Source organism: Sphaerodactylus townsendi, linkage group LG02, assembly GCF_021028975.2.
Source record: "Sphaerodactylus townsendi isolate TG3544 linkage group LG02, MPM_Stown_v2.3, whole genome shotgun sequence".
In the NCBI taxonomy this organism is placed as follows: Eukaryota; Metazoa; Chordata; class Lepidosauria; order Squamata; family Sphaerodactylidae; genus Sphaerodactylus; species Sphaerodactylus townsendi.
This window is the reverse complement of record NC_059426.1, coordinates 146,552,949-146,793,672: the sequence shown is the minus strand read 5'-3', so window position 1 is coordinate 146,793,672 and position 240,724 is coordinate 146,552,949. Positions and strand designations below refer to the sequence as shown.

General features: G+C 41.3%; 1 protein-coding gene across 6 annotated transcripts; it reads left to right on the top strand.

The window, feature by feature from the left end:
- Nucleotides 1-2,061: 2,061 nt before the first annotated feature.
- On the top strand, nt 2,062-235,845 carry CEP128 (centrosomal protein 128). Of its 6 annotated transcripts, XM_048486528.1 has the most exons (25): nt 5,837-5,967; nt 11,715-11,867; nt 13,587-13,643; nt 14,421-14,450; nt 15,323-15,446; nt 16,619-16,725; nt 18,619-18,710; nt 19,884-19,956; nt 37,740-37,856; nt 47,712-47,798; nt 49,702-49,776; nt 53,539-53,671; nt 54,634-54,785; nt 73,454-73,804; nt 79,028-79,678; nt 89,111-89,275; nt 95,354-95,530; nt 96,781-96,840; nt 103,218-103,410; nt 163,152-163,201; nt 186,589-186,612; nt 218,634-218,711; nt 219,971-220,078; nt 222,942-223,044; nt 234,596-235,845. In XM_048486528.1, the coding sequence occupies exons 2-25, from the start codon at nt 11,721-11,723 to the stop codon at nt 234,694-234,696; spliced, it is 3,255 nt and encodes a 1,084-aa protein (XP_048342485.1). In that variant the 5' UTR covers nt 5,837-5,967; nt 11,715-11,720; the 3' UTR covers nt 234,697-235,845. The 6 variants fall into 6 exon arrangements, 5 of the variants coding, with proteins under 5 accessions (XP_048342484.1, XP_048342480.1, XP_048342482.1 ...); XM_048486523.1 differs by lacking the exons at nt 5,837-5,967; nt 14,421-14,450 and adding an exon at nt 2,065-2,153 and having other exon boundaries at nt 13,587-13,684; XM_048486524.1 differs by lacking the exon at nt 14,421-14,450 and having other exon boundaries at nt 13,587-13,684.
- The last annotated feature ends 4,879 nt before the right edge of the window (nt 235,846-240,724 follow it).

Genomic DNA, 240,724 nt, shown 5'->3' with positions numbered 1-240,724 from the left:
TTTACCATTTTGGTGGTCAATATCCTTCTTGAACTGAGGTGCCCAGAACAGGACACAGTAGTCCTGATGAGGTCTGACCAATGCAGAATAGAGTGGTACTATTCCCTTGGTCTAGTTACTATACTCCTGTTCATGCAGCCCAGAATTGCATTTGCATTCTTAGCTGTCACATCACACTGTTGACTCATGCTCAGCTTGTGGTCTACTAAGACTCACAATAAAAAGAATAATCTATCTGATCAACATCTGCATAACTGGCACAAAAAAGAAGGGAAACGCTTGGGATGATACTAAAGATGCCAGCCTCTGAAGATGTCAGCTGCAGATGCAGGCGAAATGTCAGGAGAAAATGCTACTAGAACACAGCCATACAGCCCAGAAACCACACAACACCCCAGTGATTCCGGCCGTAAAAGCCTTCGACAATACAAAAAATGCAAAAGTGTTATGCATTTTTCCTTTCTTTTTCTTGTGAGTTTGCTGTTCTGATCTTCTTTTTGGATTTGGTCTACTAAGACTCCCAGATCCCTTTCACATGTATTATTGTCAAGCCAGGTGTCACCCATCTTCTTCTGCCTAAGTGTAGTACCTTACATTTCTAGTGTAGTACCTATTGAAATTAATTCTGTTAGTTTTGGCCCAGCTCTGTAATCTGTGAAAGTCATTTTGAATTCTGACTCAAATACTATGGAACTTTAAAGCTGGCAATCCAAAGCACACTTTTGGGATAAAATCTGTTAATGGAAAATCATTCATGGTCCAAATTGCATTCTCAACACTCTTTTGGAAACAGGGGAACATTTCTGGTGAAGTTTCTCAGAAGCATTAAGAAGCACGCATTTCTACTTGCATGACATCAACTGCAGCTGTGTGATACAAACCATGTAGACATGCCTCTCAACCCCTTCAGTAGATGCAGATTTTCATCAGCATTAGTTTATGTAGCTGTTATTACTGTCCTTTGGGTGCTGTTTTGGGTCTATTAGAAACTTTACTTATGGCAGGGGGCTGGATAATATAACACTTGCGGCCACATAGCAGAATGTAGAGAGCCAGCACAGTATAGTGGTTGGAATCTTGGACGAAGATCTGTGAGACCCAGGTTCAAATCCCCACTTTGCCATAGAAGTTTGCTGGGTGACCTTCAGCCAGTGTGGGGTAGTGGTTAAGAGCAGGTGGATTCTAATCTGGAGAACAGGGTTTGATTCCCCACTCATCCACCTGAGTGACAGAGGCTTATCTGGTGATCCAGATGTGTTTCTGCACTCCTACATTCCTGCTGGCTGACCTTCAGCTAGTCGCAGTTCTTCAGAACTCTCTCAGCCCCACCTGCCTCACAAGGTGTCTGTTGTGGGGAGAGGAACAGAAAGGAGCTTATAAACCACCTCGAGTCTCCTTACAGGAGAGAAAGGTGGGGTATAAATCCAAACTCTTCTTCTTCTCTCTCCCTCTTCCTAAACTACCTCACAAGATTGCTATTATGAGCACAAATTGCAGGATGGGAGATTGATACTATAATCTGTGTTAGGCCTTCACTAAATGTAAAAGTAGGGTATAATTATTTAATGAAATAAATATAAATAATTCTAAAAACCATGAGGCATCCAGAAGCCGTTTCACCCTCCTTGATTGTGAATTGGGCCATAAGCAGTTTTCGGAAGCCTAAAACAAAATGCATCCAAATTCATTTCCTCCTGCCACTTCTATTTCATTTTCTTAATAAAGGAAAACTACAGAAATATGTCTGTAACAAGCCTATTTGATCTTTTGAGAAGTTCCTTCTCCATAGCAATGTATACTGTTTTGTAAAAGTTGTTGCATTACAATGTTTAGAATCGAGATTAGATCACTGAGGTATGCTGTACATGGGGCTACTCTTGAGAAGTGTTCAGAAACTGACTTCAATTAATACCTAACACTGCAGCCAGGATGGATGTTGACTGGAGTGAGTCCATATCACTCCAGTCTTGACCCACCTATACTAGCTTCCCTCTGTTTCAGGGTGAAATTCAAGGCATTGGTGCTGATCTTAAAAGCCTGACATGGTTTGGAACTGGTGTAGCTGAAGGACCACCTATTCCTGTATGAATCTGACTGACCACTACAGATGTTTCCAGGCCCCTACTTCAAGCGCCTTTGCCTTCTGAGCACAGGTGGGTGGCAACCTGGGAGAGGGCCTTCTTGGTAGCAGCACCAATGCTCTGGAACTCTCTCCCCAGGGAGATTCATCTGATCTCTTCTGTTGCTGTCTTCTGTCAGCAGGTGACACTTGTTTCTTTGTCTGACATTTTCTTGGTGATTGGTCCTTTCTGACCACCATTTTAATTACTGTTTTTTTGTCTTTGTATGTATTTTAGTTTTGATTATAATGATTATAATGATATGGGGGGGGGGTTGGAGTGCAGTTGATGTTAATGATTTCAAAATGTGATTTTATTGTGTATGTTTTAATTTGTCAGTGGCCTTGATCGCCCTTGGGAGGGCAGAAAGGTGGGGTGTAAATGTTGCAAAATAAAAAAAATGTATAAAATAGAATAATTAGAGGAAATGATTTATGATTATTACCTCTAATAATAGCTCAGTAGACCAGCGTGTCTTTCAGCGCCATAGCATAAAGTTCAGTTCCTTGGACCTCCAATACAAGCGAAGGCAGAGAGAAAACATCCACAGAGATCCATAGAGGTTGCTATTTCTGGGCTAGATTTCATGAGCCTTAAAATAAATAAATATAACAAATAATCATATCCACATTGCAGGTTGGTGTGTGTCAGAGAGAGGGGCTTGCCTAACATTACCTTGAGAGTCTAAGGAACTGACCGAAACACACTCCAACACATTCAAGCAAGGGCTTGCATGTCTGGTGATACCACAGGCTCATTGCTGTGTTCAGGAATGTATGCCAAGTGGCACAACCTAAATGTGAGTGCTGGAGCTCAGCTTTATTACGAAGTCATTTTTAAGATCTGTCACATGGAAGCCTTTCCTATTACTCAAGCTGTGTGTGTAATTTCATTGTGTACGTGTAATGTGTAATTTCATTATTTAGGTGCTGCCCAAATCCAGGTGTGGGGAATTTTTTAAAAATTGTATTGCCACCTGGTCAGAAAGTCACAAATTGTCACTGTGCGCAGCAATTTGTGTGCACTATACAGAGAGTCTTACAAAAACCATTGTCAAGCACAGTGAGATTTACTTCTGAGTTCCAAAGGGTTGCCAACTGCTATTTGGGAAATGCCAGGAGATTTGGAGATGAATCCTGTGGAGGGTGAGATCTGGTAAGGGGAGGGCACTTGCTGTCTTATAATATCATAAAGTCCACCCTCCACAGCAGCCATTTTCTCAAGAGAACAAATCTAAGGTTGCCAGCTCCAGATTTGGAAATTCCCAGAGATTTTGGGGGTGGAGCCTGGGAAGGGTGGTTTGTGGGAGAAGGACCTCAAAACACTACAGTGACATAGACGCCAACCTCCTCAGTGACCATTTTCTCCAGGGGAACTGATCTCTATAGTCTGGAGATCAGTTTTTATTCCAGGAAATCTTCAGGCCCAACCTGGAGGTTGGTTGACTCTGTCTCTGTCATCTGGAGTCCAGAGCATAGCCATATTTGTCTGCAGTAGAACAGTTAGACTTGAGTCCAGTAATACTTTAGAGACCAACAAGATTTTTCAGGGTATAAGCTTTGGACAGTCAAAATTCCCTTCATCAGGTCTCAAACCTTGAAGCAACAAATGGACCAGCAGTGTTTATTGGTCAGAATTGAAAACACCCAGCTTGGCAAAAACAGTTCTGGAAAACCTGACTTTTGCTACCCTCTTTATTACATTGTTGTTCCCTCCTCCCTTTTTCACAAGAAATGTGAGAAATAGATAGTTTGGAGCAGAGGCACCCCAAGGTTGGCAATAGAGATAGGGCCACCTGGCACCCTACCCGCACAGGACAACGGAAACAATCCCGTTTCCCATGAGGCTAAAGTGTCAGGGGAAAGCCTAGTTATCTACGAAGCATGAGAAGCCATAAAGCAAAGATCAAGGAAAGAATGTCCCAAAATAGCAGGGATAACATATAGCAGGCTGGTTACATATATCTTGTAGTGAGGTAGTTACATATATTTTTGTAGCAGTTACTTTGGGTTAGGAATGCATCTCAATCACTAGAATAGATACAATCCTCCTGACAATCCCCCCCATAGGAATACACTCTTCCCACTTTCTGACTGGGATGAAAAGACTTGGATCCCTATTCCTCTCAATAGCTTATACCCTGAAAAACGTTTTGGTCTCTAAGGTGCTTCTGAACTCAAATCTAATTGGAGATCAGTTGTAATTCTGAGAGTTCTCCAGCCCCCACATGGAGATTTTGCAATCATAGAGTAGTCTTAGTCAAAGAACAGTTTAATTCAGGGGTGTCAAATTCAATTGCACAGGGGGCCAAAACTCAAAGCACACTTTAGGTTGGGGGCCGAACAGGATAACCATTTATTGCCAGGTATTCAAACCCCCTCTGCCCATGGAGAAGGCAGCTGCCTGCTCTGTTGGGCAGAGGGGACAGCAGTGGTGGCCTACCTGGTGCTGCCGGCAGCACCAGGCATGCAAACCCCCTCTGCCCCATGGAGAAGGCAGCCGCCTGCTCTGTTGGGCAGAGGGGATGGCGGCGGCGGCCTGCCTGGTGCTGCCACTCTCGCGTCGCACAAGCTGGCAACACCAGGCTTGCAAACTCTCTCTGCCCCACAGAGAAGGCAGCTGCCTGCTCCATTGGACAGAGAGGGGACTTGCCTGCCTGGTGCTGCTGCTGCCTGCTCCATTGGGCAGAGGGGGCGGCGGTGCCAGGCATGCAAACCCTCTGCCCCACAGAGAGGGCAGCTGTTCCACCTGCTCCGTTGGGCATCGGGGACGGCAGCACCAGGTATGCAAACCCCCTCTGCCACATGGGGAAGGCAGCCGGCTGTTCTGTTGAGCAGAGGGGACGGCGGTGGCAGCCTGCATGGTGCTGCTGCTGTCGCGCCGCGCAAGCTGGCGACACCATGCTTGCAAACCCTCTCTGCCCCACGGAGAAGGCAGCTTCCTGCTCCATTGGGCAGAGAGGGGTCTTGCTTGCCTGCTGCTGCTATTGCACCGCGCGAGCCAGGAACACCGGGCATGCAAACCCTCTCTGCCCCATGGAGAAGGCAGCTGAGCCACCTGCTCCATTGGGCAGAGAGGGGACAGCAGCAGTGGTGTGCCTGCTGCTGCTGCTCTTGCGCCTCATGAGCCGGCAATACCGGGCTTGCAAACCCTCTCTTCCCCATGGAGAAGGCAGCTGCTTGCTTCATTGGGCAGAGAGGGGGCGTCGGCGGCAACCTTCCCAGTGCTGCCGGCTCACAAGAGCCGGTTGCACCTGGCATTCAAACCCAGGCAGAGGGGGTTTGCATACCTGGCAATAAATGGTTATCCTGTTCGGCCCCCAACCTAAAGTGTGCTTTGAGTTTTGGCCCCCTGTGCAATTGAATTTGATACCTCTGATGTAGCATATCGTTAGTAAATATTGATTCATCGGATTCTTAGCTAAAGAATCACTATAGCTTTTCACAGATGAGATATTGGACATTTTCTTCCCGCAAGGTGGCGCTATTGCAAGGACGCGCCTTTTAAAAGTGGGCGCGGCCTAGCTTCCAGGACTACCGTATTGCTTTAATACTGTTCCTTAGGGCGCGGGCGTGCGGCGCTTCGGGCAGTTCGCGGAGCTGTTGTCGCGATACATCCTGGAAGTTGTAGTCTCAGCTCCCTTTGGAGGAAAAGTGGCTTTGGGCATTGCGAACTACGACTCCCATGATGCTGTGCGTCAGGAGCTCCTGGCGCCGGTGAGGCCGCTCTGTCTCAGAGGCAGGGCGGCTAGTTCAAGTTGCCATAGCGGCGGGGTGACTAGGGAGCTGGCTCGGTGCCGGACAGTTGGTGCTGGAGGCGTTGGTGGAGCATGATTTGGGTGTAAGAGGTGAGAAGGGATAGTGGTTGCCACGGTAGAATTGCTGGGCCTGCATGGGGAGAATGTGATCGTGTGAATTGCGAGTGCCCTTTGTGGTTTGAGGGCACGGGGTTGGGGATGGTTGCATTAAGGACTAGTGTGTTCAATTAAGTTGGTGATAAAGTTAGATTCGAATCTAGATGCAACCAGTTGGTGTTGCAGGCGGTTGTTGGATACTTTTAAAAAGGAGAATCTTATTGTTAGTACTACTGATGTTGCATACTTTTCTCCACCACTCCTGGTATTGCAAATATCACCTTTGCCTATAGAGTATGTATGGCTCTTTCTCTATAACCCTAAAAACGCTGTCCAGCGACCAAGCCCCACTGAACAGACCCGAGGAGGATTCTGCATACACTTTGTTTAGAATTGCTTTCCCGTCTCCTATAACGAGCAGTAACTTACTGTTAATGTTAATAGGACTTCTGTCTGGGGAAGGCTGCAATCCTGTGTGTACTTGCTGGGGAGTAAGGTCCGTTGACAGCAGCGCAAGTAAAATAAGTTTAGTCGGAAATGAGTTTCTTTAGGATTGTAACTTTACTGTTCCTTAGTTTTCGGGAACAAGATTCAACCACTTGAGATGACGTTTTCTTTGATCTGGCTTTCCAGGAGACTGCTGAAGCAACGGGGCTTAGATGAAAATACTTATTTCCTACCCAGAAGTGTTTGGCAGTATAGTGGTTGAGCAGCATATGCGTAAAAATCTAAATGAGATGGCAGGTTTATAATGTCATGTGAAGGTGGCTTTTTAAAGTAAAGTTGAAACCATAACTGCATGAAAATGCCTGATAGTTTGGAGGACTAAATGCAACCTCCAAACCCAGAAGCAGTAAACGTCTAGGTGGCAGTGCCAGGGGAGGTGTTGGCTCTCCAGGTGTGAAGCAGGCAGCTGTTGGCCTCTATGTGAAATAGGGTACTGGACCAGGTAGACCGCTAGTCTGATTTAGCAGGGCCCCTATTATGATAATACTGAGTTGTGATTACAGAGTAATGATTGCCAGTGAAATAGTATTGCCTCAGCAGTGTTACTGATGGAAGTGGGCTCCAGCTTTGATAAGTTTGTGCGGATCTGAATTGTTGCAAGACTCTTTTTTTAATGCTAGCCATCTGTCTGATTGGTTCTGGTGAGTTTTCCGGGCTGTGTGGCCCAGAAAACCCACCAGAGCCAGTTGAATCCGGCCGTGAAAGCCTTTGACAATACATCTGTCTGATTGTTCAGATGCCCCCTTCCACTTATCAACTGTGTAACCTCTTCAAATGGAGATTTATATGCCATTCTGCGCTACCACCAATTCTTTGGGGCTAGCCATGACATTTCATGTGCCAGGCTATATAAGCTTGCAGTGCAAATACGTCTAGAGTGTTAGGGTTTGAAACAGTGCTGTTCTATTTTGAGAGGAAAGCCCCCCTCCCCCCCCAAAAAAAAAATTAAGGAAGAAAGATGAAGTAATGTTGCCTGTTTTGGAACCAGACCCTGCTGGTTACCTACATGTAAAAAGAAGTACCATATTTTAACATTTAGTGAAGCATGGTGATCAGAAAAGAATTAATAAGCTAGACCAGTGCAGTGGTGTAGCAGAGGTCTAGTGTTAGACATTTCTGGTTGTGAGAAAGGCTATTTATGGTTTCCAGATTGTTTCACCATGCCTTTTTCCTTCTCCTTCTGTGGCTGTATAGATACTTCTTGGTAGCCTTACTTGAGAAATGCTGCTTTACATTCTGAGGCAGTTGATAAGATTTAATTGCAACCAGTTTAACAACTAAGCCACAATTTTTTCAGCCTCCAGGTGGTTAGCAAGGGATATTGTGCTTTCTTCAGCACTCCAAAATCTTTTACTGCTCCAGAGGTCACAGTGGAGGCCTGATTTGAATACAACTTAGGCAAGGCAAAACAGCTATTTCATGGGACTGTGTTACTTGCACAGGGCCTTCTTTGGGTTGCTACCTGTGCCATGTGGCAGCACATGCTTAACTCACCTGTCGGTATGCCTGGTCTATGGACCTGTGGCATGCTAATTAAGTGTGTGCACACAACAGTGAAAATAAGACATTATGTGAGTTTCAAAGTATGTAGTTCTTTTGCGTTGCCAATGCTGTATTTAAATCAGGCCTTTGTTGTGTAGCCAAGTGAGGCGATGGAGAGGCTCAACTGACCATTCCAATCAGGTAGCCTTTGAATAGCTGTTGCTCCTGTGACATGATGCAAGTTGTTACAGTATGCCCTGGTGTGGCTGAAATGGAGTGCTATTGAGCAAGTGACTGGGTGTAGTATTCCTGATTTATTTGTCCTTGTTTTATTTGTCACTGCATCAAATCATAGGGCTGCCATGTTTTGAGACTCTCTCTTTCCCCTGCCCCTTAATTTCCTAATAGCTACATTCTGTTGCATTTCTTAGGATTGATGCAGTGCAGTTAAAAATGCCTGACCGAGATGTCTGTTTGACTCAGCTTCCTTTTCCTGTCCCTTGCAGGCTCAAATTGTGGCTTCCCACATCCCCTTTCACTGTTGCAAAACCGTTCTTCCTATGTTTATTTAGAGCAGTGTTTTTCCAAACTGTACCCTTGAAGAAGCTTACTGGAGGTAATGACAGAAAAGTTTCCTTGCAAGTTAGTGCTCACCTGATTTTCCCCCTGCAATATACAAGTGCATGGATGTGTTCCAGATTTTTGGCATGCCTGGATTGATAAAGAGGCAGAACAGATGGGGCCACATGTTAACTGAGTGAATGCCTTAAAGCATGTCCCAGAGTCCTTTTGTAATGTTTAGAGATTCCATGCTAGATGTACAGGAGTTCCTCTGCTGGGAAGGTGGTGTGGAAGGTATCCCTTAAAAATCGAAAGTTCAAATGATGATCCTTTTGTCTTGAATCTAGTTGGGGCATGAACAGGTAAAGGGGTGGGGGGCGGGAAATGTCAGTTTTTGACAAAAGGCTTTTCTCTATAGGGGAGAAAAGAATTGATTCAACATACTTAGAGGCATATAAAATGATAAAATGTTGCACACACCTCTCCCCCCGCCCCCCCACTCCGGAATAAGCTTTTAGGTCTTATGCTTTGGAATGTATTTTGCATTATGAACAATTTCTCTTGTTATATTTAAGATTCTGCTTGCATCAGATATTTACTATTTGAGTAATGACTTTTTTGGAAGAGCAGTGTTGGTTATTAGCTTTCTGAGGAGTCATCGAATAGACTTGATTAATGTACTCTGACCTAGATGGTGAAGGGAAAATGTCTAACCTTCTTAAGATGCCTCTCTAGTTTCTGCAAAAATGTGGCTGTAACTGTGTTTGCAACTTGTTTAGGTAAATGAAAGAGAAACTCTGTTGCTTCAGGATTGTATAACTAGAAAACTCTTATTTTGGAATGAATTAGTCTATTCAGCCAGCTACATCCTCCCCCTTTTATTTCATTTTTCTTGGTAACACTCAGGCCTTCTCTTATTTTCAGAGATGCTCCTAAAAATAGTTGTTTTTAGAAGCTTGAAGATATGGCCCAGTTCCAAGGTTTGCTGTTCCAGCAAAGAAGTATACTTTGGGTGTGTGTGTGTTTCTTAATATTCTTACACTATGAGGTGTTTTATGTGTCATGTAGACTAGTACGGCAAATCAGTTGGTTAAGTTTAGAATTAAGCAAAAAAAATCAAATTGAACCTGTAACACTCCAATATATTTATTGCCTGGTTCTCATTATAATTGCTTCACAGCCACCTCTGCCACATGGTATCAAGCAGTGGATCAGTGGCTTCCACTGTTGTGTTAATGAAAACACCCCAACCAAATGCTATTAGGCTTAACTAGGAGCTATCTGCAAAATCTAGAGCAGCATTTGGAATGTACAAAGACATAACAAAACACTTATTTCTAGCTTTGTTAGGGGTCATGTCCAGATGCCAGACCCCTTCTCCTCCCTCCCCTCCCTTGCATGCCACCCCGCCCTCCCTCCCCTTCCCCTGCATGTAGAACAGCCTGGAGGTGATGATTGTATGTATACAGATGATGAATGCAAAATGCATCTGGTGAAGAGATAGAACTGCTTGTGCTGTAGTATGTCTGGGAGAAATATTACTTGTGGCTTACAAACGTATCAAGTATATTTCGGGGCCAGGCTAACTCCAGAGTACTTGAGATGAAACAGCAGTTGTCCACTGTCTGAAAAACAGTTCAGTGGCTTTCTGAATCAATACTGCAAAAAGACAAGCTGGCGGAAAATGTAACACCTGTGTTGGTGCTTAAAGGTGTGAATGGAGTTCATAGTGCAATCCTAAACTGGGTTTTGTATGTATGTGTTTGCCATCAAGTCACAGCTAATTTATGGTGACCCTACAGGCTTTTCAGGGCAAGAGAGGTTCAGAGAGGGTCTGCCATTGCTTGCTTCTGTGTTGGCTGAGAGTTCTGAGAGAACTGACCGGCCCAAGATCACCTAGCAGGTGGAGGAGTAGGGAATTGAACCTAGTTCTCCAGGTTAGAGTCTGCCACTCTTAGCCATGCTGTGTTGTACCCTTCTAAATCTACTGAAGTCAAAGGGCTTAAAAAGTGGGCGTAACTCTTTTTAGGATTACGGTATTAGGGGCACAGCTAGGAATGGGTTTGCCCCTGTCCTTGAATGTGAGCAGCAGTTGATGCAGCATGGGAGCAAACACCCCTCTGTAGTTCTGTTCCACTTGTCTCTCATAGGGTGTTGTTAGTAGCCGAAGCATCTGCGTGCCCTGAGAAGTAAGAATGGGATGTTGACTCAATAGCAGGAGAAACAAGTACTATGTGAACTGTAGTCAGCTGTCTCAGTCGAGTCGTACCATTTTGATTTGATGTTATTGGCTCTGTTAAGAATTTTGGAAGGCTAAGAGATAACTCTCAAAAGTAGAGTTAGATTAACCTTGTCTCCATAAGGCAACTGACCTGAAAACACACCCACTTAGATGTTAAGGAAATGACATGAAAATAACGCGTTTTGAAGAAATAATGCCCTAGGATTGTGGTGCTCTTTAAAAGCAAACACCGTTTTATATTTGAATAATTTCCAAAGTAGTTGAGGAGTAATAGCGGAATAGTGGAGCAGGATTTTTTAAAGTCTAATTTTTGCAGCAGCAGAACATCAAAGGAGGCGAGGAGGTAAGTAATCTTGCAGTTGCTGTGAGGATAGAGTTTTTTGGCCGCTCATTCAAACATTTCTGTGTAAATATTCCTTCTGGCAATGGATTGTATAGGATCAGAGAACATTTGTTCCTTCGTTTACAGTTTTCAGTCTACTATAACTTGTTTGATCATAACACCACCTCTGTGATTTGGTGTATTCATCTTGATCCTTCATGTTCTTGTCTTTTTCAAGCCTTGTTCAGTTATGTGTGTGGGAAGTATTTTGTAGTTATTGTTCATTTACTACTGCATGTAATGTGTGTATGACTGGGTATTCTGAGGTTCGAAGAAAATGTCTGTTGTCTTAGTGTTGGGCGTTTTTGTGTGCATGAAGACAGACAACCTGTGTTGTATATTTGTTGAACATTAGATTTTGTTCCTTCTCATCAGTGACTTGAGCTATTCCTGGTTTACTTGGCTTCATAGAACTCAGGAATTGGCTTGATAATCAGAGGCTACCTATCAGCATATCCCTGTCCCAGGTTTTGTTTCTTAGTGTGATGCTACAGTGTGGTGATACTCTAGAATTTGATAAAGTGTAACATTTCATGCTTCAAGGATTATTAATTTTTACCTCTTCAGATCCCAATGGCAGATTCGTCCAGTGAATCAGACACCTTCCATCGTAGAGTTGGGAGGCGCTGTCCTGTAAGAGCACAGTGCAGCAGTAGAATCCGAATTCGTGGCACTGAAGATGTAACCGAGAAAATCCATACACTAGCAAGCACTTTACAGGTTATTACATGCGACACGTTTCATGCATCGTGCACAAGTCAAAGCAGGGGCTACTGTTCAATCTGGTGAAGAAGTAGAATTGCTTGTGCTGTTGTATGTCCAGGAGAAAAATTGCTTGTGGCTTACAAAGGTATCAAGTATATTTCAGGGCAAAACAGTGCAAGTACTGTGCCTGTTGCTGACAGTTTGAATGCAAAGTGCATCTGATATAAAATAATCCATTTGGGCTGCAATCTGAAGGCAGCTTATATGAATACAAGTCCTATTAAGGACAGCAGCAAATCTATGTAAAAAAGAGGACATAAGATTTGGGTTATGGTTAGTGCAATCTTGGTCACAAGCAAGCATTTCTCTCTATTTTTACATGCAAAAATTGTAGAACAAATTGCTGTACTCAAAAGCAGGGTAAATGTGCCAGATAAAGGCAGGATAGGTAAGGCAATGACAGATGTCATAAACATACCATATCCTGGGTGAATTTTATTTATTTCAGCTGCAGTCCTGCCTTTCTTTCAACACAGTGCTTTTGCCATGCATTTGAAATGAAATCACAATCAAGAAAGAATTTCGTTGTTGGAAAGTGGAATGTCTGTAGATAGTTGATCATAGTACTATTTGGACTTTTTCAAAAAGCAAGAGTATCACATTGTGACCCTGTAACTAATAAAAAACAGAGCAAGCACAAATTATGGATAACATGAACAATTTTTATCAATGTCAGAACATAAGAACAGGTTTCTGTTTGGGACTAGTATTTTAATATTCCTAAATAATTTGCAATCAAGGCAAATGGTGACTTTTATAAAGTTTGTGGATGATAACATACGATTCAGATGATAACATATGATTCATGCTCAGGACCCTCCAAATTGAGCAACTGAGCAAAAAGAAAAGACTGATCCTGTTTGGAGCCAAATCCCTAATTCTGTATCTGCACTAATGTATTCGAAATTGGCTGTGAGACTTAGGAAAGATTTTGGGCTTGGAGTCAAGATATTATTGTGATGATTAGGTGTTATTACCAAAAAGGTAAATTATTATTATGAAAGCAATTGAAGATAATAGCACATATAATAATGCCATTCTTTAAAGCTATTATACAAATCTTTAAAAGTATCTCTAGTTCTAGAGATTGGTGGGCATTCAAAAACTGAATGCTACCGTGTTTCCCCGAAAATAAGACAGTGTCTTATACTAATTTTTGCTCCCAAAGATGCGCTATGTCTTATTTCCAGGGGATGCCTTATTTTTCCGCTCCACAGCTGCATCCTCTGGTGTTCTGTTCAAAGGGTATACTTCCAAACAAAAACATTGCTACGTCTTACTTTCAGGGAATGCTTTATATTTAGCACTTCAGCAAAACCTCTACTACGTCTTATTTTCAGGGGATGTCTTATTTTAGGAGAAACAGGGTAAGTTGTTTTATTTTGCATTGAGCAAAGTCCTAGGAGTGGCAGAACTTCTAAGAATTCTAAGAGCTTCTAAAAATGACTTAGCAGACCAGGTGCTCAGGAGCAGCAGCAGCAGAAGGCCATTGCTTTCGCATCCTGCATGTGAGCTCCCAAAGGTACCTGGGGGCCACTGTGAGTAGCAGAGTGCTGGACTAGATGGACTCTGGTCTGATCCAGCAGGCTTGTTCTTATGTTCTTAAGAAGCTAGGTGGTATTTGGTGCTTGGTTTTCAATCTTAATGATGTTTACTCTCAATATCTACCTAAAGGATACCAACCGGAACCTAAGGCAGGTGGACCAGATGCTGGGCCAGTACCATGAAAGGGCGCAAATAAAGTGAAATTGCGGGCAGAAGCAATTACAAATGTGAGCAAATTCTGTGGTTTCACAATGGGCAGCTGCAGAAAGTTGTGTGTGTTTCCTGCCCACTTCCACGTTTTTTTTCAGAAGAGGGTTGGCATTTTAGTCAGCTTTTCTCCATTGGGTGCTCAAACACGGGGGGAAGCTGTAGACTGCATGGGCTGGATTGCATCCTTACTTCCTCTTGCTAACATCTGTTCTGAGCAAAGTGTGCTATGTATGCTTTGTCAGGCTTCTGTTTTAATGTCCTGTTTTATACCAAGATTGGAATGGTGTCTTAGGTTAAAGCTGGGTGGGGAAAAGTGATGTTTGACTGGCCTTCACAGTAATTGCCTGTTCTGCTCTGACAAGATTCCCTTATTTGTCTTTTTATGTTGAGAGACCAACAAACACAGACTTTGGAATACTACTCGTTTCTTTCTTTTTATGTATTGAAGTGTATTCTCTTAAACTTTTTTCTTATGGAAGATACACCTTTCAGTGTATTTTTTGTAGGAAAAAAAATCACAGGAGTTGCTAATGTGGAAATAATTAAGGAGAGGGGCTTCAGCATACAGCAGTACCATGGCTGGTTGGTAAGACACAAGTATTCTGTACTCATGTGGCATATAAATAGGACCCTCTTCCTATGTTGGTGCCAACTTCATCATAGTCTGAGAATAAGGAAGAAAACGGTTCTTTTGTGTCTCCTCTCACTCCTGTGCCAAAAGCTCCTGGGTTAGGTTCTGCTATAAGCCTAAAGGAACATTCTCAGTCTAAGGCAATCACATGTGCATACACATTACTATAAATAAGTTTTTTGACAAATCACCCAGTTGGCCATTGTGTGAATAGACTACTAGACTTCTTGGGCTGTGGTCTGATTCAGGTTGGCTGTTCTTATGTCCTAAAGACATGCATTTCTGAGATTTTTTTAAAAAAATGTAGGTCCAACACTTAAAAGAAAATCCTGGTTGTTCTGGACAAGTGTCCTTTAAGTGGTTCAATGTCTACATCTTGCTTCATTCTGTCACTTAGAGGAGGGCAGGGAGCTGTTCTTCTTGGCAGTAGAGGATAGGACACACAATAATGGGTTTAAATCATGGGCAGAAAAACACCAGCAGGATATTAGGAAAATATTTTTTACATTCAGAGTTGTTCAACAGTAGAATCGGCTACCTAGAGAGATGGTGAACTCCCCCTCTCTGGCAGTCTTTAAGCAGCAACTCTAGACCAGGGGTCTGCAACCTGCGGCTTTCCAGGTGTTCATGGACTACAGTTCCCATCAGCCCTGCCACTTGGCCATTCTGGCAGGGGCTGGTGGGAATTGTAGTCCATGAACATCTGGAGAGCCGCAGGTTGCAGACTCCTGCTCTAGGCTGATCCTGCATTGAGCAGGGGGTTGGACTAAATGGCCTGATTCTATGCGGTACAAGGAAGAGAAGATGAAGAAATTACGATGCTAAGGTTTTTAATCAATAAATCATACCATCTAGACAACTGCATGGAGTTTTGAAAGTCAGATATGAGTGTTCCCCATGCTATTCAAAAGGTGTCACATGGCTGTTAAATGGCACATATATATATGGAACTATATAATAGTTCTTTGAATACATCACTTTGTTCTAGCCTCCGAATAATGCATTTTGTTGCATTTTAATGTAGCTTAAAGAAACTCTGGAACAGTCTATAGGCCAACTGAGGAATCAACGATTATTGAGAAACTCTGGAGCAAGAAGTGCATCTGTTTCCAGCTTGTATCCAAGTGATTTGGATGGTGGAGCTCCAGGTACGTTTCAGCGAACCGTTCTCGGTCTTCTCTCCTGCTCTTTCTTCAAGGAGCTTGGGGAAGTGTACATGGATTTTTTCCCATTTTAACCTTGCAGCAGCCTCGTGGTTAAATTGGAGTGGCTGTACTGTCTTCAGCAGATATGCCGTTTTAAATTCATTGAAGTAATTTTCCTGCGTGAAATTTTTATTGTATTTTATTTCATTTTACGGTCTCTAAGCCTCTTTTAGTATTGGAATGTAAATGGATTTGTTGTTGGTTGTAGTTAGCATGCATTGGTTTTTAAAGATAATTTTATTGTAATCTGCCCTGGATACGTCTTAGATAGAAGGATGGATAAAAAACGAACTGGACAGTAGTAACACTACCACAGTTGGTATGTCAGCTGGCAACGGTAGAAGCAAAAGGAACTATTTGTGACATTATTTGTTAGTTTATTGTATGTTGTCATTATATACTTTGGTCTCCTGTTGTGCTAAATCATCGTTGTTGTAATTACTTTCCTTGTGTTTCTTTGTTTTGGTACTTGCCTGAAGTATGTTTGTAGGAATCAAATCACTATCTACCTAAGTATATTTCTCCATAATACTTAAAACAGCCTTGTGGTATTACTGGTGGGAGGCAGAAGCTGAAGCAAGCTTTAATTCGTGCTCAGACACTTAGCCAATACAAAGGAAGTAGGCAGATGTAAAATGTCTAGAAATTTTGAAGCCATTGGAAAAAATGCCAACATTTACATATTATATACTGAACAGTTTTCTGATTTGTAGTGTTGGAATAGAGGGCATATGTTAGGTAACATGACCAAAGGTGCCAAATGAGATATCTGGTGTGTTTGTTTCATTTGTTAACTATTTGTACGCTTTTGTTTGTGTGTGCATGTCTTTAGCTCAACTTGAAGCAGACATTTGGAGAATATTTTCCTATTTTTTTTCTCCCAGTTCCCAGCTCTGAACTCATTGTTTCCCCATCTTTTGATTAAAGTTATTGTTTAAGTGCTATTTAGGTTTTGTTTGGGGCATCCATACTTCTGTGGCAACTAACCCAGCCCTTTTAAGGTTAAGAGATTTATATTGGTATTCATGCTGATATGTATCACTTTAAAATGTTCATAAACAAATTGCTCAAGGAAAAGTCATGCTGATTTACCTTTTTGTGTTTATTTTGTGAAGAAACTCGTCAATTCCAGCCTACCTCTCCTCTCAGGGATTACTGCATGCCACGTCAGAGGTCAAGGTCTGCAGTCCGGTTTGTTGACCAAGCCGCACATGTAGACCAGGTAATAATTCTCTACGGTGATACATTCGTATGTCTTCTCTTCCACCCTGTCTCCCTGTTGGGGGGATATTTCCATGTGAAGTCTGGGTGCCTTTTGGAGATGTGCATCTCTTCAAGAGGACTTCTTCATATAGACTGTTAGGTGGAAGAAAATATAGCTAGGCGAATTTGTGTCAAGACACTGTATGTTTGGCTTGAGTATGAATTGTCAAGAACAATTAATTTAGTTTTAAAAGTATAATCTTCTAGTACATATGCTCAAGGTAAACAAAAGAAAACACCAATAGCGTTTAAAATCCTGCTTGCAATTTTCCACTAGTTTACCATGAGATTCTATTTTTATCTTGATCTTGAAGAATTAGACTGATATCTTTTAGTGAGAGTACATGCACTCCGTTGGCCCTCTAAGAGGCCTTCATTCCTTTGTGTATTTTGTATAATGCTGTAAATAGTCAACGGACTGTTCCAGGATTCTTTAATTTTAGTCCCAACTAAGGTTTACCTAAAACCACTGTTTAAAACCACTTGTTTAAAACCACTGTTTAAAATCATTGTTTAAACTTTGGTGGCAATGTTGACTACTGTAGAGCAAATTCCAGAGGTGAGAAATTTTCTTGAAGCTTTTAGTTGAATTCTTTTGCATTAAATCAAAAGAACTTTAATAGGGGATAAAAATTTATGCCTGCAGTAAGCAGCAAGTCTTGCCTGACTCAGAAAAAACCTCTTGAATGGTAAATGGTGGGTTGGAAAATACTCCCTCTCTTTCTTCAGATCTTTTTCCTCTCTGCCCCCTACCCAGCTTATCCTAAAAGGGCCATGACTCAGTGGTAGAGTGTCTGTTTTGCATGCAGAAGGTCTTAGGTTCTATCCCCAGTATCTCTTCTTAGATGGACCAGGTGATGTGAAAGAACTGTCTCTGAGACCCTGGAGAGCCACTGTCAATCTGAGTGGACGATGCTGTCTTTGACAGTCCAGTGATCTGCCTTAGTGTAAGGCAGCTTCATGTGGGGTTAGTGAGAGAGCTCATATGTGTTGGGGGAACTTCAGTAGAACTGGAAATTCCTCTAGGTGTTTTGCTTACCTGTTGAGCACATTCCCAGCTATTCTTGTTGGGGGTAGCTTTTTGAAAGGCACAGAAGAGTGATGAAAAGGGTAGATGGCACTAAAGATCCATGTGCTCTGCTGGTGGTAGTTTAAAATCCTGCCATTTTTAAAAAATCATCTGAAAAGCCTAAAATACCTCAGCATTGTACAAAAATAAATTTGACACTGTTCTGCCTTGAGTGTAAGTCTACAATCTAATAAAATATTTACCCAAATGCAAGACTAGTTCTCCCACCCACCCCCAGGTATGTCATAAATTAAAAAGGAGTAAACACAGTAATAATATTTACAAGGCCAAAGGTTAAAAAGAAAGTGTACAGACTTAGCTTATCTTTTATTATTTTGTTAATGGAAATAAGTGGAAGTAGCTTAAGATGCTTATGGGGCGCAAGAAGACATTCTCAAGATAAGGTAGAGTAGTAGAAAAACAGGTGGAGTTGCAAAAGTTATATGATAGTTTAGAGTTTAGAAATAAGAAAAGCAGGCAAGTATTTCAGAACAGGTGCTGAAATGCATCCATTTAGGATTGGCCTGGGAGGGTCCAGTTATAAATGAAATTAGGTGGTGGGTGGGGAGAGAAACCAGGTTTCATGTTTTCCATTATTTCTGAAATCTAATTAAGGAGTCTGGAGCTGAAGACCTGGTGCACACTGTCTTGCTATTCTTGTCTACATAGCTTTGCAACATTGTACAGTCGTGTAGCGTGTAACAATTTGCATGTGAGCTGTTGCTGAAGAAAATGGCCATGCTTAAAACACCAATTTTTAACCTATATATGTTCACATTACAGTTACACTCTCTGCACCAGTCACTCAGAGATCTTAGCAGTGGTCAGATTCGCTTGGAGGAAGACCTCAGCAGAGAGCTTTCACGAAGAAATCGGTATGAACAGAGAACATTTTCTCATGAGGGGTTGTGGTAGATAGGATTGCTTGATAGTCCTCTCATGGTTCCATGGACACTGAGGTAGACCAGAGACCGTCTCTTCCAGTGTTAAACTGGGAAATTCCAGTAACTGGTGGTGGCCCTGGTTCTGATCCAGATGGGTGAGGGAGGAGCCCAAACTGGATAAAATTTTCCCCATGAATCCTGTCTCCTCAGTTAGTTTAAGTGCTGAGTTAATGACAGCAGGTGGGAAGCAGATTGTCAGTAACCAGGGGAGATGACATAGCGAAAGGGATGATCTCAGGAAAAAACTGTGCTTGCTGTCACATTTGAAATGCAGTGCAGGATTTCATTTTGATATTAGAACATAGGTTCAGCAGGACTGTATGGAAAGAATGTCCTATATATACCCTATGCAGACGGTCCCCCTTCTGTGAGAAATACCCATAAGCGATGGCCGTATGGGACCATTCTCATCTTGTCCTTTCCTGGTGTTTTTGTGTTGGACAAGTTCAAATAGGGGCCTGCCAGGAAAAACCAAAGAAAGGGAGCTATTACAGTCAGTATTGGCATGAGATCTTTACCTTTGCACAGCAAGGTGCGCAAAGCTCAGTTTAAAGACTGGTTCATAATCTTCTGCAGACATTACCCATTATGGGGAGAGCCTATGAGTGCTCAGTGAGGGGGATCATCCAGCATGCCTTCCATGCCCATTGGACATGGTGTTCGAATGATTGCCAATGCATGTATATGTTAGAATGTGTAGTCCAATTCATGCTATTCGTAAATCACATCTCAATGTGGGCCTATGCACATGCAATACCGCCATATGTAGTCATGATCTGGTTTTGTGATATCCAGCATACAAACGGATCCCATCCTTCTACCATGCATGTTCTTTCCCCATAAAAGCGCCATCTTCATAGGGCTCTGGAGTGCCTCATAAGGGAGCTATATATATACAGCCATATTTCTTGGTTTTTAATTACTGTTTGTTCTGCAGATGAAAACCAGGAGCTAGCAATGTTGACCAAACCAGTGCTTGTTTATTTTTTTAATCTGATATGATGCTGTAATGTGAATGTCTTCTGTCAGAAAAAACTGTGTTCTGAAATAATATTATAGTGAATATTTGGTATGATTTCATAATAAAGCTGTTCTTGCTCCAAGAACTGAAACAGAGACAAAAAGGGTGTTGGAGGAGCTGACTGGGAGACTTGGTGATCCCCAAAGACAAGAATCGGTGAGTGCATTAACAAAAACTAGTATTTCTTAATTCATTGGGTGGGGTGAGCTGTCCTTTTGCTTGGCAGTTTAACATACTTTTTGCAAGCTATGTCACTAATTGTAGTGTGTGAAAGGACCCTTAGACTTGCCATGAAGTCTTGAGTTATTTGACTGTTGTCAATGTTTATGTGAAAATATTGTTGTTCTGATTATTCAGTTTCTGTCTGTGTTCTTCATGAGCCAATATAGACAACTCTCAGAAAACTTTGTAGAAAGTTACAATCAAACTATATTTTTTTTAAAAGAGAGTCTTTGAAAGCTATTATATTATACTGTGAACTCCACCAGGTGCACAAGATAGAGGCTCGGTGCTCCATCTTGGTTTCTAGCAGCACCATCAGCAGGTGGCTCAAGTCTTGCATGAAGATGCAACCTCCTGTGTGGATTACTGCTCACTCGGTGTGAGGAGCAGCAGCCAATGCAGTTCTATCCAAACATGCTTCGAGATAAGAAATTTGCAGGGCCCCAATCCAGTCATCCATTTTGACTTTCATCAGACATTGGTCTACAGTTTGGCTGTCACAGCCTTTGGACAAAAGTTTTTACAGCATGCCGTTTTAGACAATGACCCACCCAGATAAGAGACACTGCTCTTGGAAGTATCACAAGATGACTATTGGTACTTACTTGTGATAGGGTCCTTCTCCTCTGAGTGGAAGGAAGACATATTGCCCTCCCAAGATGTTCCATCATAATTTCTATCCCTCTGCCTATTTTCTTCCTTCACCTTTACTCACATTAATCAATCTCTGCCAGGTAACCCATATATTAGTAACTCTATTGACATATATTCCTATTTTGCCTCCTTTGGCTCCCTTAATTATAGTTGATGATTGTTAGTATGGTTATGGTTTTTGTTAATTTTACTTAGACAAGTTATTACTTTCGGAGGTGCCTAACTGAGGAGAAGTGGGCAATTCCACATCAACAGGAAGAGGAAAAATGCTCCCAGCACTCTCACTGCTGGTGGGTCGTTGCCGTCACCACTCCCATTTCCAGTTGGATGATGGGAATCACCCACAAGATGTCCTCCTTCTGCTCAGAGGAGAAGGACCCCAAGTATCAATGGTTGTTGTTCCTGATGTTTAGGTGGAAACTCTTTTCCTGCACTTTGAACACATTACTCCTTGTCCCAGTCTCTGGAACAGCAGAAAACACGCTTCCTCCATCTTCAACATAACATTCCTTCACATATTTAAACATGGGGATCATGTCACCCCTTAACCTTCTCTTCTTCAGACTAAACATACCTGGCTCCCTAAACCACTCCTCATAGAGCATGGAATCTAGACCTTTTACCATTTTGGTATCCCTCCTTTTTGTGAGGAACATATAATTTCTATTGGTGATATGTTTCAGTAACAGATTTTATTGGTTCCTCAGCCTTTTCTGGTTTACTGTCATGTTCTTTCTCCTCATGCCTTGTCTGAATGAAGACCTGGACATGGAGAAGCTCTAGTTAGATAAAATGAGGGGTCTGATGTGTTGAGCCATTAGCGTGGCTAGGAGAGGGGAGTCCTGCTTTTGATTTTGCTGTGAATGGAATAGAAGTGCCCAGTCTCGTAAGGATCTAGCCAAAAGCACTGTTGCTTCCTCTTTAATCTTTTTACAAACTTGCACATCTCCTTTTGACTTGTGGAACATGAACTTTCTATTATTTCCCAAGCTAACAGGGAACAAAGGCATTGCTGAGACCTTAATGTCAAAGTCTTGCTTTACACACAGTGATTTCCTCATTCTTTTTAATATCCAAAGACATCACAATAGTGTCAAGTGTTCTGTGATCTGTTCACATCTGCTGAGGGCCTTAGAATTCTTTTGTTGTGTTGTTCAGTGTAGCCCTGAGGCTTCCATGGGTTGCTTTTCAAATAAAACTCAGCAAAGCTGCTTTTTTTTGCGGGGGGTGGGTGGGTGGGGCTGAGAAGACTTTTTGTTTTGTTTTTGCTGAAGCTCACTTGGAAAAATGAAATTGAGAAGAGTACTTATTTGTTGAACTATTTGAACTATTGAATTATTCTTATACCACAGACCCCTGTAATTAAATATATAGTCATTTCTTACTACACCAACCATGTTTATTTTATCTATCTAGCTAAAACATTTGTTAGCTCCCTGTCTCCTTTGTGATCCTCAAAGCAACTTACAATAAAAATAAAACATCATACAAACACAATAAGAACAATTACGAAAGCCGTTAAAAGTTGCCGTAATGCAACAAATTGGTGATTTTTGAAAATCATAAACATTTTTATTTGCCAGATTTCCCTACGTACACCTGGCCAAATAATACTTAACATTTGTGCAGTGCTCTTAGCATTCAAAGCAATTTTTCACACATTATTTTACAATCTTATTTCATCACTGCAAAACATACTATTAATGTTATCCCCTTTAAAAAAAACTTTTTTGAGAACTTTCTGTTATTTTTGAGCCTGTTGGGATGACAAAACTCTGCTGCATCAGTTGCTTTAAAACACAAAAGATTTCCACTTCTCTTATACTGCAGTTTGATCAACGGAATACTTTAGTGAATGCAGTATTGTTCCCTGTGTTTCTCACCACTTCTAATTTCTTGTTCCTACATGTTACCTCTCCGTCCTCTGTTAATGTGCCCCGTCTCTTTTTCATGCATAACTAACCCTCCCCAGATCCCAGTTTAGCCATATTGGTTTTTTTTTTTAAGTAGGGCAATGATTTCAATGTAATGGAAACATAGGAACTTGTTTTATAGTATAGGGTACAAACATCATTCTAGTAAGTATATAGGAAGTGTGTCTGGGATCCATTGTTGCTCGTTGTATGAATTTTTATTGCAGTGATGTTGCATACGTAAACCTCCTTGGGTCTGAGAAGAAAGTTGAGGTCCTAGTATTTTACATAAATCAATTTCCATGAAACACAGTAGATCCGCTGAAATTTCATTAATGTATCCTTTCTTCAAATAATTAGTACCACTTCCCTTCCATCAATGTGGAAAATAAGAACATAAGAAAAAGTCTGCTGGATCAAACCAGAGTCCATCTAGCCCAGCACTCTGCTACTTGCAGTGGCCCACCAGATGCCTTTGGGAGCTCACATGCAGGATGTGAAAGCAATGGCCTGCTGCTGCTGCTCCCGAGCATCTGGACTACTAAGGCATTTGCAATCTCAGCTCAAGGAGGATCAAGATTGGTAGCCATAGATTGACTTCTCCTCCATAAATCTGTCCATTCCCTTTTTAAAGCTATCCAGGTTAGTGGCCATCACCACCTCCTGAGGCAGCATATTCCAAACACCAATCATGGCTTGCGTAAGGAAATGTTTCCTTTTATTAGTCCTAATTCTTCCCCCTCAGCATTTTCAATGTATGTCCCCTGGTTTTAGTATTGTGAGAAAGAAAGAAAAAATTCTCTGTTGACATTTTCTACCCCATGCATAATTTTATAGACTTCAATCATATCCCCCCTCAGACGTCTCCTCTCCAAACTAAAGAGTCCCAAACGCTGCAGCCTCTCCTCATAGGCAAGGTGCTTCAGTCCCTCAATCATCTTTGTTGCCCTTCTCTGCACTTTTTCTATCTCTTCGATATCCTTTTTGAGATGTGGCGACCAGAACTGAACAAAGTACTCCAAGTGCGGTTGCACCAAGTGCGGTTGCGCCACCTTGTATAAGGGCACGACAATCTTTGCAGTTTTATTATCAATTCCTTTCCTAATTATCCCCAGGATAGAGTTTGCCTTTTTCACAGCTGCCATGCATTGAGTTGACATTCCCATGGAACTATAAACTAAGACGCCCAAATCCCTTTCCTGGTCTGTGACTGATAGCACTGACCCCTATAGCATGTATGTGAAGTTTGGATTTTTTGCCCCTATGTGCATCACTTTACATTTTGCTGCATTGAATTGCATTTACCATTTCTTAGCCAACTCACCTAATTTATAAAGATCCCCTTGGAGCTCTTCGCAGTCCTTTGTGGTTCTCACCACCCTACATAATTTGGTATCATCCGCAAACTTGGCCACCACGCTAGCCCCCCAACTTCCAGGTCATTTATGAATAGGTTAAAGAGCACTGGTCCCAAAACGGATCCTTGGGGGACACCACTCCCTACATCGCTCTCTAGTAAGTTTGTAAGGCAGGACTTGCCTCTGCAAAGGCCAAGCTGACTCTTCCTCAGCAGGTCTTGCTTTTCTACATGTTTTGTAATTTTATATTTAATGATAGATTCTACTAATTTACCAAGAACAGATGTCAAACTGACTGACCTGTAATTTCCTGCCCCGCCCCCAGATCCTTTCTTAAAGATTGGGGTGACATTGGCCATCTTCAGGGATGGTTATTGAGGTTATTGAACATTTCCAATAGAGTTGATTTGTAATATTTCCTTTTCCTCCCTTTGATTTTAATTTGAGTCAAATGAATCCCAGTATCTTTAATGGAAGTCTTAAAAACAAACAAACCTGGGAGCGTGATTTGAAGCACAGAACAATTTTAGAGGAAAACATGGGAGTAAGGAATGTTACAGTTAAGATGGGGAAGTTATACTGTAAAACTCTTTTGTGAGTCAGCTCCATGCAACAGTCTTAAAGCTTGACTGAGAGGTTGCTTAAGAAGAAGTTGTCTAGTCATATAATGTTGCAGATGAGTAGGTAGGAGAGGCAAGAATGAGACTGCAAAGGATGAGTTAGTACTGATTTGGGAGAATTCTTTTTCTGTGTTCTGTGTGGTCCCAAGACAGTTGGAGAAGTGATCTTGGAACAACACCTTAATGGTAGCTGTATCTCTAGAATGTAAAACTTCAAAATTCAGCATGTTGCCTACTTCCAGGTTTACACAATAGCTTGTGCTAGAGGTTAGAAGATTGTTTCATTTCCAACCGTGCTTAGAAAGCTAGGAACATGCAGAGATAAAACATACTTGTTCCAACTCAAAGTCTCCATTATTTCTACCAATTATAACGCAGTGCCATATAATGTTAGCATGCTAGTGGGTACTTTCAGTGTAGTAATTAAATCTAATCTGTAGTTGCCATAAAAGAACAAAGATATTTTGTGGCATACAGTTTGTTTGTTTGTACTTGCTGATTTGCAACGATCAATTATCCTTAATTAAGTTTGTGGAGGTCCTATGTACGTGTGCCAGAAGAGCAATTTGTATTTAGTGTGCTGGGCTTTCAGGATTTAAAATTAATATTAATGATGAATATATACAGTTTATTACCACTGTTTGTCTTCAGAAATTGCAATGGCATTCCTTTTTTTACAATTTTATATTTTTTAGAAGAAATTACAAAAGCAAAAGAAATATTTCAGAGAAAAGGAAGAAATAGATAAAGGAAAGAAAGTGGCAGGGAAAGTGAAACTGAGAAAAAAAAGGGGGGTGAAGAAGTGGGGGCAGCAGGGGGCAGTTTCTGAAAGCTGAGAGGTTAGCATACATACCTGCATATCCGAGGTATGTTCGGAATTGGTGGGTGATTAATCCACATCTAATTCACCTGTGAAATTGAAGGTCCCCAGAAGTCCTAGGGAGTCTGAAGTCAGACCCTGTCTGTCCATATACTGGCAAATTGCCCCTTTCTGTAGAGTGTGGCAGGGCGCTCATAAGAGCTCAAACCAGCCAAACCAGCAGCATTCCTAACCACTTCATGCCATCTATTACAGGCAGCCAAATCCCAAGGGATGGTGGTGGCAGAGTAACAGGTAGGTGGAGCCATGGCACCACCTCCAAAGAGACAATCAGCACCCCGGGCACCCTCAGAGAAGGAGAAAATCCTTTTCTATCCCGGGGAAGCCCATTTTTGAGATTGGCTTTTGCCACCCTTTTTGGTGGCATAAGTTTGCACTGCAAAAACAGGGACATTCCATGACTGAAACTACACTGGGAGCTCTGCCTCTGGCAATGCCCCCATCCAAGCCAGCCCAGGCCCCAGTAGTGCAGATGTGGTGGCATGGGACAAACTTCTGGATTTGGGTGTGGTGGAGCCTTGGGCACCCCACTGCTGAGGTAAGGGCCTCTGCTCCTGCTTCTGTGCCACTTTGCATGGTGCTGATGGCAATGATGCTGGTGTAGGAGTCATTCCACTTCCAATGCGGCTCTCCTCCACCCACCCACCCCCCTTTTGGATTGAACATTCAGTCTCTTCTACTGGAGTTTACATGTTAATCTGTTGTAACAAAAACCAAATCCTGGCAGTTTCAATGGAAGTTTCAATGCCTTTATTGAGGGATCTTTGGAGCACTGGTGAGAGAAAAAAGAAATAAATGAAACTGATTCCTTTAATAGGCCTGCTGAAAGAAGACTGGATACAGGGCCTTAAATAAAAGAGGGGTTGGGCATGACACAAACAGCTTTGTACCATGCTTCAGTTTCTCCATTACCCCTGGAGGCTGCCCACCCCACAAAACCTAGTAGATATTATGGGTGAGGCTTGCCCAGCTCCGGGCAGCATGCAAGTAGAACAGAAGCAGCTGGGAGAATACTGACCCGGCTGCTCTAACTTTATTTCCTGGTCGGTGCTGTGCCCTGCAGCTGCAAAGACAGCCTGTGGTAAATCTGCAATCGTGATTTCCTATCAATACAGTCTTGGAAATATTAAATAAATACAAGATAAAATGAACTGAGTTTCCAAAGGTGATGGCTGTTAGAGGCTATTAGATAAACATCTGGATATTTTTGATTAGTATGTGAAATATGGGATAGCTAGTAGGCTGAATAGCCCAGAGTAGCCTGAGTTTGAAAGCTAAGCAGGGTTTACTGTGGTTGTTACTTGGATGACACACCACCAAGGATGACCAAGGTTGCAGAGATGACAGTGGTAAACTACCTCTATTCATCTCTTGCATTGAAAATCACAAGAGGGGTTGACATATGGGTTGCAACTTGATGGCACACAGTAATGCTTGTAATAATAGAAGCAATGTGATAGGTAGGCTTATATGTTCATAATGTTAAAAAAATTCTTATACTGGATTAACAAAAAAGTCTCTTTTTGCCAGTATCTTCGAATACTAAATTTCTTGAATGTACAACAGAGTAGATAAAATATTTATCAGAACTTGACAACTTTGAATAAGAGGCTGTCATTTCCTATAAGAAAAGGAATGCTTATTTGATGAATTAGGATGAAAATATTGAGTGTGAAATCTTTCATGAGATTTGGAAATATCTGTTTATTTTAGAGATCCTGATTTTCAGTCTGAACGTGAGGGAAAGTTAAAAGATGGCAAATCAGTGTCATAGAATATTATGGAATAGTTATAAAGCTAGCTTGGGGGAAAGGTTGGTTATGTGTGATACCCCTATGGTGATTTCTTCCATCTGTATCTGATTCTGGAAAATGACGATTAGAACAGTGAATGGGACAATGAATATGACTATGCCTTGATCTGTGAATATGCACATTAAATGTCTTTTAAATTTTAAAACAAATCTGATTGCAAGAAATTGTTCTTAACAGTACAGTTGTGGTGCCCATAAGCAAGGTGCTGGAAGAGGGAAAATGAACTAAATAAGAAACATGGCCTGTTCAGAGGTCCAAGAAATTATGTTCAATTGCTTAGTATGTATCTTAGAAGGATATGTATTTATAAGAGGAAACTGAGTTCATATACAGCTGCTGACTCAATCAATAGATGATTGAGAAATAATACTGAATAGCCACACAATAGTATGTTTATATCATTATTTAAGGATCTGTTTTCCTTTCCATGTGTCTGAATTCACTCCTCTCTGCTTAAGGAGAGATGAATTCACATTCTAGTTATATCTGAAGAAATGAGCTATGACTCACGAAAGCTCATATCTTGACAGAAATTTTGTTAGTCTTTAAGGTGCCACTGGAATCTTGCTCTTTTCTTCTACTTTTCTATATGGACACCTATTTGTCTTTTTTGTGTATGTAAAATGTAGATTTATACCAATTTTGTTTTTAAAAAGTAGCAACTGTGTTTCAGTATTAATTTCAGTGGATTCTTGACTTTTAATATTTGTAAGCTATACTAGAACTTTCATACTGCATAAGTGTAATGATAAACCCGTGTTGGAATGAATCTTTACCAACAATAGTCCCTCTAACTGAGGTAGGGAACTGTGCAGAAGTTCCCTACCACTGAGCAGCACAGGGCCACCTGAGAGAGCTCTGCCAGAGCTCCCCTGCCTGCTGCCGCCATAATCTGTATGGCACCAATAACGTGTCTGCACAGCTACACAGCATACAGAGAACATAGTTTACTAAGTATATTTGAAATCTTAGTTCTTTAATTAACCTTTTAGTTCTCCTGACTGAGGTGATTTCAAATATTAATTCTTCAAGCTAAGAGGCAACCAATAATTGCTTGTGATCCTGATGAGGCTGCAATGAATAGCTCCCACATTTGCCATTTTCGGACTTTGCAGTTCATGTGTACCAGGAGGCCAGCAACTTCCAGTCCACAGGGTGATCGTGTTGTCTGAAAGGGGCAACTTATGACTTTTCATCTTCAGTACACAGACCAACAAGTGCTGAAAATCAATGTTTTGTATAGTATTTACAGATGCATGTGTGTGAATGCCAAATCTCTGTATAGCTACTTTCAGGCAGCATGGTAGCCACAGAGATGAAAGATCAGGGTAGTATGTACTAGTACGTGTCAGGAAAGGGCTAATATAGTCTACACATGGGAGTGCTGTCTCTAAGTAAACAACATAGGCCTTTCATGATTGCTTCTGTCAAAGCAGAGATTGGCTGCAAATATTGATGACTTTAAAAAAGGGTTAGGCACAGATTAATGGAGGAGAGTTTCATCAATCGCTACTAGCTATAGATAGTGACTGAGGATTCCTCCATATATAGTGGGAGTAAACCTCTGAATACCAGTGCTGGGAGGTAACAACAGGGCCCTTGGCCTTGGTTGGCTACTGTGTGAAACAGTGTGCTAGACTAAATGGAATGCTGGTCCAATTTAGCAGACTCTTCTTATGTACTTAGGGCAATCCAATTTTGTCACATACTCATTGGTTGTTCTGTGTGAGAGACTAGACTTTTCCCGTGTCCAGGGAACTTTTTTCTTTCATTTTCTTAGTGTTCTGTGAAGTGACTCTTCCCATATGAGCATATTCATGTCTTCAATCAGTTTAATTAATTACAACTTCTGCAACAAGAGTACAACCAACGTGTCTGCTTACCCTGATATACTATGTGATGAAATGCATGCATGTTGCTCCTTTTTGAAATGTGGTGCATGCGAGTTCCACATATCTGTGGAACAGTTTGATTAGTTTGTTGAAGTATTGTGGAGGTCTGGCTGTTATGTTGCCATTTGGTACCTTGTTCTAATGTTTTTCCTTTCCCCCCAGCATCCATTAAGCTTTCTGTCATGGCACTCAGAAGTTTGGGAACCAATTTGCACACCTTTCAGGGAGCTATTATATTTGAGTCCAGTTGCACCTTAGAGACCAACAAGGTTTTTGGAGTATGAGCTTTTGGGAGTCAAAGCTCCCTTTGCTGGATACCAAGAACTTCAAATTGCTGAAGCTCTTATACCTCAAAAATCTTGTTGGTCTCTATGATGGGCTGCAAGAAAAAATGTAATTTAAAGTACAGTTCTAAGCAAAGGTTTTGTTTGCCTTTTGAGTGTGGCATGGAAAGCCTAGGATCAGGGGAGCCACCTGATTGGCTGTGGCCTTCTGCATTCTGATTGGTCAAGTAACTGAATGATGCGGGCGGGGGGGGGATGTTAACTCTCTCTCAGTACAATCTGAGAGGCCTTGGGTTTTTAACGTTCCTGCTGTTAAGAACTGTCTGTCTTGACTGAGTAGAAACTAAACATCTCTGAGGGAATAGTTTTGTCAAATTGTGTCACAGGAACTGTTATTTTTTCTTTTTTTTAATTTCAGTTGTATTTATACCCCGCCCTATCCCCGAAGGGCTCAGAGCAGCTAAGAGTTATCAGCCTGAGTGTTGGTAGACAGCAATTATACACAGCCCAAGTATACTGGGGGAAAAGTTTACTGGAGGGTCAAGTGGAATGGTCATATAAACCAGGACAGGAATATCTTCCAGATAGAAAAGAATTCCAGTGTACCAGTGGGTCAGGGATATAGGGATTTACTTTAAGTTTACCTCAGTGGAGAGTTTGTTTTAATTTTGAGGGTTTTTCTAATGGGAGGACTGAGTGAGAGTACTGTGTATAAGTACTGAGCCTACATTAGGACCCTGTGTGTAGAAACCATAAGCCAGTACCATCTAAGAGAAAGGAACTGTACAAATTTCATAACAACTATGAAACCAACATCTAAGCTGAACTATAGATCTGAGGCTTCGCTTTTCTTGCCACGGGCCACCTCGCGCCTCAATCGCCGGGCGTAGAGTTTCTGGCCGGCGTGGATTCGGGAACGCGCTCGGCACGGAAGCGTGCGAGCAGGCAACAGGGAGGCCGGCAGAAGGCAGGGCGGCTCTGCATCGGGAGCCGCTTTCACTTCATTTTCAGGTTGCAGCCGCCAGGAGTGCCGAAGAGTTCGGGGCGTCGCAGGCCCACGCTTCGCCTCCACCCCCTGGAGGTCGGAGGACAGTGTGGGCGGGCTGGCGACGCCTCTACAGGCTTAATTTAGGGAGACACAGTAAAGCATGGGGCAGGAAGCGCCCCGCGGCGCTGAAGTTCGCATCAGCCCGCCCAAGGGGAAGATTAATCCTCCCCAACAACAACCGCTTTAAAGGGTTGTTGTTTAGGCGGCTTGACGCCGCCCTGGGAGGGAAGGAGCCTCAAGGTCGCCCAGCTTGCTGCGCGTTGCAGCTTAGCGGCGCTTCGTCAGCTAACGGTAGCGGCCTGGGGGCACCTTTTTTGGCGCTCTAGGTCCGTCAGTGAAGTAAGCGGCCACGTTGCAGATACGGCCCGAATAATTTTAAAACTGTGCTGAAGAAATCAAAAACGCTAAACCTCTGTGCCAAGCTCTTGTGTAATTAATGTATATATTTCTCTTTCCTCCTGCCTTATTTGCCTCATCCATCCATCTCCAAGTTATTATTTTTCTCTTTTCCATCTTCTTTGTTAAATAAATCTGTGTTCTTGTTTAAGTTTACTTCTGCATCAGTATACTTATTTTAGTGTGCCTTAGTGAAGGGAGTGCCTGGAAATGAAAATAAAGGTCAATGGGTATTCTTTGCCTACAGGGCTGAGGGAAAGTGCTTTCTACCTTATGCTACCATCATTCTGAAGCTCCTCAGTCCCTGAAGGGAAAAATGCGGGAAAAAACTGATTAAGTGGTTTTCCTGCCTGAAGAAATATAGGAGGCGTGGGTGGTCCAGTACAGTCTCTAAAGTGCTATTTGGCTCAAATCTAACATTCTCCAGACCAACGCTGCTACCCTCTGAAACTGTCTTGTTGGGAGCTATGATTTGAATGAAATAAAAAATTTCTGGTGATCTTAAAAACATTTGTATATTCCTTAAGAAGTTTTCAGAATCCTCTCCGTGTGTGGTGGCAAATATCATTAAAAAGTACAGCTTTTGCCACATTGCTTTGTCCAAGCAGAATAACCCAGAAATCTGTATCCAAGAGTTGAGCACATGCACATGTGAGAAGTACAACATTGTTCTTATGTATAGACCATGGCTATATGTAAATGTGTTTAAAATATAATCTTTCCTCCCAATTCTTATGTTCGCATTTGGGGGCATTTGGGGATTTTCCTGTTTTTAATTCTCTGAATGAAATCCCCATTGATTGCACACTATGGATCGTGTTTTCAGTTTACACAAGCACTGTTGCTTTGTTACAGCTGCTTAGGCTTTTAACTGCCCTTGACTCTAGCATACAGGCCTTTAAGTACTTGTAATAATTTGTTTTTTGCGAGAATATTGCTTGCAAGCCTTTCATCTAATGTTATTTGAGAAGTAATTTGATTCCCATAAATCGGAAATTAACCTTCAGTAATCATAGATTACAGAGAGAAACACATCTCGCCATGACATACCTCTAAAGATGCCAGCCATAGATGTGGGCGAAACATTAGGAGCGAAAAACCACCAGACCACGACCACACAGCCTGGAAACCCCACAACAACCAATCATAAATTAATCATCTGTTCCCTGACCTTTAACTCTCTTTTCCAAAAAAGAAAAAGTAGGGACTTCCTCAACAATACAATTTGCGTCATTCTTGCAGAGAACATTCCACTTGAAGTAAATAAGTGGTACTTACAGAGTAACACCAGTTGTTTCAAGGTTTATATTATCACATACACCTCTTTTATTGAGTGTTTTATTTGGTTCTGATTTTTTTTAAAAAAAATCACCACTAAGCATCTTGGTAAGGAGAAAGTTTTTGGGCGGTAGCATTATAGTTTTGAATTAGTGGGTTGGTTCAGTTGTAGCATAAAGCCATTCCTGCAGTTTGTTTGTGAAATCAGAATTCAGTTTGCAGGCAGTCATTGAATCATGGTTTGCTTAGGCATTTGCCAGTTCTAGTGCATTTTCTGTTTCTCCCACCTTGCAGTTTGCTCTCGCTCTCTCTCCATCCTGCCTCACCAGCTCAGATTCCATCCCTCCTATTCCCCCATCACCCTAAGTTTGTCTTCTCCATGGAATAGGATGTTAATAGGATGCTTGTATAAGCCATTTATTTGCTGTCATGCAGGCTACTAAGAAAGCCCAGGTTCCACTGGTGTTGCTTCCCCCTACCCCCGGTTAAACTTGGAAAGATCATGAATGGGATGGAAAGTGGGTTAGAAAGATGAATCTGTTGCAAGGTAGATTTGGACCTGAGGGTGGCAAGAAGCAGCCTGCAAAAGTCAAGGGCAGGTATATAACTGAAATATGCATCTTTGTCCCTGAATAATGTGAATTCAACTTCTAAAACAAAATAAGAAATTTTAATCAGAATTCTTAATCACATGGGAGATGAAGTCCCCCTTTAGATTGCTCCTACCACCAACTGAATAGCATGCTGAACTAACACTATTGTTTTATAGGGGCTCTGTCCCTGCACACTGTGTGGGCTTTTTCCAATATTTGTGTTGGCCATATTCTTCTCCTGTGCTTCTATTTCAAAACCGTGGTTTCCTCTAGATCAGGGGTGTCAAGCACATTTGTTACGAGGGCCAGATGTGACATAAAAGTAACTTGGTCGGGCTGGGCCCGGTGGCTGCCTTGGCTGTCAAGCCCATACCAGGGTTGGAGGGGATGACTGCCTTAGCTGGCAAACCTGCAGCAGACTTGCCAGCCCAAATTGGCTGTGGAGGAAGTAGTTGGCACTGGTAGGGAGCTGGTAGCTACCTGGACTGGTGAGCCCACCACAGGCTTGCTATCCCAGATCACCACTAGGTGTGTGGCTGCCTCAACTGGTGAGCCTGCAGCAGGACTGCCAGCCTAGATTGGCATGGGGGTGGTGGCAGTGGTGTAGTGTCAAGGGGAAAGGGGGGGTGCGCAATGCACCAGGCGTGCGCAGGAGCGGGGGCGTTCTGGGGCATGACAAGGGCATGGTGTGGCATTCTGGGGTGGGGGGCGTGGCAGGGGCGTAGGGTGTAGTTCCCCCTCGCTCCGACCCTGGGTGGTGGGTCACTAGGACAGATTGCGAGTAGAGAGGGGTGGGTGCTTGGACTGGTCAGCCCACAGCAAGCTCATCAGGCCAGATTGGCAACAGGGCGGGGTGGCTGCCTGGACTGGTGAGCCTGCAGCAGGTTGGGGTAGCTGCCTGGAGTTGCGAGCCCATGGTGGGTTGGGGTGGCTGCCTGGACTGGGCTCGCCAGGGCAGATCAGGATCAAAGAGTGGGTTCGCCTCAGCTGGCTTGTGGGCCCGATAACCCCCTCATGGGGCCAGATCTGGCTTCCGGGCTGCATGTTTGATACACCTGCTCTTGATCTTTCTTCTGCTTCCTCTAAAGGAGGATTTCAGGGTGTATCATGCTTAGGAAGGCCTATTACTTTACACATTGTCTGATAGTCCAATCAAATAATGATTGTGAAGAACTTTTACTCTGGAATTAAAACCAGAGGAATGGAAGTTGGCTTTCCAGACACTGGATTAATTTTCTTTGTGTGGAAGGAGGTTCAATGGAAGAATGATTTGTTAATGGTATCTTACATTTCCAAGGCTGAATAGAATAGATAAAACTATAGATAATAGTGTATTTCCCATGGATGCTTTGTGCTTGCTCCAGCTACTTAGATAATGATAACTTGCTCTTCAGTGGTTGACTAGAACAGATAAATTAGTGCAATTGTAAGCATAATTGCACCCTTCTACATCCACTGAAGTCAGTGATTTCAAAGTTTGTAACTCTGCCTAGGATTGTACTGATAGTTGCAGAAAATATAGGTGCAGATTATGAGCACATGCAGTTGGGATGCCCACAATGATAACTTTGGGGAATACGGTTATTGAGTATATTTGTGAAGTTGTTGCATTTGGGACTTGGAAAAATCTGAAATCTATTTTGTTGGGTTCATTACTTGGACCAAAGGCAAAAGATATGTCGCTGTGCTGTGAACTTTTGAGTAATTGTGTGCATTTTATATCCAAGACTGAATGAATTTTTAGACAGAATATATTTATTACAAAGTATTTATGTCTGAAATGTAGAAGAAAATGAAGAGTTGACATTTATAACCCCCCCCCCCCTCTCCTGTAAGGAGACTCAAAGGGGCTTACAAACTCCTTTCCCTTCTTCTCCCCACAACAGACACCTGGTGAGGTAGGAGGGGTTATGAGATTTCTGAAGAACTGTGACTTGCCCAAGGTCACCCAGCGGGAATGTAGGGGTGCGGGAACAAATCGGGTTCACCAGATAAAGCTCTACCACTCATGTGGAGGAGTGGGGAATCAAACCTGGTTCTCCAGATTAGAAGATGGCATTTATCTGGTGTCCTGCTATTAACCAAAATGGGAACAACTTATCATTTTTTTACCAGACCTTAGATGAAGGTGATAAAATCGTAGAACACAGTGTGTGAACATATTCTGGATCCAATTTTAGCATTCTGTGATTAGTATTGCCTTGTCAAAAATGTACTATTGTAAAGAGAAAGAAAAAATAGCTGCATATATATGTGTGTGTTTGTGTGAGTATACCCTTACATGCACAATTAAAAAAATACTTTTTAGAATATTTGCATAACATGTTTAAATTATGCTGACCACTAGAGGGTAGTGTCTGCAAGTTCTTAAAGTGAGAGTGAGGCATTTTTTGCCTTTATAAAGCAAAGGAAAAATACAGCAAATAATTCTTCTGATCATATTAGAGCATTCCCTGATTAATTCTAATTTTGCTGTTTGAAACAAGAAACTATAACAACCCGAATCTCTTGTGTAAGTGTGAATGATGGTAAAGAGTCCTGGCAATTGTGTGTGAGAATATAAGTAGTTTCACAAAAAATGATTTTTTTTTACAATTATATGGCCCCAGTTCAGTCAGACTTGTGGGTGGCTGGTGGCCTGTCGTATTCTTATAAAAAAGAGGCATTGCATCATTCTGGTGAAGTTTTGATGAACTTTTGCAAGGTGGAGGGAGATGCCCAGGTGAACCTGCCAACAACTGTATGTGCAAAAATTTCTACGTGTAGATCTCCTTAGATGACTTCGGCCAATAGTGTGATGACCAGAGCTTTTGATATTCTGTGCCAAAAGAAACCTGGTTTCTGTGTCACCGAATATTGAGAATGGGTTTATTTTATCCATCTGTTAGTTTCTTTTCAGTTAAAAAGACCCTCAAATCAATTTACCAAAAGGAAGAAAGACCATATTCACATAAGCTAATACTTAAAGGTCTTGAACAATTTTGGGTGGAGCATTTGGTCTTAAACAGTAGAGCTTAAATGTATTGTAGAAGGCTTTCACGGCCGGAATCACTGGGGTGCTGTGTGGTTTCCGGGCTGTATGGCTGTGTTCTAGCAGCATTCTCTCCTGACGTTTCGCCTGCATCTGTGGCTGGCATCTTCAGAGGATCTGAATTCCTCTGAAGATGCCAGCCACAGATGCAGGCGAAACGTCAGGAGAGAATGCTGCTAGAACACAGCCATACAGCCCGGAAACCACACAGCACCCCAGTAGAGCTTAAATGTTGGGTGGAGCATTTGGGCTTAAACATGGCCTCCTTGTTCTTCTGAAGAAGGTAGAAGAGGGATCTACCACTCCATTAGCACCAGCAGAAGGGTACTTCCATTCACACGAGATGACTCTTGCCAGTTCCCTCTTCTCACTAAATCTCTTGCCCTGCATCCCACACTGACCTAATGGGTACTTTCTGACTCTAGGAACAGATTTGCCTGCATGTGCTAGCATGTGCTTGTACAAACTGGGGCTTCAGGAAGAAGTAGTAGTGGTAAGATCTGTTTTGTGAAAAGGTGTGTTTGTGACACTCTGAGTTTAAGCTGTCTGTATCTGCCTAGCTTCTGTTTCTTCTGCTGAATAGCGAAGGCATGTGTGTGTGCTGAAAAGGTAGGAAGCTCCATTTCATGCTAGAATGCATGCTTCACTTTAGCCTACATATGTTCAAGTCTACTTATTGTTAGGAAGTTAACCTCTTTCTTAAAAAGAAAGTTGAGATTTTTGTGTCAGTTACCAGTTTGTGCATTTGGATGGTGCAGCAACAAAATCATATCATCGCACACTGTCTTGCTAGTGGCTGACTTCACTAGCGGCTGTTCATTCTTTCTAGAACCTTATTTGTTTTAAACGGTTATACTCTGTCTCTCCAGGAAATACTCTTGAAGTGGCTTGCAAATTTTCTATAAAACCATGAGGCAATAAAATGTCCCCAGATAAAAATTATCAGTTTTTTTTTAATTAAAAGGCATACAGTGAAGTTCCTTAGCAGGTAAAACTTGAAAAGGTGAAACCTTCAAATGTGGCATTTAATTATCGATATAAAATATTTTGTGCCCAGAACTAATTCTGCCATAGGAAATAAAACAACAAAAAGGGAAGCTCTTCTTCTAGAAAGCCTAGGAAAATAACAAAAACAAATCTTCTCTCAGTACACCAAATGTACCGAAAGAGTTTTAGATACGATAGAAAGGGCCTTGTCCCTAAAGCTTCCTTATAGAGCAGGGCCTCTAAAAATTAGGGGAAGGTTGGTAAGTGTGAGGGCATAATCCTGTCAAATATCCCGGTCCCTGTCCATGAAATTTCAGGGAATTGCCAGTGCTTTCAATTAGCCTTAGAAATCATTGCAGATTTTTAAACGATACATGATTCTTGTAACTTTTACTTGCTGGCAGTTTTGCTGCTGGATTTCGAACCAACAGAATCTTCTCAACAGTCTTCAAAAACAGACCTGCCAAGCATGGTGTACAGTTCAAATGTCGTCAGAGCACAAGTATCTGTTTTTAGCTTTCATTTCCTCAAGTGAAATCCATTCTGTCACTGAATAGGCATAAATACTTGACAGTGTAATAACTTGAGACCCAGTGGTCAGAGAGGTGGACTCTAAACTGGAGAACTGGGTTTGATTCCCCACTCCTCCAAATGAACAGAGGACTCCAATCTGGTGAACTGGATTTGTTTCCCCGCTCCTACACTTAAAGCCTGCTGAGTCACCTTGGGCCTGTCACAATTCTCTCAGAACTCTCTCAGCCCCACCAACCTCACAACTATCTGTCCCATTTTGTGAGACTTCTGTTGGAATCTTTGCAAACAGAAAATTCTGTGCCAGATTTTATTTTTACGTAATATATCTTTTTTTTGTAAGAAACTGATCTCCCCCACCCATCAACTCTGATCCTTTCATGACATTTAATCAAATTTCAGTTCTCTGGAGTTTCCTTTTTCTTCTTGTTTTGGAAGGTGTCTGACCGCGTAGAGAGGAGGCTCCAGGCAATGGAACGAGAAATCCATGCAGAAAGGCAGATGGTAGAAAGACGCCAGGATCAGCTGGGACACATGTCGGTGCATCTGCAGGAGGTATGGCAAAAAAAGAGCCTTTCTTATGCTCCTGAAAGTGAAGACTGGAACTGAAGGCCAGGCCCTCTTTAGCTGTCCTACATGAGCTTATGGTCAGGGACTGCCTTTCTTGCAAATGCAATTTTCTCAGGCTATCAAGTAAAGTGTCAGCCAGTTATACGTAAAAGAGGATCTCATCCCTGAGGTGGGAAATTTTAAGGGGCATCTTGAAATATCTTTTTTTTAAAAAAAATAATGTTTTTGCTTTTTTGGAAGACAGCTGCCTTTTAAAACCATTTCTGTTACATGAAAGCCTTAAACTATTAAAGGAGGAGTTAACTACCACTTTGTGAATACTGGTGTCTGAAAGCCTAAATATGATGAAATGAGTAGCCAGTTTCTTACTGCTGCATAATCAACTGTGCTTGAAGCCAAAGGCATCTGGCAGTGTACAAGAGTTATGCTGCAGAGGCAAACTGTGCTATTGTTCACTTTAGAAAAGAAAATTAAGGCCCTTTTCACCCTTTCTTTAAAGAGTGCATGAAATGCATAAAAGACAGGCAGCAAATTTGCTCCACCCTAATACTTGGGAAACCAGGGAGACTAAATACTTGCCTCGTCATTTGAGATTTTACTTAAATGCTAGATCTATTATTTGGATTGCCATCTCTGACTTCACTGTGGTCCCTCACTGAGCACATGAAAAGTTTAATTTCATATTTTGTTGCTTTTAAGACATGTGATTGAAAAAAAGCAGTCACAGATTAGACAGATTATATGGTGTGGCATAAACTGATAAGGATTAATTTAGATTGACACTGTTTGAAAGAATGGGTCTCTTTTAGAGGTCAGTTTTTTTTAAAGGAAGATAACACGCTTGAGCATATGTGAAAGTAGTCTTCAGCTCTTTAAATTAACATACTATTGGGTTAAAAATTTGTCTTCTACTGTAAATTATTGCGGAATTTATGTGGTAAAAGCATACAATCACTCAGAGTTTAGAGGAGACAAGTGCATTTAAAATCTACTTAAATTCTCAAATTGTTGGAAATTGTGTGAGAATGTTTTCCGTTTGCTGGATTCAAGAACTTAATGCACACTTTGGTATTACGTACGACCTGCATATGAACATGCATCTTTAAGGACTAATAGTTTATTATTGACTAAATCTCAGAGTCAGTGATTTTTAAGTTGACTCAGAGCTAACTGCAAATGTTTCATGATCATACTTGCTTACTTGGATCTGCCTTTCATATTGCCTGCATTAGTTCAATTCAAAAAAATGAGTTTACTGGAGTTCATAGTCAGGCTAAAGATAAAAACAGTGCTTTTTGTTGTTTTAAAGACTTTTGCATATGGGTTTGGATATGGGGTTGCATACAGGGTTGAATCAGTGCTTTTTTGAGCATCGAAAAAGCTGTTCCAGGGACTGTGAGACCCATGTGGACAAAGCTTACATGGGATGATGTCTGTCATGGAGAGGGGAATCTTGCAAAGTCAGGTGGGGAATCTGGTATGATCCATTCTATAATCTTACGCTAACTTCTGAGTGTTCATGCTGGTGATATGGGACCTGCTGCAGCACCACACTTTCCTGTGCCACTGAGATAACCAGTGCTACAGATGGTTGTACTTAAAACCAGCATTGCAAGGAAAGCCTGTATTATGCTATAAATAGCAGACAAGTGAACAGTTGACACTTACCTGGTATCATTAGTGAATCCATAATTGAGGTGAGATTTGAAATGGGGCTTTCTCAACTCTATGTTTAAGGATAATTGGACTGATTTAGTGTTCCTAATGTCATTATTGGGAGGTCTGTGGGTTTTCTTGAGTCAAACCACTTGTCAGTAAAGAAGGGGGAAGAGACTCCCTGCTTCGATCCCTCCCTCCCTTCCTCCAACTCTTTGGTCCCTTCCTCACATGCTGAATAATGCACTTTTAATCCACTTTCACAATTGTTTGCAAGTAGATTTTGCTATTCTGCACAGTAAAATCCAGCTGCAAAATGCATTGAAAGTGGATTGAAAGTGCATTATTCTGCATGTGTGGAAGGAGCCCTTGTGGAATGCTTGATGCACACTATATTTCTAAGGGCACAAAATCCTTTGGTGAACTATTTTCCCACTGAAGCATCTCGGAAAAGCTGGCTGTAGGTTACCTCTGCTGCCATTTCTGCAAGTCTTATTTATGCTCATTTGAAGGGAGAAATTTTAACCTCCTGAGATTTGTCTCATCACCTTCCAGGGTCTCTTTTAGCACCCTATGTTGTCCCAGAGGGTCCACGGGCCTTCCAGGTCCACATTTTGGGTTTCACTGCAAGCTGCAGTGGCAGAGGGGAGGAGCACTGTAGTCTGAGTACTGTTGTGCATGTGGTGCCTGAGATCCAATCCTTCATCCTGAAGCAATATCTGGAAGCAGTGTTCAGGTGGATGTGGGTGAATGAGCTACAATAGGGAAGCCTCTTTTCCTTCTTTAAAGAGGACATCAGAGGCCAAGTTCTCATGATCGGGTCAGTCAGTCCCAGGAGTAGGATGCTGGGAAATTTGAAGTTGACCTTGCTTCTCCCATCCACTGCTACAGGTCCAGAAGCAACAAGATAACTATGGTGGAATGAAATATCAGTTGGTGGTGGGGGTTTTTTAGGGTGGGGGGAGCAGAATTTTCCTGAATTGGGAAAATATTTTTGCAGGGGTTTGGCAGAATAAAAAAAACATTTGACAGGTAACCTTTGAAATGAAGTGATGCCACTCTGTAATATTGTGAGGGCCTTGGTTCATTGAACATTTGAGTCAAGTGTTCATTTATTTCTGCATGAATTAAGTTACACCAGATGAAGTTTTTTTTCCCAGTTCACCTTAAATATTTGACACCAGTATATTTTGAGAGGTGGGAAATAATGCCTTTATATGGCCACTGGGCGTCAGTGTTTTCCCATTCTTGGACTCCAGCAAGACTGAATACATTCCGGCACACACATTTCCAAGCCTTGAGGAAACATTCTGTTTTTTCCCCTCTCCTATTTAGTGGCAATAGTTAAGGACGTATATATTTTTATTTATGCCATCGTGGCAATGCCTGCAATTAAGATTGTGTATCTGTTTAACATGTGTTGTATTTTGGGATATTGGACAACTATTGTTTGAGCGCCTACCATATTTTCTGGATGTGTGAAGTAGTGGTTTGTTCTGGTGCAAGTTTTGTGAACCTTGTCAAAGTAGAGAAATACAGACCACATGGAGTATTGCTTACTTTTCCATCTAACTCTTAGAGAATGGGAATGTCACTTGAGGATCCGAACTGTTAGTACTGGTTCTGGCCAAGGATTCATTTAGCCAAGCTTTGAGTCCGTGTTAGAGCATTTGTTTGGCAGAGTGAAGGTGCCACGTTCAGTCCCTGGCATGTCTAGCTTAAAGAGTCAGGTGATGTTAAAAGGGTGATGAGGGAGGGCGATACCAGACAGAGATGTTGGAGAGCTGCTGCTGGTCTGAATAGACAACACACTAAGAGTCTGACTCATTATAAGACATCTTCATGTATACACGTTCAAAGTGGCTTGCATCCTGCTGTAGCCTCAGGGCAACAATGGCATTTTTCTCTGATGATTATTGGCCTCCAGTGGTGCTAGAAAACAATAGACTTTCTCAATTTCCAGTTGACTCTGAAGCTCAATATGGCACAGGGTCGTTTGCCCTAAGTTCAATGTTCCTGGGAGGCAAACCCCCGCCCGCCCCGCCCTCTAATCGTAGTATCTTTGTGTGTCTCCTGATATTACCTTAGCATTTCTCCATTTTTTCCCTCACTGAACAGAACTGCATCCCACTCTCTGCTGCGATCCACTGATCTCCCTGAAATGCTGCTGCTGGGGAGCAGGGGCCTTCAGAATTGGCCTGAGGGTCAAATCAGGGGTCTGCAGCAGGAAGAGAGAACTGGGGGAAATTCCACCTTCCCTTCTGTTAGCGGAGAATTTGGTTTGGATCCAGCCCTGTATTCTCTTCTGTTTAAAGTGACATTTTCGGCAAGTTATCTATGACAGCCTGAAGGCCTATACCTAGGATATTTGTCCAGCTGAGACCATATTTACACCTGAATGATTGGGATTTTTTGTCCCACTATGTTCCACTTTGCACTTAAAAATCTCACCTTACATTTTTGGCCTTTTTATATAGTTGGGAGAGTTCCTTTTGAAGCTCTTCACAGTATGTCGGGGATTGCATTGGTCTGAGTGGCTTTGGAGCCTTCATTATTCACTCAAGTTCTAGTAGTTCCAGTGTAAATTCCATGGAGTGTCTGGTGTTTACTTTCTTCCATTTCTCCCTTTGTTTTTCTGTTTTTAACCAGTTGCTAATTCATAAAATAATCTGCTATCTTTATTAAAAATCTGGAAAAAGTCAAGGGCTTTTGGGAAGTTTAAAAAAATATGACGTCAGTTGAATCATCCCTTCCCACATGTTCTCTCAAAGAATTCAGGAAGGCTGGTGAATTGAGATTTTCTTGTGAAGAAACTATGATGCTGCTTCCTAAAAAAGGCTTGTGCTTCTATATCTGTAACAGCCTTTCATCAATTTGCCTGGGATAAAATGGGTCTTTGATTTTCAAGATTTGTTGATGGGATTGACACTTAAAAATCTTTAATCTGCGAATTTACCAAGAACAACCTTTTTCAGAATTACCATAGATCTGCCATGCACCTTTGTATTTATTCTTCCGTGTTCCTGTTGTTTTAATTAGAGAACTATACCAGTGAATACAGTTGTTCTTGATGCTCTACGACAATGACATTGTAATTACTGTGACTCTTATCTGAACTTGATTCAACACTCCACATCATTATCACTTTCTCTTATAATAGAAGAGTGTATTTAGATAACAGAGCAGACTCTTTGGGGAGAAAGCATCTGTCATTAACATTTGATTAAAAAGCCTTGAAATATGACACCTTAATGATAAAGGACTGCTTTCCTTTTTCTATCCAAACAATTATGTACAACAAACTAATTCAAATCCTGAACCACAAATTGGATGGATCCTGCTTTCCTTGTAAACATGGGCTAGGATCCAAAAAAGCTACTTTCTGTATGCCTCAGGGTTTGGATACGTCCAGTGCAGGGACGTAGGTATAGAATTTTAATGGAGTGGGTTCAGGGAGGGGGATTAGGGGGCAGACCCCCGCCCCCACCCATTCACCCCTGGGGGTGTGGCCCCGCCTCCTCAAGCCCTGCCTCCAGCCTGCAAGCCAGCCGGAGCCTGGGAAAGAAAGTCTTGCCTCTCGCAAAGCAGGTCTCGTGAGAGGCGAGACTTTCTTTCCTGGGCTCCAGCTGGCTTGCAGCTTGCAAGCATGTGATGCGGGCTGTGCCTGTGTGGGTGCACAGGAGCGCCCACCCCTGCCAGACATGCAATGGGGTGGGGTTTAAACTCGACAACCCCCCCTTACCTACGTCCCTGGTCAGTGGGATTCTTTTCTGCTTTAAAGTGTAGACCTCCAGGCTCAGATGGCAAGCTGCTTTTGAAAGTCCCTTTGGTTTGTAGAGCAGCATGATCCCTAATATTTGAGAAGCAAGAGTTGGGGTCTTTTGCATCGTAGCCGTTATTCATTAGGAGACTGCCAGCATGGTTCCTAAATTATTCGACACTGGTTGAATGGAGAGGGCTGAGTAGTGTTTTTTTTTTTAGTATTTTTTCAGTTTTCCTAGTATTGTTGAGCCGACCAGCAGTCCAAGCGGGAGATGGTAGAGAGCAAGACGCACTTTGTTCGGCTGCTTTTGTACAGCGGCCAGTTTTTCATTATTTTACTTTTCATCATAAAAACGTGATATGAAACATACACCTTGTTTTCCTTTCCCAAAGCGTCCTCTGAAAGTGGAAACTGTATTCTGGGTGGAAATGAACAACAGCTTTCTGTGCGGTTGGCAAAACTTCCTCCATGGTGGTGGCGACCGCATGGAGGAATCAGTACTTTGGAGTCTGTTGCATCCTATGTTTGGCCAAATTGCTTTCCCAGCTAACTGGGCAACTTTGAGGTTGAAGGAGATCTGCCCGCTCACGGCTTACCAGGCTGTCCTGCTTAGCCCATGAAGTTTTCCAGTACTGACACTTCACCACTAAGCACAGTGACTGCGAGTCGTTTCAAAATAAACATTTGTCTGGTTGTCTTTGCTGATTAAAGCAAAGTTTCTCCTGGGGTCAGACCAGGAAACTTGACAAGTTTTTTTTCTCTCACGGTCATAGAGATCTGATATAGGTATATGGACATATCAGGCTGTCTTTTAGAGGAGAGCAGAGAGCAGTTCCTGTGGGCAGCAGAAGACAGGACTTGCAATAATGGATGTAAGTTACAGGTGAGCGTTAGGAAAAACACATTTTTACAGTAAGGGTAGTTTATCAGTGGTATTGTCTGCCCAGGGAGGTAGCAAGCTTCCCTCTCTGGCAGTTTTCAAACAGCAGCTGGACAAACTCTTGAAGGGATGCTCTAGGCCATCAAACTGGGGTTCTCCAGACCTCCATGGACTCCAATTCCCATCAACCCCCAGGGGATGATGGGAATTGTAGTCCACGAACATCTGGAGAACCCCAGTTTGACACCCCTGCTCTAGGCTGATCCTGCATTGAGCAGGGGGTTGGGCTAGATGGCCTGTATGTCCCCTTTCAACTCTGATTCTGTGATTCACATCCTTAGTATTTTAAGCTTATTTGTAAGACTGATATATGGGAGAGGCAGACTTGATCCTGAATTTTTCATTCTTTATTCTGTCATATACCAGCTTCTATTAAAACCAATACAGTTATGGACTATTTCTTTTTACTGTACCTGAAAAATAAAATGGAATGGCATATTTGAAATACCAGTGAGGTGAGAGATTGCTTTTTTTATTTCATGTTATTGCTGCTTAATGGCCTAAATATCCTTAGTGCTTCTTTGGTAAGGTGAGGTGAGGTGGCATATTGATTCCAAACCTGTAGGTTAAGATGTCTTATTGACAAGATACCCAGTTCTTCTGTAGTTTTGGGTTTAGTTTTTTCCCCCTTTCCCTCTCCCTGTTCCTAACCATCCCCCCTAGCTAATTCTCTCCTTCCGCCCCCAAGTGAATGAGCCACAACTAGATTATGGGCCCCTCCCCCTCTGTACACTTTCCCCCAGGATGGGTGGGCCATGACCAGATGATGGGCCCTTTTTTCTTCCCCTCCCTCCCTCCCTCCCTCCTTTTCTCACTAATTGAGAAAATGGTGCAGAAAAAGGATGTACAGCCAGCATGTAAGCAGCTCACAAAGATGATGCTGACATGTCACTGTGAGGCTAATAACAGATAGATCTGCTCATTTTCACAATATACATAACACTCTGGACCAATCTCTCTCCAAAAAGCTCAAGAGTCCAGTACATGGTTTCTTCTGCAGCCCAGGAATCTTGTGAGGTAGGTTAAGTTGAGCCATAGTGGGTGACTTCACAGCTGTGGGGTGCTCCTGGTCCTATCCTATCCACTGCACCATACTGGTAACTGCAAGATCTGGCTGGATATACCAAAGGTGGTTGTCAGGTTGTAGTTTAAGCCATTCTGAACTTGTGTTGACGTGTTTAAACGCCTTGTGCTACATATATTGCTGTAACTTCTTTTAGGTTTAAAAGATGCCATTTCCCCTGTTACACTAGCTTAACAGTATGATAACTTTTTAACATTTAGCACTGGGGGAAATAACTCGGCTTGGCAGCGAGAAGTAGTCTAGCGGTGGGATCTTTGTAACAGCTATACCAGAAATGGCTTATGAAATGTTCTACAGAGACTACAAAGGAGACCAAATTGTAGTTTAAATATATTTATAAGTTTTGGTTGTAAACAACCATACAGTGAGGCATAAAGAAGCATACACACAGTTTCTAAGAGATATACAAAGGGTGGAAAGTAGGTTTGATGATAGATTGGGAAGGGAAGCATGGGACTTATATGTTACCTAAGTTCTGCAGAGAAGTTCTTGGAGAAGGCAAGGATTCAAATGACCAGCATGTGAATCCAAGCGAAGGACGATATCATGTCTCAAACCAACTTGGCCAAGAGAGGTTAAAGCTAGTAAAGAGCGCTGAGTCTGGGGTGAACGGTACTTTTATACCCCTTTGCGGGAGAAAGTAAGTTTCATTTCCTGGATCTTTTGGGTTTTCCATGCTAGGATCGCTGGGCTGAGCTAATTAGTAGCTCATCTATTGTCTTCTAAATGTCGGGACAGTAGAGCCAATTGTCTTGTGATTGGATCAGTGTTAGTCTTGAATGACTTATACAAAGTTACTTCTTGGAGTCTCTGCCCATGTATTCAAATTTGGCTGAGGCTTTGAGTGGATCAGGGAGGGAAAGATTGTAAATGTTGATGGTTGCAGGAGGCAAAGAGATACCACAATCTCAGGGCAGGATGTTCCTGTATTATTTGCATAGCTGCAGCCATGGCCATGTGTGGTATTCAAGATACAGTCCATGAGGCCTTTAGAGGTGCTGAGTGCATTAACCCTTTCATTGGTGTGCTGGCAGATCTCCTTTTGCAGAGTTGGCCTGTTTTTAAGTTGGACTTCTGCTCCACACATATATGGCTGTTAGCATTTATCAAATATATATTTTGTCTGAAAAATCATATAAAATCTGTGTTTCCGTAAGGTAAGGTATGAAGCGTAGGGCAACACCCCATTTCCCATAATCAGGACTGATCAACCTGTTTCACATTCCTGAGGGCCACCATCACATCAGCAAGTACTTGTGCACTGAGAGATTACTTGGCATGTTTTGCATCAGTTCACATTGTAATCTGAGATCTGGTTATCAGGCTGTCGTATTTACTCATGTGTCCAATGAGTGTGTTGATGTCTCAGGTGGATTAGGAGCAGGCAGGTGTAGCAGCAGATCATTTAAGAAATTGTGATGCTCGTAGCCTGCTTAAAATGCCGTCATAGTTCTATTCACAATTGCTTCTCCCACCTGGCTGGTCCCTCAGTTTTGACCAAACTACACCCTTGAATTCCTAAGACTTTGTCCAAAGAAGAAAGACTTCCTTGGTCGGAGGAAGTCTGCAAGAGGCAGTTAATTGGATCCAACCCACAGCCACTGTGAGAGTGCTTTGGAGATGAAAGAAAAAATGTTTGTTGTGTGCATATTTTTTTGTTCAAGCTGTTGCTAGAAAATGCTACCAAGAAAACATATCTAATTATACTTTAATGAATCCATAGAGAAGTGCAATCATTGCAGTCCCTTAACTGTGTGCAGTTTGAGTCACAGATTAGACTTTCTGATCTGTAATAAAATCAAACAGTTTACGTTCATGTTCTGTAGTAAAAGCCCTCTCTGACTAAAAATTTGCAAGTAGTATGGGGATTGGTTCAAGCAACGCGTACATAATTGGCAGGAGAAATTCTTTATCTCTGGATTCATACTAAGTGCAATTCTTCCTCCACTTTTCTCCCAAACATGAAGTGAATGGAACGCTACATATAGTGGTGGCTTGCGTCTGAGGCCCCGTCCGCTGGCTCCTCCCATGGGCCACCCCCACTATGCCGGCAGGAGTGGCAGGTGCACTGAGATACATTTGCCCCCAGAAGGGCAAATCTGCTGTCAGGGCTGCACACTGCTGCCACAGGCAGATCCCCCCCCTTTTTGGATGGGCCAGGAGTCAGCCCTGGTTAGTTCTTAAATGGGAGATCACCAAGGAATATCAGGGTCACTGTGCAGAGGCAGGCAATTACAAAACACCTCTGTTAGTGTCTTGCCTTGAAAGTCATGCTAGGTTGCTGTAACTCAGCTGCGACTTGCCAGCATTTTACACACACATACTCTTAGTAAAAATGGTTAGATTTCATCAAAGGCTTTAAATAATCTTCTAAAAAAATCTGATCTATCCTTCCAGGCTTTGAAACAGCAAGATGCTAAAGCTAATGAAGTGGAAATCATCTTGAAAAATAAACTGCTCAGAACGGAAGATGAAAAAAGTAAAGTAAGAAAACACATTGTTAATATGTCTATGTTATAGCGGGATATCTTTCTGTTGGGACTGATATCTCAGAATGCAGCTTTACAGGATGGAGTATTCCTTTTATTTCAAATTTCCCTGCATTTTGAAAGTTAAGTATCAAGGAGAAGATTGGGATTGAACCCTTCTCTTTACACGTTGGGCTCCTGTATAAAGGGTTTTTAAAAAATAATCTCTCTTCATGATTCTCTGATAGCAACCTGAAGTGGAATAACCCAGACATTGGGGTACCTCTTCTGTGAGAACTAGGCTGTAGTTGACTTCCCGTAGCAAGAAAAAATAAGAACATAAGAACATAAGAACAAGCCAGCTGGATCAGACCAAAGTCCATCTAGTCCAGCTCTCTGCTACTCGCAGTGGCCCACCAGGTGCCTTTGGGAGCTCACATGTAGGATGTGAACGCAATGGCCTTCTGCGGCTGTTGCTCCCGATCACCTGGTCTGTTAAGGCATTTGCAATCTCAGATCAAAGAGGATCAAGATTGGTAGCCATCAATCAACTTCTCCTCCATAAATCTGTCCAAGCCCCTTTTAAAGCTATCCAGGTTAGTGGCCATCACCACCTCCTGTGGCAGCATATTCCAAACACCAATCACACGTTGCGTGAAGAAGTGTTTCCTTTTATTAGTCCTAATTCTTCCCCCCAGCATTTTCAATGAATGTCCCCTGGTATACTTTTAGCTGAGACACTATACTTTTAGCTGAGACACTATCCAATCTCACTTGGGACTGGCTGCTTTTCTCTGGTTCCGGATCCTAAGAGCCAGTATGGTACAATATCCAAGAGTGTTTAGATGGGTTAAAATGAAATCCAAGTTCAAACCATCTCTCCATTGTGAAAGTTATTGTTCGATTCTGGCCAAATTGTGTGAGAAGCTTAACCTGCTTCACAAGATTGCTCTGAGCAAAGGGAAAAAAGTGGATTCAGAGAGGAATGAGATAAAATATTAGCATGTGACATCCTTTAAAAACCCTTTGGGAGGTCTCATAAGGCACGAAAAAGTAGATTATATTTCCAAATGCCTACTTCAACCCTAAAAGCAAAAGAAGGGAGGGAACAAAAACTTGCAGTTTTGTACTGATGACAGTGGGTTTAGGCTGGCTGAATTGACACTGGATTCTCATTTCTCCCTCTGGCAACTGTCCACGCCAACAAAGGAATTCAGTTCCATTGTTGCAGATCATGTATCAAGGAAGACTCCTTGGGTGTCCTTATCTTCAAAGCATGGTCCGCAACCATCATTCAAAGGGTTTGCTGTCCTTTATGACTGCACACAGCTCAAGACATTTAGCTTTGTAGGACAAAATCACCTTGTTGAACTCACAAGTATCAGAGCATACCCAATAGATGCATTGTGTATTGTATCTCTCACACTTTTCTAAGAGCTACAGACTTTAGAAAAATACATATTCTCGTTCTAGCCTTTCCTTCACTAATCTGTACAGTGCTGTCTTTCATTTTGGCTAGTAATCTTGGTGATTAAAAAAAAATTGCCTGGCAATATCATTTTGCTTTTTACATGCTTTTCCCAATTTTTACATACTTTCCCCAATTTCCATATTTTAGGCTTTGAGGAGAGAAACAATACACAACTGAATACCATCCAAAACGGAGAAATATACAAAGAACAAGATATGCTTGAAAGTCCATTGTGTAACACCTTTCTTGGAAGGGGGAGAATCTGTAACTGGACCATTTGATCGAAGTTACCGCTGGGATAATAGACATTTGGTTAGCTTAGCATAGCAGTGAATAAGAAATGAGCTTTCAGAATACTTCTGGGGTGTATTAAGTATTGGTATCTAAATAATTCATAAAATTACTAGCAATGGAATGAATTTTTATCTCTGTTTCTAATCCAAATAAGCTTGAGCAGGAATTGGAGCACTCCCGGAGGAAACTGGATCAGTCGGAATACAGCCGAGAAGCTCTTCTCCACCAGGTAACTGCTTTCCTGAGTGGAAAAATCTATCTCCTTTCACAGTAGGGCCTCTTAAAGCTTGCTATCAAATATACTTCAGTGATGTTAGGAAGAAAATGGAGGTGTGATAAGGGAAGCATACAGAATCACGCATGCCGGGTTTGATTACGGGATGACATTTGATACGGTGTTGTCCTAAGGCAGAGCTGCGAAATGTAACAAATGCTGGTTGTCTTAATGAGTTTAGTACAGCAGCCATCTATCAAAGATTTAGCCAGTGACTTTTTTTGGTTTTATCGTTTTACGATTTGTATCCTAGCGTAAGGAAGATTGTGAGCAGAAGTTGTGACTAGCTTGGAGGCAGGGACGGAAGGAGAATAAACTGCCCCCGGGGCGTGAACACATGCACCCCACACACCCCACCTGCCCTCGCCCCACTCTGTCCACACCCTGCCAACACTCCTGGGAGGGGAGTCTGGGGGGTGATTTTCCGCCCCCACGTGATGCCAATGGCGCATGCCCGGGGCGCAGTGCCCCCCTGCCCTGCCCTATTGCAGCTTCGCCACTGCTTGGAGGGTCTCCCTTCAAAGTTGAGGTGAAGCAGGTATTTGCCAACAAATAGCTGGATGGGTGGTTGTGTGTCCAGAAGACTATGATCTCGCAAATGCGAGGATCAGGAGACACTGCAGGTTTAAACAGCTGCAGAGTTTAATGGTGATGTTCCTTTTCCGCGTAGAGTTACCACAACAAATAATTAACCTGCTTCTAGAAAAAAAATTTTGGCCTCCATGGATTGTTGAAAATCCTGGAGTGGCCTGGCAGGAAGTTAACGCAGGGCAGGCAGAAATTCTGAGCTGGATCAAGGAATGTAGTTGTCACTAACACCTCTAAAGGCCATGGTTTTTCATAGCTCAAGCTGTTCTTATTTCTATTGATTTGTGTCTCACTCTGCTTCAATTGGCACTCCTGGAACAAGTTATGTTTATATAGCAGTGGGCTGTGCCATGCCAAATAAGGCAATCCGGACCTTTTTACCAGTAAGGGTTTCTCCCTCCCTCTTCATTGCCACTTCCACTGATTGCCTGTTTCCAGTTAATTTTTAAAAAATTGAGTTAAAGCCACATATCTTGCAGATATATATATTCCATATAGAATAAGGCAATTTAAATTTATATTTATAGTTTAAATCTTTTTGCTGCACTTGTCGGTGTTTGAAAATACAATTTTACGTTATGATAGCCCAAATATTTTGGCTTTTTAGTTTGCATTTGATATATTTAGAAAGAGTAGAGGAGGACAAAATGTCCCCTCCTTGGGAAGAACTAAATTGAATGATTGGAGTTTTTCTTTTTCCTCTCCTGGAGCTGCTTTCGCGGCTTTTGCTTTGCACAAGCAAATTATAACTTGTGCAAATGAGCTGCTTTTATATTGCTAATCTCCTTGCTGGCATCTTGCAATGTAATTTATTTAGCAGCAAAGCCAGCCAGCCAGACCACACCTCGCTGTGTTTCATCGCAAACTGGCTGGTCTTAATTTTGCCGAGTCTTCTTTTCTTCTCGCTTCATGTTGCAGCGCAGATTTGAGATATTTATTTATTTGAAATATTTATTGAGCTACAATGCTGAATGCTGATAGGGGGAGGGAAAAGGGAATTGTGCAGTTTTACATATGCCTTGGTGGTTAGGCTCTAATTTTATGCTGTGTACACATAATAGCTGTGATTTGCCTTTACGTTTTGCTGTATTTTAGGAATATCATGTACTAATGATACCAATTCAAACAGTATTGTTTTCAGATACTGTATACAACTGCATTCCAAATGCTTGTTCTTACACTCTGTCCAACTGTACAGTGTCCCAGGTGGTTTTATACATGCAAGAGAATGAGGTCAGTAAAATGGAATGAACCCCAACAGACTATGCTACAGGTCTCTTACCCAAGTACTAATCATATCCAACCCTGCTCAGCTTACGAGATCAGATGAGGTAGGGCATATTCAGTGTAGTATCTATTGAAATCTGGCTGAGGAAATCTTGGTGAAGCATGGCAGTGGAGAAGATCGTAGTGTGTAGGCACTTAAGGGAAGGAAATATAAGAGCAACCTTTTTTGTACAAAGATGGTCTCTGTTCATGTGTGTGTAATATGCCATCAAATCACAGTTGACTTATGGCAACTTCTTATTGGGTTTTCAAGGCAAGAGACTAACAAAGGTGGTTTGCCATTGTCTTTCTCTGCATTACGATGCTGGTATTCCTTGACATTTTCCCATTCAAATGAGTTCTGACCCTTCTTAGCTTCCGAGACGTGACAAGACTGGGCTATCCTGGGCCATCCATATCATAGCAGTCTGTTCATCGAGCACAGGAATAAAATTAAATATGAAGAGCAGACCAATCTTTTCAGAAGTATATGAAGTAATGGTTCAGTAAGGTACTTAGAAAGTTAGAAATGGATATATATATATATTGTATGAATAAAGTGATATATTCTATTAATTATATAAATTTATATTGTTTCAACATTATCTGGGGGTTATTTGGAAATGTTAAAGTTTTGCCTGTCTTGTCTCTTGTAAATTATTCTTATTCAGTACAATGTTAAAAATACAATGCTACAGGCAGGTGAAGAATCAGGTCTCAGAATATTCCCCAAGTTGAAAACTCCCTGTAAATAGAAAACTGGCATGGTAAGCAAAGAGAGGTGGTAGAAGCTCTTGTTGTGCCGTGTCCAACCACCTCATTCCCTTGCATGTGTAAACCGGTCCAATTGGTGGAGGCCAACGAGTGATTCAGAGTTGAGAGCAGGCAGCTCAGCCCTCAATTCCCTAATGTTCTTGGCTTTCTTGAAAACAAAAGGTGGGGCCTTGAGTGAGTTGAGAAGACAGTGAATGGTGGATTGCCCTCCTTTTTAAATTTCTTTCCAAGTAGATGATACTGTTCACCATGTCATGCCATCTGCAATGCATCCTTTGCAGAGTTTCTCTGGTCTAAGTTCACTGAAATCAATGATGTATAACCTACCAGTCCGTGCAGAGAATTTCTGCCTCCTCCTCTGTTTCTGCAGCTCTTTCTGACCCCAAGGATTGCAGGATCCATATGGTCAATTTCACTCCCTCATCTCAGGCTACTAACCCATGAGGCTCTTTTGCTGCATGGATCCTGCAGCTTCAGGCCCAGGCCCTAGGGATCTGAAGGAGTTGTAGGAATGGAGAGACACTACAGGAAAAACCATGTTGTGTCTTCTGCGCGCTGGTGGTTGAACGTTTGCCAGTGATGGTAGACTGGAGTAACTCTGCAGGATTGCAATGGGGAGCTCCTGATGGGCTTTTGTTTTTAATTGATGATGTTAGTGGGAACTGTCAAGTTGTATTGGGGTTGGAGGGTTAATCTCTTTCCTCTTTGCAGTTTTCCTGATCAAAATCTGCTGTCCAGCTGTTGATTGCTTCTTGGGGGGACACTGGTACCTGCAAACAGCACCTGTTATAGTAGTATTTATATCACATAAACTGTAGGAGATGAATTAATTTGGCCCTGCGCACAGGCAACAACCCAAAAACATCATTCAGTGTGCGAAGGATCCAGTTGCACAGCAACAACAAAAGCATACGATTGCATAAATCACTTCATGTTCTTTTTCTCTTTTTGGTCATGTTTTGTTTTTGCTTTGGATCTTTCAGAGAATTGGTAATTTAACTGAAGATACCTCCACGCTTTTGAAATCATTTTCTCCTTGGTTTAAAAAGCTGGCATTTGTCCGTGTGTGTGTGTCTGTGTGTATGCTAGATTGAGGATCTCCGTTCCCAACTCCTTAGAGCAGAAGAAGAGCGTCAGAGTTTGCAGCACCAAATCTCTCAGGTCGCCTTTCATCACCAGAGGCGCTCTGATGAGCAGGAGGATGGCAGGAGGAAGCACAGAGGTAGGACTCTCCCCAGTCTCTACTTGCCACCTATTGTTATAGGAAAGGGATGGCCAACCAATTGGCCCTGCTGGCAGGGGCTGATGGGAATTGTAGTCCATGAACATCTGGAGTGCCATAGGTTGGCCACCCCTGTTATAGGACCTCTCCCCGCTTCTGCGTAACGGATCATGGGCAAATCTCTGTGCTTGGAATGGAAAGGCAGAGAAAATGGTTGACCAATGTATCAGATTTCAAAATTGCGTCAGCTTAATTCATGGATAATAATGATACTTCAAACCAAAAAAGATGCCAGATGCCCCTATGCATTTCACTGAACAAGCTTCATCGGGGGGATCAGGGATCAGAGTTTGTGCTGACTCTCTCCACAGCAGTTGCTGTGACTATTGCTTGATGGGTGTGTATGTGCCATGCATGGTCCAGACATGTCCAGTCTCACCAGATCTTGGAATCTAAGCGGGACTGGCCCTGATTAGTGCTTTTCTTTTTATTAGATTTATATCCTACCCTTTCCTGGTAGACTACACCTGATAGACTATACCTGTTCATTTTATTGGCCCATTTACCACATGCAACCTCTCATACAATACAGAGCAGTGTTATTTGCTCTCCCTTCTACCACTCTGTCCTAGTTGTCGGGTTGCTGGCCCACTGTAGCTGCTTCCTTTTGCCATTATTTTTTCAGTCCCTTTAGTCTCTGCCCTGCACTCTCCAGAGCTGGTTCGTGGATTGAGCAGTGGAGAGTCCAATTCATTCCCTTCTTCCCCCTGATATGAATTTACCAAAAATAATTCATCTTTGCTGCCCCAAACCAGTAAAAAGTCTTGTTTCTTGATAGTCCTCAAATTCATCAACACTTCAGCATTCCAAAGTGCAGAACAGATTGTGTAACACACCTTTTGTTTCTGTTTTTCAAGTTGGTACGTTGTTTCTGATTCCACATTTTGTCTTCTGTGTTTCAGTCGCTGATCAGAATAAAGAAGATCTGGAGAAACAGATCTGGGAACTGAGAGCAAAGCTCAGTCATAGTGCTGTCATGTCAGAGATAGAGGAGTTAAAGCGATGCATTGAGCGCAAGGACAAAGAGAAGGCACAGCTTGGATTGAAAATAGAGGTAACGCTTTAACATTACGACATTATATTTGAGTGAGCTTGCTTCATAAAGGCTTACTTGTCACAGTCAGTGGATAAGATGTTAAGAGTGGACCACTTCACGACGTTGCTGAGGACATGCATGATAGAATACTCCCCTGAGGGGGAACAGAGATTCTTCCACCTAGAATGCCAGTGTAACAGGGAGAATGCTAGGCCAGAATCCTCCTCCTGGTCTTCTGGTTTCCAGTGTGCAGAAAATTTTAAAAATTATATTGATGAGTGTTCAATCTTTCATCTCCCACCTATGATCTGAAGTGGGACAGCCTAGACAAGAGTCTATCTTTTAACTTGCTGCTGGTGAACTAGGCCAGGGAATGTTCATTTTGCTAACATTTCGGTTTGTCACATCCTCTCTTACTGTTTCCTCTGGCACATCTGTTTGTTGAGAAAACTGAAGTTAAGATACATCAATTCGACAAGGCCAAACAACTTATACTGTAATTTCCAGCTCTGTGGTCCAACTGGTGATTCCTTTCCTGTATAATGCCAAATAACATGATTCTGTGTGGAAAATTAGTAGCCAGCTGATTTAGCTCATGAGTGGCTGTAGGCAGATGCATGATACTGTGGACATCATTCCTTCAGTTATGATCTAGACATCATTCCACAGTAGTGTAAGTTTTGCAGAATAGTTAATGCTAAATTGTATTTAGGTATGCCGTTGCTGAAACAATTTGGGTGTGCTCTGCCCCAAACATCCATATATTGGCTGAACTGAATCAGAATTAAATTATATATTTTTTCTTTGGCATTAAACTTCAGTGGTGTATTTAGGGAGGGGGAACAGGGAGGGCAGATGCCCCAAGTGCCACTTTGAAGTGTCACGTGGGAGCACATTGGGCTAGTCCCCCATCCTACCCTTCAGAAGCAAGCATGGCCTGATGGGGCAGTGGCGGCAGCAAGGTGCCCTCCCGCTTGGCCCAGCAGCCCAGCCCAGCCCTGGCCAGGATTTGGCTGGTCTCCCCACCCTCAGGAGCAAGCAGGGCCTGGGCAGCAGTGGCAGCAAGATGCTCTCCTGCTCAGACTGGAAGAAGAAGAATTTATATCCCCCCTTTCTCTCCTGAACGAGACTCAAAGGGGCTTACAATGTCCTCTCCCCACCCCCCTCACAACAAACACCCTGTAAGATAGGTGGGGCTGAGAGAGCTCCAGAGAACTGTGTCTAGCCCAAGGTCACCCAGCTGGCATGTGTTGGAGTGTACAGGCTAATCTGAATTCCCCAGATAAGCCTCCACAGCTCAGGCAGCAGAGCGGGGAATCAAACCTGATCCCTCCAGATTAGAGTATACCTGCTGTTAACCACTACGCCACTGCTGCAGTCCAGACTCAGCCAGAATTCACCGTTGCTCACTGAGAGGGCAGGGCTGGCTGGAGAGAGAAGGCGGGAAAAAGCAGGAGGAAAATGCGGGCTGCCTTGGGTCTGGTGTCCTCTTTCTGCCACAGCTGCTGTGGGCACCCCATCTCACTCTTGAAGAGCAGCCCCAGCAGCCAAGGAAAACAGCATGTGGCAGGAAGGCAGGAAAGGAGTGAAGGAGGCAGTGCCTGACCCTCAGCAGAGGTGGGACACAACTTGAGTACCGGGTGCACTCTGGCCAGCAGCAGGATGCTCTGCTTCAAAGCCTGCTCTCATTGCCGAAGCCGGTGTAACTATGCGTGGCAGCAGGGAGGGACGCAATGCAGTTTAGAGAGGTAGATGAGAACATAAGAAAGAGCCTGCTGGATCAAAACAGAGTCCAACTAGTCCAGCACTCTGCTACTTGCAGTGACCCACCAGGTGCCTTTGGGAGCTCACATGCAGGATGTGAAAGCAATGGCCTGCTGCTGCTGCTGCTCCCGAGCACCTGGTTGAGGGCACCCTTTGCCCCTCCCTGGGGGCATAATTTTTTTTGGGGGGGACACAATTTCAGTACTTGCCCCAGGCGCCATTTCCTATGGGTACACTACTGTTAAGCTTACATTCAACAAAGTTGCAAACTGGGGAAGAAAAAAATGCCACTAGGGGAGATCTGACATCACTGTAAGTCGTCCCCCCCTTTTGCAGTTTTATATTAAATTGATATTGTTGTTGCTCTTTATCAATTCTGTTACCTTATTTTGTACGAGAGGTCAGAAATATGCATAGTAATCAAGGTGAATCCTTTGGATTCATTTTGGTTTTCATGCAATGTATAAAAATTATGAACTTAGTAGGGTTTATTCACTTGACATGAGCTTCTGTTGGCTTAAATGCTTAAAACCAGATTTGCACGGCAAATAATTCCATTTTTAAAAATCTACCCCAAAGAAGAAATAAAAGACAGAACTGACTAACTGCAAATATTATCAAAGGACAACATCAGAATAAAACTAGGGCTAAGGAGAATGAGGCCTTCCTTGGCCTCTCAGGACGACCATTCAAAGGGGTGTGAACAACGTTAGAGGAAGCCATTGAGCAAGTTGTTACCAAATGAACTTGCCATAGTGAAGTCACTGACTAAAGGAACTGGCAGGCTGACCAAAGCTGACATGGAGCCAGGATTGCTGAAGCATGAACCTTGAATAAACTTGGTTAAGGATTTTTTTTTATGTGATTTAAAAAAATATTATTTGAATGCAGCTGTTGTTCTTTGAAGCTCAGGATTTCAGTGACTCAAATTTAGATAGTATAAATGGACCATCATTAAAATAAGTGCTGTTTAATTTGGCATAATAGTGCATCTAGAGTTCATGTTTAATTTGCTTTATAATTACGTGTTTAGATTTATATTGAGGTCTGCCGACTGGCTCAAAAGGGTGTTCAGAATTTGTCACAACTTAGCAATGAGGCTGTTGACTCTAATTCCAATAAGGACATGTATGTAGTAGCATAACCCAGAATCTTTCTGGGGTACAAAATGCTCATTGCTTGTCAAAATAGTTTGAAAAAGCTTTAATTTGCTTTTTAGTGACAGTCAACATTCATAGCTTTTTTTACTTCTCATTAAAGGAATAAAACTGAATATGATGAAAAATTAATATGCTTCCTAAACATTTCAAGAATGAACAATGCACAAGACAGATTACCTGCTGAAGCATTCAAATGACTGATTACATTTTGTTTATTTTACTTCTGTTGCCTCTGAATATAGCAAGAATGGCAAAGGAAATAATATATGCAGTGTTGTGTTTTAAGAGCTTATTTTTTTGTGGCAGATCACTGTCTAGATGCTACTTAGTTGCTGGACACTTTGCAGTAATATAACGGTTCTCTTTCATTTTTAAAAAACTGATAGAAGATGGCTGAGAGATGTTCTGCTTTCTGTATGTTTTTAAATCCACAGGTTTAGAGGTCTGTGTCACTGGCATGAATCTTTTAATACACATTTTGCTTCCTGCTGCTACCCTCCAAGGGAGGCAGTAGCGGCGGCAGGAGGCAAAAAGGAATGGATAATTTCCTTTTTGAAGCAACATTAAGCTGCAAATGCCGTGAAGTCAAAAACTGCAGGACTAATACAGTAATCACTCAGATGGTCTGTGTAATACCATTGTCAGTTGAAAATCTGTGTGTGGGTAGTGAGTGTGTTTTCTGCCTAATCAAGCTAGTTTCGGAAGAGCAAAGGTGCGTGATGACGGTAATGGAAGGAATTGGACTTACCTTCTGAAATGTGTGTGAGAGATGTTCCTTTAGCTGCCTCTCTTACATATTCTTGAACAAACCTAGCTGATTTCAGGACAGTCGAGGACAGGTCTGCCAAGTGGTGTTCTGTGAACAAAGTTACCTGGTGAATAGAAACCTGGAGGATTCATAATATAAACCATAGATATCTTTGGGTACACCATTTGCTATTTTGTCTCCCTAGTGCCTGTAGATTGAAACCTGTAAGATTCACAATATGTATCATAGATACCTGTGGGAACACCATTTAATGTTTGTTTGATTTACCGTATATACTTGTGTATAAGTCGATTTTTCAGCACATTTTTGTGCAGAAAAAAACCCCCTCGACTTACACACGAGTCAGCTGTATTTTAAAAAATATTTTGTGGTTTTTACTTTGTCGGCCGCCAGTGGGCGCAGTTTTTAGGCTAGCGGCCCCAAAATTTCAGGATGTCATCAGGTGACACTCCTAATGATACCAGCCAAGGTTAGGGGGTTCAAAGTTATGGACCCTCAAAGGGGGTGCCCCCATCCCCCATTGTTTCCAATGGGAGCTAATAGTAAAAGGGGCTACATTTTGAGGGTCCATAACTTTGGACTCCTTGAACCAAACTTCACTAAACCTTGGTGGTATCATCAGGATAATCTCTTGCTGATACCATCCAGGTTTGGTGATGTTTGGTTCAGGGGATCCAAAGTTATGGATCCCCAAAGTGTGTGCTCCCATCCCCCATTGTTTCCAATGGAAGCGAATAGTAGATGGGGCTACCCTTTTGAGGGTCCATAAGTTTGGACCCCCTGAACCAAACTTCACCAAACCTAGGTGGTATCATCAGGAGGGTCTCCTAAAGATACTCTGAAATGTTGGTACTGCTAACATAAACATTCCTCCCCTGACAGGTTGTGCGAATGTCCCTTCTAAAATGACACCTGCCATGTGCAATTTTAAAAATATGTATACTAAAAATAATGAACTATTCTTTTAAAAAGCAGGGTAGTTTTGAGTCACAGTGAACAGGCATGTTCATTCCAGTTTTTATTGTAAGATCCATTGTTTAATACCCTTCTTTACAAAAAAGCTCAGGTTTTTGCACTTTTAAAGTGATTGTTGATACCATATTGTTCTTGTTGACCCTCTTTTCCACTTATAGAGCTAGTTTACTGTTTTTCTTTGAAATAAATATTCCAAAACATTTAACCTACTGATGCCTCAATTAATGTAATTTTATTGGTATCTCTTTTTTATTTTTGAAATGTATCAGTAGCTGCTGCATTTCCCACCCTCGACTTATACGCGAGTCAATAAATTTTCCCAGTTTTTTGTGGTAAAATTAGGTACCTCGACTTATATGCAGGTCGACTTATACACGAGTATATACGGTATTCAAAACATACTGGACTGTCAATAAGACTGTATGGATTGTGAATAGTTCTGTGTATGCGTGTGCTGTTTTAATGACCTCTGAAGAAGATCCAATTGGATCAAAACGCATCTGGATTTTTTAGGTCTTTTATCTGTTACATCCGGAAATATTGTGAATTTGATTATTAAAATTGAGGCTATGTGGTTGTTTGTAATATATTTTATGATATTGTGGTATTGTATGTGTTCTCAGATATGAATGTATATTTTCTATTGATATTTTTATGTATTGTGTTTTATTGTTAGAACATAACACAGTGTAGTAAAACACACACACTCTCTCTCTCTCTCTCTCTCTAAGGGATAGTTTTTAGCCTCACCAACCATTTTGGTTTTAAACAAATCTGGTTCACCAGGTAAGATAAGCCCTTCTCTTTGTATCCCTGTTTTCATAGATGAGTTGGGTGGCAGCTAGAGGCAGGGCATTTTCTGTGATGGCACCTGTCTTCTTGAATTCCCTTGGGGCCCACCTGGTGCCTGCTTTACTTTCTTTTTAGGTATCAGAACAAAACACATATTTTTACCCAGGATTAGGATTTTTATTTTATCAGCTTTTTAAATGGTCTGCTTCTTAATGATGGATGGCTCTTATGCTGTATATGTCCAATGGTTTGTCTTTAATTGCTTGTTTTTATATTGTATGTTGTTTAATTGTAAGCTGTCTGGAACAGCACTCTGAAGACGTGGCATAGAAATAGACTAAATAAGTGCGAAAGTGATAGTTCTATAAAGTACTTGGGGGAGGGCAGCCAGCTGCTAAATGGGTAGTGATAAACTATCTCAGGCTGAGCATCGTCAGTTCCTACTTTCAACTCTGTCTCAATGTTTTGTCTTGTATAATCAACAGGATAAAAATAGATAAGTATTTGAAATTACTTTAAAACAACAACAAATACAAATACAAAACCTTTAATGGCATATAAAGAGTGGTAAAATACAGATTATGTTAAAACCAATTGACTAAAATTTACACAAAGGTTTCACTCTTGATCCAAGTGCCTTTGTTAAAAACCTGGCAACTGATTCAGTAGTGTGGGGATGATGGTCACTAAGCAGGTATGAAACTATTTCCTTGTCTGATCTCACTGAAAATTTCTTCAAGATGGCCTCGAGAAAAAGCAACCGATAGACTGCCAAATCTTTGCAATGAAGGAGCACGTGTTCAGTTGTTTCGGGTAGGCCCGCTGCACAGGAACAAGTCCTGTTCTCCTGTGGGATGCCATGATATCTGCCTCTTGTTTGGGCAGTCGGTAACACATTTAGCCGAGCAAGCATAAAATATCTGCGGAGATGTGGATTGATTAAATTACTCATATATTTAGCCATAAAACCCGGCAATGGTGGTGAAATGCCATAAAATGTGGGAGAACAAGTTCTGCAGGCTCCAGCTGTGAGAAGCTGCCCTTCAATGTCAAGAGTACGTTGTTTCAAAACTCCGAAAGCCTGTCTTTCGGCCATCAGTAGGAGTTGGTCAAAAGATACACCTATGTTGTTTATTTGCTTGATAATTTTGGTGTGCCAGGTGGAGTGGAAGTGGTCGCTTAACAGAAAATATGTGAGACTGCCCGGGCGGGCTCTATAATGAAGGCGAAGCCAGTATTTAAACAAAGAGAGCCAAACCCGGGAAAAAATTGTCTTGGCTCCGGTTTCTAAACAAAGAACTTGATACGTGACTGAGTTTGGAAGACCCAATAAACGACGAAGAAACAAAGATTGAACACTCTCTAATTTCTCAGCGGGTTTTGCTCCCCAGATTGGAGCTCCGTAAAGTAATTGTGGCAGTAGTTTTAACTGAAAAACTTCCATTGCGGCAGGAAAAAATTGACCGCCTCTGGTGTGAAAAAATCTGGATATTGCCAACACTTTGATTTTACTTGTATTGAGAGTCTGGTGGATATGAGAGGTCCAGGTTAAGGAATGATGGAAGGTGATTCCTAAATATCTGTATGAATGGACCTGTTCAATCAATGTACCGTTTATTTTCCACGTGCTGAGTTTTTTTGAATTCGAAAAGATCAGCACTTTGGATTTGTTATAATTAATCGACAGGGCACTGTTTGTGCAGTACGTCGCAAAGGCTTGAAGTAGTCTTTGCAGGCCCACCTTGGACCGAGACAGTAACACAGTGTCGTCTGCATAGAGAAGTGCACATGTGGGTCTTTGTCCCAAAATGGGTGCGTGACTTTCAGTCTGAGATAAATGAGGAGCAAGGTCGTTTAAATAAAGATTGAACAGGAGAGGAGCAAGAATATTACTTTAAAACACGGAGACCAATATTTCTTTAATTCAGGCTTCCTATGTTTAATATCTTTTCCATTAGAAATAACAGTATATTTGAATTTCCCAATATTCTTGTTACATTTAGATTTGAAGCTCTGCAACATATATATTTTTTTAAAAATATGGTAACCAGAACATTGAACAGATATTGCAGAGCTGGAAAAAGTACAGAGGGGAAAAGTACAGAGCCGCATTGATTAAATGATTGAAGCACCTTGAAGAAAGGATAAAGAGTGTGGACCCTTCCAGTTTAGCAAAAAGACATCTGAAAGGTGACTTGATAGAGGTGTGTAAAATTATGCGTGGAGTGAAGAAAATGGACAGAGAACGTTTTTCTCTCTCTCTCATGATACTAAAGTTTGGATGCACCCATTGGAGATAGGCAGTAAATTCAGGACAGATGACTTTATTACAATAAATACACCGTAAAATACAGGAATGGATCTTTTCAGCAGTGGTTCCCAGACTCTGGAATTCCCTCTTGTAGGATCTTTATCATCATTCTGTCTTCCAACACCAACACATTATGAAAGCTTTCCTCTTTAGGAAGGGATTTGGAAATCTGAAACATTGACTTGCCAGTCACTACTATGGCAAAAGTTTTATTATCTGACAATTGATTATCCAGAACATTCAGCTATCCAGTATTACCCTGAGGCCAAGCCCCTGCCCCCAGCCACCATAGCTTTTGGGGGCTCAGGTGCCCCACTCTGCCTTGCCAGCCAGCTAGTTTCCAACCATTGCTAGGCTTCTGAAAATATACGCTGCTAGCTGACATCATTCTTGGGTCCCCCTCAGCTTGTTTATTTATTACATTTTATCCCTCTCTTTTCTCTGAGGAACACAGTGGTGTCCATACTTTACTCACCTTATGCTTCATCCTCGCAGCAGCTCTGTGATGGAGGATGGGCTGGCAGAATGACATGTCCAAGGTCACCCATGACTGTGTGGATTTTTGGACCCAGATCTTCTCATGTCTACTCACACTATTTATCTGCCTTTTCCTTTCTTACAAAACCAAACATTGATACTTTTGAGGACATAACCAACTTTGTCTCACCTAATGCATTAACTTTTTTTGAACTATCCTAAGGACTCTTGATGGGGGGTGGGGAAACTGATATTTTACAGTTGACAATAAAAAAGCTAATTTAGCTTGCTCTAATGTACCTTTCCAAAGTTACATAAACCTGAAATTGGAAGATGTACTGTACATACAAAGTACATCCATTCTGTTCTTTTTAACTCCTGTTGAACCTCATTAACCTTCATAGGTTATTTGTATTCATAAGAATTCCAAGTATCCCCTCATCAATGACTGTTGCTGATTTAATTTGTTTTTTTCCTCCCATCTTATCAGAGTCAGCTGAACTGAAAATAAGCTCATAGTTGAATTTTTACATAATGTGAAAAGTTTTAAAAGTAGGATAAAGTATCAGTTTCAAATTGAATGGAGGTGGTAATTGCATGACAGATTGCATGACTGTGCATGACTGCAAAGTGGTTATCTGTGTAATTTTGCCTGATTTACATCGTGGTGCAGTGGTTAGAGTGTCTGGCAATCTACCATAATGACTGACAGATCCCACTATACCTATTCATCCATCAAGCCAAAGACATAATCTGCCTCCTTGTTGTAAATAATATTTTAATCTACACATGGATTTTTATATTCTCCTTATATTATTTGTAAAATGCCATTAAAGGTCTTTGACTGGATTGGATTGGATTTGAGTGTCTGTCTAGCACAGTGGTTCCCAAACTTATTTGGCCTACCGCCCCCTTTCCAGAAAAATATTACTTAGCGCCCCCTGGAAATTAATTTTTTTAAATTTTGATAGCAATTAAACAGAAAGATATATGTATTAATGTTTCTACCTGTGGCCATCACCGCCCCCCTGGATTGCTGCAGGACCCACCAGGGGGCGGTGGCGCCCACTTTGAGAATCACTGGTCTAGCATCTTTGGAGGCATGAATTTGAACCCCCATTCTGCCATGGAAGTTTGCAGGATGGGTCACTCAGTCTTTTTCAGTCTAAACTACCTCTCTTGCCCATTTCCCCAATGAGGATTGGAAATTTTATTCAGAACAGTTTCTCCATATGGTAAGGTCTCGGGTGTGCTTTATGACCAGCCCAGCCCTATTATGGATGCTTTGTATGGTCCAGATACAGACCCCATGGCTTTGCCTTTGGTTACGGGATCAGATATGTTACTGACAACGTGTGGGAAAGGCCATCTCTAGCCAGACCACCATCAAGAGGATCGAGAACCTCTATAAAATCAAGGAACAAGCTTCTGAATTTCTCTTTCATCATCCTATTGCCAATTTAGTTGTAATAGAAGTACTGTCTTCAAGATATAAAGGATATAAAGGCTGCTCCAAACAACAAAGAAGGGGGAAAACTGAATGCTCTGGGGAGAAAAATTTACTAATGCGCAGCCTTTGGTCTGAGAGTCTCCAACTTCACACCTGTAAAGTTACCAAATGTTCTTGTGAGATCACTTGCCTCAATGCATTAATGATTTTTCGAAAGACTAAAAGATTTAAGTCTTTTTTTTTGCAGAGGGTTTCATACTTGGAAAGCAGCAACTTGGTGCTCCCTGATATGGTGGATGCTGACACAGAGGCCATGACCTCAGCTGCGATCCTGTTCTGTTTCTTGCTGTGCGGGTGGGGGGGGAGGGGGGGAGGTAAGTTAACTGGTTGGTTGCTCCCCTCTATTCCCCGGGCTTGCAAATGTTTACAGTACAGTCTCCATGTTCCTACTGCAGCTTCCTTGTACCATATCCCACACGGTTTCTGCAGGGTTTCCCTATCCAGGAGAGGCTGTCAGGATGCAGAAGAAAAAGAGAAAGATTTATTCTGTAAATGTTCTGTTCTTATTGTATAGGATTCAATTTAGTAATGCATAGCGATAGTTACAATAGAATATTGTGGTGTTGGTTATACTTTCAAAACATAAATGTCCTTGTTTCATTCAAACTACAACAGTACCTAATCCTGGAGATGGAAAGCAAAGTGTTACATGTCGGTTTTAGAAATGGTCTCTTGTGCACACTTATTGTTAAACAGAAACAATTTAAATACCTTCAACACCTATTCTTTCACAGGGCAGCACATTTGTTGATTTTGGAATGCATGTTTCCAAACAGACTCTTTCTTTTATGTGCTGCAGAAGATGGAGGAAATCTGAAGCCAGTGAATTCTTTCTCAAGCAGCTTCATTCTTTCTTGTGGAAGCTGGATTATTTTAATGTTTTTGTAGCATTACATTTTACTGTTGGAACACAGAAACTACAATATAAGGGGATTTTAAGTTTCTGTAAAGTACAGTTTGCATCAGTTACCTTAAGCACATTTATGTGAGTTGAACATTGACCTCAAAGCCTAGTCCTGTCTCAGCACTGGTATGTAATGCTGACTATCTTAAAGAATTAAATTGGAAACAGTTGTACTGTTATTGGAAACAGTTGTATTGTGAGCCGCCTCGAGCCCTTTGGGGGGTGAGGCGGTAAATCAATCAATCAATCAATCAATCAATCAATCAATCAATCAATCAATCTTTATTGTAGACAGTTGACATACATGATATTTTGGTGTTATCAGCCAACTTCACAATGAATGGATAGTCAACTATCTGTCCGATCACTTGAAATCTTCATCAAATTATCACTGATTTTATACTTCTGGCATAGAAAATGCTACTAGCCAGTCATGTTGAATTCAAACTCATTCATAGATCATTGTGTTCTAAGATTCTGGACATGTCCCTAACAAAATATCTGTCTGAAGAAACTGATAGGAGATGGAGCACCATGTCTCAATGTAATGAAGAGTTTGGATTTATATCCTGCTTTTCTCAGCCATAAGGAGTCTCAAAGCAGCTTACAAACTCCTAATACAAACTGCCATTTTGTGACTAGTAGTTCCCAAGGCTCTTGGAAAAAGAATTGGCTGATTTCGGACCAGCTGTCTGCTGTGTATCGATGCTCCTATCGATGTATTGATATTATAATAAAAGAGAATTGGCATCCAGTGGACACTTCCCCCCACCCATGCTCCATCAGAGGCACACACCTACTCTCGCTGGTAGCTGCTTCCCTCCCTTCTTTCCCCTCCTCTCCCCTCCTGCAGCAGGGCAAGGTCCTCAGCTCGGGAACCTGGGCTGCAGTTGCCAGCACATGGGATGCTGGGACCCCGTGCTCCATGGCAGCCCTCTCTACTCTGCGGCACCAGCTGTCAGCCAGATTGGGGCAAGTTGACTTCTTTCTCCCCAGCAGAATAAGCAGCACACTCCAGAATGGCAAAGACACCCGTGGAAAAGGCACGCCAGCCGGAGCACCTCCCCCTCCCCATCAGGGCTTCTGCAAACTGTATTAATAAAACGAGGAGGGCAAAATCCAACTCCATGTGGAAGCGGACAAGCTTTTATTTTGAAGCAAACCTGTTAGGGGGAGGGGAAGGGAGGGGAAAAGAATGTTAGCTCTACTATTAGGACTTTCCAGTGTGATTAGCTTTGTGCCTTTAAGACTGTTAATGGGTTGAGTTAAGAGAACCAGTAGAAGGAAAGGCCAACAGACAAACTGTGATGCAGGCTGTGGGCTACCTCCTCATGTGTAAACAGAAAAATGCAACGAGAGCCCACTGTAAGCCCAATGCACAGAGAACAGTCCTGAGGTAAGTGTCCTGTGCATAATCATCCATTAAGTAGCTTCCAGAAATATATGGCCTGCCTTCCCCTGATCTGATGCGAGTCAGTGTTTGGTGTTTTAAACTGATGTCTGCCGTTCTTCTAACCCTGGACAATCTCAAAGAACTAATGCAGAAATCAACATTTGACAGAAAGGCTGATACTCAGGAAACATTCCATACTATTGATTCAAGGACGCCAACAATTACTATCTGGGTGCTGTGTGGTTTCCGGGCTGTATGGCCGTGTTCTAGCAGCATTCTAGAACACGTGCTAGAACACGGCCATACAGCCCGGAAACCACACAGCACCCAAGTGATTCCGGCCGTGAAAGCCTTCGACAATACAATTACTATCTGGCTTCAGACAGACAAAAAGATTGAAACCTAATGCCGATTAATGCATTTCATCAAAATAAAGTGATCCACAGCAAGGCCACAGCAAGATTAGCTAAAATCAACAAGCATGTTTCTTTTTCCATCTACAAATTTAGCTGATGTGATCTCCCACAGCAACAATGCCGTCTCCCTGTCAAAACCAGGCCTGAAAGCACATTGAAAATGATCTAAGACAGTTGAATTACTTATGTATTCTAGATAGCCTCTGTGTGGATAATCAAGCTGGTGGTTTGCACTTAAGGAGTCATGAGTTTTTAAACAGCTTCCGAATACCTGATAATTAATCTACTAGTGGAAAATACACCTTGACAATGATCCTGGGTTCATTGTATTAGGTTCAGGCTTGTATTAAGTGCTGTCCAGTTGATTTCGACTTATGGTGACCCTATGAATGAATAATTTCCAGAATGCCCTATTGTTAACAACCTTTCTCATGTTTTGCAAACTGAGGGTCATAGCTTCCTTTATTGAGTCAATCTATCTCATGTTGGGTCTTCCTCTTTTCCTGCTGCCTTCAACTTTTCCTAGCTTTATTGTCTTTTCTAGTGACTGTCTTCTCACAATGTGACCACAGTGTGATAGCCTCAGTTTGGTCACTTTGGCTTCTAGGGACAGTTCAACTTGTTTTGCAATAGAGCCCACTTGTTTGTCTTTCTGGTAGTCCATGGTATCTGTGAAATTCTGCTGTTGTCTGTGGAAGATCCTCTGCCAGTGTCACCTTCCACTCTTGCTGTGGCCCAGTAGTTATCCTTCAAGATTCCTGCCCCCATCACCATTGGAATTGTCTGTTCTCTTCTCCAGATGTGGCTATTGATTCCTGAAGGGGGGGAATGCATCTTGGTTTAGTGTCTGAGCTGTGATCGTTCTGCCTGGAGTGACTCTGCTAGGAGTTTAGTTTCTTGACAGGGTCTAGCTTCTTTGCTTTCGACTTTGCTGACACATACAAACCCCCTCACACACATTAAGGGGATATCGGGTATGGCACAACAATAATACTAGTAAAATCATTATGTCTGTTTTACTTTTTAATACCCATAAATACATACAATACGCACACAATACCTTTAACACTGATTAAACTAAAAGAAGATATAAAAGTTTCAGCATCTTTTAAAAACATACACAATACAAGGAGCTTTGCTATTGAGAAATCTAATTACAATTGTGAGAGTTCTATTGGACCCAAACCATTACTAATACTTGATCAGTGATTGTTCATAGTATGCATTAAATAACAAAGTATTAGCAAATTCTGCTATAAACAGAAAAGTTGATTTAACATCTTGTTCAGCTTCTTTCTAATGTTTTAAATGTGTTTCCGATGCTTTAAACTGTTTGACAAACTAAGATATAACATGAAAAGAAATATTTACATTTCTGTTCATGGAATAGACTTTTTTAAAAAAACTGCAATAGCTTTCTGGGCATTCTTGTTATGTGAGACTAAGGTTATTTTGACAAATTGGCCAATGGTCAATTGGACTAGCAGAGCCCAATTTCATTTAATGCAGTCTTATGATTTAACCTGTCAGTCTTTCTATTTATAAGATTCATTATTTAAAATTGTAACAACCAATAGGTTAGACACACAGTATTTTATTTTTCATCCTTAAAACATTTTGGGTTTGGAATGGAATATGAATTTTCTTGACCTTAAAATACTTTTTTTTTTAACTTTTAGCCTTGGAATACAAAAAAACAGTAATTAGTGGACAGTATTATTTTTGGGGTAACAGCAGGCACCAGATATATTCCCAGCAATGCTGCAGAATATTCCAGCTGTGTGGTTTGTATATTGTAGGATAAGAGCCGCCAGAAACACAACCTGAATGAATTAATCTAAAAAACATCCCAGAGAAGAAAAACAAATTATTTTAAAATTTACAACTGAAGTTTAGATTCTAAATATGAATCCAGTATTTTTCCAGCTTTTAGAATTTGTAGGCAATTTGAGCACCACTGAGCCCTCAAAATAATACTCAGATAAATCCAAGGACAACAATGTTAGCAGCAAACACGACTAGGCTAACTATATCTGTGGCAGTTTTAGTTATATGACCCAAAATGCTCCTGGTCGCAGAAATTGCCAGTAGCTGTGCTGGTTCATTCAAAAAAATTGAAAAACATTGCTGGTGCCACCTGGCAAAGATGCGTTACTTTAAAAGATGTCTGAAGTCCCTAGCAGTACTTGCCAGCTAAGTGCTCTGCGGGCTTTGCAGGGAAAGGACATTTGAAGTGCTTGTCTTTACTCTGCAGAGCCTGCTTGCTTGGCTCTGGCCAGCAGCTGTTGGAGCCTCCTTTGCCTCCTTCTGTGTAGAGATCAAGAAGACTGAGGTGGAAGTTAAGGGTGATCATCCTTCCCACTGTAGGAGCCTGTTCAGGTTGAGAGCTGAGTATTCTGCAGGAAGAATCTGTCAGTGCTGCTGTCTGACTTAGAGTTGGCTCTCACAGCAGGAAATGGATGTGCCTTTTTGCTATCCTCACTGGTAGCATTTTGCGTTCTCCTTCACATGAGACTTAACGGCTCACTTGAGAGTGAGATGCTCAAGTCTACCTAGGCTTGTGTTGGGGGCAGGGAGAGGTGAGTGAGCGAGAAGGCATTGAGGATAGTAAAGAATGTTCATCAAAGGTGGTAAAGAGTCCAGAAGCCTGCTGTGAGCCAGCTGTCTTCACAAGTGGAGCAGGCTTCTTCAAAGTGCCCTCCTTCCCCCTCTGTCTTCTTGCACTCCTCAGTATGAGGCATGGCAGCACAATGGCATATTGTATCATATGTTTGAATACTTCGGCGAATACTTGTTTAGGATTCTCACAGTTCTTCGTCTGAGACCTCTAGTACCTCTAGTGATTTTTGTGGCTATAGAGGTAGGTCATCCTCTTTTTTCCCCTTACAAAAAGAAGAGAGTGCCATGAGCACATTTCTTATTTAGTATGATTATCTTGATGTATTGTCAGTACTGTGATATCTTGTCCTTGAATTCATAGCGGAGGTGAATTATAGAATCATAGAGTTGGAAGAGACCACAAGGGCCATCAAGTCCAACCCCCTGCCATGCAGAAACAGACAATCAAAGCACCCCTGGCAGATGGCCATCCACCCTCTGCTTAAAAAACTCCCAAGAAGGAGACTCCACTACCCTCCGAGGAAGTGTATCGCACTGTCGAATAGCCCTTACTGTCAGGAAGTTTTCCTGATGTTTAGGTGGAATGTCTTTTTCTTCACCTTGAACCCATTACTTCTGGTCCTAGTCTCTGGAGCAGCAGAAAACAAGGTTGAAAGCTCCCTTCAAATATCTAAACATATCTATCATGTCATCTCTTAACTTCTCTTCATCAAATTGAACATATCCAGCTCCCTAAGTCTCTCCTGGCTTTCTTGACTGTTGCGTCGCACTGCTGACTCATGTTCAGTTTGTGGTCTACTAAGACTGCCAGACCCCTTTTGCATGTAGTGTTGTCAATCCCGGTGTCACCCAGCCTATATCTGTGCTTTTCATTTTTTCTGCCTAAGTGTAGTATCTTACATTTATCTCTGTTGAAATTCATTTTGTTTGTTTTGGCCCAACTCTCTAATATGTCCAGGTCATTTTGAATTCTGACTCTGTCCACTGGGGTATTAGCAACCCTTCCTAATTCAGTGTCATCTGCAAATTTGATTAGCATGCCCTCTATCCCATCATCCAAGTTGTTAATAAAAATATAGAATAGCACTGGGCCCAGGACAGAACCCTGTGGTAACCCACTAGTCACTTCTCTCCAGGATGAAGATGAGCCATTTGAGTTTGATCAATCAACCAATTACAAATCCGTCTAATAGTAGCATTTTCTAGTCCACATGTCACAAGCTTACTTGCAAGAATATTATGGGGCACCTTGTCAAAAGCTTTACTAAAATCAAAGTATGCTACGTTCACAGGTAAAATCAAGGTATGCTATGTCCCTTCATCTACCAATCTGTTTATTTTGCAGAAAGTTAAAATATGCTAATATAAATTTATAAATAGTTTTTTCATGTTATCCTTATAGGTTAGGGTTTATGTGATACTCAGCAGACAGAGAGTTGATGCCTAGGAATTAATTACATACTGTTGTGTTTTAATGTAAATACCTCAAATAGAAAGGTTTTTTTGTGGAGGGGGGCGGGGTGGTGGAAAAAATTAAGTTCTAGTAAAATTGAGTATGAGGTTTCTACATGATAAGATGGATGTCTTCAATTAATTGAACAAAACCTTATCTACTTTGCTTAAGTCTTGAATCTTGTTTCATTAACCACTACATGGAAGTCACAGTTATATGTACACGATATTTCCTCATACAGTTTGTAGAGAAATAATTATTTTTAATGACCCAGAAAGGCTGAAGATGCCATTATATGGGGCTGGCATCTTTTAATGTTATCACCATATGGAAAGCAATTATAGCTGTTCTAATGAAAATAATCTAGCAAAAGCGTTGTAAGATGACTTCTCAAAATTTGTGGAAGTTTAACTTTAATAAGTTCTGATAATTTTTGCCAATGTATCCTTGCATTGCATAGGCTCAGAATTTGAATCTACAACGCTTGCGAACTATGTTTAATTAACACAAATCCTTTTTTGGAATTGAACTCAACTGGACACTCTAAAACTCACATTGAATCAAGAAAACATTTTAGTGCACTTGGTGACCTTAAAAAAAAGACAAGTGTGTCAGAGCAGCAAAGCATTGCTGCTAGAAGTTAGAAAATATCCCAAGATAAAAAATGTCTAATTTTGGCTTCAGTTATAGTGAGCGATAACACCCATGACATGCTTATACTGGGAGGTATGTCAAACTTGTTAAAAAGCCTTGTTTTCATCTATGTAGAACATCTTCAATGACTTATTCTGAGTTTTTTTAACTTCCACCTCCTGAAAAGCTTGATAAAGGGTAATACATAAGTGAAGCCAATGTTATCGATCAATAACTTACCAGGAATATGTGATTTTTGTCGCATGGCAGTCATTTTCAAATTGTGTTCTTGAGAAGCTGTGTAGGAATTTTTCATTTGTGGTGGTCACAATTTCTCAATAGAATTAGTCCATCCCTACTGTCTCTTGCAGTACGTAGCCTAGGAGTCTTGACTGTGTGTCTAGGAACACTCTTGAGGCCAAAGTAACTTGGCCTTCCACTGTGTTCCCTATAGGAACCGAGGGCCAAATTATAGGTATGAAATCTGTAATTAGGATCTCTCATACTTTTTCATTAAACTCAAAGCCATGGGGCAAATGACAAATTGGGGGTAGAGGAACTGAGATCAGGAAAACAATGTGTGAGGAAGGATTAAACCTTTTTTTTTCTGTGCTCAGTACAAATCAACCTTCCATAGGCTGTTTCCAGTTGTATTTTTTTTTTTAAAGAAAAGAATATTCTAATCATGAATTTCTCGGTTCTCAGTACTGACTACCGAGAGACCCAAAAGGCCTAGGATACTACATGGCCTGCATGTATATCTTAATATCCCTCTTTGACACATAGCAGATACTATTAACTTTGTAGTGCCCTGTGATTAGGATTGCCAGGTTGCCCTGGCCACTGGCAGGCAATGATGGGTAGGGTTGCCTGATCCAGTTTGGGAAACTTCTAGAGTTTTGGGGATTGAACTTGAGGGTGGAGGAGGGACAGGGACCTCAGTGGGCTACAGAGCCATTGAATCCATCATCCAAAACTTTATCCAGGGGAGTTGATCTCTGTAGTCTGGAGATAAGCTGTAATTCCAGGGGATCTCCTGGTCCCACCTGGAGGTTGACAGAAAGTCAGAAAAGGATAGTGGCTATTGTGGGTTTTCCAGATTGTGTGGCCATGGTCTATTAATTTTTGCTCATAACATTTTGCCCATGCCTATGGCTGGCATCTTCAGCGGCATGTCACAGTGAGAAAAGGAGAAGTTAAATGTCAGGTTAAGCCATCCCATCTGCTGTTTTTTCTTTTGTGCGTAGGGAATAATGAAGATACCCTTTTTTGCAGTTAGTACTAAAGCTTGATGACATAACTTAAGGGATGTGTTTGTCTTTTGTAGCCACTCAAGGCCCTCTTATCAGTTGTTCTCTGAGAGGACCAAGGAATTGTATCTTGATTGAACTGTGAGCAACTGGGAAGTCATTGCTTGGAGTACTTGGAGATTTTGGGTTCCTACACATGTTTAAATGTTTATGTATTAGTTTATTTCTACAGTCTCTTAATACATTGTGATGGTTTCCAGGTTCTCACATCTGACTTGGAAAAGAGGGAGAACCAGCAGCAGCAGATGTTGAGCCAGCTGAAGGAGATACAGAGCAACTACCAGGCCTGCGAAAATGATTGCAGAGCAGCTGAGCACCAGGTTGCTGAGCTGTCTCAGCAACTGGAAGAGTCTGTGAAGGAAGCAGAGAGGTGTCTTGCTGAATTAAGACAATCAGAAGCCCTCAGGCAAGATGGTGAGAAAAAGAAGGAGGAGTTCAAACTGAAAGCGCAGGAAACCATTAAACATTGGAAGCTGAAATGTAGAAAACTGGAACAGGAAACAGAAAAACAGTCCGAGGTTCACGCCCATTTGACGGAGAAGAACAATCTGGTATGGGATTTCTTTATTCCCCTTCCCTTTTCCTCCCAGGGATTTTGATCCTTCTTCCATTCAGTTTCAAGATACTTAAACTTATATCTTTATAAAACTTGTCAACTTAAAAAAAACTTGTTGGTGGGAGTGTTTGTGGAGGAGGACAAAGTAGAAGAGGTGACTTTCAACATGCTGATCTGTAGAGTTTTGTATGTCAGTGATTTGCTTTGAACAAAAGGTTCAGTGAATTTCAGACATTTTGGAACAGAGTTAGGATGGAAATAGCAGCGGTGATGACCAGGAGCTCATTTTTCCAGTTGAGGCTAGTTCACCAGTTTCATCCTTTCCTGGAGAAAAGTTGACCAACCACAGTAATTGATGCCATTAGGCTATACACTCTACATTGGGCTGCCTTAGAAGTTTGTCTGGAAACTGTGACTGCATGGTCCATGTTTGCCAGTTTATTTCTGGACCCATTTTGATGCTGGTTTTAATCTTTAAAGCCATAAACAGTATTTGGTACTGGGCAAAAGAAATCATTTGGTACATCACTGTATGCAATAAGGCCATTTTATTAATGCAGCAGAGATTACAGTGATCCTTCTCCAAGAAAACCTGATGGGATTTTGGAATCATGGTATTTGCTTTTTGACTGATTTCTCCCTAACTTGGCTGGTTATTTTGCTGGTTTGACTTGATGTGGCTTCTTTTGGATGATTTTGTTTTTTGTCCTTTGTAGGGTTTTTTCCACCATATATCACTTGTTTTAACTTTGCCTTTGTTAATTGCCTTACAGACTAGGACAAGTCTAAAAATGGGACATATAAAATATGTTGTACGATATCCTCAAAGTGGAATTTTACTAGTTGGTGGGTGGTAAATGATGTAGAAAACTCTTTGCCTTCATGGCTTCCCTATTGTGGACTTCCTGGAAGCATCTTGTGTGACTGTTGTTGGAAACAGGAAGCTAGATTAGATAAGTCCTTGGCCGTTTCCGCACGGGCAGAAAATGACGGCCTGGAGACGGTAAAAACGCCGTCTCCAGGCCGCCATTTGCACAGGGGGCGCAGCTGCAGCGCAACCGCGCTGCCCTCGCGCCGCCCGCCCGGCCTGAAGCCGTATCTTTTTGGGGATACGCCGCCGTGAAGCCGCTGCCGAGCGAACGGCAGCGGCTTCACACCGCCTCCCCCACCCGGCACTTACCTTGTCCCTGGGCCTCCGGCGCGTCGCCGAGGCCTGGGGACACGCCCCCCTGCCCTGCGCCGCTGGAGCAGGCGCGCAGGGCCAGGGGGCGTGTCCCCAGGCCTCGGCGTCGTGCCGGAGGCCCAGGGACACGCCGGGGTGGCGGGACGCCGGCGCTCCACGACACCGGCGTCCCGCCTCTTCCCAGGACTGTCCGTGCTGACGGTCCCAGCGTCTTCGGGTCGGCGCGCAATGCGCCGACCTCACCGTTTCCGCCACCGTGCGGAAACGGCCCTTGATTTGATCCTGTTGTATGGCTTTTAATATCTTGCAGGAAAGCCTCCAATGCTTTTTTTTACAATGGGTGAACAAATTTGTGACCTGCATAAGCTCTAGAATGTTCAGCTTTGATGTGAACATTTTGGGTTGTTCCTGCACCTTGATGACACAGATCATTTGACTTCTCTCATCTCACTTTTATGAAATGCATAAAATGTGCCAAATGCATAAAAGTGTTGCTGGTGAGCATGCATTTTCATGAACCTATTTGAACTGCTCTGTGCATTCATCTCATTGAACCAAGGTAGCCAGATGCAAGCCTGTGGTTGTGATCTCTGCACTTTAAGACCGTATGGAGAACTCTTTTGGATCAATCTAAAGGATTCATATAGTGCAGCATCCTATTTCAAACAGTGGTCAGCCAGATGCTTTTGAAAAGCCAACAAACCCCACTGTGTATTTGTTGAAGTACATTTCAGTCAGTAGATTTGCTGGATGGAATATGGCATTTCCTTTAATAGCAGGTAGCTGAGTTAAACATGATAAAATACCTTGAATCTAGAAAGAGAAGATGGTATATAAATATTTTAAACAAATAAATGGGGCTTTGAATTGTATCTTTTCTAAATGCTGGGCTAGGTTTTTAATACTGGATTTTGGTTACTATATTTTACGATTACTTTTTTTATTATTTTTATTCTGTAAACCTGGAGAAGCAGCGTACAAATTTTCTGAATAAATGTGGCACTTTCTGAATACCAAGATAGCAGTTATTGGAACATTTATTTCTAATGGGATGGACGTTCAACTTTTTGTATCCTTTTAACTTTTTTAAGGGTTTTTTTTGTTTCATTTCTGCATTTTGTCTAAAGTGTAATATTGTAGCCCAAGGTGATAATGCTTGTAGGATTAGAGCTCTACGATACAGTGGAATATTTCATTTGTAGTAATCATCTGAAAAAATGAGCCTTGAAATAGCAATTAGCATTTCAGTTAAATGGTCCAAAATACTGTCCAGAGGTAGAGGGAACCTCTGAAGACTTTACTGTGAAAACACATTTTTTTTTGATGTGATAATAAATAAGGGAGCAAAAATGAACAGCATGAAATAAGCAGATGAGTGCTTTTACCCTAGAGGTAAAATCTGATGAGGAAGAGAGTTATGGCAGATAGCCATCAAAAGATTGAAGGATTTAAAGCAATAATTAAGTGTTGCACAGCAATTTAAAAATGATCAAACATAGAAAACACAGTTTTGACAGTGAAAGCTTGTTTGGTTCCCTGAAAAACTGAAGTGTGATGTATTCCATGTCTGACAACTAGGGAGACTAATTATAACTTTGAGGTGATTAATCATGCCGTTATTTTACTTTCTCAGCAACATATCCCATTTAGTAGGGGTTTCAAAGCTTATTGTACAAATAATGTGCAGAAGAAACATATAGTCTGAAACAAAAATATTTTCAAGCCTCTGAGTGGGAAGGGTCCATCTAGAGTACTGACGGTGAGTGTAGGTCCTCTGGGTGGGAAGGTCAGTCAAACTGCAGAAATATTGGTTATTAACAGAAGCTTTGGGATTGGGAGGGGTTTGAAATTAAGTAGTGGAGTTTAAAGAAGGTCTCCGGTTCCTTCACTGGCTTGTTCAGTTAAAAGGAACAAGTAAGAAGAGTTGAAGAAGACTTTCCACAACCATGAAGAACTGCAGTAACACTGTTTTGGGTTTTTTCAGTGTTTTTCAGAAGAAAAAAAAAGGTATCATTTTAATGAAACTGAAAGGGCAAAGTACCCCCCACCCAAGCTGATTTTGGGGGGCTTTTTCAGGTTCATTTTCCTCCCTTTATTTCAGTGGAGAATGGATAGGGACAACCTCTTTGGGGTCTATAAAACTGGATCCCCTGACCCAATCTTCACCAAACTTGGAGGTTCTGCTAAGGAAAGTCACCTGCAGTTATGCCTCAAACTCCCGCCCCTCCCCCAAACTGTTCAAACTTTTTCCATTGACCAACGTAGGAGCCATTCCCTTTTAAAAGGGAATGCCTCCATGTTACCATATGGTGAGTCTTTCTGGGGTTTGGGGGAGGGTGTTTTTCAAGGTAGAGGCACCAAATTTTAAGTGGAGTTGCAGGCCGCCTCTCCTTATGAGAATCCCCACATTTGGTGAAGATTGGGTTGGAGGAAAACTGGATGCCTATAAAATTGGACCCCCTGACCCAAACGTAATTAAACTTGGGGGCTCTCATAAGGAGAGGCAGCTGCAGCCACATAGAAAATTTGATGCTTCTTCTTCAAAAACAAAACAAAAAAATCACAGTTCCCCAGAGCCTTCAATTACTCCCCAAGAGTGTAGCATTGCAAGAATGGTGGGAACATTTGTCTTAGCTTGATTATCTGGTCTAAAATTTCTTCATTGGAGTCACCTGCAGCTTTGCTGAAAATGTGGTGCCTCTATCTGAAAAAACACCCCTCTCAAGTTCTAACATGGAGCTGTTCACTTTAAAAGTGAAAGGGAATGGCTACTATGTTAGTTAATGGGGAAACTTTGAGGGGTTCTGGGGAACTATTTTTTAAGATACAGGCAACTACCCATTGGTGCCTCTCCTTAAAAGCCTCCCCCCCCCCCCCGGTTTGGTGAAGATTGGGTCCAGGGGCCCAATTTTATGGGTCCTCAAATTTTCCTACATTGTTTCCAGTAGAGAATCAATAGGGACACCTTTTTGAGGGCCTATAAAATTGGACCCACTGTCCCAATTTTCACCACATTTGGAGGTTCTTATAAGGAGAGTAACCAGCAGCTACTGCCCTCCCAGCACTCCCAGATAATTTTCAGATATTCGAAAAAGATGAAAAAACCATATTGATATGGGGATTTGTCTTTTTCATATTTTCTGAACATTTTCAAGTCTATTAAACCCAAATCAAAAAATGCAGAAAGAATAGCTGGCAATGTTGACTAGTTAGATGGGCCAGTTGGTGATCTGATGTAAGAGAACCTCATATATGAAGTTTGCACATGTGGAACTGTGTTGCTTCTGCTGGCACAAAGGAATGTTGAAGAAAGCAACCCAGAGGAGTTTAAATAGCAGCTAGTAATGCCAGGTGATGAGATCAGGACAGGGAATCTACAGAGAAAAAAAAAGCTGAGCTATGTGGATGAAAAGCTTTTATTTTATTTAAATGTATAAGTATCTGTTTCTGTTTGTTGCAGTGTTCAAAAGGATTTATATAAACCATGTTTCAAAAATAAAAGGCATGCTTTTGTTCTCTTATTTTTCCCCCCTGCAAAAACCCTCAAAACAAAATTCTTTTGTTGTACATTGCCTCGAGTGTCTTCTGACAGAAAAATGACACATAGCATCTGGAAAATAAATGAATAAGTATAAGATGCTGTTCTCCCCCATAGCAGACATAATCAGTTGTGTGATGTGTACTGTATCTTGAGCCTCTTTATGAACAAAGAGAGGACTGATTGCCGTTCAGTTAATAATGTCCTATAAAACAGAGTATGTGTGTTTATTGCCAGCACTTATCTTTAGTTCCTCTGTGTGGTGGTGGTCCTCCTTTCTGGCCATTAGATTGGGTGATAATGATATGTCACAATCAGTGAAGAATTTGTATGAGGCCGTTTCAAAATTGCTTAACTTCACCATGAAGCCTGTTAGATGATAAACTTACATAGCTGTTTTTTTGGTTCTCCTTTCTTAAGTGCTAGACCATTTTCCCCCTATGCTAGGATTTCAGATGACTTCCTGATTCTTTCTTCAACTCCCTTTTGAACTGTAGATCCTTAAAGAAAAGGATGACTTGAAGGGCCAGCTTCTTTCAGCTATGCACCAAATGGAAAATCTTCAAAAGGAGCTGAGTGATGCACTTGAAAAGCGGGCCAAGCAAGAAGAGGAGCTGCATTGTAAAGACAGAAAACTAAGTGAAGCCAGATCTCTGCAGTTGGCTCTGGATCAGGAGATCAGGGATGTCCGAGAAACTGCAGATAAGCTGGACAGTGAACTGCAAAGGCAGGGCCTAGTACACAACCAGATGAGCAGTGATAAACAACGTTTAGAAGAAGAGCTTGCAACTATCAACACGATCCATGAAAAAGACCAAGGAAGACTCTTGGAGATGCAGGCTGTTATAAAAAATCTTAGTGCCATTCGGGCCGAGCTGACCCACCAAATAGCAGAAGAGGAAAAAGTCAAGAAGGAAATACGCAAGAACCTAATGGAGCTCCAGAAGCAGCAGGAGTCTAAACAGGAGGAGATGGCTGTGGTCAGCAAGCAGCTGAAGTTGGAGAGAGATGTCCACCAGAAAGAGTTGGCAGAACTGCAGTCGGAGTTGCAGTGGGCCAAAACCAAACATGACCAACAGGTCCAAGAGATGATGAAGCGTTTCGGTCAAGAAAAAGAAGAAGCAGCTGATCACATTGGAAAACTGAAGGTATCTGTGTTGGTTGGTCAATTAAGTTTTTGTTTTCCCATTGGATAACATACCTTTTTACTGCAGTGTTCCAACTGTCATTCATGCCTTAATTATGTCCTTTTATTTGCTTTTTATGATAAAACGTACTGTTGTGCACAACTTTACTGGCTTTGATTTTGCTATACATTTGAACTTGTTTCTTTCATGCAAGCTGCCCCAAGCTTACATTTTAGTTGAGGAGATGGAATATCAGTCTGCTATATGCAAAAACCCTAATCTTGACCTCTGGAAATCTTATTTAGCCATCTCTCTGACTTTTGAATCACTACTCATCTCTGCCCATATTATTTCAAGTAATCTTTATAGAAACAAGGGCTGGAAGCTGAGTTTTTTTGGGAGGGGCCGGGGTGGGGCAGGACGGGACAGGACTGGACGGGGAGGAAGCCGAGATTTCCAGGAAGCAGCCTGCTGTGTGCCTTAGTACCACATTGTTTTCTCCTACAGAATCATGGCATACACAACCCTGCTCATGGCATAGCTAAAAAGATACTAGTAGTATACAACTTTTCCAGGAAGCATTCTGGTCATTTGGCATAAGTGAGGTTCCTTCCTTGCTTCCTTCCACCTGAATATTATCATTCTTATATTCTTCCTATACCTTCTTTTTAGTCTAAATTTACCGGAACTCTTATCTCCAGAGCTTGAATCTCCTCATCGTCTGATTCATGCTTGGGTGTATTAGCAGAACACAGAAAATGGACTTTGACTAGGAAACAGAATGGCTCTTTGGCTTCTTATATCTATGGAAGTATCTATAGTGCAATTAAGACCCATGTTACACCTGCATGTAAAATGTAATTAGAAGCCTGCTTTTATTAAGGGGAATTTAGTTTGAGTTCTGTAGAACACTTTGGGTTTTTTTTTAAGGAACCATGGACTTTACATGTAAATATGCCAGCCCTGAAAGCTGAGAACTAGCAGGTACATATTGTTGCTTTTGTGTAGACGTTGTGCAGTGAACATTTCCTCAAGCTCTTGGTGCTAGGTCAGTTCCACTGTTTTTTGAATGTTTATTTCCTATTGCTGTCAGTTTTGTTTCTTGGCAGAAGAATAAGGGCCCTTTTGGGAGGCAACAACAAGTCTGCAAGATGGGAGCTGGAACTATAACTGCACTTGCTACTATCATGTAGTAATATTGCAATATCCCTTTTATACCAAATACACTACAGGGAAATGTAATGGTGTATCGTGCCCCTCACCCCCCAAAAGCATTATTTTAAAACATACACAAGGAAATGGTCTCTTTGCTTGTTCCAAAGGAACATATTAATCACTAAACCGAAGGGCTATATTGAGAATGCTATTCTTTTCAATAACCACTCCCTCTAGGTTGTCAGTCCTTTGAAGAGAAGTCAGAGATTTATTTATACCAGGTGTCAAGTGAAAACTTTGTGTCCCAACTTGTGTTTATCTTTTAAAATTTTGCTTAAAATTAATCACTCTTGAAATGAGTAAATATGAAAGAGTCAAAATGACAAGAAAATTCTTGCATATGCAAAAGAAATCAGAAGCAGAAAGACATGCATATCATCCTTTATCCTACCCATTTTAAGATTAAAAGATAAAATACAGTTTCTGAGATTCTTCTGAGATTCAGAAAGATTAGGTAGTCTTATACAACCCACATCTGAGAAAGTCAGGTGAGTTTTGAATGTGGCTATTTTATACAGGCTCAATTACACGAAGCATACGTTACATTTTCAAAACCAATCAATTCAACTCCTTTGCCTCTGTGATGGAAGCATTTCTAAGTTTAGAATTAACTTTCCCATAGCAATGTTGTGACCCAGTGATCTGTTTATTCCCAACTTTGCAAGATTTATTTCTGGGCAAGTTTCCAGTGTTTCACAGTTATCTTTTCAAGGATATGACAATGAGAATTTTGCAGAAAAAGGGGAAAAAACTAACCCTCAAGCCTGCTTTGTTCAGTCAAACAGCATTAGCTGTCATGAATCTACAACTGTGAGGCAAGGCAATGTCTTCCACAGAGACCCAGTAATAGATTTCTTCATTCTCAGGTTAGTTACCTTCAATGGCAACTTTCTTTTTCCATGAGGGAAACAATTCTATCCCATCTACTTTTCTGATTAAATGGACATCTGGATCCTGCTCTTTCGCTTTGTTAGCCCAGCCTACCTACAAAGATTGACTTCTGTCTTATCCTGGCCACTTTTGTGTAGAGTGAAATCTTCTTGTCGAGCTCTGTTTCACCCTGGACCCAAAGGCTGAGAAAATAAATTGCTTAAAAATAAACGTTTTTGGGGAAGGACCATATGCTGTATTTGATTGACACAGTGAACTGTTTGATCCTATTGGGATGTTTTGAAAATGTGGGCTTGAGAGGCACATCGTTAAGGTGGTAGGATGGAGTGGGGCTGTCCTGCCCTCTTTCGTCATGTACTGGTTCTGCTAAATTTTGAATGTGCAGAGACACAGCAACATCCAATCAGGAGGGAGAGATTATTAGAATGCTGGGTGGGAAGGGGGAAAATTGAAGGTGAGCTGACAATTTCAGGAGAGATCAGCATCTGACCATTTGGGGGAATCTGTGGGTTTGAAAGTCTGATGTGGGTTTTTGTATTAAGGTGACTGAGGAAAAGTGAACTTAATTTACGAAACACTTTGACCCATATCACAGATAAACATTAAACATGTTTAAATAATGCAGTTCATCTCATCTATACATTTTTCATTAATTTTATAATTTTAAACAGTTAATGGCATAGGTAAAAAAAAAAGGATCAAAGGAACTGAAATCAGTTATTCCGTTTACATGTACTTGTTAAAATAGAAACTAAATTTTTTTTGCCACGTCTTCAGTTCGCCTAGCATTTGCAATAATTTAAAACCAACCGAATCTTATCCGGATCAGAGATGGATAAGAATCTGTTTAAGTGGGGCTTGATGAATAATCTCCTTTGCTTGATATGGTTAGTGCAGTGCAGTAAAATATGTTCCATGGACTCGACTTGCTTGAGGGGAAATTTACATAGCCTTTCCTGTAAAGGAACATGAGAAAATCTTCCCCACATGATGGCTGAAGGAAGGACATCTATGTATTCAGTTGATAAAACGTTTAAGGAATGAAATGTACCACAATGATCATACAGTTCGAAGCATATTTATTTCTCACTGGGACTCAAGGCAGGCTATCAGTATAACAGCACTGTTCAATTAATCAGTAAGGTGATTACAAACCATGACACTGTTTGAATGATAGCATTTGAATCGAACAACAAAGATTCATAGTAAAACACAGCTATTCAGTCAATCAGAAAGCAGATTACAGAACATGATAACATTTGAGTGTAACAGGAAAGATTCCTTGTAAAACAACATAATGCAGAGGCCGGGATTGAAGAACTGAAAGGAGAAAAAATTATTCTTAATAGAGTCTCAACAGCTCTATTTCCTCTACAAAAATGCTTTCCTGAACAATTTGTTTTTGTACATTATGTGAAACAATGGAAGTGTGGAGTCCATAATGTGGAAGCCACCATAGAGAATACATGTGAGTGGGAAGTTGCTGATTTTATCTGTTTGCAGGGTGTGATGAGCAAAGCTGTCACAGTGGAACATAGCAGGAGATGTGGCCTTGCAGGTATGTCAGTCCAATGCCATAAAGATCTTTGTAGGTGACAGACAGAACCCATAACTGATCAGGAGTGTCTGTTCTGTGAAGCAACTGATAGTAGTAGGGCTGCTGTCCTGTACCAGCTGGAGTTTCTGAGTTGTCTTTAACGGCAGAGCCATATTAAGCGAATTGTTCCATGTTCAGGTCAGCCATATCAAGTTAAGGTGCCATCCTCCGAGTTAAGTGGATTTGGTAGAATGCCTTTTTTTTTGCAGCTGCGTTAGGTTGCTTCTTCAGCAATAAATCTGGATCCAGAATTACTTCTAGGCACTTAATAGCAAGAGATAATTGGGCCCCATCAGAAGTGGGGAGGCCCATATCCTTCAGGGTCTGGGCCTTCCCAATTAACTTTACAATTTCAGTATAGTTTTCTTAGCCACTTCATCATTGACTCCCAAGACTCTACAAACCTGGCAATTTGGATAACAAAATGTAGAGCTAGGTGTCATCAGGATATTGATGGCATCCTATACCAAATGTAAAGTAAAGGTAGTCCCCAGTGCAAGCACTAGGTCATTACTGACCCATGGAGTGACATCAAATCACAGTGTTTACTAGGCAGGCTTGGTTTAGGAGGTTGTTTGTCATTTCCTTCCTCAGTCATCTGAACTTTACCCCCAACAAATTGGGGACTCATTTTACTGGCCTTAGAAGGATGGGAGACAGAGTCAACCTTGAGCTGGCTACTTGAAACCAACTTCTGTCAGGTTCAAACTCTAGTCGCGAGCAGAGCTTGAACTGCAGCGCTTGAACTGCAGCACTGCAGTTTACCATTCTGCACCACAGGGCTCTCTATCCTAATCCAAAAATACAAATGGTTTCTCTCAAGTTGTGCTGTCAGCAGGCAGGTCGTGGTCAGGTTCGGCCTTGTGGGGCCAAATGGGCAGCAGGCAAAGCATAGTCAGATACAGTCTAGTGGGTCAAGGTAGGTGGCAGGCAAAGCATAGTCAGATAACAGTCCGCAGGTCGTGGTACAGGAGAACCAATAAACAGACTGGGGATCAGCAATGAACCATGCACATGGCAGCGACAGGTAACAAACTTGTTGCACTCAAGCAGAAGCAAGCTCACAGCAAGGCTTATATAGAGAGCCTTGTCTCAGGGGTTGGGATTGTGCAAGGAGTTAATCCTCATCAGATGCAGACACTTCTCTCTTCCCATATCTTGCTGCAATACGAGCACTCCTCCTTTGCTTTGCAGCAGCTGCCTCTGCTTCTGCCTCCTGTGCACAGCTGACTCATTACTGGGTTCCCTAGGACAGTGGTGACGAACCTATGGCACGTGTGCCAGAGGTGGCACTCAGAGCCCTCTCTGTGGGCACACACGCACAGAGATCGTCATGTAGGGGGAGCGGAAAATCACCCCCCCACACACACACTTCTAGACTGGCCTTGCTTCTGAGTAAACCCTCCTAGGGTTGTGATTCACCTATTCAAAGTGTTGCATGGCTGCTTCACCAAGCTTACTCCTTAGTAATGCGTGCCTTGGAGCCAACAGTTTTTTCTGAACTAAAACCTCAGTATTCAGGTTAAATTGCCATGTTGGCACTTTGTGATAAATAAGTTGGTTTTGGGTTGCAATTTGGGCACTTGGTCTTGAAAAGGTTCGCCATCACTGCCCTAGGAGGATCTGTAGGCTCCTCCACCTGCACATCATCAGGCAGGAGTTGGCTCTTCTGCCTGGTCTTCCTCAGAAGCAGCTAACGCTGGCTTCACTGTGTTGTCAGGTTCTACATCAGAGTCCTGTGCATCCTGGTAAGTACCCAGGGGCTGGCTCATGACACAGGGATTTCACATAGAGATTGAATAGCATGGAGGTCAAGATTGAACCTTATGGAGCTCAGGTCCAACATAGTAGAAAACCTGTCCCCTACTGCAACCCCTGCCCATACAGAATGGCTGAATCCAATCCTAAACACATCTCTTAATCCCTACTTCTGCCTCAAAATGTCTTAGCAGGAAGGAGTGGTCTAGTAACAACAACATAGAAGCTTAGCCTTTCTCTGCATTTGGATGCAGGTCCTCCACATAAAGCCTGCTGGGTGACATTGGTCCAGTCACTGTTTTCTCAGAATTCTCTCAGCACATGTGGAAGCAAGCAATGGCAAGCTATCTTTGCATGTCTCTTGCTTTGAAAACCCATGGGGTTGCCATAAGTCAGCTGGGCCTTGACCTCACTTTCCACCGCATGTACTAGGACACCATCCCCATCCCATCCCTAAAACTGGACTGAAAAGAGTAAAAAAGAAATCCCTCAGATAAATACCAATGTAGTGGCAATATTACTGGCAAAAAAGCTCTTAAACCACTAAAACAATGGTAGCCATACAATTTTCAATCATGAACAAATTATACATGAACCCATCATGAATTGCTTTCCCAGTCTTTTTGAGTAAAGAATCATAATTCCAGCAGATCGTTTAAGACTGATTGATGTTGGTTTTTGTATATCTTCTGTGGCAATAGTTGTCGAAAGAGTTGTATGTATTATTCCTTAAACATTTTACCAATTCATTGTTCAGAAGCGATGTTATTGTGAATTGCCATTTTTGAATATTTTTCTATCACTAAAAGTTGTAGAGGCATTGTTCTGTATTTAATTATTTGTATGTTGTATTAACACGTTGCTTAGAAGTGGCATAGCATTTATTCATATATAAGTCAAAGTTATTCTCATTTGGATTCTCACAATATGCTAAGTTTTTTTTTTCATTTTAAGCCTGTAGTGCTTTTGTATAATCTTTGTGGCTACAGAGGTTAGTCCTTTATTTCTCTTCAAACCACCTACACCTGTCATGTTTGGGGGAAGTTGACATTCAACATTAAATGAAACTGTCCCGCAAGTAGGGTCACCATCAGCATCATATATGCATGATATTCATGTGGCCACATTTCACATAGTATAGAAATCAGCATTAGTTGTGTTAGCGAGGAAGGAAATTGCAATTTGGGATTTCTGAGTAATAAATTTGGGGAATCATTGGGTTAGATCTGTAGTCATGGAGCAGTACAATTTGGATCTGTTGCAAAAAATATTTATCCTGTTCCTGGAAAGAATGAATATGCCTAGTGCCATACATTAAAATAACAGTTCCTTGGATGATGCAGTATAAGTGTTGATTTAATAAATACTAGATTAAGTAATTAAAATTATAAGGAAGTAGTTTTCTATTGTTAATGGATGGATGTCTTAAACCATTTTTTTTTTAAAAAGAAAAGAAAATAGCATTGTCAGCTTTCTGGGGTATTAGAATTATATTGCATTTTATTCACATTTTCGATTCACAACTCTGAAAATCTGTCAGTTCGAGATTTTAGCAACATTCCAAAAGATTCAGTTCCAAACTGCTGGCAACATTGTCTTCCAACAGCTAATGGAAACTATCTTTGGCTCTGATCTTATGTTACAAGTGAATTGCCCTGCTGGATCAGACCAAAGGTCCTTTAGTCCCAGCACTCTGTCTCCAGCAGAGGTTGATGGAGATAAGGATGCCCTGCTGTTCGTCCCCTTCATGTAGTGATTATCAAGGGTATGCTGACTTTGGCTATGAAGACTTCGTTTTTCCTGTCATCCTGAAAGCCATGGATAGGGCCCTCCCTGAGTGCTGAACAATTTTTAGAAACCTTCTAAGCCAGTGTTTCAGCATGACAGCCCAATTTGACAGCATGAGAAACACATTACTATAATTATGCTCTTAAAAGCAGTAATATGTAGTCTTATTGTAAGCAATAACCTCACCTTTATGTCTAGCGTGGCTTTTCGGCATAGCATTGCTTCCTCTTCTCAGTTAGACTTTGGCCTGTTTATCGGCATCCTTTGTTTTCTAGACTGTTCTGCATTAGTGTTAAAAGTTGCAGCGGGGTCTTAAATTGTCACCAAAAGAACTGGAATCCCTCTACGTTGCCCATGTGGAGTGGAAAAATGGTGGACACGAGAGCAACCCTCTGTTCCCAGTGTGAGGAAAAGGAAAGGAAAAGATAGATTGCTGAGAAATTTTGTTGCAGCAAAAGTAACGAAGAGTTATGCGATTGTCTTGCTAATTAATTTATTGTGACAGCAGCATTCATGAGCCAGTGCCCAGTTATGAGATGCATGAAATTCTACCTTCAATTGACAGATTTATTCTAAAAGTTAAAAATGATAGAAGGGACAAGGATGGGGGAAGAGTTGTTACAAAGAGACTCAACGAGGGCTGGTTTCCCAGGACATGGGTATGTTATATTACAGTATTGAGTCCAGATGAAAACTGCATCCAGTCAAATAAGTCCAGAGCAGGATGTGCAGTCTAACTGCTCATGAACTGGAAAAGTGGAATTAATCTGAATTGTGTACAGAAACCTGAAAGGAGATACAATCACTTTTTGTAGCAAGCTATTGAGTATAAGCCTAAATAGTACCAAAACTGCATCTGAATTCCAGCTCAGTAGCGTCTCACTGAAGTTTTCTTTTGACACACTGGCCAGTGTTGTATTGTATCCAAAGTGTTGGATTAGAAGGGGAGAACTAGGTACAAATCTGCAATTAGTCATGAATCTTACTTAGGTGGCCTTGATCTTCTCTCCCTCCGTAACTGAACTCATAAGGTTGTTGTTCGGCCAAAATGAAGGGAAGATGTTGCATACAGAGCAGGAGTGGTTACCAGAAGTAAGACTCACCTTGAAAAGAGTTCTGGTTCATCTTAGCTGTATCTATTTAACGTCACCTACAGAAGAAGCATTCCCAGGTGATGTCTTGCTCTGAAATAATAAGTTTGGGTATGAGAGACTAATTTTAAGCCTAAGTCATTTAGAGAGAATGTACAGCTTTTAGCATCTATGTCTCCTTTCCTAGTCGGTCCTTCTCCATTCAACTCAATCCATATATAGTTGTAACTCAGGAAATTTGTCTCTAGTACAAACACTTTAGTTCTATAAAAGAAAAATGGAATGTACCCAATACTGCAGAGAGAGAGAGAGATGAAAATTGGTGCACCCTGTTACCCTGGAACATACATCTTAGGATTTTTTGCCATCTAAGTGGAAAAATAAAGATTGGAACTCATAAAATTTGAAGATAGAGAACACTTTTTTTAAAAATGAAAGTATTATTTTTGAAAGAGATAGATAAGCACAATAGAACTAGTGGCATGTGAAGACTGAGGTAAGCTTGATAACTGAAAATATTGAACTTTTCAGTAGTGTATTGTATGCATTCTAGCATGTTAGAATGTTCTAGCATGTTAGGTGCGTATAAAATTAGTCTAATTTAAACAATAAATAAGTACACACATGAATTATCATTCTTTTATACTGTGGATTGTCTTTCCTAAAATCTATACATTTTGAGTCAGTAAACCTTAGTTTCTCTATCAGAATTTTTAAAACTTTTTAAAAAAAATTTTAAAAAAATTTTAAAACTGAATTTTTTTCAGTCTTTTCCCAAGTTTTCACAGGAAAAGCTGATGAAAGTCTTTAGGGGAAAAGGACATGGTAGTGCTGGAGGAGGTAATACTCCCCCCCTCCCCATTTTTCATGGCTTTTCTTCTTGCCTTTACAAGTCTAGTCACAACTCTTTTTTTATCAAAGGGTAGAGCTGCCATTATATATTTTGGGTAAACAATTATATTGTTTTATAATAAAGCTACATAGTGAAGCAATTATGATGTAAAATGACAGATAATATGGTGGTAAAAACGGTGAGATAACCTCAGTCATGAAAATAAATACACAAAGGAGATAAGAACGTTTTAAAAAACATGTTTTACACATTCCCTTCAGGCAGAACTTTCAGAAGAAAGAAATTTGGTAAAAGCTCACCGTCGACAGGTAGAAAAGATGAAAATCGAATGTGATAAATTGACAGAGGAACTAAGCCATAAGGAAGAAGACAATGCAAAACTTAGGCGAAAATATCAATTTATGAAACAGGAACTGGATGACAAGGTAAAAGAGAAGCTTCTCTTTTGAAATACTAGCAAAACTTTAGCAACAAAGACTTCCCCATTTCGATTTAGAATTTTTCACAGACCCCCAAGCTCTCCAATTGCACTGGCCAATCTTTCAGAGTTCGCAGCTATCCACACATGCCTTGTGGAGGCCTTTATTCTCTAGCATTCTCAAAACAACAAAGACAACATCAGTTACACTTTAAAGGTAAGTTTAAATGTTTGTATTACCTGTATATTGGTTATAATGTCAAATCTCAATGAGTAACTAATTTTGAAGGACCACATCTCAAAAGCCTTGACCCAAGTTCTAATCTGTTACACCTTTTGATGGAACACATATAGTGCTGGAGAAATGAAGAATTTGACCTTACGCACTTCCTATTGGCCTTCTGAGCAGAGGCATACTGGGCAAAAATGGCGCCCGGGGCATGACCGGCTCCCCGTTCCCCCCTGGCTCCCCACACCCCCTGCCCCACTTATAATAGTCAGGCTGGGCCCAACAGCGGGTGGCTCAGGTGGGCTGCTCAGGTGGGTGCCATGGCAGCAGGCCGGCTCCTGACCTCCCTGGCCCGCAGGGAGGCTGAGGAAGGCAAAACTCAAAGGTGGGAGGCATCAGATAGGTGCTGTGGCAGCTTGTCCAGCAAATAGTGCCATGGCATAGAGGGAGCCGCTGAGCACCGGGCAGGTCGCCGTGTCACAGAAGAGGCTAGGCGCAAGGACCCGGCTGATGCCTGGCCCCCCCCCCCCCCCGATCAAATGGCAGGTGGGAAACCCCATGTCCCCATGCTTCTGAGGGACTAGTTATCTTATTGGCCTACATGCTGGACCCACTGACTTGATCCAGCAGGTCACCTCTCATGTTCTTACAATATGGCTCCTCAGTAACCAATACTTTTTGAATGATATCTCCCTTACTTCCTCATTTTATGTATCTTCATTCTAGCCCTTCGAGGGTAGAGCGGTCTATCAAATCGAATAAATAATAATAATAATAGATAATCTGGCAAACACAGTAAGAGGGAAGTGAGAACCCTGCTGGGGTGTGTGTGTTGGTGTTCTCTGGTGAAAATGTTTTTACTTTTGAGGGGAAAAAATGTTAGAGCTAGTAGTCAGTGGGATTCTTTACAAAATAAAATAGTGCATTAATGTGGAATTAATTTTTTTAGGAAATTAAAAAATGCCATAAAACTACTCTAGAGAAGAACATTCTTCATTTCCATTGATTTCATTAGTGCTAGCCAGTAGGCTCCCACCTTAGCTGTATCACACTTGTTAAAATGGCCACCTTCCCTTTGAGAGGAGAAATCAAGCTTGAACTGAACAAAAACTGTAGCAAAACAACAAATCCCTCCCCCCCCCCCAAAATCTATGTCCATAATAGGATAGAAAAGTGAGAAAGTCAGTATTGTGGGCAACACTGGCATGATCAGAACAGTTTAACCTGTGCTTTCACAACAAAAAAGAAAATCTTTCTGGTTTGCTTTCTTCTTGACATTTCAGTACATACAAAAATTGTTTTTTCCCCTATTGCATCTGTTTGTGAACCACGAAAGCATTGTTCATATTTCCATTCAAAATAGTTTTTGCTTGTCTTTTCCCAAATTGTCTTCTTCCAAATGCATTTTTTAGATTTTTTTCTTTTTCTGTGTCTTCCAAGTGCTCTGCTTTTGCTTTGCCTGCATGCAACACCAAATGTCTTTATTGCACACCTCAGCATATTAGTGTTTCTCAGCTTTCCTATGAAGTATTTTGTAGGAGGTGATGGGAACAGGCGGTGGGATTTAACAGGTTCCATGTGTATTATCAGGACATGACAAATTAATATTGTGATGTTCCAGTGCAAGCTTTTGAACACTCTGCACTATTTTCATAAAATATAGGTCCATCCTGTAATTCGAAGGTGTCAAAGATAGCATCCTGAATGAAATAGCCGATGGTTTCTATGTTCTCCAATCTGTTATACAGCTAAAATGCTTCTTCAGAGTTTGACTTGAAACAAAGTCCTGCTGATGCCCAGCGGAGAGTTCTAAAGACCATCAATGCCAAGCTGTGTTTGGATATGCTTGGTCTGATGACAGGCCTTTTTGATGACTCCCGTTCCTGCAGAGGCATAATTAAAGCAGTAACACGAGAGCAGAGATTTCATTTTTTACCAAATCACAATATTTCTCTGGGTAGTGGAAGGTGACTTGGATCCTTACTGTTGTGTTTCTTGGATTGCATTGGTGCAGCTGTTCAGGACTGACTCTTTCATAATATCAAAAATGAAATTTAGGAGGTGAGAAAATGTCAAAGGAAAGATCATTTGTTATCAAGGAAATGTATTCTAGCTTTCATTTTTAAAGCACTATGTTAACAGTGCAATCCTAAGCAAAGTTTTATCTGTCTTATGTCTATTGAAGTCAGTGAGTATTATGGTGCTTAGAATTATGGTGCTTAGAATTCTACTGTTAGAATAATCTCAACAGCTCTATAAAGCTGCAAGAAAACATTCCCTTATAGCCATCTGAGGCTTTCGTTTACATTTTATTTAGTGCTTTGTATTACTGCCTATAGTCATCCTGCATTTGGGTGGTAATACAATCAAAGAGAACAAAGGACAGGCTACTTCTATTCAGATGCCCTCACCTAGTGACCTTGCAATCTTCATTGTTACTCACATGCTAATGGGTGGATACCACTCAACACATGTAAATCTAGCTTGCTAATTGCACCCTTTACTTGTTAACAGACAATGGTTCTTTCCCCCACTCTGGACACTCCAACAGATATATATACTCCACTTGCTTTCCTACTATCAGATCCTCTGAAGATGCCAGCCACAGATGCCGGCGAAATGTCACGAGAGAATACTGCTAGAACATGGCCATACAGCCCGGAAACCACACAGCACCCCAGTAATTACAAACTATTGAGGATTGTCTCATATTTGGACTTTAACCATAGCTATCTTCCCCCTAATGAAATTAATGACAAAGTTGAAATCCTGAGAGAAATAAGAATCTCTTTTTTAAAAAGATCTAGAAAGAGAAATGGACAATTTTGTTCTGCTGGAATTGAGAAAGAATTTTGTTTTAGATTTAGGGCTGTGCTTCAGATTTCAGATTTAAATATCAGACATAGGATTATAACTTCCCTGACAGACTTCCTGGGAGTTGCAGATGAAAGTTGATAAAGTCTACAGATGCACTGGTCCAGTTTGTCAGGAGGGGCTTGAGAGATCAAATTCCACAACAGCATTTTGAAACAAGATTGAAAATCATTACTGGGGACATCATTGCTTTGAAAGAAATACCAATTAGAGTACCGTGCAAGAGAAAAGAATATACCCTTATTGACAAGTTGAAACAGATAAAGATTAAGTTCCATTGGGAGGAGCATTATTTTATATATGACACCACCAGCAAGAATACTGTACACATAAAAAAATCTTCCATATCTACAACAGAAGAATGGCATGTAAAGTTATTGGAACTGGCAGTTGCTTAAACTTACTTCTTTGCTTAGTGGAAAAAACTTATGTAAATTCACTGGTGATTGAAAATCCCTGATAAGACTTTTTGTGTAAAACATAAAAAAAATTAAATTGATGACTTGTGGATTTGAGGATTAGAAGAATAAGGAAATAGATCTGTTAGAGAAAAGTGTGAAGTTTATTAGTAATAATAATTAAGAATTAATTTTACAATTGTAACTAAAGAGTAAGTTGTACATTTTTAAGTGTTTTTTAATTTGGTGCTGAAATCAGGAGCCCTCTCTTTCCCTGTTGTATTTACATTTTGTGTTTTTCTCTTTGTAAGTCTTTAAAGTCATTAAAAAGTTCAGAGAAATGATTTTCAATTTGGATATTGGTGTTCTGGTATTTTAATTATTCTTTTTAAATAATTGTCTTTGATGTGAAGCTGACAGCACTTTTATGGGTTTTTCCTTCAGTGAGGGTAGATCAGCCCTGTCAAGTCTGACATACATTTATCACTTCCTCAGTGCATATTCCATGTTTGAATTTGGAGCTTTTGTGGGGAGGGAGATGGAACTATTTTTCCTCTCCTCTCACCTTATTGTTTAAGTATCTCTTTAAAGACACACCTCAACTATGTTGAACTTTCTGCAGCTGTGAGGTGAATTATTACAATAATTATACTATATTTTATTTTTCCTAAAATGCATTAATTTGTGTATAGCAATATCTCTCTCCCCCCCAGCTTTTAGAGTACAGTATCTCAACATAATTTGTTTTAATTTGTTTAACAATAAATTGGAGTTTGTGCGGAACTTATTACGGTGAAGGCTGTTTCCACATAATGAAACTGTTTCCATGGTGTGTTCATTACTGCGGCATTTGCAGTTGCAGCCGCAGCTGAGCATCCCTTTTTGGGGCGGCAGGTCTTGTATTTTTATAGGTATCCCACATACCAGCTCATGTTGTTAACCATCGTACCCATTTTAATGCTCATTAAGTAATCAGAGCGAATTTCAACATCTCAAACCGAGCGGTCTTTGGGCATCAGGTGTGTCCTGGAACAGAGCCTGACCCTATGATAGTTTCACCTGCAGTAATGTCTTAGGCCGTTTCCGCACGGCCGCCATGCGCCCCCACGCCGCCAAGAGTTCTGCCGGCGTGGGGGCACAAGCCTGTTCGCACACAAGCGTGCGAGCAGGCCAAGCAGAGGCCCCGGCAGGAGAGGCAGCTCCACACGGAGCCGCCACTTCCCCCTTCTCCGCCCCACTCACGATGTCACCGTCGTCGCCTGCTGGCCGTGGAAGCCCCGCCCACGCTGCCCTCCGACCCCTGGAGGTCGGAGGACAGTGTGGGCGGGGCTTCCACGGCCAGCAGGCGACGACGGAGACATTGTGAGTGGGGTGGAGAAGGGAGACAGCGTCTTCCCGGCGGCGCGGTTCGCACCGCGCCGCCGGGAAGACGCTTCCCCCCCAACAACAACCCTTTAAAGGGTTGTTGTTTAGGGCGGCCTGACGCCACCCTGGGGGGGAAGGAAGCGCAGTCAGGTCGGCGCTGCTGCGTTGCAGCAGCACCGCCTGTGCAAACGGCGGCCTGGGGGCGGCGTTTTTACCGCCCCCAGGCCGTCGTTTTTGGGCCGTGCGGAAACGGCCTTAAATTTTCTATCACATAAACTGCTTAGGTGTTTGTCAAACACCCTGACCCCGTCTTGGGTTGTTAAAATGCTGAGCCCTGGGCTGTGACCCAGTTGTCCAAAAGACACTGTTCCTTTTGGATGTAGCAATGTTTCCTCCTTTCCTTCGCTAAGTCTATGAGCATCTAAGCTATTGCAAGCTCCAATGGAGGCAAAGCTCACATGAGGGGGAGGTTAAGTGAGCCTTCACCCACCTGGCACCATTTAAAAAGACAACAAAATGTGCTCCGGGGTGGGGGAGAGAATCAAGACAGGCTCAGGAAAACACTTAGAAAATACCAGATGGAGGCGGGAAGGTCCAGAAATCCAAATATCACCACCCACGTGATGACCAAACCTGCTCTGGGAACAATATTTCAGGAAAGATTGTACCATTTTAAGTCTGAAGGAGAAAAATGTGGCGAGGCAGGGGAGAACATGAAAGAACCCCATTGTACTATGATGTTGTCCTGAAGCTCCCAGAAACCCTGTTAGGATTTTACAAGTACTTGCTTCATTCAAGTACTGCTGGAGTCACATGCCTAGAATCACATGAGCTTCTGGAAAGCTCTCTCTTTTTCCAGCTAAAGAGGAGAGACTGACACATGGGCACAGGTAGACCGAACAGAGACCCAGACTGAGCACTTCTATAGATTTTGCTGTTCCTATATTTAGTGTACATTTGTTTGTCATCTAGTAAAGTTCTACAGAACAACTCACTCACATCTCTGCCCTATTATTTACTCTGCTAATGTGTTGCAATACAACAAATCCACACTGGGAGATGGCAGGGCAAATCATCTGAGCAGAAACAGCCTAACTTGTGTGCTTTATTTTTCCTAAAATTCATAGATTTGTGTATGGGAATATTCTTTCTGCAGTGATTAAGAGAACAGTAAACATGTTTGGTACTTTTGTGTCCCCTCTCCCCCCCTTTACATTAGGATAAAAGGATAAATAGTGAAGAAGATAATGTAAGAAGGGTGGAGGAAGAAAGATTACACCTTAATGATCAGCTGTGTTGTCTTCAAAGTGAACAGGAGTCCATCCTCACTGTGATTGGAAGTGAAATTGATGCAGCTTGCGAAGTTTTCTCTAGGGATTCATTGGAAAAATTCAAAGTAATTATGACTTCTCCGTCTGGTTCAGATTGGATTCCTGTTAGTTTATTCTAGGACATGTGTTATGGAATTTTGAGCATGGCTTCAGGGTAAAACTGCTCTTTATGTAAGTACTTTAGGTTAGCACGCAACATTTGACCTTTTTAAAAAAGGCGTTTCCCATATTGTACTTCTGTGTGGATAACTGATTGCTGCTTGCTTTGCCAAGAGGTTAAAAAGATCCATTTTGGGCCTATCAGTAATGTGAGATAGTAAAACTGTTCCTAGACTATACTATTTAAACCGCAAAATCGGAGCATTTCACCATGGGGTGAAGTCTTTGCATGTACCAAGTTAGCATCTGAGGAAAAAGTTTAGCCTAGAATTTGTTTTTCCCCTTCACCCAGCAGTAGAGGAATATAATTTGTTGTTCTATATTAGCTACCTTATTATTTTTCTAAATTGCATTTGTATCTAAAATGAAAGGCTATCTCCATAATCATTTTTGACAATTTATTCTCCTCTTTTGTCTTGCATAGAGATGTATAATTTCTGGAAATTTTGAAGCTAGGGGAAAACCCCTCTTTTCCTACTTTATTTTTAGTAAAAAAAACAATGGTGAGTGGGAAAAATTAAGATTTAGGCAGTACTTAGCATATAATATTACACTATTTGGCATACTCATGGAATGAAGTGGGCAATTCTCTCCAAGGCAGATTCATGCCTTCCTGTACCTGACACATTGGCAACATTTTTGGCAGACATCTGTCCAACCCTGTAGATTTTTCCTCAAAGCAATGAAAAAAGCCTAATGCAGTCAATTTCATTTGGCTGTGAAGCACTTTCATTCACGGCAACCAAAACTATTTCCGAGGAAGGGCAATTCTTCCTTGAATAGGCATTGCCCTTACTCTAAATTAGCTTTGTTTCCCTTGATTGATATCATCACGTAGGAAGTCCAATTACTGCTAATTGGATAAAAATAAACTTTAAAATGGTGCCAAGGCAGCAGCTGAATGTCTATGTAAATAATTATGAAAAAAAAGTTTTCAGGAAACATTTCAGTCTCTCTAAAAACCTTTTTTAATGACACAAATGTCCACTGGAAAAAATTCAGTTTTAAATATGATGTGCACAGTTACTTGAGTTAAAAATAGACACCTATTTGGCTTTTTAAATTACTCTTTGATTTTCCTGGAAAGAAAAACATTCCACTGCCTTTTGTGTATAATATGTGTCTTCTGTGTGTTTATTTTTTCAATTTATTTCAGGCCATATCACTTATGCCCGGGGTACGGAATGACCCTCATCGGTGGTTAGCAGAAACAAAGGTAAAATATCTTTAATAGCTAAGCTTAATTCAATTTTTAAATGGTAATAGTCTCATAAGATTCTTAATTAAGGAGAGGTTAAAGCACATCTCTTACATGTGTTTTTCATTAAGTAGATAGATGGGGGGAAATCACACTGTCTTTTATTTATAGCATTTTATGTAATGCGTTACTCTCTACGCAGGCCCAACGTGGCTCATTGGAAAAGTAACTAATACAGTCAGTCAGTTTCAACAAATAATACAATGAAAAAAACCAAAATATACACACCCCAGGCAGGTCCTGATGGATGATACTGCCTAAGATAGACTGTAGACTTTGATCACCAGGCCATGAGTTTTTTTGGATTTGACCTTTGGCTAGCATCTCTGGCCCCCACCCAGTCTTTTAATGCCTTCAGGAAGAGGAGGGTCAGACTTAGTTACTTAACTACCAGCAAGCTGGCAACATCTTCCCCTCTCCCTTCTACCAACTGTTTTTCAAGGGCACTGTTTTGGCACTCCTTGTCTGAAAATGCATTGGCAGTCAATTGGCACATTTCACCAAAGTTGCGTTGTGTCTAAGCACACTTTTAGAAGCACACATCAGCTGAGCTGATGGAGGAACTACTGTACTCTTGATAATCTCCCGTGAATTCAGTGAGAGGAGTTGTTTTCTGTCTCTCACATGTAAAGAATGATGAGGTAAATTCATGTTTTCTTTTGTTCATATTGAACACTGACTTACCATGCTATCCTAAGTAAATTACATCTTCTAAATTAGATCTTCTAAATTACATCTTCTAAGCCTATTGAAAAATGTAATTTTTGCTTAGGGTGGCACTGCTAGTCTAATACTACTTGATTTTACCTATGAAGAGCAATTAACTATACTGATTCTCCTTCCATTTTTCTCTGCATCTCTCAGTAACTTCCCCTCGCCTTTCCTTTTCAAAACTAACCTTGTTGTAGCGGTAAGTTTTTTTGGGCATTCTCACTAAATGAGTTTGCAGTCTGTGCTTGGTGTAGAAATGAATGCTAAACCATGGTTAGCTCCAAAATGAAAGGAAGGAGGAATCCATTGATGAGGGGAAAGGAGAAAGAAGTGCGTAAACCCAGTTCTAATTTACTGAGCAGGCAGCATTATTTTGGTAGCCAGTCAAATATTTCTGGAAGTTTCCAAAAAAATTACTCCTTTTTCATTTCTGTTTTCTGAAGTTTCATTGTGCTTGAATTTGTGTTTGAGAGACTTCTTATGAGACATAAAGGATCTGATATAAACTCTGATTTCTTAGCCTCTGCTTAATGGATCAAAGAGATGACTGGTACTTTGTAACCATTGTCTTTTTACTTGGGTAACTTTTATGAGCAACTTTATCTCAAAATCTTTTAACAGAATTAAGTTTGTCCTGATCTGAAAGCCATTTTACACTTCACAAGACAAGACCTACCCTCACTGTATATGGGGTCACTGTGAAGAGAGGAAAGTTGACCAATTGACTCGAATGAAATTGCATTTGTTTGCTTTCAGTAGTTATTGATGGGCTTGTTTGTAATGCACACAGACCAAGAGTGAATATCCCTGTAAATAGTGGAGATAAGAGTTTGGATTGGAGGACAAGGGCTATCATGAAAACAAACTCACTATTCAGATTGTTGATGCGTAAATTTCAGGCACTAACTATCAAAAGGACCTTCAGAGTGCACATAGTAATTGACTCATAAATCTGCCAAATGAATCTTTTTAGTTGTTAGGTGGTGGTTCTCGAAATGAAGGGGGCTTTTGAAACACTACATTTTTTCACATTTGTTCCTGGAAAACCAGTCTTAATGATTTGCTGGGAAAAAATACAGTTACATCTACTATCTGGATTCCCTGTGTTTGCTGGGCTGAATTCAAGGCTTCTGTGAGTGGAATAAGTTTACAGAAGGTATATTTACCTCCTCTCCCCAATCCCTAAACAGTGAATGTTGTTTGGTAACCCTTTAGAACAGTATGTCAAAGCATCAGGCAATGGGGAACTATAACAAGAAGAGGGAATTGACTAAAGCTACTGTCCTTCAGTCTTGCAAAAGTGGAACACAAGTCTCTCAACATGGTGTATGTCTCCAAGGGATTTCTGCTTGCTTTAGCCATATAAGCAATAAGACATATTGGTTCTAGAGGGCCTCTCCAGCCTCTCAAAAGTGGCATTTCCAAGATGCATGGAGCTTCCGTGGGAAAGGAGGTGGTAACAGCGGAGCTGCAAACTTTCTTTGTTTGCGAAAACCTTGGGTCCAGGCTTTGAGTTTTAGTAAGCTTCTCATATGAGATAACTCATGCATAATCAAACAATCTACTCCCAAACGTTGAGTGAACATGGGAGCCTCTTCCAGTGCAGCATGAGTAGCTACAAAATGGGTGTCAGGGGAGAGACGTGAAAGACAAAAATAATACTTGTACATGCATAAAAGTAGTCTTGGGATCATGGTGTTAATTTTGTTAACGGTGCTCTAATCTCAGAAAAACACTTGCATCAAAGAGAAGATTAATGGAAAATATAGTGTCATGGCAACCAGTGCTGACATTTACTAGTGGTATTTAGGCACGCAGACGGATTGAAGACATTTAGAGTCCATAGCAATTTCAGTCGAACTTCTGATCTGTACCATCTGTATCCTGCCTATTCTGATCTGCACACAGCAGGGTCATAGATAACCCCACAAAAACATTGATTTTACATTGTACAATCTGTGGTAAATCAAAAAGCATGCAGCAAGATTAGTAACTCTTGTATATTGGGCTATATCCAAAAACATTTCCATTGAAAAAAGTGTATGGGACAATTGCTGTTTGGGACCCTTAATTGTTTTCAGGAGGAGATACTTCCTTACCTTTGCTACCTGCATGACTTGCTAGTAGTGTGTTAGCTAATGATGCTTTTCAGTCATGTCATCTCCACTTACAATTAGAAGTCATACAGTCCCATGTGGCTCTTCCAACTGTGAAGATTGGCTGTTAAACCTGGCGGTTGGATTCTGAAGTTTACTTAAAGTCTCGGAGGCCCTGGGTCAAATGGCCACTCTGCCCTGGAAGTTTATTGAGTCACCTTGGCCTAGTCTACAGCAGTCAACTTAACCTGCCTCAAGGGTAGTTGTTAAGATAAAATGGAAAAGGAGAAAACAATTTACTTTTACTAACTTTAGATCCCATTGAGGGGAAAAGTAGAGTATAGATATAAATAAAATAAATGGTGGTGGGGAGAGACCTTCCTGCTTGTCTCTGGACTTTTTTTTAAATTAAGAATTTACTGTGTTTTAATTGCTAATACCTCCACCCTTTTCCAAGGAAGTGCTTGGTCATGCCTACAAGAATTTCTTCCTCTTTTTCCCCTTGGAGCAACAGACTTCCATGCATATTTAAAAAAATGTACCTTGTTGCATGCCAAGCTCTTGAGAAATACAAAATCATATCCCTTTCAAGTTAAAGGAAGAACTTTTGTGGTTCTTTAAATCCTCATGCATGCAGGATTTTTGAAATACACACACACACACACACACACACACACACACACACACAATGGTTTACTGTTCTCAGATTTTATAACAGAAAATGAGTACATTTTTTGCAAATTTAAATTTCTTGCTGAGGACATTCTGACTTGACTGTATATTCCTGCATGGCAGAAGGTTGTACTGGATGGCACTTATGGTCTCTTCCAACTCTATGATTCTGCTGCCTTTACTCTTAAGCAAGGGCAAACAGAACAGAGGCCTTATATCTTTATGGGAATAATTCTGAAATATTGTTTGAACAGCTGAAATCACTTTAAAACATTAAAACAGTTATGGAAACTTTTTTTTTTGAGATTGTAAAAAAAAAAAGTACATCAGACCACATAGATTAGGACCATATGTTAACTTTATACTAACACTAAGTAAACACTTTCCCCAAGCAGCTACTGATAACTTCCTTGGATGCGGGATACTTCTCTTTTTCTCACCTTCTCCCCCCAATTTCTTGCTGTTTGGCAGGCCCTGCTGCATTGCAAAGCGATAACTCATAAGCTTTGACCTGTCTTTGTCACACTGGTGCGCTGCAGACTCAACAAGCTCTTTAACCAGTAACATGAGCTGTTTCCATGGCTTTTCAGCAGAAGACTGAGTTTTCGTAAGAGATTTATTGGCCGTGCAAAAACATTTTTAGAGGCTAGATTTTCTATATTCCACAGTGATTATAGGACCGGCAGTGGGTTTGCTTTTTCTTGAGCTGGTGCATTCATTGACTGGTAATTTTCTTTGAGTTTAGTTCTACTTTTATCCTATTAATTATGTTATCCCATATTTACATTTCACCCGGAAGAGAAGATAGGTGACTGATGATGATGCAGAAATTGTGTACATGTCATATTTCATCTGTTTAAACTGCTAAAAGTTTTATGTTGGTTAGAAAATGAAAAAAAATATTGTCTTGATTATTGGCTCTGGTTTCTTGCCATGTGTCATGAGCTCAGTATGTGCTGGTTGCATGTCTCGGAGCTCATAATATGTGCTCCTTTGAACTGTATGTTCTCTGAGTGCAGTTCTGTGGTAATATGCTGCACTGGAGGAAAGAGCGTTACTTGCTGGTAGACAAACTATTTGGGTACATCATTGCCAGTTCTGGCAAAGACTCAACCCCCCGCCGCAATTCTCTTCCTTTTGAGTCTTCCTCTCTCTTTCTCTCCCAAGCACTTCACTCGCTTCGACATGGCCCGAAAGCCAGAGAAGTGCTTGGGAGAAAGAGAGAGAAAGATTGGAAAGAGAGAGAAACCCCTAGCCTCCCTTGTTGGAGGGGGAAGGGGGAGTGGACTCTCTGTCAAACTGAAGAGAGTCCACACATCCCTTCCCCGACAAGCACCTCCAAACTGAGGATCTTTAAAGATCCTCGGCTTGGAGGCACTTGCCGGGAGAAGCTGGAAGGGGGATTCTCTGTCAAACTGAAGAGAGTCCATATGCACTCTTCCCCTACAAGCGCCTCCTAGCCGAGAATCTTTAAAGATATTTAAAGATTCCGGCATGCAGGCACTTGCCGGGAAAAGGTGGGTAGAGTCCACACACCCCTTTTTCTGGCAAATGCCTACACGCTGGAGATCTTTAAAGATCCACGGCGTGCAGGCACTTGCTGGCAAAAGGGGGTAGAATCCACCCCCTTTTGCCGACAAATGCCTGCATGCTGCAGATCTTTAAAGAACCATGGCTTGCAGGCGCTTGCCAAGGAAAGGGGAAAAGCGGTGGCATTCGAGGATCATTTAAATGCTCCCCGAACGGCCCCAAATACATACAAGCCAATCTGAATACTTTCTATTTGGATCGGATCATATTTGGGTATAATGCATTCAGGACGAATATGACCCAAATACGCCCGAATAGGCCGCGATTTGGCCTGAATAGGTGATTCATTTTAACCAAATCACCAACCCTAGTATCAACCATTCTGTTGGTGCTGCAGAATCATGGAACAACAACAATAATAAAGGGAGTATGATGGAGTGCCTTCCCAGATCCTTACACATTACATATAGTCTAACATATGGCTGTATGTTCTCCCCAAGAATGATTTAGTATTCCACCGTGGAACAGAAAGGGACTTTTAAAGCCAGTCTCTGGTTCAAATAGCTACCTTAGAGACTGCTCCCTATGAGAGCCTATTCAGTGTTTTCATCCAAGGAGTTTTGAGTGTCTTTGCTATACCAAGTGAGAAGATTATCTGCTGAGTATCAGGATTTTTCCTGCCATTTCCCCAGAACTTTAAGATGTTCTCTAAGCTGTTCTTCTCTCTTTAAGCTGTTCTTCTCTCTTTGCTTTTCATTAGCATTGTAAAATCTCTTTATTTCAAAGAGCATCCAATGCTGCTTGTTTGTTTGTTTTGTTGGTATTGAGTTCCTTACGTACTCCTCTGTTCTTTGAACAGGACTTTCTCAAACTGCCTTCCCAATTTTTGCAAGCTACCTCTGGAAAGGTACAATACAAATAACTTTGAACAGATCATGCCAAACTGACAATGCAAGCCACCTGTTAATTGTTGTGATGTGTTGCAAGAGAGCTGAGGCACATCATTTGTGGGATTTCTCCATGCATTCAGGGGAGAATTCATGGAGACATTCTGCATTGTAGAGTTGGTTCAGTGGACTGAGGTATCTCTACTGACTTTTATGTAAGGTTTCAAACTATATTTGACTTCTAGGTTTGACAAATAGTGATTATTTCCACATTGCTATTGGGTTAGTCTTGTCTGATTTTCATTTTGTTTTCTTTTTCCAACCTGGGACAGAAGGTGGCAAAGATTCTTCATCCACAGTCTTAGTTAAGATCTGGCAAATGTTTGCTGTGAAATTGTGAAAGGAGAAAAACCAACTTTGTACCAATGCATTTTTCTAGACAAAACTTCAGTGGTTGTGTGAAGAAGCAAAGGAGAAAGAGACCAAGGAGAAAAAGCTGCGGCGTCTTCTGCAGCAGGGCCGAGAGCAGCTGAAGCACCTGACCTTTAGTAAAGAGTCGGAGCGCCACGTTCTCCTCAGTCAACTGGAAAAGCAGGAGCAACTCCTGGATGAAGTTCATCAAGCAAAACGGGGTAAGCCAACCTAGTCTATCTTTGTCAGTACCAATGTTCTGTTGATCTCCCAAGAGTGATATGATTTATTTTAAAGCAATAAGGATCCCAGTTAGGGTTTTTGCAGAAAAGCGGTTCCATGTCAATTTTCTCTTCTTCAGAATATATAGTTCAATATACTTCAGCTTGTATCTGGCAAAGGGAGCTTTGATTCTCGAAAGCTTGTACCCTGAAAATCTTGTTTGTCTCTAAGGTGCTACTGGACTTGAATCTCGCTACTCAATATCCTTGGTGTCATTATGCTGAGGGTTCCTGCTCTGGCTTCTGTGGTAGCTAATAATAATGGGATAGAGATTGGAAAATGGACAGCATAATTTGAAAGATGCAAGGCAAGTTGAAATGTGGCCTATATAGAAAAAGACTAGAATCTAACAATGAAGTGGCATTTTCACCAACAATGTTTCTCAAGACCCTGTATTTCTTAAAATATATACTTCAACCTGGTATAGCTTAAGCTTGGTTTGGTTTGCTGCATTTGGAATACTGTAATCAGTTCTAAACACCCTGTCTAAAAAGGGATACCATAGACTTATAATAACATAGAACAGAGCAATCAAGGGTCAGAGCATCTTGAGGAAATTAGATTGTGTTATACACAGAAAAAGTGGTTGGAGATAACTCATTCTAGTTCCCCTATAATGCTAGAACTAGGCGCCAACATTATGCAATCAATGGTCATTTAGAACAAAAAAAGAAAATACTATTTACTATAACCTCAGAATTAACATGGAGTGTCTTGCTTCAAGATGTAAGCAAAGTGACTAGCTTAAGTGGCCTTAAGAAGGGCCTTAGACAAACTAATGAAATCTGAGACAGTCGGCATCCAGCAAATATTAACTGTGATGGCTAAACGAAACCTCCATGTTCAAAGGTATTGTGAGTCTGAGTATTTGGTGGGAGGCAATGGGAATTTGTAGGCTTCATAGCGGTTCATGTCCTGAGGAGAAATAAAGGGTCCGCACCAGTCAGAGGAGAGGAGAGAAAAAAAATAAGGCCAAGGCTGACGGTGCAAAATAGGTGAAAATATATTCTGTTACTTCAGATAAAAATCCCCTACTTATTTCACCCGAGAGGCTTCTTCAAGGAATCTGTTAATCTTGCAGTGGTTTTTCAAAGAAGAGCATAGTTCAGTATCCTTATCCTCTTCTTTGAAAAACCACTGCACAAATTCCCCTAAGGAATTTTGGGCAAAGCACACAGGGAATTTTTATCTAAGTAATAAAAAAATATTTTTTATCTATTTTGTACTATCAGCATTGGCCTTATTTTTAATCTGTTCAGCCAGTCTCATCTGACAAACTACTGCGGGAAACCAGAACTTGATAGGTGAACCTTTTGGACTGATCCTGCATGGGTGTTCTTGTGTTTTCTCTTAGCAAGCTGGTGCTAGTAACATTTAGTGGACTTTGCTGACAACTGTGTATCTCTACCTTAAAAGCCCTGAACAATTCAGGAATTTCTAAAATGTGTAAAAGTTTGATTCACTGAACTGGTCTTGCGATATTAGTGATCTGGAGTAAAGCATAAAGGGGTAGAAGATAATATTTTAAGAAATGTGCTCTGTTCTGTGAGCAGAAGAAGGAGCCTATAATTTTTCTTTATTTTAAGGGCTATACTTTTCTTGCTGAATAAAATTAGAGTTGTTTATCTGACTGCTAGTCCAAAAGTCATGTAGAACACAGGAAAAAATCCAAAATGATATGTATCAGGAGGTTGTCTGAAATCTTTTTATGACATCTAATGATGTCTAATTATGAGATTTTGTCTGTAAATGATACCTATTTCCCCAAGCATTCACACAAACATTCTGCTAATTAAAATGAATTGTGAACAGGGTACTAGGCATAGATTAAAAGAGAGCGAGCGAGCCCCATTTTGTGTTTGGAAAAGTAGGTATTTAGCATAGGTGACTTTTGGAACTGTTAGAAAACTAGGTATCTCATTATCTAAATGCCTGATTATGCAGCACAATGTATTATTAACATATTTTCCTCTCTCTCTCTCTCTCTCTCTGTGTGTGTATTTTTGAGGCTTTGAAAATATTGGTATGACTTCCTGTATTATTGGTATTGTGCTTTCTATATTTCCATTCAAATGCTACAGAAAAATCCCCCCAGGATCTTGCTCTGCTCTCATTCCTGACTGTATTTCATGGTTATTTCTATTTGTTTCACCGCTTTTCCTTTATAGTCCTTCCACAGTTATATGTTTTACTCATATCCAGTTAAAGTTAAATTTTTGATGGCTCCTTTGCCAATTACATGTTTTACTGGTTGGAGGATGTTGTGGCTCAGTGGTAGAGCATCTGCTTTTCATATAGTGGTTTCAGGTTCAATCCCTGGCGTTTTCAATTTAAATGATTCGGCAGTAGGTAACATGGAAGATTTCTGCTGAGGACCCCGGAGAGCCATTGCCAATCAGAGTAGACAATACTGATCTTGAAAGATCAAAGTTCTGTCTCATTGTTAAGATAGTCAAAGACATTTGAAGTGTGCAACTGAAAATGTAATGTAGGACTACAACAATCCTGGCTTTTTCAGACATGTGCATCAGACAACTATCTGCATCAAACATATATCAGATAAGTATACAGGGAACACAGACTGGCAGAGGAACAAAATATTGCCAAATATTTTTCCACCTTCACAAGAGGGTCATCATGTAGCCTGTTCTCTTCCTCCCTTCCATAATGTTACTCAGGTTGTTGGATAAATTTAGTCCAAACTCAGTAATTGGTCTTGATGAAGCAAAAGCTTTTTATTTGCAAATAGAAAGTTTAGGAAAAACACACACACACAAAACCATGTGCGTGTCCCCAAAAATAATACAAAGAAAATTACTTTATAGTGTCCCTCTTCCGCATTGTAACAGTAGCAGATTTTGATTGGAAGTTCATAACTAGGCAGATGATTGGCTAAAATACTAGACATTTGATTGGACTGTCTAAAACAGAAACAGCAGAACCTTGGTAATCAGACCTGCTTTGGACTTGAATAAACAAAGGATGACTGTACTAAATACGAAAACCCTTATCTTGTCTGGTCGTGTAATATAAACCAGGTGTACTGAAACATACGCTTTCAGTAACTTTTTCTGCCAACCCTGACCTATGACCGTGCCTGCCGGCTTGCAGTCTAAGACAGACACCATTATGCATTGTAGTCTAAGACTGACATTGTTACCTGGCTTCCCAGCTTTCAAAAGTTAAATCAAACAGATATTTAATTTGTCTCACAAATTAAAACAAACATAATTTGTCTCACAAGGTGAAGTAGAATGTGCCTGGGTTCTTGTGAACTGGAACTGGTAAAAAAAATGTAAATCTTCCACTGGCTAGCACTGTCAAGGCTTTTTACCCATTTGAGTGGCGTATCTGGTTTGCTAATGAATGTATTGTCAATGGGGGTATTGACTCTCAGCTGATTACAATCAGCATGCAAATGACACAAAAATGGCTGTGTGGCATGACTTGTCCCATCTCTTAAGAACACAAGAAATGTTCTTTTCTATTATATTCGACAGAATGTATCACATATCATGTCACAATATTCCATGCACCCCTAACCACCTTCATCCAGTGAATTCAGCAGCTGCTGACTGGTGATAGTTTACATTGTAAGAATGATTTGGAGAAGAAGAGGAGGAGGAGGAGGAGGAGGAATTTGGATTTATATTCCCCCTTTCTCTCTTGTAAGGAGACTCAAAGGGGCTTACAATCTCCTTTCCCTCCCCGCCCACCCCAAACAATAACCTGTGAGGTGAGTGGGACTGAGAGAGCTTCGAAGAACTGTGACTAGCGCAAGGCCACCCAGCTGGCATGTGTTGGAGTGCACAAGCTAATCTGGTTCAACAGATAAGCTTCCACAGCTCAAGTGTCAGAGCGGGGAATAAAACCCAGTTCTCCAGATTAGAGTGCACCTGCTCTTAACTACCACACCAGACTGGCTCTGCAGCAATGGAAAACAGCTTCTAATTCTGAAAACTTTCAAATGATGGTTTACTAAATCTTAGATCATTCAATACAAAATGCCTATTTTCTTTTTAGAAGTATAACTGTTAGGAATATTTACTCCCACATAATAGCATAGAGATAATAGCGCTCATCTGATGCGCTGGAAAACCTGCTAGACAGAGGAATGTTCAATCAGCTACTAGAGAGAGGAATGTCAATTGTAACGAACTTGCCCCACCCTGAAGGGCTGGCGTACAGCAGGCCAAAGGGAGAAGGCCTTAGCAACAGCCAGAAAAAGGAAAAAAAGCTCCCCAAGGAGAGAACCGACCTGATTGGCTGAAAAAGGTCCAGTAACGTTTGGCAAGAGCTAGGGGGAGCCAGTGGGCTTACAGCACTGAGAGGAGAGTTGAGGGCTGATAGGAGTCGAGGAGGTTTGAGAACAGGCAAGAGTCTGGCAGAGAAGAGTCTGTCAGCTTTGGAAGAAAAAGGATTCTGTCTCTGCAGAGTTGGCTGACAGAAGTTCAGTCCCTGTCTAAGCGCGATGCTTGACAGGAGAGAGTGAGGCCCTGACTGGGTGGCAGATTGAAGTGCCCTTCAGGAGCCTGGGCGGTTTAAAACTGCTCCAGACCACATATCCCTAGTCACCCTGCCTTGCCCCCTGTGTGAATCACCTCCTCAGAATCACCAGTCTGGGAGAAGCCAGTCCAGAGGAGCAGTGAAGCCATATGATAGGGACTAGTGGGAGAGAGGGAGCGCCAAGCCGCGCCAGAGAACCTCCTGGGCTTGGACTGTGTGTTTGGAATGTGATCAGTGGGTATTGGAGCAGTGAGGAATCAGTGTCTCAGGCGCAAGCGTATGGAATTTATTAGTTCAAAGCTTCAAATTTTCCTTAAGAAGACACTCAAGGTGTCACAGGTGTGCATAAGGAATCTGAAGTAACATCTTCAGACAAACTTATTCTTGAAATCAACAAAGCTGCTAAACCTTATCTCCAGTTTACCTGAGAAGCCTTTGTGAAAGGCAGCAAATAAACGTTTCAGTTTTGTTCATCTTTTAAAACCTTTCCAGTCATTAGTATTTTTGTCTGTGTGTCGGTGTTCCCCAGTCAGGGTGGTGGCCGTGTGGAAAATCAGGATTGAGTGGGCTATATAGAGGAAAAATATTATTGGTGGCAGCGCAGAAAGCAGAACTTATATATAAGTGGCTTTCGTTACATCAATCAACTAAAAAAAGTATTTTTTAGAAAACAAATAGGCATGGCTGCTATCAAGGTAATTGTTTTAATAGTTGTGGTTAATTTTGCAATTATGCATATCAGTGTAATATAAAAAATTATTGGAGTAATAAAATCCAACAGGGAAGAGATAGGACCCAGCAATGAGGAAATTATGTGCTAGGGTTTTTAGATGTTCTAATGTTGCTCCTCTCCCTTCCAAGTCACCTAAATATTTCGTTTAACTGCCTCATCTTTGCAATAGCATCAAGATACTCAGTGATGGTATTTTTTTCTGTTCCTCAAACAGCATTTTGCTGCAAGAAATAAATGATAATCCAGTTTCTTACCAACAGACACATACCTTTTAAATCTTTTTGAGTTCCATTGAGAGCTGGGGACTTTTTCTGAGAAAGAGTGAATAGTGTTTTTTGGGAGGGACCTTGCTTCTCACTTATTTATTTTTTATCTTGCCCTTCCTCCAAGGAGCTCACGTACATTGCACCTGCTTTCCTACATGTTTTTCCTTACAATAATCTTTGGGGGTAGGTTAGGGTGAGAGATAGCAGTTGGCCCAGTGGCACCCAATAAGATGCAGTGGGGATTTGAAGGATAAGAAGGATAAAGCGGGAGGATATTGAGGCTGATGGAGTTGGGTCCAGGGAATCTTCCGGGTCCAGCTGGATTCCTGAAAGCATCATCAAGGAGCCTGAGAGGGCTGAAATTCTAAGGGAAAAATAACTTCCCAAAAATCTATTTCTTTCTGTAAGCCTGTTTTAAAATAATTCTGAGGACACTTGTGCATATAGAGACCTAAGTGTTCCATATTTATCATGGAAAAGCATAAACCTTCAGATATGTATGCGAGTACACTTTTTTGCCTGTTAACTATGACAGCTCCTACAAATAAGGCCTATTACAGTGTAATATTATGAATATTTAGATCTAATTTTATACATGGGGACTGCTGCTGTTTTCCTTCAATAAAAAAAAAAAGATTGCCTCTGTCCAAATTGCAGTGCTTAGCTTCTGTTAATGTATGCAGCTGTCTCATTTAAATTTCATAATTACAGAGTAGCCAAAAAGTCTAGGTGTGCTTTGTTTCTTTCCTCCAAACTGGATGGTTATTTTTCTTATGGTTTTTGTTCTCAGCCTTACTGATGTACATTAAGGGAAGTCCATATGTTGTCTAATGTATTGGTCTTCCAAGCATGCTGTTACAATCTTTACATCTTCCCTAGCTGGACTGAACATCCTTGAAGTGAAATTGTCAATTAGCATGGTATTAAATTAAAAATGCAAAACGCAAGATTAAAAGGAAGTAAATCTCTCAAATTGAGCAAATTTTAAAAGCCATTCTAAAAAGGGAAGATCAATGGACTGAAATGAAAATAGTAAATATTCGCTTGATAACTGCAATGAATAGTACCGCCCTACCAATTGTAGTAATTCATTAATTGAATTATTGTAGATTCAAAAGGACTTTCAATATTCTGTGGTATAATTTTGGTCTATTTATCTTCGCTTTCATGAATTAAAGAATGACCTCATTTACTGATGGTTTGCATTTGGATTGCTTTTGCTCTGCTGTATGTATATGCCCTGGAGATGCCAGTGAAACTTTTGGAATCCAAATTTGGCAGAGTTAAGCTGTTGTTTCAAAACTTGGACGTAATATGTAGTCTGTAGCTTGGATATAATGTACGATTTACTGCAGAAGTGGAAATAATTAAATTCTGATCCATGAGCTGGGGGAAGAAGCAAGTCTATGAGTTTCCAAAGTCCATTTTCATACCCCCAAATGGTTTGTCTTGAATTTATCCTCTCACAAATGCTCTAATTATTCAGACATGTTCCAACCATACAAACAGGATACTAATCCCCTGGACTATATGTCAGTATAGTGGTGCACTGAACCCTTTTTTTGTCACTATCTGATAGTTACAGTGTGGGGCCAGATCCGCTCTCTGGTCCTACACAGCAAGATTAGTTTTAAGAAAAACTAAGTTAGAAATAAAAGCAAAAGACTTCTGATATTAGAAAACAAACAGACAGTTTACTGGACAGCATTTAGCAAGTTACAGAATGTGAACACTCCCGAGGGAGGGACACGCCCCTGTGCCCTCGAGTGATAGACACGGAATTTAGAACGTTACAGGAGATGACCTCTCCCAAAGGAGAGGCCGTGGTGTATGCCTACTCCATGCAAGAAATTGAGAGGCAGCGCCCAGTATGAGAGAAAACCTACAAGGTTTTTTGTAGATGAAAAACCGTCACATAGTCCATCCCCTTACTCTACGTATTATGATCCATATACCTTAAAAATCCAATTGGATAGAATCTGTCTCCTGGTCACGAATAAAGACAACCTCTTATTCTACGTCAAACACTACATGCTGTTAGCTTATGGCCTCTAGGCATATGCAAAGAATAGTAATAAAAGGTAGCTCACTGTCTTCAAGAAAAACTTGCTTAGTTTGACTCTCAGAGAGAGATATCCTTAGGCAATGCAGCATTCTGACATTCTTCTGGATCATAAACTTCTCTTCAATTCCCCCAGCATGAAATGTTAAAACATGATTCTAACAATTATACAATGATTCGAAGACAATAGAATTATGATCAAATACAAGTAAATGTGAATTACTCATTATTATTTCTCTGTGCTCATTTAACTATATAGAAAAACCACTTTGTAATTTAACTAATCACATTGGTTTTAGCTGGTTCTAACCCAAAAACTTAACCAACAAACAAGGTCATCATAAATCTACATCTTGTCTGCTGTATCACATAATGAAGCCCTCAGTGCCAAGATGTCAAAGATGTTATCTTGCTGGCCTGCATATTCACTGAGAAACTTGCAACATGCAGGCTTGTACTGGTCACTTACACAGAAGCTCCATTTTGATTCATTGCAAATCTTTGGTTCATTTGGATTTCCCATAATTCTTAATTAAACAATTTTATACACATTCTGATCTGTCCCCACAACAGCTTCCTGGGTACCAATAGGTTTTAAATCTTTAAGGAGTTGGGATATTCATAAAAGTTCCATAAAACTTCAGCAGTTGAGTTCCTAGATATGAAGACTCATTCCAGTCAATTGAAACCAAATCTACAGCAGTGCCAAAAACTGCAGTTTGTATTTACTTTAGTTTTTGTTTTTCCTTTGGGTAAGTTTGGGATAAACAAAACCAGAATGTTCCCTCAAATCTGCATGTTCCGTGCTTTAACATGGCTAATTTCTCTCTATATATCTGTAGTAAGTGCCACATGAGATTACCTAGTATTCTTGTTTTAAAATTAGCCCATTCAAGTAAAAAAAGTGTATTGGTAGATAGCAGTCAGAAATCAAGAGATCATCATATAATTTATTACCTCACATCTTTAGCCTAATATTATGAGCTGGGAGTCGTCCCCTCCCCCGCCCCCAGCAGCAGCAACAACAAAGAAGGCTGTGTTTCAAAGGATTCCAACAAGATGTTGCACATTACCTGGCTGTAAAAGAAAAAAGACCAGGTGCAGGTGCATAAATTCACTGTGCTTCCCAAAAGGCACAGAGCCATTAATGTTTCATGGATGGCACATGATTTTGCAGAATTCAGCTGTATAATAACTTCTCAGGTGATTTCTCTATTTAACATGTTGTGATATTGTTCCTTTGTATTTATACATGGTCTTGACCTACTTTGGACTTACAAAAGAGGGGAGAGTTACAAATTTAAACAAAATATTCAGAATGGTTTACCAAAAAAAAAGCTTTTTGAGTTTACTAATAAATAGTCACAGCAGCGGCTTTTCATAATTTTGATAATTAAAACAGCGAAACTGCAAATTGTACTGAACGCTGACTTAAAAACACCCTGTTAATTGTTCTGTAGAGGACTGAAGGATTGGGAGAGAGATTAAAATGCGAAAACCAGCAGTAAGCAAGGTACTCAAGCAGACTTATTTCACTGAAAAGGCAATAAAAGCGAGGAATAAGATGGTAAGTCAGCTGGACATTTTTATGGCGGCACAGGAATGAAGGTCCAATGACAGAGTAAAGATCAATTTAATAAAAGGGACAGGCATGTGGAGCCAAGCAGTATTTATGTCCATGCTAGCATTAGCCTAAGACAGTTTTCTCAACACTAACTAAAGAGAAGAGTTCTGATTTATGTCAAAATTCCTAGCAGATATTTTTGAAAGCAAACAAACAAACAAACAGTCACACTTGAAGGGAAGGGAAGGTCAATTTCTATAAGTTTCGGGTGTAAGCTGTTTCAGCCCCAGGATAAAATATAGATTTCCAATTCAGTTTGTGTCAGACATTAACAGTAAACGTATACATATATGTGCAAAAGTGATGGCAAATATTGTCTTTTTAAGAATTGAAGAATGATTCTTTGCCGGAATGCATAACTATTTGGAATGCAAGCAGTAGGAAAAGGCTGCTTCAACTTCTCTGAAACTATGCAAAGGTAGTTTAATTCAGACCCTGATGATCAAAAGGTAATATTATGAATGTGAATTCCTATTAAACAGCATGTAAAAGGCTGTTTGTTCATGGACTGTAAGTTGGACTTCACTGGACTTCACTGTTCAAGGGAAACTTCATTTGGGAGCAGTAATGGAACTAATTGAAGTGATTAGGGAGAAAGAAAGAATGAGAAAATTATGTACACCAAAATAGATGTGAGGGTCATGTAAGAACTTCAAATTTGTATGTATTTAATTAGATTTATAATCCGCTCTTTACAACAGTCTCAAGGCAAGTTGCAATAAATTTGCTTCTATTCCCCTTGACTGAAAAAATGTCAGATTTTTTAAAAGGATGTGTGTGGTAAATTTCTTTCACAAAAAGACAAGAAAGGATCTATGAGGCGTCCATGTGGAAGACTACAAAAATCGAAAGAAATCTTCACCTTGAAAGTCTGAGAAGGATCACTAGTCAAGTCACCCAAAACTATGGCACCTCAGCCTTGTCCTTTTGTAGAACTGAAGTACGAAGGAGGGGGCAAATGTCGATGCAGTGTTGATGCTCAACCAACCTAAGGTCAAAAATATTTTTTTAAAAAATCCTTTCTGGATAGCAATCTGCCTAGCTGGAGCTAGTTGGGTAAGTCAGTGAGCTCATCTCAAGCCTCCTGTTCTATATTGAGAGGCACTGAAATCACCCAGGAGTCTGCCAGGAGTTGGGCATTTGAGGGCATCAGACCTTGAACTTCTCCAACAGGGATTCTCAGCCACTTGTCAGTTCTCCTCACCTTGTGGTAGCCAGTTACATAATAATTAGACATCCAGTCGTTTGGTGAGCTGTTCTGAGGTGTCTGAATTAATTTGGGTGTGTCTGTTTGCATTGCTCTGCTTTCTCACAGTTGTCAGCCCCTTGTCCACAACGATATACAGCCACTGTCTTCAGCTGTTAAAAGGCACATTGTTTTTCTGTTTGAGATGTTTAATTTGAAGCTTACTACTTAGATTGTCTGTCTGTTTTCTGAGTGAAAAAAGTTACTTTGTGTTAAGAATCAGAACAATGTATTTTATTTTCCATGATTTATTTTATTTTATTTTTTACTTCTCATAGACTTGAAAAATGGGAACATGATTGATCCTGACTGTGATGTGAAATGCTTCTGCCCGTAGTATGCATGTTAAGTTGCTCAGCCTTATCTTGAAAATGGCAGCAGTGAATGGTAGTAGCTGTAGCACCACACTCAAGTAGCTGAAACAATTTAGACTCACTGCTTAACCGAATATTCATAAAAGCTCAGGATTCTGTTTTGATTGCATTATATATTAAGCTCAATGAATGAACTGAAGAGGTTGAGAGCAAAAGGTCACCATGACTTCAAGCTTGGCTTCCAAAAGATTTTGGTACTGTAATTAGGACCAAAGTTGCAAAATGGATATGACCTTATACTGTTGACAATGCCTTGCTTGGAACTGGAGTAGACAGATATCCTGCAGATCCTTTGCTGAACAATGAAAACAAAATTGTAAAAATGTAATAGAGAAATAAACTGGAACAATTCAGCACTGGCTTCTATTGTAAAGGCACTTATTTCATGGCATCTATTACAAATATAATTAGATTGTGTTATGCTCATTAACCTTGTAGAGTGAACTTGGATCACAATAAACTCTACACCTCAAGGTGCCAAAGTGTAATTTATCTCAGGATTAGGAAATGTGTATGGTATTTGAATTTCCCTTATCATGTCAGCTTATTTGTTCCAGTGTGGAAATGTGAATTAATTATGCTTGATGAATGTTTCTTTTAAAATCAAGAAAATTTAATAAGTCCCATTCATATGGCCTTATCCACTTGATAAAATGAGCAACAATGAAAATAACATTTGTACTGATTATGTTTTAGATTTATAGTCCACTTTATCCCAAAGGCTTATGGTGGGTTCAGCCAGTGAAGTATGAAAGATGCAGTTCACCGTCTCTAGAGGTTTCACACTTATTCAAGCATAGAGCAATAAAAGGCATGAGATCTGATGCAAAGTAATAGAAGCTCTGGAGAGGTTGAATTTGCCATATAATTCTCTCATAATTGATGTTGCTGTTTGCACACATGTGGATGCTGTAAATTGAACCGTGGAATTAGCTGGGGGAGATTGGTGACTGCAGGTGAGATTTGTAAGGAGTGGGGGGCTCCCTCAATAGCAAGGCCTTTAAAGTATTTCTTAATGATTCAAAAAAAATATTACAATTCTTAGATCTCATTCTCTTCTTGGGGGACTTACAGAGGTGTGTGCATGTGGCTCAGTGGTAAAACATCTGCTTTGCATGCAGAAGGTCCTAGGCTTAATCTGTAGTGTCTCTTGTTGAAAGGCTTCTATAGTAAGACCTCTGATAATGTGTGATGTGAAAGACTTCTATCCCAGCATGGTGTAATGTTTAAGACTGGCAGACTCTAATCAGGAGAACGAGGTCTGTTTCCCCACTTCACCACATGAAATCTGCTGGGTGATCTTGTGCCGCTCACAGTTAACTCGGAGAACTCCCACCTACCTCACAAAATATATATCGCAAGGGAAAGTGATTTGAGATTTCTTAAGATAGGGAAGCGTGCGGTGTAAAAACCTGCTCTTCTGCTTCTTTATCTAAGACCCCAGAGAGCAACTGCCAGACTTAGTTGACAATGCTGACCTTGATGGAACAGTGGTGTGTGGTGCCCCTGGGTGTTGGGGCATCCTCTCTTGCTTGCTCTGCTGCCAAGCCTTCTAGTGCCCTTGAGCTCCCATTGGCCTCAGAAGTGGGGGAGGAAGACTCACCAGCTGCCTATCCATCCTCGTCCATGCAATTCCCCAACATTGGAAACTGCAGGCCCAGTTTCTCCCTCAGCCTCAGCCCCTCCTCCCATTTTAACCCTTTGCCCTCTCCTCCGGTCAGGGCCTCGGAGGTTGGGCCTAGTCCACCCTTCCTTGATTGCACTGGTTCCCCTGTCTGTCCCTCTCTGCCTTTTCCCATCCCTTCCCTTCAGCCCCTCCCTCCTCTCCTGCCCCAGCTCTGAGGCCTGGCCAGTGTCATGGGGCCTGTGGCTGCTGGAGCTGCTGCTGCTCGGCTCCCCCGCACCTCAAAGCCTCTGCGTTGGGCTGCTGCACAGCTCTTCGCAGCCAAACACCATTCTCTAGCCTTGCGCGGCATTTGGGTTGCCCACCCAGCAGCATTCTCCCACAGCCACTTGTGGCCACAGTCAGCCTCTGTGCCTACGACCCTGCCCCCCCGAGTGATGGAAGGCTTCTCCAGTGACTAGCATGGCCAAGTCCCAGGCGTCAGCACCCACTCTGGAGCCAAGGCTGGCCAGTATCCTGGGGCAGTCTTATTCAGTATAAGGCAGCTTCATAATATTCATTTGTGTATTCTTCTGCTTGTAGAAGGCACTTCTACCCCAAAGTGGAACAGGGAAGTGAAAGGCCTTTGTCTTAGTCTCTGGAAATTAGACAATACTGACTTTTTGGGAATAACGGTCTGATTTAGTATAAGACAGCTTCATGTGTTCAAGTGTATGTATTCCTCTGCTTGTAGAAGGCACTCCTGCCCACTGAAGCAGGGCAGAGGTGACTACATATTTTTTGGTGATTTCCCGCTTCCCACTCACATACACTGCAGCCTCCTGTTTCACTTTTATAGTATTCCCGGGGGTTCACCAGTCCCCAGGAGCAGAATTTTGGTAAGCATGACAGGATGCTGAAGGAGGGAGATAACTGAGAAATTCCTTTCAGTGAAATCAGTTCAGCAGACTTATTTGGTCACATTAATTTTGATCAGCCTGTCTGCTCTCTCATAGCTATGTTATGCATTTGTACCATCTGCAGTGGAATAAAAAACAAATGACCTTCCAAACTCTACACATGGAACCTAACAAAATTGATTCAGGGGGATAGACAGACACTTAGACTATTTGGGGGGCGGGGTTCTTAAGGACTGTAGCCAAAGAGGAGGGTCTATCCCCCGACAGGATGTTTTAGGTTTCTCTGGCAGTCTTCAAACCGAGGATGATGAACTCTCTACGCTGATCCTCCATTGAGCAAGGGGCTGGACTAGATGGCCTGTATGGCTCTTTCCAACTATGATTCTATGAGGTCCCCTAATCTTTTTTTTTAAATCATCATTGTAACAGGAAAAGTGTGTAACCTGAATCCACATTCCTGTTCTTTGGGCAGTGACTGTTCTCTACGAAGGTATTTTCCTTAACATCCACCCCCCATCCCCCAAGTTTCTGTCAATGACCCCTGGTCTAGATGTAACCAGTCACAGTGTCATATTTTCAATTAATAACTTTTCCTCTTCATTCTGTGTAGACATCTGTTTTATTTATTTAATTTATACCCTGTCTGCTCCCCAATGGGGACCTGAAGCATCTTATGCCATTCTTTTCTCTCCCCCCCCTTTTATCTTCAAAACAACCCTGTGAGATAGGTCAGGCTGAGAATGTAGTCCTGTTCACAAGTTACCTTGAATGCACATTCAATCTGTGTACACTGCACACCTGATTGTTGTTCACCTATTACAGTCAACACATGTACGACTGTACATATGATACATTTATCCTGGTACTTCTCCCTGGTTTCATTCATAAAACGAATGCATGTTAGCTCTTTCGTACTAGCAGATGTACACACATAACAGGCAGGACATAAGTGTATTCATTGTAATGTGTGAACAGGGCTTGTATGAGTGGCCGAAGGTCACCTAGTAAGCTTTCATGGGCAAGTGGGGCTTCAAACCTAGATCTCCCAGATCTAATTTGTCACACTAACTATTTTTATTTGGGATCACTGAAACACTGAGTCATCTGATAACGGTAGGGTTAAATGCTTCTGGTTGTATTGTCCCAGGCAGACAAAACTGGCACCAAAGTGTGCTGCTTCAGAGAAACATTTTCTTTATGAGCACTTAGCCAGTATTCAAAGGAAATTAAACACTCAAGCACAGATGCATGAGGAACATCTTTGTAATTGAATAGAACTGCACCAGTGCAAAGGAGAGAAAAACAGCAAACTGAGAAACTGAAGTGGGGAAAGTATGGGGAAAAGACAGTAAGTGATCACAGTTTCCTTTGTATGCATCTTATGGAAGTCGCAGTCTATTGGGATAGAAGCCTAGAGCAAAGACGTACCAGGAGATTCAGGCACTGTCATGAAGATAAGAAAAGCAAGAAGAAATACTGCTGCAAAGTTTGTCGTAACAGCACAACTTGCTTAGCTGATAATTAATAAAATATCACATGATCAGTCATTGCAGTGAGTGCCAACTTCCTCTGCAGCTGAATATGCAAGATAGTGATAAACAGACATGTGTAGAAAGAGGTTCCTATATGCCACACTTGGGATTTTAAACTAAAAAGGAGCAGTTTAATAATCTAACTATGGATCCATGCTACGCAAGCGTCAGTTGTTCTCCTTGCCTCTATCTTTGGGTTGCAGTGACTCTTTCAGACAATTTACACTTCACGTGAAAGGAGGAAAACATTAATAACATTTAGTAGAACAAATCATTCTTTTAAATGTAAATGTATTTATGTTCTGATGCAAGCCCTCCAAAGGAATGGATCTTTTAGTTTGGGGCAGCAGTCTACAGAGGTATCAAAGGTTCCCCCAATTCCTGAGCATCAAGTGGGCTGACCATACATTCCAAAATGAAATTGCTTGTAAACCATCAGTATGAAAACCTGGCCATTCTTTCCAGGCTTATCCTGCGACTCTGCTTTTTGCTAGCTAACTGCTATTTTGGTAGCTTTGCTACTATTTAGATACCAGGGAGCAGGAAGGCGATTTTGTTTGGGTCAGGTTGATGTCTTCCACTCATAGCTTTAAATACAAAGCACAGGTTCTGGGTAGGTTCTTTATTTTTTAAAAAACATTTTGATTTGAACAGTTGTCTGACAGCCCCATCCAAAGGGGGAGGGGGTGATTTGCCCTCCCTGGGTCACTTTCCATGGTGGAGGGGTGAATCTACCGGTGGGCAGCTGCTGTGGCACTTCATGGCAGTAGGATGCAATGCTGAATGCCACACCAGTGTCCCTCTGCCACCACCGCTGGGGTAGTGGGGGTAGTTCAGGGGCATGGCCAGGTTAGTTGGCTTCCACCTGACTGTTGTCCCTGTTACTCTGGTGGCTGGGACTTCGGACTTACATCATCTCTTCGGTGGCCCAAGTCCATTAAGCCCAACGTGGACTTTCCAGTGGGAAGGGTTTTGTGTGTGTGTTTTTACCCTCCCCAAGCAGTCAGAAAGCCTCCTTGGGAATGGCAGGCCAACGCAGCTACACAGCATGTCTGGGTGCCTGGCCTTTTGGATGGGGCTGTTTGTCTCATTCAGATTCAACAAAAAGTTGGGTTAGGAATACAAGTGGAAGAATGTGCTCTTACCAGGCAAGGATATTTGGTTAGTACATATGATACTAGAGTTTCCTAACATTAGGGTGCAAGGAGGTTTCTTTAATGCGTGGAATGCTTTAGCTCTAATACTCCATTGGGTCTTTCTCTGTGTGGACATCTAAGCTCCAGTTATGCTAGCCATGCCAAAAGATTGAGCTTTCCCCCCTAACCACAACCCATGGCTTTTCCATAAACGGTTTTAGTTGTGGGAAGTATATGAAGCTTTTCTGGATTGATGGCTGCCTGTTCTGTCTTCCAGAGAAAGTAATAGGACCAATCATTCCAGTGATTTCTGTGAAGAAGAAATCTGCATTTGGGAAAATGCTTGCCTGCCCCCATTTCTTTTTCTCCTGAGGTTAGGTGGGTTGTTAGGAATTGTACTCCCCAGTTCAGGCACACAAATTTCTTAAAAAGCCTACTTAAGTCCAGGGTTAAATAGAACTGCAAGCACAGAAGGTTGCCATGAGTGTACTACTTTTGCTCCATGGGAAGATTTCAGAAAGCCTACTTATTGAAGTGCCTGTTCAAGCCTTAATCCAGTAAATGCTTCTTAGATTCTGCCAGTTTGTTTGTGAAAAAGTCATATGGATAAAAGAATAAAAGCTTTTCACTTCTGTTGTTTCAGTTAAGGCCAATTTTGTATTCTACTTTAACTGAAAATCAAGTTCTCTGTCTAAACCAGGGGTAGGGAACCTGCGGCTCTCCAGATGTTCAGGAACTACAATTCCCATCAGCCTCTGTCAGCATGGCCAATTGGCCATGCTGGTAGGGGCTGATGGGAATTGTAGTTCCTGAACATCTGGAGAGCCGCAGGTTCCCTACCCCTGGTCTAAACCATATGGGGAACTGTCACAGTTATAAATGTGGGTAATCATATTTAGGGCCCAAGAATGTGTAAACTAGTACAGTGCACTTTACCAGGGTCTGGAGATCTGGGGAGCAGAGGCAGGGCCATCCCAGGCTGCAAGGCTTCCATTATGGTATGGTCTGTTTATGTCATTTCAGGAAAAAAATATGACAAGAGACAGGGAGGGACGGTAAGCTGAGAGAGAGACAGAGAGAGACAGAGATGCCACAAAATTATTTCCTCTTTAGTAGGATTTTCTTCATGAAACAGCTTTGTGTAATTGTATCTGTTTGTGCAGAAGGGAATGCTGACATATTTACCAAGTAACTGTATATTTCTTAAACTTGTCTTGAAATCTATATAATTTTAAAATTGAACTGAGAAGTTGTCACAGTATATACCCAATCCATTTGTTATATTGATGTATGAACGCCTCTGTGTGGGAGAGATTTTTTAAAATCTGCAATGGTTATGCTAATGAACTTGTTGATGAGCAACAAGACTATCCTATATTGAAGAATATGGGTTGGGTCCAAAATACCGCCAGAAAAGTGGGCTGCAAAAAGAACCTTGGCTATTTTCCCTCCCACACCCTCTGATGCTCACTGAAAATATCTCTGTATTGACACAGTGAGCAAGTACACACATTGTTCCAAATGCTTCTCCATCATAACATATCAAAATTCCTGTGATTAGAGTGAAGTTGGCAGAAGAGAATTTGCTGGTATGATTGTCCTTATCCACCCCTTCTACCACTCCCCCACCTCCAATCCGCAGAAGACACTCCTGAAGGACTGAAATCCCTTTGGCACAGCATGGAAGGCAAAATTTATTTCTGTGACTTTGGCTTTGCTTATGTAAATTTTGATGTAATCCTACCTGTTCATGTTGATAGCTACCCAACATAATCTAATACAAATGGTGAGAAGTGAATGGCTTGGCAGCTTCTCAATGTAAGGGAATGATTTTCAAGGAAATACTCTTGAGGGATATCAAAAGAGAAGGCAACTTTTTTTTGTTTGCTAGTCCGAAGTGGTGATCTTTCTATACCTGCATTCAAAGATCTTTGATAGAAAACATTTTGTTTGATCACAGGTGGCTGTTAGCTAGGATGCTCCCCATGGTTGGGTGGAGCCTTGAATGAAGCAGTTTAGGGTTGCAATTGAGCCAGTCAGGAAGTCAGAGGTGTGTAGCTGACTTTTATAAGCTACAGTTGGAGAAAAGTTGCTCCCCAACCATGCTGTGTTTGGTTTGGAGAACAGTCTGCTTTAAAGCAGCAGTGCAATTCAGTTTGGGAGGGATGCCACCGCAGCCAGGGACAGTGCAGCAAAGGGGATGCCATGCCACCTTCAAAGGGGCTTCAGACAACAGAAAGGAGGGAAATTTGAAAACCCTCCTGCTGCATTGAATCACCCCGTAGCCGAAACAAGTTTACCCCACATGAAAGCGTGGCATAAATCTGCAGGCTTGGAGGGCAGTGATGTATGAAGCTAGAACACTGGTAGAAGTTGACTAAAGCCAGTTCCATCCACAGGGACGTTTATGCTTACCCATGTCCCCACATGCCTGCTGTAATGCCAGCAGATGCCAGCATAGCTCTGCAGCAGGGCCACTTCCAAGTTTGTGCACCATGGAACTGTGGGGTGGCCAGATGCTGGCCTCTTTGTTCTCTCCACCAGTATTGGTGCCCTTTACACTAGTGGAGGGGGCAAATGTATCAGCGTGGCAAGGAAGTAGGTAAGGGGGGTTCTCGGGTTCAACCCCCCATTACATGTCCGAAACTCCGCCCCCTGTTTGTGGTTTTTTTTTAAAGAAAAAAAATTGAGTAAGGTTTTAGGTTTTTTGGCCTGCAGGGGGGCGCAGTGCTTTATTTAGGCTAACGTAGCAAAATTTCAGGGGATTTGTTGGGGAGACTTCTTTCTGATGATACCATCAAAGGTTTGGCGAGGTTTTGGTCTCAGGGGTCCCAAAACCTATAAGATTCCCAAAGGAGGAAATTGCCCCCCCATCCCCCATTGTTTCCAAAGGAGGCTAATAGGAAATGGGGGCTACACATTTGAGGGCTCCATAACTTTGGCCCCTGGCCCCATGAACCAAATGTTTCCCAAACCTGGGTGGTATCATCGGAAGTCTCTAAAATACCTCCCTAAAGATAAACTGAAAGTTTGGGGCTGCTAAAACTAATAGCTTAGCTCACTGCACTCTGACAGCAAGGCACCCCCCCAAATTTCCCAAATTCTCCCTTTAAATCCACACTTACCTTTAGGTGGCTACAAAGGGAGAATATGAGAATCCCCAGTTCAAGCTTACTGAAAGTGATGTGCTGTTTCTATGGGAGGTTGAGATTCAGTCCACCCCAAGAAACAGCATCACTCCTTCCAATGAGCCTGACTAGGGACCCCAGATTCTCCACTAAGTTTACATGGATTCAAAAGGAGAATCTGAATCTCAGTTTAAACACCATTGAAAAGTTATGCTGTTTTTTTGGGGGTGGATTCAACATCACAGCTCATGAAGCCCTTGTTGGACCCCACCTGAAAAAGCTCTCAGGATTTTGCACCGTCCCATTTTACCTTAGCTATGCCTCTGCCCAGAAGGGGAGGACAGAAGGTTCACTAGCTGCTGGCTGGAAGCGAGCCTTGGTGGGAGGGCGGGAGGAGGTCTTGCAGCCCCTGGCCTTGGAGAGGAAGCTGCTTTTATAAGCACTGAAGCTGGGGGTGGGGCTTGGAGGAGTGCCTTGATCCACGTCCTTGAGGAGGTGAGTGCTGCGTGGCCCTCCCAACCCCCCCAGCCTATGAAATAAAAAATCCTATACCTACGTCCCTGGTGAGCTTGATGCCCTCTCCCCAAACCCCATTTCAGCCCCCCCTCCCATCTGGATTGGGCTTGCTTGCCCAACTTTATCTATTTTGATGTCTTGGTTTGAAACTTCCCAATGCTCACTTCTCAAATGGCTTTCTGAATATACCTATGTTACAGATCTATCATTTGTCTAGTACTTTCTAGCTAGGGTTCCCAACCTCCAGGTGGGGCCTGGACAACTCCCAGAATCACCACTGATCTGCACACTTCACAGATCACTTCCCTTGGAGAAGATGGCTGCTTTGGACAGTGGCACTATGCCCCACTGGGGTCCCTCCATTCTCCAAACTCTACCCTCTCACCCAGATTTCTACCACTCAAATCTCCAGAAATTTTCCAGACTTTGGCAACTTTTACTCCCAAATAAACAGACCATTGAGTATTGTCCCTGGATATTCATAGATCATGGGGAGACACTATGGCCACATACTGCACTGGACTCCCAGGTCCCATTGATGACAGCTTGCACATAGGAAGCTGCCTCCTAGTGAATCAGACCATGAAGTTATCAAAATTGGTACTTCTTACTCAGACTGGATGCAGGTCTGGAGTTTCAGGAAGAGGTCTTTCACATCACTTACTTAACTGGAGAAGCCTGGGACTGAACCTGGGATCTTCTCCGTGCAAAGTGGAGGCTCTTCCACTCAGCTTACCATCCCTCCCTGTCGGGCTGTGAATTCACTCTTTCCTCCTTCTGCTGACTCTGGTGATAAGGGTCTTTGCTTTGGATCTGTTGGTTGCATGTTTATATCTGCTGCTACAGCAAATTTTGATCACAGATACTTGACATGTTGGAAGAAGGATGTTGAAGTTAAATCACCTGAATAGGGAGTAAGATACAGTGACCTATATCCAGTCACACAAGTTTTAAAGATTCAAGGAATCTTAAGTCGTGTTTCTGTGAAAGATGATTTCTGACGGTTTGCCCCCTTCAGTTGCAACTCACTACTCCCTTTGTTCTTGGTTGTCAGTGAACTTTCAGGAATACTGTTTCTCCTTGCTTGCTCCAAAGCTGCCAACCTGCTGCTTCACCTCTGCTCCTGTAGATGGCTCTGCAGCTGCCTTCATTGTGGTTCCTCTTGGGGTTCCAGTGACCCCACTGGGGGGTGTAGAACTGACAGGCTGTCCCCTGACTGAACAACCAGGAATTGCTGGAAAAGAACAGCAGGCTGGAATCGACGGTAGCTTTGGAGTAGCAGCTTTAGATGCTGGTTTCAATCAAGGGTTTAGCTCCTCAGGTGTTGCCTGAGCCCCTGGTCCTGATCTTGTGTCCACTACTGAAGGTTCAGGCTCTAAGTCTGCCTGAGTTGACTGGACCTCTGATAGCTCAGCTACAGCCTCCAGACTCACTATCTGAGGCTTCTGCCTTGCTGTGGTTCCCTGATGGCCCAGCTACAGCCTCCTCTTCTACAGACTCACACTATCTGAGGCTTCTTCCATGGTGTGCATGGGCCTGACACCAGGGGAGTACAATAAGCAACCCTAAGTATCGAGCCTCTGGAGGCCAAGGTGAGAATGGACCTTCTAGCAGATAGATAAGGGAAATAGGAAGGAACCACACTGTAGATGTCACGAGCAGCAAGAGGACTTTAGCTGAGCAGCCAGGGTATTTGGAATTTTTCCAAGTAGCTGCTGGCAAGGTTTATATTATTTCGTTATTGACATATTTACACTCTGCTCTCCATCTAATCTAGATGACAAAATGACTGAAAACCAAAACAGTTAATTACGCTAAAAACAGAATAAAACAGAAAGCAGCAGTCGGCAGAAAAGGTATAGCAATCAGATGCCAGCAAAGGTCTGGGTGAAAGAGCTCATTTTTAAATGAGTGCTTAAAGAGGAAAAAACAGAAGCAGAATATGATTAGTGAGGGGAGAGTACCTATCACACTTGGTTGCACAGGAATGAGTGTAAAAACGGCCACTTCTTCAAGAAGTTATAGAGTTTGGTTCCCTGCCTTTTACTACTCCTCAGCACATATGCTTGGGTGGAAACATAATTTCCAGGCTGTGAGTGAGGGACCCCACATTTTGGCCCTTAATTGTTCAGCATTTCCTGAGTTTCCTAAAAAGATGATGTTAACTTTAGAAATTGCAACATGGACTTCTTCCACATAAGCCTGAGCTTCTGCTGGTGTGACTTCTCCTGCTATGTTTGTAGGCATGTAATGGACTTAGCGCCAGGCATTCCAGTTAGTTGCAACCCGCCAAGCAACCATGCTGCACAATCTGCATCTGGAACTATATCACAGTGTGATTCGTTGGAAGTACAAAACCATGTGTATTGCTGCCAGCAGACCCCTTGTGGATGAATAGAGACCAGAGGGAGGGGGGTCCTTCCAAAAGCCGTAGAAAAGATTGAAGGAAGGAAAAGTTAACAGAGAAATAGGAATGATAGAGCTGGAGGTGCAGAGATCAATGTACTAGAGCAGATGAAAGAATAAAGGATAGTAGACTGTCTGGTGTGTGTTTCAGCTGAAAGACAAGGGAAAGAATTATATTATTGACCATGGAGACTAATTTTTCTACAGTGTCAGTCTCTGGAGTTAATAAAATGGGAAAGTGGATCTAGGAGATTTCAGTTTAAATTCAACATCATTGAGTCTTGTTTTGAGTTCACATTTTATATGATATTTTTCAGTAAATTGACTGGGGGTGGGGAATTACTCCTGGAAATGTGTGTAGGATCTTTTGTTCAACTTTCAGAGAGTTGAAGGGATTGGACTAATATATGTAGAATTGCGTCATTTTACTAGATTTTATTGCTGTATCTTACATATCCAGTTACAAACAAAAACAACAAACAGGAACCAATGGATCACTCCATGTAAATGGATGCCCGCAGAACCTCTCAATCTATGTCATGGTGACAAAAACAAAACAAACAACAAAAAACCTTACATCTGTTCTTCGTGTCTCAAAAGACTTTCAGACACCAAAAGATGACATTTCTCTTCTTGTATTCACTATCCCCAGTCTCGTCATGTAAATGACAAGACTATTGCTTTCATTTAAGTTCCTTTTATTTCACAGTTATCCACCCACACTTTATGCTCAGAATTAACTTGAGTATCTAATTGTTTGAGTTCCGTTTAATCTTTTTTTTCCAGTTTTCCAGCAATCTTTTTTGCCTGTGACTCAAAGTGTTTTGCAATGACCAAATTTGCCTCTTTTCTGCCCATCCTCAGAATGGCTGGGGACGGGGCGGGGTTGAACCAGTTATTTTATGTTTGAAATGCAGAATATTGTGTTGTTCTGCCTATGCTGTTCTTAATCTTTCAGAATATTTTGGTTGATTTATTCTTTGTAAACCACCACTTTGCTTGGCCAATAACAAGTTAACGTTCTCTTCTACGTATGTCAGCTTTCAGCCAGGAAAGCAAATGGTTGAAGACATGGTGATTTGGCTGACACCAATAACTATTTTTTCCTCTTTCTGCATTTCCATATCTAGCTGAAAAAGTGATATTCAAAGCAACTACTTAGCATTTGTGGGGTCAAAGTCTAGTAATAGTATCCTGAGATCCCCAACATGGTACTTAATAGGCCCCATGGTGCCCATCAATGTATTTCCTGGTGTACACTTGCTTCTTCCCCAAAGCAAAAAGATGATCCTGACTTTCCTCCACTTCATTGAATCATAGAATCATAGAGTTGAAAGAGTACACAAGGGTCATCATGTCCAACTCCCTGCGATACAGAAATTGACAATCAGTGCATCCTTACCAGATGGCCATCCAGCCTTTGTTTAAAAACCTCCAAAAAGGGAGACTCCACCACCCTCTAAGGCTGCATATTCCACTGCCAAAGCCCTTACCATCAGGAAGTTCTTCCTAATGCTTTGGTGGAATCTCTTTTCCTGTATTTTGAACCCATTACTCCTTGTCCTGGTCTCTGGAGCAGCAGAAAACAAGCTCGTTCCCTCTTCAACATGATCTCCCTTCATATATTTAAACTTGGCTGTCGTGTCACCACTTTTCTTCTCCTGACTTGGAATAGGTCTTGGTGGTATCTCAGAAATGCTCAGGGAGGTATCTTGGCGGTATCTCAGAAGAGCCCAGGAGGCATCATTGTTATGTTTATGAGGAGTGACAATTCACAAACAAGTATTGACTCCATTATAGGAAGATGCTTGTCTTTGAACATTCTAACATTTTATGATTGGACCTAACCACCTTGTCACCCATTTTGTTGTGGTGCCCACTGCCCAGTCAGAATTCTAAAAGCTCCCAAATGTTGAAGATGATTACGACCCTTATGACCAATTTCTTTCCTTACATGAGATTAATATTTAAATGTTAAGTGTGTACTGCATCTGTCTCTTAGGAGAGCTTAAAAACATTAATTAAAAAGTATACCCATCTACAGTAGAAAAAGCCCCCATGTCAATTCCAGCAGTGGTAGAAAAAGTCCCCATCCAAATAAATTATTTTTAGTGGTTCAAGTTAGCATGATGGATTGATTTCAGCAACTAGGTGAAAACTCTGATGACATCAGATTAATCTTTCTGGGGAGAGGATTCCATAGCCAATGCACTACCACAGGAAAGGGCTTCTCTCTCCAGTAGCTACCTACACCATCTATTAAAGTGGAGCTGGCCAGAATAGTCTTGAAGAATTCGTGGGCAGGTTCATTAGGGAGGAATGCGTAAGAACTAAAAATTGTTGTAACTCAGTCTTCTGATGTTCTGTTCTGATTATTGTGGGTTTTGCAGGCTGTGTGGCTGTGGTCTAATAGTTTTTGTGCCTAACGTTTTTGCCCACATCTGTGTGGCATCTTCAGAGCTATGTCAGAACAAGATGTGTTTCATCTCGCTGTAACGTACCTCCGAAGATGCCAGCCATAGATACAAGCAATACGTCAAGTACAAAAACTACCAGACCATGGTCACGCAACCTGGAAAACCCATAACAGCCTCTGACAATACATTCTGTGCTGATGTTTTTCAGGTTCTGTGTTATATAATGCAACCATGGCACAAAATGCTATTCTTCCCCTAGTCTCTTATCTCTTGTGTTCTATACTTAGTAGCCTTATATTATTTTTTTTATCTTACAATAACATTCTATGATTTCAGTGTATTTTTAAAACCTTAATTTCTATTTATGATCAGGCTTTGCAAAACTTAGTTATCTTTAGATGTTAGTTGCTGTTCTAGCAGCCATGAGAGTTGTTATCTGGATAAATCTGTTTCCTTAACAAATTCTGTTTAATCTATAAAAATAGCTGATTCAGTGTATTCAGGCCATGACCTCAACTGCCTCTCTGTCCTTCCCTGACTTCTTCCCCTCAGGTTGGCATTTGTACAGTTTTACTGGTTGGTCATGTGCCTGTTGTATGCTTCTGTGGGTTCTAACAGCAAACTTTGCACTTGAGGGAGCTTATCTAGCATTCTGAGAAATGCAAGTTGGTGTTGATAATAATAAAAGGGGGCAGTAGAGGAAACCTTGGGAGGTATGCAACGTTTCTGAAACATTAAAATTGTTATTTAATGCCATTAGAAAATAAATGTGGGACAAGTAATGGTCAGTGAGAATAATGAAAATTGGAATGAACGTTCCGCAGAAGTTGCATTGTTGGTAGCCAAAGTTTTTTTACACAGAAAGAACCTATTAGAGTCCTTTATCTACTTCTCTCGTGTTACTAGATACCTAAATCAGGTATTGTATTGACACGGACTTAGTATAAGGCAGCTTCAAATGCATTTTTCGAGATTTTTCTCTGAATGCAGCAATAGGGTCCAACCAGCCAGGGCAGCTGAGGGACATATGGGGAGACAAAATTTCCCTGGGGATCCAGCAGCCAGCATCATTATGCAGTCAGAATGTATTCTGATTCTAATGTAGTTCTGCACGCCAGCAACTAGGATCGCAGTGAAGGCAGTTCACATTAATTGCTGTAGTTCTGCTTTCTGTTTCCTCTGCCTTTTTGCAAAGCTTACTACAAGGAAGCAAACACTTCCACCTCCTGCTAAACCCATCTACAAAGCTAGCTGTGGACAAATCAAGACCAGCCAGCACAGCTCATGACTATACTACCATATTAATGACTACAGATTCACTTAAGACTATTCTTCCTACAGGCATTTCCATCCACCCAGCTCCACAGTTTTGTCTGCTCAGCCAGATTTTCCTTGTTCCATATAAAGGTGATAGTAGGTTGAATGCCAGACCTGCTTTGTTATAGAATACTTGGCCTAGTGCACAGCGAAAGGACTAGGTGCCAACTCACCCTTGCTAGAAAGTTCAGGAGGTAACTGCTTGCAGTATAAGAAAATAAAAACACTCAGACAGTAGATTTCGCTCCAACAGGGAATACTTTATCTTTTCTTTTTCAAAGGAACAAAATAACAATGTTTTTACTCATTTAACTATCCACTCTCTACTCTGACAACAATCTTTGAGTCTAACCTGGAAGGTGAAGGAGAGGTACCAAATTGGGTATGCAGTCTTGTTGTATTGTTTTGTCCAGCAAAACATTAACTAGATGATCTACTCATCCTGGCTCAGGACCTTTTCACCTCTGGCTGACTGTTGCTAATGCCAATCACTGCAGACTCCAGACAGAGAGGTTCAACCTTTACAATTCTGCTGACTGTTACATGCCAATCACTGCAGACCCAGACAGAGAGGCTCCGACCTTTACAATTCTGCTGACTGTTACATTCCAGTCATTCTAGACCAGCATATGACCACCTTGCAATTTTCAATATCCTGACATGCTTCGCCTGGGTCCTAGTGCCTACCTAGCCCTGCTTCCCCCCCTCCATTCAAAAGTTTGAAAGTAAAAATATATCTTGGTATAAATGCTCTTGTATCAAAGTACCATGTTCAAAAATGCACAAAATAATGGTTTTGACAAAAGCGGTGCATGAAAATGAATGACAATTCTCATATTCATTTGGGACTATATTGTATTTTGGAAGCTTATAACTTTTTCAACAGCTGTACCTCCTCAACTGATTAAACTGTCATCTTTATGGATCAGAGTATAAGCTGTTGCAGAAAAACCCAACCTTTCCTCTTTTCTTGATTTCGCTTCCTCTTTTCTATATTTTTCTCCAGTTTGCTCTCTTCCTTTCATGACATTCCTCTGTTTCTCTTCTAATTCCTCCTTTATTTTTCAGTGTTATATTTCTCAACTCCTTACTCCTATTCAGGTTGGCAACTTCGAAGTATATAATTGTGGTAAAGCAGCAAACCCAGTAGGTTCATTAGAACATGTGCAGAGTGCCTTGCATAACAAGAAGTTGGAGTCCTTAACCCTACCCAACTTCCTGTGGACCCAGTTCCAATGAAGACAAGGGAAAATCCCAAATGTCCAGATATTCATGGTACATGATATTTCGAGGTTAGGTGTTCATTGGCTAGTATCCATTTAATTATTTTGATTGTTTTGAAGTCTTAGCTCTTAATCTCTGTGTGACCTTTCAATACCTTGTTAATAGTAGTGAAATCCTTTTCGTGGAAACAGAAGTGTTGCCACAAAGACAAGGTGTCCTGAGGTCATGCATTCTTGAATGGAAATGGTAAATTCTGAGTAAAGAAAATTATTTATTTTGTATAAAAATGGAAGGTAGAATATAATTTCTGTCACTGGTAATATTTATATTGAAGATAAATGTAAAGATTTTTTTAAAAAAGCTTTTTTGAATGATCCTCCTCTTTAAAGAGGTGGATGGCGATTTGTTTGGGCTTTTTTGGCTGCTGTGTATTCAAAACTTGGCCAAATTAAACTTGCGTCCACAAAGTATTAGGGGTGTGGAATTCAACCAAACTATCTAGTGTTTTGTGGTAGTGGATCAGTGAAGATGTCTGGCCCTGCATCCTTTTTGCTTAATTTTTAAAATGTCTTTGAGGTTGACTGTTTGCCACTCAGTTTCGAGGCAAATGTTGGACTGAATTCTCTTTTGAAAAATCTTAAGGTAAGCTGTAGAGTCAGATTTTTTGGCTTGTCTTTCTCCTGCCTGCTTTATATATGACACATGTCATATGAAAGGTAAAGTTTAGGAGACATGGTTTAATTTGTTTAAGATTTTATCTTTTTTTAGCTAAGTGCATTCATCATTTCAATAATTTCTGAAGAATGATCCAGAGATTTCAATAATAGTCTTGTATTTTACAGATTTACCTCTTCTAACACATGTTGTGTAGTTAATAGTTTTACTTGGTGGGCATTGTATGTCCATGCTGAAGTGTTGAATATCAGGAGATGTTGCTTTCTCACCTGACCTTCAGTAACGTTGTGTGGGAATGTTAGATACAATGACTGTATCATTCCACTGTGTTTGCATTTTAAAGAAGCAGTGTGTCAATACTGTCATATCACATTAGGAGAGCAATTGGTAGTGCACTTTTCTGTGTTCTCTTTTGAACCTGTTTGCCCATCCAGGTGATGGATGATTCATATAAGAATTATCTTTAACTAAGGCTTACGTGAAAATAAGTATTCTTCCCTACTTTTTATTGATTAAATGCCCATTAAGTTCCTTTTGTGGGAAATTAACTAAAGTTCAAGACTTGATCACTTTTCACATAGTGGAATCCAGCTGAAAGTGGAATTTAGCAAAATCCAAAAGGAAGCAGTGCCAAAGATTTGTCTAAAATGTGCAACAAATGCATCTGCGAGCAACTCCCAATGTTAGAGATAAAAGAAAAGCTTGAAGCAAAGGAGACACACAGTTGTGATTCTTTGCACTTTGTTGATATCTCACTTTTAAAACTTGATGATTCTGCATCTAATTTTTGTACTAGTACTACATTTTTCAGGCCTGCCTTGCAAGAGAGAGAATTCATCTTGGTCATTTTGTGGCTGTTACTCCATGCTTTAATATTTTATCAGTGGACATGTTTATGTAGTTACATCCTTGCGTTTTGTAACGCAAGGGCTTGATTAAACATGCAGCAATTTGCATTACAATCTGGGAGCTATAAGTTTTAATGCTTTGTCTGGTACCAATTTTCTTCTGCTTCCTTTGCTGCCTGTATCAGTCCCAAGAAAGCCTACCCTGAATGTTTTAATTACAGTTTCAGGAACATACACCAAATTCTTAGAAAAAAGAAGGTTAACAGAGCATTTGTTTTTCTTTATAAAGATTATTTTTAACATAGACAGCTTCAATTAATTTGGCGTGTTTTCTTTCCATTACTACAAATGCATTAGTTTAGATCTGGCAAATTGCACAGAACCTTAATTAACATATTCAAAGTTAAATAAAGCTGTATGAATCTCTTGTTCATAATTGCGAGGCTGCTTATTTCAAGGTCAGAATTTTATGTATCTCTCTTTGGATTAAATGCCTGCTGTTTTTAATTTGGTCAAATGGGAATTGTGAAAACTATTCACAAATCTCAGGCGCCTGTCAATTCTGAATATGTGTGAACAGGGACTAGGGTTTAAACATTTCTGAAAGATCTACTTATGACTTGCTTGGAAAAGGATGCTGGTTTCTTTCTAGAAGTGAGGGGTTTTTTTCAGTGCTGGATTTTGTATGCCTATACATTAAAAGGGCAGCAGCATGCAACTTTCAAGTTGGGAATTTGTGGCATTTTGGAAGAGATCAGTTGTCTTTCTTTTAAAATAACTACTTCAGCTACCTAAGTTTTCTTTTATACTACCGTATATACTCGTGTATAAGTCGACCCGCATATAAGTCGAGGCACCTAATTTTACCACAGAAAACTGGGAAAACTTATTGACTCGCGTATAAGTCGAGGGTGGGAAATGCAGCAGCTACTGGTAAATTTCAAAAATAAAAATAGATACCAATAAAATTACATTAATTGCGGCATCAGTAGGTTAAATGTTTTTGAATATTTATTTCAAAGAAAAACAGTAAACTAGCTCTGTAGTTGGAAAAGATGGTCAACAAAAACAATATGGTCTCAACAATAAATTTAAAAGTACAAAAACCTTAGCTCAACCAGCAACCAAGCTAAAACACAAGAGTTAAAATCCTTCAAAACTGGATTTTTGGTCAGGGGAGAAATATTTATGTTAGCAGAACCAACATTTCAGAGTATCTTTAGGAGACCGTCCTGATGATACCAGGATAATCTCTGCTGATACCACCCAGGTTTGATTAAGTTTGGTTCAGGGGGTCCAAAGTTATGGGCCCTCAAAATCTAGCCCCATCTACTATTAGCTCCCATTGGAAACAATGGGGGATGGGGCACCCCCTTTGGGGGTCCATACATTTGGACCCCCTAAACCAAACATCACCAAACCTGACTGGTATCAGTAAGAGATTATCCTGATGATACTACTCGGGTTTGGTGAAGTTTGGTTCAAGGGGTCCAAAGTTATGGACCCTCAAAATGGAGCCCCATCTACTATTAGCTCCCATTGGAAACAATGGGGGACGGGGCACTCCCTTTGGGGGTCCATAACTTTGGACCCCCTGAACCAAACTTTATTTAACTTGGGTGGTATCATCAGGAGAATCTCTTGAAAAATCCCTGAAATTTTGGTGCCGCTAGCCTAAAAACTGCACCCCCTGGTGGCTGACAAAGTAAAAACCCTAAAAAAATTTTTTTAAAAAAACCTGACTCATGTATAAGTTGAGGGGGGCTTTTTCAGCACAAAAATGTGCTGAAAAATTCGACCTATATGCGAGTATATACGGTAATTATTTTTCCCCTAAATGAATTATGGATGTAGTCTTGTTGAAGGCTTACAAGACTGGAATCAACTGGCTATTGTGGGTTTTCTGAGCTGTGTGGCCCGGAAAACCCGCAACAATCAGAATTATGGATGATTTTCTGTGTAAATAATTGTAACATTTCTTTGTAATCAGTAGTCCCTCTAACTGTGATAGGGAACTGGGTGGAAGTTCTATGTGGAACTGAGTTGCCTGTGGGAGCTCCCCTACCAGTGGCCGCCCAAATTGTGTGGCACTGATATGGTGTCTGTGTGGATTACAGAGAACATTGTTTGTAATTCAATGCTATCTGTCCTGACCTGGGTGGTCCAAGTTAACCTGACTTCATTAGATCTCAGAAATTAAGCAGGGTGAGGCCTGGTGAATACTTCGAAGGGAAACCCTCCCCCCAGGAATAGCAGGATTGTTATGCAGAGGGGTATCACTGGCAAACCATCTCTGTTAGTGTCTTACCCTCCTGGGTTGAGCTGATGGCTGGGGGGAAGAATTAGGACTAATAAAAGGAAACATTTCTTCACGCCATGCGTGATTGGTGTTTGGAATATGCTGCCACAGGAAGTGGTGATGGCCACTAACCTGGATAGCTTTAAAAGGGGCTTGGGCAGATTTATGGAGGAGAAGTCAACCTATGGCTACCAATCTCGATCCTCCTTGATCTGAGATTGCAAATGCCTTAGCAGACCAGGTGCTCGGGAGCAGCAGCAGCAGAAGGCCATTGCTTTCACATCCTGCATGTGAGCTCCCAAAGGTAGCTGGTGGGCCACTGCGAGTAGCAGAGTGCTGGACTAGATGGACTCTGATCTGATCCAGCAGGCTCTTTCTTATGTTCTTTTGTTCTTATGATCTAAGTCAACTGTGACTTGATAGCACTTTACACACATTATACTACCTCTCACATCCTTAACTGTTCTCACAGTCTTCCCTCAGAAAACTAGGTCTTGTTTTGATAATTTCACCAGATACACCAAACACAAACTCTGTTGTTGAGTTCTTTCCTTATTGACTGCATCGCTCTTGTTACCCAGCAGTTCCCATCACTTTCCTCCTACACAGCTGTACCAAGGCCAAGGATACCAATGTGTCCTTCTATCTCTCCTCTCTATTGTTTTCAGACCTCTTGAAAGGTGAGATTTTGGGGCAGGGGCTCATCAACGTTTCCCCGTGACAAGACTCAGACTCCTGTTTCCCATTTCTCATTGCAGACCCACAAGGCAGAATCTAGTAATGCTTGTTGATGTAGCTTTTATTCTTTCTTTTGCATGGGGCCTCTCCCTGGCAAAGTACATGTTCCATGTATACATGCACCATAGCATAGTTGTGATGAAATTACTAGCAGTGCCATCCTAAGCAGAATTATACACCTGTAAGACCATTGAAGTCAGCTGTTGTTATGCAGTTGTCAATGGGCATGTGTTCATGTAGCCATTGAAGCTCTCTGGTATTGGGGATCATCTCAAAAGTCCTTACCTGGAAAGTCTATTGTATGGAGAGGCACTTGAAGCAGGGGAATTGATTTGTATTTAGAATTCTTCTGTATCCCCAGTTTTCTTTAAATTAGTTGTTTTTATAGTTGGTTTTAAATCTATAAACTGCTTTGAACCTGCTATTAAAAAGTAGTATATAGATCTTTAGGGTTTTTTTAAATGGATGCGCTGTTCTGACAACTGTCAGCATGAGACCATAGCCCCTGTAGTGAGACTTGACCATTTTTCAGGTGGAAATTGCTTGGAAATTCCTTTAATATCGGATTTTGACAATTTGTCTAGCAAAAATTGCCAGGAGTGAACAGTGTAAGATCCCCCTTCCTTTAACTGCTTATCAGCAAGTCACTATTCCAAGCTGCAGTGGTCAGACTGCTGCTCTGTGGACTGCCAAAAAAAGGCCAAGTCTGAGGGACTACATGATGTGAGAGCTTTTCTCTGTGTTACAGGTGTCACTCCTGCTGTAACATGGGATTTGTGCAGGAGGAAGGTACTGTAGTCTAGCCAAGGCTGCCATGTTTTCTGTTGGTTGTGTTTATGCATGGTGTTCACTGGGTAGGGTGAGATTGTTGGGGTATTCTATCACTATCATTCTTTGGTTCTTTGGTGGACAATGTGAAGGTGTTCTGGGAAGGCATTGTTATAGCTGGTGAGCAGCAGTGAAGTTGCTGAGGAAACTAGGAATGGCCAGCGGTCATTTAGCTCCGTTTTGTATTATTCTCTTGTATATTTTACTTTTTTCCTGAAAGTGACTAGTAACAATTAAAACTGATTACATTTATGTATTTTAATTCAATCATTAAGTGTTTTGATTGCAACTAGTGTATTTGCTGATGGCTCTTAAACCCAGACTGTTATGCTTTTGAGTACACAAATTTAAGGCTCTTGAGAAGTTGTTGGGGGCAGAGAGTCACACAATACAAATCCCACGTTCCTGAATGAGCCCTCTAGGATTATGGACATTCTCGGGGATGAGCAGGTTAATTTTCCCTCTCCCCCTTTCCTTGAACTGAATCTCAGCTACTCACTATTCCAAGCTCATAGAGCATATTCAGTTCTCATCAGACTCTTGGGGGGGGGGGGGCAGGGGGGCTTTTTGGTCAGTTTGTAAAGTTGTATTTTTCTGCATACCTGGGATTTCCCTCTGCTTATGTAAATACCATTACCTTAGCTGTGAGATATTTGGTTTTGCTGCTTTCATTATTATAATAGGACCAGTCACTTTACTATCAAACACAAACAAATACATAGGGTAATGTTTTGGAGTAAGAAAGTTTGGACAGTGTGCTTGCTAGGGAGAACAAGAAAAGATTGCACTTGCAAAGTAAAGTCCCCACTTGACATTATCTTTCTTGAGCAACTATAAAAGTCAATATTATTTGCCAAACATGTGCAAATAAAGTCGAAGTGAATGGTTGCAGTGCAGCAGGACTTGGCTTAAAATCAGTTCTAGTTCAGCAGCCACCTGCCGCACCTAATCAGCAAGCCCTTTTCTTCCTGCTGGAAACTTGTTGCAATAGAAAGACACCTAAACACTAAAGAGAACAAAATGTTATTTGTGTGTGTGTGTGTGTGTGTGTGTGTTACATAAATTTACTTTTTTTCCTGGTCTGTTGGTGTTCAGTAAGCCTAATGATTTACAGCCCTCAGTTCCAGCTCAATAATAGGTTTATTCTTTCCATAAGATGTCAATTTCTGTAATGGTCTTCACCAAAGTAGATGGGAAACAAGATTCTTTCATTTCACTTGCAGCAAGGCAATGTTGAAAACACACTGTGAAGAACATTCTAGTACAAGTGGGCAGAACCGTAAGCTCAGCTTGTGCTTAGGATCTCCCAGTTTTAACAAATTCAGTACCCATTCCCTGAGAGCCTTCTTTAAATGGGCAAACCTGAAAGCTTTGGAGTGAGGATATGTTGTAGAACTCTGGACTCCAACCCTAGCACATTCATCATTATTATAAGAGCGAAATTGCCAACTTGAGAAGTAGCGTAGTATAGTGGTGGTGGACTCTAATCTGGGGAGCTGGGTTTAATTCCCCACTCTTCCACATGAGCAGTGGACCAGGTTTGTTTCCCCACTCCTCCACATGAAGCCTGCTGGGTGACCTTGGGCCAGTCACAGCTCTCTCAGACCTCTCCTAGCCCCATCTACCTCACAAAGTGCCTGTTGTGGGGAGGAAAAAGGAAGGTGATTGTAAGTTGCTTTCAGATGCCATAAAGGTAGGGAAAAGTGAAGTATAAAAATAATCTCTTCTTCAAATCCTTGGGTACTTAAATTTGGAAATTAGTGTTGTGAATGGGCAAGACCGATCTTTTTACAAATTAGGAAAAAAGCCCCAGGTTTGCAGAAAAAAAATATGAAATCTTAAAAAACATGTATATTTGGCAATTTAAAAACCCAAAAATGATAAAAGGAGTGTTTGTAGCTTTAAGCCATGGATTCCCACAGTGGCTGTTGCTAGGTAACCACAGCATTTCAGGGTTCACTGAATAAAAAGCAGGGGGTGGGGCAGGATAAAAAAAGGAGAGTGGAATATTTTAATCTGCTCTGGCATTCACTGTGGAGAAAGGGGGGTACAAGTGAAATAAATATATAATAAATATAAATGAAGAAAATAGGTAGATGAAAGAGGTTGGTGAATGGCTGAAAAGGAAAGAATGAGACATGAAAAGGGGAGAGGACATGAGGTTGCCAAAATACATGAAAAAAGTGAGATGCGGCCCAGAAATCCTTGAGGCTCCTTAGCATACAAGTTGGTCTAGCCAAGTGCCTGGCATCACACAACTGGGCCACAGTTTTCCTAAATAGAAGCTTCTGCAGAGGGGAAGCTTAAGACAGAGAAACAGATGAAGGTAAGTTGGCTGCTGGGTAGGAAGGAGAGAAGCAAGTAAGAAAAGGGGAGGGGCTATGGGGGCTGGCTTTCAGGAAAGGGAAAGAGAAAATAGTAGGGAGGGGGAAATTAGATTCCTCCCTCAATCCCTTGAGGGTTCACACTTGTTCACTGTAATACGTTAGCCTGGTACCTATCTATGTTTAAAATAGTGTTGTGAAAAAATCTGATAAATTTTGCAGACAGGAACTTCATTATCCAAGGTTTAATATATGTGCAGTGCTAAACTTCCCATATGGTTTACTATTTTAAGAATATAAATAGATATTTTCTTGTGACCCTTAAACAGTTGATGTTCACAGAATAAATAAAAGCATGGTTCACATAATTGGTGATTTCTGCTGATTTGTTCCCACTCTATTCCTAATCTCAAGAAGTGTAATGGCAAGAATTAATAGGAAGAAGTACCTGTTCTTTTCATGCTTCATAACATCTAACATGCTAATATATAACTTTAGCACATACACAATTAGTTTTATTCAAACAATAACTGTAGATATATCCTATGTAATAGATGGAGGGTGTCTTTATTGGGAAAACTGGGGGAAGAGGTTGGAGTGCTGATATTGGAAGGTTATTGTTTTAACAATAAGAATAGCGGCAAATTAAGATTTTTCTACCGTGGTAGTTGCAGTTATCATGTGATAAACACAAACATTATCAAATATTCTAAGCCTGTATTTATCAGACTTCCAACCAACTGTAGAACGGCAGAAAGATCCTAGTTAATTATGGTTTTGAAGTAATACAGTTCCAACAATTCTAATGCATTATTGTGTGTAGTAAAAATGTTAATGCCAGTACCAATTAACACGAGGGCAGAGGCGTAGCTCCAGGGGGACGATGTGCGACACACCAGCACGTGCCCCTGTGGTGGTGTGGCGAGGGTGTTCCAGGGGCGTGGGGGGGACAGGGACGGCGGGCGCCCCAGTACACCGGCTGCTTTCCCCCCTTGCTATGCCTCTGCAAGAGGGTTTTCTGTGGAGCAACTTCTAAACCAGAAGACCCAAAAAGTTTAATAGTGGAGGACACGTAGAGAACACAAGGTACCAGTTCTGAACTTTGCAGCACCCTGTATGTAGCCACCATATGAAACAGTATACCAGACTAAATGGACCGCTGGTCTCATTCAGCAGGCTCTGTTTATGTTCTAAATGTAGAGCCTGAAACATGCAGGGTGAGGTTGCGAAGGAGTCTCCTCTTCTGTCTTGCGAATCACAGTAATCCATTCAGTAAAAAGTGTTCTACCTCTAATGCTGAGGTGAGCTTCAAATTGGCTTTCAGTTGATCAGTCAAACGCTAGTCGATCGACCAGTTGACTAGCATTTCTGCTGAAGTTCTGAAAAGAATAGTTTCTACTGTTGCACAAGACCTTCAGAGAAAAAGGGTTTCTACTAACTAGATTGATACTCGCATTATGTGCAGCGTTGTCTGCATGCACATTCCTTCCTTGGTCTCCCACACCAAGGAAGAAGTTGGTGCTGTCATCTTTGAAAGGAATGAAAGGCAGGGATACCTGGTACCTGGAAACAGTTTTTCCATCATCCCAAGAAATTATGAATACCATCTGAGAAGATAGTGCTGATTAACAGTTTGGCAATGTGTGTGTGGTTAAGGTGTGTGGGAGAGTCAAAATTGTTTCCCCCGTGCATGCATTTAAGCCAGAAGGATGAGTCTTTCACCAGATCCTATGTTCACTCCTTTTGTTATAAGAAGGCAACAATTTTGTACCACGTGAGCATATAGTTTGCTTTTAAACAGTGAAATTACTCAGTCACCAGTCTAGAACTAGAACCAGAGAATTTTAATTATCTGTTGCTAGTGCAGAAATAAACTCTTGAATTATATTGGACTTCCATACAAAATAGTGCTGTCTCTCAGGGAACAATTGCTCAGCTCCTGCACAAAACAAAATCATCAGCTTGTGTCTAGGTTTATTTTCGTGTTTGCTGGAAGACAGACTGTGTGATGTTAAGACCTCATTTCTCAGGATGACTGTATACCTGTCCTGTAAGTTCCCATTACAGGATTTAAAAGAAAATCCCAATTACAACTGTACAGGAGTGGAGGAAAGTGTGTCTAAAATGGGCTGATAAAGCAGTTCACTGCCTATAACTCTCCCTTGTGCTGCAATAAAGTATCAGTCCCTCAGCTGTCTTTTGCGCAGTTAGCGCTCTGGGACTGTGCTGTGTTCAGCACTCATGTTAGTGCTCTTTAAATTCCCATTTGCTAGAGCCTTGCTTAGATAGAAATAATTTCTCAACTCTATCAAGGGCTGGAGAAGTACAACTGTGGCCCTGCAACAATATTCGCTTTGTACGTCACATTTCACAAACTTAATTTGAAAAGGCAATGCTTCACAAGGGGTTTTATCAGCTTCCTGCACCCACAAATTCTGATATTTCCCACTGGGCCTTCATTGTCTTGCTAGGGCCTCCAAGCCTTCTTCAGCCATGCTGACTTTTTCTTACAGCAGCCTTTCCTAAGCTAGTCATCGGTCCTTTCTTTTTTCAAAGTAATAACACAGCATTTGGTTGTGTCCTAAGAACATAAGTGAAGCTTCACACGAGATGGATATTTTATTTCTCTTCTTTCCTCTTGCAGCCATAAGTCCCTCACTCCAAAGCCATTTTGAAAGCAGGAGGAACATTGGAAGAGCCAGGGCATGGTGTAGAAGGCTACAGCTGAAAAAGACCCCCCGTCTCTCCCTCTCTCCCCACCCCAATCCCCCGGCATAAGCAGCAGCGCCTTCTGTCTGTGTGAGATTGAATCTTATATTGTGGTAGATATAAAGTAGTATGGAATCAGATAATTGCAGGTGTATATAATATATGATTTGAGCAGCAATCTGTTTGTCATTGAGCTAATGCTTGATAATAAGTCTTGTCAACTCAAGCAGAGAAACCAAAATAGAACAGAGCAAATGTTATATTGAGGTGACGAAGTTAATGGTGTTAATATCTCCACGTTGTTTTAAACTGTTTTGATTATTTATTTGGTTTTATTGCATGATTCTGGTGTTGTTGCCACCCTGAGCCCCTAGGGGAAGGGTGGGGTATCAATGCAAAAATGAATAAATAAACATCCTGTCCATGTATCTTCAGAGTGTGCATGAGTTTGGGTTTTCACACCACTTTTCCCTATTTAAGCACCAACCCATATAATCTTTTATCACCACGATGTTTGCGTTAAATTGTTGCTCCTTGAGAGCAGCTCTGTGTGCATATTTTTTCTTGTATTTTAGTGGGCTGAATGGTATTTTTTTAGAATAATCATAAACCTGATTTCTGCAAAGGGCAGTACTTAGAAGCATTACTTTGGGGGATGACATGATGGTAGAGTTGCTGCATGTCTCCATTACTGATTGTTCTGAAGCATATTTTTAGGCAATAGTATGGCTGAACAAATTGTAGGCAAGTTGTTCTTAGATAGATAGCTGAGCCACAAAACCTTGACTACCCTGAAATGTTCAGCTTGTGAGCAGCAATGTTCAAAGAGTCGATATAGTTCTAAGAAACGTTTGTGTGCCCTGAGCTCACTCTGAAGCCTTTGCCTGCTGGAAAACAGCAAATCTGAACAGAGATAAGGAAGCCACAAAGAAGCAGGCCCAGAGATTTGAGTAATGTTCATTATATCTCCAAAATCCAATGGACACTAAGCCCAGCTGTTTCCTGGAGTCTACCATGCGGTCAACTCTGTGATCACATATATTTGCTTGGTAAATATAGCCTGGCTTTGAGAACACTGTAGTTCATTCTAATTCCATTCCTGGAAAGTTGAGCGTTATGTTTTCAGTGAAACAAGTCTGACTAAACCTAGAACAAAACAGTAGAGCAGTCAGAGTATATTGTGATTAAATCGTGGGAGTGGGAGGAGGGGGTGCATGTTGCAGTCTGGGATGATGACTGTTGCATAATTACATATCAGCTTTGGGACTAGCTATCATCATTACCCAGAATGGTTCCTTAGGATATACTCCTGCAATAAATCAAGTGCAGCTACAAGCCCATCTTGTTATGGCTCATGATGTGGTTTTACAGGAAAAGAAAGTATTATGTTCTCGCTTATTGTGCTCAAATTAAAAACATGTTTCTGTTTTTGTATGCAAAGCTTTTGATGAATTACTAGAATAACTGTAATCAGCTAATATTTAATACCTTATGAATGTCGAGCAATGACTAACGTCATATTTCATCCTTTCCTTTTTTGTTTTCTAAATTGGAAACGGGTGTAACGTTCCACGATAAATTAGAACCAGTTGGATCTAAGCAGCTTCTTCATTTTCCAGAGGATTTATTTGGGGGCCAAGCTTCATAAGAGCCAGGGAGATCTGTGAGCTTGCTGTCATTACTGTATTCCGTAGGGAGCATGTCCCAGCATTTTCTCCCTTTTGTGGTTTGGCTTGATCTCTTCTACAATTCTGGCCTCTACTATGAGGTAAGATTTGGGACCCATGCAGAACATGTTCCATTTTTAGATGTCTCTGGTAGCCAGTGTGTGTTGACTATGTATGGTCCAGATTTAAGCTGTCAACATGATTTGTCATAAACAGGAAACTAACAGCCCCATCCAAAGGGAGTGTGTACTGAAAGGGGCAGAGGAATTGGCATAGCCCTGCCCTAATGCATTTGCTGTCTCCAGGGTACTTACCCTGGTGGAGTGGGCAGATGAACCAGCAGCCTCATGTCCTACAATCCCACCACCACCAAGCCCAGATGTTTGGGCTGTGGCAGGGTTGTGCTGGCATCCTGTTTGTATGCCAGTGTACATAAGAACAGAGTCCATCTAGTCCAGCACTCTGCACTCGCAGTGGCCCACCCGGTGCCTTTGGGAGCTCACATGCAGGATGTGAAAGCAATGGCCTTCTGCTGCTGCTGCTCCCGAGCACCTGGTCTGCTAAGGCATTTGCAATCTCAGATCAAGGAGATATAGGGGGGCATTTCTGGGAGTTAGCTCCCACCCTGGATTTAAGGCCAGTTGTATGGTGCACCAAGCCTCAGACTTACTCTGCCCTTTTGGTGACATATATCCTTACAGTACTTCCACAAGCCAATCTAGGAAAATGAACAAACACAAACCCCAGGGGATGCATTCATCCTGCCAGTTCTTAGCAAAGGGTCACTATGGTGACCAAGGCAGCTTAAATCCTAAAACAAGGTTAAAAGTCTGTAAAGGATCTAAACATTACCTATAATTGGTTTGCTACCCTATGCTTGAAGATCTTGTCCAATTGAGACAGATGTGGATACCAGGCAGGATTCATTGAGAGATTATTACCTCAGAGACCTACATGCTTGGTTCCTTTCTGGTAGCTCTTTAAAAGCAAAGATGGACAACTGTCGAAGAGCGAACTTTGAGTCTCACCTCCTGAAATGTGTTGTATACATAATCAGGCTGCACAAACTGAAAAGCATTTGTCAGATTGGAGTGTATGGATGACGCGCAGAAAATAGGTATATATTAGTATATTTTGTTACAGTATATTGTGCTTGGCTGTCAGTGCCAGGTTGACCCAAGCTAAATGATTTTCACAAAGAGTGCCTGGAGAACAGCATGGCCCTTATAAAAGTGTTGCAGGCAATATAAACGTTAAACACAAGATTTAGTAACTACTTAGATTAATTATATCTAAAATGTTATTGAGCTGACTTCACAACTTTGTAATAGTGTATTTTACAATTGTTTGTACTCTATTGTATGGCCAGTATTGTTACACTAAATCCAAATCAAGTGCTGCAACTATCCCTTTTGCTATCCCCCCCCCCCAAATCTTGATATGGGAGGGCTGTAAATATGTCAGTCATTTCTTATATTCTGAATGGGTCCTTCAGAATTGATCACTCTCAAGAGAGGCAATTCATCCTTTTCCCGGTATATGCAAGTGTGTAAGTGTAACCAGTTACATACACTGTAGATGTACATACACCAGTTACATAAACTGCAGGAAGGGGTATACTGCCTCTTGCCTAGGTTTGGCACTTTATAACTTTTCTTTATATACTGGTCAAAATACAAATATGCATGCCAGGAAGAGATCTGGAAGGATTATGTGCTTGTATAAGCAACTTCCCAAGTTTTCTTCCTAAGGACACCAAATGGACAGTGCAATCTACAGCCCAGGTGGCCAGTGACGGTGCTGCTACTGCACTGCTCTACCATTTCCAGAGGGCTCTTCGGTGGCACGGAGAGGCAGAGAAACCGAATGAATCCTGACTGTCGAAAAGCCCTCCACAGGTCTTAATGAACTTATGCCACCCAAAAGGGTGTTGTGGTCCAAGCACTGGACCAGGGCATTACTGCCTGCAAAGCCAGGGTGGAAGCCAACTAATGTCAGCTCCACCCCCTGGGAATGCCTCTAGCATGTCCTCACTGCACTGACTGGTCTAGTGATGATGTAGAAGTGCTGATGCAGTCCATCATCACTTCTTGAATTTATTAAGAATATCTTGAGCTATTAACTTTTTGTCCCTGAGACTACCAAGTTTTCTTGAATTTATTAAGAATATTAAGAGGATATTAAGAGAATATTAGGAGAATATTAAGAATTTATTAAGAGGCCTTGAATTTATTAAGAATATCTTGAGCTATTAACTTTTTGTCCCTGAGAGTACCAAGTTTTCTTCAAGGCATATCCATAATTGGCGAACTGTGTTGATCAGTGGTTTGCTGTGCATCACATATCAATTGTTTTTTAAGTTAGTTGTGGTTGCCTTATTCTGTTTGTATTCCCAAAACAACCCCCCTCCCCCAAGTTATCCTTCACAGGACACTATCACCACATGACTTCTCTTAGTCCCTGGAGTTGCTTGTTTGGCAAAGAGCAGAATGGATGTTGATTTACACAACCACATATATGCCTGTTTGAAAACAATATTTGACTAACATTCAAAGGGTGTGTGTCTGAAGCTGAGGGATAAGTTTGAGGGCTTAGTTTGAGGGATAAGTTTGAGGGCTTGTCTGTCTGGCATTCAACCTGACATTTGAATATGTTGTTGCTGAGAGCCAGTGTGGTATAGTGGTTAGGAGCATGTGGACTCTAATCTGGAGAACTGGGTTTGATTCCCCACTCCTCCACATGACTGGTGGATTCTTATCCAGTGAGTCAGATTCGTTTCCCCACTTCTGCATTCCTGCTGGTTGACCTTAGGCTAGTCACAGTTCATTCAGAACTGTCTCAGACCCACCTACCTCACAAGGTGTCGGTGGTGGGGAGAAAAAGGGAAAGGAGCTTGTAAGTCACCTTGAGTCCCCTTACAGGAGAGAAAGGTGGGATAGAAATCCAAACTCCTCCTCCTCCTCCTCCTCCTCCTCCTCCTCCTCCACCTTCTGAGGTGGTTGAGAAAAGCCTAATCACTACTATGTCACAGATTTTTTAAAAAATCTGATTATCACTTGAGAAATATTATTGTGCCTTTGCGCACGAGCAGATGTATTGACAGGAGAAAGTTTCTATGTGCGATTTGCTCAGTTAGGACAGAAAAAAGCTGGCCAAACATTATCCCTCCACTGCTCCTTTTGTTCTTTCTGCACCACCGAGCTTCATTCTCTGACATAGCAGGACAAGTCTTCGTGCAACCATGGACTGCAGACTGAAGTGCCGTGTGGGAAACATGCCCACAGCCAAAGACTGCATTCAGTCTGAATACACCAAATTCAGATGAAGCATCATGACTCAATCAACCGACAAAGTAGGTCAGGGAGAACATTTTGAACGAATGCGTGCAAAGCTTAGGCCCCAAAGTAGCCTATATTTTAAGCAGAAAGAAATACCGGATATCAGGGTTGTTAAAAACAGTCTGTTTTGCAGGTTTTGAAAAGTTCTTTGTGAAACATAGTAACACTACAATTTCAGAACATGATTTAAATCCTCCAAGAGAAAATCCAGAAAGAAATAAAAAGTTAATTTGTTTTAATTCACCTAGTACAGGCTTTAAAAGGTAATTTGTCATCTCTGTTTTCAGAAAATGATACTGATACTGCTTACGGGCATGGATGCTATGTAAGAATAATGGTATGGCTTATACAAAATGACATAACAGGAAATTGAATGCCACATTCTTCAGTCAATTTTGTGTCTTAACATCCTAGTTCTGTTTTGTCTACATGTTTTATTGCCTATCCATATTTATGCACGTTAGAAACTTTCCTTTTGGCTACATCAGAACTGCTGTTCATCTTCTCCAAAAAGTGCGCAGGAATTTTCTGAGGAGCAAAGTGCGGTTTTCTGAGAAACTTGCCATTGGCTATACCAATCTGAAAGCCATTGCCAGGTTAGAAGCCAGTCACCAGAGAGAGTTTAATAACCAAAGTTACTTGAGATAGAATGCCTGAGCGGGCAGGCAAGCTGGGGAATACTGGGATGCTGGAGGGAGAGATAAGACACTTCTGGGTTGTTGCTTTTGGAAGGTTGTTAGTGGAGTTAATACTTGGGCAAATATCTGCGGTACCACTTCTCAGTTGCAGAGTATTCCAAAGAGTTTGCTGCTTTTCAAGCAAAGGGTAGTGGAAAATCCAGTTTTTACAGGAAAGTTTCTTTTACAGAAGAACACTGGGAAGGAGTCATACAGGAATTAGACTTAATAATTATATCTGTATTTTGACACCAACTGAGGTCAGCATGTTATGCTATCGGTGCTGCCACCCATGTTCTAGTCCTGAAGGTTTATTTGTTTGTTTGTTTGTTTGTTTAATTCCGATTATAAGCCACCCTTCCCTTTGTGGGCTCAGGGTGGCTTCAACATATAAATACATGGTTAAAATCAATATATCCAAATCCCATAAGCCCCCTCCTATGGCAATAAAACAACTTCACCCCTATAAGGTGGGATAGGTTGAGTGTGTATGACTGGTCCAAAGTTACCCAGTGAGCTTTCATGGCCAAATGGGATTTGAACCTGGTTTCCCCATGTCCTAGTCTTGTAACAGTCTACTCACTACATCATGCTGGCTTTCTATTTTCCATTGGTTGGGCACAGCTGTATCTGGTAGGCTCTTGCCACATTAACTACCTTGTTTGTTGAAAGAGCTGAAGAACGTGATGTAGCCAACAAAAAAAGTGGGGAAACTTTCCTGGTTGTCAAAATGTCTATTACATCTTCAAGCAGAGCTTTTTGCCACCTGTCCCAAGCCCCAGAGAAGGTCAACAGAAATAGGACATGGTAGTGAATCACAGTGGGCAACCGTAGATATTAGACATTTGAAGTGCAGCCTTTTACCACTTCCACAGAATATTCTGCTTTTCCACCGCTATGAAGCAGCACCATAGCATCAAAATAGCATCCTTAGTTTTATAATAGTAAAGGGGAAAACTTGGTGCATGACAGCGATATTTTGAAAACTGTGCTTTTCATTTGTGAATTGTTTTCTTTTATTCTGATACCCTTGATTAGAAATGGAACATTAATCTCATGTCATGCTGGTAAGTAAATGGACTTCCTATTTTCCTACATTGGGTAGAAAACTCATATGGCTCTAGACACTAGTAGCTTGACACTTAGCAGGACTTTTGCAGTACTCAAATGATCAGTGCCTCCAGCTTTACCCCTGGGCTGTTTGCCAGCCTGTAAAACCTGGGGGTCCTGGAGGCATCCATCTAAGTAGCATGGTTCAGTAATTTCATTCCAAAAAGAGGCCAAGCTTTGTCCACAAAGTTAATGAGAATGCAATAATGCAGAAGGCAGGGATGTAGGAAAGAGACCTTTTTATTTATATCACCTGCAAGGCTAGAACTAAAAACGGAGCCATTAGTGTTGCAGCCTGGAAATTCGGCTCTGTTTCTTCTTTTAAGCTCTCTGGAATCAACACCAGCTGGGTGAGGAGAGATGCTTTTTGTGGAGGTCAGGTCTTTGTGCTTTTTTTCACTTTAAGGAACATTGTTCTTTTGGGTAACAGTTTTCCATTTGAACTTTAAAGTCGAGATCCAAAACATACATAAAAATAAAAATTGATTGGGTTATACTTATTTCATGGAAACTTCCATTTCCTCTGCACTGAATATTAACCCTTAACCCCTAAACTGTCAGCACAACGAAATAAAATTAAATCTTTAGCAACATTATGGATGAAAAAAACTCAGTTTTCTCTGTTGGATCTTATATTAAAAGTCCCTACCCTTCAAAACCACTAGTCATCAGATTTTTTTTCTGTTTTGACTAGATATTATATCAAGGGTTTCTAATTGCCCATGAACTTAATTAAGTTCTTTGCTTTAATTAACAAGGTTAACTTAGCCATCTTGGCCAGCTCTAATATTTTGACCCACCATTCTTCAGTTGTAGGTGTAGCCCAAGTTTTCTGTTTGCAGGACTTGTACTTTCTGAAATTCTGATTTGATCATTTATTTCAGTATTTTTAATTTGCCATTTCTGGTAGGGAAATATAAAATGTGGTCAGTTCATTTTGTTCAGCGCAGCAAATTTCCTGACTTTTTTCTACTAATATGGTTTAGTAGTAAAATGCCCATGTATGTATTATGCTTATCTTCCTTCTCTGTTAATGTCACCTTTCTCCAGTGTGCCATGACTATGAAAGCTAAAACGGCGTTATCAGGATTTAATAAAAGTCTGGACACACACTGTAGAATTTTTTGGAATTCATGTTGCCACTCACCTAAACTGCTTAGACAGCAATGTTAAGACGGGATGAGAAATGGCTATTGATAATGTGATATCTAAAGCATAACCAAGTGTCAAAAGAGTTATAAGAGATGACTCTTTCAGGTTGAAGAGTTTAGGCTAGAAATATTGCCCCAGGATACCTTTTCACTTCTACATTTATTGCATGCTACACTTAATCTATATTTTAGCTTTGTTTGCTGAACCATAAAGATCTATTTTAGCAGTTTAATATCCAGATTCACCAAACTCTGTGCCAAAGCAGGCATGACAGTGGGAGATCTATGAATGTTTTAATATTAATAATAGTTGGGGAGAGGACAAATTAAAACAAGACCACAATGCATGGAGGGGAGCATAACCCTATGCTATTTTCTGGATCAAATTGCCCCCTCCCCCATTGAGAACCATAAAGATGCCCCATGGTGTTGTATGTTTTGCTGTATGGGGCAAACTGAAGCTTTGGGAATTCCCATCAGGAAAACAGCAGGAGGGGAATGTGTTAAACTTACCTCACTTGGTGCCATGACTTTCAGTCTGCATCAGACTCCCTCTGCAGTTGCTATTAATATATTTTTTTAAAAATTGGAAATCAGCCCACAGACCTCTCACTGTTATAACTGTTGTGTCTTTCTGCTGAAAGAATGTGGGTATAGCAAAATTAGTAACCAGGTACATATACATAGGGAATGTCAAGCATACCTCAAAAATATCTGGGGTAGTTTTAAATCACCCAGAAAGCTGGTATTTGCCACATTCTGAATGGATATTTGTACATCTCACCTCAGAATGAAAGATTAAATAAAGTACTTCCTAGACACCCAGAAGTAGGGTAAGTTTATTACTAGATAAAGTCTGAAAGAGAAATATGTGTAATCACTCCCTAGCTACCTTGGGGAAAATCTGTGTTTCAAATACTTAAGTCATTTAAAATTTGAGTTTGATGCCACCAGTATCTCTTTTCCATCACAACAGAGAGAGGTTGTGGAGATGATCAGTTAGTGTCTGGAGTTAGTGATGGATTAAGTGGGGACAAATCAATTGAGCCTTAATCCTGACAACACAGCAATACACTTGAGATATGGCTTATTGGGATATTCAGCCTGACTTAGATATGGCTTATTGGGATATTCAGCCTGACAAGGTAGCTAAATTCCCCTGAAGATTCAGGCGCACTGTCAGTGTGTGCTCCAGATCCAAAGCATCTCCTAAATATCTGGGTAGTTATAGTAGTGGCCAAAAGTACTGGCTAAGTCTGGCTTATCAGCTGCACCCTTCTCTGGCTATGAAAGATATGTTAAGTTGTATTTTCCCTGTGGCCTCTGATTAGGCTACTTTAATATACTCTAAGTAGGGCTGCCTTTGAAAAGTGCTTGGAAACATCACCTACTCCAGAATGTGGGAGCCAGGTTATCACTTGGAAGCAGTGGCGTAGCGCCAAGGGGACAGGGGTGCACGATGCACTGGGCACATGCCCCTGTGGGAGTGTGGAGGGGCACAGGGCACACGCGTGTCCCGGAAGCAGTTCCTCCTCGCTCCGCCTCTGCTTGGGAGGGCTATATGGAGTGTATTATTCCAATCCTGCAACCCTCCCTAAGTTCCAGTCAATTTGGGGGTGTCAGTTTAGAGTATTAGACTCTAACTTTTACATCACAAAACTATTTGTTTAGGGTACCTCAAGAGTCTCATTTTCCCACATTAACCTACTAAAACACTTACCGGTAACTCATCTCTGGAAATGCTGCTTTTCTGTTGCTGGTTAGCGAGAGTGGAGGAACTATAGTAAAAGATAAGGGCTTGTCAGTATAGTACAGGGGTAGGGAACCTGCAGCTCTCCAGATGGCCATGCTGACAGAGGCTGATGGGAATTGTAGTTCCTGAACATCTGGAGAGCCGCAGGTTCCCTACCCCTGGTATAGTAGGAGAGTTTCTATAGTCTTAAAGGAGACATTACCTTAATTCCCTTAATACTGGGATTCACATGGCAAGTTGGCAGCTATTTTAGAGTTAATTGGGGGGTAGCCAGGTAACAAGTTTTTGTGTATATGTTTGCCATCAAGCCACAGCTGACCTACGGTGACATTCAGAGGTGGTTTGCCTTTGCCTGTCTCGCTGTGGGCTGAGAGAGGTCTGAGAGAACTGTAACTGGCTCAGGGTCAGCCAGTAGGCCTCATGTGAAGGAATGGGGAATTGAACCCAGATCTCCTGATTAGAGTCTGCTGTTCATAGCCACTACACCATACTGGCTCTCACTGGGGCTAGACTGGAATAACTCTGCATAGGGTTGCACTGATATTGTTCTGCTGCTGCATTGTGCTCTTGATTTGAAGAACATTTAAAGAACTCCCTATGGCATGAAAATGTCAGTTTTTCAAGCATCTTTCATATTTGCAAGGTAGAGGAGTTAGATCAGTGGTGGCGAACCTATGGCACTCCAGATGTTCATGGACTGCAATTCCCATCAGCCTCTGCCAGCATGGCCAATTGGAGTGCCATAGGTTTGCCACCACGGAGCTAGATGATTCCAAGGCACTGCATGTTCAAAAGTCTCATGAGAAATTCTGACAACCCATCAAGGTGCCAAAGGGTCTAACAACAACAAATAATAATTGTTGTTATTAAATGCCATCAAGTCACAACTGACTGCATCAATCTGCCATGGAGTTTTCAATTAAAGAGATGAACAGAGGTGGTTTGCCATTGCCTTTTTCTGTATATCAACCCCAGACTTGGTGGTCTCCCATTCAAGTACTAACTATAGCCAACCCTGCTTAACTTCTGATCTCTGATAAGCTCACACTAGTCTGGGCTAAAAAATTTTTTAAACTTACCACAAATTAAAGATGCCCTGATAAACATGAAACACCACTTCAAAGCAATTGGCAATTATCCAGCAGATATATTGGTACATTCACTGACAGTTCTTTCTTTTCCATTGCCACTAAGGAGTTCGAGATGCCTTCAGCTTTCACTGGCTGATTGGTTTGAGGCAGATGGTTGGTCAGGTGGCCATAGCGCTGTCTGTACCATACAGATTGTTACATCATAACCCCAGAACCTGATGGCATACAGGAAAGACAGAGGGGTCACAACAATCTGATCTGGGTTATCTTGATATGACAGTGGGAAAATATGCAAAGTTGTATGAATGCATGGCCTTTTTCATTGATGTTAAGAAGCATTGCATTAATAGATTTGGTGACCTTTAACTGACTTCGAGCTTCATAGGGCTATGATTTTAGGATTATCCTGATTATCATCCTCTCAGCCCAGAGTCATAGCTTAGTAAATTCTATTTGTTGAAGATTCTTACTAAACAATTGAGTGTATATGGTGTAGTACAGTGGTGGGATCCAAAAATTTTAATAACAGGTTCCAATGGTGGTGGGATTCAAACAGTGGCACCGCCGCACACACACACCTCCAGTCCCTATTGTGCAGAGAGGTTGCTTTAGTAACCCCTTCTTGGCACTCAGAAAAAATTAGTAACCACTTCTAGAGAAGTGGTGAGAACTGGTTGGATCCCACCTCTGTTGTAGTCTCATTATTGTTTTGTCTCTATTATTGGTACATTTTTCACTTAAGATTATCTTAGAAATATATACATATATATATCTTTAAAATCGTAAGGGAGGCTGACTATTATAGTCGGGATTGATGACGGAATCTTTCAAATCTTGCTAAACCTGAAAGATTAAAGAGTAAATGTAGTATGTTCTGTTCCCTAAGCTTAGAAAAATGGCTTCTTTAGGGAATCAGACCTGTGAATGCTGCTTTCTTCTGTCCCACATTTGCAAGTCTGAATTCCTCCCTAACCCTGTTTGGAATGATGGTATGCACTGCCACTCCAGGCTAAGGCAAGCAAAGGAACAAAATGTGGTTGAAAAACTCCACCTGCAGTACCATGACCACTGGAGATGGCGGTAACATTGGAACGAGCATTGGTACTTCCTGTTTGAGTCTTGAATGTGCAGAATATGCACAGGTATATGCACAGGGCAGAAATATAATTCACATATTTTAATTTTTTAAAGTATTATTAAACTTCTGGGATTTTCAGGTGGAACTGAAGAAGGAGCTCAGTCTCTATGGCAATGGTCCCAACTACCAGTGAGTCTGTTTCAATATTATTTCTCTGCATTGGTGGGAGTGCTGCTGGCATAGGAGATAATAAAATGAACTGTTTCATTCCCCAGCACTGTCAGGGCTGACAATGACAAGCGGGGGGGCGGGGCAGGGGGGGGATGGAAAGTTAATTAAAATCTATGAAAGAGAGCCAAAGCAACCTTTAAAGATAGTGCAAGGTAGGCAGTGTTAATACAACAATTTATTAATGGAGCAGGCAGCTGCAATCAGTATTAAAAATTACTTGAGGCTTTTTATGTTTTAGCAAAAGCCACTAATTAAAGAAAGCAACGACCTGTGAGATTGACTATGAAAACCATTAGCCATCTGAATAGAACTCCAAAGAAAACATTAGCTGTGGAGTTTCTCCCGACTGTATCTTACAGTCACACACACTGAAAATTGTTTCGCTTTATTAGTTATTTCCCCCATTCTATAATAGTCGCCTGTTTTTAATTCTTAACGTTAAAATGAAAAGTGAATTTTTAATTCTCATTAATAACAAAGGGATTAACACCAGAGCGAAAGTAATCCTTGCATTTATTCATAAGCTTTTATAACATTGTGACAGCTGTTTTAAGTCATGTGTCTGGCTCAGAGTCTCTGAACCAACCCTACCCAATTGTGTTATGAGCGATTGTTGCTGCTTGTGTGTTGTCACTGAGCGGCTTCAGATATTTCACAAAGTGTTGGAAAAGGAAGTGAGAGAAATTCATTCACATAGGGAAGTTGTCTGTGTGACTGTAGTGGTTCCAAATGCAATCAAATGGCAGGCCTCATCATATATGTTGATGCTGGATTTTGTTAGTATGGCTAATGTGGTCCCTTTTTGGTAGTCTCTTGCTGGTGTGGACAAGAAATGTGTAGTGTCTGGGGATGGGGTAAGGCTTGAGGAGTTCATGGATAAATGAAAGGTCTCTCATCTATTGAATTATATATACCAATATGGCTAATATCAACAGACTGGTCTAAATCTACCACTTTTCAGAGGAAACCTTGAGAATATGCTTTACTTTTATGCCAAGAGTACAATTTTTAAAAAAAAAACACGCATATAAAATATTCCTGAAATTTGGTTTCAGTCTCCAGATTTTAAAGCCAGTCTCATGATTCTGTGGCCTGATTTATAACAAACTGAACATTTGGGTATTCCAGTTCTGCATACTTCGACTGGAACTCTCACTTCTTGTCTTTTGTACATCAGAGAAGCATACAGTTCTAAGAATCATTTGTTCTTCCAACAACGCTCGTAAAACTCATTGACGACACATGCGCCTAATGGTTTATATGTATGCCAAGTACTCTTTCATTTACATTTGTTTGAAGCAAATTCCAGCACTTTCATTCTGAACCCTTTTTGTGCTGTTGAGGTTGTAGGTATCTCAACACAGACTGTACAGACAATCCACCTCAGTGTACACTAGTTCCTCAGTGTACATTCGTTTTTCAACACATCCCAGAATTCAGTTTTGTTCAGTTTCTTTTTTTACTTTCAGTTACTTTTTACTTTCCTCAGTGTACACTAGTTTTTCAACAATTCCCAGAATTCAGTTACTTTGACCAACTTCACACTCATTTTGCCACCAAATTATTCTGAAGACTGAATCCCCAAACTGGACTAATATATCACTAAAGTTGACATTGTTGGCCAGAAGCTGCCTTTTACTAGCTCTGTTCACAAGTTATAGTGAACACAAGTTCAATCTATGTACAGTGCAGTGGTGGAAAGTGCTGTCAAGTACTAACCAAGGTCAACCTCATTTGGCTTCTTAGGGTTGATGAAATAGGGCTAGCATGGACTATTTAGGTCATGGTTTTGTACAATGTACACTTGATTGTTTTCTCATGTGCATTGAGCTATTCTCATGTTATAGTCACCACATGTGATGATCCCTCCCCCCCTCCAGTTTATTCAGGCAGTGGTCCCCCATTTCAGTCATGAAGTAAGCAGACTTTGACCCTTCCTTATAAAACAGATGTACACATGTACAAATACAATGTATGTGTGTTCACTGTAACATGTAAACAGGGCTAATAAGTCAGACCCTTGCTCTATCAAGGTTAGTGTTAACACTGGCAGCAGTTCAGGAGGGTTTACCCTTCCTACTACGTAATCTTTTTGGCTGGAAATGCCAGGAATTGAGCCTGAGACCTACTGCTTGGAATGCAGATACTGTGTCACTAAATCATAGCCCCTAACTAAATGACCAGACATTTTTCTTCTGGAATTACAAATGCATTAGTTGTCTCACTCAGGGGATGGATATTTTCATAAATAAACATTATTGAATATGCATCTGAAGACATTAATAGAGCATAACAAATAAGCTTATCTGCAAATGATACCTTTTCCGTTGTAACGCTGTCATGTCCACCAACCTCTATGGAAAGAAACGTCACACCTCTGAGGTTATGTATTCCAGGAAAAATGGATTCAATGGTCGTGGTCTCAAAATTTTTTTCTAGAATTCAAGTGCTGACACAAAACTGCTTTCCTGCTAGGTTTTTGATTGAATTTAAGACCATCCACCTTTTGCTAACCCTTGGTGTACACTAGATTTTCAGTGATTCTCATTGCTTTGACCGCCTTTCACACTAGCACATCTTTAGACTAGAGCCCAAAACAGCAACTATGTGGAATTCAAGCTCTGAGAGGCTAATTTTTTTCACCTGCACAGAAAGTCTGGCAACAAGAATCCACTATATTTGACAAATGGAACAGAGGGGTTGGCTTATGGGTCTGTATATGCTCAATAATTGTCCTATAGATTATTAAAACTGTATTAAAACACATTAAAATGGATTGAGAACAGGTCATATTTGCTGACCCAAAATGTCAAGTGCTACCAAGGATAAATTATTCTGTGAACTGATGACAGCATGGGGTTATGTTGGGATACCTGCAACCTATTCCAGCCTGAAAGAAAAGTCATAAAGGGACTTCAAGAAGATTTCTTTTTTCTTTCTTCTGCTATTTCCTCTGTGGCCATTTTTAGCCTCTGGCATACACAAAGCTACTATGTTCTCCGAAGTTCTTCCATCATTGTTAACGCGTGTTGAGAGCTGACTTTGAACACATGTCAGTGCAAATGTGATGACCTTTATGTATCAAAGTTGAAACCTCCCTTTGCCTTTTTGTTCCTGTGGCCTGCTGCTTCATTAGATCAAAAGGAGAATGCCTGTTCTTTGTTTTTTTTACTTGTTATGGGCTCTAAATCTCATTGTCTTATTTTCAGAAAGTTGAAGTTTTTAGTATTGTTGATGATGCGGCTAATGTGATTTTACTTGAAGGTGTTCAGAAATCTCAATACATGAAAACTTAGCAAAAGATAACAAAACTGACAGCATCAACAGAGAATTTCACACATTGCCAGGACGCTATGCACAAACTCTTAAGTGGTGATGTATCTGAATTTCATCTGAGGTGTCTTGGATGTTGCCTGGCCAATAATTTAGTTTCCATGTATATACTGACCTCAGTGTCACCTTGTACTAGCCTGAAGGTACCAGGGGCAGAGAGCAATGGCCCTCAGCTGTTTGGTCCTGGGGCTGGAAACAGTCTTAAGGAATCTGTTAAAAATAGACTCCCCTTCACCTGCCTCTGCAGGTGCTCTGTCAGAGAGAGGCTGGGCTCCAGATAAGCTGGGCTGCAGGGCTGCAGAGTGATCTAGCTGATGGTTGGACCAGAAGTCCTGACTGGAGAGATGCAGAACATGTCCCAGCCTGTCAGCTGGGTTGCAGTGGAAGCACCTCACCATGCAGTTGAGTTAATTACCCGAATGGAAGGTGACCCACCTCCATTTTTATAAAGCCACAAAAGGATTTTTAAAAGTCATATTCCTGGTAGGTAAAATACAGTATTTCGTAATTTTCTGATTCCTCAGAATGTTTCACATGTATCCACTCTTGCACATCATTACACTTTTTGGGATCCATAGTGCTATCCTTGCTGATGTCAATGGAGAAATTGCTGCATTCAAAGAACAAAATATGGCTTTTTTAAAAAAAAGTTGTGTTTATATGGGGCTTCTGCAGCTGGATTAATAATGGGAAGAGTCACTCTCTTTGAAGATATATCTCCTAAGCACCCAAATGTCTGAGTTTGCACACTGACGGGATAAATAGAACTAACTTGTACAGCATAATGAAAATAATTCCTCATTCAGTACAAAGAAGAGGGTTAAAAATGCATGCACCAGATTAGCTGCTGCTAGAGTGTAGGAATTTATCTGCAGAATTTTGAACGAGTTTCAAATTCATTCCAGGTCTTTTAACAACTAATGCTTGCTCAGCACCCCTTCCAAAATGAATAGGTATTTTCCATTCAGGTCCTCGTGAGCAGCTGTTCCACATCACAAAGTACGATATCACAATTGGCACCCTTTTTAGCAGCCTCAGCAGAGAGGTTTATGTATACCAAATTGATCTGCTTCTTCATCAGTTCAGATCACAGAAAGGAGCATATTAATGAAAGTACAGGCAGCTCCTATCTATGTCTCATATCCAGCACATAAAGGAATCCATTCGTATAAGATTTTTAATCTGACTCTGTTCATGAATAGTAAGTTTCACAGAAAAACATAACTGAAAAAGAAGAAACAAAAGCCACTCTCAGTGACCTGTACAGTAAGCTTCCCACATAATCAAGACATACAGTGGACTCTGAAAACCTCATTGATTTAGCATTTGGGAATTTGTCTGCTGACTGTCATGTTGTTTCAGTGTCTGAGACAAACCACAGAGAGTATCTATTCTCCGAGAATGTTTTTTTTCTCCTTATTCTAACCCACAAGTTTCCTGCTGTGATTTCTGATCCGGAGAAGATTGATGCCAAGGTGGGCTAACATTTAACTTATTCTGTTGAGCTCTGGTTGATGGCAGCAGACCAAGATGAGAAGCTGTGAGGTGTCTTTAATTATACTCGGGAGTTAACAGCCATAACCCAAGCCTGACTGCTAGACGATGGGCCATTTTGTACATATTGAAAGATTGTGTAAAATATGATCCTGTATTTTCCACATAGACTTTTGCATTTGTTGTTGATTTTGGGTGAATTTAAAAATAAAAAAAGGTCAGCTGAAGCACATGTGATTGTTTTGAATAGCTCCAGCTTAAATAGGGGTTTATTATCATAGTGCTTGCTTTTTTATTGGGATAATAAAATAGGAGAATGTGCTGACAAATGCTTTAAGTTCCTGTTCAGTGGCTGTCCTTTTCAACTCCTTACTGATTCATCCTGCTTCTCTAAATCTTAATCTGGTTTGGAGGATGAACTAAACCACACTTAAAGTTGTCTTTCTCTGCAGATGGATACACAGAAATACTACCTTGTGTTTGATAGCGATGGCTAATTCTTGGCTAAGCTGACTCAGACATAGAAATACCTTTTAACCATTTACTCTATGTGTTGAATGAAAGTAGAAATGCTTTCATCAGACCTGTAGCTGCAGCAGGGCATTTGTTATGGTATTCCATACACAGATGTGGGTTTTTCTGTATGCAAGTCAGGGCTTTTCTATATTGTTCACTGGTAGTAGCCAGTACTTTTAAAGTGGATGAATTTCCAAGTTGCCTTATACGTCGGACTGAATTGGTACAGTAAGGTTTGCTGTTGTGAGGATGAATTGGTGGAGGGGAACAATATTGCAAGTCACTTCAAGCCCACATTGGGCAGAAAAATGGTATATAAATAATAAATAGAACTTCTAAGTAGCCATGGAGCTGGGTGTTATGCCTTGTCTCAAAGACTTTGCTACTTCAAACTATCCTGTGACCAGATTATAGTCTCTTGATCTGAGTTGCATACTCCTGCAGATTGTTGAAAATTAAGAATTCAGATGTTCAGCATATTGACGAGAAGGATCTAGCAATTTATGCAATCTATAGCCAATAAAGGAGTTGCATTTATATCTGTTAGCATTCAGATTGCTCTTGCCTTTGGGTAGCAGACTAACTTTTTAAAGAAAATTGGTGAACTCCTCAAATAAGACAAGTCTCTTATAAGACAGGTTATTTTTAAAAATGTTTCAGTTTCCTACTGAAAGGTGTTTGGATAAAGGATCAAATCCAGTTTATGTTCGGGGACTATTAGAAATATAATCACTATTGTACATGAGGCTATTGGAAAGAGCTTCATTAATTTATTGGGACTGTTTTATTTACAAAGGCAGAGTGCTGGCACAGCTATGCATTCTTAAAGTATGTTTTATGATTCAAGAGAAACATAAATGTTTGGGAATCAAAAGAAGTAGGACTGACTTGGATCTGCATAACAAAGGGAAAGGAAACCTCTGTGTTTCATATAGACCCCAAATTGGATGCTGGCTTTTAATGGACTTGCTGTTATTAGATAGACTGTAGACCATTATAGGAGAGTGGTGTTATATTTTTTAAATTACTAAACTGCATATTTCCATATTACTGAACAAAATTGGACAAGCATTCAAAGTTTTAGGAGGCAATCTTTGTAAAGCTTTGCAAAAAACAGAAAATTAAATTCTTAATATGAGCAAATGTATATCCCTCAGGATACTGGGGAGTTGGTAATTCTCCATTTCTTGTGGAGCAGATCCCCTCCAGGAAGACATATGAGGCCCAAAAGTTTTAACAGCTTTCTTTACTCCAGCCTCCCCTGTTGCAAAGATTTGTCCTGGGTTTCAAGGACCAGGATGTTATGTCAATCAGTTGGTTTCCTTGACAACTGCCTCCTCTAGCCTACCCACAGGTTCCTCAGTGCTGCCTCTTTTAAGACCCTGCGTGAAGCTGTAACCACCGCCACAGGGTGGACACCTGCCCATCTTGCCTGCCTAACCCTTGCTGTAAGCCATCTCCTCCCACTGCTGCAGCAAAGGCTAGCCAGACATGCCCCAACCAATTCTTGTACAACCAAACTCTCACAACCAGTGCTTGCAATGGGACCCTTGGTCGTTGATCTTCATGAATGTAGTGGAGTCCCATCTACTATGCTTCACAGCAAGGGCTGTCAACTCCTCTGCCACAATTAATCCTTCTTTGTCTCCTTTTCTAGGACCTTCCTCTTCACACTGAGGGACATGTGGTATAGTTTTACAGAAAGATATGACATGTGTGAAAATGTCATTAGTCAAAAGAATAACATTGGAAGCAATTCTGAATGGCCAAGGTCTTATCCACATTTGTCAATGAAAAGACTAAAGCTTTCTCTTAGAACTGCGTCAGACATGATAAAATTCCTGCTTGGACCAACCCTGCGTAAGACATTGTCATGTAACAAGTTTGTAGCCTGCCATGTGTGACAGTCGCCCAAGGGAGTTTGTGTTGCTACATATATATGCATGCAGTGGGTCTGTACCATGAAACCATAGCCAATCACATGTATGTGTTGACACAATGAAATAAACATAAATGAAAGTATTGTACAAATCTCACTTATCCATGAATTCACAAGATGGCATTGAACACATAAAGTGATCTTTTATTAAGTCGCAGGCTGGTCTATCTAAAACAGTCTAGCCTGATTATCACAACTCTACATGATCTCAGGTAGAAGTTTTTTTTCCATTACAAACTACTTGATCCTTTTTTACTAGAGTTGATGAAGCTTTCAGCCTGGGACCTTCTGCATCCAACGCAGCTTTACTATCACCCCACGACCCCACCCTATCTCAGTCTCAACCCCTCCTTCCTCAGTATAAAAATAATAATCCTTTTTCAGGGTTTGTGGTAAAGTTTATAAGAGTAATCTGTGCCTTGAAGCACTCAGAAAAATATCTGTAAAATGCCAAGTATGATTGCAATTGTAATGATCTACATGTGCACTGCACATGCTTCTCTGTGTAGGGATTGTGTAATATTTGAAGGAACCATCAAAGATTTTAACTAAAAGAACACAAAGTAATCTTGCAGTGGCATACCATGTGCTGAGGAACAATCACAAATGGTTCCTAGTGGAGGAAGGAAGACGTAGAAAGATAAAAGTTTTTTGCTTTCTTGTTCTGTGAATTAGAATTTGATCCTCTAAGGAATAGTGAAGCAGGAGATGTGAAAGTCCTGCTGAAATCACCTGCCTTATTTGTAGTGACATTTATTTTTTTAAATATCTTTCAGTTGCAGAAAGCTTATTCCGGAGTTTCCTCTTCTTAGGTTCCTTGGATACTTATCCATGGTTACTCAATGAGAAAATTAATGTGATAGACAAGCTCCTTCAGCTTACCCAGCACTGCCAGTTGGTGGGGGGGGGGGGGAATTGAATGAGTTTTAGGTAAACCAATAGGTTTGTCTGAATTGTACAAATGTGTACTGTATGAGGTGTTCGGGAACCTTCAGCAAGGCTTGTGATGTTTTTTGATGGAAAAGGTAGAACATTTGAATATGGTACTTCTGGAAAACACTGTCCTAGAAGATAATTAGATGCTGTATTCCCGCCCTGCCCCCCCCCCTCCCCCGGAGAAACACCCCAGACTTATAGCACTTCCGGGAATGGTTTAGATCAGAGAAGCAGCAAAGGACAAAATAGTTCAACCTCCCTTCTTTAGTGCTGCTTCTCCTTCTGATCAAATCAGCAATCCTAATTGGCTACTTTTCAGTTACAAACAAAACACAGGGGGTCTCAGTCATGGATGGGCTGCCCAGGTGTCCGCTGACAAGAGGCCATTTCTTGGTGATTCCTGCCACCGTCCACTAATACTCAGCTGTTCAGTGGTTGGAAGCAGGCCTGCCAAATTGGGGGGGGGGGGGTTCAGTTGATGTCTGTGCACAATTACACCACTTCCATAGAGTTTTGGGGAAGGCTCCAGAGCTTACCCTTGGTGCAATGCCAGTGCTTCCGCATCACAGTGGAAGTGGTGTCATTGCACGCAGATATCGATTGCTGCCCCTTGGACCCACCTCATAACATCTCCTGCCAGTTGCCAGGGCAGATCTGGCAACCATATTCATAGATCTCTCATATTATATCTAGTTAAGAGTTAAAACTGCTACAGCCTGTAGTGTGTTGCTACTACACTTGTTAGGTCATCTCTTCAATTTCTCTTCTTGGTTGACACCTGGCAGGGATGTTAATGTTTAAGTAGCTTTCTGTTGTTGAATGATTTTTTTTGTGTGTGTGATTCAAATGTGTGCTTGCACATGACCTCTGAGATTAGTGGACAGAAGTAATCTAAATATGTGACAAGTTATCCTTTCCTCTCCTAAGTTGGGAGGAAAGTTTCCACAAGCTATATTTAGACTTCTGCCTTAAATTTTGGTTATTTTAAAGAAAATTATACCTCTTGTGATTTTTCCCTCCCCAGAATGAGATGCTTGCATCAGCTGCACAAATATTTTTGCAGTGTTTCCTGTTGGCTTCCTATTTCTTTCACTTATCTGTTCTTTCTGCCTCCCGTTCCTACAGTGGCCACTCCGGTCACTACTTCCATTTACATAACCAATAGCCAGGACAGCCCCAGTCATGCTTTTTTTTAAACTCAAGGGAAGAAGCAGTTTGCAGGTGGTGGCTCATTGTACCTTAGTCTTAAGGGGACATGGGCCCTTTAAGAGTAAGAAAAAGAACACAGCCAACCCTACAGAGAACTGCATCCTTGTTGCATTGACTGGAGAAATCAGCACAAAGCTGTCACAGCTGTTAAGATAACCAATGGGAAAAAGCTCTCTCAGTCAAAACATAACACTGCCTTGCCCTGACTTTAAAAAAATGCAATAGGCAGCTAGGATTCCACATCTGTGTGGCAGGAAGGAGGCAGGTGCAATTTCTCACCAAACATCTTGCTTGGAATCCATTGCTACAGTGAATTGTACAGTGGTATTTTAACCAATGCACATCTGGCTTACATTTGAATGCCATCATTCACCATTGTAGCAATTGCGGGGGGAGGGTAGAACGGTGTGTTATACCAAACTTGATTTATGTTAAGTCCTTACTGAATTCTAGCCCGTTTCTGAGTTGAAACTGCCTTTATGTACAATCCTGAATCTGATTTTCTGTTTGCTTTCATTTGGAGCCAATTCTGGTCTGGCAATGTTTATGTCACTGACAACGATCATATTCATAAGGCATATTTTCATGACCTCTACTTAACTTTCATAACTTAACACCCAGTTTAAACCTTTCTCATAGTCTTTCTTTATCCAGGAACTAATGTCGAGGATGTGTCTTTGTCTTAAAATGTTCATTTTTTCCCCTCTCTTTTTCTAAAAAAAATAGATCTACTGGAGAAGACTCTCCGGAAGGAGGAAGAAATAAGTGCCCTGCAGGTATTTTTTATTAATTCATTAGACTGCAGTAGCCTGATAATAAGGAGCAGGATTGTTGGGCCCAAGGTGGTTTACAGTAAAACAATTTTTAAAAAAACTGATAGTGGTAGAAAGTGCCATCAAGTCACAGCTGGCTATGGGGACCCCATGAAGTTTTTAAAGTAAAACATTAGCAGAGGTAGTTTGCCATTGCCTGCCCTGCATAATAGCCCTGGACCTCCTTGGCGTTTTTCCCATCCAAGTACTAACCAGGACCAATCCTGCTTAGATTCTGAGATCTGAGACAATTCTACCATACTAAAAACAGGATCAACATTCTCAGATGACATGGATCCAGTAAGTCTCACTCCTTTCCCCCACACAAAAGGTTGTTTCAGGGCGACAGGCACAGAGGAGGACTGGGTTGAATGTCTGGTTTTCCCTCAGCCTTGATACTTTGTTTCCTGTGGCAGCAACAGGCAGAGGTAAATGTTTTTATAATGCCTCAGGCTACTGAAGCAAAGCCATTCTGGTACTCTTGATGCCTGAACAGGAGACTGCCTGTCAATGCTATTTAAGCATCTGAGTTCCAAACTAGAAAAAAGTTGGGATATCAATTAATAAATTAGATCCAAGCTCCAATCCCTGACTACTCTGGTTAGAACAGTTTGAGAAAGCAGGGGTGAGAAGGCCTTTGGCATGGGACCCTGAAGAGATGTTGCCCATCACTGGGCTTGATAAAACACCTCCTTGATCCTCCTTTTAACCACTGAAGATTATATGTAAGTTTCACATCATGACCATGCAGAATTGCCTGTGGTTTGTTTCATGAACCAAACTGTGGTTTCACAATGATAGTTCAGCAGTTAGATCTGGGTGGCTGGTGGTTGCTGTTTGTCAGCCAATAATTAGATAATACAGGCAACATAACCAGCTTGCAGCATTTTCTATGGGGTTTTTGCAATTGCTATTCGTCTGATCTTCACAGTCTGTAGCCACAATTGAAAGTCACACCATTTCTTCCCATGACCCATGGACAGCAGATCCATCCTATCAGCAAAAGAGGTCTCTCCCCACTGACCAAGGCTGTATTTACTGTTGCTGTTTTGGAAGAGTCTATTTTTATATTGCTTACTTCATGTTGATATATATTGGTATGTGGCAGGTACTAATAACTGACTTTTCTGCAGGAAGAAAAGAAATTGCTGTGTGAGGATATAAATAATATTGACTGCCCGTTAGATTTTTTTCTGGGCTATATATGGCAGGAAAAGCAATAAAGTCAGTCAGAAAGGCCTGTGGTGGTGCAGAGAAAGAGAAGAACATCCTATGAGACTGAAAGAGAGACAGGTATTCTTCAGATCTCAGCTCCACCATGAACACAGTTCAGCTGCACTGAGCAAGCCTTAAACCAGATATCAGTTTTCAACCTAAGCCCTCTGTCGGTACTCTGACGAAGGCTAAGAATATCCTAAGCAAAGAAACAATTGCTTTTATGGCCCAGTTGTAAACTAAAGGCATCTGTGGCGCTACACTGCTGTTCTCACTCAGCAGACAGGAAATATGCACCCAAAAAGTCCCAGTCTTAAGGTGCGGAGAGCATAGCCATGGTAACCTCACTGTATATCAACTCATCATAGGTTGGGGTGCTGATGATGCTCTGAGACAGCAAGGGATGGTAGCAGTGAATCCTTGGTGCGGATGGCTACATGCACCCTAACTCATATCGGCTCAACACCTTCTAGTGAAAAACACTTGGAAAAAGGGAACAATGACAACATAGAGATGCCGGGGATTGAACCTGAGACCTTGTGTGTGCCAAGCAGATGCTCTGCCACTGAGTTGCAGCCCTTCCTTATTCCTCTATACTCTAGTCCCTATACTCTAGTCCCAGATGTCTATTCCTCCACATAGGTCCTGTGACCCTGGAAATCACCTTTCAAGAGGTGGGAAGGATGTCAGGAATAGACAGGAATGAAGAAAAACTGTTTGTGGTGGGTTTTCTGGGCTGTGTGGCTAGGGTCTGGTAGATCTACCAGACTATGGGCACACAGCCCAGAAAACCCACCACAACCAGTTGAATCCGGCTGTGAAAGCCTTCGACAATACAAAGAAAAACTGTATCTTTAATGCAGGGATGGTTGATACAACTCTCTATGTTACCTTACTGGGCTGTAGCAAGAATTAATGGAAGACTTTTGAGTTTTTAGGAATATATTTATATGGATAGTTGGCATTATAATATGATGATTTTGAAGCACACAGTTAACCTTCCTATGCCATTATTTTTGAGATCACTTTAAAAATTTGAATTCAGTCAACCATTCTCCCCTAAATTTGTTTTGGTTTAGGCTAAACAAATCTCACTCTCATGATTCATCTCCTAGACCATTTGTCATCCTTACAGTCACTCCTTGGATCATAGCTGACCTCTGTAAGCTCTTAATTTACTCCTGTCTCAGTGCTGCCTAAAACTGAATGTAGTACAGAACCAGTACAGTTAGTTCCTCAATCTTGGAGGCAATAGTTGTGTTCAGATTAGCTTGAGCCTCTGAAATTTCTTAGGCTGATGCATTTTGCTCTTCATCCCTCCTCCTCTTGTCCACAGCTGGGAAACTGAAAACATTCTGGTTCCCAGAAAACCATGGGTTGTTGTGACGTCTATGTCAGGTTGAATAATAAAATGTGGTGTGTTCTCTTGCCTACAAATTATGATTAAATTGTAGTTTGAGAATCTGGTTTGTAAACAAGAGAATGTTTCTGAAGTTTGTTTTTTGTTGCATTTCAGGCATCATGATGCATCACAGTTTGTCTGGAACCTGTTTCCTATTTCTCAACCAAGCACTTGGATGGGAGTGGGGGAGGGAATGGATTGGGTGGATCCACACATTCTCAAGGCTTATTCTCATCATAAACAAGATTGTTTGTGACAACTGAATGTAATACAACCTATGCTTCCCCGTGCATTTACAGATTTTCAGTTTTTTTATCCATACTCATGGCTGAATCAGAAGGAGCAGCAGTGGCGTAGGAGGTTAAGAGCTCATGTATCTAATCTGGAGGAGCCGGGTTTGATTCCCAGCTCTCCCGCCTGAGCTGTGGAGGCTTATCTGGGGAATTCAGATTAGTGCACAGGAGTGCACAGGAGACTCAAAGGGGAGTGCACAGGAGAGTCAAAGGGGAGAGAGAAAGGGGGGATATAAATCCAAACTCCTCCTCCTCCTCCTCCTCCTCCTCCTCCTCCTCCTCTTCTTCTTCTTCTTCTTCTTATTCTTCTTCTTCTTCTTCTTCTTCTTTTTCCTGACCTTGTACAAGAACACACAATAGTTCTTTTATTCGGATGGCACTGTTTACCTTATCATGATGGTCAGAATGTGCTCATTGGCCTGCCCCACCTGATGGCTGCCAGTTCACATGGCTGCCTAGACACACAAGCCCAGACCGTATGATCTGTACCCCTTGATTTTGTGATGTATTCCATATGGTTTGGGCCTGTATGCATTTGGTTCTGTACTTGTTGACTTATCCAAGCCAGAATTACAGTATGCAAATACTTAGCAGGATTCTATTGCCTCACTTGTATGTTCACGTCTGAACTTTAGCACAGCAGTTATATTCGTCTTCAGTGACTGTCATCTTGTTTCCATTAACCCAGTTCTTATATGTTCTGAATATTTAGTCTGTTCTGTAAAGCACTGGCAGTCCCTCAGTTTTGCATCATCCACAAATATAAATTTACTGCCTTTTCCATTGGTGAGGATCTTTAAGACCACGACGCTTCTGCATAACTAATGTGGTCTTTAGGAGGGGCTGTGGCTCACTGGTGGAGCATCTGCTTGCCATGCACAAAGTCCACAGGGTTAAATTACTGGTATCTCCAGTTGAGGGGACCTTGGAGAGCCACTGCCAGCCTGTGTAGACAGTACTCATCTTGATGGAGCAACGGTGTGATTCAGTGTAAGGCAGCTTCATATATTCATGGGCTTGCTCTATATATGTGAATAGCCTGTACATTCAATGTCATATTCAAAAAGTTACCATCTTATGTCATTTGTTATGCTTCTCAGTAAGAATTCATTTTGAGTCATCACAAATTTTGCTGAAGTCTAGACACATATAAATTCTATTCTTGCCATTTACTAAGTCAGTTTTGATGTGGAAAGGTTTGTGTTCTTACAACTATGTGTACTACTAAAAATGTCATTGCCCCCGAGTCTGTAATTTCTGGTCTGACATCTGATTTTAAAGGCCCGTGTCTGTTTTGTCAGCCTCCTGAGATCATGTCAGTTTTCTGTTTGTTCTCAGACAGAAGACCTGTGTTTTGTTTTGTTGTGATTTTGCCAAGGAAAATTAATGGCCTTAGATTTGTGACCGAATTACTCAGGACTTCCTGAGGTTCAGTCATGAAGGATGCCTATACTGTCTGATAAAATATTGTCCTGGAGATCCTTTTCCTTTCTGCATTTTGGCCCCAGACATTTCTAGACATAGCTTTTCTTTTTTTCCAGAAGCCAGAAGCAAAGTAGTGGTCAGGTAGTTGATTTTATTAAAGTATTATATAGGCTTCTGTCCCAGGCATGCTTACTGCACTGCCTCCCCTAATCAAATTAATTCATGCCACAGTAAATCCTATTACTATGAATGGGAATGAAAGTTGGACAGTGAAGAAAGCTGACAGGGAAAAAGTGGATTCCTTTGAAAAGATGCATTGGAGGAAAGTGTTACGGATACCCCATGGACAACCAAAAAGAGAAATAAGTGGATTCTAGATCAAATCAAGCCTAAACTGTCCCTAGAGAAGCTAAAATGACTAAACAGAGGCTATCATACTTTGGTCATATTGTGAGAAGTCACTGGAAAAGACAATAATACTAGGAAAGGCTGGAGGCAGCAGGAAAAGAGGAAGACCCAAAATGAGATGGATTGACTGACTCAAGGAAGCCAAGCCCTTAGTTTTCAAGACCTGAGCAAGGCTGTTAATGATGGGACCTTTTGGAGGACATCAATTCATACTATTGCCATGAATCAGAAGTGACTTGATGGCACTTAACACACGCACAGCACAGCCACAAATACTGCATTTACTGAATTTCTGAAGAGAGCCCTGTGTTTATAACAGTGGTTCTCAACCTTCCTAATGCCGCAACCCTTTAATACAGTTCCTCATGTTGTGGTGACCCCCAACCCTAACATTTATCCATTTTACAGATGGAGAACACTGATGCAGAAAATCTTAGGCGACCCCTGTGAAAGGGTCATTCGACCCCCAAAGGGGTCCTGACCCCCAGGTTGAGAACCACTGGTTTAGAACATATACATTAAAAAAAAGGAACCCTCATGTATCATTTGTAATAAAAAATGTACTGTTGGCATATGGAGAAGAGTGGCTTTCAAGTTTCTAAGGAGACAGTGATAATGATTTCTGTGAAGAAATCATTAATACAAAATGTATAAAAATACTTGTAATTCCTTAAGAGCCAGTGTGGCATAGTGATTAAACTGTCTTTGGACTGGTCATATACTCTCAGCCAACTCTGCCTCACAGGGTTGTTACAAGGAAGAACTGAAGGAGAGGAGAATGATATAATCTGCTATTGGGGAGAAAGATGGGACTTAAATGAAGGAAATAACATTAATTAAGGAGTAGATGGTCTACAGAAGCAGCTCACTTATGGCAGTGGGCCATCCAGTACTATTTAACTCTTGAGGTCATACGTATTGCCAGAATTACAAACTGTATAGCAGACTACTTTAACAGGGACATTACTTCTGCTCACTAATGGTGCCTTATGGACCATTACTTATCCCATGTTTTTCAACTCTGGAGCCTACCTTGTCACTTCTCATCTTGATGCAAAGTGTCCTCACTTCTGTTTGCTAGCTGCAACCAATATGGAGTCTTTGAGGGATGCTTTCCAACTGGAGTTGCAGGGGACGCTTTCTTACCCATTCTGGGCAGGATTCTAGCCAAACAAAGAGCAGATATTTGGGTGCTGTGTGGTTTCCGGGCTGTATGGCCGTGTTCTAGCAACATTCTCTCCTGACGTTTCGCCTGCATCTGTGGCTGGCATCTTCAGAGGATCTGATGTTGGGAAAGCGAGTGGATAATTCCCACTGCATCCTAACTGCCCCTTCTGGTCAAAGTGGGTGTGGTTTCTGACTCTGAGGTCTCTCTCCAAAGATGCTTATCCCCCCCTTACCAGAGGCAGAGAACCTAGTACACATAGGTCCCCTCAACCACCACCACAATGTACGGTCTTTGAATCTGACACCATGGCTAGTAGAGGGCAAATAGATTGGTTTAGTACAGTTTCCCAGATTCTTTTCTCTTCCAGGTGTCCTTCCTAGTAGGCAGACCTACACCTCTAAATGGTCTAGGTTTGACCGCTGGGCATCCACTTGTGGGATACACCCTGAGATTGGCCCTCTGAACAATTTATTTGACTGTTACATTTAAAAGATAGTGGATTGGCCCTGACCTCTGTTAATACACATTTGTCAGCCATCTTGTGTTTTCTCAACTCAGTTAATGGTACCTCTTATTTTTTCTGCCCAAGTCTTGAAAACATTTATGAAAGGTTTATTCAATTTGTATCTCCGTGTTCCTCCTCCTGTCTCCTAGTGGAGCCTGACATTCTTTTTATTTGCTTTTAGATATACACTCTTTGAACCTCTTACCACATGTGGCTTATCCTTTTTGTCCTACAAGGTGGCCTTTTTGCTGCAATGGCATCTTTTCATAAGGTCGGGGAGCTCAGTGTGCTCCGATGTATATCCCCCTTTTCTACCTTCTACAGAGACGAGATGGTCTTTCATCCAAGTGTCCTACAGAAAGAGAACAACATTGTATTGTCTTGGAGGTTGACAGAATACCCTAACGGGTCTTCTTAATCTCCCCTTTCAGTGACCGTAGATAAGACAGAATTAGCTTTGAGCTGTAATCTTTTAGGGCTCACCAGGCTGCTAAAGGGTAAGTAGGGTCTTCAGCCAATTATGCTAGCAGTTCTCAATTTACTACACTGTAGGATATCTGCAGAACAGAGAACCTAGTAAAACACAATTTTAGCTTAAGTTTCAGTGATCATTAAGTTTATAGCTTTGCTTTACTGGAAAATGTGCAACTTAATTTTAAACTCAAATTTATTGCAAAATAAATACCTGCAAATGGGATGCTCTGAGAATAATTTATGTGCCTGTGAAAATGTGGAAGTTTACCAGTGGACTTGGATTGTACTTAAAGCATTAACCAAAAGCAAATCCTCAGAGTTAGTTGAATTCATCAATATATTAAGAGTGGAATGTCTCTGGTAATAAAAGCAGGTTATTGTTTGTATAAAAATTAAAACCTAGGTTTGTTTTGGTTTGTTGCGATGATATAAAATGCTTGATCCCACAGTTCAGGGTAAGAGGCAGACTTGAAAGAAAGCCATGCTTCTCTTTTGCAAGCTGTTTTCCTCTCCGAATCATCTTCTCTGTCAGTAGAGGGAAAATGTGTTTTTTTAAACATCAGTATTCAGAATCTACCCTGGATGAGATGGAATTCCTGGGGGGCATCATGCATCCACAAAATACAGTCTTGGAATGGTGTGCTTCCTGGAAAGTGAAGGAATTTCTTGAGATTCCCAAATTATTACAGGTATTTTCCCCCAATATTTCTGCAGTGGGCTTTACCCCTGACCTGACTGCCTTGAGAATGAATACCCTTTACATGGAATACTGAAGCTCAACAGGCATTCCAGTAATTAAAACACGTGTTTACCACTGACCCTGTTTGGGCATAGTCTAATCCCAGGGTGCTGTTCATAGTGGAAACAGACACTTCTAAGTGTGACGGGAGTGGTATTGCAGCAGTGCTCCCCCCCCCCGCCCCCCCGCACCAATGAGGCCCTGTGCTTATCATTCTAGAAACTCAGCCCCAGAGAACTCAACTACATCTTCCGGAAGAAAACTGCTAACTAATAAAGTGGCCTCTGAAACATGGTGCCATTACCTTGAAGGGGCCCAATACTCCATTCAAATTTGAACAGACCACCAACATCTGGAGTACATACAGAATGCTCAGAATCTCAGCCAGCACCACATCTGAAGGTCATTGTTCTCCCACTTCAACTTCAAGATAATATATATCCTCAACTCACTTAATCAGAATGCCAACATGCTTTCTTGGAAGCCTGAATACACCTGACAGACCCCAGACAACATATAAGACAGAGTACTCTGGCCAGAGAACTTTGCTGCCTCTTGAGAAGGGATCGGTGTCCATATGATTTGAGTACTTCAGTGGTAAAATCCGCAGGCACAGTCATCGCTTCGAGCCTTACGAGCCAGCCTCTTGCAAGCCCCAAAAGACTTTTAGGATATGTAAAGCTTTGTGAAGTTTCAGAACAAGTTCTGCATTCCCCCAGGAAAGTTGTAGACAGATATGCTTCACCTGTGCCAGAAGACCAAGCCCACTGGATACTTTGGGTATTCAAGACCTTACAACTAATGGTCTTCTCCATGGATTTTATGACCAAGTTACCATCCTCAAGAGGAATCACCACCGTTATGGTTGTGGTTGATACACTTAACAAGATGGCCCACTTTGTAACCTGCTCATGCACTATGGCCAACATCGCCTGCATGGGCTCCACTGGCATCTGTTGTCAGACAGCAGCCCACAGTTTATCTCCTGGTTTTTGAAGGTCTTATTTACATCGCTAGATGCCTGCCTCCACTTAGCCATAATTCAGCAACGCCAAATTGATAAGCAGAAGGGATTAATACTATTTAGAGCAATATGTCCAGTGTTTTATTAATTTCCAGCAGGACAATTAAGTCGACTTAATTCAACATTTTATAGATAAAGGTCACTTAGAAAATGATTTTAAATTTTGGAGTTATAAAAACACATCTCATGTGCAACTTGACATTAGGAGACAATTGCTACAGATGGAAGCCAAACTAATTTTTAAATTTAGAAGTTACAAACTATATGGCTTGAATAATGAACTAGACCTTTCAAGCTTTATTTAAAATAATTTTATTAGACTGTATCGATGGAATAAGAAAGTTCAGGTGATTCTCTGTAACCATAGCATATGTGTTTGCAGGACCTGAACCAGAAATAGAAAGACTGCATGTTAGCTGGTTAATGGACTGAATTACCAGCTGTTCCCCAATTGTAATTATCTTTAGGCAGCAAGGTCGTGATTGTAAATTAGTATATATCTGAGTACTGGTAGAGCCAGATAACTCTTCAGAATAAACAACAAAAAATGTGAAACTGAACCCGGTTAAACAGAATTGGGTGGGGTGTTTTCACAATTAATGAAAGTTATAGAATTGTTATTTATTCTGTATTTTATGCACATTAGCACTTTGAATTTTTACTGAACCTTTTAAAACAATTATTTATTATAAATGTACCATATTTGTACAGTTTTACAGTCAATTGTTATCAACTTATAATATAGAATTTTAAGAGATGGTTAATGCATATATAGATATACTGTCTTTTATGTAATAAATACAGGACTTGTGAGCTGCCACTGCAGAATAATTCTTTTAACAAAGCAATACAGTGGAACCTCGGTTTTCATTGGTAATCCGTCCGAAAGAGATCGAGTAGAAAAAAAACCTGAAACCCTATGAAAAACCAAGGCAAACTTTTCCATATAGGAATCAATGTAAATCCAATTAATCCGTTCTAGGCACTCCAAAAAACATACCAAAAACACATTTTTTGGTGAATAAACATAGTGTTTAATGGTGAAAACAGTAACAAACAATAACACTAGGACCAACTTCAGAGCCAGTGGACCAATGTTGCACCAGAAAGCTGTCCAAAGAGGTCTGTTTCTGACGCCTCTTTAAGATTTGTCTGAAATGGGGCAAGACATTATCATTAAACAAGTTGCAGAGACGGTCTGCAACAGCTTTGCCCAGGTGATTTTTCTCCACAAACCCCTGCACCTTACTGCAAATCAATGAAAACCGAGTCAAATCGATGAAAACAGAGACGAATTTTTCACTGAAAAAATCGATGGAAACCGATGAAAACCAAAGGCAATGAAAACCAAGGTTCCACTGTACTCATGAAACGGGCAGTTACCAGAGACCCCATCATTTCCAAGGATTCCTTGTCACAACAGTCTCCTTTAGTGCCTTTTGGACTGGATTCAAATGTTTGTGGCACATTCAGAGACACTTTTGCAGCATTTATTTCCATTTGTGTGTTTTCTGAGCTTCGTATATGTGTATGACAGTGAGATGTTTTGTTCTTTGTATGTTAATTGAAGCATTACAATTGTTTGCACTTTTTGCGCTAGGCTAGTTCAATATAGATTACATTATGTGAGTGTTGTTTTTGCCCGTAACCTGGGTGTAACAGCTTCCTTGTGGTTGAATAGGGGCTGAGGGACAGAAGGATTTGTATGCTGTTGCCAGGAAGTGAATATACATTCTGGGGAGCCTTAGTGATTTGGAGTTGTGTGTCATCAAATCAGGTTGGTTGCAAACTCAAAGGTGTAATTCTGGGGGTGGGGATTGAATCTGAATTTAACCATCTATGCATACATGACTCCAGGTTTCTAGTTCATCCAGAACTAGTCTCATATGCGTCTTGCAGTGTGGCAGCATGTGGAGGTTGTTCCACATGGCAAACTATTTATTTGAGGCATCTTCCATTATGGCTGCAAGGACTTGAACCTCATCAGTGTAAGCATTGCTTACATAGAGATAGTGTTATCTTTGCAAGGAACTGCTTTAGGCATCCAGCTTGCCATCCAGAGCTGCTACTAGTTGTCAGGTTCTTGAGAGGCTACTGGTGTGCATATGAGAGAAACTTTAGACAGTGGCCTATGTCAGACTATGTTGTGCATGTGATTCAGAGGTTTTTTCTTTCTTTCATGGCTTTCCATTCCTGCATCCCTCTTCTGACTCCTTCAGTTAAACTCCCAGGATCCTAGGTCTCATGTGGAGAAATAGCAGTGAGGGCTTAGGGATTCAGAGTAAGGAGGGGCAAGCAGGTGAACTTCGCCTCTTCTGCTGATGTGAGGATTTGATTTCATGCCCTTGTCCCTTCTCACTTCATCATCCAACTATTCTGTGTGAGGGCTGAAAGGAGCTACCAGAAAAAGGAGAGATGTGAGAAGATTTCTCATGCCTTCTGTGAATGGGTAATTGGATCTAAGCTTCCCTGTCCAGAAAGAAAATCTGCACACCATGTTCAGCCATATTATGTACCAGGTGTTCTAGTGTACAAAGAATTTGGCGGGACATTTGTGCTGATAACATTTGCTCCAGAAAGTTCAGTCTTGTGCCAGCTTTGGAAAAGAAAGAATGATTATGTTATGTCTAGTTGAGAATGTTTATATTGACCTGCAGGATATGAACATATTGTGTAATGAAGCTGTTGGTGTGTTTTCAAAAGCAAAGCAATCTGAATTTATTTTTTTGTGCTCCGTTTTATTTTTTAAGAAATAGTGTTTTGTTTCAGAAAGCAACACAGCTCTTTGAATGCTCTCTGTTGACCTTTTCTGAGCCAGTGCAGGAATAGACCAGCAGAGGGAGCCGAAGCTCCCTCCTTCATTTCCCAAACCTCCTGCTTTCATTTTGTGTGGAAAGAGGAATCTTTCATTTTAATACCTGGTGTTACCGACTGGCTGTTTTAAAGTGTCCACATTATTTTTTTTTTGTTCTCCAGAAACTTTAAGCGTTCCCTGGCGTCTGTTCTGGGAGCACTGTGCCACAATTACTTCATGCAAAGGTGTATGATTTGAGATGGGTTTTTTCTTGCCTCCAGCAGTAGCTGATGTTTCCAAAAAGTGGCAGTGATATCGTGTGTGTGTGTGTGTGTTCCACCACTAAGCTTCTTTCACTGCATCTTAGCACTGTTCCATCACCTTCCTCCAGAGCTGCTTTTCCCTGCTCCTCCCCATCTCTGCTGTGAAAGCCTCTGCATACTAACAAACTGAAACCTCTATACTGAAGTCTCAGGAGACCTCTGAATACCAGATGCTGAATAGCAGATGTTGCCCTGCAGTCCTGCTCGTAGTCATCTGGCTAGTTAAAAACAAACAGTAGCACCAGATGGAGACTACATACTTGCCCTGAACCTCAAACTGAATAGAAGGCACAGGTGACATTTTGGTCACTATCTGATGACCACCGGGCAGGTCAGGCCAGCTCTATTGTTTGATCCAGCACATTAACACTGTCTTCTAGGCACTGCCTCTACTTTAGAAGCAGAGGAAACCGACAAAGACGTTTGGAGGTTTTATGACATTTCCAGCCAACCCAGCCACCAGCATCATCATGTGCCAGCTTCTTTGACTCACCTTTCTCCATGGTCTGTAGCCATAGATGCCTTGTGCAAATGCTCACTTCTCATCTGTAGGGGCACACAGAAGAAGAAGAAGAGAAGGGTTTGGATTTATATCCCCCCTTTCTCTCCTGTAGGAGACTCAAATTGGCTTACAATCTCCTTGCCCTTCCCCCTCACAAAAAAACACCCTGTGAGGTAGGTGGGGCTGAGAGAGCTCCAAAAAGCTGTGACTAGCCCAAGGTCACCCAGCTGGTGTGTGTGGGAGTGCACAGGCTAATCTGAATTCCCCAGATAAGCCTCCACAGCTCAAGCGGCAGAGCTGGGAATCAAACCCGGTTCCTCCAGATAAGAGTGCACCTGCTCTTAGCCACTGCTCTTAGCCACTACGCCACTGCTGCTCCCACTGTAACTAATAAAGGAATACATACGTGTTAATTGCCCTTTAGGTGATAGCACGCATGGTTGGTGGGCTCCCAATTAGTGTGAATGTAATGTTTGCAGAGGTCCACTAAGTAGCAAATGTTGCTTCTTTACTGAGTCCACGAGTGAAAATCTGCCATGTCTAGGTGTCCTGTTCAGACTCAGATAGAGCTGAGAGACTCAGAATCGAAACCTGTTCAGAGTATATTAATTTGCTTTGTTTATATACTGCCTTTCCCCAGTGGGGGACCAAACCAACTTACATCATTCTCCTGTCTTCTATTTTATCATCCCAAAACTCTTGTGAGTTAGGGTTGGCTGAGTGAGTGTGACTGGCCCAGGGTCACCAGCAAGCATCCCTGTCTTGGGCTGTTTCCGCATGGCCAAACTGCGGGGGGGGGGGGTGTTGGCGTAAACGACGCCGATGCACCCCCCCCCCGGGACCATTCGCACGGACAGTCCCAGTAGGGGCGGGGAAGACGGCGCAACCTGCGCGGAGGCTGCATCATCCCCCAAACGCCTTACCGTCCCTCTGACCTTCTGGCATGTCGCCCAGGCTAGTGGACACGCCCCCCTGCCTTGTGCGGCAGCTCTGGAGTCGCAGAGCGGGGGATGTGTCCCCTGGCCTGGGCGATGCTTCGGAGGGACAGTAAGGCGTTTGAGAAAGGGGGGAATGGCGCCTTCCAGCTGCTGCCATTCGCACGGTAGCGGTTAGAAGCCGCTGTTTCTGAAAAACCTCGCTCAGGGAGCGAGGTTCAGAAACAGCAGCTTTGCGCCGCTCGGGGGTTGCGAGGCCGCCACTGCTGTGATGCAGCAGCGGCAGCCATGCGAACCCCTCCCCAGGGACGCTGTTTTTAGTGTCCCTGGGACGCTGTATTCCGCCCGTGCGGAAACAGCCTTAGTGAGGAGTCAAACCTGGGTCTCCCAGATCCTAGTATGCTGTGAGACAGTGAAGGATGAAGGTGTCTGTTATTGTTGTGTCATAGATATTCACATCTTAGATATTTCTCGGTGTAGCCTCTTACATTACATGTAATTCTTTATATAGTCTCTTACATTTCTAAGGCAATGAGTGGCTTATACTATTATTTACAATTTTAGGATTTTTCTTTTTAGAGGCAGAAAAAAATGACACAATGCTACCTCGTCCAACTAGGCTACAAACAGCCCTAAACAGCTAGGCCCTTTTGGCTAATACTCATAGCATAGCTGGCAATTTTTGTTGAGAAAGCTGGAGTTGCAACTCATAGCAGCTGTTGGTTGTGGACTTCCTTCATCTCAGTTTAACAGGCATTACATGAAGCAATGTCATGCAGCAGTCTACTTCAGCCGGCAGATAATAGAAGGGCTACCACTTTCTTGCCTCCCGTACCGTTTCAAGATCAATTCCACTCTATGGGGTGCAAAGATCTAGAACAGGACTACACATTTGGGTTAATCTTGTTGTTCGGTCTTGTTGGGATTCTGTCATTTCACAGTAGGGTCCCATCTGTGAGGAATACTCCTTTGAAAGGTTAGATTAGCAGAGAAATCTGGGGCAACCTTTTTCTAAAATAATAGTGATGGTCTCCTGCATATTTAAAAAGTCTCTTCTGCATTTAAAAATTAGCCCTTGGGAAGTTCTAGAGTGGTTCTGTTTCTTATCTGTGTGCGCTAGTTTTGTACGTATTGGGAGTTCATCTATGTATTTAGAATCTTTCTACACAGCTTGTTCAGAGTCCTGCTCAAGGCAGAATGTGGGAGAGGGAAGACATATAATCCCCCACCTGAAATCTGAAGATATAGTCCTGTCTCTCAGTAAAACTGAATCGTTTGTTCCGAATGTGGTAGGAGAAGGTAGCGTATGAAGTACTTTCAGGACAGTGTGTTTGCAGAAGCGACTGACTATACTATTGATGTAAATTAATCCATTTCTTTCACATCTGCATTTCTTGGATTATGTTGTGTGAAAAATTTAAGAAATGCATGTACTTCTTAGAAGCCCATTCGAGATTAGACACATTCACAAATAGAGCACAACACCGGTAGCAACTGACATTCTAGCCTTTCTAATCTGCTAATTGGTTCTATTTTTCAGTTGATAAAAACGTCTGTTCTTACTCGGTTTCATTATGCAGTAATTGGAAATTCTAGAACTATGCCTTCAATTCTCTGGCATTCTTCCATGAAAAGATACTATATTAAAGAACAAAGTTGTTTCTTGCTGTCTTCATCTTTCCTCCAGTCCAAGAAGTATGGGCTGCACTTTGCTTCCTTCAGGTATCAGACACTTTCAGTGCTTGCCCATAATTTGGCTAGGACAATTTCTTCATGACTTGTAAATCCTTCAAGCTGAGTGCAGTCTATGTATGGGAGCCTGCTGAGTACTCAGCTTCCTGTTTGTGTTTCCCGTTTTGTATGCAGAAGCCCTGGACTGGTCACCTGATTTCAGCCTTAATGGGTTACACTTTGTGCAGGCCCGTGTTATTTATTTATTAATTGTTTATTTATTATCGCATTTATAGACTGCCCTCCCCCAAGGGGCTCAGGGCGGTGAACAACAATTAAAATGCAATTGACAGTATTTAAAATCACAATAATAAAACCAGTTCAAATCAACTAAACATTTAAAATTAATTTCCGTAAAACATCAGCCCTGATTTCCTAAGACTAAGGAACCATATAAAACAGATGGTGGCAGATTCCTCCTCCTCCCTCTCAGCCCCGCGGCCACAGGAGGCCAGGATGGAATTGGGGTGTTGTTCTCCTCAACCCGGCTGGCCATATGTCTGGCGGAACAGGTCCGTCTTGCAGGCCCTGGGGAAACTTTGTAAGTCCCGCAGGGGCCTGGTCTCCTTTGGGAGCCTGTTCCACCAAGTAGAGGCCAGCTGGATTTCTCTTGGGCCCAGGATCCTAAGTAGGTTTTCCTCCGAGGAGTGGAGGGACCTGGTGGGGCAGTGCAGGGAGATGCGGTCCCTCAGATATGCAGGCCCGAGACCGCTAATGGCCTTAAAGATAAGAACCAATACCTTGAACATGGCCCAAAACTCGTTCGACAGCCAATGCAGTTGGTACAGGACCGCCGTGATCCGGTTCCTGCTCGATGCCCCACTTATGCGGAAGTGTCTTCCATGTAAGAATTACTTGAATGTCATCTGCTGTTGAATGTCATCTGCTGTTGCCTGCATGTATCATCTGAGAAGCTCCAGCTGGTTGGACATGAGGCAGTGATGCTCTGTTCTCACCTTTATGTGGGGTTCATTAAAATATCTTTGCAGAAGTCACTCTCATATAAAAAAAGTGTCTTGTGAATAGCAGCTTAATTCCTTGTCTTGGTATAGACTTAGTATATACCATATGCTATAGACGTTGTTCCAAAGGTGAGGGTTGAGTTGATGCAAGAAGGCTACCTAATATGTCAAGGAATAGTTGGTCATTATTTGTTCAGCTGGTTGCTTGTTAATGTTCAAGGAAGGCTAGTCTAATTTAAACATGACTCTGGTGAGCTCAACAGCTTTCCCATGGGCCTTTGCATGAGTCCAGTATCTTGTTCACATGGGGCTGCAGCCTGTGCAGAGGAGCTATGCATGCTGAGTTTATGCTGGTGAGTATTGTGCTGGCACACCAATTTAGTCCACCTGACTATTTTCCCCACAGTTGAAATGACTGAGCATATTTGAGCACTTGCAGGAAAATGTGTTGGTGTGTTAGCCTCATTTTTAAATTGGTCTTAGGAGGAAACTCTCTTCCTTCGAAGAGGCCACACCCCATTCTGGCACTGAGGCAAAATAGATCAAAATGGCTCCTCATCTCTTGGCATAGTAGACAAGTGCATAATTATTTGTCTTAGCCTATCTAGCTAGCGACCTTATCTATATTTACAGGGACTGGGTAACCAGAACATTTCTACCTATTGCTAGTAAAACACAGAGAAACACAGAGAAACCCACAAAAGAGAACGTTTATTCTAAAAAAAAATGCAGAGATGAACTGATTCTTATAAGGTGCCATTTGATTTATCCTAAGTTCAGCTTTGGCATAAGAGAATAGAAGCCTGGTCTCCGTATATCATCGAATAAAATTACTGATCTGTCTTTCTGATAGAGCAAATGGGAACAGAATATGTGTCACAGTGCAAGCTTAAACAGAGTTACATCCTTTAAAGACCATTGAAGTCAGTGAGCTTAGAAGGATATAACTTTTACTTAGGTTGGCACAGGCAGCTTTCTATTTTTCAAACCTGTCCAGATGCCTACCAGTGTTTATTGTCCAACTCACAGGTCCTGCTGTGTTTTTGCAAAGGGACTTCTGCATCTCTGGTAAACATGTATATGTCAAGTTCAAGCTTATTGCTCAGCCAGCAGGCATCACAAAAATCAGACACAGCCGAGCAGGCTCAAACTTAATTGGCAGATCCCAAATACGACAAAGATAGCAAAATAAGATTATGCTACAGTTGCTGACAAAATCATCAGCCATACATGTGTCAAAACTAAACAGTACTACATCTGGATTGAATGATCATGTTTTAATCGATCAGTAGCATCACTTATGGCAAAATTACTGTGAATATAGTACTACAAACTTTGCCACTAAGCTCATTATAGGAGAAGATGTGTTGATTAATAGGAAGGTTAAAAGTTTTCGGCATGGTTAATCTTGAAAAGCTCCTTGTAATCGTTTAACCTGACTTCTGAATATAGATTTTTGCCATTTTTGTTACTTTAGCAGAAAATATTTGCAGAGTCAGGGACGTAGGTATAGAATTTTTATGGGGTGGGTTTGAAGGACGAGGCTCAGAGTGTGGGAACCCCAAACCCCGCCTCCAGCCTGCAAGCCAGCCAGAGCCCGGGAAAGAAAGTCTCACCTCTTGCAAGATCTGCTTTGCGAGAGGCGAGGCTTTCTTTCCTGGCCCCCGGCTGGCTTGCAAGCGTGCAATGTGGGCTGAGCCTGTGTGGGCGCACAGGAGCACCCGCCCCCGCCGGACATGCAAGGGGGGGGTTAAACCTGAGAAACACCCCCCCACACACACTTACGTCCCTGTGCAGAACCTACCCTTGATCATTTTGTGGCCTTATCTTGTTCTCAGTCTAAATCTGGTTCTTGTCCACTCTGGTCCTTTGGATTGGTTGTTGGCTCTCATTTCAACTTTGTGGCATATGCTCTATGAATAAATGTCCTTTCTTTTCTGGTCCCTGATAATTCTGTTCATAAACCATGCTTGTAGGCCATCTTCTCAGGGCTGAACTACACACTGAAAAATATCATATAGTGCAGCTGTCTCCTGAATTGTCTGAGCGCAGGTGGAAACTACAATTCTGACTACTCCACTGTATCAAGAACATTTTGCTTTTTTGGAGAAATGTTCTGGCCTGGTCTTGTTCCTGGCACACGTGTTCTCACATGAAATCTGGTTTTGCAGAATAAGTGTTTGTTTCAATTACTGCACACCATTTTTGCACCATATTAACCTCATTGTTCTGAAAAAGCTTGCTTTGCTGCAAAACTTTTGCATTCTGCTTTGAAGATACGTTCCCAGAAGGGTAGCTTGTTTAGTCTGCCTTGACAACAGACAGTCTTGCGGCATCTTGAAAACTAACATTCATCATGCTTAAGCTTTCAAGGTTTACAGCACGCTTTGTCATAAGTATGAAGTATTGGCTTCTTTGTGTGTGTGCCCACACACTGGTACAAACAATGTTTACAATGAATCAAAAGGCCATGAACTATAGGAGGCAGCAGCAGGTTTGCAGTAGGTCCTTTATGTACAGAAGATAAAAAGAAATCCCGAATTGGGTAGCTATGTAAGTCTGTATGAAGAACACCAAAGGGTTTTGTGGGATCAATCTTTTATTTTGTTAGCTGCCACAAGACTTCCTATTGCAGAGGATTACTGTGGCTACCCCCTTTCGATTGTGTTTGTGTCACTACATAGTCTGTGTCTCTATCTTTGTATGCTATATGCAGATGTGGTTTACATGCTCAATGTGATATTAGATGGTTGTGGCACTTTAGACTTGAAACTTCCTTCACTGCATTAAATATTGGTTTTATGTTTGATGGCCTTTTTAACCCCACTCTGTAGACTATTTTTAACCTTTGCACATGTATGACAGAGAGATTTGCCAACTGTGGGTAAGACTATGCATTTCTGGCTTTGTGAAACTGTGTGATAAAGAGGAATTGATCCATCTGCTCAAGCATTACATACTCTGACTGTTCAGTCACTCAAGCTAAGAAAGTTCTTTCCCATCACCTGCTAGTTGAGCTCTTTTAACTGCTCTTTTAAGGTGTTTGAAACTGGACCTGGGACCTTTTTGCATGCTCTATCACTGAGCCACACCATTCTCATGTGCTACAAATACTTCCTTCCATAATTGGATTTCTTGTTGCTCCAAAACCTTACTTCCCGACAGGAGGTGCTTGGTTAACCCCCATAAATGAATGTGCATTGGCTTATAATTGGAAAAAGTAAATGCCTCCCCTCTGACTTAAACCTGAAAACCTCATACCATTCTAAAATAGGCATGTGATGCAGTGGCTAAATTATTATAGCATACTGAGTGGCATATAAATGAACCCCAACCCACTTGATGCATCCCATGGTTCCCCACACAGCGGAAAGGGCATCTGTGACCACAGAGAAGTATGTAAACGGGCCACCTGTTCAATCAGCAGTCTGAAGAGCGGCTAACTCCAATGCTTCAGGCCAAATCATCCCATAGAAGGAAGAGGTGAAGTCATAGTCAACTTGGGGTGGCTAATATTAGATGCAGAGATTTTATGTTTTTTTTTTAAATCTTTGATTAATCGTTCTGGGTTTATCAAGGAACTGGTGAAGCAGATTCTGTGAAAACTTTCATTCAAATTCCCAGGTTAAGTAATCAGCTGATAAGAATTAGATAATTCCGCAACTTTAATAGTCCAAGAAAAGCATTTTTTTGGTCACGACGCCAAAAGCATGACATGACGCCGCAGAAATCATGCACGATAACAAAAAAAGTCACACAGACAGGCGGAGCTGGCGGGCCCCAGAGCCCTCAGCAGAAATGTGACTCGTTCGCGACTGAAGCCGCGAAGCGGCGCTCCGCTGTTGCGCGATCTATGGCGGTTCGCAGGCTCGACGTCAGCCCACGCAGCAGCATGGACAACGGGATTGTTCTGATGTCCTGCCCGCCCCCCCATCTGTCATGCGCTCCTCCCAGCTACCGTCAGTCCCAGTGCATGTATTCGGGAAAGGTGCTTGGCCATGGAAAGCACCAGGGACCTAACGTGGCGTGTGTGTGGGGGAAAGGTGACCCAGCTTGCCGCCTGGCGGTCGCCATTTTGAAGACGGCTCCCTCATGGCTGTTCGCATCGCAGCGCCGAGCGCGCCACAGGGGAAAAAAAAGAGGGTTTAAAGCGCTTGAATACGGGCGCTCAGCCGGGTTCAGCTCGACGGGCGCCACGTTATCTCCGCACGCTGGGCGGCGGCGTAACGCCTCGCCATGGCGTGTTCTTTACCGCTTCCACGACGCCATATTTCACCGCAGGCGAAACGCGGCCTTTGTTTGCCGGGTTTGCTTTTCTGCAGGTAACATTTTTCCTTTGCTAGTTTTCCTCTTTGTGAAGATTATAGTTTGTAGCACATGCTGACAAAACTACCCTTTTATTAATGATCCAGTCCTCATAAGTTGGGGGCCTGCAAGGAATAACCATTTGGGAAATCTACCCTCTACACCAGTGCTGTTTTGTAAGATTTCTGAGCTACAGCGATAAATCAGTAGCTTCCTGCTAACTTAGACCCAGCCTCAAGGGTTTCAGGCTCTATTACAGTCATTTTACCTGCTGAGATTTGGGGTTATGTGAATAGGGAGCTGCAGCATAACCCTGAACTTGAGTGGTGCGGTGTGTGTATGTGGGGGGGGGGGGTCCTCTCATTTCCTGTATTGTTCATCCCTTAGTCCTGACATTATTCCCTATAACTTTAGGAACCCCGCCCCATTTACCACTGAAAGATTCACGGAAGGATGTAGTTAATTACGCCTAGAGGAGTTGATATACCTGCCAGAGGGACATGTGGGGGTCACATGTCCCCAGGCGCCACCCATTTAATCACTCCACACACCCCTCCATTGGAGAGGTGTGCCCCCACCCGATGCTCCCCCCTCCGCTGGCTGTAGTGGCCCCCTCCATACTCTCTAGGCCTGCTGTGATCTTCATGGCTTTGGCAGAGGACAAGGAGCATGGCCTGCAACTTCGCGCTGTGGCTGCGACCCCGCTGGCCCAGCCGGCCGCAGCCCTGAGGGCGAATGGAGGCCGTGATAGTGGTGGTGCCTGAGCCGGACCAGGAGTCCCCCCAGCCAGGTGCACAACTCCCCTCTCAGGCTCATAGTTGGCCTGCAAGAGCTGTGCGTTGCCTTGCTGAACCGCCATCTCATGACCAGCATGGGGCCAGGCGCAATCATTGAGGGCACCACCAGGATGCTGCACCCTCTGCCCAGCTGGCTCCAGCTCTGGTCAGAGGGGTGGAGGAGGAGCGGGGCCTACAACGCCACACCATGCCGCTACCCCGATGGCTCAGCTGAGCGCGGTCCTGAGGGCTTCTGGAGGCTGGTGGCAGCTTCCTGAACTGGACCAGGAGCCCCGCGTTGCACCGCTGAGCCGCCATCTCGTGGCTGGCTTGGGACCAGGTGCAGCCGTTGGGGGAATCATCAGGGCATCTCAGCCTCTGCCCGGCTGGCTCCAGCTCTGGTCAGAGGGGCAGAGGGAGAGAAGCAGGGCCCACAACGACAAATCATACCACGGCTGTGGTCTCAACGGCCCCAGGTAGGAGGAAAGAGGCTGCCAGGGGAGGGAGCCACCAGGGGAGGAAGGCCACGGGAGGCTGGATGGCCAAAACATAGCTGAGAGTCTGCCGGGCTTGGGGAAGATGGCATTGAGCCAGGCAAGGGGCAGGCAAGGGGAATCCCCCCCCCTCAAATGGAGCCCGGGGCAAAAAGTGAGTTTTCCATAGGGGGCAATGGCGGAAAACTCATTTCTTGCCCCAGGCTCCATTTTGTGTCAAAATGGAACTGTTTTTCCTCCTGTCCTAATTCTCCCCCCCCCCCCCAAAATCAGGGCTCTTTTTCTTTCATAGATAAAAACTTTCTGAACCACTGGGGGGAAGGCTTAGGTCTGTATCCCCAAACTGCATAGTGCACAACCTGTGACATCTGTTCCTCATTCAGAATATCATAAACCGTTTGGAGACTGATACAAGAACAATATTCTAAATTAGAGTAGTGTAGCTGAGCAAGTCTGTTAACGATAGGACATTTTGGAAGGCATTCATTTATAAGGTCACCATAAGTCAGAAGCTACTTGATGGCACTTAACATCCACAATATAACTGAAATGGGAGATTGTATGGAGCTATAAAAACAATGAACGATAAATGGAAAATAAATTGGAAACATTGCTTTTCGTAGAAAGATGTAGTGAATTCAACTGAATGGCAGCCAAGCTAAAACTAATGGAGGGTAGTGTTGATTTACACAGTGCATGAGGGCTGCCAGTTCAGATATTTTGTGTGCAAGGTAGAGATTTCAGTAGATAGTAAATTCATAGCAGGAGTCAAATGCCTGCCATTTTGATATATTTAAGATTTACATTGTGAAACAGTAGTGCACTTCAATAACATTTGTAGTAGTTTTTCCAGAAATAATTATATCAACATTATTGCATAGGGCAAATACACATCCCTCTGTGAAGCAAACGGATTGATGTCTTTGGAGTGCATGCTACATAAATGCACCTGTGTAATCGTTTATAATTATAATTGTTCTGTGGTTATGTACTCACTTGTTAGATAATCATACTTTGTTTTCCTTGCTTAGGTTCTAAATCATAGTTAAGGGCAGGCCGTAAGCCAGGATGTGAAGCCTTGGTTTGAAGTAAATTTGCCAACTTTAGGCTGAATTCAACCTGGTGGCAAACCAGCTACATAGCAAATCATGCACTTTCTTTTCCCTAGCCTCACAAATTGCAAAACGATAACTGACAAGTCTCCTTATCAAGAGCCAGCGTCGTGTAGTGGTTAAGAGCAGGTGCACTCTAATCTGGAGAACCGAGTTTGATTCCCTGCTCTACCACTTGAGCTGTGGAGGCTTATCTAGTGAACCAGATTAGTTTGTCCACTCCCACACATGACAGCTGGGTGACTTTGGGCTAGTCACAGTTCTTTGGAGCTCTCTCATCCCCACCCACCTCACAGTGCGTTTGTTGTGGGGGGAGGAAGGTAAAGGAGATTGTATCCAAACTCTTCTTCTTATCAATATTCTTCAGTAGTCTGACCTGGCGTGGCAAGCTAAACCAGGGTATATCAGTAAGCATTTGTGCTTTCAAACAGGGTTGAGACAATATGTTACTAGCATTAACTATAGTTGTTAGATCAGGATTGAGTCAGAATGTAAAATCAGTAAGCTGTCCACTAGATGCCGCTGAAACAGAATTACCTGTGATATAAGATGTCTAGCTTGAAACAGGACAGAATATTTGTATTTCAATGGAGAAAAAACAGCCATATCATCAAGATTGCTATAATGTCTAAATGACCATTCTGAATGGCCATCTTTTCCAGAGTAGTCTATACAAAGTATTTCACAGGCTTGTTTTGATGGTTATATAAAATGTGTGGTACTTACTTCTTCTTGTTGTCTCATAATGTCTTCTTTCTTTGCAGGAGCGAATAGCAACATTAGAAACAGTAAGTTTTTTGTTCTTTTATTTCCAAATCAATTGCAATTCTAACACAGATTTTTTATGTATATAATGTCCCAAGCATAAAAGAAAATGGGCCTGGCGTATTTGAAAGCAATTTTCCAAACTAAACCAGGTTCTAAGAGATTCTTGTTTGCCAGTTGGCTATGGTAAACCAAAAAAATCACGTAAAAAGCACAGTATATCAACATGAAGTCACTTAATATGGAAATATGCTGGTAAAGTCAACCATATTTTAAAGGTCAGTTGTAAGTATAAATTAGGCAAAGTTTTCAATTTGTTTGTACTTGAAAATGACAAGTGTGCCTAGGCCTTAGTTTTACCAGAAGTTAAATAATATTGCTATGGGAAACCGAAGTCATTGGGCTAGTTATAAAATGGCAGGAAGGGGCAAGATGAAAAATATAAAATGAAGCCAATAAAATGAAGGCTTAGATGCTGATCTTTGGAGTTTTATAGAGAACCTCTTTCTCTCAAGGATGGAGTTCTTGTAGATGCAGGTGTATCAACAAATGCAATACAACTCACTGTAAATCTCTACTCAGAAAGTAAATTAGGGGCTATTGTTTTAATCATCCTTCAAGGTCTTATGAATAACAAAATGGGTAAATAGAAGTGTGTGTGCGTGGGTACGTACGTGCATGAACTTTGGTTGTTGATGCTGCACTGAAACTGGATTTTTAAAAAAGATATGTGAATAGAATTGTCAGCAAATTTCTCAGTTGTGTGTGCTATTGTACATTTATTTTAGTATCTGTATATTATTGGAGGCAGAAAAAAATCTGAATATTTACTACATATCAGAGTAATATTGAACGTGGTTGATAGGGGTTTTACTGTGAGTTTCAGGACATTCAGATAGGTTTGGATCCAGCACAAAATTTTCACTTGTGATAGAACTCTTATGCAGGCAGAAGAAAGGGACTCTGGTAGCTGCTTGCTCTAAGTCAAATTTATTGCATCCTTTTTGCGTTTCCGCTTGTGCAAGATCTTGTACAACCAGTTTCTGAGTATATATGGAGAAGAGTGCTAGATGTTTCCCAAGATCTTGCAGAGCAGAGCTGCACTATGTCAAGCATGCTTTCACTTCTGCATCACTGGATAGTAACATTTCTTCGTGCTCCTCTTAACCATTTTCTTCCTCTAAACAATTGATGTTCTTCATGCAATCAAACGTGCTAGCCCTGATCATAACCTATGGCTATCTTTGCTCTCTTCCTGGGCTATTTGTACCGCATACCTTTTCTCTAGATTTCTTTGTGTGTGCTTTAAATATGGCCCACTTGAAGTTACAGGGAAATAACTGCATGCCCTTATCTAAAACAGGAGCTTCCTTGTTGGTGTTTGGTAGAGGTGTGATTAATGCTGTATCTTGTACTGTGCTGTGATTAAGTAGGCATGGCAGGAAGCAGTGAGGGGCAATTGTTTTTTCTTCTCCCACTGTGTTCATTGCGAGTGTTTATAGTTAATCCAGGGATTATGCTGGTGTAATTTTATATTGGCACTGGAGGCAAGAACACAGGTTGGACGGGCTCAGTATTCTAACTCCTATCATGCCCTCCCCCGAGCACCATCCATTTGTGTACTGATGTCATGGAAGCACAGGTGCAGCGTCCCCCCATTGCAATGCTAGCATAGTCCCAGATTCACCAGCACACCTTGGCATTATGCCAGTGTGGAGGCAACCTGTTATGTGAAGCAGTTCATAGCCTGCCCTTAAGATTGCTCTTTAAAAGAATAAAATGCAGTGAAAATGATGCTAATATATTTCCTTATTGCAGTATTTGACTGATTTTACTGTTTCCATAGTGCTTTTAAATATATTACTATCAATCTGAGTGTAATGCCTTGAGCAATATCTACTTTAATGCACACATGCATCAATAGATGCAGTACTTTTGAAGCTTGAATGCAGGCAAAAATGTACTATCAAGCAGTATGCTTTTTCATAATTCGGTTTTGGTATATTTACTATTTAAACAAAGTGCCAAGCTACATGCCGTAGCTATTGTGGTTTGTGTGTATTCCTGCACTCTGAATGCTCCATAAAAATATATTGCTTGTCATTTACCTTCACTTGTAGTACAGCAAAAATATGACAATAAAATTTCATTCGTATATAAAGGTCTTGAAATTATATAGAAGCCTGTGGAATTCTTGGCTGTTCTGAATAATGGTGACTTGCCTTGCCCCCCAAATATTTTAGATGATGGGAGACTTGTGGTTATAGAGTGGAGGAAAAGCCGTGGCTATCAGCACTTGTCCAAAAATTTGCCCCTTTGAGTTTGAGCAACCCACACTGAAAATATGGATTCTAATTTGCCCAAAGGGCAAACATTGGCCAGTAAAGAATACGCCCTCATTAAATTCACTGAAATTATTAACTAGGTGCAAGAAAAATGGTAAGCAAACAAAAGAAACGGAAACAAAACTCAGTGCATGAAGAAAGATGAATGGCACAAAGACAGTAAAATAAAATCAAAAAGACAAATAGCAAATGATTATATAGTTGTAATATATGCACTACCCTACCCTCCAGCTCATCTCCGGGCAGGGGTGTGCTGCGTGCTGCCCAGGTGAACATATGGGGTCAAATGTCCCTGGGCTGCAGCCATTCAGTCACGTGGGGGGCAGGAAATCACCCCCACACCCTCCTCCTTCCCCCAGGTCCATACACTGACTTCAAGACCTGGTATGAAAAAAGTTTGGTCATGGTGGGGGAGGGCAGCCACCCATATGGGGGGACAGGGACTCAGATTTTGCACCAGGCTACATTTTCCCTAGATATGCCTCTGTCTCTGGGCCATCTAGTTAAAAAGAAAAAAAAAACCTAAGCTATCTACTACTATCCAGTACTTCAATCTAGTCCATATTTTTCCAAAACATTTAATTAAACAGCTAGAGGTACTGAAAATTAAATTGTGAAAATAGGTCTAAAATGAAAATCCCAGATTAGCACATCTGGATTTAAAACTGGTTGATTCTCCACGGTCAATTTATCGCGTGATACTCACGCGAAAAAACACAGTTTCAGCAAGAACTCCCCACTGCTTAAGTGCCGAACATGGATTCATCCCGGTTCTGGCTCGTGCTCCCCCCAATCCCCCGTTTTTTCAGAACTTGCATTGAAGTGCACCTTTTTTCCCCAGTCACCCTTCGAAACCAGATTGGTTGGAAGAAACGGGACAGACATGGTTTTCTCGCCCTCTGAACCTTCCAGCCAATCAGAGCGCAGTGGGCTGTGCACAGAACATGTGCAGCCTTTTTTTGTGCCATGCTGGGCGTGGCTACAAAGGAACGTAAATAGGAAGCTACGGTATAATGATTTTGGGCGTGGCTATGTTCAAATGTAAAAACGAGAAAAAGAACATGAATTTTCAATTAGGGGTGGAGTAGCGTTCCCACTCCAGCAAAATAGCCAATCAGAAGGTAGGGAAATTCTGCCTACGCATCTATGTAGTGACATAGCTGCGTGGAAAAAAAAGTTCCCACCACAACAGCCAATCAGTCCGAGGAAGAACAGACCTGCCGAGCAGATTGCGTGTTCATGGATTTGAATCCACGATAGATATTGAAGTCTTCACTAGACACACGTTGCAGTGGGGAGGGAGAAACCGCGATAAAAAGGTGCTGTTTCTTTTGAAATCTGGTTGTATCTGGCTTTAATTTCTCAGTGGGGAAATGGCCTCCGACTGAAATAATATGATGTACTGGAGAATCCTTCAAGTATACTTCTGCGCATCCTTTTTGACCAAATGCTTGCTACAATGACCTACGGTTAATAGTTTGAGCCGGGTCTCTGAGTTGCTTTCAGCCTTTTTATATGGTGAATGCAGGCAGCAGTATTCCATGCATGTGTGGTAGGAGTCCTAATTCTCCCTCACACACCTGTTGTGCTGTGTATCATTCCACAGTCAGCAAATCATGAGCAAACCAATCAGTTATTTCTATGTACTATGTTGTTGTTTTTAAGCCTTACCACTCAGTGGTCCTCAGAGTCTGTGTTACTAAAATTATTTTGCACATGCATATCTTTTCATGGCCTTATGGGAGGCATAGTTCCTTTCCTACTGGGGAAGGATCTGTTTCACTTCTGCAGCCACAAAGCTGTACAGCGCACATTTTGAGTCTCATGGCTGTGAAGTCAGGAGGCTAGAGGTTCAGCTCATGAGTGATCATTACTATTTTAAGTGGTTTTGTTTGCTGCAAAGTTCTCAGGACTGCTAATTTAAATCTGAGCACGTGGCACTACATATTGGATTGTACAATTCAAGAAGGGTATATATTTCTATCTGTTTGTCTCTGTTACCATTGCCACCTGTTTCTCAATCTAGTTTTTGAATAGGGTTAAGTTGGGACCCATTCCCTTATATAATTCACATCATAAAGATCTGAATAAAATCCTGGCCTCTTTGCACACAAGGCCAAGGATTTCAGTATTCTTCCTGTCACAAAGAAATTGTGCTTTGTTCATGACTCATGAATTCAAACATAAGTCTCTTTCTGAAATATGTAAGACACTAGCAACAAAGCTGTACAGCCAGATCCTGGTTTTACAAACCACGGGGGGGGGGGGGGGGGGGGGGGTACCTGTGAACCTGGAGAGAGCTCTCACCATCTCCATAGGCATACCCCCTGTTTGTAAAGCTGGATTCTGGCTTTGCGGGGGTTTGTGTGTGCAGGGTGCCTGTGAAGATGGGAAGAGTTCTTACCATCTCCATAGGCACCCCCAGCCGCTAACAACAGGGTAACTGATGGAGGGGTCCCCTCCTACTGCCACGGTCACTGCCTCTGCCCCAGCTTGTGTAAGGGTTACTCCAGTCAATAATTGAAACTTAGGAATATTTCCAAAGCTTTATTGAACCGTGTCAAGACCTAGGCTGCAAAAAGCCAGAGTGACACTCAAGGCTTTGCACATAGGTTTTTTTACCAAACAGTGGAATATGGCCCATTCAGAAATCCCCCCTCCCATTGATTCCTACAATTGCCCACTTAAGAGATAGTGTGAATGCAGTATTGTTATGAGTTGCCCAAGGCCACAACAGTCATCCTCCCATTGCCAGGAAATGGGCAATACTTCAACTAGTTACAAGCAAGCAACAAAGAGACAGAGTAAAGAGGCCCTCTGGCCACAGATAACAGCAGGACCAGGTATGACCTTGGCTCCAGCCCCCATGATGCCAGGCCCCAGCACAGCCAGACCTGACAGCTTGGCACCTTCCGAGTCTTCTAATATTACTGCCTCAACGACCTTGCACCATGCACATGTGTGTCCTTGCAGAAGCGGGCGAGCAACAGCCTCAGTTGCTTGACCAGGCAGGAGGACTTGGTCTGTGAGAGAGCGAGAAATCGCCTCATTCTGCTGTTTTGTTTATGTTGTTTTTACCTGTTCTGTGTAAGCCCCGCCACCAAGCTATATGTGTGGTGATTGGCTGGAAGTGAGTTGTGCATGGTGGTTAGCTGGAAGTGGGGTGGAAGTGAGTTGTATGTGGCGATTGGAGTCATCATCACTACAGCTAGCCTTTTATATATACTGATATTTCTAGAAAGATTTTGTTGAAATTTGAGTGTGATATAGGATTAGGATAGTGATTTGTGCCTCCAGAAAACCTCAATTTTTTAACAAATGCTTGTTGCAATGCAGTGTTTATAGACATCAGAATGTAAGGTTCAAATTTGTTGTTTCTAAGAAGTTGTCATTCTTTTTGAGCCTTTATGATTTCTCTCTGACTGCAAGTACAATCTCTAAATAAACTGCAACTCTTTGATATTGCAAAGATAAGGAGCGTATGTTTTACAAATTTCAGAGAACCAAAGCTGGGTGCAGAACTTTAATTACTGAAAAAATCTTGGCTTTGCTCCAAAGAGAGCAGAAATGTTCACTATGATGAACTGTAATTTTTGTAGCTGCCCTTTTCTCCATCTAACTGGAATTCTGAAATCTACAGACCTGTATGCATTAGCCTTGGCAGGGGAGAGGTGGTATAGGATGGTACCATACAGTGTGTGTGTATTTTAAGGAAGGCTCTGTGTTTACTCCTTGCAACTTCCTTTAAGAATATTGTACTGTTTGTGTAAGAAATGGTTGTTTTTCTTCAGATTTGCATATTCGGAGGTGGGAAGATGCCACTGAGCTGTGCAGAAGACCATTTATATGTTGTGTCTAGTGTGGTATTTTAAGAAACCGACTCACAAACATGCTTTTGAGCATACTTGTTCCAAAATTAACTAAAGAAAATGTTTAGATATTTTCCCCTGTACAACCCTACGTGTTTCATTTACTGGTTTTTAAGTAAATTGTACTAAAATACAATGGCATATGTTTTATTAGATAACGTCAGGTCATATTTAAGAATAAGGAATTTGCACAGCCTAAGGTGAGGAGGAGTAGCAAGTCCTAATTCGGAATTGGTGGTCTTCTTGATCTTATTACATAATTGAGCATCATGTTCTCAATAATGAACCAGAAAAAGCGAAAGTCTCTGGGGATTTAGTCCAGAGGGTTCCATTTCTCATGTACAGAGGAGTTGACAGGACTGCAGTTGTCAGACTCCTCACTTTTTGAAGCTCTGTGGTCCTTGCAGGGCTGTCCAATACCTTGCCTGAGCCAACTCTCTAGTAGGGGTCCTCGCACAGCTGTCTTATTTCTTACTGCAGCCAACTCTCAAGTAAGTCAGCAGCAAGCTCAACACCAGCAGCCAAACTTAAGAGGCCATCCCACCTCAGGCTGTTTGGGGAAGAAAGGGAAGGCTTCGAAGCACCTGGAATGGCTATGGCTGAGGCAGTGAGAGCGGGGCTGTGTAGGAAGAGGCCTCACTCTGACTACCCAGAGCACTCCCGGCAAGCTACCAAGAATTCGGCTGGGGGGAGGGGAAGACAAAAAGAGAGAGTTGGTGTAGGGGCAGAAAGAGAAGGAGGCAGGAAGAGAAAGAGAGAACTTGGGTAGATGGTCAAAAAGACAGAAGCTGGAGTAGGAAGGCAGAGAGTTGGAGTAGGAAGAGAGAAACAGAACTGGGACAAGTGGGGTGGGTGGCAGAAAGAGAGTTGGGGTAGCGGGGCAGAAAGACAAAAAAAGAGAGCTAAGTAGCAGTGCAGAAAATTAAAAATTAGTGGGGCAGAAAGCAAGATCAGGGGTAGGGAGCCAGAAAGAGAGTTGGGATAGTGGGGCAAAGATAGAGAAGATTAAGAGAAGGGATAGCAAGGTGAAGAGCAGAACAGAAGAAAAGGTGAAAGGCAGAACAGAAGAAAATGGTGGGTGTAATGTCCTGTCAAGTCCCCACTTGCGAGTTCCCACATGCTAGGGTCTGTTGTACCTCTTTCACACAACAGACTCCATATCTTCACAGGCATCCTGCTGGCTCCTCCCTTCTTTGCAAAGCCAGGGTCCAGCTTTGCAAAAGGGGGGGGGGTGCCTATGGAGATGGGGAGAACTCTTCCCATCTTCAGAGGCACCCTGCTGGCTCCCCGCCCTTTGCAAAGCTGGGATCCAGCTTTGCAAATGGTGTGTGTGTACCTATAAGATGAAAAGAACTGTCCCTATCTTCACGGGCACTCTGCTGACTTCCCCCATCTTTGCAAAGTTAGGATCCAGCTTTACAAACGGGGGGAGAGGTGCCTTTGAAGATGGGGAGAACTCTCCCCATCTTCACAGGCACTCTGTTGCCCCTCCTTGGCAAAGCTGGGATGTTGGGGGCGGGGGTGCAATTTCAGTGTTTGTGCTGGGTGCCATTTCCTGTAAACATGCTCTGTCCACATCTCTTGCCCTGGGAGGTTTAATTTTCTAGAGCCTGTGGTATTTTTTTTTTCGCACAATGAGCTTTAATGCTAGTCTGCAAATAACTTCTTGTGAGAACTTTTAACAAATCATGCCATTTCAACTGGTTTTATCTGAATGCTATGATTGCTAATCCTTAAGCCTGAATAAAATGCCAGTGATTTTAGGTGATTCATATAATAAAGGACTACATAGAATTGTAAGAAGTAATGTGGCGTAGTAGCTAAGAGCAGCGTGCTCTAATCTGGAGAACCAGGTGTGATTCTCTATTTCTCAACATGAAGCCTGCTGAGTGATCTTGGGCCAATCACAGTTTTTTCAGAACTCTGTCAGCACACACAGGGACAAACAATGACAAAGACCTCTGAACGTCTCTTGCCTTGAAACCCCTACAATGTCACCATAAGCCGTCTGTGACTTGATGGCATTTTACACATACACACACACGCACGTTTGTATCCTACTTCTTCAGCAAACAACATTTAAAGCCTTTCTCTGAGTCCAAGCCAAAGAGCCTTCCCTCAATTTAAGTGCTCTTCTGTCAATGGAAGAGCCCTGAAGTTGGAAAAAGTTTCCTTACTTAGCTTGCAGGAACGTTCCTTTAGACTGGAGGAAGTTCCTCCAGCTTACTACAGGATATATGCTGATGAAATTTGTTGAAACCAGTGTTGCAGAGCGGTCCACAAAACAGCTAATAATCCATTGAGAACTGACAATTCCAGGTACTGTTACTGTTGCTTCCATCTTTTCTGTGGTTGAACTTTTTTCTATATTTAAATAAACTACTGTATATATGTTTACCCCAAGGGAGTTTGTATGATCATGAGTGTGAAGTGGGGTGAATTGTACTTGGAAAAAAGGAGGCACACTTTTAATATAACGAAAAATGTGTTTTTATCCCATCCAAAGACATCTGGAGTCTAGACTGTAAGTTCAGTCATTTTGGCTTTTAATTCTTTTCTTTCTTAGATTCAAATGCCAACAAACGTTTGTTTTAAAATTCCTACTGGTTTAACCCTCAAAACGACTATTTTCTAAAGACAGTGTTTAATTTTTTTCTACCCTATTTGTACATATAGCTGATGCACATAACCTCTTTGCAATACAAAACAAGGGTTGCTTGGATCCGTGTACCAAATTATTTTGGCAGGAACCCAAATTATAATTGTCTAACCTTTGGAATATTGCAAAAACTTACTTCCAACAAATCTCTGTGCAGGATTCATTTCCATCCAAGCTGTGGGAGTCCTGCACAGCAATTGGCCTCTGTTCTGTGCCACTGTTTTTTGTTTTTGCTGCCTTTTTTGCTTTTCCCCACGGTCTGCCCAATGCCTCACAATGCTCCCTGTCCTTGCCCGCCCTCTCCCATCCCCCAAAGACCAAGCCAGGCCTGACGCCAGCCCTCTCAAACCCCCTCCAACCCTCCTCCTGCCTCAAAGGACAAGCTGGACTTGGCACAAACCTCCCCATTCCCCCACCTGCCCAAGCCAGGCCCCATGAGACAGTGACGGCAAACTGCCCTCCCTGCTGGCCTGGTACAACCTTCCTCATTCCCCTACCACCCTCTCCCAACTCCAAACACCAATCCGGATCAGGCAGTTTATCCATCCAAAGCGGCAATCAAAGCAGATGTTGGGGGCAGGAGAAGTGGCGGGGAAACTGAGAGAAGGCCAGTGGGCAAGAACACCAGTGAGTGAAGTGAGCAGTGGGGGGTGGGGGCAGAACAAGCATTAACAGAAGCAGCGAGGTGGTGGGAGAAGGTGATCAGGCCTGCCTGCTCAGTTCCCCGACCGCCCTTTCCCAACCTGTCTAGAGCCCATTTTATTTTTCCTTAAAATGGGTTTTACTTCAATATATAGCTGCAACTTCGTAAGGCTTTTCCTCTGCTCTCTTCACACACACACCTGCATGTATTCTTGGATCTATTGCAAGTTCACTTTTCCTTTTTTGCCCCTTTCTGGACGTACTTCCCCTGGCCTTAAATTCCTGATCAGTTTCTGATTTCTGCCATGGCATACATTTTTCACACTGCTTTTGCTTATCTGTGGGTGATTACAAGGAATATTCCTAAGCTTCCCTGTTCATATCCATAACCAAATGAAGAAATATGTTTACAACTGGATCCTGTGTATACAGGTCTCCTATGTAATCCAGAAGCTGGAGGTATGTACCTGAAATCCTTTTTAAAAATATTAGAATCCCACCAGTCTTTTGGCTGGCACTATATTACCCTATTTAGCCTTGTCAAAGAATTGATTAATAACACTTCAGGTTGGGGTGTTTTTTTGGGGGGGGGAGGGGAGGAATTAGTACGCATGGCTGTAGGTACTTTGTGTGTTCTGCTCTGGACTGGAGCTGCTTACTGCACACAATTTTGTTCCCTTTTTTTTCTTCTCCCTATTTCCTGTCTTTGGTACAGCCACTCTCTCTTAGTTTGTATATTATGAACAAAAAACATCAATAATTAATTAGCCAGGAGTTCTGAAACAATTTTGCTGCATTAACCAGACAGTGCATGGGCAGTATGACATTGTTGTAGGTCATGCCCATTTTAAACTTCTCTGGAAGCTGGCCCAAGTACATTCAGTAAATAGAAAGGTTTGTTTTCATTTTGTTGTAATCATTTTTATTTTCCTGTAAAAAAAAAGGTGAAAACTATAAGCATGTGCATTATATATGGCAGATATTAATTTCTAAAAATGCCTTTTCAGCACCGTTGTTAATACTATATATTTTAATAGTTAACGAGCACATATGTAACAGATGTTATATCACAAAAATATATCTGTCGTACAACAGTTGTTTATAGTATCTGTTCCAGTAATTAATAAGCACATTCCATTTCTCTCATAAATTCTGGTGGTATATAGCCACTAATATATTTGCATATTATTTCAGTCAGTTGGTACTTTTTTGCCATATCAATACTTTTTCACAGATGATAGGAGGAAGTGTATCTGAGTCCAGAATACTTTTCTGCTTCTTACTAATCCTATCTTCTCTACTGTAAAATAATTGTCTGTTTCAATTCAATAATGTTATCAGTGGATCAAGAGTTAGTATGTCACCAAAAATGAACTGAGCTTCTTCCAGAATAGCCTTCCAAGTATTATTGCTTTTTTGGCAGTTGCTTCAGGAATAAGGAAAATCAGTAACATCCTGATATTTCAACAATCAAGCTGCTCAAGAATTGAGGAGTCAGTTTGTTCTGAAGATGGCTTTACTCACCCTGAAGAAGCTTGGAGATCTTTGGTTGGAAGCTCAGGACTCTTCGGTGGCACGTACTTTTATTACCTTTGGGTAATACTCCATTTATGGTAGTTGCTTAAAAGTTTGATTTGGCTACAGTGATAATTGCTCTGATCACATCTAGGTTAAATTAGTGTGCATTACATGGGAATTATCTTTGAAAACAGTGTGGAAATTTCAGTTCTTAAATAGCAGGAATCTTAAATGGTGGGATCTGTCCCTTTTAGAGTTGGGGAATTAACATGAGCAGATGTTTGGCTTAGTGAGTGATTGGGCACACTTGGAATCTTTGTTGCCTATGTTTACATTAAGTTGCTTTTGCAAAAAATCTACAGGAGAGCAAAATAAAGTTTAACAATTTTATTAAAGGTAAAATAATAAACGTACAAGCACACAATAATCAAAGCAGCGGAGCACATACACAGTCCTAGGATGTAAGCAGTGTTGAGGGAAAGGTTTGGAGGTAGATAGAGGGAATTTGGGGGGTAATAGATCCTGAAGTGGCTTTCAGTTCAATGAACAGAGCTAAGCAACCCCTGCTAGCTCTGGTAGAGGAAGAAACAACATGTTGGGGACAATATCAACAGTCAGAGAAGTGTTCGGAGATACTGAACACTGAGGGAACTACCGTGTTTCCCCAATATAAGACAGTGTCTTATATTAATTTTTGCTCCCAAAGATGCGCTACGTCTTATTTTCAGGGGATGTCTTATTTTCCTGTGTTCTGTTCATCAGGTATGCTTCCAAACAAAAACTTTGCTATGTCTTACTTTTGGGGGATGCCTTATATTTCGCACTTCAGCAAAACCTCTACTACGTCTTATTTTCCGGGGATGTCTTATATTCACGGAAACAGGGTATGTATAGGGATGGTTGGGCCCGCTAGCTATACTCAAAGACCCTTAATCTCCCAAGACAAAAAGGGGCCTTGCCTTTCCAGGGAAAGACGAGAGAATTAATCAACCTGAGTGTCAGTGCTCAAGTTGATGGGTGTAGTTCTTAAAATTAATACTTGAGCACTTGGCATTAATGGTCTGAGCCAGGGAGTGCCTGAAAGGGGGAAGTTGGCTGATTGAATTACAGCTGTAAAACAATGGGAAATATAAATAAGGTGGCCTTGAGAAAGAGGTTAGACAGAGGAAGAAATTAAGATTAGTTCTGTACTGGCAGGAGCACGTAGGGCAAACACTTTAGCAAGTTTTTTGTCTTTAGCAGAGCAGATAGTCCAGGGCTGGAGGTGGGAACAGCTTTCTCAGGAACAGGTATGTATTTGCTTTAATCCCTTTAGGAAGGGAGTGGCAGACTATTTTTCAAGGCAGATATGAGCAAGGGCAAGACCAGGCAAGATTTTCTGTCTGTGTGAGTACAAATGCAGAGAATGGGTTCCCTCATCTTGAGCTGGAAAACAGGGCTCCCCCAACCTGCCATGGAGGTTTTTAAACAGAGGCTGGATGTTTATTCCTGCTTGGCAGAGGGTTGGACTGGATGACTCTTGGGGTCTCTTCCAACTGTATGATTCTGATTTTCTAATATTTTAAGTCCAAAACATAATTTTGTTGTATCTAATTTAAAACGAAGATTCTAACTTTTTAAAGAAACAGTACTGGTGTGGCTTATTCAGTATGCAAAAAGACAGTGACAGGATTAAAGTACTTGTTTCAGTCAACACAGCACGTCCATGATGTGATTTACAATATACAGTAACAACAGATAACATAAATGGCATTTAAGAAGTTCTAAATATCCAGGCTAATAAAATTTCCAAACAGAGCTAACATAAAAATATATACCGTATATACTCGCATATAAGTCAAATTTTTCAGCACATTTTTTTGTGCTGAAAAAGCCCCCCTCGACTTATACGTGAGTGAGGTGTATTTTAAAACATATTTTAGGGTTTTTACTTTGTTGGCCGCCCGGGGGCGCAGTTTTTAGGCTAGCGGAACCAAAATTTCAGGATATCATCAGGTGATACTCCTGATGATACCAATAGGTTTGGTAAGAGTTTGGTTAAGGCGGATCCAAAGTTATGGATCCCCAGCAAAAGCTGGGTGTCTCCCCATCCCCATTTTCATTGTTTCCATAATGGAAGCCGATATAGCAGATGTTGGGACTTTGTGGACTTCACCCCTGAACTTCAAACTTCACCACCAAACCTAGGCGGTATCATCATGAAAGGGACTCTCTAAAGATACTGCTGAGAGGAAAATGTTAGTACTGCTTAACATCATAACATTCCAGATTAGCCCCTTTAAATCACCCCAATATGGATTTAGAAAAGGAGAATCAGGGCTTCACAGAGCTAGTTTACTGTTTTTCTCTGAAATAAATATTCAAAAACATTTAACCTACTGATGCCTCAATTAATGTAATTTTATTGGTATCTATTTTATATTTTTTTGAAATTCTCACCAGTAGGCTGCTTCATAATTCCCACCCATATGACTTAGTATATATATGTGAGAGTCAATAAGTTTTCTTCTCCCAGCTTTTTTATGGTAAAATGGTAAAATCTAGGTGCCCTCTTTCGACTTATATGCAAGCGTATTAGGACTTTCTATACTAACAGAGTATATACAATATATATATTTAAAAATCTTTATTTTAAATCAAAAGTCTTCTGGGATAGGTAGCTGTTTTATCTATTCAGAAGGCCCTTGGGGGTTGATTACTCTTTGCTCCCTGGGGACAATAATTTGTAAATAGATTTTAAGGAGAAAGAGAGAAAGAGTTGTGTCTCATCAGTATACTGGTGGCTAAGGCACTGAAGATTGCAGCAGCTACCAGACAATTGCATTAATTTTCCATGCAAGTGAGGTGATGCTCAAAACTGTATGACAAAGACTGTTACCATGTATGAAATGAGAAATGCCAGATGTTCAAGCTGGATTCAGAAAAGGAAGAGGCACCAGAAGTTATATTGCAAATTTATGTTGGTTAAGGGAGCATACAAGAGAATTTGAGAAGAAAATCAGTTTGTGTTTCATCGATTACAGCAAAGCTTTTGACCGTGTGGATTATGAAAAGGTATGGATGGTTTGAAAGAAATGACTGTGCCATAACATCTGATTGTTTGATGTGCAACCTGTACTCTGGACAATAGGCTGATGTGACAGAATATGGAGAAACAGAATGGTTTCCGCTTGGCAAAAGCGTCAGACTTATGTATTTTATCTCCTTATCTCTTCAATCTGTATTCAGGACATCATATGAGGAAAACTGGATTAGATTTTGAAAGCTCCCAATTTCGTCTGTACTGAGTATTAACAAACTTAGTGGGCAATCCATGGGGGAGGGAGCTGAAGCCATTTTGGAACTGGCAGAAGCCCATGCTACCAGTGTTGTGCAAAGTGGCACAGACACTGGTGCAGAGGGACTTACCTGGGGGGGTGGGGATATGCATTACAGGAACCAAGAAGTGGTCTTCCACACCATTGTTCCTGTGCTGCAGGAGGCTGCACCAGCATTCCAAGGGTGTTCCTGAGGGCTTTCAGTTTGGGAATGCCAACTTATGCCACCAAAAATATGGAGTAAGGTGGTCTTCCCTATGGGATTTTTTCCTGCTTTTTGCCCTTCCATTGCTGCCTGAATCTTCAAAGGAGGCGGCACAGGTGCGCTGGTTGTCACTTTACCCTGGCCCCCTTTGGATTGGTTGCCTAAAAACTACTACTTGCTTGTCAATTACCTTTATAAAATTAATTTTTAATTATTACTACTAATAGGTTTCATATTTTCTCTGTTCTTCACATGTAGAAATCATCAAGTCATTTTTTTTCTCTTTTACATAAAAAGTCTATCAGGGGCTTGCAGTTATCCAAGAACTTAGATACATTCTTTTATCTAAGTAAGCTTAGCCATCTCCACAACTTCATAAGCCATTCTTCTATTGTAAGTATAGATCAAATTTTCTGTTTTTTTGCATATGATATTCTTGCTGCTGCTGTCACCTATAGAAACAAAATCCCAAGGTTTTTTTTTTCAGGTGTCTGTCCATGAGTCCCAAAAGAAAAACTTGTGGTTTCATTTGTGTATTAGACTTTGAGATCTTTTGAATTGTTAAATGTATTTCTATCCAATTTTTTTAGCTTTATTACAAGTCCACCATAGATGACAAAAAATCCCTTCATGATAATTACATTTCCAGCATGCATTCGAAACACCTTTGCCAGTTTCTCCCGCAACAAACACCAACAGTGTGTTATTTTATAAAAAGTCTCCTTAAGACTAGAACTTAATGTAAATTTAACCCCCTTTAACAACATAATTTCCTATTGTTCCATTTGTATACTATGCCCAAAGTTAATGGCCCATTTTATCATGTACTCTTTCACTCCTTCTGTTTTCCCATATTAACAAGAGCTGATTCATTTTAGCAATAACATGATTGTCATTTGTATATAGTTCCACTTCAGATTCAGGGAACTAGACAAGATCCTTAAGCACAATGAATTATCTCTAAAAACCCAGAATAAGATAACTCATACTATGATATTCCCCATTTCTGTGTATGGATGTGAAAGTTGGACAATGAGGAAAACTAGGTCAAAAACTAATCCATTTGAAATGCTGTGATGTTGAAGAAGATTTTTTACAGATACCATATGGACTGCCAAAAAGACAAAGAGATCAAATCAAACCTGAATTCTCTTTAACAGCTGAAATGACTAAACTGAGGTTATTGTGCTTTAGTCCTATCAATGAGAAGACAAGATTCCATGGAAAAAGTAATAACGCTAGGAAAGGTTAAAGACTGTTGGCAAGGAGAAAAACCTAACATGAAGTGGATTGATTCAATAAAGCAACCCACAACGTTCAGTCTGCATGGCCTGAGCAAGGTTGTCATTGAAGGACACTTTAGAGGCCATCAATTCATAGGGCCCCCATATGACTTGATAATATATAGTATGCACACCTTTACTTCTGATGTCAAATGGTTTCTCCTAGTGGTTTCATGTAGATTTTTTAAAGCATCAGTAATTGGATTGTGGCAGACTGTTGTTACCCTAAGTAGCCAGCCTCTTCTTTTGTTGGGGGAATTTGCTGGAGACCGGTCAAGAAGTGGGTAACTGGATCAATAACCTATGTATACCAGGATAGTCCTGGGTGCAAACTCTCAAATGAGCAGGCAGTTGTATAATTAAAGTATGGTTTTATTAAAGAGTAATAATAATAAAATAAAATATATATTTTAAGCAAATAATATCCACACACACAAAGCTACAAGATTGAACTAAAAGAAAAGGGAGGAAATTGGATAGGGTTTTAGAGATGGGTGATAGTTACCGATCTTGAAGGAATATCCAGGGAAAGCAATCCTGAAGAAGAAAATGACCAGTGTTTCCAGGAGCAAATGGAGAAGCCCACACATAGGTGCATGCACAGATACAAGACACACATGCACTATGAATGGCCAAAGGATCGATATTTTATACCACAAAATTCTGTACCTCCCTGCTCCCACTATAGCTCACTGAACTCCACAAAATGCTGTTGCTAGGAGAATAGGGGACCCCAAGGAACAGTATGAGTGAAACCTGCAGCAGGAAGGGATTTCAATGGAAACTATCAGTTTTGCACAAAATAGGTCCATCCCCTGACAGCAACTGTCAGTTTCATCAAGGTCCAACCTACTGTCTGCAATCCTCACATAATAATCTCCCTGCATCATGTATTGCCATATTCCATACATAAAAGAGGCAAACAAGGGATATGCTTGCAGTTCCTTTTTAAAAACCGGTGATTTTATTAAAGCAAGGGCTAAAGCTCACTTCATCATATGCAGAAAAAATACTTTCAGTCCACAGAAGGAAGCAAATTAATTGAGAAGTGGAGTTAAGTTATTGTTGTGACACTTCTACGCAAAATGCAGAAGTGTGTAAGATAAATACAGTAACCATTCACAGCAGCTGTAACTGATGATGAACTACAGATTTAACACCTGTAGTGGCTAAAAATGGTTTCAGCTCTGATTTAACCTCTGGGTGATTCAGTAAAATCTATCAGTGTCCTTTCATTTAGCAACTTCTCATTGAACTCTCTCCTTGATATTTGGTTAAAGAATAGTGACTTTCAGGGCCAAAGAAGAATGTCCTGGTACACTGAAATGCTACTTCAGTTTACACAATTCTTGCAGATTCTTGGTATCTGCATTGTACTTTTCTGATCTGTTGCCCCTTCTTGTGCATTTTTCCTGTTGTTGCTTCTCTGAAAGCCAGTATAGTACAGTTAGAATGTCTGCCTAGGATTTGGGAGACTCAGGTTCAAATCCCCACTCTGCCATGAAAGCTTTCTGGGTGACACATGGCTAGTCATTTACTCTTAGTCTAACCTCCCTCATAGGGTTGTTGTAAGGATAAATGGAGGGTAAGCTTCTTCAGGTCTCTATTAGGAAGCAAAGCAGGGTATAAATGAAGTGAATATATGAACTCTTTTTCTCATGGGCCATTTGTGAACTAATTTTATGTTTTGCTGGATTCTACATTGCAATTCATTATCTAGCTTTTTCTGCTTCATTCATATGTATCTTGATGAACATAAAGTGAAATCCCAGATAATGTATTTACTAAGGAAGTTGTTGAACAAATTCTCAAGTTACTTTATTTAGTAGTTCAATCAACAATTCTTTAATCAGAAATTGATATCTTAGACTGTTTAAAAAATGAAATGTCATAGTGAAGCCTTGTCAACTTCACTATTCATGGAACACAGAATTGTCCTTAAATTGATAACTTAAATGTTGTACTTAAAGCTCCACTCCAGAATGTAGAATTAAATAAATATGGTTAGTCTAGTAAAACATTCAGGTTGGGCCATACTTCTTATAGTTGGTAAGAATTGTTTCTTCAAAAAGGAAAACGTAATAAAATGAAAATAGCAGGGCTGGGGTCCTTCAGTGACTCAACTAAGGAACCCTTCATTTAGTGTTCTCCTTGAGCATACTGTATATTTTTCAGTCATGTTAGAAGCTTAAACCTCTGCACTAGAACCAGTAGCCTGAGTTTTGTCTCTCCAGCCCAGTCTCCAGTAGCTTGCATAGCTTCAGCAAAACTGAACCAAAGGTGAGGGCAGATTCCCCTGTTTTCTAGTCCAGTACAGTGCTGAAACTAGTTGGTCTCAAAAAAGTTGCTCCTTCGGTCTACTGATTAGGCTTGGGCTCATTCCGCACATGCAGAATAATGCACTTTCAAACTGCTTTCAATGCTCTTTGAAGCTGTGCGGAATGGCAAAATCCACTTTCAAACAGTTGTGAAAGTGGTTTGAAAACACATTATTTTGCATGTGCGGAAGGGTGATTCTCTACTCTGGTAGCATGTCTTTTTGGAATCACTGGTTCTACCTGGCCACTGTTGGATTCTGGATCCTTCCGTGGACTGATCCAGCACATCTCATCTTACCCTCTTTTGCATTTTGAACAGAAGTGGAGTGGTAGTTTGGTAGCATTTGGGAAGTTAAGGAAGATTTTTTTTTTAAAACTTTGAAACTGATACTCATAAGTTTCCAACAGACTTCTGGCAATTGGCCATAGCAATAACTTTGTAATGAACACCTCAATCTGCTCTAGTGCTTTGGCACAGGATAGTCAGCAGTTTCTGGAAGGAACTTTTTGAGAAGTCAGAGGGGCACTGGACACTTTACACAGTCTTATGTTTGATGCATAACTCAACACTTGGTCCATTTGAAAAATATCCTTGTTGGGTCACCTTTAACATTACATCTCTTAGCCTAGTTGTAAGCAGCTGCGAACGTCGTAAAAGCCCTGTCACTTTAAATAAAGCGCTATCTCCTCCTGAATCTTCTTATGGATCAATATAATGGCTGGGGATTTTTTAGCTGGTTTCTAAGCCATCTTTAATTTTTAAAAATACTCACAGTCTACAGACAGTCACTTGTTGTACCTAGCTCGGGAGAGCGGGGGGGGGGGGAGCACAATTTGATTCAACCCTCTTGTTCAATACGCTAATTTCGGAGTTGCCGAGCCCCACTGTGTGTGCATTTCCAATGTATTAAATATAAAACCAAACCATAGGAACAACATAGACAAGCCCAGCTTGTTTTATTTTTGTGTTTATCACTGTGGTTTCAGGACTAAAAATAAAGTGCAGCATCTGACTTTGATTTAGACCTCTCCCCCAGGACAGCCCAAAACTGCCTATCACTGCAAATGCATCAATATAAAGGGGATTAACTGTTCGCATGCTCTTTAAACATCAAAGTGTTTATATGAAGTCATGGAAAACGAGCAATTTGTTTTATCATTCTCTCTGAGAACATTAGAACACCTCTTAGAGAGTACATAATCTTTTATGTTAAGAAAACAGAAAAAGATTAATAGCATTCGCTCCATGATGGAACAGGGTGCTTTTAAGTAAATTACTATAAATGTCCTTCTACCAAGCAAAACCTGAAATGTCCCCGCTTTTCACACACTTATCTGCTTCATCAGATTGGTGTATCAGTGCCCTTTGTTCCCTGTTAAATAATGAGCAGACAGACCTGATTGCTCTCCTCAGAATTAGTCATATGCATTATGGCACATAGTTTGCAGTTTCTGAGAAATAATTAGCAGTACTTAATTGCCCTCTGTGTCAGGTGTTCCACCATTCTTTTTAGCATTTTGTTCTGCATGGCTAACCCTCTCCTTTTTAACAGAGAAGAGTAGAGTTGTTAATGATACAAATATGGCACTTGATCCATATTAAGGAGGAAGCTCTGCAAGTTAATAAGCTATCGCTGTGCCATTCTGTGGATCAGCCAATAATGCTTGCTTGCTTGCTTGCTTTCTTTCTTTCTTTCTTTCTTTCTTTCTTTCTTTCTTTCTTTCTTTCTTTCTTTCTTTCTTTCTTTCTTTCTTTCTTCCTTTCTTCCTTTCTTCCTTTCTTCCTTTCTTTCTTAGATTTATGTCCTGGGGCTCAGGGCGGGTAACAACATGTCAATTAAACATTTAAAAACAGAAACAGTTAAAATAGATCAAAACTCCATAAAATAATACAAATAATAAGGATGGCAGCCTAAACTCCCAGTAGATCTGACCCCTGAGACTAACAGACCCTGCACAAAGTAAATGGGGAGGGGAATTGAGGGTCCTCCTTTTTTCTTCCATTCTTTTTCCTCTATGCAAACAAAATTCTGTCATCTCCCTTCCCACAACTGGATTTTTGATCCTCACATGGGCCCATTCCATACGGGCCAAGAAAACATGTTACAGGTGTAAAGAGACATCCTTGTTTGGGGGTGGGACTTCATGGTAGGTCTCACCCCAGAGAATGTAGAGGCCCTGCCTTATGTAGCATTTGTCCCCCAACCCGTTTTTTTTAAATCACTGAACAAGCAATTCTTTTGAAAAAACCCAGGTTGGAGCTTCTCCCAAGTGAATGGCCAGGCATGAAATGCTTTATTTCCCTCCCCTCTACCCCATCCTCCATGGTGAGGGAGAAGCGGCCTGCCATTGCCTGGATGTTGCTGGGGGGCCCCTTTTCTTTTTAAAAAAATGTTGTGCCTTGCATCTGCATAGCTACACAAGTGCAGCTGGTCATATCATGGGACATCGGTATGGCTGTGGGGGTTCGTATGTGCATGTCTGTGTAGCTACACATGTGTTGCAAGTAATTTTTTTAAAAGAGAAACTTCTCCATGCAAAGGCACGTCAGTAACCCAGATTGTTTCACAGGCTCCAATCGCTGCCTGCACAGAATGCATGTGAATTCAAAAAAGGAAAACAGATTCCTTTATCACGACTGCACGTATTGTACGTTTGCTGTGTAGAAGGGACCTTAGAGAGAAATTGTACCCCTGATACTGTTTAGACATTATGATTTACAGATGTCACATCAGGTCTTTTCCAAAACAGAGACAATCCTGGTATTGAATGAGCTGCTAATATGAGCAAACAGAAGTCATTGCCCCTCAAAGGCAGACTCAATTTTATTCCAGCATATGCTTTTGTGAACGACAGTTCTTTTCCTGAGAGGCATGTGGTACATCCTCACAAGGCATATCTATCTAGCTATCTATCTATCTAGCTATCAAGAAAGTTGTAACCTGTATGGTCAAAGGACCATGTAATGCATGAAGTACAAGGTGAGATGTAATGAAATGAAAATGTAATCCTGAAAACTACTGAGACCATTAATAAAAGCAGTAATAATAGACTCCCTAGTTTTCTGAGCTAGTTGTCAACTGCAATGGGTGAGGAAACCCAGGTCCTTGTTAAGACTGTAAGATATGGTTTCAAACTTTTTATTTGTTTGCTTGTTTATTATTAGATTTGTTGACTGTTCTCCCCCATCAAATGGGCTCAGAGTGTTTCGCATACATATATTATACATTATTCATTCTCATGGCACCTTTCCCTTGTACATCAACCCAGTGAGGGAGAGAGCTAATTTTGGGACTTAGAAAAGGATGCAAAAGAAAGCAAAAGAAATGAAGTAAAGAAGTAAAGAAAGAAAAGGAAAAACAAAAGCTAGTTAGAAAAACACCATGGCTTCCCTCAAACATCGGCCTGAACTTCAGACATCGTTTTTGCCAGCCTTCCCAAAAATATCTACTGTAAGTCTTGCAAAGAAACAGAATTCATTTCTTAAACATATTTCTGGTCCCTTGTTCTACAACAGAAAGTTCCAAATTATATAACACCTGGAAAGTTTGTGGAAGTTGTGCAGGCAGGCTCCATACAAGTGTCAATTCTGATCCCCCCCCCCCCAATTGTTTGTAACCCAAAATACTAGCTGCCGCCTCTTTATGTTTGAAAACTATTAAATGGCTCCAGAAGCCCCCTCTTTAGATTGTAAAAACAATTCAGTAGATACCTGACCTTTCTTTAAATCTTATTACTTGTTCAGCTTTAGTAGGTATAAGTTCAAATATGTCCAGTGGAGAAAAATGCAATTTAGTTTCAGGGGGGACTTATTGTGTTCAAAGTCAATAGCCCTAGAGTTCTTTTCTTGCAGCAGAGTGCTTCTGAGACTCATTGTCCCTTTACAGTGACTGCTGAGCATTTGAATTGAGTATTCTTTTTCAAACTGTTAGCTTCTCCCTCACGGAAGGCTTCAGAGAGATGTTCACTAAGAAACAGGTGTCTTGTTCAGTGATCCCTCAACTTTTTGAGCCCTTATGAAGACCGGGGTCACAAATGACTCTGGGAAGAAGCAGCAGACTATTCAGCTCAGTCATAAATTAATGGAGTGGAAAATCAAGGCTTTGATGAGCATAAGGCTACTATAAATGAGTACAGCTTCTTTGTTGGAGAGGCACAGTAGTGGGCAATTTAATGAGGGAGAAGCTTGGATGGGCACCTCTAAGCTATTTGTAGCGTGTACAAGAAAAGTTGTGGAAGGACCTTGTGAGGGAACTCTTATTTGGCCATTTGTATGTTATTAGAACGTGCAGCAAGATATTTTTCTAACTCATGGGGAAAACTGCCATTTTGACTGGAAATAAAAATCAAATTGTGTGCTGATTAATTCTAGTTGCACGCCCCATTTCTGTATTAATAAGATTCAAACAGATACACACACATTTCTTTGCCAACCCCCCCCCCCCCAAACCTTGGTATGCATCCTATGCCATTTCTTGCCTTATGCTTCACTCTAGCCGATGCAGAAGCTTGTCTTTGCTGGAGCGCTTGCTTCCTCTGCCATTAGCATGTCCACCTGCACAAGATCAGTGTTTTTCACAAGGGGAGCACTAGTGTTAAAGGATGATAGTGTTACCACGCTGCCCTTGGTAACTTTTACTAACTCCGAAGTGCCCAGCTCTCGGCAGCGCCCAGGAACCCAAGCAAGACCCAACACGGCGAGTATAATAAATAAAGAAGGTTTATTGAGATTCTGACCTAAGTGTCAGCACCTCCGTTCCACAAAGCCACTCCACTGCCTAGCAGTCTTACAACTTCTTAAATACACTTCCTCCCGTTGGGAGCCCAGGAGAACCCAAGACAGCCCACCACCATTCATTAACAAAATTCAAAACAACCAATCATGCAGTTGCAACGTGCAGGAACCAATCAGAGTCCGATAGGCATCTCCTTCTTGGGTTTCGCGCCAGAGTATGGTGAGGTGATGACGTATTCCCTGGCGTGAGAATCACAAAGGATCCCAGGTGTTCGGGGTCAGGAAATGGAGCTTGATGACGATGGCCCCTTATCTGCCTGCTGGCAGGATTTGGCAGGGCGAGGCGCTTTCCCCGAGATCTTCTTTTGTGTGCGTCCATCAGGGACCTTTACACATGAAAGGGCGGGCTCTCGAGCATCCGAGGTGGACTCCTGCCTTGAGCCAAGGAGGTTCCACGCAGTCACAGATACAGAGAAAATTATAAATCCTATTTCCTATCTAATACAGTTGGCTTCTACCTAACTAACACAAAAATAAAACATAGTTTAATCCTTAGTCAAACAAAAGTCCAGAAGTGGAACGGATTTACTTCTGGCTCCGCTATCAATAGCACTACACTGGAGAAGTACCTCTGTGGCTGTTAGACGTATTGTAAGCTAACTTGAACCATAAGGAAAGACAGAATATAATTTTAATTAAATAAATAAGTGGAACAACTGCAGCAAAGATATTATTTCTGCTTTGTATAGCATGGAACATGGTCCCTTACCTTGGCTCTGCAGGCCTGGCACATGAGCCTAGGTTGTGTTTACCTCAAGGCTGAAACATCATAACACTCTTTAATGTTCTTGTATAGGGGTGTGCATTTGGGTCTGTCAAACCAAAAATAGCCAAAAAAAGCTGTTTCTCCTTTTTTAAAACTGAAATGAAAGGAGGCACCATTTTAATGGAGCTGAAAAGGCAGAGTTGAGGTGAATTTTTTCCTATTTTTCCCAGTTTGTTCATGGCCGTTATCTTTGTGGGGCTCTGGGGAGAGGTGGTAGTTTTCAGATAATTGTCACAAAATTTGCAAGTAATTCACCTTACAGGAACCCCTTGGTTTGGTAAAGATTGGGTCAGGGGGTCCTGTTTATGGACCTCCAAATGGAGGAAAACTTGGCACCTATAAACTTGGACTCCCTGGACCACATTTAACCAAACTTGGGGGTGGGGGGTTGTATCGTAAGGTACCTCTATTTCAAAAACAGAGCCTCACAGAACTCCCTCAAGAGTGCAATGTTGTTGTTGTTGTTGTTGTTGTTGCTGTTGTTGTTTAAAAAACACCCTTCAATTGCAAGAACTGTGGGAAAATATGTCTCCTTTGTCCTTGTTAACACATTTTATTTGTACTATCCTTAATATCTTCTGTTCATATTCCATCCTGCAGTGAATTCAGTGTCCTAGATTTGACAGTGGCAAGGAACACCCAATCTTTTCCCATGCTGAATACTTTTACAAATGTTTGGATCAGTTTTAGCAAATTGGATATGAAGCTTTACTGAAATACCTTCTTGTTTAATTCTGTACAGGTGTTTGTCTTTTTATTAATTGCAGCAATTTTAGTGATAATCACCCACCTAGGAACAGTTATGTATCTAGGTTCTGTAGTATTCCTTCTGTTTCGGCTGCACATAGATTTTTTTCTAAAGTAGTGATTGCACTACTTGGAATTTATATTCATTCATTAAGGGAAGGGGAGCTTTTGTTGTGGAATTAACAGAATTCTCCATTTACCATTGTGTTCTAACCAAAGGAATTAGTGGTTTGTGGCAGATAAATGGGAAACAGTATCTCAAAAGCTTATATTCTAGATAGTGTAGGTTAAATCCCTAAAAATGTGTGGAAGTTTAAAAATAGTCATGTGTTTTATTGTAAAATCATCCGGAGTTTTCATTTATTAAATTTATTAAATTTATTAAATTTATTAAATTTATTAAATTTATTAAATTTCCCTGCCTTTACTGAAATACCTTCAGTAAAGTAAATTATAAGAATGTACACTTAACATAAGGACTCCCAATTTTATCTATATCTAGTGTGACCAGAAAACATTAATATCACTTGGTCTTTAACCACATATTTAAAGTTCCAACTGAATAACCACTACTGATAATCAAAATACTTTTCTCTGTTGTGTCTTACAATAACAGTCCACTAATCTTCAAAATCACTAATCATCAATTTACTTTTTTTTTGTTTTACTCAAGTAATCCATCAATGGTTTCCAGTTCTCCAATTTTTTTTACTGAACTTCTTTCTTTAAGTAACAGAGTGAGTTTGGTCATCTCTGCCAACTCCAAAACCTTCAACCACCATTCTTCTATTGCAGGTATATCTGGAGATTTCCATTTTTGCATATAAAGTATTCTTGCAGCTGATGTCATGTAAATAAACAAAGTTCCATGCTATTTCTCTTCAGTTCTGTCTATAAGTCCCAACAAGAAAGCTCCTGGTTTCAATTGTACATTCATATTTAAGGTCTTTTGAATTATTGAATATATTGCTGTCCAGTACTCCTTAGCTTTTTCACAAGTCCACCATAAATGGTAAAATGATCTTTCTTGGTGTTCACATTTCCAACACTTGTTAGGTCTTTGCTAATTTATTTGACATCATATATCACTGATACATCATTTTATAAACATTCTTCAGACCTCTTCACTACATTATTCTCCCATTGTTCTGTTTGTATACCCCAAATTTGTGGCCCATTTTATCATACACTCCTTCCCTTGTTCTCCTTCCAGTTCATATCTCAACAATAGTTTAAATGTTTTAGAAATAATATGTTCATCATTAGTACATAATTCCATTTCAAATTCAGTCTTGGAATTTTCAAAACCATACAGCCTTTTATCTCATTTATAACTGTAAATAAGGAAACCAGTCATAAGAAATGCCTTCTGATTGTAAGGCTGAACACACTCAAACGAAGTCAGCTCTGTGAAACAGGAATAACTTTATTGATATATGTCGCCCTAGCTACAGGGTGCTGGAACTGAGGGTTCTTGCCCTCAGTTCCAGTATATGTAGGGTGGGCAGTGGGCAGTCCTGAGTGGTGGCGGGAACAAAGGGTCTGAGGGGAAACGAAACTGAAACTCTCCAGGATTTACAGGAAATGAAGTCTGATCCTGACAATGACAGTAATTGTTCTGTTGATTTCACTTTACCTTCACTTTGTGTGGTGTCCAAAATATCACCATCCATGTATTTTCAAAAGTCATTTCATGTCTAAATAATGCTTCTTGTGGCGATAGCCACCTTGGTATTCTTGGACATAATCTAGGTTCAAATTTAGTCCATATTCTCAGTCTGGCATGCCTAATATAATGGTTCTTAAAATCTTTTTTTACTTTAACCTTATCATACCATGAATATACATGGCATCATGCCCTTCTAGATGCAGCAGTCTTTTATTTCTTAATGTGATCCATTTCTTCAACCAAACTAAACAGAATGCAAAATATAGTCTCAGATCAGGTAGCTCTAATCACATCCCCCCCCCCCCTCCCAGCACTTTCTTTTGCGTTTTGTAGTATCTTGAGTTTGATCCGAGGCTTCTTCTTCTACCATACTAAGCTTATGTCCTTTTGCCGCTGTTTAAATAAAGTATCATTTAACAGTACTGGAACTGTTTGAAATAAAAATAACATTCTTGGTAAAACATTCATTTTAATCACTGAAATTCTACCCAAGAGTGACAACTGCAGTTTATTCCACCTTGAAAGAATCCTTTTTAACTTCACTCCATGTTTTGACATAATTATTTTGAAGTAACCTGCTATTCTTATCTGACAACAGCACTCCCACGTATTTCACTTTTGTTTCAATCTTAAAACCTGTTTTACTCATCAGTTCTTTTTCATCCTCTTTGCTCATATTTTTAGTTTAAGACCTTTGTTTTCTGTTCATTAATTTCAAACCCTGCCAGAGCACTGAACTCTCTCAGTATAAATATTGAATGTTCAGCTCCTCTTACAGGGTCTTCCAATGTCACTACCTTTGTTTATAAGTCTAATTGTAACCCCTTTAATTCTCTCATCACCTGTTATCTATGTTATTGTTGTTGTTGTTGTTGTTGTTGTTGTTATTATTATTATTATTTACTTATTTACTTATTTACTTATTTACTTATTTATTTATTTATTACACTTGTATACCACCCTCCAAGACATGTATAGACAACAGATGAGGGGCCTTACTGCAACAGCCAGGCAGTGGCAGGCTGCTTTTCCCTCACCACGCAGGATGGGGTAGAGGGGAGGGAAATAAAGCATTTCCTGCCTGGCCATTCACAGAGCGGCACCACCCCAGGATTTTTCAAAAGAATCACTTGTTTAGCAATTTTCAGAAAAAAACTGGTTGAGGGAAATAACACAGGGCAGGCTTGTTTAGGGGGCAGGATTCCCCCCCCCCCCCCATGATATTTAGCATCCTACACCCGTGCGGAAGGGGCTTCAGCGTCTGCTTACTTTCTTGAATTACCACAGCTTTTTGCAACACAGTTTCATTCAGTCTCTGTCTAAACCAGGGGGAGGGAACCTTTAACACTCAAAGAGCCATTTGGACTTGTTTTCCATGGGAAAAGAAAACACTTGGAGCCGCAAATAATTTTTGACATTTAAAATAAAGATAACACTATATATATAGGGTTTTAAAACCCCCACTCTGCTCATTTTGAGAAGCTGCATGGATCGCCAGCTGCTTACTGCAGGGCAAGATGAAGCCGGCAGCTCGGCCTTGCCGGCCGCCGGAGCTTCATGCCCAGGGGTGGGCCCGAGGAGAAGCCGATGGCCTTGTGGCCGACCATGCTGACAGGCAGTTGGTCTGCAGCCAGCCCACCTGCTGCCTGCAGGGAACGGAGCGAGGAGCAAGGATGGGGGCGGTGACACCGAGCTTGTGGAGCCACAGTGCAAGGGCAGAAGAGCCGCATGCGGCTCTCGAGCCGCAGGTTCCCTACCCCTGGTCTAAACATACTCAGTGTCTTTTTGCATTCCAAACTCACTGGGTTGTGATCTGAAAAATCTCTGCCTCAGTGACCTTTGAGGACAAGTTTTTTGAAACCCAAACCATATAAATTCTTGAGAAGGAATTATGTCTTTCTGAATAATCAGTATATTCTCTTGCATTCCCATTCTTGTGTCTCCATGCATCTACCCAACCCAAATTTATCATATCAAAAATATGTTGGTTATTTGCTTTGGTTACTTTTAATATTTTTTCCTAAACTTCTGTCCATTTGTGGTAAAATTAAACCATTCTAATCCTCCATCAAACACCAACCTTCATATGCAGATTCTATTAATTTCTCTAAAATGTGTTCACAAAAATTTGCTTTATTTTCATTTGGTGCATGAACTACCAACTCTTCTTATATTCCAATATCCCTTGAAAACATCATATTTCAGAAATTATATTAATATTCAAGGTAAGTAGCAGGATTGAAATTTTTTTTCCAGGTTTACATTCTGATGGCATAATTCCATAGGTGAAAACAAAAAACACAGATCCAAAAACGGGTTGTCTGTCTGTCTTTCTGTCTGTTTGTCTACCAAATTTGTATGTGTCCTTTCTGCCCATTGAGGTCCACCAAGGAAACTAATAGAACAGCGGTTCTCAACCTGTGGGTCAGGACCTCTTTGGGGGTCGAATGACCCTTTCACAGGGGTTGCCTAAGACCATCGGAAAACACATAGGAACCGAGACACAAATAATTTTATGGTTGGGGGTCACCACAACATGAGGAACTGTATTAAAAGGTCGTGGCATTAGGAAGGCTGAGAACCACTGTAATAGAATGTTCTCTTAAGTACTTGCATTAACTAATACAGGACACCGACTGAACCAGTTAATTGGTTACAGAGAGAATGGGGGTGGAAAGTGCTGCCAAGTCACATCTGATTTATGGTGACCTTGTAGGGTTTTCAAGGCAAGAAAGGAACAGAGGTGGTTTGCCATTGCCTGCCCCTGCATCCTTGGTTGGGAGACCTCAAGAGCTCCAATGTTGCTACCATAGGCTTCTTTGTGGTTGCCAGTCCAAATTTTAACCAGGGCAGTCCTTGCTTGGCTGCTGAGATATGATGAGATCAGGCTAGCCTGCACCATCCAGATCAGGGCACAGAGAGAACAGAGCACTCTGTAAAGCAATAATATAAAATTGTAGTCTAGAAATGATATGTTAATAGAGAATGAGTTCAACATTTATATTGCTGTGCTTGAGTCTGAGGCCCCTTCCACACGCAAAATAATGCACTTTCAATCCACTTTCACAACTATTTGCATGTGGATTTTGCTAGTCCGCACAGCTGCAAAGGGCATTGAAAGTGGATTGAAAGTGCATTTTTCTGCATGTGTGGAAGGGGCCTTAGAGTCATTTGAAAAAATAATTTCACTGAATGTGTGACTGAACAAAGAAAGTTAGTTCACATTTATTGCTGTTATTGTCTGATTGTACCTCATTTTCCAGTGATTTTTGTAGTACCTGTGTTTAAAGCATGTGTACTATTTTGATTCTTCTTTCTTTGCCCTTGTGATTCCCAACTTTGCTGCTCTCATATTAATTTTATTGAACCATATTATATTGATGATAGGATAAGACATCTGTCACGATGTCAGAGAAGCTTATAAGCGAAAGGATGTAGATTTCCACAGGGAATAGTTTTAAATCTACAGGGTGAGGCCAAGGACAGTGAGAGTGAAGGAAAAAATGAAATAATGTTGAGAAAAAGGCATAGCCAGTGGATCAAAATGGGTCCCAAGGATCATCCCAACAATATATCTTTTAAGTAAGATGAGAATTTGCCTGTATCAAATGTACCCATTTTAACATGGTGTGATGAACTGCACAGAAAAATATATGTTTGAAAGGTGCAAGTCAGTCAGTGGAATAAGGTGCTATCACAACAGAGTGGAGAAAGAGCCCTGATTGGGTAAGCTGACCTGTGCTCTGATTGGTAAAGCAGCCAATTTACTCAGAGAGGGAGGAGGTGTCTCTCTGAGAGAAAATGTTTTGTAAACTTTTGGATTTGGATTCCTGTGAGATAAAATCGAATCTGTTATCTGTGTGTCTTAAATATCTACTCTGAGAGAATTTCAGTCAGGGAGTAAATCTGACTTGAAAATATAATGAGTTCAGTGTGTGGTGACAGCAGACAATACACAGACAGGAGAATTTTGATTTTGATTTAGTGGTCAAGGCTGAAGCTGGAATAGTATGAAGACTTTCCACAGGTGACCATAAATAAAATGGAGCCCTCACACTTGCTCGCTTCAATGTTTTCCCCTCCGCTTTATTGCGTGGTAGATTTAACAACTTGGAAATGAGCGAAAGGGTATGCTCTTGTGGTGAACAACAGATTGAAACATTGGCATGGCAACACCTAAATCTGCTAATGGATCAATATATTCCTACATTCTTTCTTGGATACCTAGTGGGAAATGGAAAATTCGTGCGAACTTGCTTGGCTACATGGACAATTCTGACAATGAAACTTGTGAATTGGTTGCACAATTTTTACTGGAGGTGATGCACAATCAATAATTTATATTTTATCTTAAACCTTTGTATTTGTATACCTTTTATCTTAAACCTTTGTATTTGTATACCTTTTATCTCAGGTTTTTATTGTGTTATGATTATTGTTATGCCAAATAAAGGCTTATTATTATTATATAAATAAAATGAAAGGGAACATCATCTGGGTATAGAAGAATTCCTAAACCAGTTAGAATGGGAATTATACACACAGGTGGATTCCTTGTTTGGTGTATCATGGTTCGGCTAAAGTTACCCCAGGAGGGGGATTTGTGTGAAGTCGACAGCTAACAGTGTCAAGGCTGTGTGTGTACTATGTGAAAGGATACAAACCCAAAGTAAACGTGAATCCATTAGTCAGTAACATCTAACTGAACCATCTTAAAGAACCTCTCATAACATCTAAAGTAAAGACCCTCATATAACATCTAAGCAACAGCAAAAGCTTATAAAGCTGAATTAAGAAATGTCCGTGTACCGAAACCGATATTTGTATATGATTTCTCTTGCCTGATTTCCATCCTTTTGAAATATCTCATGAGCCTATCTAGTTTGTTTAATAAATTTTACTTCTGTTTGTTGAAGTCGCCTCAGTTCTCTGGTGCCTTGAAAAGGGAGGGATATGCCATTAGAGATAAACTTGCCTTTATCTTTCTGGAGTTCACCTTTCTGGAGTTCCTAAGGCTGAGCAAATAAGTTTTAAGCTCCTCATACACTACCATCAAAACAGCTCAGTCATAGACAAAGCAGGAAAACCTGCCCAGAATAGTTATGAGGCTGCCTGAGCCTGCCACAAAGAGTTGGCCGCAAGTTAGCACGGCTGCCATTGCTGCCCAGAAAAGGGCACTGCAAAGAGGCCCCGCCGCACCTGCCCTTAGAAAGGTGGAAGGCCAGTGGTGGCCTTGCCCAGTATGGACAAGTCATCGTGACACCAGTACAGCGCCATGACAACATCAAGAAGGGCCGGCTGGGAGCCTTTATAAGGCGTTGTTGGTCCTGGACCCCTCCTTTTTGAGTGTGGTGGCCACGAGTTTGGAGGCAAGTCCTGCTCTGGGGTGGGAGGAGACCACCAGGCCCTGGCAGTTTAGCTATGGCCAAAAAATTTTACCCCACAGACAAGAGTGTTGTGTCGTTATTGTGGCTTGGGGACTGTGAGCAGTACTGGTCCCGCACTTGGATGGCAAATAGTTAGGAGGGTGAAGGGGCCTGCCACATATGGATATCAAAATAAGAGAGTCCATAATTTATAACTTTGTTTTATCTTGAAAGCTGCATTTGATGAGCTGATTACCCCTGACTTTTAATGACTGTCCATAATTAACATTTCTCTTCTATTTCCGCTGACAAAATCTTTGGGTTCTTTCTCCTGCCCCCTCAGCCTGCCTAGTAATGCCAGCAATTGTAGTGGAATATTAAGCTTGAGTATCTGGCATATTTGAACCTCCATTCTTCATGATTCTACTGTATATGAATGTGCATACTTGCACAGGCGCTTCACATATACTGTTTTTTAAAATTAATAAATATAAAGAATAATTGAAACTAAAATAAATTTTAAAACTTTTTCTTGTGTCTTTCAGAGTACGCGAGTGGCATTAGATCACCTAGAGTCTGTCCCAGAGAAACTGAGCCTTTTGGAAGATTTTAGAGATTTTGGAGTGAGAATACTTTGCCATATCTCTTTCACTGGAAAGTACTTTGCATTGTGTTGCATACTGAGAAATCTGCATGCTGGGATCATAAAATCCAAATAAGCACACTTTAACCCATCTTATTTTGTTTTCTATTATACATTAAAATTATGTGATGGTGTCATGAATGTGTTTGCTATATAATCAGTTCCCTTTCTATTTCCATCCCTTTATTCTAATCAAAAGTAGTCCCCTCACCCTGGCTTGAATCCGAACTCATAATATAGAGCCTCCTGATAAACATATGGTAATGTTATGTTTAATAAAATTAAGGTAAATAGCTGAGGATTATATCTTTTCTTTGCGGGATTTTTTGATCTGTATGGAATATTTTGATAAGCTGTTTTTTATTAGTGTGGCAGCAGCTCTTAGTTGAGCTAATATTTGAGGAGAGGTAGATTTTGTTTGGTTTATAGAGACACAATGCTATTTGCAGTCTTTGAGCACTGCTTCCAAAATGAGGACGCACTGAGCGATCATGGGTTCACAGCTGAGGTTACTTACTGATAAACCTGCAAAGGCTACAAGCTATTTGAATATCAAGCTTATTCATTATGTTGGGTAAATTCAGCATCGTATGTTGGGGTACAAAATCAATGCAGGTATTTAATATGCAAAATGTGTAGGAATGTTGCTATGCCATTAATTTGCTTTTGTTAATTAGTACAGGTCTCACCTGTGACTTGGTTATAAGCCTTGAAATCATCAAAATGCTTTATCAATTTAAAGTTGCCCTCCAGTGAACAAGTTCACTAAATTAGCCTGATTATTTTTTAAAAAAATTTATTCCAAGGAGGGGCTCAGTTGGTATTCAATTCACAGAGGTACAAAGTGATTTCTCCCACCCTGTTAAACCAGTAAATGAAGTATCCCGTGTTTTATCGGCTTCTTTAAATTTTGCTAAAGCAAGGACGTGAGGAACCAAGAGTATTAATATCACTCATTTGTAAGGCCTCAATTAATCACAAAATAGCTATTGCTTATTAGTACCAGCCTGGTGCTGTGTGGCACATAGGAGTGACATGGTCAGACAGCCATAATACTAGCCAAAGCCACAAGTCTTCTAGTGCAAGAACATGCCACAGGGATCTGTAGCCAACTAGGAAATTCATATGGCAGCTACGCATGTCAAACTTTTAAATATCCTACTTGTCCCAGGAGGAGTGTTCTGTAGATTTTAAAATAACTACATCATTGATGCAGAACATTTCCTGTGTTGCTTTCAGAATTGCCCTGATTGGACAGTTGGAGAAAAATATATTAAATATAAGGAAATCATGGGCTCCTTGCAGCAGCATCTTGAAGATTCAAAACGCAGACTTGAAGAATTCAGGGTATGTTTACTTCCTCTCACTTTAAAACCTATTTGTGTTCAGTGTTCTCTGTTAGTGAATATTGTATGATCATATAAAACCGATTGCCAATTCTACTCATGGAAAAAAAATAAGTGTATTAAAAAGACCTTATTGGGTCTCAGACTAAGGTTAATTTAGTCCAGGGGTCTACAACCTGTGGCTCTCCAGATGTTCATGGACTACAATTCCCATCAGCCAATTGGCCATGCTGGCAGGGGCTGATGGGATTTGTAGTCCATTTAGTTCAAGTGTTCTGACTCCAACAGTGACAAGCCAGATAGTCCTAAGAAATTCACAAAACAAAGGTAGCTATTTCCTGTTGTTTCTTTCCAGTATCTGATACTCAAAAGTATACTGCCTCTAGACACAACTTCCCTCTTAGATGTCATAGTTATTAAGCATAGATAGATCTATGTGTGTTCCATGAATTTACCTTAAAGGAGGAAATGCATTTCATGTATCCCATAAGGAACATGAAGCATGAAAGATGCTTTTTGTTAGTTTTAAACCAAGTGCGTTCATCAGGGATGCTGAAGCCTTTGAAATGAACGTGGTTAGAATTTGAGCGTACCATGATTAACACATGCTGAAGGTACTACACATCTGTAAGTAACTGAGAAAAAATGATTTTTAAAAAAACTTTTTAAAACTTTGAGAATGTGATGTTCTGCAGGAAAATTGCAGGGAACTCTGCAAGAAACACAATGAAATAGTGCACATGCTCTCAAATTTTTCAGCATAAACACATTTGAACGATGTGAAAACTAGGCTAATGGTTTGTTGAATGTTCAACTGCTGATTGCAACTAACAAGAACCAGGCGTGGCGTAGCAGTTAGAGTGTCTGACTAGGATCTTGTAGATCTGCGTTCAAATCCCCAATCTGCCATGGAAGCTTTCTGTGTGACCTTTGGTGAGCCGATGTTTGGTTAACATATCCTGTCGCATAGGGTTTATGTGCAGATAAAATGTAGGAGTGTTGTAAGCTGCTTTGAGATCCCTTTGGGGTGTAAATATTTACATAAAATTTGTACCTTTGGGGTATAAATATGTACATAAATACATAAATAAGTAAAATGACTACAAGCCATAAGAGTGTTCTGTATTCTACACATAAATTTGTAGACCTCTACTATGTTCTAAATTTAAAAGTTCCGACTGTGTAAGTATTTAAAAGAAGAGTTGGTTTTTAAACTCCACTTTCCCCACTGTAAGGAGCAATAGTCTAACCATGGTAGGGAACTTTGTGGAAGTTCTCTACCCCTGAGCGGCACAGAGCCACCTATCAGAGTTTGCAAGAGTTCCCCTTACTGGTAACTGCCCAACCTGCATGGCATCAGTATAGTGTCTGCGAGGCCACATGGCTTACAGAGAATGTTAATAAGGAGACTCAGAGCACCCTACACTCACCTTCCTTCTGAAGGCTAAGAGAGTTCTGAGAGAACTGTGACTAGCACAAGGTCACTCAGCAGGCTTCATTTGGAAGAACGGGGAAACATGTACAGTTCTCCAGATTAGAGTTCCCCACTCTACACCACACTGGCTCTTAAGTAAGGGGCCTGGTTCCATTTGACTGACATTCCCAAGTTACCGTTTTGGGAGCATATCACATTGCATGCAGAGCCTCCATGACTTATTGTGCCCTTCTTCTTGTGCACAGTACCTTGCAGTAGTTTGGGCCAAAACACATATGATGAGGATTATGGAACACCATCAGTCTGTAGAACTACATTCCATGTATAAGAACAAGCTTTGAGTCTAGATGCAACTTTGAGTTTTGGGGAGTATGAGCTCCCCAAAGCCCCCTTCTCAGTTCCAGCTTCATCCAGTGAGCAGTTGTCAGTGCTTGACCAGTGTCTGGAAGCTGGATGAGGGTGAATAAATTGAAATTGAATCCCAAGGAGATGGAGGTGCTGTGTGTGCCAGGTCCCCAGCCTGGGAGATTAAGGGGCACCCAACACTGAACGGGGTGGTTCTACCCCAGAAAGATAGAGTGAGGGACCTGGGGGTTATTCTTGATCTGTCACTGTAATTCCATGTGGAGAGGAGGACCTACCAGGTTCTCTTGCTGGTTCACCAGATCCACACAGAATCTGCTTTTCAGACTCTTTTAAATAGCCACCTTTTGGGGGTGTAAAATCCAAATAATACTGATTACGTATTTTTCGGGCGGGGGGGGGGAGGATTTGGTTTGGATTTTGCTAAATGCACACACCTTGAAATCACAGAGGTTTTCCAATACTCCCCTTGTCGCATTGCACTGCACTGGGGGCCTTTATGCCCTGGAACTGGAAGCACCAATTCAACAGCATAGGTCTAGACTGAATAGGTAAAGTGTTGGACACATACTTAATTTTAAATCCCCTTTGGCAGTTTACTTGGAAAGGGGGAACATTAATATCCCAGGTAACAATAAGTGCACATTTGGGAATCGTTTAGTCTAAAATGAATGCATTGAAATGATTTTTTTTTTGCAGATGTGTAGATTTCATGCCAGATGCTACTTGGCCTGTTAAAGGATCTCTGTATAAACAAAAAGAGAGAATAATTCCCATTTAATCCATATATTATAAATGAGAAGGCGCAGAACTTGCAGAAGCGAGTACAGAAGGTGACTTCTCCAAGAATTCGAAGTGCTGACAAGGACATTGAATCTGGAGAGGAAATCAGATTTAATGCTAACTACAAGATTTACATTCTGAACACTGAAACAGATAGTATCAGTTTACAGTCATTCTGCCACATTATATAACCCAGGCTTTAGGCTGTTTTTAATCTGAAAGATAAAAGACCATATATCAAAATCTGCTATTTCATAGGATGCATTTTCATTCCCTCGCACAGGATAAGAAAACTGAGGCTGATATTTCTCCCATACACAGTGCAACTTCTAACTGGCGAACCAGCAGCAACTTTATGTCCAGCTCCTTACTTTCCACTTCAGGCTGTAAGTAGCCATCTTGTTTGGGGGATCCCTCACAAGGCCATCTAGGGATTTATTTACGGTAATATGGGAATAACTTTTCAATTTCCATTGTTAGGACAATCAAAGTCTTTGCTGATTTTCAGCCTCATGCATTAAAGGTATGAAAATATCATGGAATAACCTTATACTTTTGCTGCCCCATATCACCACCAGGAAGTAACAGACATCCCAAAAAATACATTTTTGCACAAAAGTTGTCTGGATTGAAATTGTACTGTTGCTGGCCAGTCAGTGGTGGGATTCAGCAAGTTCGCACCACTTCGGCAGAAACGGTTGTTAAAATGGTGCTTGTAAACAACCAGTAGTTAAATTATTTGAATCCCACCACCGGGACCGGTTGTTAAATTATTTGAATCCCGCCACTGTGGTCAGGCATAACTTAAGGGAAGGAATGAGTGGTATTCCAAAGTGGAGTCAGTAGAATATATTTAATATGGGGAAAATGCTGAGACTGTTTGCTTGGTATTCTTGACATGGTTCCTGTTCGCTTGGTGCTCTGGACATGGTCAGTTTTTTTCTTTGGGTAATTTCCATCAAGTTGTCCTGCCAGTGATCTGTGCAAGTTTTGTCACCTGCACACCTTCGACTATTTTCATTTCAGCAGAACAGCTGCAATACCAGAATAGCTAACACACAATAGAATTATAGACAGCAACAAAATTGCTGCTTATTTTTATCCCCATTTGAGCCCATCAGTTTTATGTTTTGGGCCATTTTTCTACCCAATAACATTTTGGGCCATTTTCTACCCAATTTAAGGTTCTCATGACATGAACACTAAAAACCTTAAAGCAAGCTAAAAAGACATAAAGATATATACTAAGCAATTAAAGACAATTGAAACAAACACAGGAACAGAAAGGAGGGTCAAGGTAAGCCCAGTGACAGAAGACAATGATAGAAGAGGATAGTTGAATCTACCTGGGGAGGGAATTCCATAACGTTAGCGCCACAACCAAGAAGGCCTTCTTTTAGGTTTCTATCCTTCTAGTGTCTGATGAGCATCTGAAGTAATCCCTCCAAAATAGTGGTTAGGTAGTTTCAAATGGGAGTAGACAGACCTTAAAGTATGTTGGCCAAATACTGTATTGAACTGCACCCAGAAGTAAAGTGGAAGGCAGCGCACAAAGAACAAAACTAGAGTGAGATTGTCCCTACAACCTACCTGAGTCAGAATTTTGGACACAGCATTTCACACCAGTTGTAGCCTCTGCACAATTGCTGGAAAATTTTTGTAGGAACTTGATTCATTCTAAATTTCATGGGCAGGAAACTGGATTGGCTAATTAAAGGACCTCACAAGGCTGTGATTTATTCTGTTTTTGATAAATCTCTAAACCAAATACAATAATTTTGCTTGGTGTAGGCTCATAATCCCTGACGTGGATAGCCCAAGCTAGCCCAATCTTGACAAATATTGGAAGGTAAGCAGGGTCAGCCCTGATTAGTATTTGGTTGGAAGACCACTAAGGAATATTTGGGTTGCTATGCAAAGGAAGGCAGTGGCAAAACCACCTCTGGACAGCTCTTGCCTTGAAAACTGTACAAGGTTGGCTGTGGGTGGCAAGCACTTTCTGCCACTACTAGGTTCGTAACAGAATCTGTATTGCATAAAGTGAAGCTGTGCATTTGCATGGAACCTTTTGTCAATTTTGCTGCAAACCACCTCAGCAGTCATGTTTGTTCAGTGAAATTATAATTTAGCCTATGCCTCTCACTCTGGTTTTCAAACTATACACCAAACTGAAACTATTTTTTCTTGTTTTGTACGGGTGAAATATCTGATTACTATATTGTGCTGAACCTAGTAAAATCTAGCTTCAATTTGAGGATGGCTATTTATAATTCATTTCTAATACAAAAAATGAACTCATATAAATCAATTACTTAATGGATGCACTGCTCAATAATAGCTTTTGATATTATAGATCACTTTGTCCTAAGATAATTATCAGCTATTCGGGCCACGATTAATGACATTGCACAGGAATAATGCTTCTTTACCTAATCTTCGTCTTGCTACTTAACAAGCATAAATCAAATCAGATTCCCAAAATGGTGGAGGATGTAATTGGTATTTATACCCACATGTAAGTGGCACGTGAGCTGCCAGAGATACCTAAAAATATACATGTGAGCTAATAGTTTCCACTTATTTTTCATTCCAAACAACCATCTTCAGTCGTCTCTTTTAAGCTTGGTGATTGGTTAAACCCAAATTACAGAAAAAAGCGAATAAACCCATATAGGCTTTTTCAGGGGTTTCTTTTAACTGATTAAAAAACTTGATGTGTTCAAAAAGTCGAATATACCTGTGGCTGAAAAAGCCTACGAGGACTTGGGAGCCAGTGGAGGAGGGAGGGAGAGAGAGATCTCCATGGCACGCTGAGGTATGTCAGCACACCATGGAGGATCTGTCCCTGCTGATGCTTTCCAAAGCTTATGGGACTTGGATGTCCAGGATGTGAATGACTATCCATGAACTGAATCCGGTTTCACAAACTAACCACAGTTTTAAAAAATCTGGTTTCCAAGTGATGTGTGAACAGATACAATGTTTCTTTAGTTTATCAGAGCTCTAAATTGCTTGTCTGAGGGAGCAGATCTTTTGACTAGAAGGTAATTGCAAAAGACGGCAAGGCCATGACATCTGCTGTGTAAGGAAATTAGGTAAATAGTGATATTTTCTGTTTGTATAGTCTGTAGTGTAGTAGGTCATTTAGACAGAAAAGACCAGGAGGAAAGTAATTTCCCATTAACGGAGAACATTATTAGTGACAAGGTGTGATTAACAGCTTGTTAAATCTGGTATGTGAAATAGTGTTTTGAAAATATCATGGAATAACCTTATACTGAAGCTGCAGAGCAGCACTGGCTTTAAGGGGGTTTCAAACAAAATAGCGATATTATCAGTTCAGGCAAAGATAAAGATTGTGCAGTTGCAAGGACCCAAGTGTCACTTTTCCTACACAGGAGGATAATTGTTTTCATATCAAGAGGAAAGAAATATTACCTCAGGGATAATAGGGCAAACACAATTGTGTACTCTCTGTTTGCATATTGCTTTAATTCCCTCCTGCCCCATAAAAGAAAAAAGAGTGGGGTTGATAACTATACTGTTCACACATCCTTTGATCAATTAAAAAAAGGATAATTTTTGGAATCAGAACCAGAACACTCTTTGAAGGTTAAGAGACCTCTAGTGTATGCCTCAAAAGTCTTTCACTCAGTTCAGATCATTACCTTTTTGTGTTTGAATACTAAGAAGCAGGGGTATACTGCCCAGGGAGACATATGGGTCAAATGTCCCTGGACTGCGGCCATTTAGTCACGTGTGGGGGATGGAAAATCCTCCCCCCAACACCCATCCCCCCCCGGGTCCAAACACATCCTGCTTAAGTGCTTTCAGAGCGGGGCTAAGCCCATTTCCCTATGAAGACACACTCATGGGGGGAGGTATGTTTGCAGAAAGAAAGGGGTACCTGTGTTTGGGGGTGAGGGAAACCAAACAGGTGCATTCCCAATTTTCCCATGCACATTTCTGACAGCGCCCAATCCTCTGTCTTTATCCCTCCCACCACTGCATCCTCACGGGGTGTTTGCAGCAAGACAAACTCCACAGCCCCTGCAAGAAAAATAAAAGCAGCCCAAGGTCTGCCCGTGCATCTGCCAGCAACCCTGGGCCAGCACATTCACTCTAAAAACCACTTCCAAAAATCCCAGGCTGCCTGTCGTCTTTTTCTTTTTCTTAAATTATTGGCTGCCCCTGGGCTTCATTGATCACCCCTTACTCTCTCAAGACTTCACAAGTGGATACCCCCCACTCTACTTTATGGAGATACGTACAATTACAAACATCAAAAAGGAGAAGCGAGGAGAATCATTGTGCCCATACGGGGGGCGGGAAATACAGTTTTGCACTGGGCTACATTTTCCCTGGATATACCTCTTCAGTGGCCTGACTCATCATGTCTCGTCTAAATGGTTATGGTTCTCTGGGGCCTGAGGCAGAAAGAGGCCTTTTCCATTGCCTTCTAGCTACTGTACTTTTAACTGGTCATGCCAGAGATCAACCTGAGGACCTTCTCCCACTGATCTCCCACTACTTTCTGTACTGGATTTGCTCGTTCTGTAGCAACAAAACTGTTCCATGCACAAGTCCTTGGCCATCACCCAACACTGTGTGGAACAAATTAAATAAATTTATCTAGTTTCTTGAGTTCTAGGGATTTATGATGTCACTCATGAAATAATCCATGCACACAGAACCTGTTCCATGCAGACAGCATAGACTTGGATGCTAAACCCTGCTTTCTCTTGTACAGTGTCCTTTTCTGTGCTGTTTTCAGTCCTCTGTTTCTAAACCTTTCTTGCTCATGGAAGACCAGTGTGTTTTTAGTGAGCCCAAGCAAGCCCTGTGCTCGAAGAACGTACTCCATAGTGGAGGACTGGTTCTGCAGCAGATGAGTAGTTGTGGGAAATTAAGCCTATGGTCCAGTCCTTTTTTAATTCTTCAAAATGCAGAATATATCCTAAGTGTACCAATCACAGATATGAAAATGCTCATGAAAACCTTTTAAAAATAATTTCAAATGGCTTCATCCCAACAGTGTAGCAATATCTTTCTTTTTAATAGTATCTACTTTCTCCATGCTAAATGTTCCTCCTCAGGTACAGGCTCTTGCAAAATCTCTGCTCTTTCAGCCAAGTAGAAGTAGCTCTCCCTATAGTAATGTTTTCCTACCTTTTTTCATCTCTCTATCCACACTAAGCATTGAACTACTTCACGTTGGATTGGGGTAATGCCATTAATCAGGTGTGGTCTGTGAGCCTGGTGTTTAATTTGTTTAGAATTAGTCTCTGAATTCACGATGCCACTAATTCAGGAAGCAATATCTCTTTTAGTTCAAGATAATACACAACTTAAAATCAAGTTCAAAGGTACATCAAGTCTTATAAGCAGTCTATTTTGGCAGCGTGAAAGCAAAGATATCTATGTAGAATAAGGGTAACCAGTTGGATCCAGTGATTTCCTTCCAAGTCAATGACTCCCTCGTAATCTTCCTCTAACATTAGATGCAGCTTAGCAGAAGGGAGTTGTCAAGTCCAATCTAACGCTTTCCTTCTTTCAAGACAGGTTACTAGTTAACATCTACTACAATGTTTAATGCTGAACCCTGACATCTTTTCTCTTCGTTTACTACAGCATGTCCTAAAAATTAATTCTAGGGCTTGGATCTCATTTTTTCTATCCATAGATGCAGCATGATCTTCTGTGGTGTTCTTTTGACAGTAGGTGCATTCCACTCACATGAGGCACAGTATTTTGCATGAGCAGAAAGTGACTAGCATGCCAATTATTAAGCTGAATTCAAGATTCTGGGTATATTATGCAAAGCCCTTCATGACCTTGTAGCTTCACATCTGCATGGCTGCCTTTTCTCTTATGCTCTGGCATAACCACTTTGCTCATTTGAGCAGGGGCTTGTACAAGGGCCAGCCTGCAAATGGGCAAGGTCAACTACTGTTCATACATGGGCATTCTTGGTTGTGGCTCCCACCTTGTGCAGTGGCCTGGCTGAGGAGGTCAGGAAGGCTCCCACTCTTCTGTCATTCCACAAACTGTGTTAATCAGAATTGTTCAGGAGGTGATAGGGCTATATTTTAATGGGGTGGTTCAGGAGGGGCTGTTATAACGGGAACAGGCCTATGGACTCCACTACTGCATGTATTGTCTTCTTGCTTTATATCTTATCCTGCTCTCCTACATTGTCTTCAACTTATGTAATACCATTTTCTGCATTAACATAGAATGTCTAATACCTTTTGCTTTGTTTCAAAGTTCTATTGCATTTGCTTATTAGGTATCACATCCTATTGGTTGCATTGACTTACACTGTGTAATCTGCCTTGAGTCTAAGTTCAAAGGGTGGCCAATACACACACACACACGCACACGCACAACAAACTTTTTTAAAAAAATAGCCCTGAAGGATTGCTCTGCAACAGGATTGCTACCTTTACAAATGGGGCTGTGCTTCACAAGCAGAAGGAATGTGTTAAATCCCAGTGTAGATGACTTATTCCAGTGCTGATGGGGTTAATAAGCTTACAGAAAATAATCTTACAGGATCATTAGTACTTTCATGTATTATATTCTACTTTGCCAGATGCATAAGATTCATCATTTGATGTGGACTGTTTCAAGGCAGGAGACTTCAGAGGTGCTTTGCCATTGCCTGCCTCCATGTAGGCAAAGAGAATTTGGAGAGACTGGGTCAGGGTCACCCAGCAGGTTTCATATGGAAGAATGGGGATCAAACCCAGTTCTCTGGATTAGAGTCCACCTATCTTAACCACTATATCACACTTCCTCTCCTGTGTTACATAATGGATCCCACTATGAGGACAGGGGCCATGGCTTAGTGGTAGAGCCCCTTCTTGGCATGGAGAAGGTCCCAGGTTCCAACCCTAGTATCTCCAGTTAAAAGGACCAGTCAGTAGGTGATGTGGAAGACCTCCAACAGACTCTAGAGAGATGCTGCCAAGTCTGCCAGTACTGACCTTGGTGGACCAAAGATCTGATTCCGTTTAAGTCAGCTTCATATGTATTCAGTATGTTCATAAAAATCTGGCAAGTAAGAGTTTCTATGGAACAAGTATCGATAATTGTTGCAAGGCATACAACGGTGAAAAATCATTTTATGAGGAAATAGGGCTAGATTAAAGAGTTATCCTTTGTCAAATTGAAGAAAGGAAGCAACGACATGGAGAAGAATCTGGAGGATTTCCAGTAAAATGAAAACCTTTTGAGGCTGCTTTTTGTCTGTCTTTCTGTGTCAGAGTCTAATCTTTCCAGTTTTTTTCCTAACCGCCAATTTAAAATATTACTGTGGGAACTCGTCTTCCTGAACTGTTTTATGGAAAGGAAGAGGTTTATCAGAAAGTGTAATTTTGACAAGAGCGTGCTCATTAAAGAAATCATTCATAGCCAGCTTTATTTTCAGCTGCCCTTCAGCATGATTAGCCTTTGTTTGTTTGTTTCATTTATTTAAAAAAGAACCTTTATCAGCCACTGGCTGTTATATAGACCTTGAACCCAAGAAACTATTGCTAATGGCTACAGTATATTTCTCCAGTTTTTTATTATAAAATGGTTAACAACTGCCTATGCTTTGAATTAGTGCTGTAAATATATTCCCTCCCCCCACCCCCACCCCATACAATTTTAATCCCTTCAGGATACTGAACAATCTTTTTCTCAGAAGTTGTATTATTTCTTAGGCTTTGCATGCTAAATACCTTCAAAATTTGCTGCCTCCTAAAAGAAAGGCAATAGGAGCTTATCTCCCTGATGTCATGTCACTGGGGGTCATGTTTTCAATTAATTATGGCACAGACTATAATTATTAACAGTGTAATTTAAAGTGTAATCCTACTAACAACAATGGGTAATGTCCAGATTACAGATAAAAAAGCAAGTGAGGGCAGGTAACCATCCTGAAACCACTTCATGGCTTAAGTGAGATTTGAACTGGAGATTTCACTTTTCATTAGCTGGGATTGATTAATACACATGAGATGCAATGCCAGCAACATGATATAGGATAGTGGTTTTCAAAGCACTAGTGGAGTACAGTGGCTAGAGCATAGGAGATATGAGTTTAAATCATTCTTGCTCAGTCTCATCAATTTCACAGAGGAAGCATGGGATCATCCTCCTAGGCAGAAGGGTGGGGACATAAATTCAAGAAATAAATAGATAATACTTCCTACCTCCAGAAAGCCCCTTCTGCACCAGCCTGCCGTTGTCTGTTATGTGTTCCAGAGCATCAAACTGGATTCTAAGGCATGTAACTAAGAGGGAACATAGTTCATATAGGATACTGGCTAGCCTTTTGGGAACCCACTGCCTCCCTGCAGACACACCTCATACCATCTCGTGACTGCACATTATGAGGGAAAATCAGTCATAGCAGGCCATCTATCTTTCAGGGAAGCTTGGCAACCATTGTTTATCGTCTCATTCAAGAAAGCCTACCTTATGCCTAAGATTTCCCATATCTTGAAAGCCACTGCTGTCATCCCAGAGATATATACGTTCAGATACATTTCTGAATTCTTTTCTTTAGTCATTTAAAAAACTATTTCTTAGAATGAAAGTGAAATGGATTTCCCAACGATCCATATAGAATAGGAGCATCTTTATTTATTAATCTTTTTAGCCTGCTGCAACACCTCCCACTCTCTGAAGAGAGACAGAGGCCCAACAGGGGAGGAACATGTTTCTGGGGGTGGATGTTTGATAGTTGCCTTTGGCCTAAGCCAGGGGTAGGGAACCTGCGGCTCTCCAGATGTTCAGGAACTACAATTCCCATCAGCCCCTACCAGCATGGCCAATTGGCCATGCTGACAGAGGCTGATGGGAATTGTAGTTCCTGAACATCTGGAGAGCCACAGGTTCCCTACCCCTGGCCTAAGCACTCCACACTCATGCACACCCATAAGCCCTTTAGTCAGAAATCCTGTCAGGAAACTAAAATAAGGTGCCACCAAATTTCTGAGGTGAAAATGGAACTTAGAGAAGCTTTTAAAAGATAAAACAAAACTAGGTTTTATGTTACAAGCGTTTTTCTCAGGTTGTTCTTACAGAGAGGTACTTAAGCATTTCTGGTTTCTTGAGGCAAGTATTTACTTAGAGGTTACAGAGCAAATGGTTTCTCTTAAATGACTTTCAGTTACAAGATATAGCTTCACTTAAATATGACTGTTTCAGTTTCCAGATAACTTCACATATAGTTTCACACATGCACAGGTGTCTCTGTTTGGTGTAAACACTCTCCTAAAACTCCCATCCTTAACTCCAGATGGAACTCACACTGGCTTGGGACAGATTAAGCTCTGGGGTTTCACTAAACCCACTCTTAACTCTGCCAGTTAAACTAAACACACCCTCATTGGTTTTAGGACTCCAGTAGCTAGGTGTGGTCTCATGAGACAATAGCCAAGCCCTCTATGTGGTCTTAGGAGTATCCCCATGAGATAAGCTTCCCTCTTGTTTTCCACCCACCACCAGGTCTCCTAACCTCAGGTGAAAACAAGCCTCTTCTCAGTCTTTGAGATCTCTTTGAGAACACTGCCCACCCCCCAAGAGGTTCTCCCTCTGTCTCTGGCTCTCTCTGCCTTTAGACACTACCTCCCCTGACTGAATCTGAGGACTGACACGATTTGTGTGTCACACAAGCTGCTTTCAGAACTCTGAAATCTCCCTCGTCTGTCATACTAACAGGCTTTTCCTGCTTTTATATGAGCCAGCACACCCAGTGGTGGGATTCAAATAATTTAATAACTGGTTGTTTACAAGCACCACTTTAACAACCGGTTCTGCCAAAGTGGTGCGAACCTACTGAATCCCACCACTGAGCATACCCTATCAGTGGCTCCTGGCTACTGCATTTCAGCCAGCCAATCAGGTTGCACTCTGGTTAACACTTGGCGCTCCTGCTCTGGCTGAACTGCACCCTTTAAAATTAACCATTTTAAAAGCCTAATCCATCATACCTGCCATTCATCCACACAGGCCTGAGTACCTCATCTAGTAAGCCATTTCAGATAGGGATTTCTAGCTTCCACAAATTTTATACTACATTACATTTTAGCAGAAAAAGATATTGATGCTATGCCAGTGTATTTGAAATGATTTGCTCAAAAATAAATTAATCAGGATGAAAACTTCAACTACCATTATTTTTTATGTCTGTATCAAGCATTAATTGCTTTCAAATGGAACATTTGCTGTTGTGCCCTTAAAATATAATTTTTAATCACAACTACCCAATTCTTTTTTAAGCTCTAGTGTGCTATTTACCACACCATCCTATGGCTAAAGGCAACAGATTCCAAAGGTTAATATTTCACTGCATTAAAAGGATTTCCTGTAATATGTTTTCAGTTTATTGCTTTTTGATTTTATCGTGTACCTTCTGGTTCTTGTATTACTGGAAAGGTAAACAGGATTTGCTATTCCATCTGGCCATTCTCTGTACTATTCATAATTCTACCTTCTCCATTCTACTTACTGCTAGTAATGAAAGCAGTTCTTAATGCTGGCAGCTTTTGCGTTCAAAACCTTTGAACCGCAATTTTCCAGTATGATTAGTTAAATCTCAAATTATTTCCTTTGGGGAATAAAGAAATGAGAGCTAATGGCGAGCTAATGGGGGAAAGCTAATGGGGAAGTGAGATTCTGAAGAGAACTTTTTCATATTTTATTAGATTTATGAATGGGTCCCATCCCCCACAATACACACATATACAAACTGTAAGGAACCTACCCCATGATTCTGCCCCACTTGGTTCTGATGTGTGGCAGAATACTACAGGACAAAGCCAGGCAAATCAGTTTTTCCTTCCCAACCATCCCCCCTCCTTTGTGGTGAAAGGAAACAATTCATCCCGTGACACTGATAGGCAGCAGCGACACTTTTGACCCATAGGCCTTGCAGGGTAGTCCTATTATTGCTTACACATAATCCCCTGCAACAGCCATCCAGAGATGCCAGTGCAAAGACGTGGGCCTGCAAGAAACTCAGATGTCAGATGTCTTCAGGTTTACTCAGGCAATATCATCAGGGCACCTAGTATAATCAGCTATCAGGGTCAAGTGGTCATCTTCCAACATATGTGCCATCATCACCTGCCCACAATATCTTTTAATTGTTTCCATAGAACAAACAGAAAATATGTACATAAATCTGTCATTGCAAAGGGCATAATGTAGGAACCAGTGAGAAGACATCTTCATCTCCCAGAATGTGCCACAACTGTCCTCAGTGTTATGAAACCTCAACAAAAATAACTCAAAAGGAAGCAGTGTGAAATCCAGCTCCACTTAACTTGGCTTTAGGATTTCTTGGTGTAGTGTTGAAGAGTGGCACTCTCTGATCTGGAGAACCAGGTTTGTTTTCCCACCCCTTCACATGAGCAGCAGACTCTAATCTGGTGAACAGGGTTTGTTTTCCCTGTTCTTCCACATGAAGCCTGCTGGGTGACCTTGGGCCAGTCACATTTCTCTCCGAACTCTCTCATCCACACTTATCTCACAGGGTGTCTATTGTGGGAAGAAAAAGGGAAGGCGTTAGTAAGCTGCTTTGGGGCTCCTTACGATTGAGAAAAACAGGGTATAAATTCAAACTCTTCCTCTTCTGTACGTGAAAGGGCCTGTGTTCACTTCTAGTAGCTCTCTAACTGCTGAAACCGTTAGGTTACTAAGAAGCGGAGATGATTATGTAATCTTTTAGTGGCTGTTCATGGCCACTTGATTGAAAGAACAGTAAAAGAAAAAGGAAAGGTTTTGAGATCCAATGAGAGGGGGCTAGCCTGGGCTGGGCCATCCAGGTTAGGGCATGTTTGTTCTGGTGCCTTACTGAAACATCTGTAGGTCTCCAAACATTCTTCCTTTGGGTTTTTCTCAGCAAACATTTGATTGCCTTCTTTGTCTTTCCCTTTGCAGCCTTAACCAGAAGTACTCTGGATTTAAACACAACCAAGAAAAATGCCCTCAGTGTGACTGTCAATGGGATGAAGCCCCGAATGGAGCAAGAGGAGTACTAAAAGAACCAATAAGCGTGCAGCTTTTCACTGCAAGGCGTGCAGCTCTGCCCTGCTTTCTGCTTCTGGGCAGTCGCGCCCAGCTGTATTTACAAAAGCAGTGCCGATTCCTTGGTTTCACTGATGCCAAATAGTAACTGAAAGCAGCATCATGACTGCGTGCATAAAATAATGTTGGTGATGCCTGAAGAGTTGATGCGTCCTGTCAAATGCCAAAGCGTCTTCTGATAGGAAGCATCGTGTCCCTCTCCTTTGCTTCTGTCCATTTCCAACCAGACCTTTTCCGTTCCTCAGTGCCACGTGTGGACTGCTGTTCCTGAGATGTTTTTTAAAAACCCTGCACTGTACAAAAACTTAAATCTGTTTTAACTTCAAAGAAATGATTATATTTTGATCAAACAATATAATATAAGCACATTTTTTTTATAATCAGGAAGTGGTTAACAGAAAATGCCTTGTGTGTAAATATGATGTTTTCTAAATTTAGTAGACCAATGCATTTGCATGTGATAGCATTTGTACAACAGAAGTGCCTCAAATGATGCTTTATGCAGTGATTACATTACTGTGCTTAACAACAGAAGTGGCTTATATCAGAAACAATGACCTGTATTTCCTTCCCTGCGGGAAAAGATCAGATTCCATTCTGTACTTCACTCTGTTTGGGACTGTGCTGTTTGTTGACCCAAGTTTAGCAAAGAAACATCCTAACCTAAATGTCCCCTGAACTGGAAGAAATTCAGTTGACTGGTGGTTATAAGCCACTTCTGTTACCAAGCATTGAAATACTGCTCCCCAGATGTTCTAATAATAATGCAGTGCTGTGCATGAATTGCAACTTGGTAGTATAGCTCCGGGGTCTTGATCGCTTGTTTTGTGCAACAAACTTACCAGAACCACCTTCTTGAGAACTACCAGCAGGAGAGGTTGGCTTGCATGCGACATGACCTTTTAAAAGGCAATTTCTAATAATCACATCATTTCCATTCCTGCGTTCTTCAGTTTATTAAAATGTCACCTTCGCTTAAAGTGTTAATGACAATGTGCAGTATTTTAGCCTTATTTTGTGGCCTCCATGGATGCAATCAGATTATTTCCTGTCCTGTCCTTTCTAATAAACCCCTGAAGCGGCTTCATTTTCACCTGCCTTAATGATTGTTGGTTTATTGCCCTTATCTTGGTTTTCGATCGGTGAACAATTTTAATGTTTCTAGCCAGGCTCTCATTAAAGTGTGTTGAGAGCCAACACAGTAGCCAAACCAGAGATTGTTCCAGCGATACGAACTGCTTTTCAATAGCTCCCTTATGTCAGCTTTTTCTTTAGAAAAATCCCAGTTTTCAAAGACTCTACCTCTGTATACATGATGCCCCTGTCCACATCACCTACACACAGGGGAAGTGTACACAGGTATGCTCCCCCCCCTTTCATTGGCAACATTCAGACATGAGCGTTCTCAATCATGGGGGAGGGACTCGGAAGCTTCCTCCGTGTGTTCAGTTATGCAGACATCCCAGTTATTGTACCCAGTCAGAGAGCGCATACATGCCCACTCTCTCCTGGCAGATACCCTCAACACGCAGAAGGGTCACGTGCAGCAGGCATCTGATTCCTTTACTAGCAGTGATCAGTGAAGAGACCAAGCCCTATGAAGAAAGGCTGAGGGACTTGGTAATGCTTAGACTGGAGAAGAGGAGATTGAGAGGGGGACATGATTGCTCTCTTTAAGTATTTGAACTTGAAGGGCTGTCACTTGGAGGATGTCACTTGGAGTATTTGAACTTGAAGGGCTGTCACTTGGAGGAGCTGTACTTGTTGGCAGCAGAGGATAGGACTTGCAATAATGGGTTTAAATTATGGGCAGAAAGGTTCCAACTGAATATTAGGAAAAACATTTTTACAGTAAGAGTTGTGCTACAGAGGCATGGGCAACTTACTCAGGTGGTAAGCGCACTGGCACATTTTAAGCAGTGGCTAGGCAAACACTTGTCTTGGATGCCTTAGGCCAGTGTAGCGAACCTATGGCACACATGCCAGAGGTGGCACTCAGAGCCCTCTTTGTGGGCACACGTGCCATCGCCCCAGTTTGGGCCCTTGGCAGTGGCATAGCATCAAGGTGGAGAGGAGTGCACAACACACTGGGCGCATGCCCCTGCGAGGGCATGGCAAGTGTGTTCCAGGGGTGTGACAGGGTGTTTTGGGGCGTTCCGGGGCAGGATGGGGGCAGAAGGGGGCGTGGCAGAGGCGCAGGATGCACGTGTGCCCTGGACGCAGTTTCCCCTTGCTCTGCCCCTGGCACTCAGTCTCTAAAAGGTTCGCCATCACTGCTTTAGGCTGATTCTGCATTGAGAAGGGAGTTGGACTAGATAGCCTGTATGGCCCATTCCAACTCCCTGATTTAAGATCCTGCTTTAATGAATAGGAGTTTCCAGGCTGTTGTGTGCCTGACAAGGGGTAAGAATTACTTGTAGACTGATTTGCTGCCCAGAGCCATTGCCTGAAATGTGGAGAAAAGGGCCTTAAATTCACTTTTGCCTTGAGTACAGAGTATAGTTAAGCTCTGCCGAAAGAAGCAAGAGTATTTGTGCATAATGTTTGTGAGCATATATTATATCACCAAAAGTTTCACTTCTCCAAAAAGCATGCCTCTTCTGTACCCATATGTGTACACTTGGCGAATGAGCCAAGCCAAAAGCTTTCAGGGATATCTCTTTGGGTCCTGTTGGCTATAAAGAGGAAGACAGAAACTGTGTGTGTGCACACATGCACACACACGCACATGCAATCAACATTACAAAAATTAGGCAATGAAAAGTTATTTTTGCCATGAGTGCATCAGGAAATAATGGGCAAAATCAAGAGTTTCAGTAGACCATTTGCAATTTTATTACCTAATGGTAACCTTATTTAAGGTAGACGAGGTAGCCCTCGAAAATTGGATATTGATAATACCTTCTTTAAGATCTGGGAAGAAAGAAGATTACTTGTACTGTCTTCTTTCTTCACTAGAAAATAGCCGGAGGGAATAGATTTTTTTAATCAGGGAAATTATATGGAGGAAGAGTTGACCTCCACACACCTCTCCCCAGCCGTTTTGGGGCTTCTGTGGCTATTTTGAGGGGCAAATAACATGCAACCATGTAACTTCAGCATCCTGTGTAATCCAGTCCTCGGTTATCTTCACTCACAAGGCTAAAATTCCATCCTCAGGAACTTGCACAACGAGTGAGGTTTAAATGTTGTAACCAAATAACCAAATCAATCAACCCCTTTGGGGGTAGGGCGGTTTATCAAATCGAATAAATATATAAATAAATAAATAATATAACCTGTGATACTTGAGTGCAATACAACTAGCTTAATTATTTTCCTTCCAAGACCAATTGGTGACATTGGTTAATAATGGCCTCTGCGTTGAAAAAACAGGACATTTTGTTTTCTGTGTTGACACATGGTATTTTGATGCTAAGATAGCACAATAGATTTATTATGTGTACTTTGCAGCCAGGTCTATTGTATTTCTGAAACTTTATTTATGCTACAGCTGCTGAATATTCGAACCTCACCTGCTTTCTTTGCACACCATAGGGAGAGTTCTGAATATTAGGAATGCTGCCAAAAAAACCAAAACCCCAGCATATCTCAGGCTGAGTTTATTGTTAGTCTATCAAGCCCTGGTTCCAAAACTCTTCTGTAATGCTATCAACTTTTTCCAACATTTAAAAAGAGTCCGGATGGATGGAGCATTTTGGGATGTGAGCACAGACAGTTAAGTTTAATCTTGGTCAAAATAGAGGAAGAACTTGTTCCAAAAGTTTGAGCCTTGCTCTGAAAGATGATCTAAACCAAGGCATATCTCATCAGTGAAAATAAGAACACAGTAAGGTATTCATTAGTACTCTCCTGCTGTCTTCCAGAAATCTGTCTCAATTTACCTTTTCCCAAAATAAAACAATTCTCTAAGTTTTATAACATGAATGTTACATGTTTCAACTTGAGACCATGTAGAATATTTACACCAGATTGCCATGTTTATTGATGTTTCTTCAACAGGTGATTTTGAAGGCAAACAAATCCTTTTTTTTAATAGAAATAGAAGGAATAGGATATCACATGGCTCCTTATTAAATGATCCTGTTGGGGATGCATCCACAATGCCTAGTTAAAAATAAAGAAAGCAGAAGAAATGTAATATGTAGACCCAAAAAAACCAAATGCATAAACCAAACCAGGAATCAAATTAATTCATTTGAAATGAGGTGTTTGATGAAAGTTTTATGGATACCATGGAGAGCTAACAAGACCATTGGGTTCTACATCAAATCCAGCCTGAACTTTCCATAGAAACTAAAATGATTCATCTGAAGCTACTGAATTTTGTTCACATTATGAAAGGACAAGAGTTACTGGAAAAGACAATGTTAGGAAAAGTTGAAGGCAGCAGGGGGGAAAAGAGCCATTATTATTATTATTATTATTATTATTATTATTATTATTATTATTATTATTATTATTATTATTATTATTATTATTATTATTATAATATTGATACAAAAACAGTTATACACAGCAAACAAGATCAATATGCTGGATTTTGTATTACATCACACGTCGGGCACTTCCCAAGCATCTAGGACTGTGTGATGTATCAATGAATAATGTGTGCAAAGCCGAGTAGGGTGGCCTTTTGCAACTGACATATGGAGATTTTGTCAGCTCCGATTGTTTTTAACTGCTGTCCAAGGTCTTTAGGCATTGCACACCTTTACTGGTTTGTGCCAGAGTCTTTGTATCACCTTAAATCCTCGTATCGTGTAAGTTTTTCCAGTTGCTTCTCATCAATTCTGCTGTCACCAGGAATTGCAACATCGACTATCCACACTTTCTTTTTTTCACAATCGTGAGGTCAGGAGTATTGTGATCCAAAACTTTGTCAGTCTGAATTCGGAAGTCCCAGAGTAGTTTTACGTGTTCATTTTCAGTGACCTTTTCAGGTTTGTGATTCCACCATTTCTTTATCACAGGCAAATGGTAGTTGTGGCACAAGTTCCAGTGAATCATCCGAGCAACAGTATTATGCCTCTGCTTGTAGTCCATCTGTGCAATCTTCTTGCAGCAGCTAAGTATGTGATCTATTGTTTTGTCTGCTTCCTTGCAGAGTCTGCACTTGGGATCTGTAGTCAACTTTTCAATTGTGGTTTTGATGGCGTTTGTTCGAATTGCTTGTTCTTGGGCTGCAAGACTCAAGCTCTTGGTCTCCTTTTTCAAAGTTCCATTTGTGAGCCACAACCAGGTTTTTCCCTTGTCAATTTTGTCCTCAGTTTTTTCAAGGAACTGTCCATGGAGAGCCTTCTTTTGCCAGTTTTCTCTTCTGCACTGTATTTTTACGGTATTCACTCTTTGTCTTTTGCACTTTGAGCAGTTTTCTGCTGTTGACTTCCATCAATGTTGGTTCTTCACTGTTTTTCACATAATCTGCCAGTGCATGTTTCTCTTATTCCACCGTTTGTTTCACTTGCAGAAGCCCTCTACCTCCTGATTTTCTGGGTAGGTTAAGTCTGTCAACATCACTACGCGGGTGTAATGAATAGTGGATTGTCATCAGTTTTCTTGTTTTTCTGTCCAGATCATCCAGCTCTGCTTGCGTCCAGTTCACAATTCCAGCAGTGTATCTGATGACGGGCATGGCCCAGGTGTTGATAGCCTTGATCGTATTCCCACCATTTAATTTGCTCTTCAAATTTTTTTTGACCCTTTGGACATATTCTCTGCTGACCACATTTTTCACATGTCCATGCTTGATATTGTCCATTTTCAAAGGACGTCAGTTATTCTGGTTCATTAGAGAAAACAAAAGGGAAGCCTATGCCTTTTTATTCATGGAATATAAGCACATAAATCAGAGATATGTTTTAATTTTATGCATGTAAAAATTTATACACGGTGCACCTGAAAAGGTTTTGTTCAAAATGGAACTGACATTTAAAATACAGCTGATCCAAAAAGAAAGGCACATTTTGCAAAAAGTGTTCT

What these genes read in the sequence shown, in the direction of transcription:
- CEP128 (XM_048486528.1), top strand. Translation starts at nt 11,721, where the DNA reads ATGGCAGATTCGTCCAGTGAATCAGACACCTTCCATCGTAGAGTTGGG. An exon ending in TGGCAGGAGGAAGCACAGAG is followed by an intron (nt 53,672 to 54,633) that starts GTAGGACTCTCC and finishes TCTGTGTTTCAG; the next exon opens with TCGCTGATCAGAATAAAGAA. An exon ending in AGCTTGGATTGAAAATAGAG is followed by an intron (nt 54,786 to 73,453) that starts GTAACGCTTTAA and finishes GATGGTTTCCAG; the next exon opens with GTTCTCACATCTGACTTGGA.